General features: G+C 46.1%; 1 protein-coding gene and 1 long non-coding RNA gene across 4 annotated transcripts; one reads left to right on the top strand and one right to left on the bottom strand.

Moving 5' to 3' along the window:
- Nucleotides 1–30,442: 30,442 nt before the first annotated feature.
- LOC128124572 (uncharacterized) lies at nt 30,443–36,811 on the bottom strand. Its single transcript, XR_008222903.1, has 4 exons — nt 36,697–36,811; nt 34,858–34,994; nt 32,188–32,284; nt 30,443–32,111 (listed from the first exon to the last, which is right to left on the bottom strand). It is a non-coding gene; the product is annotated as an uncharacterized LOC128124572 (long non-coding RNA).
- Nucleotides 36,812–37,309: 498 nt separating this feature from the next.
- Rbm20 (RNA binding motif protein 20) lies at nt 37,310–242,822 on the top strand. 3 transcript variants are annotated; one of them, XM_052761009.1, is made up of 14 exons: nt 37,310–37,494; nt 185,382–186,477; nt 187,840–187,901; nt 190,027–190,118; nt 191,124–191,218; nt 203,019–203,159; nt 205,523–205,654; nt 212,330–212,409; nt 218,076–218,745; nt 225,100–225,204; nt 226,241–226,895; nt 228,550–228,684; nt 234,979–235,100; nt 239,781–242,822. In XM_052761009.1, exons 1-14 carry the CDS (start codon nt 37,310–37,312, stop codon nt 239,889–239,891), a joined length of 3,681 nt encoding a protein of 1,226 aa, XP_052616969.1. In that variant the 3' UTR covers nt 239,892–242,822. The 3 variants fall into 3 exon arrangements, with proteins under 3 accessions (XP_052616969.1, XP_052616968.1, XP_052616970.1); XM_052761008.1 differs by having other exon boundaries at nt 203,016–203,159; XM_052761010.1 differs by lacking the exon at nt 37,310–37,494 and adding an exon at nt 89,854–89,921 and having other exon boundaries at nt 203,016–203,159.
- Nucleotides 242,823–263,905: the final 21,083 nt, after the last annotated feature.

Here is a 263,905-nt window from a genome sequence, read left to right as displayed (position 1 = left end):
TTTAAGTCATGCAGTAACAGTTTGTTATAGGCTGGATGCTCCAAGTCTGCAAACCTTTAAATATTAAAAACATAGATACATTTATAACTCTGTGTGTGTGTGTGTGTGTGTGTGTGTGTGTGTGTGTGTGTGTGTGTGTGTGTGTACACTCACATGTGCACATGAGAGGTCAGATAAGTCTGTGGAGTCTGTTCTCTCCGTACATCTGTAGTTGGGTTCCAGGAATCAAGCTCAGGTTATCAAGCCTGCAGAGCAGGTACCTTCATCTTTCTGAGCCATCTTGTCAGCTCAGAGTCTGAAACTTTGTGAGTGGCATGTTGATGATGCCCAAGAAATTTAGGATTAGGGGATATGTTTTGGGGAGTTTTATCTGGTACCAGCGATTAAACCTGGATTTTGTGCATGTATTCCACCAGTGAGATATATATCCCTCGCCACGAGCTCAGACTCAGTTATGTAGCCACAATAAATCTGAGAATCTAAACCTGAAATTTTTATTTGAGTTGGAATTTAGCTCTAGTACATAAGCTAATCTCAAATTCTTGTTCAAGTGACTCTTCTACCTTGACCATCACAGTAACTCAGACCATATGTATGCACCACTGTGCTGGGCTTAACGTGTTCATGAAATCTGTGGCGTTTATGATGATTACCTCTAGAAATCAGCAAATAAAGCTTTTTTTCAATTGTGAGATTAGATGGGTTAGGTGGAAAGTATAAATTCAGAAATGGGAAAAGACAAGCTGATTTTCAAATGATCTCTTTAAATTAAGCATCAGTAAAGGTGTTTTCAAACTCTAATGTTTATTATTCTAAAGGGTATTTATTATTATTATTATTATTATTGTTATTGTTATTATTATTATTATTGGGTTTTCTCCTAACTCTAGAAGAACTAATTCCCTATTCAGCTCACAGGAGCTTGCTGGTTGGTGTTCGGAAGAATCCTTACTGCCCAACTAATAGTCCTTACAGGCCACAGCAGCGACCTGCTGGCTTCACAGAGGAGCAGGCCACTGCCTGTAGGAGGGTCTGCCTTTTTTCTTTAGATGCTGTGTCATTGGTTGCATTGCCCTCTGTTGTGTTCGGGTGGAGCCCTGGTGCCCAGTGCCTTTAGTCTACCTGGAAAAGGTAACACCAACAAAATCTCTTTTAGTAGCCTTGCCTAGGAATATGCCATGGCCTTGGAGTTGGAAAGTATTTAGTTCCAGAGTTGCATTTATTTGTTTTAGTTTAATACTTTCGACTTTACAGATGAAGAAATTTGAAGCCCGGATCAGGTAAGTGACCCAGATGGATACATTAGCATACTTAGAAACCGAGAAACCAGACCACGCTGTGGGTTCCCTTCTCCAGCGTGAACTGAGAATCAAAGAAACTCACCGGGTTTGTACAGTGTTGATTGACACAGCACATGACCCTGCAGGTCACACAGAGACACGTTTTAAGGGTATAGGTTATAGCCACCTTCAGTCTGTCCTCTCCCTGTGCCTCTTTTTTTTTTTTTTTTTCTTTTTAAAGAGCTCATCAATTTAGGAACACTCAGGTCACTTTCCTCCATGTCTCAGGGGGACTGGGTTACTCCCAGCTGCCAGGCTTCTACATGGAAGGTGCCAGTGTTCTCCATAAATCTGCCACCATGCGGCCGTCAGTCTACCCTTCCTAGAGACAGAGTGTCTCCTGGGTGTAAGAGTCCTTGTGGCAGCCAGTAACTACACAGGATATGAGGCAGCATGGAGATTAGGTTTGCAAAGAGAATGTGGATATATTTACTCTGTCACATTGGCACACTGGTATGAGTCTTTTCCAGAGACATTAACGTTTGAGCATTATCTTTGATGGGTTCTTTGTAACTGAGTATCTGCAAGGTAATTATCAAGCACATGTCAAAAAGCAGTGATACCAGGACCTCTGCCTGAAATTATTCAGCCATTAAAAATGATGGCTCAGCTGTTAAGAGCGCTTGCTGATTGGGTTCCCAGAGTCCACATCAGGTGACTCACAACTGCCTATAACTCGGTTCCAAGGTATCAGGCACCTCGTGGTGCACGTACAGACAAGCCAGTGCAGACATACCAAATAATAATGATGGTGATAATATACTAGAGCAAAACCCAGCCCCAAAGACTGAAAACTCAGATGGGAAGAAAGCATACCACTATGAGAGACTGAGCCTGAAGGACATGGGTTTAGAGCCAAATTATTTGGGACTAGTGTTACGGAGCCTGTGAATGTCTAATGCAAAGGTCAGTGCCACTTCTAAGGCAGAGACTTGCCGGGAACAGTTTCCAGACAGCGTATCGGGCCACCTCACAGAGACCATGCTTTCTTCAGCTTTGTGCATGGTGCTCTTTTTTTTTTTTCTCTCTCGAAGCTCTCTAAATCCCAAATTATTTTGCCCATAACCACTAGAGGGGGGCACTTACTACATGCCAACCCCTCCTGTTTTGGGTCTAATTTTTTTCAAACTGGCTCCTTGCTAGAGTTGCAAAAGTTGTGAGATCAAGGTGTGGTATAACTGAGACCTCGGGGGCAGAGCTTTATGAGCTAAGTGTTAACTGCTTACAGCTCACTCATAAATTGGACGCTTTTGGGCAAAGGTGTCTGGTGCTCACAACAGATTGTGTCACTGTTTGGAAAACAGTTCAGCAGCTTGGGTGCTGTGAAGATGACAATCCTTCCTTGCAGCAGCCCTGCTTGTTCCCTGTAGAGCAGGAGTTTGCTCATTGGTTCCTTCAGCCTGTGCCTTCTGAGTCCTCATTTAAGGTCACATGTCTCCCGGTTCTCATTTCTGTCTAGCCTGGCATTCCTAAATCAGCAGTGTTCCCCTTTGTTACATTTCAATTTATAATTGCTAAGTTCTCTCCCTCAGAGCATGATGGGAATACTTGCTTGTTTTCTTCTTAGAGAACCTGCAGTTTTGGGAAAGGCATGCTTAACTTCAGGTTGTCCCCAAACCTAGATTGGGTACTGCTTTAGAGTCTAGGGCTCCGGTGGGTGTGATGATGTGAACCTTTAATCCCAGTGCTGAGGAGGCAGAGGTAGGTGGACCTATCTCTCTGAGTTGGAGGCCACCCAAGACCACATAGTAAAACGCTGTCTTAAAAAAAAGAAAAAAGAAAAACCTAAATAAGTAAATAAAGGGCTTGGGGCTGGAGATATGGCTCGGTGGGTAAGAGCACTTTTGGGGGGTTTGTTTGTTTTTGAGATGGGTCTCACAATGTATCCCTGGCTGGCCTGGTACTTTGTAGACTAGGCTAGCCTCCAGCTCACAGAGGTCCACATATCTTTGTGTCTCAAGTGCTGGAATAGAGGCCTGTGCCACTATGCCTCCTGCCTCCCCCTTCCTTCTTTTTTACTTGTTGCCCTGGCAGAGGACCTGGTTCAATTCCTAGTACCCACATGGCAGCTCACAACGTCCTGAAATTCCACTTCTGGGGGATTCAACATCCTCTTTTGGACTCGGGAACTGTGCACAGATGGAAGTCCGTACACATACCTTTGTAAAAAGAAATAAAGGATTCCCTCCATGGTGAACATGCCTAGAGGCCTGTCTTCATGCCTGTGCCAACACAATCCTGTCTGAATGCCCAGCTGCAGTCACAGTGGCCTCAACCCATTTTCTATAATACTAACTGTTCTGAAAATGGCCTTGCTGGTGAAGTTAGCTCTGTGGAGGAGAAATCACTAATGCCACATGTCAAGGGGGCTGTTTCTGTGGCTTTACCCTGTTTTTCTTGTGAACACACTTAAGATGCCTATACTTTGTTGGGGAGAAAAGATACTTCGTTAGAAGTGATTTCTTGACCCCACTGTGGCCAAAGCATGAGGATTCCAATCTTTCAAAATGCTGCTGTACTGTCTTGATGGATATGAGCTAGCCTGTATGAACCTACATAGTACAGATGGGCTTCTGTGTTTCATGAAAGGGACAGACTTTAAGTGGGTGACAGTAACCCCAGGATGCAGAAGGAACCCACATTCCTCAATGTGAAGTAACTTGCCAAACATGCTAGAAAATGGAGTTGAGAGCAGAGTCCCAGTTTTCAACTCAAAGAGAAGCCCCTAGAGCCACAAGAAAGGGAGAGGGGATCTTGGAACCAGCTGGTTTCAAAGCTGGTGCTGTATATGGAGCTTTGGTCCCTCCTGCTGGCCTTCTCTCTCCCAGGGATGCCACACAACAAAGGTTTCTGGGAGTTAAGGCTCTTCCACACAGTGTCTGGGCAGGAGACCCTCCTTGCCCTTCTCTCTGTTGGACCCTATGCTCTGTGGCCAGCTGGCAGGTTGGGAGGGTCTTTGGCCTGCCCTACCTTCAGTTCCTCCCCTCTGCCTTGGCCCTTGTCTTCTCTTCCCACTTCGAAAAGGTTGTACAGTGGGCTCTGCCTCTTGACCTCTGAGCCTGCCGCTTAGAGCGTGGTTTCCTGGATGAACTTGGATTGAGCTCTGACTTGCAGCCCTGGAACAGGACTCAATTCCACCCATGTCTTCTGTTTTTTATTCCTGAGATCTATTATAATTCACCTTGCAGTGAGCATGGTGGCACACGTCTGTAATTCAAGCTCTTGGGAGGTGGAGGTGGGACGAGTTCAAGGTCATCTTCAGCTATAGAGCCAGCTCAAAACAGAAACTTGGGACCTTTGAGGTAGAGGGTAACACTGATGTTGGCAGAACTGAGACAGTTCCTGATTGTCAAGGCAGGGAGTAGAGAGACATCTTGGATTGTCCTACAACATTGCCCATTTTCTGAGACTTCAATCTCTTAGGATAAACAGGGTTAGAGGAAAGGTGGGGGCAGACTTGATCTGAGTGAACCCATGCTTCCCCTCTGCTTTTCCCTTTAAAGTCTCATGTTTGTCTTTAGAGCAGACTGTAGTGTGACCTACTTTGTATTTCTGTTTGATGATGTTTGACTGTTTCTTGGTTTTGACATTTTAATCCACTGGATGTTTGGGAGTAATTGGTAGCAATCACTTACTATGCACTGTGTGGTCTGTCAGTACACCCCTGCAAGACCTCTTCTTCCCATTTTCTAAAGAGAGGAACTGAGCCTCCAAGAGGTTATCATTACCTCCCAAGCCATACAAAAGCCACCCTAAAAGGCTGTGCCATTCCCAGGTTCCACAAGATGCAGCGCCTCTCTGTCAGTGTGGATGGGTGGGCTCAAGCAACACTGTCTGCTTTCCCTGCTGTGCCTTCTGCAAACTCTTGTTGCCGTGATTCACTCTAGCCACCGAGCATGGTGAGTGGGCGCTGGGGTGAAGCTGCACTCAGTGGCCAATGGAGGGTGGGGCGGCTGGTGCCTGAAGAGGACTCCAGAACCTCCCTTAGGTGTAGATGGGCAGGACAGGCTGCCGGTCTCTGCCTCATTCTCGTGTTCTCTTGGGGGATTATGCTTTGGATCTGGAATGGCCCCCCAGGCTTAAGTCTGCTTCTGTTCACTGGTCTCCAGCTGTGCCCGGAAGGGGTGGGGCCTGAAGCAGGGTGAGGTCACTGGGGGCAAGTCTTTGAAGATTACACCGTTCCTTGCCTCATGCTCCTGCCCTGACAGCCATTTTACCCTGTGTGCCCCTGTGATGGGCTGAAATCCCTCTGAAACTGAGCCAAAATAAACATTTCCCCCCTCAGTCTGTCTCTTTCAAGTATTTTAGTCACAGTGATGAAAGATAACTAATACAGGGCCTGGAGAGATGGCTCAGCCATTAACCCTGGCTACTCTTGCAGAGGACCACAGTTCTTTTGCCAGCACCCACATACGGCAGCTCATGGCCACCTGTAACTCCAACTCCAAGGATCTGGCACCCACATTCACAAGAACATACATATACGCAGACCAATAAATCTTATTTTAAAAAAAAAACAAAACTTATTTGAAAAAAAAAGAAGGAAACTTATTTAGGGACTGGAGAGATGACTCAGAGTTTAAGAGCACTGGCTATTCTTCCATAGGTCCTGAGTTCAATTCCCAGCAACCACATGGTGGCTCACAACTATCTATAATGGGATCTGGTGCCCTCTCCTGGCGTGGGGGCATACGTGCAAGCAAAACACTGTATACATAATAAATAATTTTTTTAAAAAAAACCTATTTAAACTAATACATTATGGTTGGTGGAGTGTGATCCTCCCCTGCCCAAGGCCTAGGGATTCATAGGCAAGCCTAGCTAGCCAGGGGAATCTGTTGGCTTCAGAGCACAGTCAAGTCTACTAGAACCTTTAAAACCTACTAAAACGCTGGTTTGCAAGTGGGAGAAATCTTTCCAGTGGTTTCTAGAGCACTTTTGCTGAAGCTAACATGAGCCCATCCAGTGCTGGTCTCTAGGCCATTGTGAATCTTGTCAAGGAAAGAAAGCCACAGTAGCCTTTCTCAGAATCCAGACTATCATAGGAGTGGTCTTCATTCTTGAACCAGATGTCTCTGGTCTTCGTCCACTGCCTTCCATGTTTGTGGGCACACCTTCCTCAAGCCCTTACCAGTAAGCAAGCCTTTTGGAACCTGACCTTCACCACTTAAACCTTCCTTTTTCCTCCTAAGGACTTGACTCTCTCTCTAGAAACCTTTGGTGGAGACCAGGTTTTCTTTTTTTTGTATGTTTGTTACTTGTGTGTATGTCTGTGAGGATAGTGCATGTATGTGTTGGTGTACGTGTCTACATGCATGCAGATGCCAGAAGAGAGTGTTGAGTGTCTCCTTTATCACTCCCTGCCTATTCCTTTGAGGCAGGTCTCTCCCTGAATCTGGTGCTCATGTTTTCTCTGCTAGACTGAAAACCAGCAATTCCCTGTCTCCAGGGCTACAGGTATTTGTGGGGATGCTCTGCTTGTTGAATGAGTTCTGGGATCTGAACTGGGTCCTCAGGATTATGGAGCACATGCTCTTAACAACTGAGCCATCTGTTAGCCCTGAGACCAGCTTTTCTTGTCCACCTCTCAGGTTTAGAAAGGTCCAGCAGCCGGGCGGTGGTGGCGCACGCCTTTAATCCCAGCACTCGGGAGGCAGAGCCAGGCGGATCTCTGTGAGTTCGAGGCCAGCCTGGGCTACCAAGTGAATCCCAGGAAAGGCGCAAAGCTGCACAGAGAAACCCTGTCTCGAAAAACCAAAAAAAAAGAAAGAAAGGTCCAGCAAAGTGGGGTGGCTGACACTTTGCCTTACCACTTGTCAGCAATGACACTTTTGTTGTTTTGTTGTCCTCCCAAACATACACACACCCCTCTGCACTCATACACCTACCCATTAACCACAACACTGTGCACATCATTACCAGGACATAGGTGCACAGCCCTCCCTCAAGCATAGTCTTTATCACCCATGGTAGCTTCTCACCCATTTTTCACCCTCACGAGTCCTCCCATCTCAGTTCTGCCCTCCACCCAAGATTTGACATCTTTATTGATGTGTACGTTTGAAAGAACAATCTCAACTGCAGGGAATGGATGTCAGCAATCTATGCATCTCCTTAATGTGGGAGACCAGAAGGTTGACCAAAGTTCTACAGGACACTTAAGTCCTCTCAATGACAAGAATCATTTCCAATTTAGCAATTGTTCTACCACAAATCAGCTCCTTTTACAGAGTCCAGATTAATCAGGAAATAGTGGACCAAACAATTACCTTTAATCTTTTAGGAGGTCAGGTGACCCTGGGGTGGGGGCAGCTTCCCGCATATGGCCATAAGAGTTTGCAGTATACTTGTGCCTCATTTCAAGGGCTGGATACACTTTCTAAACATGAAGCATCTCTAAAGTCTGACATGGAGTACATCGCTGCTGGGATCACAGGTCGGCAGGCAAGGAGGCCAAAGGGTTCTTTAGGCCAAATGGAGCAGGGCAGGTGTGGGATGGGGGAAGGGAGGCCAAGGGTGAAGAGAAGTGGGTTACCATTTGTGCCGGAGGAATGCTAGAGCAGGGATTGATCGGGAGATGGATTTGTCAAGGATCCGGACAGAAAAACCTACGAGTCAGATTCTACAATTAATTTTTCAGATAGAGAATCTTAAGTTTAGATTAAGAAAAGACCCAAAGCCACCAAACTAAGTGAAGAAGTTTGTGGTTAGTCCAGCTCTGTGTCTCTTCACCCTATAGAGCACCAGAGGCCTGAGTGGGAGGTGGAGGTGACACTCACTGGCTGGGGCATGTGTGCATATACTGGCTGGGCGGCAGAGAGGGCTGGATGGGAAGTAGGAGGTGACTTCCTCAGCAGCAGGTGCAGAGCCCAGGCCTGGGACATATCCAAAGAAAGCCAACTGCAGGATTCCACACATCCCCATGGCAGGACCCTCTTCAGCACCAGCCGCCTTAGACACCAGGGAACAAGCTCAGAATGGGGTGGGCACCATGTCAGCAGCTGGCAGGGCCTTTGACAGATTTGAGCTCTGGCTTCCACGGTCCCAGGAAAGATGGGTTCCTGCCCTCCTGTGGACTAGAAGGGGGAGGAGGAAATGGGGGCCCTGGGTCTGTGGTGGTGACAGCTGTGGCAGGGCCTGGGGGGGGGGCTTTAGCTGGTGAAGAGCGACTGGCTTAGTCCTCATTCTTTTTCCTGGGGTCAAGCAGCTTTTGTGGGGCTTTGAGACCTCGGCACACACTGCACCTACAGCACGGTTGTAGTGTCACCAGCACAGCCTGCCTGAGCGGCAGACAAATCCCCAGGGATTGAAAAGAATGGGTCTTGAACCTCAGTGGTGTCCTTGATCACATGGACTTGGGGAGTTTGCTGAATCTTGTGTCCTCATTTCTTCTCTGGCAACATGGGGACATCGTATGAATCTGTCCTCAAAGACAGTTCAAGAATCAAGAATTGAGTGAAAACAAACTGCTAGAATACAGCAGTTATTCCATAAAGAGTGAAGCTGTAGTCTGTGTGTGCATGCGTGTGTGCCCATCTAAGTTAGATTTATCATATCATCATATTTGGAGTCTAGGGAGAGTTGGGTTTGGTTTTAGTTTTTTAGGTAGGGTGGGTCTCTGTGGCCCTGGCTGGCCTAGAACTTACAGAGATCTGCTTCTGTCTCCTGAGTGTGGTTAAAGGCATATACAATTTTTTCTTTTCAGGGGCAATTCTAAGAAGAGTTTTTTGTTTTGTTTTTTTGTTTTACAAATCCAATTTGAGTTGGGTTCCAGGAGTTTAAGGACAGCCTAGAAAACATGGAGAAACCCTATCCTCTAAATAATAAGTAAATAATTCATGCTTAGAATGTGTATAAAATCCAGGAGTCTATGAGCTCACTCTAGAAAGAACCCAGCAGGCAGCTTTTCAAGATAATTATCACACTGTGTCTATTTTTGTGTGGCACCAAAGCTCAGATCAGAACACCCGCCATCTTATCACATCTATGATTCTGTGGGTCAGGGATCTGGGCAGGGCTCAGCTAAGTGGCTCTTCTCAGCATGTGGCATCAGTAGTGGTCACTTAAGTAAGATTGAGTTGTCAGAGGTCCAAAGTAACTTCACTCTGGTGGGTTGTCAGGCGACTTGGAAGCCTGGCCAGGCTGGCAGCACAGGCAGCCAGAGAGAGCAAGTGATTTCTCTGGCAACGAGCTGGATTTACAGAAAAGCGCAGGGATGCAGTGGAGTGCTAACAAATGGCTACGGTCTGGGCTTTTAATGACCTAGCATGGGAAGTCCCAGATTCTCACTTCCACCTCATCCAATTTGTCTAGCAGGTTGCAATGCCCAGCCTAGTTCCTGGGGTGCAGTGTTGGGGCCAGATCTCCATGGAGGAACAACAGACATTTTTCAGTCATTTTTAACCCAGCATAGTTACCCCGAGAAAGGATCATTTTGTTTCTTTTGTCTTTGGAGACAGGTTTTTGTGATGTAGTCTAGGCTGGCCTTAAATCTGAGACCCTCTGGGCTGGAGAGATGGCTCAGAGGTTAAGAGCACTGGCTGCTCTTCCAGAGGTCCTGAGTTCAATTCCCAGCAACCACATGGTGGCTCACAACCATCTGTAGTGAGATCTGGCTCCCTCTTCTGGCCTGAAGGGATACATGCAGGCAGAACACTGTATACATAATAAATAAAATAAATCTTTGAAAAAAAAAAAAAAAATCTGAGACCCTCTTCCTGGGTCCCAGAGTGCCAGATTACAGCCGTGTGCCATGCCTGGCTCCAAAATGAATCTTACAAAGTTTTTCTGCTTTTAGAACCTTCCCAATGGCATCTTGGGGGAGTAGGAAGAGTCCTGAACTGGCCATCAGGAAGCCTGAGTTCCAGTACAGCCAACCATCACTTGAACAAGGATTTCTGTTAGCTGTGCTGGGAACCCAGAGGAGACAGTGAAAATATTCCTTAGTTCTATGTCTCAGACATCATCCTGTACCTCTTCTTACTGTGGTGACCTTAGGCACATCACGTCCTTTTTTAATGCCAAAAATAAGGAGGTTGGACCTGCTGCCCATGAGCCTGTTCCCAGCACCAGCTTCCTGGGATGGGAGATATGCTTCTAGGCAACTCGGGATACTGAGAGACAATTCCTGGTTGTTTTTCTTTAGCAAGATGACAGAAAAGCAGCTCCAGGAAGCTCGTTTGGCACATGGTTATCTATTTAGAAATTAATTCACGGCAAGAGACCTTTAAATTCTCAGCTTTTCCAGAGACCAGGGATAGGAAGGGGCATACAGGAAGGAATCCCGCTCCTTTCTTAGAAGCATAAAGCCTCACTTGTTATGTCAGCTGGTGTGATGGGTACTTGGGATCTGCACACCCAGCTAAGCCAACAGGCAAGGCAGCAGCCCATTGGTTCTGCGTCAGTCTTCTTACCTAAGAGATCGCCAGAGCGGGCAAGCAGTCCAGACAGGGGTCTCCAGAAAGCCCAGCAGACCACAAAAGTCCAAGTCTCCCTTTGGACCACCCTGGTGTCTGCTCCTCTGGATGTTCATGTTCAGGCTATCCGGAGGAAAGCAGGAGGCAGCCAGGCTGGCCACCAGTGGAGATGGGGGAGGGTGAGCAAAGAGTATTCTGGCCAGGAGCCAGGGCTGTGGGATTTACAATCATCCTGGGGCCTGTAAATACTTCAAGCGGCTTTTTTATTTTGAGGCCATGAGTAATTGAGCCAACTGTGCCCTGTCTCCCACAGCCTGGCCCTCTCCTCCCACTCACAAACACACACTCATTTACACCTGTTACACACACACACGCACACACACACAGACCCACCTGTACACAAAAGGGGCTGGAGGAGTTTTGTATGGAGGGCTTGTAATCTGTTACACATGTGATGTGTGGCATGTTAGAGTGCTCTTCATGTACTACTTCATTTAATTCTGACATGAAGCTCCTTAAGGGGGCCCTACGACCCCCATGTTTGTGGGTATGATGGTTAAGCATGACTGCTTGTGTGGATCTGGAACTAGCTAGAAGACACATGGCTGGGTACTCCTGTGAGGAGTTTTCTTGGTCAGATTGTTTGATGTTCGAAGATCCACTTAGCGATGGGCAGCTTTTCCCAGTGGCGGCCCAGATAAAGGAGAGGAAAGCAGTCTCTGCCAGCTCGCCTTCACTCGGAAGCGAGCTCTTCATGTGCTGCTCTCCCTCTGCTGCGTTCCCTCACTGGTATTAGGACCCAGCTTCCAGATTCCAGAGTGCACTGAAGACCAGCAGCTCTCCAGGAACCCTCCGGGCCTTCTGGACCAGATTGGGACTGTGGAGGCATCTGGTCTTCAGCTACCAGGTTCTCAGCCTCTCCAGGGTGAGGTAGCCACTGTAGGACCACCCAGACCAGTGTGTGGGCCACTGTAGTAAATCCCCCTACACAAATATTCCTTCTCTTGGTTCTGTTCCTCTAGAGGACCCTGACTAATAGTGTGGGTAAAGGAACTGGCAAAGCCAAGGGGGAGCGAATTTCCTCCCCAGAGACCTGCAGCTAGTGAGCAACCAGGAGGGAACCTGAGTCCTTCCCTACTCCCCCTCCGCTCAGGCCCTCTGCTGGCAGGCGGCGAGGCTGAACCTTGCCTGTTATCATCTCCCTTTGGCATCTGATAGGGAAATTGGACTTAAAACAAGTATGTATCATAAAAGATTAATAAATGCAACAAATTAATAAAACAAATAAACAAAATAGGTGATGGCACACGCCTTTAATACCAGCACTTGGGAGGCAGAGGCAGCAGATCTCTGAACTTGAGGCCAGCCTGGTCTACGGATTGAATTTCAGGCCAGCCAGGGCTACATAGAGAAGCCTTGTCTTGAAAGACAAAACAAAAAACTCTAACCCTTTGTGGCCTCAAAAGTATACAATCAGCAAAGATAAAAGGCATGAAGATGTGTCAATATTAGGCATAAGGCTAAGCTCCATAATATACAAAGAGTTCTTACTCAAAAGAAAAAGACTAAGGGGCTGGCAAGATGGCTAGAGGCACTTGCTGTCAAATCTGATGACCTGAGTTCTATTCCCAGGTGGAAGGAGAGAGCCAGCTTGTACAAGTTGTCCTGTGACCTCCACTCTCACTCCATGCTTACCCACATATATATGCACCAAAAAAACTAAATGTCATGAAATTCTTTTTTTAGAGAAAGGCTAATAGCCAATTTAAAAATGAGCAAATGATGAAGACCGTTCTTAGGAAAAACAGACACAGCCCAGCATGGTGGTGCACGCCTTTGATCCCAGCCCTTGGGAGGCAGAGGCAGATGGATCTTTGAGTTCAAGACCAGCCTGGTTTACAGAGCAAGTTCCAGGATAGCCAGGGCTACACAGAGAAACCTTGTCTTAAAAAAAAAAAAAAAAAAGGTACAAATAAATCATAAGCAACACAAGGAACTCAAATCCACTTACAAGATGAGTAACACAAACTAAGCTGTCAGTCAGACTGGGAAAATACAGACCACACTATTTCAGTTTTAAAAATGGATGGCAGCTTTCAACAGGTACTTTGCAAAAGCCAACCCCCACTGGGAGTCTTCAGAGGATACAAACAGAAGTCATGTGTTACCATCCCCCACTATCAGTGCAGCCAATAAACACTTAAAATACATTGCCCCTCCCTCATCTGTTGTTTCACTGTCCGAGTTTTTGGATGCGTGCGAGTAATTGTGATCTGAAAATATCAAATTGAAAATTCCAGAAACAACAAATACGTTTGAAATTACATACTGTTCTGAGAAACACGAATGTTACACTGATTTCATTCTCCCATCTCATGCAGATTTTCCCTGTGTGCAGAGTGTTCATGAGGTACACGCTACCCACCTTTTGATCACCTGGTTTTGGTTATCAGAGGGGCTGTTGGGTGTCATAGTGCTGGTGCCCAGGTCACTCTTATTTTGCTTAATACTACGAGCTCTAAAAAACGTAAGAGTAATGATGCCAATTTGGATACGCCTGAGGGATGCCTAAAAGTGCTTCCTTTAAGTTGAAAGGTGAAAATTCTCAAGAAAGAAAGAAAATGTCTTCTGAGGTTGTTAAGATCTATGGTATGATTCTTCTATCCAGGGAACTGTGAAGAAGGAAGAGGGCATTTGTGCTGGCTTAGCGCTCACACCTCAACCTGTGATTGCTACCTCCACAGCGTGTGATAAGGATTTAATTAGAGTGGGAAAGGTATTAACTTTGTGGCTGGAAGACAAGAACAGGAAATGAGACCCAACTGATGACGTCAGAAAGACTGAGGCTACTTCGTCTCATGTAGACTTGTGTCATCCATCCTGCATCCTCACAGGACATCTGCATGCTCTCAGAAGAACCAGCTTCACCTTTACTATAACACTTGATTATAATTCTATTATTATCATATCTATTATTACACCTAATCTATAAATTAAACTTTATTGTATGTATGTGGGGGGGTCTCTCTAGGCTTCAATACTCCTGAGGCTTCAGGTACCCTCTCGGTCCTCCATTGCATCCTCATGCCTTGGTCCTTCATTGCATCCTCATGCATTGGTCCTCCATTGCGTCCTCTGCATAGCTAGGCTGCTGTAGATAGGAGCTGTCACTGTCATATAAGCAGACCTCAGAAGGTGGCCAGGGCAGTGGAGGGGCCTCGCTAAGCATGACAGAGTCTAGAGGCCATGTAGGTTAGCCCCGATCATGTTCCTGAGGTGTGCAGGGCCACTTCTGCTTCCACGCTGGACTTCTTAATTAATAAGGTCAATCATATTGCCATTAGAACATTTTATTGGGGTCATCAAAGGGATCAGGTATCTGTCAGTGAGTTCTGGAATACAGGAAGTACTACCTCTTGGAACACAGAGGACTATTGAGGTTCCTCTTCTCTCATGGGTGTTGGAGAGGTGGACCTAGAATTGAGAATCTACTCTTGGTGAGGTGCAAGGAACCCTTTATAAGTTCCTTCATGGTGCCAGCTTGCAGAGTCTGGACTCCCTGAACACACCCAGCCCCTAAGGGTGCTAGCCTTAATGTTAGAATTTCCATTTCCTTCACTGGGTCCCTTAGTGTGAGGAGCCAGACACGTGGGTCAAAGATGGAGCCTCTTCACCGCTGTGCAGACATGTCTGGTTGCTTGTGCTTGCCAGGGGCAGGCTGACCCTGTGGCCACCTTTCTGCTCCTGCCCTCGAGATCTTAGCAGATAAAGAAAAATCGCAATCTCCAAGTCCAGATAGTCTTGGCCTTTGGGTTTGTGTGGCTGGGCTAAGTTCCCTCTCCTCTGCAGTCTTCACTTCTTCTTGTATAAATGAAGCTCGCGGTGCCTGTCTTGAGCATCCCTTGTTCTGGTGGCTGACGTTTGCTGAGTGCTTGCTGGGGCAAAGCTGTTTTTAAATCTTACCTGTGCTGCTCGTTGGCCGGGAAATCTTATGAAAACTTGCTTTAGTATCTCCTAGAGTGTGGGTCTGGTGATTTATTTCAACTGCACATGTCTAAAGTGACTTTTCCCTTCCCCTTTCCCTCCTCTCCCTCCCCATCACTCCCCTTTATTTTTATGGTGTGAGGGGGCCAGAGCCCAGATTCTTGTACATGCTAAGCAAACACTATACTGAGCCGTATGGCCAGCCTGCACTTTGTTTTTGGAAGGCCTTCTTACTGGAGGTAGGACTATGAGGTGGCAGGGCCTTTCTTTCAGTACTTAAGACAGCAGCTGAATTTCCTCCTTTTCTGAGAGCTGGGATCACTGCATTTTTCTAATTCCATTGTTCTTTTCTCCTTCCTTCCTTCCTTCCTTCCTTCCTTCCTTCCTTCCTTCCTTTCTTTCTTTTTCTCTCTTTTTTTCTTTTTTGACAAGGTCTCGTGAATTCCAGGACGGCCTTGAACTACAGCCCCTCCTGCCTCCACTTCTCAAGTGCTGAGATCAGAGACATGTGCCACTTTGGTCAGTGTATGTAGTGCTGGACAAGCTCTCCCCCAACTGAGCTATCTCCCAACCTTCCCGTTCTCTTTTCTTTCTGGGTTTCATTTCAGTTTCTACTGCTGCTCCGCCTTCAAGTCCACTAATCTTCTCTCCTACAGTGTCCAATGGCGTTTCTTATGTCTTGATCACTGTAGTATCTCTCCAAGTTCTCTTTGAGCCTCTGGATGCCTTTTTGCATCTCTGCTTAGTTTTTTGAGCAGCTAGACTGGAGTTCCGACCATCATTTCCTGTCTCTGCTAATCCTGACCTATGTGTCACTTCTCCCGTGGTTCACTTGGTTGTGACCGCTCTTTGTGGGTTGTGTGTTCTCTCTACATGCCTAGAAATCATTAAGTGGATGTCAGACACTGTGAACTTTATCTGTTGCCTGCTGGATCTCTCTGTAGCCCTACACATCTTGTTCCTTGGAATCATCCTGATTCTTGGTTTTTTATTTCTTCTGCGATCCAGGGTGTTACTCAGGCTGATTACTCCTCACTGGTAAGTCAGGAACTTTCTTCCTGAGCACTCCGCCCAGTGCCCTGTGGGTCAGTTTTCCCAGTCTGCCTAGTGGGACCAGGCTTCTGACAGTCCTGTATGGAGGCCAGACACCGTTCTCTGTAGTCCTGTCAGATAGATCTGCCCTCAGGTAGCCTCCTCTCTCCAACTCGTAGATCAGCGCTCTGCTGAGTACTTGAGGGACCATCTATGATCCTTGAGTTTCTCCATCTGTGCACTTCTGTCTCTGGCACTCGGTCCCATGACCTCTAGCTTTTCAGATTGTCAGCTCTGTGTCCCCAACTCAGGGACTCTACGAGGCTCCACTCCAACTCCCCCATCTCCTAGTTAACTTGACACATCTCCTGTCAACTTGACACAGCCCAGAGTTATCTGAGAGCTTGTCTTGATTAGTTGGTAAGTGGCAATGTCTGTGGGACACTGATTGCTAATGGATGTAGGAGGTCCGGCCCACTGTGGGTGGTATCACCCCTGGGCAAGTGGGTCTGGGTTGTATCAAAAGGGTAGCTGAGCAAAGGTAGCTGAGAGCGAGCCAGTGAGCAGCCTTATTCCATGGTTCCTGCCTCTGCCCCTGCTTGAGTTTCTGCCCTGACTTCCCTCAATAATGAACTGTGACCTGGAAGAGTAAGCTAAAATAACTCTTACTTATCCAAGTTGCTTGGGGCATGATGTATTACAACAAAGTAATTAGAACACACTCCTTGGCTACTGGTGTAGAAGAGTCCTTAGGGCAGTGAGGTGTAGCCGTGATGGGGCTCATGGGGTGCATCCCGTTTCAAGGACTGTTTCTTTGGTTTCTTGTGTCAAATGTCTTGAACCCCATTGTTTCATTTCTGTTCTGTTTTTCTTTCTTTCTTTTTTTTTTTTTTTTTGGTTTTTCGAGACAGGGTTTCTCTGTGTAGTTTTGCACCTTTTCCTGGAACTCACTTGGTAGCCCAGGCTGGCCTCGAACTCACAGAGATCCGCCTGCCTCTGCCTCCCGAGTGCTGGGATTAAAGGCGTGTGCCACCACCGCCCGGCCTGATTCTGTTTTTCTTGTGACTGTCTCCAGCAAGAGGCTAATTCTAGTCTCTGTTGTTCTCTTGGCCAAAAATAAAATTTTGAGTTTTTTTTTATCATTTTGCCAACATTATTAATTAGTTCTTTTCATTTCTCACATCTATATTTTTTGTTAATCTTTGGAGATGCATACATACATGCATGTATACATTCATGAGCAGCCTAAACATGCTATTGAATAATTTTGTCAGATAACATTATTTTATTTATAGTAAATAATTTTTCCTGTAGTTTGATTTTGTTGACTTTCTTTATTAGGATTAGATTTCTCTTTTTTTGAGATTTTATTTATTTTTATATGTGTGTAAGTATTTGCCTACATGTTTGTCTGTGTACCACCTGTCCTTGGAGGCTAGAAGAAGGTGTTGTATTCCCTGGAACTGTAGATATAGACGGTTGTGAGCCACCATGTGTATACTGAGAATTGACCCAGGGTCCTCTGGAGGAGCAGCCAATGCTATTAACTGCTGAGCCATCTCTCCAGCCCAGGGCTAGATTTTGTTTGTTTGTTTTTTGTTTTGTTTTCTTTTTTCAAGACAGTGTTTCTCTGTGTAACAGCCCTGGCTGTCTTGGAACTCTCTTTGTAGACCAGGCTGGCCTTGAACTCACAGAGATTTGCCTGCCTCTGCCTCCTAAGTGCTGAGATTAAAGGCATGTGCCACCACCGCCTAGCTTAGATTTCTTTATATGCTTAAAAATGTTAGTTTCAGGCTCATTTGAAATAGCTGTGGAGAGATTTATTGTGTTTTCAAGCACAGATTAGTTTCCCGGCATCTGTGTGTTTCCTGGTATCTGTGTGTTTCCTAAGCACTTGGAGCAGCGGTGGTACCTCAAAGTCTGAACTTGCAGACCCACCGTCCGTATTCTGGTAACAGCAAAAGCCAGGCTCTGGGAGGACCAGGGCCCTCGTTCTCAACCCTAGCCCAGCTGTACCATTTTCTCCAACTGCACAAACATCTTTGAGACTCCATCCTCCCCTCTCCAAAATGGGAGCATGAAGTAAAGCGGCTTACCGGGCTTCTCACGTGTTGTTGAATGTAATTCAAACTAAGATTGGCTGTCTCCTGCAGCCTGAATGAAGAGGAGGAAGTTGATACTAAGCCAACAGGTGCAGAGGAGGCCACTGGACCTTGAAAACAAATGGACTCATGAGTGTTTACATTCATCAGAGTGCTCCCTTAATCCATTTCTGTCTGTGTGTTCTCAGAGGGAGCGGGCAGAACACACAGAGGCGGGGAATGCACGCTATTTCTGGAGCCAGAAAGGGACAAAACCAACAGCAGGAGTCTTCCTGGGGCTGACCTGTTCTGTGACACTGGAAAGTCACCGAAGTCACCACAGGGAGACCTGTTCTTTCTCAGCCCTGGGAGACAGAGTCGGAAGCCCATCTTGCTGGGATTCAGTCAGCGTAGGCTGAGGCTGGTGGTGTTGGGGTGGTGTTTAGGCACGTGGGGTGGGAAGCAAGAGCTAATTTTGAGCAAATGCCTCTGGAGCCCTAGGGAGGATCAAAGGGTGCTCCTTCCTGCCCCCCACCCTGACCCCATTCTTGATGTCATTGGCACTGAGCCCTTCCTAACCAGGAGCTATTGGATTTGTCTCTTTTATTTACTTGTCTCCTCTCCCCCTCCCCCTCCTCCCCTCCTCATTCTTAGATTTATTTTTATCTTTTGATTATGTATTTGTGTGTGTGGAGGTTTGTGCATGTTTGTGTAGTGTCTCTGGAGGTCAGAAGATGTTGGAGGTCAGTCCTGAAGCTGGGGTTACAGCTGATTGTGAGCAGCCAGACATGGGTGCTGAGACCCAAATTCAGGTCAGGTGTCCACACCCCTGGAAGTATTCCCAGGCTATCCCTCCCATACTGGCTGCCTGGATTCTCAAAGCCATGGACAGTTCTGATTGTCACTTGAATGACAGACAAATGAGAGATTTGATTCATTGAAATGTTTGAAGTTATTAAGAAACTGAGATAGCATTTAGCTACATTGAAATAGTTCGATATGCTGTAGCATTATTAATCATAATCCAAGAAATTTCATTCTTAGTTTTCCACTTCCTATTATTCTGAACAACGAAATGTCTACCATTTATACATATAGTCATAGTGGGCAGTATTCTAAATAAACATTTTTTTTTTTGGTTTTTTGAGACAGGGTTTCTCTGTGTAGCTTTGCACCTTTCCTGGATCTCGCTCTGTAACCCAGGCTGGCCTTGAACTCACAGAGATCCGCCTGCCTCTGCCTCCCAAGTGCTGGGATTAAAGGCGTGCACCACCACCGCCTGGCTTAAATAAACATTTGACTAATTTTGTTTTATTTAATTATCAAAACGAACTAATACGATAGTTTTGTTTGTTTGTTTGTTTTGAGACCGGGTCCCAGGCTGGCTTTGAACTCCCCAGGTAGACAAGGATGACCTTGAACTCCTGATTCTTCTGCCTTCACCTCCCACATGCTGGGGTTACAGGCTTGACTCACCATGCCTGACCCTCAGTTTGACGGATGTTAATAACTTCTTTTTCCTAATGACACCAAAGGAAATTTAAGTGACTTGGCTGACCGCAATACTCGTAGGCATATATGATTAAGTTTCCATATATGATTCGTGGTATTTTTCATCATTACTAACCTTGGTCCGACCTCCCTTCCCTTTGGTAGGTAGCTGATGAAAATGGCTGGGGAGGAACAGGCAGTAGTCATTCAGGTTTGGAGCAAAGCGGCATTTGCTGGCACCCGATGTGCTGTTAAGTGCTGTGCCTTACCCAGGAACGCGAGGGAAGAAAAGACACGTGGCTCCACAGCCTCAGAGGGGTGCAGCCAGCAAGTGGCAATGACCAGACAGGGGTACCTGCAGAGTTCCGGGTGCTGTGGGAATGGAGTGGAAAGCCTGCCCCACCCTGATCGTGCCTGAAGAACAGCTGCCTATTAAGACCAAGGAAGACAGAGCCAGGAAGATGAAAGTTAGCTGGATGGGCACCATTTTTGCCATACAGAAAACCCGTGATGGTCATCCAGGTGAATCACTCCGACATTTTAAAATGTATTTGTTTTGGAGACAGGTCTTCATACATTGAAGGCTGGCCACAAACTCAATGTGTAACCTAACATGACCTTGAACTTCTGATCTTCCTGCCTCCACTCCTCAAATGCTGGCATAACAGGTGTGCACCATCATGCCTGGTCTACAGGATGCAAGATTCACGCACAGGGCTTTGTGCATGTTGTACAATCTATCAACTGAGTTGCATCCCTAGCCTACTTCTTTGTTTTTGTTTGTTTAAAGGGGGTAAGATTTGTTTTTAATTTTTATTTTATTTGTATTATGCGCCAGGAGTGTGCCTGGTACCTGTGGTGGATCCAATGCCCTCTGTCTGAAACTAGAATTGCAGACAGTTGTGATCCACCACATTGATGCTGGGAATTGGACCCAGGCCTCTGCAAGAGCAACAAATGCTTTTAACCACTGAGTTGATTCGGTAATCTTTGCTTTGTTTTTGTGTTTTTAAGACACATTCATGGGCCGGGCGTTGGTGGCGCACGCCTTTAATCCCAGCACTTGGGAGGCAGAGCCAGGCAGATCTCTGTGAGTTCAAGGCCAGCCTGGGCTACCAAGTGAGCTCCAGGAAAGGCGCAAAGCTACACAGAGAAACCCTGTCTCGAAAAACCAAAAAAAAAAAAAAAAAAAAAAAAGACACATTCACTTGTGGCCCAGGCTGATGACAAACTCTCTGTGTGTCAAGGATGACCTGACTGTCTGATCCTCCTATGGCAGCCACCTCAGTACTAGGATTACAGGTATGGTTTACATGGTGCTGGGAGTCAAACACAGGGCTTCAGGCATGCTAAGCAAGTGCTCTGCCCACCGAGCTGAAGCCCAGCTCCAAAGGATCGGCTTGGGCTCTTGGCTTCACAGATTCCTTCTCATGGGCTCCAGGGTTCTGAACTGTGGTGAGGCAGAGCATGGTGATGAGGAACACAAGGCTGCTCACCGAATCATGGCCAGGAAGCAGCGTGAGAGTGGCCACCAAAGACCCTGAGATGGACTACCAAAGACCCTGAGATGGACCACCAAAGACCCTGAAATGGACTACCAAAGACCCTGAGATGGACCACCAAAGACCCTGAAATGGACCACCAAAGACCCTGAGATGGACCTCAAGATGCCCAGGACCACTAGGATTTGGAGATGCCTACTGTTTTTATCCCATGCCTGCTTATCAGAACTTGGTTGTTATTCCCCAGACAAAAGGGTCTAAAACAGCTGTGCTTGTGCCACGATGGTGGTCCTGCTGGTGGTGCTGGTGCTGCTGGTGTTAGTTTTTCGGCTGCGTTGTGTTCTTACCCTGCAAGGAAATGCCACGAAACACGACAGAATCCGCTAACAAGAGTTTTATTAAAGGTAAAGGGACAGAGAGTGAACAGGCCTGCAGGAAACATGTGTGTGGAGAAGAAGGAGGAAGAAGAAGAAGAAAGAACCGGGAACATTGCGCCGGATTTTAAAGGCTGGGCATGGACAGATCAGTGTCACTATTACACGCAAGCGCGTAGATCACATGGCCACGTTGCGCGCCTACGTAGCCAATGGAACGTCACGGAACTTGGTCACGCGAGATGCCCTGACCCGGAAATGGCTATCCTGACCTGGAACTGGCTAGGTGGAAGTGTCTGTTGGGCATATGCGAACACGCCCGACCGTGGGGGCTTGTTGTAAACCTTTCAGCTGGTGGTGCTGGTGCTGGTGCTGGTGCTGGTGGTGCTGGTGGTAAGGACTGTGTTGGAGGTGATGTTTTCATTGATTAAGCTTTTCTTCATGAGCCAGATAATTTATAAATATTATTATTATTATTATTATTATTATTATTATTATTTGAGATGGGGTCTTCTTGTATTCCATGCTGGCCTTGAACTCCCCATCCAACCTCCTAAAGATGCTTGTGATGGGTTACCATGTTTAGTTTATAAGTATGCTGCCTTTAATTGAGGTGGAAAGACCCCCTTCCTCGATACAGGGGATTTCTGAGCAAGGTGGTCACCTAGACTTGCCATATAGAGCTCTGGATTTAACTGAAAGATTATCGGCCTGATACATTAGGTGGAAAATGATAGGGAAAGACACCTGATGTCAACTTCAGGCCTCCATACACACACACACACACACACACACACACACACACACACACACACACACACAGGCACAGGCACACATGTGCACGCAGACACACAAAGAAGATAAAGTTGGTGTGTAATGGGCAAGTTTGGTGGCACAAGTGGGCACCGGCTGGAATCTCTAGGGTCCCAGCATCCCCAGAGCTGTAGGGCAGGGTCTGCTCCCAGGAGTGGGGCTGCTTTCTGCCTTGGCAGGTTGTCTGTCCAGCTGTGGGTCTCTTGTCCCCCTGGACTGAGTGTGGCAGCTGGTGGCAGCATGGTGTTTGCTTGGCTCTGCCCTCCCTCCTAGTATCATTTCTTTCGGCAATAAAACTTGTGCTTTGATCTGCTGGAATGTCAACTGTTTCATTTGCCACCACTGAAGTCATGAAAATGTTTCTGAGGAAAACTTTCAAACATCCTCAAAGTCGTAAAGGAACCTGGACAGGGCAAACAACACCTCTGCTTTTTGATGGGACAACTCAGCACAATAAAAGTTTAATTTTCCCTAAGATGATATTTGATTTATTTTGTATTTCACTTAATGGGATTTTTTTTTTTTTTCTAGACAGGGTTTCTCTGTGTAGCCCTGGCTGTCCTGGATCTCTCTTTGTAGACCAAGCCGGCCTTGAACTCATAGATCTGCCTGCCTCTGCCTCTCAAGTGCTTTGATTAAAAGTGCACCCCTCTCCCCCATTTAATGGAATCTTCAGGAAGGAAGAGCTGTGAGGAAAGGGTTGGCAAACGATAAATCATGTTATAAAAAGTCTATAACTAAAACTGGTAAATGAAGAGACTATTAGAATAAAGTGGAAAGTCCAGAATTAGACTTAAGTCCACATGGACATTCACCGTTGGATAAACAGGGCATCTGAAATACTGAAAGAAAAGCCGGTCCTTTAATAAGTGCAGTGGGGACAACTGGGTGGCCATTTGGAGCAGGTTAAAACTGGATACACGCCTCACACTGTACACCAGAATAACTCCAAACAGACAGGCATCTTAGTGTGAAAATAAATCACATAGACACTCAAAGGAGATGTGAGAATTAAAAAAAAAAAGTTTTAATGTGGGGAACTTCTCTAACTCTGACTCAAGGTCCAAATTCAACAGCAGTGAAAATCCAATAAATTTCACTACATAAAAATAAACTAAAATGGGTGTGGGAAAAAAACCAAGCAAAGTCAAAAGCAAACGCAGACAGTGTCGTGTATAAATTCTGTTCTCCTTGATATATAAGGAACTCTTAAAAATTGGGGGGGGGGGAGATAATAAAACAGCTTTAAAAGTATAAAAGATGCAAAAGAATAGTTTGCTGACAAAAAGATCCACGGTGCTTTTAAACCTTTTTGTGAAAGGAGAGATGATTGGAGAGAGTGAGAGAAAGAGATGGGGTGGGTTAGGCTTTCTACATTTTAGACTGGGTCTCATGGGCTGGGGTGACTTGGGAATTGTGATTCTCTTGCCCCAGTCTCCTGAGTGCCGCGATTATAGTTATGTATTATTGAACTTAGCATGCAAACTCTGTCTTTACAAAAAGAAATCAACCAATAAACTTAGATTGATATAATTAGAAAAACCTTTGTAATGAATAACAGTGATCATTAATGAATATTAAAATGATTATTGGTGAATATCGTACTTAAATGGTCCCAAATTTTATTTTTTTTTTGTTTGTTTTGTTTTTTTGTTTTTCGAGACAGGGTTTCTCTGTGTAGCTTTGCGCCTTTTCCTGGAACTCACTTGGTAGCCCAGGCTGGTCTTGAACTCACAGAGATCCGCCTGGCTCTGCCTCCCGAGTGCTGGGATTAAAGGCGTGCGCCACCACTGCCCGGCCCAAATTTTAAATATACTATTTGGGAGTTTGAGGCAGGAGTTTAAGGCCAGCCTGGGCCACTTAAGTGAAACGTCTCAAAATTAAAAAGTGTTGGTGACATAGATCAGTGGTAGAATGTTTGCCTACCAACACACACAAGGCCCTGGGTTCAATCCCCAACACTGACCAAAACAAAAAACAAAAAAACAGAAACAAAAAACAAAACAAAAAACCCCAGCAGAAGTGGAAAGATTCTAATGACAAGGGAAATGATAAGGCCCATTTTAATTGGTGAGTCAACAGCCTTAGCTGGAACAAACAGTAGGAAACACACACCCCCTACATAATTTCCCTCTGTGCAAGAGCTTATTTTTATTTTTAATTCTATGTGTGTGTGTGTCTGTGTGAGAGTACATGCATCTCTGTGTGTTCAGGCGGAAGAAGAGCTTGGAGCTCCTCTCCTGCTGGAGTTGCAGTAAATTGTGAGCTATCCATTATAGGTGCTGGAAATGAATTGAAGTCTTGTCAAGAGTAGTCCATGCTCTTAACCACTGAACATATCTCCAGTCCAGTCTGGGGAGTCATGATGTCATCATGGGGAGGGTGGTTCTTTGGGAATCTTTGTTTTTCATGGAAGAACAGTCATGGTGTCTACACCTTTCTTTCCAGTAGTTCAGGAAAAAAAAGTGTAGGGGAGTGGGAATACACTTTCCTTGCCTAGCATGCACAGAGTCCTGGGTTCGATTCCCAGCACCACATAAATCGGACATGGTAGCCCAGGCTTGTAATTCCAATGCTTGGGAGGTAGAGGTAGGAGGATCAGGATGATGAGAAGTTCAAGACTGTCCTCAACTATGTAGCAAGCTCTGGGAAGCCTGGGCTTTGTGAGACCTTGTCTCAAAAAGTTATCAGAGTATTTAGGATACAAAACATTCTTGCTTCAATATTGATTGTCACAACTCAAGCTTAAAAACTTCAGTCTTGAGCCAGGAGGTGCTGGCGCACACCTTTAATCCCAGCACTCCAGAGGCAGAGGCAGGTGGATCTCTGTGAGTCTGAGGTCAGCCTGGTCTACAGAGAGAGATCCAGGACAGCCTGGTCTACACAGAGAAACCCTGTCTCAAAAAACCACCACCACCAACAACAATAACAACAACAACAACAAAAACCCCAGCATCTTAACTTGTTGGTGTTGGGGGAGTTGTAGGGACGTTGCCTCATTATGAAAACCAACCTTCTCAAAATGGTTCTGTGGGCAATAAACACCCAGCAGTGGGAAGGCTGTAATGTGCCCGAGACTACGGACGGAGAGAAAAGATTCCACATGGGAAGGAATGTGGCTCTCCTCGTGCCTTACTTAGCCAGACCATGTGAGGCCTAGTGTATCTTTTCTTTCTCTAATTTTTAAGGAAATGTTCACTGAAGTGTAAAAATACATGCAGACAAGGACCTCTCTGTATATGCACAGCCTGATTGATTTCCCCAAAGTAAATGTGTCCACAGAACTACCACCTAGTTGAAGGGGCAGAACATTTCAGAGCCCAGAGCCTCTCCAGGACTAAGCGTGGGCTTGATCTGAGGACCACCCTGTGCACGCTTTTTTTTTTTCTTTTTCTGTATACATATTTATTTCATCTTTGTTTTGTGAACATTTTTCAAATATCTTTACTGTGTGCCAAGTGTTCTGAAATACCTGTTGCTCTGTGTCCTTCGAGCTCAGGACACACCTGCCAAGACAAACCCTGGGGACATGATAGACATTTTTTTTTTTCAAGTAAAAGAACAGAGTGTAGTTAGGCCCAGAAACCGCTCGCCCTGGCACCCTGTGACTTCCCAGTTTGGGAGCCATAAACTCCCGGTTTCAGTTTGGCACTCAGGTAGAGTTGACGTCACCAAGAGTGGACGTGACACAGGCTCAGAGGATGAGGTGACACATTTCCTGGCTATAGATGGGTTTGAGGCTATCACAACCAGAGCAGGCGACAAGGATGTTGTTAGGATCACTGAGGGAGAAGCACGCTTTTCTCTTAGACTTCACCCTGGGAGGGTGTAGACGTGGAGAAGCTGAAGGCCATTTTATCACTTCTGAAGGGCCATCAAGCTTTAGAACAGTGGTTCTCAGCCTTCCTAATTATTTTTGTTGCTACTTCATAGCTGTAATTTTGCTACTGTAATGAATCATACTGTAAATATCTGATGTGCGGGATATCTGATATGTGACCCCGGCAGAAATCGTGACCCACAGTTTGAGAACCCTGTTTTAGACCTTTCATAGTATCAGCTGAGGTCCCCATTACCATTTATTCTCATAGCCTAACTTCTCTTCAGTCCAATCCTGTTTCATTCCACATGTGTTACCAGAGGAGACACCCTAATAATTCTGTACCCCTTTTCACCTCCAGTCTCTGCTTGGCAGGAAACCTGACTGATGGTGTCTATGGGCCAGGAACCATGATGCTTGGCCTGCAATTCCCTGTTCAAATCAGCAGAAACTAGAATCTCTCTTCTCTAACTCGATTCAGAGACACCCCAGTTGTCTGCCTTCCTGTTTTCTCTAACTCAGTCCTCACGCTCTGGTCGCCTCCTTCCTGTCTTGGATCTGTCCATAAAGAACTTCTCCAGCTAGATGGACGGTGAATTGAATTACAGTTTGCTAGCTGTTGGGAGGAGATCCCACACAGAAGTGGGACACGGAACCGTGCTGTGAGTGCATAGTCAGGGAAACTGAGTTTGTTTGCCACTGTATCTTAATCTTAGCAACTTTCGCTGACATGGGATTGAACACTTACCCAAATTATTCATTCCACGGATGAACTCTGCACCTATTATATGCTTGCCACACAGTATTGCAAGTCTCACTACTCAGGAGACTTGTTTTATAGATGAGAAAACAGGTGCAGAACAGTTAGGTATATTGCCTGAGTTCACACAGCAACTGATTGCCTAAGTTCACACATAAGATTTAGGCAAGGTCTGTCTGGTTCTAACACCATTTATCTCTAGTAACAGTGCTACCAGCAAAACAGCAGAAGAGCTGAAAAAGCACTCCAGCTCCCTAGATTTTCATAGTCAACATTTTTGCATTGCACCAAGTAAATACATGTCCGTTCATGCAGGGACAGATCATGGTGATACCGAAAGAGCTTCTAAGAAATGTGGTCTGGGTGCTCTTCATATAGTTAGGGGAACAAAGAATGACACAGGAAAACTAAAGGAAGAGGCAGAATAAGGGGACCATGTTATCACAAGCACACATGGCCTCTCTCAGGGCATGCACACTGCTCATGAGTTTGCCAATCATGAGTCCACCAACCTTTCTAATGAAGGAGGTATTCCTAGATGGGAGGAGTCTGTGGAGGTTTACTAAGTATGGGAGCGTTGATGAGGAGTCTCAACCTGGCAGGAGTGTGGGTGGGGAACCCTCAGTGGGGACCAGTGGCAAACAAGAGGAAGTGGGTGGATGAATGCAGAGATGCTTTCCCAGTCAACTCAAAAGGCTCAACCAGGGTGAGGCTGCTGGGGTATGTATGATGCCAGAATGCTTCCTTCTTGGACCAAGGGTCCTTATCTCCATGTACTTTCCCTACCTCCTATCTTACTAGGCTCCAAAGCCTTCCTTGGAAGGAACCAGGAACGAGGTTCGAAGCCTGTTGGGATGGGTGTAAGGTGGAGGGAACATCTGTGAATTCTTTCCTCTATTTTGGGGGCTCTCAGATCAAGAAACAGTCCCCTCCCTAGCATCTCCCTGTCCCCATCTCTTTCCTCCCTTGTTAGTTTCCCAGAACTGCTATAACCAGATACCATAAGCTAGGGAGCCTGAAGTAACTTTATCATTCCATACTTCCGGGGCTTGGAAATCAGGATTCCAGTGGAGCTGTGAGTGTGGGTGTGATCCCTCCCTACCTCCTCCTGGCTTCTGGCAACTGGTTGCTGTCAATCTTTTAATATTCCTTAGCTTACAGCTGCAATAGTAACCCTACTATTTCCATCTTTTATGTGGTGCTGTCCCCTGTGCATCTATGTCCAAAGTCCCCTCCCCTTGTAAGATACACTTATCACGTTGGATTAGGTGTCACCTGCTGTGGGATGTTCTGTATGTCAAATGTGTTGCTCTGATTGGTTAGTAAATAAAACACTGATTGGCCAGTAGCCAGGCAGGAAGTATAGGTGGGACTAACAGAGAGGAAAATTCTCGGAAGTGGAAGTCAGAGGCGCAGAGACACTGCCAGCCGCCACCATGACAAGCCAGATGTAAGGTACCGGTAAGCCACGAGCCACGTGGCAAAGTATAGATTTATAGAAATGGGTTAATTTTTTAAATTTTTATTTTATTTTATTTTACAATATAATTTAATTCTACATATCAGCCACGGATTCCCTTGTTCTTCCCCCTCCCGCACCCCTCACCTTCCCCCCAGCCCACTCCCCATTCCCATCTCCTCCAGGGCAAAGCCTCCCCCGAGGACTGAGATCAACCTGGTAGACTCAGTCCAGGCAGGTCCAGTCCCCTCCTCCCAGGCTGAGCCAAGCGATCCTGCATAAGCCCCAGGTTTCAAACAGCCAACTCATACACTGAGCACAGGACCTGGTCCCACTGCCTGGATGCCTCCCAAACAGATCAAGCCAAACAACTGTCTCACCCATTCAGAGGGCCTAATCCACTTGGGGGGCCCCTCAGCCATTTGTTCATAGTTCATGTGTTTCCATTCATTTGGCTATTTGTCCCTGTGCTTTATCCAACCTTGGTCTCAACAATTCTCGCTCATATAAACCCTAATCTTTCTCGCCAATTGGACTCCCGGAGCTCCACCCGGGGCCTAGCCGTGGATCTCTGCATCCAGTTCCCTCAGTCATTGGATGGGGTTTCTAGCATGACAATTAGGGTGTTTGGCCATCCTATCACCAGAGTAGGTCAGTTCGGGCTGTCTCTCAACCATTGCCAGCAGTCTATTGTGGAGGTATCTTTGTGGATTTCTGTGGGCCTCTCTAGCACTTTGCTTCTTCCTATTCTCATGTGGTCTTCATTTACCATGGTCTCCTATTCCTTGTTCTCCTTCTCTGTTCTTGATCCAGCTGGGATCTACCGCTCCCCCAAGCTCTCTTTCCCTCGACCCTCGCCCTTCATTACCCCCACTCATGTCCAGGCTGTTCATGTAGATCTCATCCATTTCTCCGTCATTGGGCAATCCCTGTGTCTTTCTTGGGGTCCTGTTTTCCAGGTAGGAAATGGGTTAATTTAAGATATAAGAAGTAGATAACAAGAAGCCTGCCACGGTCATACAGTTTTATAAGTAATATAAGAGTCTGTGTGTTTATTTTATAAGTGGGCTACAGGACTGCTGGGCCTTGGCGGGACCTGGAGAGAAACTCTCCAGCTACACTCACCTTCACGCTCAAACCTTAACTTGATGACATCTGCAAAGATTATTTCCGAATCACATTTTCATGTAGTAGGGATCAGTTCTTCGCCAAGGCTTTTGGGAGGACACAGCACAGCTCACAATATTCCAACCTGGCTTCAAACTCACCATATAGCCAAGGATGACCTTGAATTCATGATTCCCCTGTCTCCACCTCCTGAGTGCTGGGATTGCAGGCATGTGCCATAGGCCAGATTATGTGGTGCTGGGGTCAAACCCAGGGATCTGTGTAGCTGGAAGTTTCTCTGGTCCCGCCCAGCCCCAGAGGTCCTGCAGCTGCTTAAAAAATAATCACCTAGAGGCTAACTATTAATTGCAAATTATATGACCTTGGCTCAGGCTTTTTACTAGCTAGCTCTTATAACTTAACTCAACCCATTAATCTACGTATCACCACGTGTTCATGGCTTTACCTGCATCCCATTACATGGTGCTCCTTGGACAGCTGGCTCGAGTCTTTCACTCTGCCCTTCTCCTCCCACTATCTCCCTTGGATTTTCCCACCTGGCTCCATCCTGCCCTGCCATAGGCCAATGCAACTTTACTTATTAGCCAATGGGAGTAACACATATTCACAGCCTACAGAAAGATATCCCACAGCAGATCTGTGTCTGACGGACAAGCATTCTACCAACTAAGCAATACTCCCAGCCCCTTTTAGGATTCTTTAACCACCTGACATTGAATTTCTAAGGAAAATAGTCCAAGAAGAAGGCACTCCCCTGTAGTGGTCCCCCCCATGCCTCCACCAAACAGAAGGGAGCCAGGGCCTTACCCTCTGCCCTCCTGCTGTCCTGGCCTCACCAGATGCAGGATGACATGGAGCAAAAAGAATGTCATATCACAGTATGTGCACTGAGAGGTGACCCTGAGCCACTCTTGAGCCCAACAACAGTGGAGGAGAGATCTGTCATGCCCATCTTCCAGATGAGGAAGGTCAGGAAGCACTGAGGAGTTAGGTAATACAGTCTCAGGAGCTTGATGACAGTGGGCAGAACCGGGACTCAGATGCAGGTCTGTGAGTTTTTCAGTCATCACGGGTTCCTCTGGCAATGCCCCTACTCCTCTTTTGCCTGTTTCTGGGATGGTGTCTTTTCACCCAGGGCTTGTACATGCAGAGGGTGCTGGCACCCAGAGAAGGACTGTATGACAATTACCCCCTCCTCTCACAGCGAGTCCACAAATCACGATAAAAACAGCCCACAGTGGCTTACTGAGTCCCATCAGAAGCCAGATGACATTGTCCTGTTTTTTCATTTCACCCTCACAGTAACCTCATTGTTTTCTTTTTGTTTTTCTGAGTCAGAGTCTCATGTGATCCAGGCTTGCCTCAAACTCCCTAAGTAGCCAAAAATGACTTTGAAACCCCAATTCTCCTGCCTCCACCTCCTGATCAAGAAACTTGCATGTGCCACCACACCTGGCTCTGCTTCTGTCTTTCAGAAAGTGACACAGAGGTTCCAAGAGGCAAAGGGACTGCACTAACAGCTTGTAGACCTACCATCTGTCCAGAGAGAGAACCAGCAGGGCTTCCTGTGCCTGCAGGGCGGCCTAGGGATGATCAAAGAAGCCATACCAGGGAGAGGCACTCACTCCAGGCCAGCTGCACGGGTGCCCACTCTGTGAGGTCAGCACATCACAGGCTCTCACTGTTCCTGGCGACATGCTGGCATGCAGAGGCCTCCGGTGTAGCCTTCCATAATGGTCACCTGATCCCAGAGCTGGTGGGCACACAGCCTGAAATGTTTATGCTCTGACGACCAACTGGCCTGACAGACAGACAGGCAGGCAGGTGAAAAGAGGAGACAGAGGAGGGTGCTGGGGGAGGGTTGGGATGAAGGAATCCCCTCTCTCCCAGAGGCACCGATTGCCTGGCTGAGGCCCCTGAGTGACAGTGACATTCTCCAGGGATTAAGCATGTAGTGTGGAAGCCGGGTCTCCCCAGGGGGTGCAGAGCCCTATGGAACTTAAATCATGCAATTAACCACCAGCTAAGATTTCCCCCACATGCATGTCATGCCTCCTCACTTCCCATCCTCCTCCTACCCATGAGGAATTCAGCAGTGACTGGCTTTTAACACGAAGCTGTACTGGATCCTGTCTTAATTGTCTTCTAACTGCAAACGAGAGAAGATCCTTTTCGGCTCATCCAGGCCTCCCTCAGAACCCTGTTTTCCCAGGAAGCCGGGTCCAGGCAAGCCTGCACTCTGCTGTTCTGAGACCCTGGATTCTGGACTCAGCCTGCCCTTGGGTTTGTGGCCAGGTCCTGAACAAGCAGAAGAAGAAGGCGCTGTACCCCTGCTGCTTGAGACAATGGTGCTCTTGAAGGAGGCAAAGATGCTGGTGTCACTGGTATGGGATAACTGCTTTTCTGTCGGGGACATGGGGCAGCTCTAGAACCTGGATTTCTGGACTCCCAAGCTGCAGCCACTTGGACCACAATGGAGTACCTGCCACGGGTTTAGCAGAGGACTAAGGGCCCGCTGGTAAAGTCCCATCCAATGGGATGGAGAGAAGCTCTCTCCTGCAGCCAATGAGAGATGGCCTCTGAGTCGTTAGGCAGAAAAGAGCCTAACGTGGGTCATGTCCTCACCGGTCCTCAGCTAAAGTTCCCTGCCCGTCTCCTTCACATGCAAAAGCGCATCCAGTTCCATGAGTAACCGCATTATTTTTAAACGGCATCTTTCGGCTGGTCTCTCCTGTTTGTTGTTGTTGTTGTTTCAGAGAGATGATTCTGTGTGAAGCCCGGATGCTGCTCTCGGTTGCTTACAACCATCTGCAGGGATGGCACGGAGGAGAGACTGGCCAACTAATGCCGCCTCAGGGGCCCTCGACAGGGGAAACGATGAGGTGGCACAGACAGCAGGCAGGGTCAGGACCTGAGGGCAGAGAGAGGCAAGCTGAGTCCTGGGCTCCCATTTTACCAAGACACACCAAGACACACTAAAAGCTCACCTCTGAGAAGACCAGAGACCGGGCTTCCTGGCTGGCTACGTAGCTGGACTTTATCAAGCCTTAAGTTGTTGGTTTTTGTTTTTTTTAATTTTTAGATCTGCAAAATGGGCACAAAAATGACTTGTGTTGGAGATGGTTGTTGTTATTATTATTTTTTAACCTGCAAAATGGGCGCAGAAATGACTTGATGTAGCTCATTTGGTAGAATGCTTGCTTATCTTGGTTCAAAACAGCAACAATAACATCAGCTACTATCTAGTAAGGTGATTGTAAAAATGAAAGGGGGGTAAACATCCAAGAAACGCAACAGTTGCTGATGATGTCCTGATGAATTAATACATCTGGGTCTAGATGCCTCAAATGTCTTCTGAATTAGGAGACTGCTAGATTCTGCTTGTATAAACATGACTACTGGTAACTGTGGCTTTCCTTATGTAACTGTCTCTAATGGGATGGCTTGTACATCAAAAAAAGCAGGGCTGAAGTCTGAATAATACACTGTCCCTGTCCAGTGTCTTTCCTTAGTTCCTTCTGATGAATTTTTGCTTTTTTTTTTTTTTTTAAACATTCTGGGGTTGGCAGGATGGATCGGTAGAGATTGGTAGATTAAGGCATTTGTGGTCACGCCTGCTGAGCTCAGGTCACCCAGGAGTCACATGGTGAAAGGAAAAAACTGATTCCTGCAAGTTGACCTCTGGCCTCTATACATTCACTGTGGCATTCACCATCCCACCAATAAAAAAAATGCAATGAAAATATAAGTAAAAAAAATCTTATTAATTATTTCAGGTTGTTAATGGATGATAATTCAACAATGAATCATTAAGTTTCACTGATATAAAAAGCAATGTTCAAACTGAAAATTCAAGTTGTATATATTTCAATAAATTTTATTCCAAATGTTTAAATAATATAAAAGGCCACAGAAGGAAAAGGCTCTTGCCACATCCCAGTTTCTAGAGGTACTCACTATTGATACTTACTTACCTGTATAATTTTCCAGAGATGTTCTATTTATAATTTTCCAGAGATGTTCTATTTAGAACATTTAATCATGATACAGTGCTCTTGAGAGACTATCATTTTCTCTCAAGAAACCTCTCCTGAGCCAGGCAAATATCTCCCTATTGAGAGTTCCTCAGATGGGAGTAGGGACCTTCTTTATGCACACCAACCATCCGCCACTGCTCTTTTGGTTGCTTCTAGCTTTTGCTACTGTGAACAATACCAGTCAGTTCCCTTGAAAGTACATACAGCTTTGATGGTGGTTACCCAAATGCTTAGAGAACCAGTTTTCTGTGTTGAAATGTAAAACTAAGTATTTTTAGTTAGCATACAAAACATTGGGCTTCATTATGGCGTTTTCATAGCTGTCTATATGCTCCTGGCCCATATTCCCTCCTCCCTGTCCTTCCCTGCGCCTCCTCCTGTCTGTTCCTCCTCTGACCTTGTTGCAATGTTAATAGACAATCCCAGCTCACATGCAAGGGACTGCAACCGTTTGCACTTCTCCTTGCATCAGAGAGTGAGGAGGTCTGTGTCGCCCAGCCTCTAAAACCTCAGAGAGTACTCAGAAACAGATCTGCCTCTGGGACTACAAAGCCCTTTCCAGAGGTTTTAGAGGTTTGGGAGCACAAAACTTTACCGTCTACTGGTGTACATATCGGAGGGGCAGCACATCTGAAATGGTCCCTTCTGCAGAGGACTGATTACATCAGCCTGAAAGGTAGGTGACTTCCCTTTGGGTAGAGGACAGGGTGCCACTGGGAGGCAGAATAAGCACTGAGCCTCAGCTCTGCTGCTCAGCGTCCCAGAGACCTTGCGCATGTTCTTCAAGCTTCACTGTCTGCAAAGAGGTGGCATTCAATGACCAGGCATGAGAAAACAGCGCCTGAAATCCAGTAACATTAATTATTCAGGTTACAAGACAGGGCAGGGTGCCAGTGTCACAGCAAGTTTGAGAATGGTTGACCCTGGAATAACAGACCCAGTTGTATTTCCCCTTCATTTCTACCAATTCCCCACGGGTGCTTCATTGCCTCAAATGTTCCCAATACAATTTAGACACCGCCTACTAATTTACAGATCTGTTGAATCAAGTACAGTGGTGCTTTGTATTCAATGGAGGATGCAGCAGCACTGGACAGTGAGCTCTCAGCTCCACTGCCACCATCCAGGCAATGCTGGGAGGGGTGAGGGATGAGACTGGAAGCTGGACCGGCCCAGCAGTAGTCTTGCTTCTGTCCCTTAGAAGCTGGGTGACCTTGAGCAAAGTTCTCATAGCCGTCTGAGAGGCTCAGTTTCCTTGGTTGTCAAACACAGGTAATGCCAGTTAGCTCACGGGGTTACTGTCTGAAGGTAACAACGAGAGTACTTCACCACTGACTCCGTTAAATGTCCACACACAACAAAAGCTTCACTGCCTGATCTTTGTGGGTCAAGGAGGGACAGGATGCTCTGCACAGAGGAGCAACGAGCTGCTGTCAGCCCTCCGGTGCATCACACTCCCCACTGTGAGGGAAGTGGATGACTCAGCCTTTCTCATTTACTCACAGTGAAGTGCACTCTTAGGGGGTGGCGTGTGTGTGGGGGTCGATTAGGATCCTAGATAATATCTTTAGGTTTTTTTTTTTTCACTCCTGGACAAAAAGTGAGGAAAAGTAAACTTACCCTCCAGTTGTTTAGAGTGTTCAATGTTTGATTGGAAAATAGAAACTCATGTTCGCTATCACCCCAGGCAGCATTCCCGGGGACCTGCCTCAATTACCTTAAGGTTCCTTCCTCAGGGCTGTCCTCTGGCTTCAGGTCTGCGTCACAAATGGCAAATACTCAGCTATAATCATGGAAATAGGATTTCTGGGGGAAAATGCCTGTGGATCATGCTTTTTTTTTTCAAGCTCACAGAAAAGATGTAAAAAAAGCCCAGTGAGTGTTCAATGTTCCTTTGCTCTGCTGTCCAGGTTTGCACTCAGTCAACCCCTCCCCCCATCTCTCTCCACTCATTCCCCTAGGGAGGAGTCCATAGAGTTCCATGTTATTAAGTCTTTAATAATAACACTGGAGTGGTTCCACTCACTCAGTTTCCTGGGGGTTTTAAAAATACCTTGTTCAAGCTGGCTAAGATTGGACTGTTGACTCACACCTGTAAAAAACAGTGACTCTGAACACCTCCTGAATGCTGGACCTCCCACCCTACCTTGGAACCAGGGCTTCATCACTCCTAATTTACTTAGGGTTTGCTAACCAGCCCTCAGGAGAGTACTCAGAAACAGATCTGCCTCTGGGACTACAAAGCCCTTTCCAGAGGTTTTAGAGGATTCTCTGGAAGACATTTCAGTAAAAACATTTGGGGAGACTTCATTCATTTTCAATTCTGGGAGAGTTGCAATGTTAGTTTTAGGTCATTTCCCTCCAGGGTCAAGGGAATGTGTGTGGGGTGGGGTGGGGTGGGGGGAGGTTAAGATGGAGTGTTTGGAAGCCACAGTCAAGGATTCAGCGACAGAAACCAACCACAGAAAACTGGACAAGACTTCCTGGCCTCATGTCTCCATGTCTTCTTCAGACTAATGTGCTCTCGCCTTGTCAGAGGGGCCCGCAAGCAAGCCACGATTACTTGAGAGGGGTTTGTTTGTTTTTCAGACTTAGTTGTGTGAACTGTGAATGATGTGATGTTTATGAATACAAATATTAATTGTAATTGAGAACACAAGTTTACGAGAGAGAGAGAGAGAGAGAGAGAGAGAGAGAGAGAGAGAGAGAGAGAGAGAGAGAGAGACCCGTCCTAGGTAGTGTGGCAGAAGTAGGCAGTTTCCTGGGGTAGGTAGGGAAATTGACGAAGAATCAAGAGAGAGAAAAAAAAATCATCTTTCAGAGAATTCGAGTAATTGTCAGGTTTGCGAGCAGCCATCTTTACAGTTTTCCGGTGTGTGCAGTAGGTAGGCAGAACTTAAGGCGGTGGGGGCAGCTGGCTGCACTCTGACTTGCAAAGCAGAGCAGAGGAGCTTGGCTGCGGGGGGCGGGGGGGCCGTCCAGGTCTGGAACACCGGTGAATCGCACAGCCCAGAGGGAGCTCCGGGGCATCCACGGCCCGGGCCTTTGCTCAGGTACTAGCCGGTCTGCTGGACCAGGTGTTTCCTCCACGCACGCACGTTAACCTGCACCCGCGGCTGCTCTGTCGTCAAAGCCTCACTCTGCGGGTGTGCACAGCTGTGACCCTGGTGCACACAGGTGCCCAGCGCAGGCGGGCTCGGGGCAGTTAGCAGAGTCGGTGAACTCTGTCCTCAGCCTTTAAATTCCGACCGAGATGTGCCAATAAATACGAACGGAACGTCTGCCTGGTTTTGTTTTTTGCTCTCATGGGGTCTCGGTAGGTGAAAAGAAAAGGAAATGAACCCACGGCGACCCCACCGGCTGCCTCTGGGACCCCCGAAGCGACAGCTGGAACTGCCAGTGTGGTGAGCTTCTGGGCCTGATAATCTGAGCCCCGAGACTGCTGTCCCACCCACCTACCCAGGGAAGGATGTGTCGGGGTCGGGTCCCTCCAGTGACTCTGGCCTTGCTCCAGCCGCAGGAGGATGCCAAGCTTGGGGCGCGCTTCGCGCTGGCGATGTCCGCGGGGCTCCGCTGGAGCCGGTCAGGCTGTGCGCTCCGGAAGAAGTGACAGGGCGGCGGATAGCTGGCGGGCGTGTGTGTCGCCCTCTCACGCGGGTGTCGCGCTGCGGAGCGCCTGGCTGGCCACCCCGAAGGGCTCGCGGAGGCTGGTGGCGCCCGCTGCGCTGCGTCCCAGCTCACTGCGCCTCGGGTGGGCAGGCGCAGCTGTCCCGATCACCCTGCGCGCAGCAGCTCCTGGGCTCCCCTCGGCTCCCGTGGGCCCGGAGACGCCCCCTGTCCGTGTCCCTGTCCTCCGCCCCCCTCGGTAGCCGCACCAGCGGGAGCGGCGGGAGGAGGAGGAGGAGGCGGCGCCGCGGGGACTGTCTCCTCCCCGCCCCTCGCGTCTCCTCCCCGCGCCACCGAGAAGGACAAGGGGACTGGGCACAAGGACCCCGGCCAGTGAGCGCCTGTGTTCCGGGACCGCCCCTCCCGCGCGCTCCTTCGCTGCGAGCCCGGGCCGGTGTAGCGGCGCATGGTTCTGGCAGCAGCCATGAGCCAGGACGCGGATCCCAGCGGTCCGGAGCAACCGGACAGAGATGCCTGCGTCGTGCCTGGTGTTCAGGGGGCCCCCGCGCCCCAGGGCCAGAGAGGGATGCAGCCTCTGCCGCCACTGCCACCGCCGCAGCCTCAAGCCAGCCTGCCCCAGATCATCCAAAAGTAAGAGGGAGAAGGGAGCGGGGCCTGGGGTACGCCTGGAACACACCCCAGGGGCCCCCTTTTGTGGCTTCCTTTTCATACCCTGCTAAACTTCGCCGGCCCCTCTGTGTGTGAAGTGTTGTTGGCCCTCAGTGTTATTCTGGCTTGTTGGTGAGATTGGGTAGAAGACAGTTAAGTTATTCGGGGGTGGGGGGTGGGGGGGGGGTGGATAATTTTTGTTTTTCCGTATGCTCTCTTTTCTCCTCTGGGATGTTACTGGATCTTTTTAACTAAATAAGCTCAAAGTTGGGGGAAATGACCCAGAGACTATTTTTCATCCTTCTGGTCCTTAGAGACCACTGGAATGTATGGCAAGTCAAGCGCGTGCTCGCGCTCCTAGTCAGAGTGTGTGAGATATCGCCACTGAGGACAAAAGCACCTTTAGTGGAGTCAACTAGAGACTTTGGGGCAAAGGGAGATGAGGCCTGTAAACAACGCGCTTGGCTTTTCCTAACTGCAAAGAGTTTACAACATGGCCCTTGCAAAGAGTTCTCAGCCGCAGAATAAGATTCCCACTAGTTACGGGGTGAACCTTGCCTTGCCGTTTAGGTTGAGAATTTTCATCGTCTATCCATAGGCTGGGGTGGTCAGGGCGTCGCAGAAAGTCCTTTAGCCTGTCTGAAGAGTGTAAAAGTAAGACGCTGGCCTTTTGTTTCCTCCATTCCTTAAAAGGCTTGACAGTTTGAGGCCTAAAATGTTGGATTATTTGGAGGCTCTTTTCAGGTTTGTTTAGCCTGTGACAAAGTCCTGAAAAACGCTCGGAGAATGAGTGCTTCCACAAAACTAACCAGCACTAAATGCACGTAAATTCAGGAAAACCTACATGGGGAGCTGAAGTGTTTTAGGTTGGTTGTGCTGATGTTGGGAACTCATTGTAATGCACTAAGAGAAATGAGTGGAAATGTAAACGGAAACGAATAGTCAAATACGAATGGTTTAAAAAACCGAGTTATGTAACAGAAAGAGTGAAAATTCAAGTTTGCCATCAATAACGGCGGAGTCACATTTCAGGACAAAATGGTTCCCTATCTGTTGGCTGGTCAAACCATAGAGTCCTGTTCTACTTGTGAAACTTTGGGCCTTCAACTTTGATAGTTTACATAACTTTCAGCTCCTTGCGATTTGCAACTTTTTAAAAGTGAAAATATTTCCTAACGTTCTTTCCCCTTGTTTTGCAAAGCGTTTCAGCAAATCCTAACGAGGATTGACAGTTTCTATAACTTACTTGAAGTTTCTCTTCGGTCCTCAACATAAATATAAATCAACAGATAAAAACTGCTTAAATCTAAAGTTTACTTACTAAAACCTCCAAGTTGATCAGTTATGAATTTGAAACAACTAACTTTCTCTGTGAACCAGTGACTTGTGTACTGAAATCATCCTGCATGTTAAATTTATCAAAACCGCTTTGTTTTTAGTAATCAGCCTGTGTTTCCCCCCACTTTTAAGTATATTAAAAACTCGGAACTTTTTATTCCCCGAAAAAAAAAAAAAACTGTTTGAAGTATTGCCAGGTAGGGGGGAAAAAGCCTACTTGTAGAAATGGATAGTTTAAGATATACTTTAGTTTCTTCACGTAATTAATAATGTAAGTTATACATTTATCCCCCATTTGGAAAATTCCATCTCCAGAATATGCTATTTTTGAAAGACAAGGGGGAGCCTTTCAAAGATGGCCCCTTCTCTTACAGGCCAGGATGGAGCCCTGCAGCAGTGCCCATGGAGTGGTGACCGATCCGTGTTCAGGGACAAGGTCCAAGGCGGTGGATGTGCCCATGGGATTTGATGTTCATGCTCTAATATTTCAGAGCTTTTCTTTATAAGGGTGATTTGGGGTTTGCATCTCCCTCCGTGCCCACAGCAATGCCGCTGGAACCCAGCAGAACACGGCAAGCGCTTTGCAGGCCCATCTGTAATGCGCTGAAACCCGAGCGGGCTATTTTGAAACTACGTTCGCATAATTTAATCTGAGCAACCATTTTTATGTTGTTGTGAGGTGCAGTTTGGATCGACCATCTTTGAGAAGAGGTAGCGGGTTGCTTGCCTTTGGATGAAAATTAGTTGTCTGCCCCCAGACTTGGAGGCATTAGTGAACTAAAGCTGCGGATACATTTTTTTTTTAATTAAAGCCCATATTAAATATTCTGAGTGACTCTTTTAGTTTTTGTAGTTAGTTCAGTGAGGTCATTAAGTCTTCCCTAAGTTTCACTCTTTTTCAGAATAAGGGAGACATCAATCTTAAGGTTGTGTAGCTTTTAGGGACTACAGGGGTCTTTCACCTTTTAAGGTCTGCGTTGGCTGATTAGCAATGGTTTTCATTTTGGACAAGGTCAACGACTTTGGTAAAACCATGGAGAAGATGAAAACAGGTTTTGTTCTCATGGTTTACATTGGGTCTTAGAGCTGCACTTAACTAATGAAACACTTGAGATGCGATGATGAATAACGGGGCTCGGTCGGTTGTTTTGTTTTTCTGGAGTCCGGCTCGCCGCTTGGGAAGGTTGCAGGTCGCAGCGCATCCATGGAGGCCTTCTGTTCCAAACAGGTGTACTTGGTTCTCTTATTGTTGTATTCTTTAGTTGAGCAACAACCATACCGCTGTTGCTCCTGTCTGTCCTGACATGAGAAGCCTTACAAGCTCATCAGGCAGGTTACAATCGTATAACTCGGATCTGGGACATTTTTGTTTTAAGTCTGCAAGCTGGCCAATGTGGAGCTGTCGTTGTATTACAGAAGTCACCATCTAAACCCTTCGGAAAACAAGAAATATAAAAATACCTTAAGAAAAGATTTGGGATGAGTTTAGGAAATCAAAATAATTTGCAGATTAAAAAAAAAAGGCATGGATTTGTTTTTCACGTCAGCGGAAGAAAATGGTGGTTGACACTATCTTACTTCCAAAATTATTTTATTTTAATTGTGTGCTTTAAAATTGACTATAATCTTTGATTTATAAGACATTATAAACATTGATGGATAATGGGCATTTAAATTTTAGATGATAAGTTTCTAAACTTCTATCAGAGTAAGGATAGAGTTGCAATTGTATAATGTGTGAATGTCATCGGACAGATGGGATTACAAGAGATACCTCTAAGTGTGAGGAAACGTACCAAACACACATATCTTTACGTAGTAAATCACAAAGACAATTTTCCTAAATTATTTACTTGCTGCAAGATTTTCTTATTAATGTGAGTATGGATGAACTGCTTTCTCCTTTCCAGATCACTTTCACAAGTAAATTTAAAAAAAAAAAATGGTGTAGTATTTGATAGCCAGCATGAGAGCGTTGCTTGATGAAGACAGGGTCCAGCCTTGAATTACACTTTAGTGTTTGCTTTAGCACTACTCTGCTGTTCTCTGTGTTCCGAGGCTAAGTCCGCGGAACAGAAAATCTTACAAGCGGCCTCTCCAATAGCAGAGAACTTGACAGACAGCCTCCATTCCAAGGGATCTCCATGTAACGGTTAAGGATACATGATATGCAGGCAAATTCTAATCTTATGTGGTAGTCATCCACTTTGGTGGGCATGTTGATAATTCTGCCTACAATTAGGGGGAGAAATTAAGAATTTATTAAAAAGGGACATTACTTCAGATATATTTGGTCCTTTTCTGGAAAGAGGATGGCCTTTCTGACACCAGGGTCTCTTTCTAACATCGATTGAGCCCATTTTCCAGGGGAAACAGGAATACACTTGTAGAAGGAATTTTGAAAATTTTAAACACCGTCTTAGACTACATGTAAGACAAGTATTTGGCAGGAAAAACATCTGTGAGGATTAAGTCCGCCCAAGCAGGAAAAGAGGGAAAAGGCTCCGTGTTAGCGCCTTGAAGCCTCCCTCCACTCCTCCAGAAAGCCTCTTCAAGGCATTGTTTTTAAATGAAATTTTGCTGGAAAGCCTCCCTCCCCCCTGAAGTGTTTCTGGATAACATGGATAGCTGTCTAGTTCTTAGTTTTTCTCAAATTGCCTAAGAGATCAGTATTATGAAACGTGGAACATTATTCCCTTTAGTCACAGTAAATGACTGTACATATGGCACACACTGACTGCTCAAATGCCTGTGCTAGGGGGGGAAAGGAGAACAATTTGATTTTCGCCTTTTACTCTTCCATCCACTTCTTCATTTGCTATCACCTTAGAAGTTTATAAAACAATTTAACAGGGCTTCTGCCCATCGGAAGTGAACTCTGGCTGGTTAAAATCTCTTTGCCTGCTCTAATTGTCTAGGGTTGGGGTTCTCAACCAACATGGCAAATGATCCTCCTTTATGCAGTTTCTCTCTCTCTCTTGATTTATTTTTCTTGTGGCTGCAAGGTTCTTGATGGCAGTTTAAACGAATTTTTCTTCTCTGGCCATATGGCCAATCCTCAAGCAAATAAACCAATGTAATTGAAATTTACAGCTTTGATAACACAAATACACAAAATTGCTGGGGACCCAGTGGATGTCATCAAGAGACAGAAATTACAATGGGCTACACTAAACATGGAAGCTAAAGCTAGGAGGAGCCTGAGCCAGTGGTGGGGGAACCCCAAAGAGAAAGAAATTCCCAAGCTAGACCCCAGGCAAGTGGTACTGTAGAATTGGGGTTTTGTTTCCTATCCTGTGGTGATCTAGTTTGGGATGGCCTCATTGATGTTATTTTGTGTATTTTAACAGAAAGTTAAATTTTTTTTTAACTTCTATGGAGCCATTTCGGGCATAAGGGACTACTGGAAAATTTAGAGTGATGGGAAGTTTGGCCGAAAGTAAAATGATCTATAACTCAGGATTAGAGCAAAGATGATAATTAGCAGTCAGCTGGAAACATCATGCGGTACTTCCTTCCCTGGTAAATGAACAGGGGTGATCTTGGTACTATATGTGCCACCATGCTTCATGTGGCCTGTTCCCACCTGTCACCGGCAGGGACTTCTTGATTTTCATTAAGAGGCACGCTTTTGAATCTGCAATGTACACTCGATTTCCAGCCTACTGGTGGGCTGAGGCTGACTGGCTCTGTGGGTGGTCATTGTTGGCATTTCACCTAACTGGGGAGCTAGGGAAGTTTCCATCTTTGACATGGCTAGTTTGGGGGCTGCCATCACCTCCTGCCATTTGAGGAGGTGGTTGAAGAGAAGGACCCCCCCTCCCACACACACATGTTTTCTTCCTGTGTTTCAGGTATGTTACAAATATCTAATACACAAAGCCTTCCTTAACTGGTGCAGCTACTGCTGGATTTTACAAAGAGGTCCCCTGATGGTTTACAAGGCCATGCTTCCATCCTGCTGACAGCAGGCCTGCAGGGTGGTGGCGCGTACTGATGCTATGTGTGCTTTATGGGTAAGAAGGGAGCAGCAGAGCTGCTTGCGTGAGGATGTGCTAATAACTCGCAGCTCAGTTTGCAGAATAAATCTTTCCATGTGTTCAGAAACCAGAGCTGGGGGTCGTGCATGTGTCTGGGGGTGTGATTACTCCATCAAGGCCGTTTTCACGCCACTTTCCCCTCCTTTAATGTGGGTATTTGCTGTAAGGATGTACCAGGACCGTTTGCTTCTGTCTTTTTTTTTTTTTTTTTTTTTTTTTTTGCACCTGTTTTCTCTCGATCACAGTTAACCCATCGGCTCTCAGTGGCCACTGTCTGCTCTGGCCCAGACTGAGCAGAGTCCACTCAAGGCACCTAGACAGCTCAAATACTTTTCAGCTTTGTAACTTCCCTGCAGAATCTTCCCTAAATATGTTTCTGAATTTCATTAGCTTAACCTTTTTAAACAAACAAATAAGGTGTTATGCTGCTTAGGCTACCCCCAAACTCACTCTATAGCCAAGGCTGGCCTTGGACTCCTGACCCTCCTGAGTGCAGAGATTCTAAGCATGTATCACTGTATCCCAGCTCATGAGACCCACCTTTAAACCTGACCTCCAGTATTTGGAATAGAAAATGAGTGTGTATGTGTTAGTGTATTTCTCTCTCTCTCTCTCTCTCTCTCTCTCTCTCTCTCTCTCTCTCTCTCTCTCTCTCTCTCTCTCTTTCTCTCTTTCTCTTTAGGAGGGGTTATTTATTTTTAGTTTACCACTAAGCAGATCGACTTAGGATCAACCTGACACCATTGAATATAAAAGGAGCATCTTTGCTCAAATTAACTATTGGATTTCTGTCAAAGGAGGTCAGAGAGGAAAAACCCCCTGACCCAGGAGTAGGTGACCTGGCCAAGCCAATTAACCTTCCTAATCCAGCCTCTCTAGGGATCAGAAATGAAGAACAGCTCCGATCAAAACCAGATTCAGTGGGAAATATTGCTGAGTGATCATTAATGCAGACCCCTCCCTCCCCTCCCAGCCCAGAATCTGACAGGGAGTATGTCCCACTTCGGTTAAACTTTAGCTGTGAGCATAGGTACTTATCTGTGAGAACAACAACAGCCATGGAAAGAGGTACTTTCCTTGGCATTTGCAGAAATGTTTGCATCAGTGATATAATTTAAAGTCAGAAGAATGCCAATGTTAGTGGAGAGAAGGAAGTTTAAAGCCATTTTCTTTTCTTTTCTTTTTTTTAGCAAGTTTTTTTTGTTTTTTGTTTTTTGAATTTATTTTTATTTTTTTAAACATTCTTTTGAATTTTTTTTTTAAGATTTATTTATTTATTATGTATACAGCATGTATGTCTGCATGCCAGAAGAGGACACCAGATCTCATTAGAGATGGTTGTGAGCCACCATGTGGTTGCTGGGAATTGAACTCAGGACCTCTGGAAGGGCAGTCAGTGCTCCTAGCTTCTGAGCCATATCTCCAGCCCCCTAAAGTCATTTTCTTTCACTTTGAAATGCAGGTTACAAATGTATTGTTTTAGATTGTTAATGATTTAAAAGCAGTAAAGTGAATCTTTGAGTTTTGGGGACAGTGGGATCCCATTCTCAATTTAAGAACCTGGTCCAGGGGTTCTCACTTTGTCTGACCTGGAGGTATTTTACACAGGCTGGTGGGAATATGTTTGGCAATGGCATTGGCTTCACCGGCACAAATGTAAATGGAAGAGCAGAGGAGGGTGGCTGAGCCCCAGCACTCAGTGGGGGCCAGGCAGTGCTTGACCTACTAAAATCTATTGTCCATCTTGTAGAGATTGTGATTATCGCCAGGTTTTCATGTGACCTCACTAGTACACAGACCAGAGGAATGTTCCCAGAGCCTCAGAAATGACATGGGTGCCTCAGCCAGAGCCGTGTCTTCCACCAGCTAGCAGAGGACAGAGCTGTGTAGAAACTTTGAGGTTTGAAAAGGTGTGTGTGTGTGTGTGTGTGTGTGTGTGTGTGTGTGTGTGTGTGTGTGCTTGGGAGCCCACACATGTGTAGGCCTGAGGTTAGTGTCAGGTCTTTCTTCAATCTCTCTCTGCCTTAATTTTTGAGACACAATCTCTCACTGAACCTGGAGCTGAAAGTGTCATCAACTAGACTAGTTCTCTGAACCCTGGGATCCTCCTGTCTCCGCTCCCTCCAAGTGCTGTGGTTACAGATGTGTGCCTCTGCCTCTGTTATTGACAGGAACTTGCAATCCGGACTCAGGCCCTCAAGCTTTAGCAGCAAGCGTCTAAGCCATCTTCCCAGCTGAGAGGACACACTTCAGACTTCCTTGAAAAGGGTGTTGAAATAGCTGAGTGTGTAGTGCATGCCTTTAGCTCTTGGGAGGCAGAGGCTGGTGGATCTCTGTGAGTTCAAGGCCAGCCTGGTCTACATAGTGAGTTCCAGTACAACCAGATCTATATAGTGAGACCCTGTCTTGAAAAAACCAACCAAACAAAAAACTTGGTATACATAGTTTAAGTTATGTGCATGCATAAGATGAACAAAACTATTTTTGCAGTATTGCTGAGAAGAGAAAAAAATGGAAAACTGACCAAATACTTCTCATTTGGCAATATAAATCATGTCTTTTGTATAAGTCTCATTTATAAACATATATATGTACATATGACAGCAGAATGATGGTATTATCTTACATCTATTAATATAAAGTGAGTTCTATATATTATCAATTAGGGGAGCATGGTGGTATGCACCTTTAATCCCAGCATTCAGGAGGCAGATGCAGGAGGATCTATGAATTTGAGGCCAGCTTGGTTTACATAGCATGTTCCAGCACAGCCAGGGCTACATGATGAGACCCTATCTCAAAAACAAACAAACAAACAAACAAAACAGACAAACAAACAAACAAACAAATAAACCAACACTGTGTGTGGGTTATGGTGTCAGTGCTGACAAGCCTGAGGAAAAAATCTAAAGAGAATACATGAAGACGGCCACAGCAGCTCTGGCTTTCAGTGCAACTGCAGTTTGTCTTTTTCCCTTTTCCCATTTCATTCCCGAAGGGAGTGTGTTCTATCGTTATTAGGAAATGCACTGTAATAATGCTCCTTTAAAAGACATCAGGGAAGCTGATTGAATTACAGAAGGCCACACAGTGAGGCAGTGGTCACACCCTAACTCTTCACTCATTCTGTTCTCTGCTAGGACACCTTTTTGTTAGCATGGAAGCGGAAAGAGAAATGAACCGCATTTGTGATTTAATCTGTGTTTGATGACTCTCAGCTCTTCCCTCATGACCGAGAAGAGCAGAGCTATCTTGGTGCGTTCCCTCCTCACTGTGCCTAGATTTTCCGTGTATGGCCGCGAGAGATGGGGTCTCTCCAGGGCATCTCATGTTTGCCTTCCCACCAAGCAGAAGCCAGACCTTCATGTCCTCCTCCACTTGCCTCGAGGTTTCGTTATTCCAGGTCCTTAACCGTGAAACCTAAATTCCTGGACACCTTTCACACCCAGGAGCGCCCTTCAGGCTAGACTGTAAAGATGGACTCTTTAACGTGTCGAACCATAGTGAATATCTGCATTTAAAGTGAGCAATACACATTTCACTTCTGCCTTCCCTGGGGACAGGAAGAATGCCTGTACTTGCATAATCATATTAGCATATCTAAGGAAATTAGTCTCATAAACATATTCTTTCTAAAAAAATACTACATTGTGTGTCTGTGTGAGTATGAGTGTGTGTATGTGAGTGTGTGTATGTGAGTGTGTGTATGTGAGTGTGTGTATGTGAGTGTGTGTATGTGAGTGTGTGTGATGGAGATTGAATCCAGGCCCTAGTACATGCTAGGCAGATGCTCTACTACTGAGCTACATCTCCAGGTTCAGAAAATGTCTCTTACAGCTGGTCTGGACCATCCTGCCTCCCCCCAGTTGGGTTCACAAATGCATTTACTTACGTTGTCTGCCAAGGCTACCCATTTCTTCCTGTTCTGGAATGGACCATAACCTGGATATCATTCTGGCTTCACATCTAGGGTCAACGTAGACCTTTTGACAAAGATGCACTACAAGTAATTTGTGCTCAGCCAAATTTGATGCCCTGGCTATCTTGGTGACCACTAGGGACTTTACCTCTTTGATTGACAAGTACCTGAGAGACGAGGCTATGAGCCCCTGCCAACATCCTCTTTTCCAACATGTTTTAGTGGTTTTATTAGTTTTAAAAAGAGTTTATTATACTATTTATTTATTTGTGTATATATGTGTATCTGAGTGTGCAGGTTCCTTTGGAGTCCAGAAGAGGGCGTTGGATGCCCTGTTGCTGGAGTTATGGGTGATTGTGAGCAGCCTGACATGTGTGCTGGGAACAAAACTTGGGTCCTCTGTGAGAGCAGTGTGTGCTCGTAACTTTTGAGCTATTGCTCCAGACCCTGGTTTTACCTTCTAATTTGACCAAATTTTAAGGAAATTCTGTCTGTGAAATATGTAGAGTTAAAAAGATAAATAGTATTCCTCTTAGAATAGGTGAGCTTGGACCCCATCTAAATCAGATAGCTTGGGAGATAGGATTTCAGGCTTAGGAACTTACTTCTCACAAGGAAGTTTTTTTTGTTTTTTGTTTTTAATTGATTGATTGATTTTTTTGTTTGTTTGTTTGGTTTTTTTTGCCTGTATATGTGTGTCTATATGCAAGTGGAGGTCAGGGGCCAGCTTGCAGGAGCTGATTCTCTTTTTCCACCATGTGGGTTCTGAGGATGAAACTTGGGTTGCCAGGCCTGGTGACAGGGGCCTTTGCCTGCTGAGCTGCCTCAGTAGCCAGCCAGGGCAGCTTTGCCATCGCCATCCAAGGTGACCACAAATCCCATTTGGTGCCAATGGAAGGGCTAACGTAATGTTCATTAGGGCATGAAATATGTTTTTAGGTATCTTCTTGGAGGTCTTGGCTCTGTGTGGAAACCTTATTTCTTTCTCTTTCCCTTTTCCTTTCATTCTTTTCTCTCTTCTCTTTTGAACGTGCGTCTCACTTTGCTGCCCAGGCCCATGGCACGCCTCCTGCCTCACTCTTATCCCTTTTCTGTAAATAACTATATAAAGATGACTTTAAAAATGGCTGATGACTTGCCCTGCCCCTGGCTGAGTCAGGGGCTGGCTGTGCTAACACTCTGTTCATGCTTTTCAGATTTAAGTTACAGTCTATTTTTGCCTGTTCTGGTTTGGAATGCTTATTTTCATACTCAAAACACAAATAAGAGGGGATGTGGTAGGGAGTAATGAAAAGAATGGGTGGTGGACCTGTTCTGTGTTCAGCGAGGGTTGTCACCACTGACCCCAAACTTCAGTGTTCCCCTCTGTGAAAGGGAACAGCAGCAATAATGTAAACAGAAAAACACTCACAGGGCACTTCCTGCAGGCCAACTTCTTCTCTAAGTACTGGATGTGTTTGAAGTCCAACAATAATGCTGGGAAATAAGTGCTGTTGTTCACCCCATTGTACAGATAAGGAAACTGAGTCACAGCTTTCTTTTTTTTTTTTTTTTTTTTTTTTTTGGAGCTGAGGATCGACCCCAGGACCTTGTGCTTGCTAGGCAAGCGCTCTACCACTGAGCTAAATCCCCAACCCCCGAGTCACAGCTTTCTAAAGGAATACTCAGAGGAAGCTAAGAAAGTAGTATTCAGGCAATGACTGGTGGAGTACGACTTAGCATGGAGAATCTTATGGAATGTCAAGTGACCCTGTATCTCTAGAAAAAGTATATCTCCAAAATAATATATAGAAAAGTTACTGCTTGTGAAAAATATTATTGGAAAAATATGGCTGAAATAAATTTGCAAGTAGGTCAAATTTAATCTGAGACAAACTGAGTAATTCAGATTAAGGTTTGCTTTTTTCCCCCATTTCTTTTTTCTTTTTGTAGCTTTAAGTGTGCCTTTTGGTTTAAAGTGAAATCTACATCTGAGTGTGAGCGCCATGAGCAAACCCAACGCTGGCCTCTGATTCACTGCCTTATCTCCTTTAGTGCATGTCAGGCAAGACCCAGATTTGATGTCTGCAGAGAGTATGTAAACAGTCATAATCCTCCCAGCATGTGCTAAGATAACAACAGACAGGATAGTTTGATTTGCAAAGTGAGCATATGCCAAGTTCTACCAGACCAGTTTTGAACCAATTCAGAAAACCAGGATTCAGCAATGATCAAAGTGTCTCGGACTCCTATTAATAGCAAAAGGAATTCCTGACTTGGAACCTGGCGCATAGCACCAGGCGCCTCTGCCAGATGAACTTCTTGACAGCCTCTGCAGACACTATTGCAGGTGTCCTCCTGCCTTAAGAGACCACAGGAAGTGAAGACAGATCAGAGTAGAATCTGTAAGGCAGAAAGGGATGGCTGGCTTTGACTTGCAAAAAGGTTTAAGGAAAGGCAACAGAAGCAACTACTTCAAGCAGTACTTTTAAAAATGCCATGATTTGGAGGTATAAGGACAATTTGTAAACTCTAAACATCATCGCTCAGTTCTGGGGGTATGATTGAAGTACGTCAAGCCGTACGTAAAGCATACATCTGCAGCTGTCAACATCAAATGGCTGAGACGAGAATAAACCACCACTCACTACCCCTGGAAATTTCGCCCTGATTTTTTGTAGTTTATCCTTCCCCTTTCCTTTGATCCCCTAACTCCTGAAACCACTAATACAGTTTCCACTGCAGCTTAGTTTGTATTTTCCTAGAATTTTATGCATGTAGAATAGATACACTTTGATGGGGGCATCCTCTTTTACTCACCAGAACTATTTCCTTTGGGAGTTTCTATCACAAAACAACTGAAGACACACGCTTTATGAAGAAAAAGGAGTTTTATAGATCTAGAGGCTGGAGGTCCATGATTAGGAGGCCATGTGAGTCTGGCTTCAGGTGAGGGCCTCCTGAGCTGCATTGCTACGTGGAAGAGAAGTGAGAAGGAAAAGAGCAGCAGCCACAAGATGGTAGGGAGTGGCCTCAGTTCAGAACATGTTCCAGAGGGAACTGACTGGGGTCCCAGGAGAGCTAAAGTAACCCCTTCGGGGGAAGTCCCCCAATGACCTGAATACCTTCCACTAAGCTCCGCCTTTAAAGACTTCCCCACAAACTGCCACACATCCTTAATGACCAACACATGAAGCCCTGAAGGGCAAACCACACCCAAACCACAGCAATAGCATTTACCCTTTAGCTATTTTAAAGTGACATCAAGAGCAGTCATCGTGTTGCACAACTGTCACCACCACCCTGTTCCAGAACGTTTCTATCAGTTCTAAGGGACACTTGGCATCCATTAGAGCCCGGGAACACCCAATGCACAGCCTGAAGGCCCCCCCCCCCCCCGCCCCGCCTGTGGCCAAGAACAGCTATAGATGTGGCCCAACACGAAACAGTAAACTAACTTAAAATATTTATAATTTTTAGATTATTTTTGGTAACTTGATTACATAGTTAAGAGTATTAACTTTGTAGATGACAAATGCCACTTTGACACAGGGTCAGAAGCTTGAGCACATCTAAGTCAAGCAGTTATTTCTCATCCGCTGATCCTAGTACCTAAAAATCTCTATATTACTTTCCACTTCTGTGGATTTGTCTGTTCTGTATGTTTAATGTAAATGAGTCATCTTTGTCTGGTTTCCTGCGTTGTACAATGATTTCAACATTTGTCTATATTGTGGTATGTATTGACACTTTATGCATCTAGTACTAGTCGTCCATTGTGTAGGTGGAGGTTTGTACACTCATCTTTTGATGGACATTTGGTTTGTTGCTTATCTTTGGCTACTGTAATAGTGCTGCATTATTCATGTACAAAGTTTTTCTTTTTCTTTTTTCTGTGGGGTGTGTGTGTGTGTGTGTGTGTGTGTGTGTGTAGGTATCCAAGGAGGCTAGATGTTTTTGCCAGTCCCCACCTTAGTTTTTGACACAGGGCTTCTCACTGGACTGGAACTCATGGATTCATTTAGAATGTCTGACCAGAAAGCCCCAGGAATCCTCCTGTTGCTGCCTCCACAGTGTTGGGATTACAGAAGCACTGCTGTGCCCAGCCTTTATGTGGGGGCTAGGAATCCAAACTCAGGGCCTCATACTTTCATGGTGTGGTGGTTTGAATGAGAAAGGCCCCATAGATACATACGTCTGAATGCTTGGTCCACAGTTGGTGGAACTCTTCGGAAAGGATTAGGAGGTGTGGCCTTGTTGGAATAGGTATGTCACTTGAGGTGGGCTTTGGGGTTTCAGAAGCCCATGCCAGGTCCTGTGGTTCTCTTTGCCTGCTGTCTGTGGATCAGGATGTAAAGCTTTCAGTTACTGCTCCAGCACCATGTGCTGTGGGATAATGCTTTTGTACATTGGTTTAATAAAACGCTAACTGGGGCTGGAGAGATGGCTCAGAGGTTAAGAGCACTGACTGCTCTTCCAAAGGTCCTGAGTTCAATTCCCAGCAACCACATGGTGGCTCACAACTATCTGTAATGAGATCTGGTGCCCTCTTCTGACCTGCAGTCATACATGCTGTATACATAATAAATAAATAAATCTTAGAAAAAAAGACGCTAATTGGCCAGTAGCCAGACAGGAAGTATAGGTGGGATAAGCAGACAAGGAGAATTCTGGGAAGAGGAAGACTGAGTCAGGAGATGCCAGCCCGCTCTCCAGGGAGCAGCATATAATGGCACACAGGTAAAACCATGGAAAATGTGGTGACATATAGATTAACAGAAATGGGCTGAGTTTAAGTGTAAGAGCTAGTCAGTAATAAGCCTGAGCTAATGGCCAAGCAGTTATAATTAATATTAAGCCTCTGTGTGATTATTTTATAAGCAGGCCATGGGACTGTGGGTGCCAGGAGGGACACAGAAAAACTTCCAACTACAACCATGCCTGTCTGCTTCCCACCATAATGATCGATCATGGACTACCCCTCTAAAACTGTAAACAAGGCCCTAGTTAAATGCTTTCTTTTGTAAGAATTGCCTTGGTCATGGTGTCTCTTCACAGCAATAGAACACTGACTAAGACACACAGTAAGCACTTTACAAACCAAGCTGTTTTCCCAGCACCTGGTGTACAGCTTTCCAGTTGAGCATCCTTTCTTTCTTCTGAGTATGCATCATGGAGTGGAATCAATGAGACATATACATGGTAATTCTGTTTAATTTATTGAGGAATCTCCCAATTGTTTTCTAAAATGCTGTACCATTTTACACCCCTTCCATCAATGCTCACAGGCATTATTTTTTTTTACTATTATCTTTTATGGCTGTTCCAGTGTGCATGGAGTGCTATTTCTTTGCAGTTTTGATATGCATTTTCACTGATGACTAATGCTTTTGAGCTTCTTGTCATGTGGTCATGGACCATTCTTACATTTTCTTTAAGGAAGTTTCTATTCAAGTCTCTCATCCATGTTTAAGTAGAATTGTATATATTTTTGTTGTAGAGTTGTAGGTGTACTTTACAAATTCTGGATACTGCACTCCTCAAATACACAATTTTATAAGTATTTTCTCCATATACTTTGCATTTTCTTTTCTTGTAATGATTTTGAAGTTCACCTGTGTGGCCAGTATCAACAATTTGGGCCTTTGGGCTGGAGAGGTGGCTCAGTGGTTAAGAGCACAGTGGCTCTCCAGAGGCCACAGCTTTGTTGTCAGGATCCATGTCAGGTGGCCTGTAACTGCCTGTGACTCCAGCTGCAAGGGATCCGACTCCCTCTGCTGGCTTCTGTGGGAACCACACTCCTTTGCACATACCATACATGGACACCACACACACACACACACACACACACACACACACACACACACACACACAATTTAAAAAGGTTGGGTCTTTTAAATGCTGAGTGGTGTTCTGTTTGATGGCTAGACCATAACCATTGATACATACATCTGTTCACAGAGTCTTAGGTTCTTTCCAGTTTTGCAGCTGTTAAAATAAAGCTGGTTAAGAACATTCCTTTGCACAGTGTCACCTGGATGTGACTTAGACTTTCTCTTGGGTAAATACAATGACAATTTACCCTTTTAGAAGCATGGGTGTTATACGTAACAATCACCTTTTGGGTAAAACTTCTTGAACTGTCTTCTGGCATCTTTGGATGAGCATATTAACATGACCCTTCGAGGCACTCAGAGAACACTTGCTTTCCGTCTTCGTTTTGGCATCAGTCGCCCACCAGCTTAGCCCTTTCTTCTGTTGGCAACTCTTCCTCCAATATTTTCTTCTTATGTAAGATGGAGTGCGCGGCGATCGAGGTCATAAAGACAGAAATTCAAGCTGCACGGGACCCCGGAAATCATCCAACTCTTGTTACGGAAAGGAAAGTCAGGGGCCAGTTAGATGGCTCAGTGATTGAGGGTGCTTGCTGCCAAGTTGACAACCCAAGTATGATCTTCAGAACCCTCATGGAGGAAGGAGAGAGCTGACTCCTAAAAGGTGTCTTCTGACTTCCACAGGTGTGTCCTGTCATGCATGTACACACACACACACACACACACACACACACTCACTTAATGAAAAAATTTAAAGAAAAGGTCTGTGAAAGGAGACTGGATTGTCCAAAAGCTGTCAGTCCCTAAAGACCTTACAGGGAGCAGGGACAAGGCCTGTGTCTGGGAGGATAATCTGAAGTCCCGCAGCCCTGCAGGCTCTGGTGGGCAGTGCCAGCACTGTGCCCTTGTGGTGCTGTGGCATTTGCAGGGGACTTTGGTTCTCCCTAGGTTGCCCCTCTTAGTCCTCACACAGCCCTGTGAAGTAGGTAGGGATTAGGAAAGGAGCAGCGGCTTGGGGTGCTCTGCAGTGACTGGAATGTCCAGGCTCAGAGCCAGGCCTCCAGACTGTTCCTGCTGGAGTGTGCATCCTCCTCCCTTTCTGTAGAACCCCACTGCCCTTCCTATGCCCCCTGCTACCCATTCATTTCAGACTTCCAAGCTTCTTTCATTGGTCAGGTCTGGGCGTACACACATACAACACACACACACACACACACACACACACACACACACACACACACACACTGGAGTAGCCCTCATCTTGTCATTTGCTTGCTTCAGTCACTGCTGTGGCTTCTGGTGGCTTGTGATGGCCTGGAGGTCAAGATTCTGGTTCCTTAGCAGGCCTTCCCAGGCCAGCTCTTACTTGGTTCATCAGCCCTGGGCTTATAATCCCATTTAAGTCATCCTCATGTTTCTCTCTGCCTACCTATACTGTTTTCCACTCCTCAACTAGAATATTCTAGTTAATTCTTGAGGATTCTGCTTACACCTTACCAAGCAGTAATCCTTGGGGTTTGAATGAGAATGGTTCCCATAGGTGCATATATTGGAGTGTTTGGTCCTTGGTTGGTGGAACTGTTTGGGAAGGATTAGGAGGTGTGGCCTTGTTGGAGGAGGGGTACCATTGGGGTGGACTTTGAGGTTTCAGAATACCCGTGTCATTCCCAGCATGCTTTCTCTGCCTCTTGCTGTGGTTCAAGATGAGGGCTCCCAGCTACACCCCAGCACCATGCCTTCCTGCCATGATGGTTGTGGACTCACTCTGAAACTATAAATCCCAATAAACTCTTCTATGAATTGCCTTGGTCATGGTGTTGGTGTCTTACCACAGCAATAGAAAAGCAATTGAGACAATAGCCCTCTTTGGGGACAACTTGTGACACCCATTGTGATATTTACTCCATGTCTGTCTCTTGTAGGTCTCCCAAAGAGTCTCTCTGCACAGTTGTTGCAGGCCAGGCCCTATGAGCCATCTTAGTGTCCTCAGGACTGCCTGGGGTCCCGAGGAAGATCTTTGTTGAATGAGGAAATGGAGTGCAACCTGAATTTTGATTTATCAGTCTTGGGGGTGAGGCTGGTTGCTCAGACAGCATCATTAGTGAGAGCTGATATGGAATCGTGCCTTTCCCAGTATGTGCTTCATTTGGGCGACAGGGCTGAAGGACTGACAGACTAGACAGGCGTTTATGTTTGGAGAGGCTGCATACCACACAGACTCTGAAGGCCAGGAACATGAGCTCTCATCTGGGTTCCATCTACAAGCATCTATGAGTCAGTGGTAGACACTTAGCTTCTGAGGTTCCATTATGGTTAAAGGAGGCCTTGAGTGTGTTAGGCTCACTATGGGTATAAGGCTTACCCCACCACTCAGTGAGGTAGCACATGAGTGTGCACTGCTAGGAATAAAACTCTGAGCTGTAAGACCAAAGTCATTCCATACACTTGTGCTGGTAGCTTCATGTCAACTTGATCCAAGCGAGAATGTATGGGAAGAAGGAACCTCAGCAGAGATTGCGCCTCCATTGACTTGGCCTGTAGGCAAGTCTGTGGTGCACTTGCTTGGTTAATGATTGACATGAGGAGGGGCCAGTCCAGTGTGGTGGTGTCATCCCTGGACAGGTGGTCCTGGGTGCTATAGGAAAGCAGGCTGAGCAAGCCACGAGGAGCAAGCCAGTAAGCAGCACTCCGTGACTTCTGCTTCAGTTACAGGTTCCAGAGCCCTGCTCTGACTTTCCCCAGTGATGAACTGTGATGTGGAAGCGTAAGCCAAATAAACCCTCTCTTCCTCCAAGTTGCTTTTGATCAGTGTTTTATCACACCAGAAAGCAAACTAGGAGAATACTCAAAGCACTTTTAATTCTAGGAATTCATTCTCAATAAGTTGTAAATGATACTGACTGGTGAACAGTAGGGAATCGTACGTTGGGTACCCCCTGTTTGGTAGTAACAAGGGCTGTTCTACCGTTTTCTGCTCTGTGAGTGTGAAGATGTTTAGCTGCTGGGAGTCAGCGTAACTGTTGGCTTATTGGCCAGACTGGTGTTCTTCAGTGTTTAGGTCAGTGTGGGAGTAATGGCTGCTGTGGGTGGAAAATGCAGGGCCTGGAGCTTGTTAGTAGGGGTGTAACTGAACAGGGAGTCTCATTCCAGCTTGATAGAATTCAGGTCGTAAGAGGACATGCTGGTTGACTAGTGAGTGTCCTAAAAGGTCCAGGGAAAGTCACACTGAGGAGGTGGAAATAGAAGTGTGAAGAGAAGACATAAAAGATTCCTCGATTGTGTAGTGAAGGTGAAATGAGATTTCATCTGAATCCGACAAGACTCCTGATGGAGTAGATCCTGTCTCACGGAGGCTAAAAAGCAAGCGCTAACGGCTAGGATGGAAACTATGACTAGAGACATGAAGCGGGAAGCAGATCTAACTTTTGCTTCACTGAGTCCTGCCCAGCCAGGGCCCTGGTCATAGGTAGGCATTTCCAGGCTACAATTATGGAAGACTCAGTCCATAGAGGACAGGTATGGTTAGCACCACCAGGAACTCCTTAAACCCCATGACATCAGAGCTTCCAGGACAAGGAGTCTGGTTGGCAAAAAACAGTTTTTTTGAGCCTAAGCCAGCGCAGTGCCTATTTCAAGGCATTCTCAAACACTATCACTCAGCTGTCACATGGTGCAGTCCTTGTGTGGCCTTGCCCTGCCTCAGGTCCCTACAGCATAGTGACAGCTGATCTGTGGCAACTGAGCCTGGAAAATACGTCATTGCTTATGATTTCTCAGCGAGACCCACCCAGACAACCACCCTATTTAAGTTGTATCACAAGGCAGGGAACACCTTAATCCCAGCACTCAGGAGGCAGAGGCAGGAGGATCTCTGGGAGTTCGAGGCCGGCCTGGTTCCTTGGTCTACATAGCAAGTCTAGACGAACAAGGGCTACATAGTGAGATCCTGTTTCAAAAACAAATGAGCAAACAAACAAAATTCCCACCTTAAAAAAATTTAGTTATTTATTTTGCTTGTATTATATCCCCTTTGGTTTTCTCCATATAAATTCTACAGTGTTGGGAGTTTTATTGAGGGATTTACCTCCTACCTCTACCTCAGTACTCAAGAATAGTTTCTTGGGTCAGTGAGATGGTTGAGTGGGCTGAAGAGCATGTAACCAAGCCTAAGACCTGAATTAGATCCTTGGGTCTCATATGGTGGAAGAGAGAGCTAAGTCCATGATGTTGTCCTCCATACGAACATAGTAGCACTTACACACATGCATACACACATGAGCACACATGTGCACACACACACATACACACACACACAGGAAGTAACAGAGAAAACAACAATTCCTGTTCCTAGAAAGTTCTCACTGAATCTTTATTGAATAAGTGAACTATAATAAAAACACCAACTCCAGTGACTACTTATTATATGTCCTGTGAGTCCCCCTGAAATAGAGCCCATATATTCTAGGGTCTGGGTTTTGTGGTTCAGGAAACTGAACATGTACAATATAAGAGACATATAGCCTCTCCTCCTAGGTGGTTCTTGGAGACAGAGCCTGCCAGGACACGCTGACTCTGTTCTGACTCTATAGTTGCCAGTCTATCTGGACTCTATTGGTTGAGATCTGAGCTGTGCTGTGGGATGTCCTGTATGTAGTGAATATATGTTGCTATGATTGATTGATAAATAAAACACTGATTGGCCAGTAGCCAGGCAGGAAGTATAGGATAGGCGGGACAAACAGAGAAGAGAGGCTGGGGGGTGGAAGCTGGAGGAGATACCAGCCTGCCGTCCAGGAAGCAGCACGTAAAGGCAACAGGTAAAGCCACAGAATACGGAACACATGGCGACATATAGATTAATAGAAATGGGCTGAGTTAGCCAGGTGGTGGCGGTGCATGCCTTTAATCCCAGCACTTGGGAGGCAGAGGCAGGCAGATCTTTGTGAGTTCAAGGCCAGCCTGGTTTACAGAGTGAGATCCAGGAAAGGTGCAAAGCTACACAGAGAAACCTTGTCTTGAAAAACCAAAAAAAAAAAAAAAAAAAAAAAGAAATGAGCTGAGTTTAAGTGTAAGAGCTAGTCAGTGGTAGGCCTGAGGTAATGGCTGAGCAGTTTAATTAATATAAGCTTCTGAGTGATTATTTTTTTTTTAAGATTTATTTATTTATTATGTATACAGTGTTCTGTCTGCATATACACCTGCAGGTCAGAAGAGGGCACCAGATCTCATTATGGATGGTTGTGAGCCACCATGTGGTTGCTGGGAATTGAACTCATGACCTCTGGAAGAACAGCCAGTGTTCTTAACCTCTGAGCCATCTCTCCAGGCCCCTCTGAGTGATTATTTTATAAGCAGTTGTGGGGTCTGTGGGGCTGGGCAGGACTGGAGAAAACTTCAGCTACAGAACTGAGTTTTTTGTGAGATGGAGTTCAGCAGGCCTGGACTCAGTCTCTCGAACTATAGGCCAAAAAATGATTAGAACAATTGCATGACCAGCAAAAGGGCACTAATAAATTAATTCAGCCATTTTCTCCCAGTATTCTGCCAGCCATCTTTGAGTGTGGATATGGAGAAATTTCAAGCATACAATAAGGGGGAAAGAGGTTGTATTGAAAGTATAGATAGTTGGTATGAGAAAGTGAGGAGGGGAAAATGAATGTATATTCATAATTGCTTCTGCTACCAGAGCAGCAGCTTTGAGAGATGGTCGAAGTAGGGCTGAGCAGAAAGATCAAAGTCTGTGTGCTGCCTCAGCAGACGTGAGGAGGAGACCGCGGTGAGAGGGAAGCTGAGGGGTCATCTTCAGTGGTGTGGTGTGGAGAGGAGCCAGCACTTGGCTGTGGTGCCATTACATTCCAGATCAAATCTGTGTTTTGTTAGAAAGGATGTAAGAGGATTAGGGAAGGGGAAGGCAGCCGGAGCCCCTCCCAGCCCAGTGACCTTCCAGGTTCCAATTCGGGCCATGTGTCTGAATATTTCATATTTCACTAAGTGCTGGCCTGGGCAGGCAGGGCGAGAGGTGAATCCTGAGGCCTAAGCCTGGCTTTTTCTCAAAAGAAAATCCCTGATGATGAGACCCAGATCAGATAGCTTTAATCAATATCTCTTTCAGTGACTTTCAGTTAATCTTCTATGGTTTTATAAAAGTAAATCTAAAGGAGAAGCTGGTGAGATGCGCAGTAGGTAAAGACGTTTGCCACCAAGCTTGATGACTGTGTTTCGATTCCTGGGACCCACATGGTAGAAGGAGAGGTCCAGTTTCCACAAACTGTCCTTAGGTCTCCACACACGTGCCATGATATGAAAGTGGATGCATGTGCATACACATCCACAAAATAAAATTTAGATAAACCTAATAAAAAATTAAAAAATAAAGTCAACATGTGAAACACCTTCATGATGGGAGTGTGAAATGATCTGCCCTCTATGTTGGCAATATCTGGCAATATCACATGTGTGCCTTCACACAACCAATCCTATTTAGAGGCACTACCCCAGGACACATGGGCAAAATAAGACAATAGTTGTGCACAAGACTCTCCACACTACTGTTGTGAAAAGGAAGAGGTTTGGTGTGTGTGGGAAGGGGTATGACAGAGAGTAATGGGCAAATAGGATCAAAGCGATATGCATATATACCTGTGTGTGAAGTTGTGAAAGAATTTTTTAAAAGAAGGAAAACAGCTCAAAACGCCCACCAACGAGTGTTTTCCACACTCTCCTGTTGCTGTGATAGAATCCTGTAACCAAAGTTGACTTAGAGGAGAAACTTGGCTTATGGTTCCTGAGGGATAAGACTCCATCATGGTTGGGAAAGTGTGGCAGTGAGAGTGGGAAGCTGGCTGAATACGCTGTTATCCTCGTGCAGGACATAGAAAGGGGGAGGGGAGAGAGACAGAGACAGAGACACAGAGAGACACAGAGAGACACAGAGAGAGACAGAGAGAGAAAGAGAAGGACAGACAGACACACATACAGAGAGAGACAGACAGACACACAGACACACATGCACAGAGAGATACAGAGACAGAGAGACAGACAGACAGATAGACAGATAGGCAGACAGACACACATATACAGAGAGATAGAGAGACGGAGACAGACAGAGCGAGCATGAGCAGCAAGTTAGGTAAAGCTCCAAACTCCCAAAGCCTTCTTCCAGTGATGGACTTCCTCCAGCAACACTCTGCTTCCGAAAGCATCCATAATCTTTCCAAACAGCACCACCCACTGGGGGGCTAAGTGCTCAAACACGTGAGCCTGTGGGGGACATTTTTCATTCAAACCCCCACAGGTTGGGGTGAGTAGAGAAGGAGACATCAGCACAGTGCTCTGATGGTATGCAAACAAGTGAGGAACCATCTGCCACACTGCTATGGGGTGCTCTCCAGGGTACTCCGTGAAATGTAAGCAAGGACTCAGAAAGACAGCATGCTTTTATTTAAGAAATGGATGTTGTCTTAGGGTTTCTTTTGCTGTGAAGAGACACCTTACCATGACCACAGCAACTCTTATAAAGGGAAACATTTAATTGGGGTTGCTCACTTACAGTTCTGAGGTTCAGTCCATTACTGTCATGATGGGAAGCAAGGCAGCATGCAGGCAGACATGGTGCTGGAGGTGAGAATCCTTACATTTGGATCCAAAGGCAACAGGAAGTGAACTGTCTCGCTGGGCATGGCTCGAGCATGTATGAGACCTATGGGTGAAATTATTAAGGCCACTCCACGTAGTTAAAAGGGAGGTTTATTTTGTGGGGTAACTTACAAGTGAACGGATAGTTTACAGAGTCTGGGAAAGGCATGGCGCAGTCCGTCGGTGTTCCCTGGAGAACTCTCTGCTCAGTCTACCTCCAGCGTCCAGGGTCCAGGAACCAAGAGAGCCCGTGCATCCAGATCTCAGGTCTTCAGGGTCCTCTCTTGGCCCCGCCTTGTAGGCGTGACTGTTACCGAAGCCTCAATGGGGGTTGGAACTTCCAGATCAAAGCTGGAATGGCTACCCACTACAGAGACCTCAAAGCCCGCGTCCACAGTGACACACTTCCTCTAACAAGGACACACCTACTCCAACAAGGCCACACCTCCTAGTAGTGCCACTCCCTTTGGGGACCACTTTCTTTCAAACCACCACACATATCTACTTGTTAACATTTAAGAGAAATAATCAGAATAAACCAGTCAAAAGGGTCACCTATATAAGGAAGGAGAAAATGGGTGGATGGGGTAGAAGCTAAACTTCTCTAAATTTATTTTATTTTATAGATTTGACTCTAGAATCCTACAGATATTTTTGTTAATTATAAACAAAATTAACTACAAAGGGGAAAAGGTAATCTCACAAAATAAAAAACAAAATTAAGCAAAACTTGGGGATCAAGTTGATGGATTATTATTTTAGATAAATTTAAATTGCAGTAAGTTGATTATATAAGCACAGTGGAGTATATATTGTGTGTGAGTGTATTTGTGTGTGTCCATATGTACACACGTGGGGACCAGAGGCGCTCATTGAGTACTACCTTTATCATTCTCTACTTATTTTTTGAGACAGGGTCTCTCCCTGAACCTAGAGTTCACTGTTTTGACTAGACTGGCTGGCCCTGAGTCCTTAGGATCTGCTTACTGCCGTCTCTCAGCACTGGGGTACAGGAATACGCTCCACACGTAGCTTTTGTGTGACTGACAGGCATCTGAACTCAGGTCCTCGTTTACACAGCAAACATTTCACTCATGGAGCCATCTCCCTAGCCATGGAATGTGTGTCAAGGTGAAAATGAGGGGTAAATCTGGAGCTGTTTCCAGTAATATTATTAATAATAATACTGATATTACCACACTAACACTGATATATATGTATATATGTGTATGTATTAACGATTATACCCTATAGATACATATGTATACATACAAGATAAATAATTGTATCTGCATCATTAGAAGCCCAAAATTCCAATTTGGAATTTGCAAAAAAGAGAAACTGGTTTTAGAATCAAAGATACAAAGTGAAAAATCCCCTAATGCAAAATTTGAATTGGAAATATTTATATATACCTCTTTTGGATTTTCTCTTGAACAAATATTTTCTAGCTCTGTCCCCTGGATAGCATAGACATGATGGAGAGAGAACACCTATAACATCCAGACTGTGACGTCCAAATCAATTTCCCACTGAGGGCTGACTTCAGGTCTGGGACAGAAAACAAACAATGTCTTATCTTTACCAGAACACAAAGAAACTGTCAAATATTACTGTGTCTTGTCAAAAGGACTCAGGGGCTAACTCTAAGGGGCCACAATCTGAGCGTTAGGACAACAGTGGATTGACAAGAAAGTGTTCCCACGCCTGGCAAAACTAAACAACTAAAAAGTTGCTCATTTGTAGCTGTAATACTGTGTGGTTACGTTAAAGATTGCTGTGCTCTAGAGTTATATAGTAGTGAATAGATGAAATGATACATTTGGGATTCTCTTCAAAGTAATGGGGTGGAGTGGAGGAGTACTTTGGACATAGAAGTCAACAGAATTGGCCTCAGGTTGATAGTTTTTGAAGCTGGTGATAAGTGCATGGGAATTCATTACATTTTCCCCAGTTTTGTGTAGTTTGAGAAGGTCCATGATAAAAAGTTAGAACAAGACTCCAGCTGAGCCTGCAGCTGATTTTCAGGTGTCCCTGAGTGCAGTGCTGACTATGGACACTCCCTTCTGGAGTCGTCTGACCAGCCAGCAGGAAGGCTGGGATCCTGTCCTTGTCATTTCCTATTGCTGTGATAAAACATTCTGACCAAAACAATGTAAGAGACAAAGGGTTTATTCTGACTCACAGTTGGAGGATACATTCCATCATGGCTGGTCACAGTGCATTCACAATCAGAAAGGGAAAAGTGATGAATCGTGTTAGTGCTCAGCTCCCTTTCTCCATTCACATAGTCTAGGGTCCCAGTTGAGAAACGGCCTCGTCCCTGTTAGGGTGGATCTTCCCACACCAGTTAACACAATCAAGATAACCCCTACAGGTATGCCCAGAGGTACCTCGCCCAGGTGAGTCCAGATTCCATCAAGTTGAGGATGAAGACTGTCACACGTTCTGACTCCCATCTCCCAGACTCCAAAGTTTAGGGTATTTCTCTCTAATTCTGTAGAACTTATATTTTTCTTGGGCCTAGATTTTTGTTAGATGGTTTAAATCGAGGGTTTATGGGGCCAGTGTTCCACATCTCAGTTTCTTCAACCAAAGTCATTCAGTTGCTTGAAGGACCTCACGAAATGATCCGTATTATGTTTAATGCGGTGCCTGTCAAGGGTTAAGGCTGAATTCTTCACCTATAAAAGAGAGCAGGTGGGGCCTGGTGAGATGGCTCAGTGGTAACCTGACCACCCAAGTCTGAACCTGATGGTGGGTGGGAAGATTTGAGCCCACAAGTTGTCCTGTGGCCAGTTGTGGCTTGTATGTATCCCCCCCTATAAATGAATAAACAATATATATATTTTAAATATAGAAGTGCAGCTCACAAGGACCTGAAGAATCCCACAGTTGGGCTGGGAAACTGTGTGTTTGGAAGCGGCTTGTGACTTGGACATACTCAGCCACAGCCTTACTTGGGGCTCTGGGGTTGTCTTGCCTGAGTGTGGAATCATGGGTTGGCCTAGGCACAGAGGCTTAGCACTCTGAGGGAGATAATTTTCCCACCTGGTCACCTTTGTTTTGCTCTGTGGCCTGACAGGTCCCTGAAGGGATGCTTGGGTGGGTCGGTGGAAGTGAACAGCATGGGAACTGGAGGCCAAAGTGACGTTGCCATCCCTAGGACTGGAAGGCAAGGCAACCACTCACCCTTCCCAAGCAAACACATTCCACCCCCCCCCCCACCTGTTTCTCTCTTAGAATATTACCTAGCCCACCATCCCTGTCACTAAACCCCAACCCACACAGGACTCTGAAATCTTGGCAATGGGGACAATTGCATGTGCCCTTTAAGAGGTACTGGCACAGGCATGGGTCACCTGGGAAGTGCCCAGGAATCCTGTCCTGTCACTGATCACAGACAGACCAGTCACATGAGACCTTGAGCTACTTTCTCCCAATACATGTGACCTGCCCAGTTGTGGGGGGCTTGGGTGTGAGTGAGCTGTAGGCCCAGGGAGGTGAGGCCAGAGGGAACCCTGATTTATGAACTGTCCAGATTTAACTGAGGCCACAGCACTTTTATTAATAGATCATGCTGCATTTCCTTTTTATAAAAATATGCAGATCATTGCACTCAGGAAAATGCCTGGTGACTGTCTGTCTTTAGGGCATGCTGATCATCAGGCTAAAATTAAAAGTGAAGTCAGGCCCTTCTTGAGCCTATTTTTAACTCAGTTTAGCATATGAATGTGAATGTGAAGTCTTTCTTTAGATCTTTCTTAACTCAATTACTTACTTATGCCAAGCATCTCTGCCTGGAATTCCTGAGCAGTGGCTGGGTGGACCTGGAGTCCTGAGGCCCCCTGCCCCTGCATACACCCCCCCCCCCCCCCCCCCCCCCCCCCCCCGAGGGTAGAGGCCATTAGCTGTTCCCCTTGCTCTGGGTGTTTTGTGTGCCCTCCACTGGTACTGTCATTTGTTTTGAAGGTTAAGGTGTATCCAGCCATTATTCTGAAATAATTAAATCAAGGGGAAAACATCCTATGGCTGCGTTTGATGCCTGAGTGTGGAGTTGGGACTTCTTTTTCTGGGAGACCTCAAGTTGACAGTAGTCACTTGCATTGAAGGAGAGGCACTGGGTTGCGGGCAAGACTCGGTCATTCCAGCTGAGAGTGCCCATGGTCCTGGCTGGCATACCAAGGGAGACTGGGCAACAGGTGGAAAGGAAGGGAAAGAAAGGAAAACAGAAGCCTAGCAAGGGTCCTTCCTGCCCAGAGAGTTTCTGAGGAGCGAGGAGAGGACTGGGGAAAGCTTTGGAAAGCCTCTGCAGGGCCCCACTGGAAGCCCTTCTAACGTCTGCCCTTTGGGACCATGACAGAGGAAGGCGGCAGGGTGCAATCTGAGGCTCATTCTGAACAAGGGTCTGCTGTGAACTTCTTAGGGCAGCTTCCACTGGACACCTGGTAAAGCATTTAAAAATCTTATTGATCGTTACAAATCCCAGCCCTTGCTGGTCACTGTTCCTTATTTTGAAAAGCAATTGAAGCACAACAGCTTATTTGGAAAAGCATCAGTTAACTCAGGGTGTATCATTCTCCTTGCTTGCTTACCTGAATACATCTCCAGTTCATGTAGTCCTGAACCTCTTAAGATGGTGTGGTTTAGACTGGACGTGGAGGAATATACCTATAATCTCAGTACTGGGAAGACTGAAGCAGGAGGCTTAGGAGTCAAGGCTAGCCTGGGCTACATAGTAAGATTATCTCAAAAAAAATTTTTTTAAATGTTATTTTTAACTACAGATAAACACTTCCTTCAGTTTTCCTCAGAGTAGCATGGAGGATAAACAGGCTAATTCATAGGTTAATTTAAAATGGTTTGCCCTGTGTGGTGGCTCACCCCTATAATCCCACTTCAGAGTCCAAGGCAGGGAAGACTGCAGAAAGTGTAAGACCAGCCTGGGCTACATGGTGAATTCTAGGCTAGCCTGGGCTACAGAGTAAGATTCTGTCTCAAAAAGAAAATAAAATTAAATTTAAAAGTTGGGAGTGGAGGTGCGTGCTTGTAATCTCAGCTACTTAGGATGCTTCCTAGAGGAGCAGAAGTTCAAGGTCAAAGGTTTGGACTAAAAACATAAGCAAGCAAACAGCCGGGTAGGGATGTAGCTCAGTGGAAGAACAGTTTTCCTAGCCCAATGCCTTGGTTCAGTTCCCAGCACCATAATAAATAAATAAATGAACAAATCAATAACACATAAATAAATGAACTAGTGAGTGTTGTTTACTTTGCTAACCTGCGGCTGGTGCCCACAGCTGGAGAACTATGAAAACGTTTGCAGAGAAGGGAGCGTGGGGTGGAATGTGAGCACACATGTTTGTTTGACTTCAGGGCAGAGCAACGGTATTGAAGCAATAAGCTCCTTCTATGTGTTATCCACATTTTCTGTTAAAAGCACTCATGATGAAGTATGATGTGTTTAAAGGCCACTACCATCTGTCTGAAAAATATCTCAGAGGCTTTTGCCTGTCTTTCAACAAGCCAGTTACTTACATGCCTTAACGTTTCTTTAAAAAAAAAAAAAGTCTTTGGGTTAAATTACATCACGTCGCTCAGCAGACTGGTTTCAGATCTGCAACCCTCACACCTTCAATCAGTCATCGCAGTAAATTTTAAGTGTAGCTTTCCCAGCTAGACTGGTGTTTTGGGGTCTGCCAGTTGGTCAGAGGGAGTGGTGGGGGTGGAGAAGGTATGAGTGCCACAGCCCTTAAGTGCACAGTGATTGGTAGATGCTCTGCTGGCTTCGGGGTGAACCTTGGAGCTTGGTGGTAAATGGACAAACTCCTGGTTAGAGTTGCTGAAATAATATGTCATCCCTTTAAACCCATTCTGTTTCACGCCACTGAACTGTTGCTGGTATTTTTTATTTTTTCCTTGTGACTCAACTTCACCTCATGACTCTGAAGATCTCTGTAGCTGGAAGTTTTTCTGTGCCCTGCCCGGTCCTGCAGCTGCTCGGACCCAAATAAACATACAGAGGCTTATATTAATTATGAACTGTATGGCCATGGCCGATGGCTCAAGCTTCTTGCTAGCTAGCTCTTGTATCTTAAATTAACCCATTTCTATTAACCTATGTTTTGCCACACGTTCCGTGGCTTTACCTGTGTGCCATTACATGTTGCTCCCTGGACAGCAGGATGGCGTCTCCCCTGCCTCTCCTTTCTCTTCTCACTATCTCCCTTGGAGTCTCCCACCTGGCTCCATCCTGCCCTGCCATAGGCCAATGCAGCTTTATTTACCAACCAATGAGAGCAACACATATTCACAGCATACAGAAAGACATCCCACTGCAGATCTCATTTCTTGGAAAGCCTTTAGCTTCATATCTGTTGACTGTTCCTGTGAGGGGAGTAATATTTCTGTCTGATTCTTTCCTTGTTTCATCTTGCCCTCTCAGAGAACCTGAGGGTTTCACATCTAGGAGTTTAGCCTGGACCCAAACAGTGGCCTCAGCTACTATGGTCTCTCTAGGGATCTTTGGTTAGCACAGAAAGATGGACAAGGAGGCGAAGAGTGTGGCACACACTTAAGCTGTTCCCTGTAGGTCCTTTAGAGAGCGGTCTCTCAAGCTTCTCCATTCACCACCCTTTTCACCAAGAATTCCTTACATGGCTGGAGTAAGTCAGTATGTAAAATAGGTATATAAACCAAACGTGGTAGTAAGTCAGAATTTTAAAACAGTCCCTTTGTATACATATAATTTTACCACTTACTAAGGCCGAAAGCAAGTTTGCAAACTAATGAGATGGACATGCTTATTTATTTTTACATAATTACATCCTGGCTAAATATTCAAGACTATAGACCATCTTCCAAGATTTTCAGAGATGACCAGTATTTTGATGTTATAATTGCCAACATCGAGAATGATGCTTCTCATAAATGCTAATTACAGAACAGCAGACATATTCAGAACTATTTCAGAAACTGTTGGGAATTTTGTTCTAATCCTAAGCCAAAATTCAGTTAACTTCAAAAATGAAACTCAAGCCAGCAAGTCAAGCTCAAGCAGCAGTTATTATTTTATTTTTATGTATTTTCCTACAATCTTTTTAAAATTGAAAAATAGAATTTTTATACAGTATATTCTGATTATGGTTCTCCTCCCCCAACTTCTCCCAGATCCTCCCCACCTCCCACCCAAATCCACGTCGTTTCCTCTCATTAGAAAACAAAGTCGGCCGGGCGGTGGTGGTGCACGCCTTTAATCCCAGCACTCGGGAGGCAGAGCCAGGCGGATCTCTGTGAGTTCGAGGCCAGCCTGGTCTCCAAAGCGAGTTCCAGGAAAGGCACAAAGCTACACAGAGAAACCCTGTCTCGAAAAACCAAAAAAAAAAAAAAAAAAAAAAAACAAAGTCGCCGGGCAGTGGTGGTGCACGCCTTTAATCCCAGCACTCAGGAGGCAGAGGCAGGTGGATCTCTGTGAGTTCAAGGCCAGCCTGGGCTACAGAGTGAGATCCAGGACAGGCTCCAAAGCTATACAGAGAAACCCTGTCTTGGAGGAGGAGGAGAAGAAGAAGAAGAAGGAAAGAAAGGAAATAGTTAAAAGAGATAAGGCCTGAATAGGGACAAAACAGTGAAGCTCTCTCTCATGGAACCCCGATTAGTTCCCACAGAGAGCGGCGGCGGGGTTCCTGAATTCCTTTGGCTTTCTGTCTCAGCATCTGATCGTTCTCTCCCTTATGTGGTCTGTGTGGTGATGTGGCCAAGGCCTTTAACAGAGGCCTATCCACAGAGCCATCTAATCCTTTACTTTGAGCCTCCAAAACTGTGAGCTCCATAAACCTCTTCTGTGTAATGCGTTAAGTATTTTGTTATAGCTACAGAGACCCCTCTGCAACAGGGCTAACTGTACTACCTACCATTTTAAAGTTAATAACAGAAAGAAGTAAGCATGGTTACAGTACGGAGAACATTGCTTGCCCTAGTAACGTCCTTGTTAAATAAATACATTGCTGTAGATCAAGATAACAAAAAACTAATAGAATTAGCATAGTATTTAAAATAGTATTACATTTTTATTAATATTATTTCCCAGAAACTCCTGTAAAACATCTACCCCGTCTCCACCCCCTTTTCCTCAGCCTTCTGCCACCCGAGTGCATGTGTGTACCACTACCCCCGGCTTCCTGTAAGTCCTTTTTCTGGAAAAGATAAAAAGTTTAAGTGTTAATTTATAGAGATATGCGTTCATATCCCTTAGGAATTTTAAAAAAAGATTTATTTATTTATTTATACACAGAAGAGGGCGCCAGATCTCATTACAGATGGTTTTGAGCCACCATGTGGGTCCTGGGAATTGAACTCAGGACCTCTGGAAGAGCAGTAGCCAGTGCTCTTAACCTCTGAGCCATCTCTCCAGCCCCCCCTTAGGAATTCTTGAGGCGTAAAAAAATTCATTTGTTTTTGTGTGCATGAGTGTTTAACATGCATGTGTACCATGTGCATGCCTGGGAGCCGGAAGGGGGCACTAGGCACCAGAACTGAAGTTATGAACTGCTGACCTGTCTCTCTGGTGCAGCTTCTTTACGCTTTTGAACAGGATCTTGTGTGCTAGGGTCAGCAGGGATTTTCCTTTTCGTTTGTTGTGTATAGGGGCATCCATAATATATACAAACCTGAGTGTATATCTGTGCACCACATGTGTGTCTAGTGGTGGGGGCAGAAGAGGGCCTCGGTTCCCCTGGAACTGTAGTTACAGACATTGTGAGCCACTCTGTAGGAGATAGGAACCGAACCTGGATCTTATGGAAGAGCAGCTGGTGCTCCTAATGCTCCTAATGCTAAGCCGTCTCTCCTGGGACTTGTATTTTGGTGAAGAATTCAATTTATACGTGGGGGTGGGGGGATGTAGAGGGGCCTCCTTCCTCTCTCGTTGATGGACTGTTCTCAGAGGACTAAGGCTTGCTAAGATTGCTTCCACCTTGGCGGGCGCCTTTGGTTTCTGCGAGCACACTGGGCAGCTTGTCGCCGCCTAGAGGCGAGGCGGCGCCAGGATGAGTGCGGTGACGAGACGGGGTTGCCCGGGTGCGTGGAGGGAGAGGCAGGGGCTCAGTCGATCTAGCATTTTAACCTTGATAGGTGCTTAAAACCTGGAAGCCCGAGAAGCCTCCGGGGTAGAAGGGGTGGGTCTCGCGCTGCTGTCCCAACGCTGCAGGACCCCGCGTGCGCTCTGCCAATGCATCGCCGCAGCGGGGCCAGGAGTGGGTATCCGCCCTGCTCCTACCCACGACTGGGGTCTGGGGTGTCGCTGGCCACCCCCGCTCCCGTGGTCCCTTTCCAAGATGCAGGCTTCAAGTTGACAAGGGCTCAAAGCCCCCGCCATGCCAGGCTACACTGTGGGTTTGCACTTTGCCAATTTTATTTATTTTTTTCTCCCAAATAAAGCTCAACTCGTGCATATTATGCAGCATCGGGGAAGCAGGCTCCAGCACTTTTGCCCCCCCCCCCCTCTTGGTGTATGAATTGGTCACTTTCCTCCCTCTTCCCAAGTTTTTGTTGTGTGTCTTCACGCCCACCCTCCAAACACACGTGTGAAGATGCAAGTGTGGGTATGCAGAACGCGTAGCACATGTCGGGGTTAGACGGCAACCTGAGAGGAGGGGTCGGTCCACAGGAGCCCTCCACCTTTTGAGACAGGATCTCTCATTGGCCTGAAACTTTTCTTAGTTTCCAGGAGCTTGCAGGGATCCTCCTGTTTCCCCCTGCCCCGCCCCCTTCTTGCAATCACTGAAGCTCAGGTGCATTACACTGTGTGTGCGTGCATGCGTGAGTGCGTGTGTGCACGCGCACTCATACTCGCGGTGCTGGCGGCGGCAGCAGCGCTTTCCCGACGGAGTCTTCTCTCCAGCAGCTCGCACACGGTTCCAATTCTTCTATAACATTAGCTCGGTTTTGAATTTTGCTTTCCGCCTTTACCTTGTTCTACAGAGGTCCACACTAGCTGTATAATATTCTGTCAAATATATCAAGGTGTTCCACAGTTGGATTTTAGTTTTAGTTTTTTTCCTTTAAAATTGTTAGGGGCTGAAGAGATGGCTCAGCGGTTAAGAGTGCTTGCTGCTCTTCCAGAGGACTGGTGTTGGGTATCTTACACCTGCCTATAACTCCAGCTCTAGGGGAATCCCATACCCTCTTATCTACACACACACACACACACACACACAAATAAATAAATAAATAAATGTAATATATATATGTTTTAGAAAAGAAAAGGCTAGTAAGCAACCCCCCAAAAGTGTGTCTATCTATCTATCTATCTATCTATCTATCTATCTATCTATCTATCATCTATCATAGATAATTTTTTTAAAGTCAAGGGCCAGCCTGCAAACCCCCAAAAGTGTGTTACATGTGTGGCACTTATATATTGCCTTTGCATGTTGGAGTCTTGCCCAGGGGGAGAGGGCCTCTCTTCAGGTGCCTAGCTGGGCTTCACTAACAAGGAATTGTGTCATGTGGCGTTCATCTGGGAGTTGTCATGGTCAAGGCCTGAAACACTCACTAGAGCCCTGTTTTCCAGTTCACTTGTTCTCTGGCTCTCCCGTTCACAAGCATTGCTGACAATGGTAAACTCTCGGGAACTCTTTGACGTTCCCTCTGCTGCTCTCGGGTCTGAGGAACCAAGCAACCTATAGTGTAAACAAGTTCCAATCAACCTCCGCTCATGGCCCGTTTTCAGATGGTGAGCAAGCAGACTTGGGTTATGGAATCTGGAGACAGACCTTCCTGTCATGGTCACAGAGCTCAGTTGTGTGTCCCAAGTTTCTGTGGATGATTTGGAAGCCCATTGGATTGATGTTGAGTCTGCTTAATCCAGATGATTCGAAGTGCATTAGGGGGCTGCATCTTCACAAGCTGGTAATATTGCAAGCATTAAGACGATCACTGCCTACGTCTTGGCATTCATGTACAGAATCTGGTTTCTTTGACACCATCAGTGTATTTTCAGGGTCCTTTCTTCATTTCATCTGCCCTCTTGGAATTTGAAATCATTTAAGCCAATAACCTTAGGATTCTCCCACGAGAAGACGTGTCTGTTTTATATGGTGTATGCCTGTCCATATGTACACACTAGTTTTGTGTCATTGGTTGGGGAGGATGTGGCAATGTCTCCTATGATCCTCAAGGAGCTTGTGACTAAGCCTCGTGGGCCAGGCAAACAAAGCTCTGACATGTTCAGAGACTTTCGTAAAAAACAGAGCTCTCTGTTCACAGGGCATGGCTGCTTGCTAACCGTGTTCCTAACTGCCAGAATTGTGGAATACAAATTCTGTGGCAGGAGAGGAACACTGGGGTTCAGCATTGGGGAAGATAGGGAAAGCTTGATGGAAGTGCTAGGATTGGAGGAGCCATGAGGCAGGGAGAAGGTTATGGACAGGTGGAAGTAGTGAAGTTGCCTTCTGTCTTATTGTGCTATTTGTTGGGAAGAGACACCATGACTAAGGCAACTTATAAAAAGACACATTTAATTGGGGGCTTGCTTATAGTCTCAGAAGGTTAGTTCATGATATTCACGGAGGGGAGTGTGGAAGCAGGCAGGCAGGCATGGTGCTGGAACAGTAGCTGAGAGCTTACTTCCTGATCCACAGATTAGAGGGAGGGAGAGAGGGAGACGAGAGAGAGAGAGAGAGAGAGAGAGAGAGAGAGAGAGAGAGAGAGAGAGAGAGAGAGAGAGAAACAGAGAGAGAGAGAAACAGAGAGACAGAGAGAGAGACTGAGATTGGACCTGGTATGAGCTTTTGAAACCTCAAGTTTCAAAACCCCTAGTGACACACTTCCTCAAAAAGGGCATGCCTCCAACAAGGCCACACCTCCTAATCCTTCCCAAAATACTTCCACTAACCAGGGACCAAGCATTCAAACTTACGAGTCTATGGGGCCATTCTCATTCAAACCCCCACATCTCCATGGGAAAATGTGGTAAGAAGAAGACAGACAAAAAAGCCTCCTTTGGTGATTAGGGGTTATTATATAATTGTGATGGGAAACAATTAAATAGGATGATGGCTTAGGTTTGAGCAGAGACTTCCAAGTCAAAAACAGAGACTATCCTCGAAACCACCACAGTTGCACGTGCGATTGCTACCATCACCACCACCACCACCATTACCACCATCGCCATCACCACAACCATCACCACCACCACCATTACCACCACCATCACCATTACCACCATCACCACCATCACCACCACCATCACCATTACCACCATCACCACCATCACCACCACCATCACCATTACCACCATCACCATTACCACCACCATCACCATTACCACCATCACCACCATCACCACCACCATCACCATTACCACCATCACCACCATCACCACCACCACCACCATCACCATCACCATTACCACCATCACCACCACCACCATCACCATCATCACTACCATCACCATCACCACCACCATCACCACCACCATCACCATCACCACTACCATCACCATCATCACCATCACCACCACCACCACCACCACCACCACCACCACCACCATTACCACCACCATCACCATCATCACTACCCTCACCATCATCACCACCAACACCACTACTTCTACCACTGCTACCACTACTCACACCACCACCACCACCATTATTATTGGCAACTAACGGGTATTATGGGCTCACAAAATGTGGTTCTAAAATAAATGGGACTTTATTGGGTCCTCAAACAACCTTCTGAGATAGGTTGTTCCTACGTCTATTTTATAGCAGAGGATCTGGAATTCGAAGAAGTAACGTTTAGCTGCTATGTGGCAGCGATGGGGTTCAGATGGACTGGTCAGGCACTTGGTCACACAGACCTGAGTTCGTTTTTGGTAATGTCACCTACCTGCTCTGTCCTGTCTTCCAAGGTCTCCGAGCTTGTATTTCCTCATATATCAAAGAGAGATATACACGTCTTTGGTGTGCTCTTGCATTCCTCAGATAGACGTAGGAGTCCATGAGGACTAGAAGGGATGAGGGTGAGGCTTGCTTCAGGTAGGATTTGTTTGGCAACTGCCTACAATAATAATTAGTTAATGCAGATCTTAGGTGCTGGACCCCTTCCAGGGCCTCCAAGGACTAGGCTGTAACTTCTGTATGTCTTTTTGCATCACTCTAAGAACTGAATCCGTTTCTCTCTGTCTTCCAAAAGCTTAAGGGTAAAACCAGGACGTTGCTATTGTGCTGAGATTTGGCACCGGCTCTGGCACCGGCTGTGCATTCCAGGGGCTGAAATGGGGATCTGCTGAAATTATCAGTGTCCTCTTGCTGCCAGTGCCTGCTTCCTGTTGCTGCTGACCCTAGATGAGTGCCCTGTATTTCTCAGGAGAGATTGAAAGCGGTGTTCTTAATAGTCTGTAGCTCAACAATGCAGGGAATGATTGTAACAAGATGTTTAAACAGGCATAACAGAAAAAAGTAGTATTTACAAATGCTCCTAGGAGGAAGCGGCAGCTAGAAATTCTTGTGTCAGTAGTAATGACTAACGCTGCTAGGCGCTTCTCACACTGAAGTCCTGTGTGTTGCAGAACTGTCCACATGGTGCTTTCTTTCTGGGTAACATTCTATAGTTATAGACTATTTTCCCTTTACATTGCTTTATCTAAGAGTTTCCAAAGCCACAAAGGGTCTATTTAGCAGTGGTTCTCAAGCCTCCTAATGCTGCAGTCCTTTAGCACAGTTTCTCATATTGTAGTGACTCCAACCATAAAATTATTTTCGCTATTTCATAATTGTAATTTTGCTACTGTTATGACTCATAATGTAAATATCCATGTTTTCTGATGGTCTTAGGCGACTCCTATGAAAAGGTTGTTTGCTCCCCCAAGGGGTCACAATCCACAGGTTGAGAACCACTGGTCTGTAGAGAAGAAAAAGTTCTTGTCCTTGGTTGTGCCAAGTTTATTTATTATTTTTCTCCTTTAAGTTTTATTTATTATTTTACATGTGCAAGCATTTGCCTCTGTGTATGTATGTGCACCACATGCATGCCTGATGTCCACGGGGATCAGAAGAAGGTGTCAGACCCCCTGGAACTGGTGTGATGGATAGTTGTGAGTCATCCTGTGGGTGCTGGGAACCAAATGCAGGTCCTCTGCAAGGGTGGCCAGTGCACCTAACATAGCCAAAATGGGCTTTGCTGGAATCAACAAACACTAATTTTTTCTTCCTCTCACCCAATTTGGTTTCAAATTTTGGGGGATGCAAGAGGCACGAACAGAAATAAAAGTTAAAATATTGAAATGTAATTTGTTTGAAAATGGGTAAATTTTTATTAAAATTCAACTCTCTAAAATTTTTCACTTTTAAAATGAGGTCAAGGGTCAAGTTGGTGCTAGTTGAAGACATATTTGGGCTGTTTGTAAATTTGGGAAAACTGGAATGCTATCCATTATTTTTCATTGTTTATGTATTTAAGAGTTTGGTTTTTTTTTAAATGGGGTTTGGAGAGATAGCTCAGTGGTGTAGAGCACTGGCTATTCTTCCAGAGGACCAGCCTTTGCTTCCCAGCTCCCACACAATTGCTCACAACCATCTGGACTTCTAGTTCCACGTGATCTAATCATATGTTTTAATGGATGCATTTTATTTATTTAATTTTTACATTTATTTATTTGTTTTGTGAGTGGGCATATCTATGTGTGTGTGCATTTGTGTCACAGTGCATAGGTGGAGCTCAGAGAACAGATTATTTGGGGTCTATTGTCTTCCTCTATCATATGGGTCCAGGGGATTAATTTAGGTTATTGGACTTGGTGGCAAGTGCCTTAATCCGCTGAGCCAGCCACTTCACCCACACAGTGGTGCATTGCTTCCCTGAGCAGGCAAGTGAACGCCTCAGGATAGCTTCAGGAAGTCCCTGAAACTGACCAGCTTCACTAGGCCCCTCCCTGATGGGGTAAACAACAGAAGCTGAGAGTCCATCTCAGACAAATTGAAATGCACAAGAAGACTCTGAAACCAGACCAGCTGCCTGGAAGAAGCAGAAATCAGCCCAGCTGCCTGGAAGAGGTTTAGACCAACCAAGGTACCTAGAAAGGACACTCTCCAACCTGTTGAGCTGCCTGCAGGCTGTGCAGTGTGCTCCAGGTTCCCAGCTGTGCGAGCTGTCTCCCATGGAAGGGTGGGCTTTGGTGATATAGCTGTCTTTGAGTCATTTCTGCTCCTGCAAGTAACCCCTCACCCATATCCTGTAACCTCAGTAAAGCTCATTGATTTATCAAATTGGACTTTTTTGGTATCTACACTTAGGACTGTGTAGGCTCCCTATCTGGGGGAATAGATGTGTGCATATTATGTCTCCCTAGGGATTTTTTTTTTTGCCACACATAGTATCTTAAAGCACATGGTTTCAATGGGCTTGTCTTTCATGTGCATCTTTATGCAATATGCATTTGTCCAAGAATATTGATATCAAGCTGGCTGGTAAAATAATGGCTTTCCAATTCACTTGAAACAAAGGATCTACCCACCCTCTAGGGCTTGCTGCTTCCCAACTAAGCCAGAAGGCACTTTATTCTTGATTCATTCAACACCAAGAGTGTGTTAGTATCGTGTTACAGAACTTTTCCTGGGGACATAGAACACATGCATCTACTTACCCCAGGTAGAGAGCCCACAACAGAGAAAAGTATGGCTCCCACCAGAGTCAGATTTGGTGCACCAGTGAGCCAGCATTCTCTGATAAGTAGCCTGGTGGACTTGGGCAGAAATCCTGGCTTTCTTGAGCCTCGCTTTTCTAGTCTATAAAATGAGCCTCCATGTTGGGAGTGTAGTTCAGTGGAAGAATATTTGCCCAACATCTGCAGGACCACAACAAACAAGCAAACAAGTGAATAAATAGGAAAGAAAGGGGAAAAAAGGAACTTAATTTTTGTTGGCAAATGCTCCTGTCTTCTTCTCAGGGTCAGGACAAGGATGAAAAAATATTATTTTGACTGGTACAGTGCGTACTGCATAGGATGGACCCAAAAGGTATTTGTTGGCTGCCTTTTCCTTCTAATAACCATCCTGTCTTCTGTTAGTGTTGTTCTTTAGTGCTGTGAGCAGCAGAAATGTGAAGTAGGAATTCAGTTGACTAAAGGCAAGCCTCCAGGGGTCTTGGTGACATTGGCTTTTGAATATATTAGCTGTGTCCTAGAGTGAATTTCTTGTGCAGCTTACCGGTTTGATTCTTTTCCCAAGAACTTCTAACAGTGTGGTTGAATCATTCACGGGCACAAATTCCCCTATACAATTGGAATATTTGAATTCATCCAACTGCGCTAACACAATCACAGTCAAGATCCCTGATTTCAGGCTTTTCTGTAATTACTGTCATTAGCAACATCTGGTCAGGACCATCTCTGGATGAAAGTATCTTTCTTATCTGAGATACTGCCCAGACTTTCTAACACAGACTGTAGATAGATAAGCATCCAGGTTATCTTTAGAGAAGGCTTAGTGGATGTGCTAATTAAGCTTAACACTCAGTCTTAGAAGTGCTATCTCTAGTTCTAGATCTCTCTTTAACAATTAACTCAGAACTAAAGGACTTTTACTTACCAGGTACGTCAAGCTGTGACACAGGCTGCCTAGCTACCGAGTGCACTCTTCCTCTGCCCTGCCAGAAAATGGCACAGCAGAGATGGATTTCGGCACCAGAGTTAAAAAAGGCAGTTTTATTTTCACTCAGGGACTTATAGACTCCTAACATTTTACCTAACCACTTCTAAGAAGATAGTTTGAGCACATACATCCCCTGTTTCTTAACCGAATTCAGCCCTTAGTTGATTCATTCCCCATTAGTCACTTCCCTTTTGGGTTGCAATGAGAGCTGACAGTTACAGCCCTGTATGGATTTTATCACCCCTCCTTTTGACTCTGGAAGAATTCAAGCCGCTTTGGCCAGAACATATAACTGTAAACCTCAGAGATTTGAAAGGGAACTAGATTGGGGAGTTAGGAGGGAGAATTAGATGGGGAAGAACTATGTTAGGAAGAACTAGGATGGGGCAGAACTAAGAAGGGAAATTAAGATAGAAATATCAGTCAAGAAAGGAGCTAAGTATGAGAGCAGAATAGAAGCTGTGTAGAGAGAACTGATTCAGAAGAATAAAGTTAATGAACTAAAGAGTTTTGTGTACATAGATTCATTAGAGAATCCCTCAGATTAATTAATTCACCACTGGTAGCATCTCTTCTGGAACTCTGGGAAAAGACTATAAAGGGGCTGGACCCCAATAGTCTTCGTTACTTTAGCAAGGTATGGTCCCTAGCCCCTTAGTTTCCTATCTATGGTGTTTGCCCACAACATGGGTACTAAAGTCCCTATGAACCATTGGGTCCTCTCTGAAGGCCAGATGGTCAAATGGGCAGCTGAAGACTGGAGGTCTATCTATATGTTGGCAGCTGGGGCTTTCTGCAGAGAGGTGTGGCTAGTCCAAGGCTAGTGCATGGCTAGTGTGTGGCTGGACCGCCTTCCAGAGGCCCTGGCAGACTGAGGCTTGCTCCCACCAGTTTCCCATTCAGGCAGACCAGACTGGTGCAGACGGCCCCGGAGTGGGTCATCTGGCCATTGTCACTCACAGCTCACATCCTCTGGTGCCACAGGTGGCAGAGATCTGTTGCGTTTCTAGATTAGCGTTGCTGCCTCTTACCTCCTCATCTGAGCTTCCTAGGAAGGGTAAAATGACTCGAAAACAATTACTTAAGCTAATTTAAAAACAATGAAACCCACAAACGTGGAGTCATGGCCTGTCAGCTGGCACCTGTTGTCACACAGGCTGCTCTGGAGGAAAGCAATTAGGATTACTTTGCTTAGCACAACCCTGAAATGTCCTCGGTGGGACAGAAGCCAGGGAGTGGGCGGTGGGTTTGCTTCTAGGGTGTGTCGCCTCCTTCCGAGCAGAAGTGATGAAGGAATTTTCAGAGTAGGGAGGGATGGCTCCACCCGGGAAGCCCCCGTTGGGTGATTTCCGGTCCAAATGGCTCATTCATGAACTCTTTCCTCTTCCATCTCCAAAAGGCACTGGCTACTGGCAGGTTCTTCCTCATCTCTGGGGTTGTGGCTTTTAAATCGGGAGGAGGAGCTCAGGCCATGCAAAGGGGCCAGGAGCCTCATCTCTTCTGCGGCTCCCTGTCTCCGCATGATGGATAGCCTGGGCCTCTCAGAGTCGCGTGTTCAGCTGTGAGTCAGGACCTGCCAAGGGCTGGCCAGCTCTGGGGGTGACACATGCAGCTAACCAGCCCAGGCTCCTGTGCCCTGCCCATGGCATCCGTCACCTGGGGATGAAGGGATAGATGCTAGGGAACAGGGAGAGGCTCCCAGCCACCTTTCATGGCTCAGTGTGGCTGGGCCTTCCTCTTGACCCCAGCTCTGCAGCTTTTAGGCAAATGTGATCCTTCAACTGAAGGAAGTGGGTGGTTCTGGAGAGGGCCTTGCTCAGCTGATGCTTCCAAGGGCTGCAAATCAAATCTCTTCTTCCCACTCTTCAAATTCAAGGTCTGCAATCCACTCCCTCCCTCCTTTGAGATAGGGTCTCACGTAGCCCAGGCTGACTTCAAACTATAGCCCAATAGCTGAGGATGATCTTGAACTCCTGATCCTCCTACTTCCCCTCTGGAGTGCTAGGATTACAGATGTGTGCCACCATGCCCAATTTGGTGGTGCCGGAGATTGGACCCAGGGCTTCCTGCTTGCTAGGCAAGTAGCAGTTTACCATCTGTGTGCCACCCCAGCAGTCTCTGATTCTTTCCATCTGTTTGGATGAAAAACTATTGAGTTGGTGCGGCATGCTTCTGCCCTGTGGGTACCTGCTTGTTCTCCCAATGCACCACTGACCATGCAGTGACAGCCTCTGAGCAATGAAGTGACACATTTTCTGAAGACATTTCACTCCCTTGTCAGGACTGCTTGTGAAAGTGATGACAGACCTGGTCCTGCGTCCCCAAGACAAGCTGTCTCCCTCTGCTGTCAGATTTGATCTCCTCTGCCATGGGTCTGCCCTGATGCCCCCTTCTGAGACTTCCTTGAGCATCCCCACATGCCACCTGTCTTTAGCCCTTGAGAGATAGCACGGGAGAGACTTGGGTCCACACACACCCCAGCGGCGAGTGTTTCAAAGGCAGTGGCGGCTGAAGCAAGGGTGTTCTCTGTCACTCCCGCCTGCCTTCGGGCACTGGCCTAAGTGTTGCTGACTTTGGAATTATTTTTACAGTTGCTTTTAAGCCCCATGAACATGAATCTTGGAAGGTTGGTGGCCGGGAGGCGACAGCTGCAGCCGCCGGGCTCAGAACAGGCTGACAGGCCATCACAGCTATTTTCTAACTTTTTACTTTGAAATAACTTTAGATCCCAGAAAACTTTAAAAAAACAAGCGCTCCATAAAATTCCCATACACTTTCACCTCAGGGTGTCAGTTATCCATGTCTTGTATAACCGTGATGTAGTTATGAAAACCAAGAGTGGAATATTGATACACTCCAAGTAATAAAAATCACACCGAAAGCATTTCAGCCTTTGTTTTCATTAAAAAAAAAAAACCCACAACTTTTCTACATTTAATTTGTGGTGTGTGTGTGTGTGTGTGTGTGTGTGTCTGTGTGTCTGTGTGTCTGTGTGTCTGTGTGTCAGAGAAAGGGAGAAAGAAGGAGAGAGAGAGAGAGAGAGAGAGAGAGAGAGAGAGAGAGAGAGAGAGAGAGAGAGTGACCAGGGGTGCCAGAGCACAGGCAGAGGTTAGAGGACAATTTGCAAAGTTCAGTTCTCTCCTTCAGCCACGTGGAGTCTGGGAACTGAACTCAGGTCGTCGGGCGTGGTGGCCTGTGCCCTGATTCACTGAGCCGTCCCACCAGTCCAGGTCTTTCTTTTACTTCAGAATGTAATTCAGGGTCCCATCTGGTATTGGTTGACATGTTACTACATCTCCACGGTGTGAAAACCCTCAGTCCTTTCTTCCCTTTGTGACCATGACACTTTTCTTTTTTATTTTTTTTTGGTTTTTCGAGACAGGGTTTCTCTGTGTAGTTTTGTGCCTTTCCTGGAACTCACTTGGTAGCCCAGGCTGGCCTCGAACTCACAGAGATCCGCCTGCCTCTGCCTCCCGAGTGCTGGGTTAAAGGTGTGCGCCACCACCGCCCGTGACACTTTTCAAGAGATTAACTTGTTATTTCACAGCCGAGGGATCAGCTAACCTTTCTATCAAGGGTCAGATGAGTGTCCTGGGCTTTGCAGGCCATGTGGCCTCTGCAGTCACTCACCTTCACTGCTGTAGCCGAGAAGCAGACTTAGATAAGAGGCAGCTGAATGACAGGGCCGTGTCCCAGTGTGACATCGTTTAGGAAATGGGGCGGAGGCTCAGGGGGGCTGTGGCTTTCCAGCTTCTGTTGGAAGTTTCCCTGGTTTGAGTTCGTCTGGCATGTGTTGACTGATGAGAAAGGCATCCTTCCCAGGCATCTGTGCTCAGTATTCCATCAAGGAAGTGTTAGTTGCGAAGTTAAAAGTTGCTGTTTTTCCTTTATAGCTGAGAGTGTTTCCAGGGGGACATATAGGACTGTGCAAATGTACTGTCTTTTGTTTTCCCCACTTGATAATTTTAGCATCCGTTAGTGGGGCCAAGTCAGTTACCATGGCTGCTGTAATGGATTGCTGGGACACTCATTCCTTCTACATTTGCTGATTGGGATTTTCTGCTAAGAAAGAGCCGTAGCCATCTATCTCCGGGTCTTGTCTGTCAATGTCCTATCACTGTGGTTTAGGCATCGCCTTTGTATTTTGGGTTATTATGATCACAAAGTTTGAAGTTTTAGTCTCATCTAATTTTCAGTTTGAGAGATGGTCTTACTATAAGGGCCTGGCTGGCCTGGAACTCTCTGTAGACCAGACCGCCTCTAGAGTGCTGGGATTAAAGACATGTGTCACCATGCCTGGCATCTCATCTAATTCTTAACCGCCTTCTAGATTTCACATTTGGCATTATCTAGTTTCAGCTTTGTGGGCATTTGGTGCCTCAGACCTAATAAGTCTGCATTTCATTAATTCATAACATTAATGACAAGGACTGGGTTTGTAACTGAATGCTCAAGTACTTGCTCAGCAGATGCGAGGTGCTGGACTTCACCCCCAGCACAGAAAACAGATAGTCATTAATGGCAAAGGCAGTGTTTTTCACCTCAAGGCACTGAATGGATGTGTGATCTGGACCTGCTATTGTACCACATACACTGAGGTGTTTGTCACTGTCAGATGGGTGGAGGGGCCTTGGGTTTCACTAATCTGTCACAGAGAGTTTGAGAGGGTGTCTGTAAATTCCGTCCGATTTGAGTTGTGTCTTTCAGATGGCTAGTCAGTTGTCTTTCTCTTACTGCTCTTTGGGAATGTTCTGTCATTCCATTTACTCAAGGAGACTCTTCTTTCAATGCCAGTTTAAATGATTTGTCTCAGCCAGAAAATCAGTTAAGGCTCCCAATTCATATTTCTGAAGCACACTGACTTGTTTTAGAAAACAAACTGAGTATGTCAAGTTAGTTTTCTAAAAGAGGAGAAACTTCAAATTCTCCAAAAAATTAAAATGGTTACTATAGTGAGTCAGGCGTGGTGGCGCACGCCTTTGATCCCAGCACTTGGGAGGGAAAGGTAGTTGGATCTCTGTGAGTTCAAGGCCAGTCTGGTCTACATAGCAAGCTCCAGGACAGAACTATGTAGAGACACTCTATCTCAAAATAATAAACAAACAAACAAACAAACAAATAAAAAGACTACTATATTGACTGCAAGAGCAATTCAGTGAATAGCCAGAGAGCACAGATCATCTGTTTTGCTGGATTTTTATGTAATTTCTGAAAATGTTTTTACTTAAGTCAAGCAAGCCAGGTGTGGTAGCACAGGACTTTAATCCCAGCACTTGGGAAGCAGAAGCAGTTAGATCTCTGAGTTAGAGGCCAGCCTGGTTTACAAAATGAGATCCAGGTCAGCCAGGGCTTCACAGAGAAACCTATCTCAAAAAACAAAGCAAAACAAAACAAAAAAATTATAAAACAACAAGTTTCTGGTCAAGGAAGCAAGAAAACTTAAGGCACATTCTGTATCAGATGACAGGGTTATAGCCTTCACTTTGAAAGATTTGTACTAATTATCTTTTGATGAGCATGTGAGTGAGTTCATTTGTCTTTTAGAGAGGTCCATGGAAATAGTGTTCCCGCAATGTCATTTAAGGAGAAGATAGACAAGGATTGTTATTTATCACACACATTGTTAGAGAGGGCAAACCCCAAACATAGTGCAACAAATCAAAAGAACTTGGAGAACTTCACTTGTTCTCACATGAGATTAGGCTCTTGTGAAAGGCTGCTTTTAATGTGTACCCTCTTCTGCCTCTAAATATGCATGCTCTGGAACATTGTGCACCCTCGGGCAGGTTCTCACTAGGAATGAGAAACCACATTTGGATGCATAGAATGTCCTTTCTAGGGCTGGAGAGATGGCTCAGAGGTTAAGAGCACTGACAGCTCTTCCAGAGGTCCTGAGTTCAATTCCCAGTAACTACATGGTGGCTCACAGCCATCCATAATGAGATCTGGTGCCTTCTTTTGGCATGCAGACATGCATGCAGACAGAACACTGTATATATAATAAATGAATTAAAAAAAGACACCATTTTCATTAAAAAAGGCCTTTCTATAGAACTAACCCATCTTGTTCATTTGTAGAGTTGAATGAAAAGGCTGATTAATTCTTAAAAAGTTCTAGCAGAAAATCAGGTCTGTTGTCAGGATCTTGTTTTACTATGTTAGCGGCATAACCAAGTCATGTGCTTGCATCGGATGTAGATCTCTTGTAGCTTGGGCCCCTGAAAACAATCCCCTACCCTCAAAAGTGTGAATGAGACAAATAGGGTTGTTGGTATAATATGTGAAAGGGGGCCAGGGCTGGAGCTTGGTTACATGTACTGAGTTCTGGGCTAAGGCACAACATAAACTGAGCATGGGGATATGTGACTATAGTTCCAGTGCTTGGGAGGTCCAGACAGAGGCTGAGAAGTTTATGGTCATCTGTGGGCCATAGTGAGTTTGTCACCAGTCTGGGATATAGGAGACTGTGTCTCACAACAACATCAGCAACAACCACAACTACAAACACCAAACAAAAACAAAAACCTTGAATGATTATAGTGGATCTTTACATTTTCTTTCTTATCTTCTTTTCAGTCATGTTTTTGGAGTCGGGGTTGTGATGGGAATCACACCCAGGGTCTCTGCATACCAGGCAGACACTTTACCACTGAGCTAAATGCCCAGGATCTTGGTCTCCTGAGAAGTGACTGTATTCCAAACAGCCTTCTGTCAGGGCAGGCAGCCCACCTGAAAAGGCGCAAGTTGACTCATCGGTAAACTGAGTGGCATTGCTCATTTCGGAAATAAGACAGCAGGATCGGCTGTTGGTTTGGGAGAGTTGTCCTTCGGGCCTTTGTTGTCCTTTCTGATGGTTTTGATCACTGTGGACATGTAGTATGTTCATATGTGACCTTATAGGTTCACTGTCACCTCGTCCTTGGTGAGCACGTTGAAATGAAGCTATTTTGAAAGGCTCTCTGGTTGTATGTTCACTCTGTCAAGTGCTTGGTGTGTTTCCCTGAAGTCTGGAGGCCACCAAGATAGGGCTGAAAGGTGTCCTGTGCCCTTCTGAGTGGTGGGTGATCTATTTTTGACTGGTGACAAATCTGTGCTCTGTCAAGTCAAGTCCCCAGGTTGTCTGTCCTTTTGCTGACAGCTGTGCTGTTAGGAGTGATCATGGGGTGGGTAGAAGATAGCGCTGGCATTTAAACACCTAGATAGGAAAGGCACAATGGAATGCATTTTTTTTTCTGGCTATTTTGGTTACTAAGTCTCTAGTAGTCCCTAACAAGAGGGAAAGAAGCTAGAAGAAACCTCTGAGAGGATCAAGATGGCCAGCTTCAGACTTAGAAGGCTGTGAGGGAAGGATTTTCTACTCTTGAGGGCTTTAATGCTTGCAAAGGAAAATGGGAGCGAAAAGGTGAATTTGAGGCAGCCTTGGATTATAGGAGGTGGAATGGAGCTAACATGCTCTGCTTAGGGTCAAGGGCAATTTTTTTTGCATGCTGTATAAAACAAATTAAACCTCATCCTTTAATCATGGCATTTCCGTAATGCTTTACATATAGAGTCTTTGTTTTAAAAACACAAGGTTTCAGTGGTGTGCAAGACTTCTGAGAGACGACTGAAATCCCCACCGGCACCTATTCAAACGTCACATAGATCTAGTAACCACAGACTTAAATGCTGCATGCAGGCCCAGTGCCTTGCCTCCATGATGTCCTCAGCCCAAATGATTTGTTTGTCTGCTGTGCTGAGGACTGAAACCAGTGCCTTGCGCATGATAGGTGGGTACTCAGCAATGAGTTACCCTGATTGATTGATTGATTGATTGACTGGTTGATTGCTGTACTGGGATTGAATTTTTACTTGCTCATGTTAGGCGTGCTATATTTATTGCCCAACTTATTGCTTGCTTGCTTGATTGATTGGCTACACTGCTGGGAACTGAACCCAGAGCCTTTCTAAGTTAGGCACACTAGCACTGAGCTTCGTCCCTAGCCCCTTGCTTACCTGTTTAGCTGTGGGGTTTTAACTAGTGCTTGGATGTCACGAGCATTCTTTCCTCATCTGCAGAATGGAGCAGGTTTATTACCTGCCTCACAGGCCTGTTAGGAAGGCTCACTGTACAATGTGTTTTGTAAAATCTGTGATGAAAATTAGTGTACCAGGCTTTTTCTTTTGGGCCACCAATCAGCTCCCAAATCGTGACCCAGAGACTTATTCTTAGTTTTGAATGCTTGGTCTAGCTTAGGCTCATTTTTGGCTAGTTCTTTTAACTTAAATAAACTTGTTTCTCTTTGTGTTTTGCCTCAGGGCTTTTTACCTTTTCTTTCTGTAGATCTTACTTTCCTGCTGCCTCTATGTCTGTCTGTCTGTCAGCTGCCTGGCTTCTGGCCCTGGACGTCCCCCTCTTCTCTCTTCTTCCTCTTTCTCTCTCTCTTTCTCTCTCTCTCTCTCTCTCCCACACACACACTCTTATTCTCCCTCCCTGCCACACCCTCATATCCCTCTCCTGCCTAGCGATTGGCCATTCAGCTCTTTATTAGACCAATCAGAAGGTGCCTTAGGCAGGTGAGGAAGAACAGAGACACATCTTCACACAGTGTACAAAAGATTATCCCAGCACATGTGTATCATTACAGTTCGTTATTGTTATTATTATTTGCCCTCCTCTGTACCCCCTTCCCACTCTTGATGGCTCCTTCCACCACCAAATCGCCCCCCCTTTTCATGTCTCATATATCCCTCACCCTTTCCTGTTTCCTCTTCCTTTAAGACCTCTGTCTCTTCTCACAGGTCTGCTTTTCTGAGTCTGGTTTATTTCACTAAACATAACACTTTCCTGAGAGCCTTTCATTTCTACACACTTTTCTTTATGGAAATTACAACCTTATCTGATAGAATTAGGTTTTTGCCCTTGGAATTTCCTGCTTGTACTTGTCTTCCTGACCTCTTGACTGTATACTATAATACGAATTGCTAAATGGTCTTATTATAAAAAAAATCCAGAGCCATATATTAGGGTGAAAACTGAGAGATCAGAGGAATTGAATAAGCCAAGCCACAAGTTTTTACCACTAGGGGATCCTCAGCCCAAGAGAGAGCTACTTCCTGTATACTCACACCTATATACCTTTCTGTGCCCTGCCATCTTACTTCCTCTCTCCACCCAGCTCTATTACTTCCTGTCTGTCTGTATAGACCTCCAGACCTCTATGGTTAATTAGTGCTGGGATTAAAGGCATGTGCCACCATGCCTGGCTCTGTTCCCAGTGTGGCCCTGAACTCAAAGAGATCCAGATGAATCTCTGCCTCCCAAATGCTAGGATTAAAGGTGTGTGCTACCACGGCCTGACCTCTATGTTTAATATAGTGGCTGACTTTTCCCTCTGATCCCCAGATAAGCTTTATTGGGATGCACAAGTACAATATCACCACAGTATACTTCCTTACACCCAGACTGAGTACTTCCTCACACCCAGACTGAGTACTTCCTCACACCCAGACTGAGTACTTCCTCACACCCAGACTGAGTACTTCCTCACACCCAGACTGAGTACTTCCTCACACCCAGACTGAGTACTTCCTCATACCCAGACTGAGTACTTCCTCACACCCAGACTGAGTACTTCCTCACACCCAGACTGAGTACTTCCTCACACCCAGACTGAGTACTTCCTCACACCCAGACTGAGTACTTCCTCACACCCAGACTGTGCATCCTCAAATTTGGACTGTTGCTATTGCTTGATCTTTCTTGATCATTTATTCTTAAAATCAAATTATGTTCATTAATAAAAATAATCACACACATTTCTAGTATCAAGTTATCTAAAGCAAAAGGAAAAGTTGGTACCAACTGAGAAGGCAATAGATGTTAAAAATGTGCAAGTCAAGGGAGCCCAAACCTTGTCTCCCTTTCCATATTGAACATGTCAGTGTTCCCTAGAGGGGTGATTTTATTTTCTTTCTAAAGCAATGAGCCCATTCGATGTGCCTCCAATCATCCGTGAGGTATTTATAGCAGATTGATTAAGTCGGGTCATGTGGCAGAACACTGTAATCATATTTATGGTCAATGATGGTTTTACACATTATTAGAGAGAAGCAGAGTTACACCAAATTAAATGGTGATATCTGATCCAGACATCAGGTCAGTAATTTCATGGGAAAAATAAGTCTAAATGGGCAAAAAATGTTTTGTATTAGCGCTAGTGTGATGGTATTACAGGGTTTGCCAGTGACTGGAAACACGTTGTACAAGATTTGCCAGTGACTAGGAACACACTGTGGATAAGTGTTTGAAACAGAGATTTCATGTTTTTGAGTGACAGACCCAAGGCTGAGCTGGAGCCTCCACTCTTCCCCAGCGTTGCACGTGACCTTGGACAGGCCATTCCATCACTGGGCACTGTGAAATGCAAGGACCTTGTGGTGTACTTCACAGGAGAGATGTCTTCCCTGTTGACATGTGTGCCTTTAGTGATAGGACTGCTACTGTAAAGGTGTGGAATCAACATTTAGCACACTCAGAGAAGGTGCAGAAACGACACTCACTCCTCTGACCAGCCCTTGGGTTAAAAACAACAACACAACTCACAGAGTACAAATCTTTCATGTTCTTATACATGCAAAAGCAAAAAAAACAAAAGCAAAAGACTTGATAACTTCGAAGTAGAGAGTGGAACAGAGGTCACTGAAGGGTGGGCTGGGGTTGGGAGAAGAGAAACATAGGAGTCTGGGGGAAACGCAGCTCGGTGGGGGACTGGCTCTACAGCTTGGTTGAGGGGTACAGTCTGGGGTAGGTTAGCATACACCAGAATAATTAGAGTTCCGTTACCTAGAACCAATAGTGTTTGAGGGGTTAAAATATGAACGACCCTGGTTTGATTATTGCATTGTCATATATATGGGTTAAACTGTGACTCTCTATACCCATAATTAAGCACAAATGGACGATATGTCAATTAAAAATTTCAAAAAGAAAAAAAACGTTAACTTCCCAGAAGTCCCCTTGTGCTCCCTCTATGTTTCGAGCACTAGACTTGAATGCTGTAAGAGAAGGGAAATATTTTTGAGGTGATAATTTTTGGAAATTTAACAGATTAAAAATCAGAAATCTCTTTAATTTGGGATCCTTTTAATCCAGGCTACAATCTCCCTTATCTGCAATATTCAAATCCAGAGCGTACTGAGTGTGGGGAATCTCTATGTTCATTTTTGAGGGAGATAATTTGGCAATAAAATTGAGTTGAAAGAAGAGGTTTTTGCAGACTGGCCCCATGGGGTTGATTTCTCACAATTTTTCCTGAAGAAATGGTGACATTACTGCTGCCCTGGACTCCTGGGGTTATGTTTGTATTTGGAAATAAGAAAGATTCTGGTTTTCAAAATTTCCATTGAGAAGTCAGCTGTAATTCTGGTGGGTTTTCCTATATATGCCTTGTGTTTTTTTTTCCCCCCTTGTGACTTTTATACACTTTCTTTCTTCTGTATACCTGGTGTTTTAACTATGATATATTGTGGGGATGGGCTCTTTTTCTTTTGTTATTATTGTTGCATTTATAAGCATAAATATATAAATACAACCTGCTGAGTCCATTTAGTGTTGCTTGTATGTATGTGGCCACTTTTATTAGGATAGAATCTGCACAACCGTGCCTAATTCAGGGACACTGAGTGTCCTGTGTTCTGTTCTCACGGTCACCCAACGGAAACTCTCTATCCCTTAGACGGTGGCTTTCCACTCCTCTCTTCCCCATCCCCCTGCTAGTCTCATTCTACGGTCTCTATGAATTTTAGATATCTCATTTAAGTAAAAATTGTGTAATATTTGTCCTTTTATTTATGTGGTTTGTATAACTGAATATATGTTTTTAAGATTCATTTGTATCATAGCATGTATAAGAATTTCGTGTGTGTGTGTGTGTGTGTGTGTGTGTGTGTGTGTGTGTGTGTGTGTGACAGAATCTATGGTGATTTGTTATAGCTGACCAAACTGATTAAGAAAACATGATAACTTTATGTTTGGCTTTTAAAGAAAATGCCAAACTTTCTACAGTGACTGTACTATTTTTGCATTTTTTGGTATAATTTTTGCAGTTGTATCAGCAATTCTATTTTTTCCACACTCTTGTTTTTGTTTTGTTTTGTCGCTTTTTGAGAAAGGGTCTCTCTATGTAGCTCTGGCTGTCTTGGAACTTGCTATGTAGACTAGGCCGGCCTCAAACTGAGAGATCTGCCTGCCTCTGCCTCCCAATTTTCATATTCTTAAAAAGTACTTCTTAGCCGGGCGGTGGTGGCGCACGCCTTTAATCCCAGCACTCGGGAGGCAGAGCCAGGAGGATCTCTGTGAGTTCGAGGCCAGCCTGGTCTCCAAAGCGAGTACCAGGAAAGGCGCAAAGCTACACAGAGAAACCCTGTCTCGAAAAACCAAAAAAAAAAAAAAAAAAAAAAAAGTACTTCTTAAAATTTTGTTTTTTTGAGACAGGGTCTCCAAGCTAGCTTGGGCTAGTGATGGCCTTCACCCTCCCGAATGCTTGAATTACTCTGGAAGTGCTTACTTTGTTTGCCTTTATTATGGCTGTTATGGTTTAAATATGAAACACCCCCACAGGCTCACATTCGACAATTTGGTTCTCATCTACTGGTGCTATTTTGGGAAGTTATGGAATCTTTGGGAGGTGGGGCCCAACCAGAACTGGATTGTTGAAGGGCAAGCCTGAGATTTTAGCCAGGATCCCTACCACTTCCTGCTCAGTCTGCGCTTCCTATTCTACTGAGATGTAAGGAGCCCCAGCTGCATACTCTGTGGCCAAAGAGCCTGCTTGCCACATGCCTTCCTGACCACGATGGACTGTGTCCCTTTAAACCACGAGTCCACTTAAGCTCTTCCTCCCGGAAGCTGCTTGTCAGGAGTTCCGTCACAGCAGCGAGGAAAGTGACTGTAAGGAAAGCAGCGGCCATCATCGTGGGTGGGTGTGGAAGGATGACGCGGTAGCTGTGGTTTGCGTTTCTCTTACAGCTTACAACAGTGAGAGCCTTTTAATGTGTCCAATTGCCTCTTGTATAGCTTTGGAGAGACATCTATCATGACCTTTGCCTACCTTTGAATTTGACTTTTTTAGATTGCTGTGTTGTAGGATTTCTTTGTCTACTCCGGATATTAATCCATTATGCAATACATGGGATTGTGTATCTTTTCTCCCAGGCGAGGACTGTCTTTGAATTTGACTTTTTTAGATTACCGAGTTGTAGGATCTATTTGTCTACTCCAGACATTAACCAATTATGCGATTGTATATATTTTCTCCCAGGCATGGACTGTCTTTTCACACCCCCGTGACGAGGTTCATCCCTGCAGCCGAGTTTTTATTTTGATGGTGAGGGATCAGTCTCCCGTGTTCCTTCTCAAAGGTTCATAGGTTTACAGGCCTTTGATATGTATTTTTATTTATGTTTATGTGTCTGTGTGTGTGTGGGTACCCAGGATGGCAGAAGAGGGTGTGGGATGCTCTGGAACTGTAGTTACAGGCAGTTATAAGCTGCCAGATGTGGGTACTGAGAACTGAACTCAGGGTCTTTGGAAGAGCAGAGAGTGCTCTCTGGGCACATTTTGTGTATGTTGCTTTTGTTTTGTATGTTGTATAAAGTAACAGTTCAAAATCATTCATTTGCATATGGATATCTAGATTTTTCTTTGTTCTGTGTTTGAGTGTTTTGCTGACAAATATATGAACACACCATGTGTGTGCCTGGTGTCAGTGAAGGCCGAGGGCTATTGCATCCCCCGAAACTGGTTGCTGGGAATGGAACCTGGGTCCTTCTGGAAGAGCAGCCAGTACTCTTAGCTGCTGAGCCATCTCTCCGGCCCTATAAAATTTCCAATATTCTTCCCTGACAAGACTCTCCTTTTCCCACTGAATGGTCTTGGTATGCTTGTTGAAAATTAATTAACCCTGTGTGCATGCATTTCCTTTTCTGGGCTGTCCTGTTCTCTTAGTCTTATGTCCATCTTTATGCCAACGTAACACCTCTCATTACTACAGTGTTATGGCTCTCTTTGAAATCAGGCACTATGGGTTTTCCAACCTTGTCTTTATTTTTGGACATTATTTTTTCTACTTATCTTTTGAGAGTCTATGTGAATTTTGGAATTTTTTTATTTTTGAAAGAATTCCATTTTGATAAGATTATATTGACTCTGCAAATTATTTAACAGTAGTAAGTCTTCCGATTCATGAGTGGGGGCATCTTTAAAAGTAGTAAGTCTTCCGACTCATGAGTGGGGGCATCTTTAACAGTAGTAAGTCTTCCGACTCATGAGTGGGGGCATCTTTAACAGTAGTAAGTCTTCCGACTCATGAGTGGGGGCATCTTTAACAGTAGTAAGTCTTCTGACTCATGAGTGGGGGCATCTTTAACAGTAGTAAGTCTTCTGACTCATGAGTGGGGGCATCTTTAACAGTAGTAAGTCTTCTGACTCATGAGTGGGGGCATCTTTAACAGTAGTAAGTCTTCTGACTCATGAGTGGGGGCATCTTTAACAGTAGTAAGTCTTCCGACTCATGAGTGGGGGCATCTTTTCACTTCATCTTTCATTTCTTTCAGCAGTTTGTGGTTTTCGATGTATAAGTTTTTTAACTACTTGGTTGTTTATTTCTGTGTATTTTGTTCTTTTTCTACTACCACAAATGGAATTACTTATTTAATATCCTCCATGGATTATTAATCACTAGAGAATACAATTGCATCTGATTTTATGATTTTTTTTAAAAGATTTATTTATTTATTATGTATACAGTGTTCTGCCTACATACATGCTCGCAGGCCAGAAGAGGGCACCAGATCTCATTACAGATGGTTGTGAGCCACCATGTGGTTGCTGGGAATTGAACTCAGGACCTCTGGAAGAACAGCCAGTGCTCTTAACCTCTGAGCCATCTCTCCAGCCCTGATTTTATGATTTTTATCTTACAACTTGACTATTTGCTTATTGGCTATAAAATTTAGAGAGGGAGGAAAAGGATTGGAGAAAGAGAGAGAGAAATATATTTAAGTCTTCTTACATGTAACAGCACGTCATCTGTGAACAAACACTTTTTACTTCTTCCTTTCTAATTTGAATGTTTTTTTTCCTCATTACTTTGGTTAGAATCTCTACCAATATGCTGAATAGATGGCATCCTTGTCTTGTTCCTGATATTAGGTGGAAATCTTTTAATCTTTATTATTTTAAATCTTTTCAGTCTTAACAAGTCTTAATGTAAGCCTTGGGTTTCCATGTTTTATTATACTGAGGTTTCCTTCTATTGAGTTTTAATTTTTATCATGAACATGGGTTGGATTGTTGTCACATACTTCTTATGCTTCAAACAAATGACTTCTCTCCTTTTTATTTTTTTAACTTGGTGTGGTTATATTTATTGAGTTTTTAAAAAAATGTTGAACCATCCTTGCATTCTGGGAATAAATCTCACATGGTCACATTATTGTTTTCTCATTGATGTGACAATGTACCTGACATGAACCACTGAAGGGAGGAGGGTCTGTTGTGACTTAGTTGAAGAGAAGCAGTCCATCACAGTGGGAGGGTCTATTGTGATGTAGTTGAAGAGAAGCAGTCCATCACAGTGGGAGGGTCTGTTGTGATGTAGTTGAAGGGATGCAGTCCATCACAGTGGGAGGGTCTATTGTGATGTAGTTTGAAGGGATGCAGTCCATCACAGTGAGGAGGACATGGGGACAGAAGTCAGAGGTCATCTGGTCACATCCTATCCACAGTCAGGAAGGCTGGTGCTGCCCATATTCAGGGTCTTCCAACCTCAATTATTCTAATCTAGAAAGCACTCCACAGACATGTGCAGGTCCTGCCAAGCTGACAATCAATATAAACCACGTCAGTCATAGTGTATACTTTTGAATACATTGTCAAATTCTGTCTACAGCATTTTATTGATTTTTGCATTGTTCTCACAAAGATCATTTGCTATATAGTTTTCTTTCCTCCTACTGTCTGTTCTGACCTTAATATTAGGATTGCTGTCCTCAAAGAACAAGAAGGGCTTTTTCATCCTTTTCTTGTTTGTAGAAGACCTCAAGAAGGCTTCATGTTCTGTAAATTCTTGGTAGAATTCATCATCAGAGCCAACCGGCTAAATGATTCCTTTTACTGGAAGGAATTTGATTACTGATTCAATCACTTTATTTGTCATAGGTCATTTTCTAGTTTATACTTCTTCATGGGTCAGTTCAGCAGATCATATATTTCCAGGCATTTTGCTTATTTCAAGCATGAACATGAATGTGACCATTGCTATTGTTTATTTGTTGAGTACTGGTGATGACATTTAAGGTCTTGAACATGCTTGGCAAGCTGAGCTATATTCTTAGCCCCAGACACGACCATTTTAAAATTGCACGATTGATAGATTAGCTACTATCCTTTGTTTTACTGAATTACTATTCTTGTCTAAGAATAATCTCATTTTAATTGACATGTTATTTCTTTTAAAGTAAAATATCAAGGAATATTAAGATTTTGCTTATATAGATTATCATTAATACATATTCTGTTTTTTTGTTTTTTGTTTTTTGTTTTTGTTTTTCGAGACAGGGTTTCTCTGTAGCTTTGCGCCTTTCCTGGAACTCGCTTTGGAAACCAAGCTGGCCTCGAACTCACAGAGATTCGCCTGGCTCTGCCTCCCGAGTGCTGGGATTAAAGGCGTGCGCCACCACCCAGCCATATTCTGGTTTTTGCCATATAGTTAATAATGTATTTTGCCTATTAAAATGGGAGAGTACATATAAATGTATTAAACTATATATGAACTATTTTAACATGCCAATGGTGTAGTTTATACTGTAGGATCTCTGTGAAGTTGTTGGTAAACTATCATTATTGATTGAAAGCTAGCCTCACTTTTGGCAGACTGGCTTGGTTTTCGTGTGGTCTTTAGCCTACTTAAATCTGTGAAACAGAATGAACCAGTGATATATTTGGCTCAAGTTTACATTTCTCAAGTTTCTTTCCAGTAACTGGGTCAGAGAGTTTGGAGAGGCAGAAGCACCTATGTGGGAGGGGAGTTTTGTGCCTTCCTCCCATGCTGGTCCTCAAGGCAGGCGTTTTATGATAGAGTCATCCATCCAACCAGTATTTACGGAGTATCCCTGCCATGTGCCAAGCTCTTCAGTAATCCGGATCTTCTCCATCTAGAATAGACTCACACAAAGTAGGCAACCTCAGCAGGAACCTTAATCCTCCAAAGAACATGGATCTGTTATCACATCGTGAGGTTAGAACATGTTCATCCTGTTCTCATTGATGAAGTGATCATCATCCAGTAGGATGGCCCTTGCGTTGGGAGCTTAAGGAGCCCTCTCTATGGGGTAGGAGGCTGTGGTAAAGCAGTAGGTCATTTGTGCCTGGGTCTTGGGAACTTTCTAGAATTGTATGTGAAAACTGACCACTGCCTCTAGAGAAGAATATGAGACAAAGTGGGAATCCATCTATTTCACCACAGTTGGAGGCTGGACTTCAGGTAACTCAGGGAAGCAGGTGAGTTAAGAGGTTTGAATCCTCAGTAGCTCTAATGCAGTGATCAGCTGGTGAGAGACGGGGTTAAAATAGTAATTTTCAAACCACAGGCTTGTTGACATCCATGGGAAAACATGCCTTACTATTATGTCACACGAAGAGCTGAGGGGGTTTTGACTTGAGAATTATAATGATTTTGAAGCACATTTTACCCATATTGGGAAGAAATAGGACCAAATTGAGCCATTGACCTCTAAAGTGAGTTAGATGTGTGTCAAGGAAGGTCAGCAGAGGACTGCATCTGTGATCCAGGCCTTGGACCTCAAGCCCCTGTGTCACATTCTTATGGAGAGGCCACAGATGATTTTTTTTCAGGTGTTATTATTTCAAAGGTTTTAAAACTTATCCACACGTGATTGAATTTCATTAGGATATCCTTAGCAAGAAAGATGACATGCTGGGTGTCAAAGTTCTTAAGTGTTCTGACCCCTGCTGAGTGGTGACCACAGTCTCCTGCAGTTTAACTTAAGGGCTTTATTGCTTTGCAGACTGGAAGCCCAAGGTTGGAAACTTAACATGAAATAAATAATAAAATCTTGACTTCCACAGGTGCAGAGGGCATAAATAATCCAAGTGCACACTGCCCGGGCATTCCATATCATGGGCCATTTAGATTTAATGCCCAGGCATTCACTCGTAACTGAATACGTCAGAATGTGCCTCCTGCCAGGGACAGCAAAGGCTGTTATTTCAGAGCAGCGTGAGCTTGTCTGCTGGAGGGCTGCCTCCACCCTCTGGCACTGCTAGAGACCTTTGGCTTGGTCTCTGAGGAGGTTCATTGGCCCCCTACCCAGTCCAGAGGACAGGGCCTATAATGGAGAGCTCTTGTGGTTGAATGAAGGGATGCTCCGTTGAAGGCAAAACCTAGCAAATGGCTCATTTAAACCAGAGACATGGAGAAGTGGACAAGTAACTGATGGGCATGGATTTCAAAATCTTTATTCTCAGAGTCATGTGTTTGAACCTGAGACCATGTGAGTGAGTGGCTAAAAGTGGGTCTCATTTTCTGCTTCAACAGCACATCCTGTCAAGGGCACTCAGAAGTAGCAGTTCATTTTCTGGTAACCAAAGGTGAGACCACAACTGTTGGCTGCAAGTCCGTCTGCATCATTCATGGGTTTTGCACAGGGCACAATCTAATGAGTTTGTTAAGTGAGCCAATGATGCTCCATACTTCCAAAGCATGCTTACATCCATCCAGTGCCACTGACTGAAGTGGCACTGGAACAGCAGCAGATGTGGCATGTGGTAAATAGTTGGAATGCAAACTCTAAGGCCTTGCTCCCAGACCTACTCACCCAATTTCTAAGGTGGGCCCAGGCATGTTTTAACAAGTCTTTTGGGGATTCTGATGCCTTCTGAAGTTTGGGCACCTTTGGTCTGGAGTACTTTTGTCCAGAAAAGTAACTTAGGAATCACGCATGCAGACACACATATACCTACTGCTCATTATCAGTGGGAAGTCCTGCAGCTGGTTGCAGGAGAACCAATCACATGCATGTCTGTGCATCACATGCATGCTTAGTGTCCAAGGAGGTCAGAAGAGAGCATGGGTACCCTGGAAATGGAGTAAGAAGAGATGACTGTGAGCTGCCCTGTGGGTGTTGTGAATGCAAGAGCAGGGCTCTTAGCCACTGAGCCCTCTCCAGCCTCCTCTTGCTTACTTTTGCACTGAGTCATGACTACATGCTGCGAAGTGTACAGCCCTTAGGCTTGCATCATGAAGAGTGCTTGGACTTGTCTTCACCCCTATAACCCCTGCAGCTCAAACACAAGACTTTCGTGGCCCTGGGAAGGCTCTGCCATGTCCACAGTCACCTGGCCCCACTCACCTGGCCCCACTCACCTCCATAACCATAAATTAATCTGGTTGGGGTCTTTTCAGACTATAAACTTTTTGAACCCAATTTATATCCTTAGAGCCAAAGCTTGCCAGGCAGGTGGACTATGGCATTAGATTATGTGGTTTCCTTGATCTGCACAGTATATGTTTTAAAAAGCATATTGCCAACGTTTAAAAATGGGGGGATTTCACACAGTGTTTAAGTTGTCTGGCACGGGGATGGGGCTGATAGATGCGTGCCTAGCATGTACTAGACCATAGGTTTGATCCCCAGCACTGCAGAAACCGTATGTGGTTGTGCACACCTGTATTCACAGCCTTTGGAAGGTAAAGGCAGGAGGATCAGGAGTTCAAGGTCACCTTTGACTACATATTGAGTTTGATGCCAGCCTGGACCACATGAGACACCTCCTCCCCTCCGATAAACCCACCTGATGGTACTAGGCAAATACCCCTTGGCAGTAGCACTGGGCTTAGCCAGAAAAAGCTGCCCCTTAAGGGTGGGTGCCCCTTTTATTGTTCTCTTCCCCCTATTTGTCATGACTTACTTACAGCCAGATATACCTCTGCCCCCTGGCAATCCCTGCGTTTGAAAAGTTTCTATTATTGATTTGGGGTTCCCAGCATGGATGAAGGTATTGCGTAACTTTTCTTCATTCATTCATTGTCATCCATTGAGTGCTAACTACAGTGCAGGCCTGTGAAGGTGTGACATGAAGGTGTTCGCATACAGGAGAGCTGTCGTCTTGTCTGTGAGCTGCCATGTGAGTTCCCAGAGTGTGGTACAGTCCCACTGCGTGAGTCACTCCTTATGGCCCCTGAGAGTCACCACGCTGCTTGTGGCCTGGGCGCCGACCCCCACCTGGGTTCCTACAACTGTCACAGATCCCTCCCTCAAGTCTTGGCTTGTATCCCACCTCTCCTAAGAAGCCTCCCCACCCCCTTCCTCTCTGGCTGACGTCACTTCTGACCCCTTACTAGCACGTCCACACCACCAGTCCATCCCAACGCATGTGTTCGCTTACATGGGAGAAGAAAAATTGTTTTTAATTTTTATTTTTGCGTTTTAAAAAAATGTGTAGAGGATGTTTTTGAATGTATGTCTATGCCTGGTGTCTGCTGAGGCCAGAAGAGGACTTCAGATTCCCTGGAACTAGAGCTACAGGCTGTTGAGAAGGGAGCTGGGAATCAAACCTGAAAGTTCTCTGAAAGAGTAGCCAGTGCTCTTGACCACTGAGCCCTTTCTCCAGCCCCAAACGCCTATTTTTTTAAAGCTAGAGATCACATGGCCTCTGGGTGGTTCTAGCTTCGTATTTCTTGAATGTGTTCCTTGATGCTCACACAGCTCTGAGCATGTAGCAGGTCCCAGTTAATCACAGGCAATGGGCCAGGAATGAAGCGAGCTCCAGAAAAGGCTGCAAGGGAGGCCAGCAGAGAGTACTTAGGAGGACTCCCAGCCTCTTCCTAGTAGGTCCCCTCCACAGGGAGCCTGATGGGAAGCCTGCCTGTCCCCTGAGGACCCAGTATCCCTACCGGAGAGTTGATACCCTGTGAGGAAGGCACCAACACACGCCTGTCTGGCCACAGGCATCCCAGACAGTGCTGTGCAAGGTGTCGCTGGCATTCTCCCCTTTCAGCCTGACGGAGCATCCCTTGGGGTGGCAGGGGAAGGTTCACTGAAGGCAGCTTGGAGCTGGGAAAGGAAGGTGTCATTTTGATGGCCATTCCCTCAGCCTTCTGCCACGCTCCATTGAGAGCCTTGGACACCTAGCTCTGTCCCACTTTTAGCTTCTGACGCAGTGATACTGATTGCTAAAATCAACTCACTTGCAAATAACACCACCATGCTTTGTAACACAGCCTCTTCCAAAAGTGCTGTAGACGCTGGCCAAGGCTGGTGACCTTTTCTTAGCAGACCTCTGTTCTCAAAGCAGCCAGCCAGACCACTGCCCTGCAGGTGGGGCACCAAAGAAAGAGCCACCTCATCTGCCGGGGCTCTGTTATATGTCACTTGGTGTGCAGGGTTCCAAGAATGACTTGGCTTCTTGACAGGGAACATGATAGAATGTCAGGACCTAAGCTAATGTTAAATATGTTTTGCCCAGCCAAGTCACGCACAGGCACTGATAGAGGCCATCGGTCATTCACCATGTACCATGTGGCTGCGGGGCTCCATGGGTAGGCTGGTGATGATGGAGATCTAGCACACAGCAGCTTCTCATGCACAATGTGGGGTTTTGAAAAGCAGGAGGGTTTCTCTTTACAAAAGGCACTTTTTGAAACACTCGCTTCCTGTCCCTCTTCCCCTCTGACCCCACCCACCCCTTTTGTTCCTTCTTCCTGTCTCCCACACCCGCTGCTGTGTGTTTGGGGTTATCTCATGCGCTTTGGTCAGCAACACCAGACTTCCAGGTGACAAGCTTGTCTCAGTTTACAGGAGCTACACTTTCTCCCTCCAGTCTCCCCTGTAGAGACCAGGATAAGGGAAGTGGAAGGCCTCATGCAAATTTCAGCCTTGGACAAGTTAGGGGGAGCGATATTAACAACTATAATATGATTATTGGGCAGTTCACTATGGGGAAGCTGTATGGATTAAGATTAAGACGTGTTTAGCTGCCAACAGAGAGCTCAGCAGTCTGTGGATTAGAGGGACATTTGACATTTACCCAGTGGATGGCTGGAGGCAGAAGCCCCGGGGTTGGTTTGTAGACTCAACAAGGTCCATAGGGACTCAGAGATTTTCTGCCCTTGGTTTTCATGCTAGAGCCTCCTCTTCACAGACGGTGACACAGGGGCCAAGGGCACCAAGACCCTGGGAACCAAGGCAAGAGATAAGGAGGTGGGAGCTCCTGTGAGTAGGCAGCACAAACTCTTCCTTCTCGGGACTATTTCCAGACCTGTTGTAGAAACTCTGCTATGTATATATGAATGTATGTATATATGAATGTATGTATGTGTGAATGTATGTATGCATGAATGTATGTATGCGTGAATGTATGTATGTGTGAATGTATGTATGCATGAATGTATGTATGCGTGAATGTATGTATGTGTGAATGTATGTATGTGTGAATATATTATATATGAATGTATGTATGTGTGAATGTATGTATATATGAATGTATGTATGCATGAATGTATGTATATATGAATGTATGTGTGCATGAATGTATGTATATATGAATGCATGTATGCATGAATGTATGTATATATGTATGTGTGTATGTATGAACATATGTATATATGAATGTGTGTATGTGTGAATGTATGTATATATGAATATGTGTATATATGAATGTATGTATGTGTAAATGTATGTATGAATGTATATGTGAATGTATGTATGTGTGAATGTATGTATATATGAATGTATGTATGTATGTATACAGCATGTGTGTGGAGGTTAGAGGGTAGCTTTCAGGAGTTGATTTTCTCATTCTACCTTGAGGGTTCCAGGGATTGAACTCAGGTTATCAGGTTTGGTGGCAAGTGCCATCTCACTAGCCCAGAAAAGGCCCTTTCTAGATAAAATCCAACCAGAGAATTGAGTCCTTTTGGGCTGTGACCTGGTGAGATGAGACTCCTGTTTCCTCCTCCCTTTCTCCAACTGCACCCCAAATGTTCTTTCTCACAGCCACAGGCTGGGGAATTGTATTTCTTGTGAGCTTTCTCCAGCAGAGTTCCCAGGTAGGCTTAATTTTCCTCAACTGCCCAGTCAGGATTCCACTGAGACTCCTGACAAGTTCCTTCCTTAAAAACCAGTAAAGCCAGACTCTCCAAACATGCCTCCAGGTTTGCCTTGCATCAGCCTGGACCTCGAATGGTGTGTGGGTCTCATCAGTAATTCAGGCAGACTGTGTGAGCCAGAACTCTCCGTGTTAGCACTAAGGTACAGGGCCTTCTGTTTGGGAGTCTGTGTAGAATGTTTGGTTCTAGCCCTCCTTGGGAAGTGAATTCACTGACATGTTAATTTGGGTTTGCATGTGCATGTCCACACACAGGCCTACACATGCACTAGTGCCACCCCATTTCGGTGGGAAAGGGAGACAGTGATTTCATGGCAGCTGTCTTTTTGATGAATGCTTCCAGGTCCACATACATAGGCCATGACATTCCTGACTTCCCCACTTGATAATCTGAAAATCTTGTGAGCCAGGCAGCCTCACCACAGACCTACCCTGGAATGCCACATCAGCTCCAAGTTCAGTCCCCAGAGCCCACGTAAGCAAGGCATTTGCAAGAGCCTGTATGTAGACTTGAGGCTAATAAGGTGGAGGACTGAGGGGGTGTGTTCTGAGGGTGTGAGTGGCAGGAAAGAAACAATCCTGGGCCATAGGGCTGCAGGGCTGGGGTCACATCATCAAGCATGATGTGATTGCATGGTTTTTGTTTCAGCCAACCCCGGTCTTCCCTTTTATCCATTCCCAGATGCATTCACTTTTATGGCTCCTCAGCCCTTCCCTCTGAAATACACCCCTAAAGGGGTTCAGCTCTTGTCTCTGTTCTCCAGTCTCTGGTAAGGTGGTCAAAGGATTCACCACCCCCCACTCCCCACCCCTCCATCCCTCCTGCCTCCACCACCCCCCCACCCCCCCGCGCCCATTGGGAAATTTTCCTTTAGAATCTGGTCATTCAAAGTCTCAAAACAAGTTGGAGGCTAGCCTGGACTACACGAGACCCTGTCTCAAAAATAATCTTGAGAATTGGAAATTTGTTGTTGTTTTTGGCTTAGTTATTAAGTTCTAATTGGATTTTTTTGGTTGGGATAGTTGCAGATTGGGATTCAGTTGTATAAAATAACGTAGAGTTCTGATGTACATATATACATTTTATACATTTATACATCCCCTCCCCATGATGACATTTTGCAAAACTGTAGTAAGTATCATAATGTTAGCATGGATACAACCCCCCCCCCAAATCCAGTCTCCCCAGGACCTACGTGCCTTTGTATTTAGTCTTGTATTATCTTATGTTTTCCCTCTTCAGTCAAGATGCTGCCCAGTTCTACCTCACTAGGCTCCTCATATCTCCTTCTGTAACCACATCCACCTCCCTCCATGCCCCAGCCAAGCCCCTGACAACGATTAGTCTCAAATTTTTTGATTTTTAAAATGTTTATGTAAGTGGAGTAATATAGTATGTAAGCTTTGGGGATTGGCATTTGTGTACGCTTATGTGCATATTTGATGTGTCCAGGTGTATATCTATGCATGTGTGTACATGTGGAGGCCAGAGGTCAACCTTGGGTGTCTTTTCTCAGGTCTGTCTGCCTTGTTTGAAGTAGCCCAGTTAGCCTAGGCTGGACGGCCAGTGAGACTCAGGTATCCACCTGACTCTGCCTCCTCAGCACTGGGATTTACAAACTCATGCCACTATGCTTAGTTTCTTTATGTGGGACCTGGGGATTGAACTCAGGTCCTCATGCATGGGTGGTAAACGCTTTACTGACTGAGCAATCTTCCCGACCCATGGGGTTAGCTTCTTTATTCAGCCCAGGTTTCTGAAGATCTACTCACCCACGCTGTTGGGTGCGCCTGTCACAGTTCATTCCTTGTACTTGTTGATGTTTTTTTTTTTCATAGAATATATACATTCCAGTTTGTTTACCAATTTGGCCAGTGGGTTTTTTCATAGAGTATATACAATCCAGTTTGTTTACGCGTTTGCCTAGTGAAGGATATCTGGACTCTGGTTTGGGGCTGTAATGAATAACGATGCTAAGAATGCTTACATACAGATTTTTGCAAGAACATACATTTCATTTCTCTGGAATAAATGCCTAAGAATGAATATCTTGGTTCCCACGACAATTGTACACTTAAATTTACTATTTAAATAGGTATAAAATAATACTTGTTTATTTAAATATGTACTGTATTAGTTACTTTTTGACAACATATTTGACAAAATCGACTTAAGAACGGGTTTATTTTGGCTCAGGGCTTAAAGGCTCAGTCCATCTTTGCAGGAGCGCATGGCGGCAGCGGCAGTGTGAGGCAGATGGACATGTCACCGCACCAGTCAGGATGCAGAGAGACGAAAGCCAACACTTTGCTAGCTTTCTTCTTTTCGTTTGGTCTGAGACCCCACCCTTGGAACAGTGTTCACATTCAGCATGAGGCTTCTCATCTCATGTGAACCTTTGTAGAAATGCCTGGTTCATCTCTTAAACCCTGCCAAGTTGACAGTCAAGATTAACAGTGTATATGTCTCACTTATACAGTCCCCCAATTGCAAAACCTAGTAAAATACAGCAAGCAGATGGTAGCAAGGCTGCAGTCTACCCATCCCACTTAAATCTTCCCAAACTCACTCTTACTCATTCTATGTACATTTTATTTATTCCCATATGAAATTTCCTCCACCAGACAAATGAACCATTTAGCCCCACTTAAGTTCTGCAGATGTGGGCCTAATGCAGCTGGGTTCTTTGCCGTAAGTAACTCGGTGATAGACTGCCTGCCTAGCATGGTTAGGCCCTGGGTTCACCTCTGTGCCTGGACTGTGGGGAGATCTAAGGGAGGCAGACACTGCTGGGAAGTAACCAGGCAGCACCTGCTTTCCCAGACTCTCATGGGATGACACTGCTTCTTCCTGGAGAGTCCATCTACTTCATGGAGTACCGGCACCCAAACCACATAACTTCCATTCTCTGTCTGACAAAATTGATTTCAATGAAAATCATGTGAACTAGTCATTATTTTCCCAATCTTTCTTTAGTTTGAAAAAAAAAAGAATGATTGAAGGACAATGCACATAAGCTTTAAAGGTGCCACGCAAATTTAGTAAAATATTTCATGCCCAAATTAAAACAGGCTTAATGAACAAAATTGCTGCATTTTATATTCTGATGCTTTGTTGTATTGAGTTTTAAGACACAAATAAAAGCTCCAGGTGGTCAAGGAGCTAGCTTTCTTTTCTTTTACAATCGTTATCACTATTTTTTTTAATTGGTTTAAACCCAGGGTTCTATAGCATTGCAGTGTATCTGCCCTAGAATTAAAGACTCTGAACTATTATGAATCTATTTTTGAATCATTGTGTGTAGCTCGGTTTGAATTTACATGTGAACTTTGAGGCTGGGAGTTCTTTCACTAGCTTTGATATGAAATGCCCTATTTCCTCCAGTTCTGGGACCCTAACATGGGGCTTCTTGAATGCTGTACCACAGAGTTACCCCTCAACCTCAAAGCCATGCCTCTGGAGGGGAGTTATAAAAACTATATGTTTGTTATTCAAGCTGAGCAAGAACTGTATGGTTTAGAAAAACAAACCAACAAAATATTTCATTAGGATTGTTGATGTGTGGTGTCTTAGAAACTTCTGTTTTGCTGCTATTTAAAAATTTTATCCAGAGCAGGGTGTGGTGGCACATGCTGTTGATCCCAGTACCTGGAGGCAGAGGCAGGCAGATCTCTGTGGGTTTGAGGTCAGTCGGGTCTCCCTAGAGAGTTGCAGGCCAGCCAGGGGACTCTTGGTGAGACCCCCTCTCTATAACAAGCAACACAGACACGAACCCTGGAGACAGTATCTTTGCTGATCGCTTGCATTGTGTTCCAGTAATGAGTAAGGGTCAGGAGGTTTGGGAACTTGTAGACTGCAATTGAGTCTCACAGCTGCCTGTTTGTAGCTGTGTTGACTTGGATCTGTCTTGCTTTGATAGTTGGATTCTGTTTCTTTATCTGCACAGTGGTAACATGTGATGTGGCTTGATGATAGGATCCACACAGTACCTGGAGTAGGCTCTGGCAGGTGAAAAGTTCTTAAGAAATACTGTCTCTGCTTCACCTGCCTGAGATGGTATCCACGAAATTCTGGGCTAGCCCCATATCTGGAAGGCACCCACATATCTCTGGGCTAGCCTCATACCTCGGATATCAAGTCACTGAGCTGTATCTCCTTTAGTCCTTTCTCTGACTTGCCCCAGGCAACACAACAGCTCTGTTAGACAATCACTGAACCCCAAGGAAAGCCACACAGACACCAGCACTGTGAGATGTGTTCACCAGAATCCAGGCTGAGTGTGAAGAGCTGTTCTGGTCCATCCTGAACTGGGAAGGAGGTTGCAAGCCAGAGTGCAGAGCTATCAGAAGGGCAAACCCAGTAATATGAGTGGTTCGCCTTGGCTAGGGGTGCCAGGGTTCTGCAGCTGTTGCTTAGAATAGAGGAGGCTTGGTTGTGGTGCAGCCCCGTTATAGACCACTTTTCTCTTCCTCTGGCCTGCCCCTGCCTTCTCCTCCTGCCCCTCATAATTGCTAAAGAATGTGGTCCAGGCCTTTTGGTGGCTTTTGAGAGCCTTTTACAGCAGTTAGGAAGGAATTCTTGGTATTCTCATCTTGTTTAAAAGATTATACATGACACAGCTCAAACTGAATGGGAAATAAGCTTAATGCCCCGGAGACTCTGTATGGCTGTGATACTTGGGCTATTTTATATTGTAAGACGAACCAGTTACACTTTAAGGGGACAAAGAAGACTCTTAATTTTATGCAATTTAATCGTGCCAATTGATTAAGGTTTTTTTTTTCCTTTTAAAGAGGAGTCTATTTAGTATGACTTATTGGGAGTCGTGAGGGGCAAGCGCTTTTTAATTTAAAAAATTAGAAGCACAGTACAAATCAAGTTTACAAAGGTTATTTCTGGTGTAAATAATCTCAGATGTAGATCATTAGACATAAAATGGAGCTTAAGTGTTTTCTTCTGCTAACCTGATATTCAGAATGTACTGTAAATATTCTAGAGTATTAGCTGCGTGGCCAATTCATTTCAACTGGAAAAAACATTAATAGACGTATAACTTAATCAAGGCTAAGCTATAAATACTCTTTCAAGGTGCTTTAGCTGGGCTTACTGCCATCCTGCCAACTTGTCCCTTGAATTCTTACAACAGCAAGAATTATTTTTGTAACAGAGGGAGAAACAATAAGGACTTTACATTTTGATTTAGATTCTAGATAGCAGTCTTGAGGAATTGAGGATCCAGAACTCCTGTCCCTGAAGGTAACCACAGGAAAGTAAGTGAAGTTCAGGACATGCTTTGGAACCAAAGGCAGGTGTTTGAGGGTGGCTTGGACTATTACAGAAACATTCAGTGGGTGTTCATAAATTTAGGGAGGATGATGTGGGCCTGAGAACCAGTTTTATATCAGACATAGATGGAATTTTATTTCATTTTAAGTCCTGGGCTATCAATAGCTCTTTCTCTTTTTATTTAAAACATTTTTCAAGCATGTCTTCCTCACGCCTTAATCTCACCTCAGCTTGCCTTTGAACCAGGACAGGGCCGTCCTTCTGAAGCAGGGTCAGGTTCAATGTGAGATAAACAGCTTGCGATCCTAAACCCGTGTTGACATGTCATCCACACCGGACAATGTGGCATTGCTAATGCCCTCCTGCTGCTAGTGAGATGGCCAGGGTTTAAATGCTGGGATCTGGAGTCAGAGAGCCAGAGGATGACCCTGGAATTTCGATGCTGCATTCCTGCCTTGGTGAGGGCAGTTCCACAGCAGGTTCAGCACAGCAGAGAGGCACAGCTCATCTGTGCCAAATCTAGCAAAGGACACGGGCCGGATAGCTCATTGTTTGCTTCACTGTCTATGTGTCTGTGGGCAGAAACACTTTGACTAAAGGTGTGATTTAAAAAAAAAAACAAACACTTATTTGGGGGACTGGAGAGAATGTCCAGTGGTTAGAGCACTGGCTGCTCTTTCAGAGGACTCAAGTTTGGTTCCCAGAATCTATATAACAGCTCACAACCATCTGTAACTCCAGGTCCAGGGAACCAACACCCTCTCTGGCCTTCACAGGCACGGGCTTGCATATGGCACAGTCACAGGTGCTGGGACTGTGGAGGAAGGCAGGTGACAGGGAGGTCAGTCTGTTGGCACTGCCGTGACTGGAGGAATGGGAAGACTCTTCGTGGGAAAATAGTCACTCAATGTCACCCTGGGGGTGGGGGTGGGGAGGCATACAGATTTTCCAAGGCTCTTGAGAGAGGTGGCTTGGGAGGCAGAGACCATGGAGGAGGTCTCAGGATGGGAGTCTGTTTCTGTGAGACTTGAGGTGACAGGTGCTCAGGGAGACCTCAGACTCTCCCATCAGCCACCCTTCTCTAGCCGTCCTGGGAGACGCTAGGAGGGAGGGGTCTGGAGTAGGGAGCAGTGGGAAGGACAGATCAGCCCCAACTCTGCCTGATTTGGGAGGAGGGGAGCAAGAGAGCTTTGCGGTGGCCATGGTGAGGTTTAAGCTTTGAAGCGGACCATGTTGAGTCTCAGAAATCTAAGCGAGATTGGACAACTGGAAGTGGCTGGGAGAAAGATTTCGGTTAAGCTGGCTTTAGGAAAGGTTCATCAATGGCATGGGGAGAGAAATTTATACTGCCCAGAGGAGCAGTTCTGGAAAGCTGAAAGCATTCCATGTGTACGCATAAAGAATTGAGGTTCTCCTGTTACCCTGCTTTCTCTGTCTGGTCCAGGAGAATCATCCACTAAGTCACTTACTCATCTTACAGGAGTTAGTAAGAGTCACCACATCTATACTGGGCACCAGCCACCCCAAGTTCTCCAACTGTGCTCTTCCCTTACCCCTGGGGACGCTGAATTCCTAGATAGGGATCATATATCACACACACACACACACACACACACACACACACACACACACACACACACACACATATATATATATATAGTTTACATATCATGTACATATAGTTTTATTTATTTTTCTTTTACGTGTATGGGTGCTTTCCCTGCACATATGTCTGTGCACCACCTGCATGCATTATCATGGAGGCCCATAGAGGGTGTCTCCTCCCCGGGAACTGTTACAGATAGTCGAATCTGTCCTGTGGGCACTAGGAACCCAACCTGGGTCCTCTGGAAGATCAGCCAGTGATCTTACCCGAGTCTCCACCTCCGGGATCCTGTCTGTCTGCACCTTTTCTTTTGTGGTTCCTCATCCACTGTTGTAAGCGGGTGTGTTGATGGTCCTCAGCAGGACTTTCCCCTCCCACCTTACAGGAAGGTTGGCGTTGTTTTAGACAGAAGAGTCATCTAGCAACCTTAGAAGAGGTCACGGGATCCAATAAACCACCCTTTCTGTCTTCGTGTCTGTGGATTGTCATGAAGCCACGTTTTGTAGTATTTTGTGTCATTCTTACAGCAGGAGATCATGCATGAATTAAACATGTGTGTTACAATAATTATTGTAATATGTTGAATAGAGTTTAAACTACAGGCCAGTACGACTTAGTACCCCCTGTAATGGTCTAAATGTGACATGAGGAGACTCTCTCCAGGTATTTCAGTCTGTGTTGATTGAGACTAGTATAAATTATTCTAGAGATTCCAGTAATTACTGTTCTTTTATGTCATATATACATATGTATGACATACATACATACATACATACATACAGACAGACAGACAGACATGACTATATCATTCTACTAGGAATCTTGTTTTGTCTGTGAGTCTCCAGTGCATCTGTGAGAGTTTCTAAAAATGGTTGTCCATCGTCTCATCTTACCCTCTTTGGTGTACATGTTAGGAATTAAGTTTCCTTTCCTTTAGTGCCTGAGTTTCCCCCGGAGACTTCTTGTAATATTTCATTTGTTCTGCTTACTGTCTCAATTCCCTGAACTTTGGGGATTTCCCTGTTAAAGCCATAGACTGTGAGTGGTTCATCCAGAGACTCAACTAACAGGGAAGATGCAGAGAAGTGTGTGTGTGTGTGTGTGTGTGTGTGTGTGTGTGTGCGCGCGCGCGCGCGCACACGCACATGTGTTGCCCAGTATGGTAAAGGTTGGAAGTCACTGGTTTAGGCATCCTTTAGGTGAAGGTCTGCCTTATTCCTTTGCTAGCAATGGGGGTGGGGTGGCAGATGAGTAGTTGGGGCAAAAGCAACTGTGAGCAGGCCCCAGGTGTCTCCAAACTGAGTAAAATTCAGCTTCATTATCTGCCATGGGCCACGTGACCGTGAACCAGTCCTACCTGAGAGTGCCAGATATCCTGCCTTCTCTTTCCCCAGGGACCGAGGAAGACAGCCTTGGACAGGCTGTAGCTAAGACAATTTTATAATGCTCTGTCAACTTGCATCCATTCTGTCATCAATGAAAGAATATGCTTTGAGACTGGGGTGAGCTCAGTGGTTTATTATTTATTTCAAGGTGTAGATTGTGCCCCAAATTGAAATAACAATATAGGAAAACGTGATCAGAATTCAGAAGGCAGGGGTATGTGAATACTGAGCAGTTAGCCGGCTGTGGGATGAAATTTACGGTTACAAATACAGAAACTTCTCATTGATTGTTTCTGCTACCTTCCTGTACTTGCATTTGTAAAGTACCAGTGACTGGGGCGTTTTCATTGTTTGGGTTCAGGATGAAGAAATGTTGGCTGGCTGTGTTCATGACAGGGTTGTCTTGTCTGCGCTTACATTGGACACTTGTACCCATGTACCCATCTTTCAGATGCAGGTTTCTGAGGACTGTATGGTTCTCTTTACACACCTCTCACAATGACTGAGCTGGTGAAGGTAGTCTACAGGGAGACTGTATGGAAGCCACCACAGCCTCATGCTTTCCTACTCTTTTAGAAGTACTCTTGGGTGTCTCTGTGCGTTTTCCAATCATGATCTCCATGTCACTTGCTCATAGAATCCCTCCTCTCTCTCATTGATTGGACTCCTGGAGCTGGGGGGGTGTCTCTAGGCACTGGGATCAGACCCCTCCTTTTTGGAGCCTAGTGCCTATGGTGAGACACTTTGCGCAGCCTTGGTGTAGGGAGGAGGGGCTTGGACCTGCCTCAGCTGAGTGTGCCAGGCTCTGCTGACTCCCCAGGGGAGACCTTGCCTTGGAGGAGGTGGGGTTGGGGGAAAGGCTGGGGGGCAGGAGGAGGGAGGTGAGGGGAATCTGTGGTTGGTATGTAAAATGAATAGAAATCGTAATAATAATAATAATAATAATAATAATAATAATAATAATAACAATAAATGTTTATTTAAAAATCCCCTGGGGACCTATTTCATTTTCCCGTTGTGTCCCGTAAGTATTCTACTGCCGTCTTCTCCCCTCCGCCTCCCTCCCTCCCTTGCTCTAACACAATTTTATCTGCATACATTTCACTTTGTTTTAAGAGTAATCGTCTAGGGAGGGAAGATGGCTTAGTGGGTAAAGGCACTTGCCCTCTGTCCTAAGTTCAATCCCCAGGACCACGTACTGGAAGGAAGGAACCAACTCCCACAAGGTGCCCTCTGACCTCCACATACGTGCCCGGCACACATAAATAAATAACTGTAACAAAAGAGGGATCTGCAGGGAAGTTAAGGAATGTAACAGGTTTATTTCAGTTCTTGGATGACAGACCCAAGTAGCCCCTTCACACATGCAGGGCTTGCTGTCACAACTGTCAAAACGACACCCTTGTCCCCTGGCAGCCTCGAGTGGCATCAGGCCAGGCTTTGAGGTCTCTCACAGCTGCCTTGAACCCCACTTCCGCCATGTGGGGTGGGTGTACAGCCTGGGGTGATGATTTCTGACCTTGTCCCTTGGTCTGGAATGGGTTATAGTATTGCCTAGTCTGCCTCCCACACTGTGCCTCCTTCTTCTGGTTTGGGTTCTCTTGGGGGAATGCCTCACTTATCCTACATGGTCCTACTGTGGCTATTAGTCATGTGGTCATGGTCTTCCTCACTCAGGGAGTGTGCCTAGACTGACTGTGGGAGGCATGTCGTTCAGAAGCATCCCCAGACGGCACTTCTCCAGAACTAGGCAGAGAGAAACAGTTACTTTTGCATTAAGGCTGCTTTGCAGAGAGGTAGAAATCTGGGCAGTCCAGCAGCTTTTGTTTGTCACGTGACAGTTTTCTTGGAGAATGAAGAACAGGGCAAGCAGAAGGAGAGGCAGGCAGGGGCCAAGGGCTTAGCTGCATTGCCTCAGGACACCTCTGGCTTCCGGAGTCAGGAGCCAGAGTTTCCTTGTTTTGTCTCGGTGACTTTGGAGAAAGAAGATTTCTGCCAGGTCCAGTTAGGAGAGCTCATATGCAGCATTTTCAGCCTCGATATTTTTCAGTGTTCACAGTTTGTAAGCAATAGGTGAGTTCATAACTATAAAGATGGAAACACCCTTGTTTTTCCTTAGAAGTCTTGATCAGTAAGTGGAAGTCTCCCTTACTTCCAGCCCCTTTTCTCTGTATGCACATCCACATGTAAGTATACATGTATACTTTGCTTTATTTTTTAACATTTAGAGTTGTATTTCTCATTCATTGTTACGTAAATCATTTCCTTTTTTTCAGTTCTTTGATGTTAGTACATATAATTCTACTTCATTCTTTTTTTTTTTTTTTTTTTTGTTTTTTCGAGACAGGGTTTCTCTGTGTAGCTTTGCGCCTTTCCTGGAACTCACTTGGTAGTCCAGGCTGGCCTCGAACTCACAGAGATCCGCCTGGCTCTGCCTCCCGAGTGCTGGGATTAAAGGCGTGCGCCACCACCGCCCGGCCTAATTCTACTTCATTCTTATCAAGTACTTCAGGGATTAGATGACACAAAAACTTCACTGAAATAATCCCGTTGATGGCCAGTTAGTTGTTATTGAACCCCCACCCCCACCCCCCATTACAACACTGTAAGTAAATTCGTATGTTTTCTTGCACACATAGGGAGACATCTCACAGGTCGACTTCTAATAGAATGACCGAGCCTTGCATTTAGATTCTGCCAGATGGTATTTCAAAGAGCTAGCATGAGTTGTATTCCCATCCACAGGATAGAAGAATGTTTGTTCTCCACATTCTCACTGAGGGGAAGCCCACTTTAATTCTCCACCCCGCCCCCACGTGGACAGCATGAAGTTGTGTGTTCTCGACACAGGAGAGCACACGTTTCGGATAGCCACTCTCCTTCCCACTGTAACAGAAGACCCTGGCTCACAGATCCGAGGCCCTGCTCCATCACGGTGAAGGCTTGGCAACAGAGCAGAGCAGGTTAGACCTGTCCCCACTGCAGGGTCAGACAGGAAGCAAAGAGGGTTTTGTGGAACCAGAGGCAGGTCTCACTATTGAGACTCACAGCCAGGGAAGCCACAGTCTGAGCCTCCACAACTTTCCAAAACAGCACTACCTGGTGGGGACCATGTGCGCAAACTCGTAAACCTATATGGGACACTTCATATTTATACTGGACAGCGTCTCTTGTGTTTCCTGTTCCGTTAATTAATACTCATAGTTCCTACTCTTTGTAGATGAATTTCTAAATGGTCTTATTAAATTAAAAACATGGAGCCAAATATAGGGGTGAAAGCCTTAGAGAAATCAGGGAAATAGGGAAAGCCACCAGCCAACCTTACCTCACCAACTCTGCAGCTTCCAAATGCTGTGGTTTCCTGTTTACCCATGCCTGTATGCCTTGCTGTTCTGCCCCCTGATTCGCTCTCTCTGTTCAGCTACATCACTTCCTCTTCCTACCCAGCTCTGTCACTTTCTGTCTGTACAGACCTCCAGACCTCCATGGTTAACTAGTTTTGGAATTTAAGGTGTGCACCACCACACTTGGCTCTGTTTCCAGTGTGGCCTTGAACTCACAGAGATCCTGCTGGCCAAGTGATACGATTAAGGGTGTGTGCCACCTTGCTTGACTTCTTTGTTTACTTAAAATGGCTTGCTATTTCCTCCGATATCCAGGCAAGCTTTATTTATTAAAGTACAAATAAAATATCACCACATTTTAGCACAAATAAAATATCACCACAACTCTCTAAAAGTGTGGGTTGTGTTTTCTCATTGATCTGAATAAATTCTTTGTGTATTAGGGATCTCAATGATGTGATATTATTGTAAATATTTTCTCATAGATGCTGCTTTTAGTTTTTTTGGGTATTTTGTTTTAATTAATTGTATTTTGTGTCTATGTATGTGCATCATATACGTGCAGTGCTTGCAGTTGTCAAAAGACGGTGTCGGACCCACTGGAACTGGAGTAGTGGGTGGTTATGAGTCACTGTGTGGGTGTCAGGAGCCAAACCCGGGTCCTCTGCAAGAGCAACAAGTGCTCTAACCACCAGGCCAGCACGCCAGCTCCTTGGTTTTGATGCAAATGGTTCTTCTTTTGTTTTACTTGTCTCCTGTGCGACGTGTGTGTGTGTGTGTGTGTGTGTGTGTGTGTGTGTGTCTATGTGTGTGTGTCTGTGTGTGCATGTGTGTGGCTTTAGGCTTGATGCCCATTTTTCTTTGATCAGGTACACTTTTCTAACTTTTATGAATTCCGATTTGTTAATCTATTCTTCATGGCATCTGAGTTTGTTGTCTTGAGAGAGAAGGATTTTTCTAACCTGGATTAGTTTCTCTTCTGTGTACTTTGTTAGGTGTTTGTTATATTCAAGGCTGCCATCTTTCTTTTCCTGTCTTCATCTCCAAGTAAGAACTGTGTAGACACTGCTGGAGGATTTGATGGGAGGCAGGTGTGAAGGGTCCTGCCTCCGCCTTCCCTCTCTGACTTAGTCTGTGCTGTTACGACAAGTCACCATAGCCTGAGGAGTTTTGAAAACAAACACTTCATACTCCAGTTCTGGAGACTGGAACCAAGATCAAGACTGACAGGTTTGAAATCTGGTGACATTGCCAGTGCCACAGTTTGGACTAGGTGTTTCTAGGTTTTTGGAGTCTTGAAGAACTGAGAAGTACACATAAATAGGAAGGTACACATAAACAGGAAGGTACATACAAACAGGAAGGTACACACAAACAGGAAGGTACACATAAACAGGAAGGTACACATAAACAAGAAGGTACACATAAACAGGAAGATACACACAAACAGGAAGGTACACATAAACAGGAAGGTACACATAAACAGGAAGGTACACACAAACAGGAAGGTACACATACACAGGAAGGTACACACAAACAGGAAGGTACACACAAACAGGAAGGTACACACAAACAGGAAGGTACACACAAACAGGAAGGTACACACAAACAGGAAGGTACACACAAACAGGAAGGTAGCAAGAGGTTTGATTGATAAAGATACTGCAAAGGCTGCAGGAGGGTGGTGGGCTGCTTGAGCTAGGTGCCAGCAGTTGTCATTTGAAGTTTCCTTCTATGGCGCTCAGGAGGAAGCAGAAGGATTGCTAAGGGGTAGTGTGGGTGGTTGTGGTAGTCAGAGTGTAATTGGCCTCCATAAGCTCAGAGGTGTAGCTAGAGCTTTCCTGGCCCTGCCTGGCCCACAGTCAGGACAAATCTCTCTCACCCGCCAGTCCCGCAGCCCACTTATAAAATACACAGACTCTTATATTATTTACAAACTGTATGGCCATGGCAGGCTTCTTGATAACTGTTCTTGTATCTTAAATTAACCCATTTCTATTAATCTATACTTTGCCACGTGGCTCGTGGCTTACCGGTATCTTAACATCTTCTCATGGCGGTGGCTGGCAGCGTCTCTCTGCCTCAGCCTTCCTCTTCCCAGAATTCTCTTCTCTGCTTGTCCCGCCTATACTTCCTGCCTGGCTACTGGCCAATCAGTGTTTTATTTATTAACCAATCAGAGCAACACATTTAACATACAGAACATCCCACAGCACTTCCACTTTTCTTTTTTTCAGAAAAGGAAGGTTTTAGCTTTCACATAGTAAAATTACATATAACAAAACAATTATCAAGCAAGAATTATAGTTACAATATCGAGTCTATTTATAATATCTAGTCTATTTGTATTTGGCAAAATTAAAGAAGATATCCTATCTATTCTATATTTGTGAGTCTAAGGTTTTATATCTAACTTATCTTTTATCGTAACTAAGGAAATTATAACTATCTAGTCTTCAACTACATCAAAGACCTCAGAAGGATATAATATTACCTGAGAAATGGGAGACGGACGCAAGCAATTTTTGGGAGTCTTGCGAGAGTAGACTGAGACAACTGGCAGCCTGGACAGTTATCCAAAGTTCCTTTATAAAGTTGGGGCATCTGTCTTCAGCCCACAGGCCTAGAGTCTCTCAGTCACTTTTCTCTGTGTCCTGTAGAATGTCTGGCAGTTTCCTCTGTGAAGTAGGAACCTGAAGGACCATTTTGCCAAGCAAAGTTTAGTGGTCACCTTCCTATGGGTCCTGCATGTCCAGTCAATACATTTTTTCAAGCAGTCCAGGTAAGAACAGTTTCTTGCCCAAATGGCTATTTTTGTCAAGAAGAAGATAAACTTCGTACGGAGTGTCTTCGATGCCATCCTCTCTGAAGTAAATTGGTGCTGCCAGGAGCAGCCATGTCTCATTGTCCAGAAAGTTTAAAATTTTAAAACATTTTAAATGCCATATTCTGTAGGTCTTTGAAGTGTTTGAAGATTACCTACCTAACTGAATTATATCTATGTATACCTAGAAAACTTAACATGACTACATGTGTGATTATCATAGATGACTAATTACTAATCTATTTAATTATCCATTATAATCTAAATGAGTTACATAAACATAATACCTCAAACAAGAGTAGAAATATATATATATATATATAGTATAACAAAATTAACTTTAAATTTGTATCAATAAACTAAAATCCATAGCAATGTAAAACATTTTTAAATGAGTTGTTGCTCTTTAAAAGTAGGTTCAACAATCTACCTGGCTACCCACTACACACAGGGATTGGCACTATTAGGAGGTGTGGCCTTGTTGGAGGAAGTGTGTCACTGTGGGGGCGGGCTTTGAGGTCGCCTGTGCTCAAGCTACTCCCAGTGTCACAGAACTTCCTGTTGCCCTCAGATCAAGATATAGAACTCTCAGCTCCTTTTCCAGCACCATGTCTGCCTGCACACTACTATGTCCCACCATGATGATAATGGACTAAACCTCTGAACTGTAAGCCACCCCAATTAAATGTTTTTCTTTATAAGAGTTGCTGTGGTCATGGTGTCTCTTCACAGCAATAAAAATCCTAACTAAGACAGAAGTTGGTACCAGGGACTAGGGTATTGCTCTGATAGGCCTGACTATGTTTTTATTTGGAGGAATTTGGACTTTAGGAGTTTGGGTTAGGAAAGCAGTGGAATGCTTTAAGTATTGCTTAATGGACTATACTAGTAGGAGCATGGAAGACAGTGGTGCTAAGAGTGATTTGAACTGTGGGGGACTGGCTCAAGAGGTTTCAGAGGAGAAGAATGTTAGTATGTTGCCTAGAGATCATTCTTGTGATACTTTGATGAAGAAAGTGGCTGCTTTTTGCCCTTGTCTGAAGAGTCTGCCTAACGCTAAAGTGAAGAGATTTGAACTAATTCCACTGGCAGAGGAAATCTCAAAACAGCCTAGTATAGACTCTGTCATGTGGTTACTAGTGTACATGCTTACAAAGATTTATAATGAAAAGAGCAAGCTGAGCAAAGAAAAATACAAAATGTACAATTTGAGGAGAAAAAGAGTACCAAGAAGTGGAATGTAGCTTGAGTTTTCCTGACTGGCCCACAGTCAGGACAAATCTCTGTCACCCGCCAGTCCCACAGCCACTCAGACCCGACCAAGTAAACACAGAGACTTATATTGGTTACAAACTGTATGGCTGTGGCAGGCTTCTTGCTAACTGTTCTTACAGCTTAAATTAATCCATTTCCATTAATCTATACCTTGCCACATGGCTCATGGCTTACTGGCATCTTCACATGCTGTTTGTCATCATGGCGGCTGGCAGTGGCTCCCTCAGCCAGCTTCCTCTTCTCTCAATTCTCCTCTCTGTTAGTCCCGCCTATACTTCCTGCCTGGCCACTGACCAATCAGTGATTTATTCATTGACCAATCAGCAACACATTTGACATACAGATCATCCCACAGCAGTGGAATGGATCTAAGTCTTGTGTTCAAGGAGATAAACAGATTAAGAAATGGAAAAAAGGGAGTGGTGCCCTCAGGACAAGATCCCACCCAGATAAGTTTCTACTTTGTGAAAAGGAATTAGAGAAAAGCTTAGAGCTGGTACGGTGGGGCACACCTTTAATCCCAGCATTGGAAAGCAGAGGCTGGTGCATCTCTGAGTTTGAGGTCAGTCTGGTCAGTCTATAGAGGAAGCTACAGAACAGCCCAGCTTAGGCAGTGAAGAAAATCACCAAAAACAGAAAGCTGGTGAAGATGCAATTGAATGAGGGGGCCATGTTCTAGCCCCAGCAAGCAGCAGAACTTGGCAGTTTTGGCCATGTGGTTCTGGCTTTAGAATCAAGAATAGAAGTAAGAAGTTATGAAACCTTCCTCCACAACTAAGGAAAGCTGCTGAGGCCAGGCATGTGTCAGGGGTGTCCCTGAATGAAGGCCCAGAGAGGCCACTGTGTGAAGCTGTGAAGCTGAAGCCTGGATTGCCTTGGAGACCCCAAGATGTTGAAGATGCCAGAGTCATGGGATACCTGCCAAGGAAAGCTGCTAACAGGGAGTGGAACCAGCCCAAGAGAAAGAAGTGTGTTGCAGTCAACAAAGCTGAAAGGAGTTGGAGATCTGGAGAGTGTTTTGACATCAGACATGGAGATGCTGAATTTAGAGTTTGCCCATCTGGTTTTGGTCTTGCTGTGGTCCAGTATTTCCTCACTATGCCTTCCCTACATTTTGGAACAGTTTTGTATATCTTGTGCCATTATATGTTGGAAGTATGTGATCTGCTTTTTGATTTTAATTTTATAGGGGGTTACAGTTAAGAGATTGCATGAATCTCAGAAGAGACTTTGAACTTTGGACTCCCCCCTCCCCTGGCTGAGACAGGGTTTCTCTGTGTAGTTTTGGTGTCTGTCCTGGATCTCACTGTGCAGATCAGGCTGGCCTTGAACTCACAGAGATCCACCTGGCTCTGCCTCTCGAGTACTGGGATTAAAGGCGTGCATCACAACCACCCAGCATGAACTTTGGACTTTTAAACATTGTTGAGACTGTGATAGACTATGGGGACTTTTGAAGTTGTACTAAATGCATTTTGCATTATGATATTGTTACAAGCTTATGGAGGCCAGGGAGTGGAATGTGGTAGTTTGAATGTAATTTGCCCCCATAAGCTCATAGGGAGTGGCACTATTAGGAGTTGTGTTTTATTGGAGTAGCTGTGACTTTGTTGGAGGAAGTTTGTCACTGTGGGGGTCAGCTTGAGGTCTCCTTTGCTCAAGCTATGCCCAGTGTCAGTTCACTTCCTGTTGCCTTCAGATCAAGATGCAGGACTCTCAGCTCCTCCAGCACCATGTCTGCGTGCACACCACCACCATGTCCCACCATGATAATAATGGATAAATGAAAATGTTAGCCACCCTAATTAATTGTTTTTCCTTTAGAAGAGTTGCTGTGGTCATGGTGTCTCTTCACAGCAATGGAATCCCTAAGACAGTGGTTCTTCACTTCAATTGAGAGGCTTGGATTATGTAAGTCTTTATTTACTGTGCACGGCCTTTCCCATGATTCCCATTTGATTTTAATCATATGCATGTCTAATTATGCATAGATATAATATGTTTACTATGTTTCCCTCTAGAAGTTCATTCAGAGGACACAATTTGCCCCAACTAGTCATATTTGTTAGTTTTCTCTTGTAAATGACTCAGGTAACTCAGAGAAGAAAGAGTTTCTTTGGGCTTAAGGTTCCAGAGGGTTAGAGTCCATGGTGGTGGGGCAGCATGGCAGGAGGTGGCTAGCATCGTGGTTTGGAGCTGCAAGCTGAGAGCTCAGATCCTTTACTGCAGGCACAAAGCAGAGAGAGAGAGAGAGAGAGAGAGAGAGAGAGAGAGAGAGAGCAGCTGGAAATGGTACAAATCCTTAAATTCTCAAAGTCCTCTTCCAGGGACATACTTCTTCCAACATGGCCACACCTCCTAAACCTCCCCACACAGCACCACCAACTGGAGACCAAGTATTCAGATACATGAGAATATGGAAGACATTTTCCCTGAAACCACCACGTGAGTTCAGGCTGCATCTGCCCTCAGCCTTTGGTCTCCCCCACCCCCACATGTTCAAAGACATGTTTGAATGGAAACTAACCACAAAAGAGGAGTTACTGCGTACTTGCTAAGGGACAAGTGGCATCCCACTGTCTGGAGTCCAGTGTGTGTGAAGTTGAAGCTGGATAGAAGTGGAGGCCCGAGGCTGCTCCCGTTGTTAGCAGGGAGTGTGAGGGTAGCTTAAGGTGGCTCAGCCATTCCTGTGCCTGCCTTCCTCCGTGAGAACTCACTTCCTGGTTCACACAGGCACCTCTGGCTGTACCCTCCCTCCTGATCCAATCACCTTGTCCCACCTCCTAATACCCTCCAGCTGAGATTAAGCTTCAACATGACTTTTGGATGAATGGGTGAATGAATTCACCCAGGGTGACTATATCCACCATCACAGCCCCCCAGCTCTCCCACCGCCACACAAACAGGCTTGCTTCCTTCATGGTGGAGACACACAAGTCTTTCTTTGACGCTGAGGAGTTTGGGCACAGTGCTTGGGGATCCTGTGTCCATTCTGCTGTGATCCGGTTACTAGCTATTTCCTGGAAGTGCTCAGAGCCACACACAACCTCTGCTGGCCTAGGAACATTACCTGTTTCTCCTGTCCACAGCTGGTCCTCAAATATGGAATTCAAACTTAATCTTAGGCCAAGGACCTCGGAGTCATCTGGATTCTCATTTTTCACTGTCCGCATCTAATCCCTCAGTAGAGTCTCTCAGCTCTTCCTAAACATACAGTAATAATTTGGCCATGGGACTGGAGAGATTGCTCAGTGGTTAGAGCACTGGCTGCTCTAACTTGGGTTTGATACCCAGAACCGTCTCCGGGGATCTGATGCTCTCTTCCAGCCTCTTCAGGCAACAGGCATGCATGTGATGCCCAGACATGTGTGCAGGCAAAACACCCATACACATACAAATAAACTCAGTGTTTACAAAAGAACCTGACCACTTTTCAGTAGTTTCTCTACCCATCCCATCCTGCCTCGGTTCTCTCCCAGAGCAGCCAGAGTGCCTGAGTACCCTTTTAAACTCACGTCCTCTGCTCAGAATGCTCTAGACCCAGAGGCCTGCGCGGTCCTCCATGGCCCTCTCCCTCAGGCCTTCTTACTGTCCTCTCTCAGTTCCCTTCCCATTGGGTACTTGCTGCTGCTGTCTGGAGCACCCCTCCTCCCAGGAACTTCGTGTAGCACCTCTCATTTGCCCCTTCTCCGGAGGCCTTCCCTGGTCCTGCGTCAAGCAGTGCTCCTAGCCTCCACCGCTCTTGGTCCTCTTTCAGGTTTTCTCTGGTACATCATTCATTTACCTGTCTCTTTTTTTTCTCCTTCCTGAGCTGAGATGTATTTTCCATGAGAAAAGTAACTGCTTTGATCCCTGATGATGAATCTCCAGCATGTACAGCAATTTCCAACATATGGAAGCCCCTCACCCATTTGTTAAATGAATATAGAAGTGCCAATCATGGGTTTATTTTGGTATGGACCCAGCTTGCCATGGGAATCTCTGTGACCTTTTTGTGGGTCCTCCAAAGAGTGGGCAATTTGAGTATCTATTTTGCATACTGCTGCTTCCTGGGGGCCCAGTATAGTCTGCCCAGGCATCCTCACGCCAGCTGTAAATCAGCACAGCTCAGCCTGTGCCCTCTCACATGACCAAGGGCATTTCAGCGAGCTCTTCAGTGGCTTCCCTAATGGGTGTCATCTTTGAAAACAACCTGTGGCTTGCGGCTCCAGTTTTGCTGTGACAGTGTCTCCCTGCTTCTCAAGAAACGTCTTAATGACGCCTGGCACGCTGACCTCCACACAGGCTCACTTCACCACGCTGTAAAATGGAGCCCTAAAAATAGGCAGGATGGCAGATGAAGGCAATATATTATGGAGCTCCCTCCTCACTTCTCCTACAGCCCAGTGCACAGAGCATTCATTGAGGAAGGGAACCCCTCAATCGTGCTGGAATGAGGCAGGTTGGGAATGTGCATGGAGCATTACCTTTTCCTCCACTTGGAGGTACTTACTACTTGGGCACCTGCCCTCCCCCACCTCTGACCATGGCCTTTTCTCTGATTTTGCACAAGTTTTTTTTTTTTTTTTTTTTTTTTTTGCATGTGTGAGGGGTGTAATTTTGAACAATTAAGTTGATTGTGTAAGAAATAGCTTTTTTTTAAACACAGCATCACTAGAGTGGAGATTTCTTGACTCTTAGTATCACCGTTTAATTATGGCTGTCAGGTGAGATGCTGTGACCTGATTAATATAAAGATGTATCTCAGTTGTAAGGCAGGCATTTCATAAATTAGTACTAATGGGCTTTATTGCTTAGAACAGTTTTAGGTTCATAGCAAAATGGAGCTGGAGGGATGCAGATTTTTCATATACCCCACCATATGCACGTTCTTTCCACTAGCAGCCTCCCCCGCTGGAATGGTTAATTCCCACAGTTGATGAATCTACAGCCACACACGTTCATCACTAGTATCACAGCTTGCATCCACGTTCTCTCCTGGGGGTGTACACTCTGTGAGTTTGACAGACGAATATCCACCATTATAGCATCATGCAGGGAATGTCAGTGTTCTAAGGTGAAATTGATTTTTTAAAATGTATTGATTTTTATGTGTATGAGTGTTCTGTTTGCATGTTTGTGTACCACATCCATGCAGTGACCATGGAGGCCAGAAGAGGGCGTTAGGTCCTTCCGGGCTGGAGTGGGCCGTGTGGATGCAGGGAATCAAAATGGGTCCTGGAAGAGCAGACAGTGCTCTTAACCGCTAAGCTACCGCTCCAGCCCTGGGAAATGAAATTTTATCGAGACAAGGCATATGTGATTATGCTTTCTTTAATATGTTTTAACATTTCATAGAAAGCTAAAGTTGGTTTCCTCCACCACCTCCAGTCTTGGGGCTGGCCCCAGACGTAAGTCATTAATAACTAGTTTGTGTGCTTTCATTTGCAGCCCAGGTAACCTGAAGCCCAGTGCAGTAGCACTAAAGACGGCTCTAGCACTGTTGACAAAGGAGCTCTAGGGGCAGATGGATGTGGGGCTGTGTTCCATCAGCTCACAGATACCCCACCAAGCAGGGAGTGAGTACTTACCGTTTCATTACGATCAGCTTCCCTGAAGTATTAGTCACGTGCCATTAACCTTTTAAAACATCTTTTAAAGATGATAATATGTCATTCCTCTTTTCTCTTTCCTCCCTCCAAACTCTCCCGTGTACCCCCATGGCTTCTCTTTCTTTAATTTTTATATTTTATATGTTCCTAATTATACACCCACAGCCTGCTCAGTCCCTGCGATGTTACTTGTATGTATATGATTTCATCTGGTGCTGGAGAACCAGCAGGGCTTCTTCCCTGGGAAAGACTGTTTCTCCCACTCTTAGCATTCCTTAGTTGCCTGTAGTTCTTTGTTTAGAACCGAGCCTCGTGAGTGTTCACTCTTCCGGTGCCCGTGAGTTTTCACTCTTCCGGTGCCAGCATGTCTCTTGATGTCAGGTCAAGTTCAGGAAGCCGTGTTGGCAAGACTTCATGAGTGTAGTTTCTCTGACATTTCTAGGAGGCAGAATCTCACATCACACTTCTGTGTCTGCGCCTCTTACCACCTTCCTGCCCCATCTCCTGCAATGATCTCCAAGCCTTCGGTGCAGGGATGGTGTAGCAGACATGTCAGTTGGGACTGGGCTCTATCAATGCCTTTTGATCAGTTCTGGTTTCCCATAATGATCTCTATCTGTTGCAAAGAGACGTCCCTTGATGGGCGTGGGAACTACACTTATCTGTGATATAAAATGAATATTAAGAATGCAGTTAGGAGTTATGCTGGCTTAGTAAATCTGTGGTTGTAGGTTCCTCTCCAAGATCCGTGATGACATTAACCCTGGGTAGTTGGTACCAGGCATGATTTCCATCCTGTTGAGTGAGCTCCAGTTAGGGAGGGGGAAGGAGATAAGTGAAGAAGGAGGAGAGTAAATAACAATAAGGATGTCTGAAAAAGTCATAAGGAATCATAGTATTACTTACCCACTGAAAAATACCCATAACACATTGTGCTGGCTAGTTTTCTGTTAACTTGATACAAAATAGAGTCACTGGGGAAGAGAGAACCCCATTGAGAATGCGCCCCCACCAGACTGGCCTGTGGGGTGTGTTCTTGGTTGATGATTGATGTGGGAGGGCCCTGCTCTTTGTGTGTGATGCCAATAGTGGGTGGCCCTGGGTGCTATAAGAAAGCAGACTGAGCAAACCATAAGGAGCAGGGCAGTCAACAGTGTTTCTCCATGGCTTCTGCATCAGCTCCTTCCGCCAGGTTCCTGTTTGAGTTCCTGTCCTGACTTTCTTCAATGATGAACACTGATAAAATCCAAATACACCCTTTCTTCCCCGAGTTGCTTTTGGCCATGGTGCTTCACCACAGCATAGAAGCCTAAGACAGAAAGGTACGTCAGTGTACAAATACACATATGTAGTTTTTCTTTTCTTTTTTATTTTTATTTTCTTGGGTTTTTGAGACAGGGTTTCTCTGTATAGCCCTGGCTGTCCTGGAATATACTCTGTAGACCAGGCTGGCCTTGAACTCAGAGATCCACCTGCCTCTGCCTCTCAGGTGCTGGGATTAAAGGTGTGTACCACTACTGCCTAGCTTACATACATAGTTTAAATGAAATTTCTCCATCCTGGATGACAATGCTCCCCCCAAGAGCAACAGACCATCTAACAAAACATCCCAACAGAAGGCATGGGAAGCTGTACTTGAGTTGTCGGTCAGGGTTGTCCAAGAGACTCCTGAACTATTCTAAGTTATCAACGTTGCCCTTGGTTGCCCTCTAGAGGTGGAAAGTAAGTCCCTATTGCTGTAGACACCATGCACTTTGGACACAGGGTCCAGAGAACCTGAGCTGGATCTGACCTAAAAGCTTCCCCCTGAGGACTAGCTTCCATGGTACCAGAAGACACCATGAAAGCTTCCAAAGGAGGGAAGCAACCAACAGCTCTACCCAGCTATGATGCCTATGAACCACAATAACAACCAACATGGAATGATAAACCTAGGACACAGATAAGCACGCATACTTCGATGGTGACCAGTGGTTCTGTGACTGGACTTAAGGCCCACTCCACAGGGGGGAACCCTTCACCCTTTAAAATTACACAAATGGGCTGCTGAGACAGCTTAGTGGGCAATAGCTCTTGTTGTGCAAACGTGAGGCCTTGAGTTCAAATCCAAGCCTGACATAAGAAGCAGGGCATGGCTGTGCATGCCTGTAACCCTGCATTGGGTGGCAGAGATAGGCAGATCCTGATTGTGTGCTGACCAGCCAGGCTAGCCAACCAGCAAGCTTCCAGGTCAGTGAGGGACCATCTCAAGGCAGTAAGGTGGAAAGTGGTGGAGGAGGATATCCCATATATTCCTCTGGCCTCCACATGCATGCCACAAGTGCATGCACCTGTGTACTCACTTGCATGCAATACACACACACACACACACACACACACACACACACACACACACACGAGCCAGTGGTTTTCATATATTCACAGCATTGTACATACACCATCAGTAAGTCAGTTTAGGATATTTTCATACACTAAAGGAAACTTTATACTGATTAGCAGTCACTCTCCCCATTCCCTTCTCCATCATTCCCTGGTAACGATAACTTATTTTCTGTCTCTGTGGATTTTCCTCATCTGGATATTTCATATCAATGCAATAATGTAATATGTGGCCGTCTGTGGGTTTAGCATTATGGCTTTAGTCTTTGTTCATGTAGCAGTGTGCCTATATAGTATTTTTCTTTATATTGAGTAATATTCCACCATGTAGACAGACAACATTGTGTTTATCAGGTTACAGTGGATGGATGCCTGGGTTGCTTTCACTTTGAGACTCTTATGAGCTATGCTGCTATGAGCATTCATGTGTAAGTTTTTGTGTGGACATGTCTCTGGTTCTCTCGGATATTTGCCGACATGTAGAGTCCTGGGTCATTTGGTAAGTCTACATTCGATGTTTTGAGGAATCATCAGAATGGATGAACTATCTCACAGTTCCATTGGCAATGAACAAGGATTTAGCTGTCTCCCTCTTCCTGCCACACTGTTGCTTGACCTTTCCATTTTAGCCATCTGAGTGGCTCTGAAGGACACTGTTTTCACATATGTTTTCTTAATGACTGGTGACCCTGAGCATCTTTTCTTGGGCCTTCTGGTCATTTGGATATTTTCTTTGGAGATGTGTCCATTAAATCCTCTGCCTCTGTTTCACTTGGGCTGTTTGTCTTCTTACTGAGATTGTTTCCCTTTCTGGAGGTGGCAGACAGAACAGCATGCTTCTCGGTTCTTCTTCTGGCTCAGCCCTGGCAGTTCTGCTTTCACCGCGGGCTCTTCTGCTCTCCCAGCTCTAAACAACACAAGTTCCATTCATTTGTACCCAGTATGTATGTGCCAGATACTGAGTAGCCTCTACTGTACTAAAATAACTATGCAGCCTGTCACCATTTTGTCATGCGTGTGTGTGTGTGGGGGGGGGGGGGAGATCATAAGCCCCGCCTCTCTCAAGGGTCTGATGGCAGCTAATGGTTACTGGAAGGGGTGTTCATTTCCTTTAGTGGTAGCCACTGATAGACTACTCTTGCTTAGTAAGTCATCCTCTACCCATGCGCATACAGGCAGCAACCCTAATTAAACTGAGTGGGACTCACAAGCCCACACTCACACACACACATGCATGCACACACATGTGAGCATGTGAGCACTCGTGCATATACATACACACATGCATGCACACACATGCACCATGAAAGTAGGAGAGGGGACTTGCTAGGAAGAAGAAGGGGGAGAGAGAGAGAGAGAGAGAGAGAGAGAGAGAGAGAGAGAGAGAATGATGAGACAAGGTTAATGGGCTGGGGGAGGTTAAAAATGACCAATAGCCAAAATTCATCATATACATATATGAAATTGTCAATGGAAGAAAAAAACAGAGAGAGAGAGACATAAACGAAACAGCTGCAGAAGGAGATTCAAGTTTCCGTTTCTAGACCAAAGTTACACAGTGCGAGATGCAGACAGATCTGCTGGCTTTCTTTACCACCAACACGGGACAAACAGACCAACGAATTCCAATAGCTGAGGTCTGTGAAGAGTACACTTCTCTCTGGGTTGGTGGTCAAAAGCTGAGGCTGAGGCTTCAGGTTAGTGATATTTCACAAGTTGCTGTGTAGCCGACCATGGAGAGACCCGCTCCAACAGGCTGCAGGTTGCTCAGGCTGAAGCTGCAGGGACTGGAAACTGAGGAAGTGAAAAGGCCTCGTGGAGAAATTGCCTCTTCCTGGTTGAAGTGGGGAGATACAAATGCTGTCACGTGGGTCTGCTGTGTTTCTGGAGAGAGAAGAGGAATGCTAATGCACTGAATCCCTGTAGAGTTGTGAGTGGAGAGAAAGGGATGGAGAGTCGGATTGCTGCTGAGTGTCCCTATGGAAGTGTTGGCTTCTCCAGAGCAGCCACCAGAAACTGCCCAGTAGTGTCCCGGCAGCCTTGGGTGTGCCCGGTCACATTGTTGTCCTGCCAGCAGTCTGGCACTTCCAGACTCATGGAGGGTACATTCTTTCTTTGTAGCCAAAGCAGATATTTTTGCTGCGTGTGAATCATCTGAGGAGTGAGAATAGCAGGCAAAGAAGGCAGGATCATCATTATCACCGAGAAGCATTTGTCAAGCACCTACCTAAGTGCACCAGGTTCCCCGAGGCAGTGCCCAGCAGCCTTGGCTGGGTTTGGCTGCACCCTTCCTTGGAACTTGACCCCTCAGACCCCTGTGGTGTGCCTAACATGGGTGTGTGGTTCCAGCACGAGGGCCAGTCTGCCCTCAAAAGTTTTAATTTTGTGAGTAGAACAACACATGTGGACCACTGAGCAGGGTAGACTGTGATAAATCCTGCCACTGAGCTGTTAATAAAGTGGCAAACCCCATCCGTGAACTCAGACAGTCATTATCCCAGCTCTGCAGGATAACCATGCTGACCCTCTGCAATTCACAGATGTCTTCCGAGTCAACAATACCACAGATTTGCCAGATCTAAACAGGCCAGTGACCCTAACATGTTCGGGTCAGAGATCCCTTTTGGAAGCTGATGAAAGTTTTGGATTTCTATCTACCTCAGAATTTCTTTGGAATGTACGCCTATGCAATCTCACAATTTCAATTCCTTGGTTTGTATGAACATGCTGAAAACCAACCTTGCAGGGGGCTATAGATTCATAATACTATTTTCAGAGCTTATATCCTGCAGGGTTTAAAATATTTTTATCAATTCTTTGAGAATTTCACACAATATATTTTGATAATAGTCACCACCCCGATACTCCTCCCAGATCCACCCCCTCTTCATACCCACAAAATTTCTTCTCTCTCTCTTTCTCTTTGGTCGACCTACCAAAGGCCACACCCTTAAAGAAAACTGACTCTCCTCTCCCAGCAGGTATTAGTGCCAATAGCTTCTCAGTCTGAGGTGGAGCTTCATTCCTGCCTTCACGCTCCATTTTGTCCATGTTGCTGCAGTCACTGTTCCTGTGTGCACCTGCCCTGTCTGTCCAGCAAGCATTGCCATCGCTGGCCCTGGGGCTCTTTCCTTCCCCTCTTCCTTGAAAGTTGCTGAGCCTTAGAGTGGGTGGATAGGGTGGTTGATGTGATATCGACCTCCTGTTTAGAGCTGAGCACCCCACATTCTCTTACTCTTTGTTGACCAGTTCTGGGTTTTGTTAGTCACCATCTACTGCAAGAAGAAGCTTCTCTGATGAGGGTTGAGAGATGCACTGAACTATGGGCATAGTCATGGTATTGTTTTAAAAGCCTCAGATAAACTCACTAGAAATATTATGTTTTCTCAGGACTGAATAGATGGCTCAACAGTTAAAAGCACTTATTGCTCTTTCAGAAGACTCAGGTTTGATTCACAGCACCCACATGAGAGCTAACAACTGTCTGTAACTTGAGCTCTAGGGGATCTGACACCCTCTTCTAGTTTCCTCAGGCACTGCATGCACGTGGTGTACAGACATAGGCAAAATACCTCCAATCATAAGAAAAAATACCATGCTTCTCAGTTATTTCTATATTAAGAACTTTTCTTTAAAAATATCATTCCTTCAAGGTGTCCACATGTTGATTAATAAAACACTGTGGCATGGTATTGATCCAGCCATACAAAAGAATGAAGTTCTGTCATTTGTGAGGGCACAGATGAGCTTGAAGGACATCATGTTAACTGAAGCAAGCCAGGCCCAGCAAGACAAATTGTGCACGAGCTCACTCAGTGCAGGGAGCTGGAAAGCTGATCTCATGGAAAATGAGAGTAGAATTATGGCCACTAGAGGCTAGAGTCGGGAGGAAAGAGATAGAGGGGACAGATAGCAGGCTTCTAAAATCCGGCTAGATTGGAGGTAAGTTGTAATAGTCGAGAGTGACTACATTGAACTAGAACTTACTGTTTCAACGTAACCACAGGAGTTTGATTTTTCTAAACACAAAAAGATGGTAAATATTTGAAGTGATAGAAATACTACTCAGACTTAAATTGTTACACAGTGTATACACACAGAGAAATATCACACTGTAGTGTGTATTTAACCATCGCATACCAATTTAAATATTCCAAAGTCATTTACTCAGTGCCCATTGTAGCCACACATTATTTAGACCCAGGGACTCTAAGGACAGAATGACAGCAGAGTCATCCTGTCGACCGCATTTTTCTTCCGCTCTTTCACACGCTGAGACAATAAAAACACAGTTGCCTAAGAGTAGACTTATTTTTTATTTTTACTATAAAGTAAGGTAGACAATCTTGCATTTTAAGCATGCTATATTGCTTGGCTTTGTGTTGAGGGGGTTCAGGGTCCACAGAGCCGGGTGGAGGAGAGGGAACAGTGTTAAATCCTCTACTCTTGTAAAACGAATTTGATGGCACAGTGCTGGGGTGGCGTGTGTGTAGGAGGCTGACGGCTTTGGCCATGCCAGATTTCCGGAGACAGGAGGCAGGATTGACAGCCACAGCTTGGTCCCTGTGCTGGGGTGGAATCTGCTGCATGTGCAACCTCCTTCCTGCCCCCCCCCCCCCCCCATCCTGGCAGGCAGTGCTGCAGGGCAGACAGACAGCCTCCCTGTCTTAGGACAGATGTGTGTTGGCTGCCCTATCTGCTCCCTCTCTGGGCTCCCCCCCCCCCCCCGCTCCCTTGACGCACCCCTCCCGTGGCCTCTTGGTGGAATGTCCTGTCCCGGGAGACATTGCATCACTGCTCTCGGGCCTTATGCTCTTGGTGGCTGCTCTTGCTCTGACCAAGAAAGGGCTGAGGTTTAGGTTTCAGAACTGCTGTGGGGAATCTGTCATCTGTCTTATGTGGCCTGTCTCAGGGCTGGAGATGTCACCTAGCACCATTGTATGCTCTCCCAGTTAAAGCACTAACTTGGTCAGCATGGAACACGGTCCTCCACTCATTCTCTGCTACTCCAGGGGAAGACTAAGATGGGCCAGGCAGATGGAGGCAGGGCCACTGCGTACCCAGGTGAGTGTTAGCTGATGCTGCAGCCTGGGGTCTATGTCCCTTTATTCTACCTACTGGATGTGAATCGCGGCCAAGTGTTGGCCTCTCTCAGCCACTCAAAGTCCTCGTCGGTGAGCTGGGAAGAACACCTGCTTCCTTGGGTTTACATGAGGATCAAATGATATTGAGGAGGGACTATGAGGCCAGGGGTCCCAAGATCACCCTCCCGCACAAACTGAGAATTGAGGGTTCACAAGACCACACTCATGTGTGTAGTTCATTAGAAAGACTTACAGACCTTGTGGGAAGCTGTCGTCTTCAAAGTTATAATCCATTACCATGGAAGGGAGCAGATGAGGCAAGGGACAGGAGGCCAGATGAGTTCTCAGTGCAGCTTCCAGTTGGCCTTTTTCAGTGGATTCGTGCCAAGTGTGAGTGTCTGGTTCCAATGTGTGACTGCATCTATAGGGTGTTACCACATATATAGGGTAAAGGAAGCTCACTTCAGCCTTGGGGAGTTTTTACTGGGACTAGCTCACATCTTGGTGTCTGCTGTGGGATGTCTTTCTGTATGCTGTGAATATGTGTTGCTCTGATTGGTTGATAAATAAAGCTGTTTGGCCAATGGTGAGGCAGAATAAGGCTAGGCGGTACATTTGAACTGGAGAGAGAGGAGAGTGGGGAGACGTTGTGAGCCACCGCCAGGAGAAGCAAGATGTGGAAGTACCGGTAAGCCACGAAGCCACGTGGCAATGCATAGATTAGTAGAAATGGGCTGAGTTAAGTTGTAAGAGCTAGCTAGGGAGGAACCTGAGCCATTAGGCCACACAGTTTGTAAGTAATACAAGCCTCTGTGTGTTTGCTTGTGTCCAAGAGGCTGTGGGACCAGGCAGGACACAGGAAAACTTCTGACTACAGGTGTCCTTGAGGCTGACCTTCCTGTCCAGCCTCTGCTAGGTTCAAGCTGGAACCGCATGGCTCAGGACCTTCCCATAAACCACAGCAGAATACCTGCTGTGTCCCAAGGTCGGACAACCCAAGATTTTAAAGATCACCTACCAGAGCTAAAGAGGGCAAAGGCCAGGGCTGTCTCTGGGTGACATTAATTCTTTCCTTGGTAGGGAGGGTGTCTCAAACTAGGCCTGGTATATGGTAGACTTCAGGGAATTTCTGAGCATGCTTGCTATTATAATACCCCAGGGTCAAGGTGAATATTCTTTCTTTTTCTCTTCTTTAAATTGTGTCTGTGGTCTCAGGAGGGTGTCAGTCTCTTGCCTATATGAAGCTGATATCAGGGTGTGTTTTGGTCAATTAATAATATTGTTTCTATTTGTTTATTTGTGCACTGTTCTAATCCTGACAGGGTCACATGTGCTTGGGAACCATGAAGAGGGCAGACAGCTGTCACCTTCCCAGCTTATAGGTGAGACAGGTGACACTGGAGGACACTTTCTGAGTCACCAAGTCTCAGGTCTGACTGTAGGGATAAAGTGTGTCACTGGGTGTCTTCCACTCCCTGTAGACCTGAGTGTTACTCTATTGGCATGGCCAGTTTTGAACAAGCTGGGCATGGTCCCTGGTCAGATCCCACTGCATCCAGGCTCTGTGACTTGGGGCAGTTTTTTTCCTCCATTCACCTGTCCAGTAGGACCCTTGTCAGAATCACCCAAGGTAAAGCATGTGAAGTACAAGCTCATGGTACCATGAGGTGGTGGCACTTACCCTATCGATAACCACACTGTACACCATGGTGATTCTGCTACAGCTATCCCCCAATAACCCACCCCCCAAGCATTTTGTTATGTTTTTAGGAACACCAGAAATGGAAGGTTCTCTTGAATGTAGAGAAATTAATTGTGATATTATCACAAAAACTTTTAAAGTAACTGCCAACTAATTAATTATCTACATGATTTACAAAGCTCTCCTGTTTACTTTCCAAGATCCTTCCTGCAAGGGGCTCTCTAACTTCAGTTCCTAGCTTTGGGATCTTTTTTTTTTTTTTCTATTCCTGTCTCTCCTGTGCTCTCAGTAAACTACACACCCATCAAATCCTGATGGTTTCTCAGCTCCCACTGATGCTCATATCGTTCACCCCTCTGCATTTATTGGTATACTACTTCGCCTTTACCTGACAGTCTGGTTAACGCCTGACATTTCCCTGAGGCCATGATCCCTGCCTGTGATGTGGACACTGAGGTTACCAGTCTCAGGTCCAGCTGGTCAGTCGTTGCTGTATTCAATGCAATCAAAAAAGCTGGGTGGGAATCTCTCGGAATAGAGGCACTGGTGGTCGATTCCCAGCCATCTTCAGTTGCTTTAGAATCACCACCCTTATGTCCTGGATTACAGTGTGGACAGGACCAGAGACTGTTCATCTGTGCTCTAATAGGATGTTGGGGTGCTGAGAGATGCTCTTCTGCCTCCTTTCTTTGGGGGTAACACAAATGCTGTCCTCTCCGTGAAAAATATTCTTGGGTGTGTTGGTGTCCTTGAGGCCAGAAGACAGTGCTTCTTTGGAACTGGAGTCACAAGTGGTTGTGAGTCATCTGATGTGGGTGCTGAGAACCAAACCCAGGTCCTCTGTAAGAGCAGCAATTGCTTTTAACCACAGAGCCGTCTCTCCAGAGACCTCCTCTTTTTAAAATTCCAATTTATATATCCATTTTATGTGTATGGGTGTGTTAGTTTGTCTTCATGTTATGTACCATGTGTGTCTGGTGCCTGAGGAGGCCAGAAGATGGCATTGGATCCCCCAGGACAAGAGTTACAGGCAGTTGTGAGCTACTATATGGGTGCTGGGACTTGAACTGGGGTCCTCTGGAAGAGCAGCCAGTACTCTCAACTGCTGAGCTATCTCTCTAGCCCTCTCCTTAAAAAAATAAATAAATAAGCCGGGCGGTGGTGGCGCACGCCTTTAATCCCAGCACTCGGGAGGCAGAGCCAGGCGGATCTCTGTGAGTTCGAGGCCAGCCTGGGCTACCAAGTGAGTCCCAGGAAAGGCGCAAAGCTACACAGAGAAACCCTGTCTCGAAAAACCAAAAAATAAATAAATAAATAAATAAATAAATAAATAAATAAATAAATAAATAAATAAATAATTATTATTACCCACTCCGGCCTTAGCTTTGCAGATTGCTTAGCAGGGACACTGTAGATGGAAGACCCTCACTAGCTCGCTGCTTAGAGCATGTTGACATGGTTGCCTAGGGTTCACTGGGCAGGTTGTGCATTGACCTAGTAGCACCAAGGTGAGACTTCTGTGATGAAGAGTTAACCATGTGGAAGCATAGGCCACCAGTTTCAACCTCTTCAATGTGGCCAAGAGCCCTCTTTGCCCTTCTGTGGCCGTTGAAGTCTAGAACCATCCACAGCTCCTCCAGCTATGGGTACATCTTCTGCAGTCTGGTAGAAAGCCCGGTGCTGCTTTTGGATTCAGCCTGGCTGTTGACCTCTCTGACCTTGAACAAGTTGTAAGCTGTTCGAAGCCTGGTTTGAAAGATGGATGGGGTGCCTGCCCCTCATACCATGGTGGTTATATCTTCTTTCTCAAAGCTCATCACCATGGGATGGAGTGTGGCCCCTCGAATTCTTGAGTAAAGACAAAGGGTTCTGAGCCCGAGTCCTGCCTCTCCTCCCTTTCTTCTCCCCTCTTGTGGGTCTCCTCCTCGGGGGCTGTTGGCCACCAGCCATGAGGACAAGAGGAGCAGAAGCAGCAAGCGGGTTCAGACGGCAGTGAGCATGATGGAAAGAAAACTCGGGAGTTTCAGAGAGACTACTCATTTTATTGCTCCGGGGTAAGGTATATAAGGGTTCTTAGGGTTACGGTGGGAAGGGCTGATTGGTCATAGCACAGCACCTAGTTGATTATCATATGGACGGGAGGAAAGAGCAGGACTTACGTGCTGAGCCATACAGCGTTTTCAGGGAGCTCTGTGCAGGGTCATCCTCCAAATAAGGCCAGGCATCTGAGCTTAGAGACACTCCCCAAATGGTTAGTGGAGAAGAGGAAGCTCCGCTGAGAAAGGGAGTCTCCATTGGGTGCTGAGCTCAGAGAGCTGTCCAGACATGATGGACTGCAACCTTCGTAGCAGGGCTCTCCTATACCTCTTTCCAGTGAAACAGCATCCCGAGGAAGGCTGGGGAAGTGAGACAACACCGATGGGCTGTCTTGAGAGATGGATCTCTTTGAGCTGTGTTCTGGGTGCTTTTGTAATATATTAAAAGACTGTTTAATGTTATCTTTTATTTTTGTATATTACATGTATATGCATGTGTAGGCCAGAAGAGGACATTAGATCCTCTGGGATCGGTATTACAGATGGTTGGGGGTGCTGGCACCCCAACCTGGGTCCTCCACAAGAGCAGCAGGTGCTGTTAACTGTTGAGCCATCTTTCCAGTCCCAGCCTTCAGTATCTCTATGGTGTAGTTTTGGTTGTTGGGTCTGTTTTTTTCTCTTGCTTTTCCTTTCTGGCTCATCATCACCTATAGCTTGCCACACATTCTCTGTCCCGTGAGAAGTGGGTCTTGTGAAAACAGGCTTCCTTTCCCCTAGCCTATTCCTACAAATTTCTGCTAAGAATTAGGGGACGTGTTTCATTTCTCCACCAGATATCAGGAATTTCACTTGTCCATCAATCCTCACTTTGCAGAGTCAAAACCAGGTTTTCTAGGACATATTCAGCTCACTATTCTGATCCAAGCAATCAGGCATCATTTTCTGAGAGGTTCTGAAATCCTTCCCTAGGTTCCTTTCTTCCTCAACTCCTGATTTGAAACCCAGAGTTCGCATTAGTTACCTTTCTCATCACTGCGACACAAGACAAATCAACTTCACACAGGGTATTCAGTCCAACATGGTGGGTCAGGGGTGGCAGCAGGAGTGGGTGACAGCTGGTGACACTGTGGCAATAGTTAGAAGTAGAGTACAGATGGGAAGTGGGGTCCAGCCAGCAAAGCTCAAGACTGCCCCTAGTGACTCACTCCGACCGGCAAGGTTCTGTCTCCTAAAGGCTCCACAGTCGTCTAGACCAGCACCACCAGATAGTCATATGTGTGGGCCTGTGGGAGACACTTCACATTCAAACCAGCACCACCACATAGTCATACATGTGAGCCCGTGGGAGACGCTTCACATTCAGACCACAACAAAAGCCTTCTAGGTTGCATGGAGGTACTGCCACATGAAGTCTGTCCTTGCAGGTCTCTTGAAGGGCAGCATTCTGAAGGGAAGTAGACTCTTGACCTGAGAAGACTAAGCCAGTCTAAGATGAGAAGTCTTCCTTTGGAGTTTAGAAGTCAAAGGACCTCACTGCAAAGCATTGACTGTGATGAACTCCCAGCACCAAGACTGATTTCCCATAGCTGAGCCCAGGGAACTCAGAACATTCCCAGACAGCAGGGCAGGGCCTGAACTCAGTTATGGGATGCCTCAGTTACGAGTGTTATCAGGAACACGCACAGAGAAGTCTCCCTTTACTCTTGCTGGTGTTTTCTTAATAAAATCAATTCTTTTCTCTTTTTGAAACTTGCTATGTAGACTGACTTCAAACTCACACAGACCCTCCTGATGGGGTTAAAGGTGTGTGGGGCCACGCACTGCTAAAATCAATTCTTGCAGGGCAGATTCCTTTTGGAAAGTCTAGTTGTCGAGACTCATTGCTCCTTTCCTTTCTTATGTGTTTCTTAACACCATTACTCCCCTATAAGTACACCAGAGTGGGGCCTACATGGCGCAGAAGTGATGCCTGTCTGTAGCTGTAGACAGCAATCATGCTTTCAGAAAATGGGTTTTACACGAAGCTCTTCTTGCCTCCTCTTCCATCCGACCAGACCGGAGCTGGTTCATGGCATCTCAACGTTGTCCATCCCTGTTCCTGCATCTGGCATTGCTCTAAGAATAAGTGGCCCTCCTCCTACTCACTGCTTGCCCAGTGTGTAGGTTGGAGAGGACTATGAGAAGAAGCTCAGTGCACAGCCACAGGACGGCTGGCAGGATCGTTTCTACGGCACTCTGACCCTAACCTGGCAGGCATTTTCTGGAGGACACTGCCTTGGAAGAAATCATCTCTGGCCGCACAGAGGAGGCAAACACAGTGATTTGTGATTGCTATGAAGGAAACTGTCCTTGCAGGGGTGGCCTTTTGGTGTCCTGCTTCTTGTTTAAGGTCATGGCAAATCAGGGTGTTGCCCGCCCTCCCATCAGGACCTCTGGGGATTGTCTGCAATTTTTGTTCAGCTTCAGAAACACAGACTTTGCTCTTTTTCATTTTTCCCACTTCAGCGACTCCACACTTTTCACTGCCTTTGACATCTTGCGATGACTTTGTGGAACGCCTGGGAACTGCTCACCCAGCCACTTTCACTCCCACTTTAGAGATCGCCACCAAAGGCAGTGAGCAGCAGAAAGACACGTGACTAGAGCTCCCTGGAGTGTATGGGCATCACATTTACTCCTACAGGATGATTTCTTACACAGCACCTGCTCGGGATAGTTGTTAAACCAACATTCATCAGATGCGTCTCTCTCTTCCTGTACTTTTTCTTGTGGAAATAGAAAGCATCTCCTTTTCCTTTTGGATGAGGAGATGATATTCTTATGGGTGATACTCAGTTTTTTTTTTTTTTCAATAAAACAGAAACATGCTGATTTGGCGTGTCTTCCTGATTGATTTGAATTTTATCATAGAACAGTTTATGATAAAAGGGTCTCATTTGTGCCCTTGGAAAAGCTGGTTTGTGTTTCCTAGGATGACAATCTTACCTTATAAAAAGGATAATGAGTGCCGGGCAGTGGTGGCGTACACCTTTGATCCCAACACTCGGGAGGCAGAGGCAGGCAGATCTCTGTGAGTTCGAGGCCAGCCTGGTCTACAGAGCAAGATCCAGGACAGGCACCAAAACTACACAGAGAAACCCTGTCTTGAAAAACCACAAAAAGAAGGAAAGGAAGGAAGGAAGGAAGAAAGAAAGAAAGAAAGAAGGAAGGAAAGAAAGAAAGAAAGAAAGAAAGAAAGAAAGAAAGAGAGAAAAGAAAGAAAGGAAGGCAGGAAGGAAGGAAGGGAGAGAGAGAGAGAGAGAGAGAGAGAGAGAGAGAGAGAGAGAGAGAGAGAGAGAGAGAGAGAAAGGAAGACGGACGATGAGATTGTCGGAAAGAAGTAGGAGAGGGGGCGGGCCAGACGGCTCGGTGAGTAAAGGCACTTGTTGCCGAGCCTAAATGACCGAGTTTGATCCCTGGAACCCACGTGTTAGGAAAGAATCAACTTGTGAAAGTTGTTCTCTGACCTTTGCACGTGCACAATGTGGTGTGCATGCCCACCATGCACACACGAGTGCACAAAATAAACAAATGTAATAATTTTTTAAAGGAAAGGATAAAGAAGGCTCTGGGATAAGGAAAAGGAGTCCCAAAGAGCACCCACATCCAAGAAGTGAGTGGAGGATTGTTCCGGAAACCCAGGCTCATTTGTAATTTTCAAGTCTTTTACTTACACAAGTGGTTTGATTGCTCTTTGAACTATGAGCGTCCTTTGAAGTGATTCCCTCTGCTCAGGCATCTCCTCCCACTCATTAAAACCAGATTTGCATCAGGCTGACTTTCATGTTGTAGCCTACTTTTGAAAATCTTGTGAGTGAGTGAACTCATTTTATGCTATAAGCAAAATTAAATGAATTAATTAATTAAAGCATGAATCCAGTGCAAAACTTCCCTCCTATTCCTACTTGAGGAAGGCGTTCGACCCTTCCCTCAGGAGATGAAGGTGTCCTGCTGACTGCTGAGGAGAGCCTGCTGCCCGAGGACACACACTCAAGTTAGGCTGTGTGTATGTCACTGCTTCGGTCCCTAAGAGCACTTGGGTCTCGCCTTGTTTTTAGGGACAGGTTTGAGCAAGAAACCCTGAGGGTTTTATAATCTACAGTCTGAGAGGCTGTTAGTTCACAGTTATTGAGCACCCACTCAGCTGTGTTTGTCCCTATCCTAGACACAGGGGGCTGAGCAGTGAACAAAACAGACATTCGGTACCCTCAGGATGCTTACACACACCTGGGACTGTCTATCAAGACAGGGGTCTTGCATTGAGCTCTGGATCGTTTGACCCCTTAAGGATTTTCACATTACAGAAAAATGCTTCCCTGTTGGCAGAAGAGGGAAAGTTTAGGCTTTGGAAGCTGGGAGCCAGGTTTCCAGCACCTTTTAGATAGAGCTCACCTTGGAGACTGAATTGGTAGGGAAAGAGGTTGGAGCATCAGCATTGGTTTGAATACCTTGTCCCAGCCTCCCAGTGATGACTTCCTGGTGTTGGGACTTTAAGCAACTTTGATTTGGAAATGGGGCTTTATAATCCCACCTGCAGGATTGAATGGTGAGCATGTACCAAAATCAAGTAGCTCAGACCCTGGCCTGGACATTGGCTAGCCACTACAGCTGCCTTGTTTGAGGCTCCCACGTGTTCTGGTGTGTTTGGTACGTCCCACAAATAGTGAGAAAACTGTACCCAGCGATCCTGCCAGCCTAGGTCTCCTTCCTTGCTGGGAATAGCCAGCCTCATTGTCTTTGGACATTGAGGTAGCTTAGAATTCCAGGCCAACTGCTGAGCTGAGATAGGTTCACAGGCAAGGCCAGGGCTGAGGAAAGAAGTCTAGTTTTGGCTCACTCCAGAGTTCTAGAAAGAGGACTGTTTGGGTTGTAAAAGATTTGTTGTTTGGGTGCATGTTTGGTGTCCTTGGCTGTGACTGGGGTGAGGTTGTGCTGACCGTGGATGTTTAGGATGCTTTCTGGAGCGTAGTTCTGGGACTGTGTAGTAATGAGAAAGCTCAAGTTGTCTTTTCCTGAGGTGGGTATTTTCATGTTAGTCTCTGGGTTAGTACTGGCTTAGTCTGAGGGTCTCATAGGTAAACTAAGGTTTGGGAAGAGAAGCCTGGTCAAGATTCAGCTGAGAAGTAACTGGGGAGCTTGTGAGAGCCTGGTGTGGGGAACTGCCTTCTGGTGGAGCTGAGTTATAGATCTGCCAGGCAACTGAGCCTCGCTCCTATCTCCACAGTCTACATCCGCTGTCAGGCCTTGGCTTGAAGGATCAGCAAGTTTATAGCCTCCTTGGCTTTTTAGTGGGGATGGACAGAGGACTCTCTCCTGGGGCAGGCGTCTTAGTTCTTCCTTACCTTCACTGATTGCTTTGCTCAGAAGTGTGGCCATCAAGATAACCTCTTCGTTTTTGTGAAAACACGTAAATATTTTCGTTGGAAGGGACATCACCCAGCAGGTGTGTAGATAGCCGTGTTAACTCATGTGAGCTGAGAAAGATTGCAGAAGTCAGTTGAATGCGGCTTGGGAGAAACACCATCAGAGCTCCCCACTGCTGGGCACCTCTCTTTGGGGGTAACTGCTGTCACCAAAGATCCAGCTCCCTTACCACCTTAGTGTCTGCAGTTGCCTTTTCTTGTTGGTTCTGTGGCGTTCTGTGTCCCTCTGTCCATTCAGGATGATAGCCAGCCGTCAGACTGACTTTCCCTCAGCACCTGCTTCTCCAGCTGTCCCTGCATTTCCAGCCTTCTCCAGCCTCCATCGGCACATTCTTTGTTCTTGACTTCTATGACCGTTTGCAATGGGGAGCACCACTACTTCTTCCCAGGACGGGAGCACCCAGAGCATTAGCTGCTTACAAGTATTGGCTGTGACACAGCCATAACTGGTCTTAGAACCTTGTGGTTTAGTCACAACTCTGCTCAGAGAGCTAGGATAAAGTATATTTTCAAAGTAATTTTAAGAGCTTTTGGTAAATGGTCAGTTTATGTTATATATATATATATATATAATTTCTAAAAAATGAAAAAAATCTAAAGAATGCTGGGAGTTCTATAAAAGTTTCCCATGCTTTATCTCACCCAATGTTCTTGACTTCCATTGGAATGAATGAATCTGTATTTTGTAGGTCATGAAACCAAGGAACAGGGAAGTTGAATGTCTTTTCCGTGGGTTCAGAGGGACACTATTGGAATTTACCTGGTTTTACACTCTGATCAGCTTTATGCCAAAACTTGCTCCTCTCCTCACATTCCCTCAGCCTTTTGTCCTGGAGTTTTCACTCAGTGTTCATATTGTCTTTTTATTTGAATTTTGTTAGGTGTCCTTGTAGGAAGATATGAGCCTCTTTTTGCTTGAGAGATTCATTGGTGATCCCTGGTGTGTGTGTGTGTGTGTGTGTGTGTGTGTGTGTGTGTGTGTGTGTGTGTGTGTGTGTATGTGTGTGTGGTGGGGTGGGGTGGGGTGGTGGTCCAGGCTGTTTTTCATTAAGAGGAGGTAGAGCAGAGTGACTGAGCGCACAGAGCCTGGGCAGAGTTGAATTCCCTGAGTTCAACAGTGGTTTTTTCACCTGCCTTTGGGATAACATTGGGGATCACTTCAGCCTCCCACCCTCCCACCCTAAATGTCTCCATGTAGAGTAATGCAAGTGAAATTATAAGGAGGACAAAAACAAACAGCGTCTGCCAGTCATTGCCAAGCACAGTGCCTGGCACACAGTAGGCTTACCGAGAGCCAGTGTGGCCTGTGAGCATGACATTCCTCTCCTAGGGGTCTTGAGGATGGCGTTGCAAACCCTCAGGATCTCCAGGGGAGGCACTGTGGATGAGACTGTAACAGTGATTTGGTACAGGTAGCAAAAGGAAGTTATGCTTTATGACACTTGTTCTCAAAATGTCCTTAGACAGTCCTCCAGGCCAGCTGAGCAGACACTGGCAATAATGCATCTGCACAAGGTGATTCTGCTGAGGTTTGTGGATGGTGCCTTAGAACAACAACAACAAAAGATTAATTTCATTTCAAACATGTTGAGATATACACATAGCTACTGAGGATGAAACTGAAAGATATGTACGCTTGGGCCAGAAAGAAGGAAGAAGGTCTGCTAATATGGAGATTCAGTTCTATTCCAGAGAGGGCAACGAGTCCATGTTGGTAATTTGTCTTGTGGTGAAACCAAGTAGCCAGTGTGAGGACCAGAGAAGCTGATGAAGGGGACATGGCCTCAATTTCAGTCTTCCCACTGGGGGATGAAGAAGGCAAAGGGCAGGAAGGTTTCCTGGTCCCCAGAAGCTCCAGCGTTTCCTTCCTGCTAATGGCCGTATCCCCCTTGCACACTCCACTCTTGGTCTCGTTACTGACGCCAGTAATGCCAGCGGTTGCTGGGGCAGGAAACCTCTGCTTTCTGGGTCCTGTCTCCAGGTAAGGCCAAATGACAAAGTGCCCCCCACCCAACTTAGCAAAACACCCCCATCTAGTGGCAACCAAACCATTGGAGCACGTGTGATTCTAGCTTCTTTTAGCTTGTACAGTCAGCCCCTGATGGACTGGGGACCAGCATCAGGATGCTCCTTAGGGGAGGTGACACCCTACCCCACCATCATCAGGAAAGGGCAGACTTTAACACTCCTGCAGTCTGCCTCCTGCAGACCCTCACCCTGCAGACGGACTCACCTCCCTGCCTCCTGCAGACTCTCACCCTGCAGACGGACTCACCTCCCTGCCTCCTGCAGACCCTCACCCTGCAGACGGACTCACCTCCCTGCCTCCTGCAGACTCTCACCCTCCAGTACAGACTCACCTCCCTGCCTCCTGCAGACTCTCACCCTCCAGTACAGACTCATCTCCCTGCCTCCTGCTTCTGTCACTTTCCCGCTTCTGGGAAGCCGTGGCATCGCGGTTGCTTTCTTAGAGCACTTTGAGTCTTTTAGGCCAGATCTTAGCTCTTGTTTGCTCTCCTCTCAACTTTGTTCTCTCAAAAATTCCCCAGGAGACAGTTTTTCCACTTAGATGTTCCCTTTCACCTGATCAGGTCTGAATGTTCATTTCTGTATTTCGTACTGTTTTTCCCCCTTTCTAGGAAACAACTTTCTCTTTTCTCCTCACCCCATTGAGCTAGTCCCATATTTCTTGGGTGGGGGGCACCTTGTCTTGAGCAGTAAGATTACTGACAGTCCCAGGCAGGTCTAGATCAGCTGGTCTGGGTAGCATGATGTTCGCTTGGCAGTGGGGCCAGGCTCAGCCATCTATGGCAGGGAGAAGAATATCTGGTACCACTTACCATTGGTACTAAAATATAAAGTTTTGGGAGTCCTCAGATTGCGGCTCATCTCCAGTGGCTTTATCCATTGGTGATATGAGGAACATTTCCCTTTCCAGCATGCTGATTCTGTAAAAACAGTGATAGCAGAAACTATTTACGTTCTATCTGGATCACTGGTTCTCAGCGTCAGCTCAGCTGGCATCAGAAGCCCTAGAGAGCTGTTCAAAGCAAGGTACTGGGCTCACCGGGAGTCCCCGACTTGATAACTTTGGAGTGGAGCCCAAAGGTTCCAGCTTTAACCAGTCCCAGGTGGTATGAATGCTGCTAGCCCAGAAGCCACAGGTCGGCAGCCACTGCCCTATGTCCAGCAGGAGCTCAAGCAATGATTCCACTTCATCCTCACAACAGGTCTTGCAAATGAGAAGTCATCACCCCATTTTACATATGGGGAAACAAAGGGCGCGGACAAAAGCAACTTGCTTGCAGCTGTGGGTAGCGAGAAGCAAAGCCAAGATCTGAAGCTGAAGCTTCAGTGAGTCCTGTCAATCATCCTGCAGTGTTGCCAGGTCTCAGAATGAGTGAGGTGCTCATGAACCTTCTTTACCGGCTTGTCACACTTTGCAGGGCCAACCTTAGCCTAGCACCTTCAATGACACGGAAGGAGGACAGGGTCCTCTGTGGTGTCACCTCTGCATGAGATCTTGGCTTCCACAGCCAAGATGCTCTGTTCTTTGCCCGCAAGTAGCTCATGTTTCTCTATGTTGAGATGCCCCTTGGGAGGGACACAGGAATCTTGTCTTCTATGCTGTGATAATCCTTGATACTCATGGAGAGCTGGAATTGCTCCAGGATGGAGGGTTGTTCTGTGCTGGGAGTGGCGATGAGGACTGGGAAACTAAAACAGAATGTGCTTGGATGGCACACAGTCGTCTACCCAACCACCAAGCTCTGCCCACCCATTGCCTCTCTCGTGGAGTCTGTCTGTAGAGGATGAATTTCCAAGGCTGTTTCTGGGTTTGGCTGGAGCTAGACCCTAGGAAGAGACTGGGATGGTGCAGGGGAATGCCTCCCCTTCCCGTGGTTGCATCTCTGGAATGAGTAAGTACTATGTAGGACTCTGCTCCAGTATGTAGGCCTCTGCTCCACTGTCTGCTCCCTCACCATGTAACAGATTCCCTGATTAAATTTCTCCTGTACTAAGAGAATCTGGAGTGCTTTCTCTTCCATTGGGTCCTGACTAGTACAGCCCCCCTAGCCACCATCTCCCCAAGAGGTGGTCACTTCTGTATTCTAACTTTTACCCACGTTGTTGTTGGGATGTATATGCACCTCTGGTGTCTCCAAACAGCCAGGACCTTCTCAAAGGTCATCAGCATCTAATTCAATGTCAAGTCTTCAGTGCCCACTCTAGCAACTTGCAACATGCTCAGTGTTTATGGATGAGTGAGTGATAACGTGACTCGGCTGAGTAGCAGAGGAAAGTCAGAGCTTGTACCTTTCAACATTTGTGCAATAGCCAAGAGTCACTGGGGGAGTGGGCAGGGGGGGTGCAAATCTGATTATGCTTCACCTCACACCCTGGTGTGAAACAGTGGTAATAAATCTTGAGCTTGTAACCCAGCATGCAGACTTCTCATCTCCTAGCTGCTGCATTCTGAGTTATCCCACAACTCAATGGTTTAAGACGATTTATTATTTACTATTTCTCATGATCTTGTGGGTAGGTTTCAGACGGTCTTGCATAGGCTCATTACTGCCATGTCCGGGGACGCCATGCAGGCGTCCAGGGGCTGCTGACATCATCACATGTCTGCAGCCCCAGATGCAGCTGAGATAGAAGGGGCCACTCTCTCTCACCACTTATTCCCAGAGGCTAGCCTGGGCTTGTTCCCAAGGCAGCAGTGGTGTCTGAAGCAGGAGAGGTGGAGATCCAAGACACAGCTTCACTTCCTGTGCTGTCCTTTTCAAAATCTAACAGGGATGCAGGTCCAGATCAAAGCTGGGGCATGTAGATTCCTCTCTTTATGGGAAGAGCTTTAATGAATTTATAGTTACATTTAATCTACCAGGCAGCCATTATTCTCATTACAAACATTCTCTCGTGCAGCATTCAGTACAGGTGTGTTTAAGTACAGCCTCCTGGCATAGGTTTAAGAGGTGACAGAGTGGGCTCTGCTTTATTCAATTTTTGGTTTGACCACCAGGTGGTGGTATTGTTCAGTCTACCTGGAGTTCAAGGACAGCATCAACTTCCACCCTAAAGTGCCCTGGAAACCTTGGAAGCCCTAAGTTACTGCTTGGATCCCATGCTCTGGTTGCTGCCTTGTATCCAGAAAGGAAGAGTCTCCTTGCCTCTCCCAGTCGCACTGACTCTCCCCTCCCTCCTGGGGATTCTCCCATTAGCCATATGGTCTTCTTAAAGCCAGCTTCCGTCAGTGATGTACAGTGCTGGTGCCCAGCTCCTTTCGACCTGCTCCTGCACTCAGCACTTGCTGGGTTTTTGTTGGGTTTGTTTATCTTGCACCCTAAACCCTGGGCCAGAAGTACAGGGAGTTTGTGTTCCCAAACCCTGAGTGTCCAGCTCCCCGCTCCCAAAGCCTCGTGTGCTGTGCCTGGTGGACCTGGGCTACAGAGGACATTGCCCTGTTCAGGTTTTTATGAATGTCATACTGGAGCTCAAACCTCCAGGCTGGGAATCAAATGTGTCTCTTTTCCGGCTTGGTAAACAAGTATTAGCCCTAGGGGTAGGAGGGATGTTTGTGGTGTGAAACAACTACTTTTTTCCCCTCTCATTGTTATAAATAACCTTTAATGGCCAAACCCCAGATTTTTACTTTTTTTTCTGTTAAAACCATTCTTTCCCACCTATATTTACTATAGCATTTGGAAAAGGAATAAATGTTCCTTAAAACAAACAAACAAACAAACAAACAGCAAAATAAAACATAAAAGGGGGGTTAGAGAGGTGGCTCTGTGGTTAAGAATACTTGCTACTCTTGCAGAGGACTCATGTTTGGTTCCCAGCATCCACATGATGACTTACAGCCATCCATAACTCCAGGTCCAGGGGATATGATGTCCTTTTCTGGACTCTGAGGGCAACAGATACACATGCAGGCTCATACACATAAAATAAGAGTAAGAAAAAAAAATTAAAGGCGGTATTGTTACTTTAAAGATTCTCTCTCTCTCTCTCTCTCTCTCTCTCTCTCTCTCTCTCTCTCTCTCTCTCTCTGCTGTGGAAACAAAGATCCACTGTAATAAAGCAAGCAGTATTGGCTTACTCATGATCCACACATTGAAATTATAGCTATTGATTTCATTACAGTGGAGTTAATAACTCTACATTATGCTTTCCTTATGACTTGTGTGAGACTTAGAAACAACAGCGTGTGTGCAAAGTAATGATACCTGTTTAAGGCCTGGAGTTTAGCCCATGTATTACACCAACGAAAATTTCCTGGTTTTACTAATCTGATGATGGAAATTCCCTCTCACCTGTAGAGTTTTCATTCTAAGTCCCCTGGATGCCTGGAACCATGGGTAATTCTGAGCTCTCATCTGTATGTTTTCCTATACATAATACATACACACATACATGTGTACATACCTATGATAAAATTTAACTTAAAACACAAAATATCAAAAATAAGTAGAAATGAAGTGGAACAATTATAAAATAAACTCCTGAAATTGCCAGCCTCATTGTCCTTGTGTTTTGGGGGATAACTGGGGATTTCATCATACCCCTCAGAGTCACACAATTCAATGCTCATAAGTTGTTTACTCCTGGAATTCTCCCTTTGATGCTGTTAGCCCTGCGTTTAAGCCACTGTCTTAGCAGAATCCAGAACTACCTGGGGGATGGACCTGGGGGATGGACCTCTTGGATGTGCCTGTGGGGAACCACCCTCATTGTGGGTGGAGCCAGTCTCTGAAGGAGACAGGAGAGTAAGCTGAGCACCACCGCGCACTCATCTCTCTGTGGATGTGATGTGACCAGCTGCTTCAAACGCCATCCTTGGGTTCTCCTAGCGGACTGTGAGAGAAGTAAACCTTGTCCGGGTATATTATCACTTCAGAACAAAGAGAGACTAACACAAGAGCTGGTCACAGGTAGCTAAAGCCACAGAGAGTTGTGGAAGGCGGAGATGACTGTGTGTAAGAATCACTGGGGAAGCTGGATGTCCCAGACAAGGCCTCTTGGTACTAGGCTGCAAAGTTCTTGAGCATCCATGCTTATTTTGGAGAAAGATAGAATGAAGGAATGGGACTTCCTGAGAACGGCCTCTGATTGGCTGTGTGTCATGGACATTTCACTGTCATTTTTGAGAGAAGAGAGTTGAGTATCAGTTGAAAAGAAACACACGAAACACCCTTTTCCCCCTGTTGCTGGTCTGCCAGTGGCCCTGGCTTCTCAGACTGCTTCAGATCCCAGAACACCTGCTGGACCCCTGGGCTGCCACGGTGCAGAGACGAGAGCTCCGGGTGAGCAGGTGCGTGGGGGACACTCCTTTTCCCCCTGGACACAGAGCTCTTTCTGTTCCAACATTCGGGCCTCTGCCCTTGAGGGAGCACTTACATCCTGGAGGCTTCGTAGGAAAGCGTTTTTATTCCTATCTATAGATAGGAAAACTCAGTCCTGGGGCCAGAGGCCGGGCTTGTCTGAGGCCTCAACAAAGTGATGAGTAGAAGGATATGGCTTTCTCCCTTAAGCAAACCTTACTAGTGTGTGTTAATTGTTATGAATAATATGTTTCATTATACTTTCATACATTCGTAAAATGACTTTGATTATATTTACCTCCCCCACCGCTACCCCCCACTGTTGGTCTCCTCCTTTGTCTAAATACAGAATTAATCTTTAATCTACATTTCTCTTGTTAGTTCTTAAATACCCCAAGAAAAGCAACTTTTCCACGTGAAGTAACACTCATTTGAACTTTACATATTTAAGCTCTTTAAGTTGTAATTTCACATGCCCGTGTTTTCTGACCCGATCTTTGAAACACCGCTTTTAACACTTTCCGATGGCGTGCAGAGTCTGAAGCAGAGAAAAGAAATTTCCCTTGTGAGCATTTGGAGAAAGTGCTGTTAACTTTGTTTTCCGTGGAAGAGCACACAATGGGTAGCGGTGGGGCTGGGTGCTGTGTGGTTCAGAGGCATTTCCTGAGACTGACTCACGGGGGACTCCGCTATGTTTTGCCAACCAAGACCAAAAGAAATGTGAGAACTTCTCAGCTACAATGCAAGGAAAAACTGGGAAATGTAAACAGCTTTTAACATGCTTTTCAGGTTCCATGTGCGAGACAGGTCAGTATCCTCATGGGGAAGGCTCTGGTGCCTTAGCCAGCTGTGGTGTTTAAACAGCATCAGGCACCGAGCAGCCAGAGAATGACCACAGACAGCCATACTTTGGTGGCAGGGTTCATGCCATGAGCGTTTCTAGAAGGAGGGCTGCCCAGGCCTGCACGGCTCCCAGGAGGCATCGGGAAGAACATGTCAGACTTGGGCTGGATGTGGAGCTGAGGAGAGCTCTGTGTGGACCCCTAAAATTTCACTGAAGAGCTGAGCTTTTGTAATTACACCCACAGGTTCTGAACACCTGGACTGGTTACTTATTATGTCTTCTCTGCTTGCGTTTTGGGACTTTGACTTTTTGTGGTAAAACACCCGTAACGTAAAATAGACCATTTTTAAATAATTTTGCAGCATTTAGTGAATTACATGCTGTAAGTCCAGCCACTGTGTGGTTCCGGAACCTTCTTTTCATCTCTCTCTAAGGAGACCCTGTACTCATTAAACAACTGCTTCCTCTTCCCCAGCCTGTAGGAACCACTGATCTGCTTTCTGTCCATCTCCATGGATCTGGCCTCGGGATAGTTCATATGAATGGAGTCACCCAGTAGATGGTGTTTTGTGGGTGGCTTCTTCCACCATGCACAGAGGTTTTGAACCTGAGCCATGTTGCTCAGTCTCTGTTTCATATTCTTGGAACATGATTCCATGAAAGGCATCATGGGGCAGGACAGGATGAGGACAAGGCTCTTGGACCTTACAGCACTTGAGAAGAGAGGCATGCATCCCACTAATTCTGGTATTAGCCAGTGGCATGTGATACAGTTCAGGACCAGGAAGGTACATAGTATGTCTGAATAGTGTGGGTGGCCGGAGTGACTGACCCGGAAGGCTTGCAGGGAGAGAAGGGGAAGATGGATGACAGTAAACTGTGGTGTGCACCAGTACAGCCTTTGGGAGGCACTCTGGTGGCTTCCTGGAGCTTTGAGTCTGGAGCAGTGGGTGAACGTTAAGAGAAACTTGGAAGGGTGAGCTGCATAATACAGGTGTCTGCAGTGGGAGTACTGCCTCATCCTGTGTGTCCTGAAGCAGACTGTAAGTGATAAAAGGAAGTTTAATAGTATGACAAAGGAATGCACTTCAGGACACACATCTTATCTTCTCAGAAGAGCCCAGCTGATGGTGTATCCCATTTCTCACTTACCCTGTTCTGACAACTGATGGTTCAGTCTGCAGAGAAGGCTCAGTGGGTAATAGTGCGTGCTGCCCAAGCCTGGCGACATGAGTTCAGATCCCCATAACTCTTGTTAAACGCCAGACTTGGTAGTGCAAATGTCTGTCATCACAGCGTGCGCCTCTGGGGTGATGGGATGTCTCAAAAAGGTGGAAAGTCAAGGACTGACCCCTAAAGGTTGCCCTCTGCCTTCTACAGATGCACTGTGGCGTGCATGCGTGCATGCGTGCATGCGTGCGTACACCTGCACCCCTCCTCCCCCACTTACACATCACACACACACACACACACACACACACACACACACACACACACACGTAAACAAATAACCACTCGGGGATTTTTGAGATCTTAGTCTTGATGCTTAATTCCTCCAGGGACCTTGAGATGTTCCGGGAATTAACCTGTGCCCTCTCCCTTGACCCATGCGGGCACAGCACTCAGGATTACAGAAGCCATCTTTGTAGATGAGGTACTTAGTGGTTGAAGGATTGCCCATGAAGACAGGACATGAGTGGGAGGGCTAAGCTTTGAGCCGAGGTCCTCTGATTTCTGCTCCTCTGGACCAGGCTCTCCTGCCCCCCACTTGACCTTTGCATACCTGTTGCTGAGGATGGGGCGACTGCCTCCACTGGCTCTGATTTTACCACAGGTGTGCAGTATTTCCTGCTGTTTGCTCAGAAAAGCTGAGGAGAGCTTCAGGTGGTGGTGTCAGTGTCTTTGAGATGTGGCCCCCAGCCATCTTTCCCGCTGTGTTAACTAAGAGTTTTCCCTTTTCCACCCCAGCCAGTTTGGGGACTATGCAGCAGGGAGCAGCGGCTGTGGGAGGGAGGAGGCCTTAAGTCCAAGCAGGAAGCCGGCCCTGGGCTTTGCTCTCTCTCCTCCTCAGGACTGAATGGAGTTCCCGGTGGTTTGTGTGCACAGCCTCAGGGGGATTGTACTGGCTACATTACCAGAAGCGCGCTCTCTCTGAGAAGCCAGAGGTGTGTGGTATTATTCCAGAGGAGCCCTGTGAGCAGCTGCCTCCTTTATCTGGAGTCGCTGATCTGTACCAAGGAGCAGCTTCTTGTTGAGAAGTCAGTGACCCATGTGAAGGGCCATCTAATCCCTCAGTCAGTTCTTGTTCACACAAGATAAACAAGGAGGGTGAGCGACGATCAGCAGTCTCCAAAGAGCAGTCAAATCCCAAGTCCCTGAAATAATTTGCTTTTCAAAAACTGAAATCCTTCTGTTCCCAACCCCACGAAACCCCAGAGGCTGGCTAAATGAGCTACTGTTGCCATAGTCAGGTGTGTGTGTACGTGCACATACACACACGCACGCACGCACACACACACACACACACACACACACACACACACACACACACACGCACATGCACACACACAGCCTTAAAGAACATTCATTTTACAGTCATCTCTCCAAATGCTTCCCTGGTATCAATAATATTTTCTGGGGTCAGAAAAACACAGGGCAGCTGGGTGGTGATGGCGCACACCTTTAATTCTAGCACTCGGGAGGCAGAGTCAGGTGGATCTCTATGAGTTTGAGGCCAGCCTGGGCTATAGAGCGAGTTCCAGGACAGGCTCCAAAGCTACACAGAGAAACCCTGTCTCAAGGAAAAATAAAAACAAAAGCAGACTACAGGGAATTAATAACAAACCAACACCACCACAGTCATAGCATTTAGAAGTACATTAGCAAACATTTAATGTATTCACCTAACCTGGGATGAATTTTTGCTGTTGTATGGAAAGATACATGAGGTTTAGGCTTTGCTTCAGGCAAGTGTATTAGTTGAGAAGTTATAATCGGAAAGCCTAAGGGCCCTTTACCAGCATCGTGCTGTTTGTGAGGAAAGCCTTAGAACTGCTGACTAGAGTCAGAAAAGAGATGAGGATACGTCCCATTGCCACCTCCAACGTCATGCCAGCAGAGCTAGCCAAGGAATCAAGACAAGAGATATAAATGAAGCAAAGTGATGGGACATGGAAGACAACGTGCCTATTTCGAAAAGATGACCTGCTCATGTATTTTGAGATCCTGGAACTTTAAAGGCATTGCATGGAATAAAAGGCAGGCACAGTTTCAGGATATGCGGCAACCCATGGGTGATGTTATAGAAATAAAGATACTGTTCATAATGTCAACCAAACTGTGGGGGTACATAGAAGTGAGTAAAATAATGCATGTAGAGATCTGAGTGGAGAAACTCATAAAGCTCTATCCAGTATAGAATCCATGGAGAATGATGTGTCCATAGATGGCTGACCCCTGAATCCATGGAGAATGATGTGTCCATAGATGGCTGACCCCTGAATTCATGGAGAATGACATGTCCATAGATGGCTGACCCCTGACAAATAGGCATCACACTTTAGACAATTTCAATAAATTCCCTACTTTGTCTTAGAAGTATATAAACCAATTCTAAAGCCCATTTGAGATTAAGACATACTGGCAGGTCTGAATCTTCTAGAGGAAGAACAGCAAGAGCAAGACACCAGAGAGCCGGAAACAAACATAGACATCTTTGTAAGTTTAGCACAGGATAGCTATGTGTTCAAAACTCCTAACTTATGCATTGTTTATTTTATGTGCACGCACGTGTCTCAGATGTAGAGCTCAGAGGACAGCTTGCAGGAGTCAGTTCTCTCCTTCTACCACGTGGGTTCAGGGACTGAACTCAGGCTGTCCAGCTTGGTGGTAGGTGCCCTTACCCACCGAGCCAGCTCACTGGCCCTAGCTGTGACTTCAAATCAGTGGATGAGACTGTGCCCTTCAGTGATTTCTTTTTCTGTATTTCTTTTTGTTTGTTTCTGGTCATTTCTCAGGGTATAGCTGAACCTGGCCTTGAACTTGTGGTCTTCTTGCCTTAGCCTCCCAAGTGCAGGAATTACAAGTGTGCACCACCGTACATGGCTTATAACTGAGTCCCTATGGAAAAAGTATTAGATCTTTACCTCACAACATGTACAAAGATATAGCCCAGCTAAGTAAAAATGTATAAATCAAAACTTTAACCTCATTAGACTATAATCACAGCAGAAAGTTTTTATGATTTCAGGGACTGAAAAGAATTTCTTATGAATAGATAAAGAAAATCTCTGTCTCTGTCTCTCTGTATCTCTCTCACACACACACATACACACACCAGAATATTATTTAACCATAGAAGAATAAAACATTGTCATTTATAGCCACATAAATGAATCTGGAGGACAGTGCACTGGATGGAATAGCCCAGACACAGAATGGTGGATATTACATGCTCTCCTTCATTTGTGAATGCTTAAAAGGTTGACCTTGTAGAAATTGGGACTAGTGAGGTTGAGGTGGCCCAGTGACAGGGTGTTTACCTGACATGTGCAAGGATCTGGGTTCGATCCCTGGGACTGAAAATAACACAAAGAAGAATAAGTTGAAATGGAATGATGGTGGTGAATGGCAGTGCCTCCCGGAGGCTGGTGTACGGAGGAGAAAGTGATGATGAACACCGACTGATGTTGCAGGAACACAGGGACCGAAAGCCTAAGTTCTGAGAAGTCTTCTATCACACAGTAGGGTGATCAGTTAACAGTAACTTATAGTGTACTGCAAAATAGCCAGTAAAGAGGGTTTTGAATGTTTCCAACGCACACAAAAAATATAATAAAAGCTTGGCCACATTGACATGGAACATTTTCTGATTTGATCATTGTCCACACTGTACCCCAGGGATGTGTATGTTTACATGCTGATTTAAATAAATAAAAAAGCTTTAAAAACTCTGCTCAGAAGAGGAAAGGTTGATAAGTCTGACTGGGCTGAAATGTGACTATTTATGGGTCACAGTATAAGACTATGGCCTAGGAATATATACTTTGATGTTGCCCCTGGATGTGAGGGAAGGGAAGGACAGGGCAGGGACATCAAACTTTACCCACCACATTGAAATGACACAATTTACAGTTGCTTAATCTGGATGATGAGAACAGAAGGATAGTTATAGACTTTTATTTTATTCATTTTTAGTATTTATTTGGCACTGGGGATTCAACTAAGAACTTTGCGATGAACTAGGCAAGCATCTACAACTGAGCACTAAAGATCTTTGTATTTAAAACATTTTCCAAGGAAACAAAAAGCAAGCACTAGCCTCCACCTGCAGCATAGAAGCTGATGTGTAAGGGGAAATGGTCAGGCCCAAGGGCAGCGTCTGATCTCAGCACGGCCATGCACAAGCTGTGTCTGTGGGGCTTCTTGCCATGGAATTCTCAGCTGAACTGATGAGATGCCCAAGCCCCTCTCCTTTCCAGCTTCAACCCCTTCCTGCCCACAGGAGAGTTGAAACTGTTATAGGGGCAGCAAGGAACGCAGCAGGAGGTGTCGTTTACCAGCAGAGTCTTGAGCACAGGTGAAGTGATTCTGGCATCACAGTCTTCCTTAGTCTCTTACTTCACACGCTCTGCCTGGCTTTGCTCATGCCCCGGACTTGACAGGTGGATCTGCATACCTCACAGAGATAAGGGTGCTCACAACCAAACACAGCTTCTTCATTAGCTGGGTCTGCCTCTGCGGACAGTGACCTGCATAACTGGACTCCATTACTGTAGACTCATAAGACCTGGCAGAGAGCCAAGAAATATACGCAGGTATGACATGTGAGGAGGAAGGATGTGATGGCTGCCTGCCTACAGAGGCACCAGTGTTTCAATCAAGGTGATTCTCTGGGACCTGGTAATTTGAAGACGGGGCTCTTGGAATTTTTTCTCACCTACAGCCCTGCTTGAGTTTTCTCATGTGTGATGTAGGGTTCCATGTCTCTCTTGCCCACAGAGAAAGGGTTTTGAAGATGAAGAAGAGGAAGGCGTGAGTGTGTATAATTATACTTATCACTGCTATCAGTTCCTGCAGAGAGCAGAGCCAAGATGTTGGTTATCTTGAATAATTGGTGTGTATGCGCATATGTGGACAGATTCTTTGAACTGTTTGGGATGTTCCTGTAAAACTGGTCTGCATGCTGGATGGCAGGAAAAATCAAATGGAAGGCAGATGATTTTCCAATGGCCCCTCTTGTGTGTGTGTGTGTGTGTGTGTGTGTGTGTGTGTGTGTGTGTGTGTGTGTGTATACATGTCTGTTGTGAGTTTATGAATATCACATATGTGCAGAAGCCTATTAAACCCAGAAGAAGGCATCAGGTCCCTTGAAACTGTAATTACAGGTAGTTATGAGCTACCATGTCAGTGCTGGGAATTGAACCTGGGTCCTCTGAAAAAGCTGTTATGAGCTCTTAACCACTGAGCCATCTTTCCAGCCTCTGCCACCTTGTTTGTTTTTTTGAGACAGGATCTCTCATTGGCTTGAAGTTCACAATTTAGTCTAAGCTGACCTGCCCTGGGCTCTGGGGCCTGTATGCCTCTGTCTCTCCAGCACTAGGATTACAGACACAGCCTGCCTTTTTGACGTGGGTTCTGGCAATCAGACTCAGTTCTTCTTGCTAACCCAGCAAGTGCCATGCTGACTGAGCTATTTCTGCAACCCACGAAGGAGTTTTAAGATGCTCAATTTAAAACCTGACTTGAGAGGCAGTTGTATAGAATCAGACTGGGGTATAGACCAACACAGCACACAGCCCACTCTTTCCATTAAGCAGGATGAAGAAGTCTCTCGTTTCTCTAGCATGGTGGGACTCTAGTCTTTCTGTTTCTTGGTGAAGAAACTCTTCTTCACTTAGCTCTTCTTCATGTATCCTGGGTTTTCCCTGCCAGGGGGTCTGAGAAATAAGGATCTTTGGGGGCCCATGCTATTGTCACAACATGGTTTTATAGGGTTAATCCATTGCAGCTATCTGGGACGTGGACTATATGCCAAATATGGTGGCGTACACCTGAGATCTCAGCACTCAGTGGGCTAAGCAAGAGGATCAGGGTTTAAGGACAGCCTAGGCTACATAGCAATACTGTCTTCTAAAAACCAGGAAAATGGCAATGTTTTTAAAACCGTGGTTCCCAAGGCTCAGGCTATGATTTGGCTTTGTAACTCTAGCTCTGCCACTAGATGGGTGACATGTGTGAAGAGAATGGCCTCAGCTGAGAATGCAAAATCAAGAATGAAAAAAGGGACTTGGGAAAAGTAGAGATTTGCCAGAAGCCAGTGTGTGCTTCCCGTTTTTAGTGACCCATGTTGAAATCTTATGACTTATGGAAATTGTTGGGAAATTATACAAAAAATTGGCAACAAGGGACTTTGCTCTTGAAATCCATTCCTATTAAGATAAAATTGGTGTCTTAAAAAGTCTACAGATTTAGTTCTTAAGCCAGTGCTACTATTTGTGCAACTCCCTCCTCCTTTCCCAGGTACCACAAGGTGCCTCCTCCCTCCCAGACCCTGTTCCCTGGTCAGGCTGTTCCTTGTGACAGGGTGCATTTCCCCCACCCCCATCAACAGCATAACTTTTGGAAGGCATCTCGTTAGGAAGACAAATTCAAGTTCAGGCCTGAATACATGTCTTGTAAATATGAATCCCCATTGTTCAGGCATTTGTGTTTCATGACTGCATAAATATCAGGGAAAGTCTTGCAAAAGCACTAGTAATTATACACTTATGCATTTGTGGCCACTGATGATTTTTTAAAAATATGTAGGATACTTAGCAGCAATAGGAGGCAGACTCAGTTCTGGGTTACCTCAGTATAATCAGTACTGAGAAATCTCTCAATGTTTGTGACATATGAGTATGTGTGTGAAGGGAATAAAAATCAAATTTGAGAGACAGCTTAGAGGTTAAGAGTGCACTCTTGGGACTGGAGAGATGGCTCAGAGGTTAAGAGCACTTGCTGCTCTTCCAGAGGTGCTGAGTTCAATTCCCAGCAACCACACGGTGGCTCACAACCATCTATAATGAGATCTGGTGCCCTCTTTGGTGTGCAGGCATACATGCAGACAGAACACTGTATGCATAATAAATCAAATTAAAAAAAAAAAAAAGAGTGCACTCTTGCAGAGGACCTGACTTTGGTACCTGGAATCCACATGGTAGCTCATAATGGCCTATAATTCCACTTCCAGAGGATCCAATGCCATCTCCTGTCTTCCGCAGATTCCTGCATGCAATGCTGCACATAAACTTACACAGGCACATACACACAGACATAAGTTAGAAATACTCTTTTTAAAAATGAAATTCAGAGACTAGGGAGATGGATCAGTGGGTAAAGTAATTGCTGTGTGAACATGAGGCTTAGGGTTAGATCCCAATGTCAACATAAAAGCTGGGTGGCCATGGCAGCCTACATGTAATCCTGGTACCTGGGAGGCAGAAAAAAGGGGTCCCTTGGACAATTTAGCTAGCTGTAGCTGAATTGTGCAGTTCTGGGTTTGGGGAGAGACTCTGCCTCAACAAATAAGATGAAGAGCTATTGAGGAAGACACCTGAAGTCAACCTCTGACCTCCACACACATGTGCACACACAGGCATGTGCACCCATATACATACGAACACATATGTACCACATGCAAAAACATTAATTTGCTCTTTTTTTTTAAAGAAAGACATGAAAGTTATTCTAAGCTGTCTATATGTCTATGACGTTGGCTCAATCATTTAATTTCATCAGGATTCAGTTACATTGTCCATAATGATGATCATAATTTACTTGTGTGTCAACAGGTTTTATAAGAAAGTCTAAAGAACTAATTTATGGATTTTCTGTACAAATACAAACAGGGTGTTTTGGGTGAAAGCATTAAAATTATAAAGTTCAAATAGAAAAATATTGCTGTTGGATTTTGGAAAGCAGAGTGGGGGACAGTGTGAGAGCAAAGGCTTTCACTCCTTAAATACTGTTTTAAGTTCACAGAAAAATTAAGAAGGTAGAGATTTCCATACATCCCTGCCTCACTCAGCGCATAGCATCCACCATTATCAACATCCCTCAGATCAGTAGTGACTAGTAACGATAACTACACTTATCTGTGGGGATAAGGACCGATATTTAGAACATAGTTAGAGATCGTGCTGGTTTAGTAAAGTAGCAGTAGGAGGGTGTCGTGGTTTAAAAGAAAATGGTCCCCAAAGGGAATGGCACTATTTGGAGGTGTGGTCTTATTGGAGGAAGTGGGCTTTGAGATCACATATATGCTCAAGCCATGCCCAGTGAGACAGAAGTTGGTATCCAGGGACTGGGGTATTTCTGTGATAGGCCTGACTATGTTTTTATTTGGAGGAATTTGGACTTTAGGAGTTTGGGTTAGGAAAGCAGTGGAATGCTTTAAGTATTGCTTAATGGACTATACTAGTAGGAGCATGGAAGACAGTGGTGCTAGAGTGATTTGAACTGTGGGGGACTGGCTCAGGAGGTTTCAGAGGAGAAGAATTTTTGTATGTTGCCTAGAGATCTTTCTTGTGATATTTTGGTGAATGTGGCTGCTTTTTGCCCTTGTCTGGAGAGTCTGTCTGAAACTAAAGAGAACAGTTTTGGATTAATTCTGTTGGCAGAGGAAATCTCAAAACAGCCTAGTGTAGACTCCGTCATGTGGTTATTAGTGCTCATTCTTGCAAAGATTTATAATGAAAAGGAGCAAGAAAAATGTAAAATTTGAGGAGAAAAGGAGCACCAGGAAGTGGAATAGAGCTGAATTCTGTGTTCAAGGAGATAGACAGATTAAGAAATGGAATAAAGGGAGTGGTGACCTCAGGGTAAGATCCCACCCAGAGAAGTTTCCAACTCATGAAAAGAAATTAGAGAAAAGCTTAGAGCCAGGTATGGTGGTGCACACCTTTAGTCCCAGCACTGGCTGATCTCTGAGTTTGAGGCCAGCCTGGTTTACAGAGCAAGTTCAAGAACAGCCAAGCTTAGGCATGGAAGGAAACCATAGAAAACAGAAAGCTAGTGAAGATGTAATTGAAAGATCTCTGAGTTCAAGGCCAGCCTGGTCTACAGATCCAGTTTCAGGACAGCCAAGCTTAGGCAGTAAAGGTATCAACCAAAACCAGAAAGTTGGTACAGATGTAATTGAATGAGGGGTCCTGTTCCAACCCCAGCAGCAGCAGCAGCAGAACTGGATAGCTTCGGCCATGTGGCTGTGGCTTTAGAGTCAAGGATAGAAGAAACATGTTATGGAATTTGTTTCTGTGACTAAGGAAAGCTGCTAAGGCCAGTCATGTGTCAGGGGTGACCCTGAACGTCGGCCCAGAAAGGCCGTTGTGTGAAGGTGTGAAGGAGTAGCCTGGATTGCCTTGGAGACCCCAAGATGTTGGAGAAGACAGAGCCGAGGAATACCTGCCAAGGAAAGCTGCTAACAGGGAGTGGAACCAGCCCAAGAGAAAGAAGTGTGTTACAGTCAACAAAGCTGAAAGGAGTTGGAGATCTGGAGTGTGTTTTGACATCAGACATGGAGATGCAGGGTTTGGAGTTTATCCATCTGGGTTTTGGTCTTGCTTTGGTCCAGTATTTCCTCACTGTGCTCCTTCTCTATGTTTTGGGATGGTAATATATATCCTGTGCCATTATATGTTGGAAGTATGTGATCTGCTTTTTTACTTTGATTTTATAGGGGATTATAGTTAAGAGATTGCATGAATCTTCATAGTGTGTTCTACGGCTCTGGAAAATTCCTAGGCGTTATCTTAGCCAATCCCTCTTGCTCTCTCCTGGGACCTTCTCACTGTATTCTGTGAACTTTTCTAAGTCTACCCATCTGTGTTTTCCATATTATTCTTTTGTATTCTGGATAATTTTGGTAATCCAACCAAATGGTGAGAACATGGCTAGCTTCTTTCTGCTTTTCTGATCTCTTGGTTTTAACCCCAATATCTGGCTCCAGGTTTTTTATTAATAAGGCCATGTAGCAATTCGTCTATACCACTCCCTGGCCCCCAAAGACTTGTAGCCATGTCATAATGCAAAAATTCATTCAGTCTAACTTCAAAAGTCCTCATCATCTGTAACAGTCTCAAACTTATTTAAAAGTCTAAAATTCAAAGTCTCTTTTGAAGATTCATGTTTGTTTGTTTGTAGAGGGCTAACTAATGTCTTGGTCAGTCAGTTTCAACGTGGTCTTGAAAAAAGAGACACCAAAGGAAAACTACTTAGCTGGCTTTCCAGCCACCCAGCTTGCCTCTCAACTGCCCTGTAGATGAGATCCAGCCTCTTCAAGAGTGGCTGTAAGGGCAGCTGGCTCAGGCTGGTTCAGGCTGGAGAGGCCACATTTCAGTGGAGTCTTCTCTCTTGCCCTGATCCTTAACACTCCAACGTGTGTCTGTGACTATGAAGATGGATTCCTGCCTCTGGTCACGGCTTAGGGTTCATCAGCCAATAAGTTTGGGCCACACCTGGGTTTGTGAGTCTAGACTTTGGCCTTTCCATAATGTCACGCTTTGACCAGTTGGTGTTGGATTTTTAAATGTCAGGGCTGGGGAGATAAGACAGGCAGTAAAGTACTTGTCTTACAAGCATGAGGACCTGAGTTGATCCCAAGAACTCAAATAAAAAAGTCGGGCATGGCGCACAGGCTTGACATTCTGGGGAGGCAGCGATAGATAGATCCATGGACCTTTTTGGCTGTCTAGCTTAGACCCTGTCTCCAAAAACAATGATGATGAAACCCAGGGTAGATGGTGTCTGAGGAATGGCAGCTGAGTTGGTTCCTTGGTCCTCCATGCAGATGCTCACACACATGAACACACTGATACACACATGCACATATGAATTCCAAATGTCAACCATGAATTTGTGACTGATTGTCCTTTGGATTCCGCATTTAGATGGAAACCTCAGACACTGCCACGGACATGAGGAAAAGCCTGTAAATCATTTGTTCATTCTGGAAACATTCCAATAGATTCTTTCTGGAAAGCTCCGGGCCGGTGCTAGAGAGCCCTCTTCTCTGAGTGTTTATAGTCTACGCTTCTGCAAGGAGCACAGTGATGGTCACCTAACAGAGACACAGGCTCTGAGGGGGGCCCTGAGGATGGTTGGGAAAGTGACTTGGTTGTGGTGTTGGCATCCCTTCCCTTCTCACACCTCAGCGTGTATCCTGCACATCTGGGCTTCTCTGAGACAGAGAAGACTATACTCTGGTCAGGATGGAGGCAGCTGGGCCTCTGTGTTTAAGATCAAAGTGGAAAAAGCCTGATGTTCTCACCTTTGTTTCTGTGGCCTCTGACCAGAGTTTGTGCAATTTCTGTGATTAATTCGTAAGGCAAGCATCAGAGCCAACCCAATTTCCTGGAAATTGTGTTCAAATGGCTGTTGGGATTCAAGTTAATAAAACTTTGGAGGCTAAGACATATCTCCTTGCCAATTCTCTCAAGGCTCACTGCCCTGCAGAGCTCCTCCATGAACAGGGTTCACGTGCTTAGTAAATAATGCTGGAGAGGATCAGCTAAAACTTCAGGGAACAATGGCTGAGACTCTCTAAGGGGAAAACAGCTTAGTATTAGGTTTCTTTCCACAACACGGAGTAAAGGGCACACTGACAAAGCTCCAACTTGTCCCCCTTTTCTTGGCAAGATGTGGGGCAGTTTAGCATCTAGCCTCCCAACTTCTTTGGCTGTGAGGGTGCCTCCCTAGTGTGGTCCATAGCATGGATCCCATCTGCTTTGGTTCGGGCTTTTTATTTGCTGTTTTTTCTCCTCCTGTGGTTCTCTGATAATGTGGCTGGGTATTTTGATCCCAATTAAAGGTGACTTTTATACTTAACTAGTTATGCAAGCTTGGTGCCCTATGACACACGGTGCGCATTACAGCTTTTACATTCTTGTGCTGTGGTGTTTAGCTGTGAGGGTTGTGTCAGCTAAATGTCGTACTCCAGCCACTCAAAGCAAGCTGGCGGCAGGGTGGCTCCTCGGAGCCCATGAGGAAGTCCCACACAGGAGGCGGTGTCAGCCTTACACTCAGGGTCCCTCCCACCCCGTCTAGTTGTGTGTTTGTGTACACACACAGAGGAAAATGGAGACCAAGCTGCAGAGTGTCTGCTGCTCTGTGAGAGAGTATCTTGGTCTTTGCAGAAGAAGGGAAAGGAGAGAGTGTCACCTGCTGGGCTTTGACTGAGGGAGAGAGGAATGGAAGGCCACTTGGGTCCCACAGGAGTCAGTTTCAGCTACTCTCATGCTTGGTAGCATCATATGCCTCTAAGGGTCTATGATTAGGTGTTTCTTGGCCCATGGGAAGGTAGGCTGCAGCTGGCTGGAATGGCTGATGTTAATTCCAGAGTGATGGATCGATCCCACTGTGTCTTATTCAACAAAATTGAAGTCTCTTCCTGTCATTTCTTTTTGTTGTTGTTTGAGACAGGGGTCTGTGTAGCTGGCCTTGAACTTGTTATGCGGTTTAGGAGGAGCTTGAACTCCTGGTCTTCCTGCCTCCATTTCACAAACCCTAGGAGTAGAGGTGTGTATAATCACACCCAATTAATGTGTGTTGTGGATCAAACCCAGGGCTTTGGATGTGCTAGCCAAGTGCTCTACTAACTGAGCCCCATCTCAGCCCTCTTGTTTATTCTTATTTTCTTTCAACATTTGATTCATTTCTTTGTGTGTGCATGCATGTGTGTGTCATGGCACATGTGTAGAAGTCAGAGGGCGATCTTCAGGAATCGAGTCTCTCCTTCCACATTGTATCCCAGGATTTGAACTCAGGCCAGCAGGCCTGGCAACAAGTGCCTTTACCTGCTGAGCTGCTGCCCAGCCTGTTGTTACTTATTCCTGTACATACATCTAGAAGGATGTATATGTGCCAGGTGCTGGTTTAGGTATTGGACACGGATCAGTCCAAAAGACAGGCAAGAAGCCTGCTCTTGTGGTTCCTGTATTCCAGTGGTAATCAAGCACAAGATAAAATAAGAAAAAAAAAAAGATAATTTCTTTCTGATAAAAGTATCCTAAGGAAAGGGGGCAGAGAGCAGCCGTACATACTCTCTTATATTCTCAAGGGTTGGTTTGCTTCTCTGAGGAGGTGACAGTAGCACAGAGGCTTGAGGTGTGTAGATCAGTCACGTGACAGTCTGAAGGCGGTCTGTCTAATACAGTTCTCTGAGAGCTGGAAATGTTCCATCCCACTGTGTCCATTATCACCACACATAGTTGGTGAGTGCTGGAAATGTGGCTAGTGCCATAGAGAAACAGAGTTGAAAAGTGTGTGTGTGTGTGTGTGTGTGTGTGTGTGCATGTATGTGTGTGTGTCCCACATGTGTCTGTGTGTGCATGTGTGGAGGCTGGAGGTCAGTGGAGGATGTCTTCATTCATTCCTCTCCACCTTATTTTTTGAGTTGGTGTCTTTCATTGAACCTGGAGCTCACTGATCAGATAGACTGGCTGGCCAGTAAGCCCAGTGTGTCCCCTGTCTCAGTATTTGGGGTCACAGGTATGCACCGCCACTCCTAGATTTTTATCTGGGTGCTGGGGATCTGAACTCAGGATCCCAGGCTAACATAGTCAGAACCTTGCCCACCATGAATCTCCCCAGCCCTTGATATTAAAGTTTTATTTAATATCAACAATATCATCCGAAACGTACCTGTGTGGCTCGTACATTTTGTGCTGGACGGTGAAACTCCAGTAGCGGGAGTAGCTTGTCTGAGGGTTCTGTGTATCTGGTTGGTCTGCAGTACCAAGGTGAGACTTGCGTCTGCATGTCACGTTCCTCCTTCCAACAGCAAACCTACAAAATGTAGTGATCCTCCTGCTCCTGTTCTGTGGGCACCCAGGGCCTACAGAGGAAAAAGACTTAGCTAGATGGGAATTGAAAGTCCCATGCAGCAAAGAACCAGTTTCCTTTCCTAGGCTAGGCTCATGCCCACATTGTCTAATTCACCGCGTTGGTTTCCTCCACTAGTGGGCTGTGGCCGGCCCTTGTCCGTGCAGGATGCGGACACAGCCTTTCTGGAGGCCGAGCTGTGCATTCTGGGAACAAATCTTGAGTTTGTTTTTCCTTGCACCCTGGTTCTTGTACCTGATCTCCACCACTGCTCTCTCAAGATCATGCTGTATTCTATTTGTGTCTTTCCATCCACCCCATAGGCCTGAAACTTAATTTTTTTTTCCTTCTCTTTTCTGGAGTAGCTCTGTTTCCCATTTATAAAGATGGCACGGCCAACTCTGATTTTTAAAGAGGGACTGGTGTTTAAAGATGCTTTAACTTAATTACTACTTTGTGTTGAAAAGGTTAAGTAAAAAAAAGGAAAGAGAGGACAGAGGAGAGGGGAGACTGGAGAGAGGAAGAGAAGAAGAGGAGCTGCTGTATTTCTTAGCAAACAATTGGGCTGTTCTAGGTGCTCCTGGCTTCTCCCAGGCAGAGACTGCGGGGGAGTGGGGAGGATCACACACACTTCAGCTCTGCTCCTGCCCGTTCCCCCCCTTCTCCCGGGCACGCGTGCACGGAAAAGGGGGCAGCGGCAGCTCCAGCTCTGCTCACCAAGCACCAAGCAGACAGAAAGGGATTCCACTTCTGCAAGCCTCCCAAGAGAAAACAGAGACAAGGGAGCCAATCCTGGTTGGTGTGCTGAGGATTAGAGGGGCCCTGCTACAGAGCCTCTAATCCCGGGCTGGCCTGCTTCGTTAGTCTTTGGTTACTATTCTCCTCGTACTTGCATAATCAGAAGAAAAACATTCACCCAGTACCGCCCTGACAGTTATCTCTAACTGAGCAAAGGGGATGAAAATGTCCAACTGGAGACATAGCCAAGTCTGCCGCCACCGTGGTTGAGTGTTGCCCTGACTTCCTCGCTTAGTCCTAGGTGACTGTCAAAAAGGACCCAGGCCAATGGTGACATTGGTTCTGTGAGGTGAGGGAACACGAGGGGAGAGTGCAGAGGCTGCAGGTGGCAAGCTCAGCGGGCACCAGGAAGCTGATGACCTTGACCCCTCGGGTAGAGGAGTCTGAGGCTGTAACACTATGCTGATATCTTCTGCCTCCTTTTGCAGTGAGCCTCCTAGGTCATTAGTGTGAGAACCATCTGAACGTGTGCTGAGAATGACCTTCATGTGGAGACCAGCATACCTGTGTCTCCCTTGGACACTCACTTCTACACATGCCTTGTCCTTAATTTTTAGCATGTAGTTCTTAAGGCGTGCTGTTGTGAGGAAGGAACCAAGTCAGACACCTTCCTCCAGGGATTCATTTGGAGGCTCTGTTAGCCAGGTGGGATGGAGCAGTATTAGCCTAACTAGACCATTTGTGTTATAAAAATATTTTTAATTGAAAAAAAAATAGTTGTTAAGGAAAATCTAGAAGTTTTTTCATTGGAGAAAGGAGAGAGGAATCACCCAAAAATCCACCATTTAATCTTTACTATTTGATAAATTCTCTAAAAGTGATTCAAACTAAATGCATTATGTAAGTGTGTGTGAGCTATTGAATCTAACATGTATTTTTATATTTTGTGTGGTGGCTTTTTTTTTTTTTTTTTTTTTTTTTTTTTTGGTTTTTTTCGAGACAGGGTTTCTCTGTGTAGCTTTGCGCCTTTCCTGGAACTCGCTTTGGAGACCAGGCTGGCCTCGAACTCACAGAGATCCGCCTGGCTCTGCCTCCCGAGTGCTGGGATTAAAGGCGTGCGCCACCACCGCCCGGCTGTGTGGTGGCTTTTTTATGTGAAAAATAGTAAGATGAGAATAATTTCCACACGTTTAAATGTCTACATTGTATCCTTAAGTTCCTGTAGACTCGACACTTGGGTGTTTTGAACAAGGATCTTGGTAATTTGCTGGAGGTCTCACAGCGAGTGGGTGAAAAAACCGGACCTAGTCCATTTCTTTCATCACCAAGGTGACCATACACCATTATAGTTACTGGTCCTCAACCTCCTCCACCACAGACTCTGTTACTAGTTCTCTCCAACTTTCGCTGAGGATCACTATTGCACCCATTGCAGAACATGTCCCCAGGGCGAAAGGCAAAATCATCCTCTTCTATCATGGCAGCTGGAGAGACCCATAACACCACAGTGAATAGCAGTATTTATTTGGGCCAGTTGGCCAGGGATGTAGCTCAGTGTAAAGCACTTGCCTAGAGCAAAGAGTGTTCATAGTTTTAAGACGTGAAAATGAAGGGAATGTGGGAAACAGGTAGCATGACGTCATGCACACCCACATTCCCCATTCCCCATTGTTCTCTCCTCTCACTTTTCATGGTCCAGTGCTGTTACTCAATATTTCATTAAACTGAATTTCAGTGTGTGATGCTGCGAGTGGTGTCTTGGCCTCGGGGTATGAGGTAGGACCATACAATTAGAAAGTCTCATTCAAAGCATGGAATTTCCTTCTGTTAGGACTCACACTCCAGGACATAGATCAGGACACCCTGTGGTAGTCAAGTTACATTCAGTATATCATGATATGACCCTCACTGTAGCAGACACCCACAGTGCTGTCACAGGATAATGATACAGGATGTCACAGGATGACTTCTACCATGATCCTGGAGGTCGGGTGGGTCCTTGTTCCCCTTTCCTGGGGTTAGCCTGCTCCACTGACTTTTCCCTGAGAAGTCCCCTTAAGGACAGATGGGGACAGAGCTGTTGTTTCCTGCTTGGGGAGATGAACTGTGTGAAGTGCTTTTCAGTGGCAACCTTATCCCAAGGAAGTTGGGAAGGGTGCCATGTGAGGTCACCAATGCTTTGAAAAACCTAAGTCAGTGAGGGACCTGAGGCCTGGGCAGAGGTGTGGCCAGTTCTCATAGGTCACGATCTGGGACTGATGTCCTTAGGTATCTGGGGCTGAGTTAGCATCTGAGAGCCAAGCAAGCCTGGAGCAGCCTGTGAGCTGTGACTAAATTAGGAAAAGGTGCTTCCAGGCTCCCTGGGAGCTCAACAGGATGGTGGGGTGGGGTGGGGTGGGGTGGTGTCTGGTGCCCAGCTGGATACAAGCTGTTCAGATGCGTATGGCCAGCTTTTGCTCATTTCGTCAGCCTTAGAAGCATCATCTGGTGGGTTCAGTCCATTCCTGGCAGCAGGGTGAGCCCTTGTTGTTCACACCCCCAGGGCTGGTAAAGACAGAAACTGATCTTCATCATCCCCCAAGGGTCTAAGAAAATGAAGAGAGCTCAGTGAACACCATGTTGTAAGCTCTTTGAGAGATTTTCATCTAAAGAAGCAGATCTTGCTGTTCACTTTGGGAGGGGATTATACTGAATGCTGGATCCCATGACTGAACATCAGACCAACAGGGATGATAGCCTTATCTTACCTGGCGGTTCACTAGCAGGTTTTAATTCCACAAATCACATGACGGTGTGCTGGGGGATGTCTTTCTGTAGTCTGTGAATATATGTTGTTTCCATTGGTTAATAAATAAGCTGCTTGCATTTATCGTGGTGCACACCTTTAATCCCAGCACTCAGGAGGCACAGCCAGGCAGATCTCTGTAGTTCGGGGCCAGCCTGGTCTACAGAGCGAGCTCCAGAATAGGCACCAAAACTGCGCAGTCTTGAAAACAAACAAACAAATAAATAAACAAACTGCTTTGGCCTATGTCCTGGCATGATCAGACTCTGGACACCTCGGAATTGAATCTGGTTCCTCTGGAATATCAGTCAGTGCTCTTAACTGCTGAGCCATCTCTTTCTCTCTCTCTCTTTTTTAAATGGGCAGCAGAATTTATTAAGATAAATTTATTAAATACACTCACGAATACAGAATGGAGTAGACAGCTGAAGTTGTCCTCTGATCTGACCGAGAGTGAATCCACCTCGCAGGCAGGAGCAGGGAGAAGGGGCATGTGACCCTTTTCCAACTCCTCAGAAAAGGTCACATACACAGGCAGGAAGCACCCCCTCCTTTGGGCTGTATAGCCCAAGGTCATGGGCAGAGCAAATACCACTACAGTGGTGTAATTTGATTTGATGGTTTAAATGTGAGATTTTTGAAAGAGAAATTAAAATTGGCAAGAGAAAGTGGTTCCTGGAAAGAATAACAGGTTTATAAGTAATTGAACCACGGAGAGCACCAAACAATCCTCTGACTATAGGGTCTCAGGACTGTCTTTCCAGGGAGGGATTTTGGGGGTTTTAGGAGGTAGGTTGTGTCTTCTGCAAGGTGGGTTCAAAGACCTTAGCCTGAGAGCAGTCTCCTCACCACCAGCACTATTGATATTTTGCATGTCCCTAGTGGATGCCACCTCTTACCACTTCTCCTGCTCCCAGTTCTGACAAAATGTATCTGCAGTCTCTGTAGAAGGGGACATCATGGTCACCTCCAGCCACTGCCTAGAGCAAAGGAGAACCCATTTTTCTTGTTGCAAGGCATTGAGTTACTATGTGCACAGGAGGCAGAAGTTCTTCTCATCATATCCAGTTAGACAAAACTTAGCAGGAAATCCAGAGAGTTGGGGTTTGCTGGCTGAGTCAGTGTGTTGCTCTTTGTGAGTATCTTTAGGACCAAATTGTCATCTGTGAACCTAAAATTTAAAAAAGTAGACAAAGAGAACAAAACAAATCATCAGCAGTAACAACGACAGAAAAATAGGGAGGTGAACCAGGCCAGGAGGCTTTGGAATTTTCTTAAAAATGCAGGGCAGGATTAGCCTAAGATTGCCTCCTTGAGGCCGTCTCAAGAGACCTCTGCATAGAGCTGGCCTGGGTGTTGATATGTGAAGAGGCTGAGAACATGTGGCATAAACGTAGACTGATATTGTTTGCCATTTCACTCAGCGTGTGTAATGCAGTAGGAATTGGCTCTCCCCGGCATGTGACTCCTTGCAGACGGTAGGCAGTGCCTGGGACGTTCTTTCTCTTTCGCTGGTTCGCTTGCTCATATCCCACCCGCCCCCCGTCCTCTGCCCCTTCCCAGACTCCCGAGAGTTTAAGTGGATGGAGGCTTGTCATGATTGGCATGCAGAAAGCTGGTAGAATGTTGTTGGAATTTTCTAGGGAGGTACATGTGCGACACCCAAAATGACTCCCAGCTTCGGTGGCCACAGGTCAGCCCTTCATGCCAGGTGCCCTGGTCTGTTTCTGAAAGGTAAGGACGCATGACATCACTTTACCTTTCCCCAGCCCAAGGGGGGGACCGTCAAGGGGCTTTGTTTTATCTTCTGGTCCAGGCGGCGCTTCGGACCATGTTCTTGGCGCAAAGCGTTTGTGCATGAGTATGCGATTTGTTGGTATCTCCACCCCCTCTTGTTTAAAAGAATTTTAATAAATTATTCCCAAGGGCAGTTTAACATGTGACCTAAAACAGCACCTCATGACCCCAGTGAAATCAGCAATCCCCATGTCAGTAAGTCTAGATGAAGCTCCCGGAATCGGATTGCGTTCTCATCAGATCTGAGAGACTGAAAGCGGATGCGTTCAGAACCCCGAAACCTTAGGAGCGCTGGGGAGCCCTTCAGGTTGAGGTACCTGGGGCTTATGGATGGCGTTTTCCAGCGATGGAATATGAACATAAAGGTGTTTGAAGTGTTTGGCATCGGTTGAGGTCGGACTCAGACCCATTCCTACCCGGGAGGGAGTGCCATGGTAACAGTTTAGAAGCTGGGGATCTTCGCTCCCAGACAGAAACTTCTTACGGGTTGTTTTAAGCACCCCTGAAGTTGGCCCCAAGAGGAATTTTAGCGACCCTCAAGGAAAGTTTAAAAAATTAAGCAAAACGATATTAAAAATCTCCAAATAAACAAGTGAGTGCTTAAACTTCGGCAGTGAGGTTCCAAGACATATTTGGACATGGGTGCAATGATCTATTAGGCCCTAGTGCTACCAACCATGACTCACCTTATTTTTTTAACTGATGTAATTAAAAGTAGCTTCAGCGCCCCAGTAGAGAAATACTGACTTTCTGCTTGAAAGTGTGTGACAGCAGGTCTACACTCATAAAACGGCGTGAGTAATTATCTTGTACGATGGGATTTTTTTGAACCTTAACGAAACCAAACAAACCATTATTTAGCTTTGCTATTGGTTTCTGCCTTAAATGCATTACAATCTTTTTCTTTCCCTCCTCCCTCTTTACTCCAACCCCATTTTTTTTTTTGCAAAGATATCAGAAAGTCGAAGAGGAGAGCTGATATTTTTCACACACTTGCCCCTCCCCCCACAGGCGCATACCAACAGCTGTCGTATGATTTTGTGGAATCTGATATTTTGAACGAAATGACTTCCTTACTTTCCATAGTAATATAATAATCAATTTCACCATAGATGGCTGTGTACATGTCAGGCGTGGGCTGCTCCTAATTAGCAATGCATGGGGTGGAGGGCAGGGAGCTGGAGGCAGTTTCAAGTTAAAAAAGAAAAAAACCTCAGCCTCCAAGTTTTATTCTCACAGGGCTCAGGCAGAGCCGTTTTCAGTCCGCTTGGATCTTAACATACAGGCTTAGTTTGCGGTGTTCTGAGAAAATGCTGTGAGCAACATGTGTAAATGTAACAGAGGTGGCATGTCTCTCTAGCCGTTGGCGCTTCGCCTTTTATCTGCTCTCTGTGGTAACTTTCATAGGGCCTAATAAGATGTCTAATAAGATAGAGGCTGACACTAGAGGTAACCTAATATCCTGAGCCTTGGAAGGGACCTGAGTTTTGTGGGCGAGAGTCAGAAAGGTATATACTTTAAGCTACACAAACTCCTATTCACTTTGGGAGCCATATACTTTCTCAATAAACAGTTACAGAGTTTATTATTCAGGTTATGACCTTACGTTCTCATTGAGTCTGAAGAATTTAAAGGAATTAAGCCACATGTGTATGCCTGACACTTACCCGATACTTCGCCATGAACAGCTGGTTGTGCTGAGATCTGCATCTCTGTCTCTAGAGATGACCAGAGCGTCTCGTCGGTTGTTTGTAATCTGCACTGTGCCTGCCGTGTGGGCAGCGGGAAGTCTGAAGGACTTTAGACTATGGAGGATGTCTTCTAACTCAGCCTCTGCTTCGTGGTAGTGCCCTGGACAACTAACACACAGAGCTGGGTCTCAGGATAATAAAAATCTTTGAGGTGAGACCCAAGAGTCAGTATTTCCAAGAGTCCCTAATTCTAAAAGTGCCACCGAGTTTGAAATCTTGAGACGTGACAACTTTAGGAAAACCCCCTTTTTTGTTTTGTTTTCTTGAGGCAAAGCCTTGCTGTATAGCTCAGGCTAAGCCTAGAATTCTGAATCTAGCCCAGGCTGGCTCCAAATTCATGGTCCTTCTACTTCAGCCACCTGAGGGCTGGAATCACAGGCTTTTGCCATCATGCCTGATCTGTATGCTTAGCTTTTTAGAGTAGGCCCTCTAGGATGCATATGAAATCAGATTTTAAGGTATATGCATAGTATTTATGGTATTCGGCTAAAGAGACTGGCCTCTCTGCTCTCGAGTGTTCTCAGTGCAGCGAAGCTGGCCATGCAGAGCCATGCCCGTCAGCTCAATGAAGTCACTCACTCCTCTGTGAGTGTTTTTATTCTGAAAGCCAGAGGTTGACAGTGTCCACTGAGCCTCACAAAGGAGGTCAGGAGATTAATCGCATGCGTCCCTGGAGATTACTTTTGCAGTGCCTGGAATTTGTAGAAAGAAAACCCCTTTCTAGGTGTGCCGGGTGTTTTGTAGGTGGAAGCGGCTCATTAAAGACAGCAGTGTGACCGAATTCCCCGTCCCTCACCATATTCTTAGAATAGAAAAGTACTTCTTAAGCTATTCCAGCTCAGTGTTCTCAAGGCACAGCATCAGTATCACCTGCACTTGTTAGGGATGCTGATTTCCAGGCCCGCCCGCCAAAGGCCTCCTGAGTCAGAAGCTGGGCACGCAGCACCCAGCACCCGTATTCTGAGTTCTCTTGGTGCTTGACAGAATTTGAGAATCACTGCTGTCGTGTCCCTTGTCCATCTATAGTCACACAGTTACAGGGAGGTTAAATGCCTTTTCAAGATGCTACCCAGAGCTAATGGACCAGTAGGCACCAGAACCTGAGATCCCTGTTCTTACATCATTCCATGTACCATGGTCATGCTAACATTTCCGTGTGTCATAAATGACCACTTTAAGAGATAGCATCCTAAAACCAGAAGGCACAAAGAAATGCCAAATGTCTCATCTGACTCTCATTTTACAAAGGAGACGATCAAGTCATCCATTGAGAATGACCCCAATAAGATGTACAGTTATCAGCTGGGTGTGGTGGTTCACACCTTTAATTGCAGCCCTCAGGAGGCAGAGGCAGGGGAATCTCTGTGAGATCGAGGCCAGCTTGTTCTATGTAGTGAGTTCCGGAACAGCCAGGACTATGTAGTGAGACCCCCGCCTCAGAAACAAAACAAATGAGAAAGATGGACAGTTCAGTGCCAGAGCTTGTATAGTGAGTCTGTTTATAGCCCAAACGGTGCCCTTTCCTTAGCCTGTCCCTCTCCTTCAGTTTTGTATAGATTCCCACCTAGTCCTTAGCTTTACATACATCAGTTAAAGTTTCCAGGTTAGACAGTCCTAGGACAAGATCAGCTAGTTTGAGAATTTTCAAATTAATCTAAAATTTTGTTTTAGTTTAAAATGGGCTTGACCTGGGTGGCAGTGGTGCACACCTTTAATCCCAGCACTCGGGAGGCAGAGGCAGGTGGATCTCTGTGAGTTCGAGGCCAGCCTGGGCTACAGAGCGAGATCCAGGACAGGCACCAAAACTACACGGAGAAACCCGGGTCTCGAAAAAAAAGGGGGGGGGGGCTTGAACTTCATAACTGTCTCGTCCATTCACACAGAAAGTTCTAGCAGTGTCCACTACTGAAAAGAGCTCTGAGAACATGGGGATCCTTCCTGGGCACAAGTTTCATCTCCAAGTCATGTAGATTATACACATCTTCTTGAATCATATGCTGAAGTGGCATTTTCTTCAGATTTAGTTAAAAGGAAAAATGTGACAACAATTTGTTAGTTGAATATTTTAGAATTTTATCCTTGATGTGGATGGTGGTATTAACATAGTTTTGACGATGTTCAAAGACTGAATCTAATCCAAATTCTCTTCAGAGACTCATCTTTCAAAGCTTTCTATCAACATACACACATGAGCTTTTTAGCCAGAAAAATGAATTAAGAATGTGATTCACAACTGTTGTCTGCGTATATACACATGGAGCAGTATGTCTGTGGAAAAGAAATGGTGATTGGTTCTATGTTTCTACCTGTTGCCAGGTGCTACTTCACAGAATGGGTCATGAAATATCTGCTTTCAAATGATCATGGGATAATGGGGGAACCCAGACAACTGATTTAGTGTTCAGTTGTGTGAGAGGATGGTACAGGAATGGAAAGTGGCGGGCATTCTGGAGCACACTGTGTGGGAAGGAGAGAAGACCACCTGGACAAGGTAGGGTTTATTTTGAAGAATAGTGCTTCTTCAGTGGGATGAGGAGATGGATTAGAGTACACAGCAACATGGACAACTTTGTGCACATTGAATTCTACCGGAGCAGCATTGCCTAGAACCCCCTGACATTTAACTCACATTTATGTATGAACATGAACAATTTGGCTTTGAGTTTTACACTATAGAATCAAGAAGCTTGTTTCTCCTCTCAGGGGGTCTCAGCTGCCCTCCAGAAAAGTGTCTCCGCCGAGAGATCACCGTATCTTATGTTTCTGAGAAAAAATGGAATAAATGTCCCCTAGTCCTAGAGGTTAAACCAGTTTCTTAGATTTTAATCTTCATAAGACAAGTAAAATTCTGCCTGAAAAACTGCATCTCAGACAAACCAATTCCAGCCCTGAGGGGTCTGAGTGCATTTCACTCTGAAAGCCCAGAGTGGGCTGGACAGACCTTCACAGAGGAGATTATATAAGGAGACACTGGGCATTTCGCTCACTAAACTTCTGATGGAGCTAAGGGAACTGCTGTGCTAGACTGCTTGTCCCAGATAATAAGGGTAAAGAGAATTAAATAATGTCATACAGCCTGCCCGCAACACAGTCATCCGAGCCAAGCCTTGTGCAGATGTTACAATGGTTTCTTTAAAGGTCTTCCCAGGATCTCAGCAACAGCAGGTTTGTGAGAATGATGATAGTCGTAGTTTTGATGATCAGCACCCTCTGCAGCGCACCTGCACGGCCCCTTTGATCTCGGCAGTCAGTGCAGCAGCGAGCATTATTGTCGGGTGACAGATGAGGAAATTGAGCCTCACAGTCATCGGGTTTCAAAGGTGAAGGGACCTCAGAGGCCCTTTCCTTTTATCCAGCTTTCTCATAAAAAAACAAACAAAACAAAGACCCCAAAACCCTGAGACTCAGGGAAGTAGACTGACCCACAGACCACAGGGAATAAATCTTGGCCTTAGGACCAGGTCTGGGCTGTTGGATGTTTCTTACTAATTTTTTACTCCATTATGTCTGTGTTCAGTCCTGAAAGAAACTTAGAATGTGTGTGTTTTCTGGAGAAATTTTGTTGAGACTAGTCCTACATGCTGTTTTATGAACACATACATGTTTATACTTTTATATGTAGACAGATTCAAGCATAAACTGGTAGACATACAAACCACCCATAATTGTCTCTGGGGAGATGAGGACTGGACTGGACTGGGTAGCATCTTGAAGGGGATGTCAACATATATTAGGGAATTAGACAAGGTCTCCATATGTAGCCCAGGCTGGCCCCAAACTATCTGTCTTCCAGCCTCAGCCTCTGATGTGCTGAGATAGCAGGTATGTGCTGCCTAGCTTGGCTGTGTTTACTTATGTTTCTTTTTTCTTTCTTTCCTTCTTTCTTTCTTTCTTTTTTTTTTTTTTTTTTTTTGGTTTTTTTGAGTTTCTCTGTGTAGCTTCATGCCTTTCCTGGAACTCGCTTTGGAGACCAGGCTGGCCTCGAACTCACAGAGATCCACTTGCCTCTGCCTCCCGAGTGCTGGGGTTAAAGGCGTGTGCCACCACCACCCGGCTTACTTATGTTTCTTTTATTAAAAAAATTTACCTGAGTAAAAATGACATAAGAGCATCATTGTTTATGGAGGGTGGACAATGAATTTGTTAGGTTCCTGCTACTTTTCTATTTCTAAAATTCACAGTGAATTCACAAGAATATTAAATAAATCCCTCTCTTTAACAATTTTAAGTTATAAGCCAGGCATGATGGTTCTAGGACAGCCAAGACTACATTGGGAGACGTTATTTCAAAAAACCAAAATACTAATAGTAATATAATAATAATAATACAATTCTTTATTTATTGTTTTTTTTTTAAGATAGTGTCTCACTATGTAGCCCTTGCTGGCCTGGAATTGACTACATAGACCAGGCTGGCCTCAAACTCACAGAGATCCTCCTGCCTCTGCCTCCTGAGTGCTGGGATTAAAGGAGTGTGCCACCACTCCTGGTTCATAATTTTATAAAATAAAATATATTTTAAAAGAGAAAAATGAGTAGCTGGGGGAGCAGCTCAGTGGTACACACATCTCACCCATGTCCACAAAACTGCAAAACAGAATCTTAAAAAAGAAAATGATAGAGTGTGGGAGAAAGAAGAAGACTAGTGTATTTTTCTTAGCAGTGATGTTGGCCTGAATTCTCACATACTTCCAGGCATGTCCAACCCAGCCCTTGCAGACCACATGCAATCCCAAGATAGCTGTGATCCAGCACACGTGTAGATAACAGTATCAAGTCTATCATGTCACTGTGTCAAAAGGTTGGACACCCCTGGAAGTCTGTCTTGTGTGGCACTGGGAGAGTGTGCTATTTTCTCTGCGTGTGTGCCATTATCATTTCTCTTGTGTACATGCTGAGTCCTGATTGCTCCAGGAGGAAAGGCAGTCCCCACCCTTGTCAGTTACAAAAACCACTAGGTCCCTTTTGTGAGATGTGCACGCTGTCTGATAAGAGTGGTACAGAGCTCAGGGGACCAGAAGGCTGGAGATTGAGCATCAAAGTCACGGAGGGAAGTATGGCCAAAAATATAGCTTCAGAAGCTCCCTTTAGTGACTATATATACAGAGAAAACATTAGTCCTATAGTTAAAAGACCTTTAGTTAAGTCCATTATTCTGTGGATGACCTCAGGTGGCTCACCATGTCTTTCCTGGTCTTGTTCTTTTGTTTTGTTTTTGTTTTTGTGTTTTTGTTTTGTTTTCTTTTGTTTTGTTTTGAGACAAAGTCTCTCTATATAGCCCTAACTATGCTCAAAGTCTCAATCCTCCTGCCTCAGTCTCCCGGGAGCTGGGATGACAATTGCTTACCACCATGCTTGACCTGTAGCCTTCTTAGTGTAAACAGGAAATGGTCACATTAATGGACTTGACTACCCATATGGTTCTGGAGATTGGACCACTAGTGTGTGTGTGTGTGTGTGTGTGTGTGTGTGTGTGTGTGTGTGTGTGTGTGTGTTGTCTCTTATCAACCTACCAAGTGAAAAGCACAGAACAAAAGAGAAGGCAGGATTATTATCAAGGCTATGAATCATCTCGAGAGCTGTCACAGTGATATGAATCATCCTATGGTAATGTTGTGGCAAAGGCTCAAACACGGGTTAGCAGCAATGACCCGGTAATCTTGAAATTAGTCACAGGGGCCTAGCCAGTGATGACCCAGCAACACCATTGTTTGTGAGGAGAATATGCAGTAACCGTGTCTCTGAGAAGAAGACTCCTGCGCTGAGTGCTGGTGGGGCTGTGTCCCATGCTCACGTCAGCCCTGGGGTTCCAGCCATGGCTCTCCCTACCAGGGGTATCGCTGGGGTTGACTCATGTGTTTCACCAGCTTCCCTGGCTTTTGCTTTCTGCCCCCTGTTGACCGAGTGGGTTGTGACCAGGAAATGGTCTCCAAGGCTCCTTCTTGCTCTTCAAATCTATGGTATTTAGCCAGAATTTTGAACTTGCAGCCTGGACAGGACCAGGATTGTCATTACTGACATCTTTGCAACCTGGCATTTAGGGACCTCCCAGTGTGCTGCATAGTATGATCCAGTTTCTGAGAGCCTTGCAGTAGTGAAGTCCCCCTCCCCTTTATTATTAACATGCAGTTATTTCATTTGTTACGGCAGCTTGCACACAGTATTTCAGTCAAAGCAGACAGTGAGTACTGACCCAATTGGGTGCACTTAGCTTTTCCGTCTCCCTTAGCACTTCTTTATATTTGGAACCCTTGGGCTCTTCTTGTCTGGTTGTCCTTAAAATATATAATTGGTAAGTTGTGAATTGCGGCGTTGTAGAAAAATAGGGGATGTTTCATGAATTTTTATGGCATTTTACACCTGGAGGGCATTGTTGAGCTTTTCTGTTCCCATCAAAATTTTGGATATGTGGTCAAATGGAACTATGGAACTGAAAAAAAGAAGATCTGGGAGATATTTAGTTTCCAGGAGACAGCAGAGGCCTGAGCCCTTCATTGCAAGTAGTTGGATCTGGCTCCTTTCTAAGGAGTGTCCGTATGTGGACAGTGTCCTCCTGCTTGGCCCCTGCTCTTCTCACCTGGATCATAATTTATATCTTAGCGCAGAAAAAGAAAGGGCATACTCATTACAGAGTCCAGGAAGGTAACTGGGTTGAACTCAGAGAGGATTGAAATCCTAAATTGTTCTCTGGGAAGCCATCTTGCTTATTGTGAACGAAGTTGGTTTTGTTGGTCGGGTACCAGCATACTTTTGACTTCTGCTGCTGGGTAGCTGGACATCACCAGGGAAGAGCCTGTGGCTGAGCTGTACATGGTGACAGCATGGTCCTTCAGCTGAGTCCTTGTTACCAACGGCCCTGCCAATCTAACGTCGCTTGGCTGGGTTCACCGACCGCTGTTGCTGTTATCTCTGCAGCTTGGGCCCCACCCTCCCCCTGCCACCCTCCCCCTGCCACCCTCCCCCTGCCACCCTCCCCCTGCCACCCTCCCCCTGCCACCCTCCCCCTGCCACCCTCCCCCTGCCACCCTCCCCTGCCACCCTCCCCCTGCCACCCTCCCCCTGCCACCCTCCCCCTGCCACCCTCCCCCTGCCACCCTCCCCCTGCTCTTTCCCCTTCAGCAGCTGTCCACCCCTTGCCTTCTATTTCTCATCTCTCCACATTTACATCTCTACATCCTTAGCTTCCTTCTCTGTCTGTAAGGAAGATTCATCTTTGTTGGCAGAGTTCCCATGCTGCCTGTACTGAGGGTGACAATGATAAGGATAATATTGGCAATGATATTACAACGGCAGAAATAATAATAGCTGTGGTCACTTGCTGTGTGGTAGGAACTGTGCTAAATATTTTGTGCACCCATCCACTCTCATAGCAAGCCTGCAACTTGGATACATCTGTCTTCCTTTTAACAATGAGGACCCCAGGCCTTAGAGAAGCTGAGTATGGCCCCAGAGACACTAGCTTATGAGGTAAAATTGAAATTGAAAGCCCCTCCTCCCCATTGTGACGCAATCACATTGATATGATGGGCACTTCATTGATATGACTGAACCAATGAGTTAATTCACTTTACCCTTCCCCTTAGTGGCAATGAGAGTATCCAAAGATGTGATACTTCTCATGCAGAGGACTATTTCCTGAAAGGAAGGTGTTCCTATTCACATGGAAAATGTCCTCCCCAAGAATGTTCTGCAGCATGCTACAATGACGTGGGACCCGGCAGTTTCCAGAGCATCAGAGAACACTTTACCTTTGTGGTCCTTAAATGAGAAAAGTGTAACTTTTTTTTTAATAAATAGGAGGCTGAGGCAGGAGCATCACTGCAAATTAGAATATAATCTAGTCTTCATAGCCAGCACCAAGCCAACCAGGCTACTGGCTAGACCCTGCCTCTAACTAACTACATGAACAGGTGCACTGAGGTGCAGGGAGGTGAGTCTTTTCCTTTCTCCCTGTCACATAGCTGATGAGAGGCAGGTTGAGACCAGGACCCATGATGCCTGATCCCTGCCCCAACTCACATAGGCACTTACTATGATCTCCCATCCCCGCCTTGCTGAACAGAAAACAAAAACTATTACCTTTTCAGTGAAGATCTTTTCCTACTAGAAGAATATGTTACTCAGACTTTCTATCACTGTAACAAAAATGTTTGAAAAAAATTAATTAATTACTTTTGATCGTATACCATGGCACATATATGAAGGTCAGAGGACAATTTGTGGGAGTCTGTTTTCTTCTCCTACCACGTCGGTCCCAGGGGTCAGACTCAGACAGTCAGGTTTGGAGGCGAATGTCTTTATCTGTTGAGCCAGCTCTCAAGCCTGGGAAAACCGTTTAAGGGAGAAGAGGTTCATTCCAGCTTTAGCAGCCTCTGGCTGTGCTGGCTCACACTTGTTTCTGGGCCTGTGGTGAGGCAAAGCATGATGGCAGCGAGAGCGTGCTGGAACAGAGCTGCTCCTTCACGGTGGCTGGAACCAGAGTCAGGTTAGCATGGACTAGGACATGCTCCCAGTGACCCCTTTCTGCAGCCAGACTCCACCTTCTAACAACCCTCTTAGCTATGAGCTGAGTCAATGGATCCATTGATTAATCAGTTGATGAGGTTAGCACCCTCATGATCCAATCACCCCCCAACAGTGCCACCAGCAGGGACCGCTTGAGTTCCCCTAGGGGTACTCCTTATCTAAACCGTAGTAGGCCATCACAAATGTGTAGCACGAATCTTAACAGGTCTTATTAATAAAATCAAACCTGATGCCAGTTATTGGGGTGAATGCTGGAAGATTAGAGAAGCAAAGCAAGCTACAGCCACCTCACCTTGCCAATTCCTCAGCTGATCCTGTTTCCTCAGACTGGAAGCCTCATAGATCTCAGCTGAACTGTGATGCTCCAAAGACTAAAATCTTAACCAACCTAGTTCCTGGTCCTTACACCTTATATACCTTTCTGCTTCCTGCCATCACTTCCTGGGATTAAAGGCGTGAGTCACCATGCCTGGCTGTTTCCAGTGTGGCCTTGAACTCACAGAGATCCAGATGGATCTCTGCTCTGGAATGTTAGGATTAAAGGTGCATGTGCCACCATTTTCTGGCCTCTATATCTAGTGGCTGTTCTGTTCTCTGACCCCAGATAAGTTTATTAGGGTGCACAATATTTTGGGAACACAATATCACCACACAAATGTTTCACACAAAGCCAGTTCACAGTGCTGCAAAATGATATGTCATGTGTCGAAGGTATCATAGTTGATAACCACAGAAGTGTTTTTGCTGCTCATGGGAATGTCAATGTGGAGTACCCCAGATCACACTCCACCTTGTGAGGGCATCTCCTCCCAAATCCCATTTTCAGTGGATGGGACTGTGACTGTGCTGTGAGTGGAGGAGCATTCTGTTTTCAGAACCCCCCAGAAGCGGCCTCTGCTTGGCAGGTACTCATAGCCAAGTTATTATCCAGGTTTCCCTGAAGTGATATGTTAGTTCTGACCAATAGTCCTTGTACTGAGTCCCTTCCACAGAAGACGCTGGTGAGAGCCCGAGAGCCCTGAGTCAGTGTGGGCCTTGGAGAAGAGCCGAAGCCAGTTAAATGCGGATCATTTCAGCAGGGTGGTCTTCAAGCATCATTGTTGTTGCTGAGGTAGGGCCTTGCTGTGCAGCCCAAGGCTGGTTCTGAATTCCTAGGATTCACTTGCTTTAGTCATCCAAGTTCTGGGATTACAGGGGCATGCCACCACATTCAGTTTGTAACATGAATGGATTTTGGTTTTATTTTTATTTATGTGCATGGTGTGTGTGTGTGTGTGTGTGTGTGTGTGTGTGTGTGTGTGTGTGTGTGTGTGTTTACCAGAAGAGGGTGTGGAATCCCCAGGTGTTAGTTACAGGTAGTTTTGAACTGCCTGACTCAGGTGCTGGGAGCTGAACGGCAGTCCTTTGTAAAAGCAGCAAACACTTAACTGCTGAGCCATCTCTCCAGACACAATGCTATTTCTGTTAAACAAGCTAAGGCGCTGTACGGGGAGAGTCCAGAGCAGAGCCGGGCACAGTGGGCTCAGGGGGCTTCCCGGAATCTTCGGCTGCTGCTTTTGCCCCATTTCAATGTCGCTGCCCTCTGGGCTGACTTTGTTCTCCAGCAGCCTTTCCTTAAGTGATGACTTTAACAGCTAGCTTAGCACCTGGGCATGACCACGAAGCTCCATCCTGACATCACTAACAAACTGTCAGTGAGTGTTCTTGCAGCTGTGTTACCAGGGCGGTGTGACACTGTGATCACCCCAGCCTGAGACACATTGGCAGGGCACTGCAACTTCTGTCACAGATAAAAGCTTAAGGGTCAAAATGTTAAGCAACACTCCCCTAACCTCACATCCCCTTAGAGGCAGATGGAACCTGGGTCCCTGACCACAGCTGAGCCTCCCCCACCTGTCACACGCTGCTGATGTGTCTCCACACCTGTCACTGGGTGAACAAACCCAGCTTGTAAGTCTTCGTGCAGACTCGAGGGGAAAGCCCTTCGGTAGGTCTTTTCTTTCACTCGTTAAATTTCTTGAAAGTGCAGTGTGAACCCGTCCTGCCCTGAGCTTCTTCGGTCAGAGCGCATGGCGCCCTTCGCTGCCATCTCAGAAGGTCTTGTCTTTCTCCACTTTTATTTCTCCTCACCTGCAAGCTTTGCATAGCTCACAGTGCCTGATCCACATGGGCTGAAGGAACCAAGTTCCATGGGCACATCGGGTCCTGTGTGTCATTGACGTTCTCCTTTTGGAGCAGGATGGAGATGTCCAGCACTCCAGTCCATCCCCTTTCCCCCACTCTCATGTATATTATATTTGTGTTTTGAAACAGGGTCTCTGGTTGGAGCCCTGGTTAACCTAGAAAAGCCGTATAGATCAGGTTGGCCTCAAGCTTAACAATGATCTCCTGCCTTTGCCTTCCCAGTGCTAGGATTATGGGCATGTGCCACTATACCTTCATGCAACCCCTTTCTTCTGGCCAAAGGGTGAGGTGTCACTGCATACTGCTTGGACGATTAGCTGGACAACAGTCATACTCTCCTGGTGGGAACAAGAGATTGTCCATCCTTTCCTCACAGTAGAATTAAACCTCTCCAGGCAGGTTTTCTTCCACATCTCTTAACCTTTCAGCATTATGAAGTTAGCTAGTTTGCCTTTATGTAATATTTTAGTTTGGAAACTCTTTAGGGAAACGCTGCTTTAATTATTTATTTTCTAAACAGACCACTAGAGTTTTAAATCTAATTATACACTGTAAATTCTTCACAACAATTAGTGGCTCGGAGATAAAACCTTAGGCTGTGGGCTGTGGAGCCCTCCCAAGTCTCTTGGTAAATGAGAGCCTGTACAGTTAGCTGCTGCTTCTGTGAGAGGGGACCAGACTCAGAGGGCATCTAATGGGCATTGTCACTGGGTGAGTTGCATGTGAACCACTGTGCTGTTCTCTGTACTGTCCAGATTCCACTTCCGCTGAGATGGCTTCTAACTGCCAGCTGAACATGTGTAGGCATCAAATCCTGTGCCGCCCACTCTCCAGACAGGAGTGTCCTTGCGGCCATTGCTTCCAGAGAATAGGGGCAGGAGAAGACCAGCTAGCTAGGCGTGGTGGTGCACGCCTTTAATCCCAGCATTGGGGGGACAGAGGCAGGAGGATCTCTGTGAGTTCAAGTCTAGTCTGGTCTACATCGTGAGCTCCAGCATAGCCTGCACTATGTAGAGATCCTGTCTCAAAGAAAGAAAAGAAGAAAGGAAGTACCAGCATCCTTGTATTTTTCCAGTTCCTAGCAGGTGTCTTGCATGTGTTGCATGTGGAAAGTACAACGTGCCCCTCTGAGTGAAAGGGTGAATCGTAAATCAGTATGGGTAAACATTCAAGGGTGAGGAGGATAGTCCTGGGCCTTAGGCAGCTTTTCAGTGCTAAGGTAATTCTCTCAGGTACTGGAAGCTGAGTTGGATGACCTTGGTTTTACCAGCAGCCACCTATGTGGCATGGGACAAGTTAACTTTTCTGTGTGGTAATAAGGAATTGAACATGCTGAGTCCTAAAATTCTGCAATTCTAAGCTTTCCCTGTTTGCTACTGTTCTGAGTGAAATGAGCTGGCTTTAAAGGGTACTTTGTGTGGGGGTGCACTGTGTAGCACAGGTTGGTTGGAGAAAGAAGGCACTCCAAGATGAAACTTTAAGGCCTATGTGGCAGCAGGAAAATCTAGCCTCTCTGAAGGACTGAGCCCCAAACAGCCATACGAAGGTGTATTTTTTGATTGTTACACAAAGTATTTCCCCCTACCGAGGTCCTTAATCTAATTTGCTTGTCTTACTCTAGGAGAGCATCACATGCCCCGTGCCTTCGGTCCTCTGTCATGTACGTTTGCAATACACAATAAGACAAGAGCCTTGGGTGTGCCTGAGGCGCTTGTGACCAAAGTCATGGGGTGGCTGCAACCTCCCTCAGTAAAACGATTCTACAAATCATGGGAAGCAATCACTGTTTTCCACTAAGATTCTTCAAGGTCAAAGTACTTCTGAAAAACAGCTGCTCATGCTAATATCTACCCCCCCCCACTCCCACCCCAATACAGTGACTCTGCTAAATTCCTACAGCACCTCTGGGGGAGTCGGTTTGTAGCCTTAACTTCCCAGGCTCTTGGGTTGTCCCCTCATGTCGTCTGTGCTACCCAGGCTCCTGGCAGGATCTGTTCATGCCCACAACGTCCAGGCAGTCCCTGCCCCACCTCAGCTTCTCTAAACAGAATCACCCTTAGTGTCTGGGTGTCTTGGAAACTGTATTTGTTTCCTGTTGCTACTGCAACAAAGTACCACAAATTTGATAGTGTATGGCAATATTAGGATTTATTACATTTCCAGAAATCAGATTCTAAGATCAGCCTCAGTAGGTCTAAAGGCAGAGTGTCGGCGAGGCTGCCCTCTGCCCAGGCTCTTCAGGAACATCCTTTCCTTTTCTTTTTTGAGTTTCTAGAGGCGGCCTATGCTGTCGTGGCTCGCAGTCTCGTCCTTCACTTCCAGTCACGGGATACCGTCTTCTCTTTCTGGGGCACCTGTCTCCATCTCCTCTCTGACTCCTGCCCTTATCACTCTGTGATCACACCGAGCACACCTTGTCCAGGTGATCTTCTCTCAGCTTAGGGTCCTTAGTTTAATCATAACTGTAAAGTCCTCTTTACCATGGAAGGTGACACTCATGGTCCCTGCAGATTAGAATGTGAATGTCTTTGCAGGACCACGATTCAATTACCCAATTTCTCTTAAAGATAAAAAAGATTCACTTATTTTTATGTGTATGGGTGTTTTGCATGCGTGTATGTCCGTGCACCATGTGTGCAGTGCCCGTGGAGGCCAGAAGGGGGTTTTGAACCCCCTGGAACTGGAGTCACTGATAGTTGTGAGCTGCCATGTGGGTTCTGGGAATTGAACCTCAGTCCTCTGTAAGAGCAGCCACCAGTGCTCCTAACTGCTGAACTCCATCCTCCATCCATTCCATTTCAAAATCTAGACTCAGAGAGAAGTGTACCGAAACGCCTATGCTGTGGTGGGTTGGCGAGTGACTGTACCCAGCTGTTCAACAGCAAATCCCATTTAGTAGTTGTGTGCTTAGACCCTTTATTTTGAATTGTTCAAGGTGCTTTATCCACATAAAGTGTATTCTCACATCTCCCAACTGCCAGGTTCTGATAAGCCACAGCCATTATCTTCTTCCTTATTTTGTTCCTGGCAGTTACCACAGCCACCCAAGTGTGACAAAGTCTTCTGGGAAAATGCAAGAATCTCCAAGACTCACTCCTTTCTTTTTCAGAGCTTGATTCTTTACACAAATGAGAAAGAGAAACATCTTCATCTGGCTCTGAAATGTGTTTGTATTTGGACTTAAGTGTGGGTGTGCCTCGTGTTCTGGGGACTCTCTTCAAACAGAGCAGTAAAACCTTGAAATAGACACTCCAAGAACACTGTATGAGTCTAAATGTCGTCTACCCTCCCCCTCCCTCCTTCTCTCCCTCCTTCCTCCCTTCCTATTCCTTTTGAGACAGAAGACTCATATACCCAGTCTATCCCCAAACCCAAGTACTCAATACTAGCCTTAACTCACCTGACCCTCCTTTCTCTCCCTTTCAAGTGCTGGGCTTACAGGTGTGAACTGCAAAAGCAGAAGCCAGGAAGAGATTTGGTTCTTGGTCTGGTTGTGTGCCTGATCTGAATGTGAGGTTCTGGTCTGGTTGTGTGCCTGATCCGAATGGTGAGGATCTGGTCTGGTTGTGTGCCTGATCCGAATGGTGAGGTAGGTTCTGGTCTGATTGTGTGCTGGGTCTGAATGGTGAGGTTCTGTAGCCATACCCATATTTGACTTGCAGATGTGGTGCGTGGATGACTTTCCTTGTTGGGAGATGGTTCTTCCTCACATAGCCTTTCAACACCCAAGAAGAAAACTTCTAGCAAGAACTTGCTCCAGCCCAGAATTCAAGTTTGAAAAACACAGCTGACTTCTCTGGGAAAAACAAAGCCAACTTTGTGCTCCTCTGGTCCTGGAAACCACATGGCACCTCATTAACGCCTTGTTTGTAAGGACAGCCTGTGTGGTGGACATGCCTGGAGAAGAGCCACCCCGTGTGTGCGGGCAGGTTTTGGGGAGGCTGAATCAACTTGCTAACACTCAGCTACTTAATAGTACACGAGTCAATCATCCATGAGATTGGCCCCTCCCCGCTTCCAGTTATTCTTGACCGCTGAACAGTTGTTAGTCCCCCCCACTCTGTTACTGCTGTGATCAGTGCGCCACACAAGGGCCCACAAAGCTTGGACACAACCGGCACAGCTCCCCAGAGGGAAAAGGTCCACAATGCCATAGCATCATCCCTCCTCTTTCCCCATATCTTAAAACGCAGCCAGCATCAGAGCGCAGCATGGCTGCTAACTGGGGGTCTCTTGAAGAACTTGAAAAAAGTTTTTGATTCTTCACACAAAAGAGAAAGAAGAGCAAAGTCGTTTTTATCTGGCTCGGCAGTGTGTTTTGTTCTTGTACTTAAGTGTGGGTGTGCCTCATGTTCTGGGATCTCACTTCAAACAAAACAAGCAAGCAGCCCAGGAAGATGTTCGCAAAGAGGGCCGAGAGGGTCCCACTTTGATTGCAGGGCTGGAGTCTCATGGGCTTTCCTCAGTGACAGTGAGTGTTCAGAGCTCCAGCTTCTTGCATTACAAAATTGAAATGAAAATGACCCATCCTGTATGACCCTTGAGGATGCAACAAGCTCACAGGGACCACAGGAGCAGGCGCTCCTACCTCCTTCCTGCCAGCGCTCACCTCCTCCAGAGGAACTTAAGATCCCTCAGAGGAGCACGGGAGAGGGAGGGGTGGTGTGTCACACCCTGGTTTGTCTCCTTTTCCTCCTCACCCCAACCCACCCCAGCCTCTCTGCGCCCCTCTCCCTGCCCCTCTCTCTCTGCCCCTGCTTCATTTTCAGGAGCTCTAACTGCACATGAGCTGCTCCTGACAGTGGAGACGGAAGAGTTCCAGCTATGCATTCTCTCCCAGCTTCATCTTTATTCGTAAATTGATTGTGCAGCCTGGCTGGTCCACCAGGCCAGACTTCAGATTTCACAGCCATAGTCAGATGCCCCAGAATTCCATTTCACCAGAGCTAGAACACATTTCCTGGTTACATTCACTTCCCACAAGGGTAACTTAAGACCCAGAAAATATGGTTTACCCAAAAGCCTCAACTGTGGAAACCACATGCACCAGATTCTCTGGGAAAGTCTGTCCCATTTATAGAGAAATCCATTCTGGGTTTGCCCAGAAACACAATAGCCAACTGACACGGGCCACAAGAAAGACCTGTGGCAGGGCGAACTCCTCCCATCTCGCGTAAGATTCTGTGAAAATTGACCAATATTTACTTCTTCAAATTCAGATTTTTTTCATTTATAAGTTTTTTGGTTGTTACATATACTACTTATGTGTAAAAGCTGTCTTATTATTTTTGGATCTGAAATGAGGACTAGGATGAAAATGTGTGTCATAAATATATACACAGTTCATTCTGTGCATAGTTTTCAAGCCAGGAACATATGGATTTTCTCATGTAATGTAAGTGATGATTTTTTTTGGAACCAGTGCCTTTGCCTAATTCAAGATGATGCTTGTCAGTGGCAATGGTGAACTCATCATGGAAGTAGAGAGCAGGACCAAGTAGGGAGTTAGCCTGCTGGGGTGGTTTTTATTTTATGTATGGAACAGAGCACACTCTCTGCAAATTTATTTATTATTATTATTATTATTATGATGGGATCAGGCATATGCAAGTGTCATGATGTACATGTGAAACTCAGAGGACAACTTGTGAGAGTCAGGTCCTCCTTCTACCATGTGGGACCTGGGGATCCAAGTCAGGTGGTCAGGTATGGTGGCAGATACCTTTACTCACTGAGGCACCTCTCTGGCCCTGGGCACAACTTTTTGAATGTCTTAAATGTTTCAATAATAATGTATACATCTAAAAAGTAATTGAAAGTGGTTACTTATGTTTTGTATATAGATATATCATAATTATGATATATAGATATATCATCATTTACTCAGCTCAAACTCTGTCTCCCTATTACTGGATGTTTATAATTTTCAACCATTAAATAATGTCATAGGAACATTTTCAATGATCAAGTTTTGCCTTAGATATATTTTCACGATTGAATTGTTGAGTCAAAGACTATGACAGTAGTGACTGTGTATTCCAAACCACCTTTACCAAAGATATGTGATACATTACGTCTTTGTCTATGTTCTTTTGAGACAGGATCTCACTATGTAGTCCCAACTGGCCTGGAGCTTGCTGTGTAGATCAGGCTAGCCTCAAATTTGAGGCATCGCTCTGCCCTGCTATTCGACAGCTCTGAGCCAACTCACCTGGCTGGCATTATGTTTTTTTTTTTTTTTTTCTACCTTATCTCTCCACTGTGGGATCTGTGTTCTTAGTTTTGGAGGTCTTGCTAGTCAAGTATTTATAATGGTTGCTTCCAATTACCAGAGAGACTGAACGTTCTGCCATATAGCCTTTCCTATTGGAGTTTTGGGCGTTTCCATGTGTGTGAGCACTTGTTTGTAGAAGCTATGAAGCAGGGTCTTATTTACACGAAGTGGGGTCTTATTTACACGGGGAAAGGGGTCACTCACTGGAACCTGCAATGCATGTGGCCCTCTTGTCTCCCCACAGTGCCGCCAAGCTCCTGGACAAGAGCCCCTTCTCAGTCAGTAACCAGAACCCCCTGCTCCCTTCGCCAGCCAGCCTCCAGCTGGCCCAGCTCCAGGCCCAGCTCACCCTCCATCGGCTGAAGCTGGCACAGACGGCCGTCACCAGCAACACTGCAGCCGCCACGGTCTTGAATCAAGTTCTCTCCAAAGTGGCCATGTCTCAGCCTCTCTTCAACCAGCTGAGGCATCCATCTGTCCTCGGCACCCCACATGGCTCTACCGGGGTTTCCCAGCATGCCACCACCATACCCAGTACCCGATTTCCTTCCAATACAATTGCCTTTTCATCGCCCAGCCAGGCACGAGGCCCAGGACCTTCTGTGAGCCTCCCCAGTCAGCCCCCCAATGCTGTGGTGGTACATCCCTTCAGTGGCGTGATGCCTCAGACTACTGCCCATCCAGCAGTCATCCTAGGCATTGGGAAGGCTGGACCTACACCAGCTACCACAGGCTTCTATGAGTATGGCAAAGCCAACCCTAGCCAGGCCTATGGTTCTGAAACAGAGGGCCAGCCTGGCTTCTTGCCAGCCTCGGCCTCGGCCACAGCATCAGGTAGTGTGACCTATGAAGGGCACTACAGCCACACAGGGCAGGATGGCCAAGCTGCCTTTTCTAAAGACTTCTATGGACCCAATGCCCAAGGGTCACATGTAGCAGGTGGATTTCCAGCTGAACAGGCTGGGGATCTGAAAGGGGAGGTTGGTGGGCTGTTGCCAGGTACAAACAGTCAGTGGGAGAGCCCCCCTGGGTTCCCTGGCCCAAACAAGCCTGATATTGCAGCAGGACCCACCTTGTGGCCTCCGCCCGCCAGCCAGCCCTATGAGCTATATGATCCCGAGGAGCCTACTTCAGACAGGACCCCTCCTGCCTTTGGAGTTCGGCTTAACAACAGCAAACAGGGGTTCAGCTGCTCCCGGCGGAGGGCGAAGGAGGAGCCGGCGGCGATGCTGTCCATGAGGCCTCTGCAGGCTCACGAACTGAATGACTTCCATGGTGTGGCTCCACTCCACCTGCCCCACATCTGCAGCATCTGTGACAAGAAGGTGTTTGACCTGAAGGTGAGTTACCCAAGGAAGGCTGGGCCCCAAGGGTTGACTCTGGGGCACCTGACTTTGTCATCAGTGCCCTTTATTAAAATCATAGGTTGTAGACTCCAAAGGAATTTCAGAATTAAATCAGGGTTCTTTCCCTGCTTTGAGGCAGGTAGGAGATTTCTTTCTTATATAGATGAAGAAGCAGAGGTCTCCTGCTTCCCTTTGAAGGCTTTTCTTCTTTGTGTATTCTAGAAGCTGTAGTTCCTTCAATATATATGTTGTACTGAGTTTGAAAAAGGGAAAAGTGGAATTCTGGGTCAAGGACAAAAGATCACTTCTCAGGCTGGAACTAGATCAACCATTAAAGAAGACTCCCAAATATATCGTGTGGAGGGAGAGATTCCCGAGCCTTCCCTGCCCGACCCCTGTGGTAAAGTGCTTTGCACTACTGTGAACAAGAACCCACACAGTAGGATGTTTACTCCAAGGTGTTCTGATAATGCAATGAAGTATTTCAAAATAATAAAATGTATGTAACAGTTAACACACATTAAACTCTTTTCATGTGCTGATCGTCACTGCATGAGGTAGACACTGGGGTCTGGTTTTTGTTGTTCCCTTACTGTGTTTTGAGACTGGGTCTCATTCAGCTCTGGCTGAATCTTGGACCCATTACATAGCCAAGGCTAGCCCTTGCCTTCATGAATGCTGGGGTTGTAGGCATGGGCCTCCAGGCCCCAATAAGGTGGGTACTGTCATTGCCTTCTTTTCAGAGATGAGAAAATTTAGCCCCAGACCACCTAGCTAGAGAACGACAGAGCAGAGATTCCTTTATGGGTGTGATCTCCCTGAGCCAGCTGTCACACCAGCCTTCTCCCAGAACACAACACAGTTCCTCCTTAATGGGAGTCACAACACAGGGTGTCCTTCGCTGCTGCTCAGGTCATGTCACCCAGATGTGTCTGTATGACTTGAGGGAGACACACCTTCTCATCTCTAGTGTGTACTCAGTGGTAGCGGTGATGCCAGCAGGCTCTGGAGGTCTTTGTCTCACATGGCCTTTTCTGGGGCTTTAGGACTCACTATACCCAGACCAGAGAGAAGTGGGTGGCATTTACCTGTGGAAAGGAAGAGTATGAGGTTAGAGATGGGTCAGGAGTCTACTTCAAGTCTGGGTAGCCATCCAGGATGGATACAGGGTATGCAAGTAAGGGGTTGACAAGAGAGATGGGCAGTTGTATAGCAGCACCTAGGATGGGGAGGATAAGGAGAGAAATGGAGATTGAGGTGTCCTACTGGTCCAGCCTCTGGGTACTTGGAGCTCCCTGCCTGGCTGGTAGTAACAACCCTTATCCTGCCTCCCCATTCTCTGGTCTTCTCATCCAGGACTGGGAGCTACATGTGAAAGGGAAGCTGCATGCCCAGAAATGCCTGCTCTTCTCTGAAAGGTAAGTGCTGTTCAGATAGTTCCGGTTATGTGCTCGGCAAGGCAATGTTCACTGAGCACTGCTGGGGATTATGTGCTGGGCTGGGCACAGGGAAACTGCAGAGAACCACACAGGGGAAGAAGCCCCTGCCCTCCAGAAGCGCCCCCTTAATGCAAGCACATGAGCTCCTACTCCTGTAAATGCTAAGCAGTAGGCAATGCTGGAGGGATGGGAGGAGTGTGCGTGTGTACATGGCTCTTGGGCAGACTGTACTGCAAATGGAACATCTGGGAGAGACCTCACTGAGGATGCCTCCGGAGTGGTGGCTTTATGAGGGAAGCTCATTCCTACCAGACAGAACAGGATTTGGAGGTTTGAAGGCTCTGCAGCTGTTGTAGACCTAGGGAACATCAAGTCTAACCAGCACAGAAAGACAGGAGAGAGAGACAGAGACAGAGACAGACACCGAGAGACAGAGAGAGACACAGAGAGAGAGACAGAGAGAGAGAGACAGACAGAGAGACAGACAGACAGAGAGAGAGACAGAGAGAGACAGAGAGAGAGAGAGAGACAGAGAGACAGAGAGAGAGAGACAGAGAGACAGAGAGACAGAGAGACAGAGAGAGACAGAGAGACAGAGACAGAGAGAGGAGGGAAGGGCCAGCTCCCAGGTCTTGATCCCTGGTAAAGACTTTGTTTTTCTGTGAGTGTGATTAGAGCTGTGGAGGCTTGATGGGGAGAACAAGATGCTGGTTGCCATGCTGAGAACAGATCCTGGGGTAAAGGCATATCTTAGAGATTCGTGGGGAAGAAGCCATCTGGCCCAGGGATGTAGAACAGCCGACTACAAGCCTCCGGCTGTTCACAATAGCTAGAAAGTGAAAGCAATGGGGAGGCCCATGAACGAGGAACCATCAACAAAATGTGGACCAGCTACACAATGCAATATTCCTTAGTCTTAAAAAGGAAGGAAATTCTGACACACGTAATTTTGAGCTGTAAAATTCCACTCCCATGAAGTATTTTGGAAGCTAAACAGGCTGGGGTTGGTGGGAACGGAGAGTCAGTGTTTCACGGGCACAGATTCAGTTTTATATACAGTTTCAGTTTTATACGTATGGTGAAGGGTTCTGTGGCTGGATGGGGGGTGCTGGATGGGGGGGTGGCTGGATGGGGGGTCTGGATGGGGTGGCTGGATGGGGGTGGCTGGATGGGGGGTGGCTGGATAGGGGGTGGCTGGATGGGGGGTGGCTGGATAGGGGGTGGCTGGATGGGGGGCTGAATGGAGGTGTGGCTGGATGGGGGCGTGGATGGGGGGCTGGATGGGGGGGTGGATGGATGGGGGTTGGATGGGGAGCTGGATGGAGGTGTGGCTGGATGGGGGGGTGGCTGGATGGGGGTTGGATGGGGGGCTGGATGGAGGTGTGGCTGGATGGAGGGTGGATGGGGGGCTGGATGGAGGGTGGATGGGGGGCTGGATGGGGGGGGCGGCTGTACAGCAGCACAACTGCAGTCAGTGCCACAGCACTGTGCCCTTCAACATGGATAAAGCAGTACATTTCATGTCGCAGTATCTTACCACAATTAAAAGAACTGTTACAAAGGCCTCCTTTCTTTATTGTGGTGACGCTCATTACCATCTCAAAGCTTATGATTAAGCAGCAGTTAGCACACTCACAGGTGTTCCAGTTTCACTAACACCCACCCCTCCCTCCCGACCCTAGCCCCTGGCGACCAGTCTGCTCTGCTTATGGGTCTGCCTGTCGTGGACACTTCATGTAAACACACTCCTATAGTTTACAGCCTTGCTCGCCTGGCTTTTTAAACTTACCGTATCTGGGAAGTTCACCTACATCATAGTGCAGAAACAATATCCACTTTCTTATACACCTAAAACTCAGGCAGTGAATCTACTCATCTTTTGATGGACACACAAGTCATTTCTACTCATGATGGCAAAGGCTGCTGTGAGCAGCCACACATGAGTTTTTATTTATTTTATATGTTTATTTTATTTACACATGAGTATTTATTGTATATGTTTTTCAATTTTGGGGGTATTTTATACATCAGAGCAGAATTTGGGGTCATATAGTCATTTTTTGTTTAACTTCTTGAAGAAACTGATTCTCTGATTCTCCTCTAGTGCTGGCCTCCGGTGTATACTTGCTTCAGCAGAAGGGACACTGTGTGCCTCCCCAAACAGCACAGCTGTTTATAACCCCCCTGGAAATGAGGGTAAGTGGAAGGGGCCCTCAGACAGCAGCTTCCAGCAGAATTAACAGTCCTCAGGTTTATATTCCACTGTTGAGATCCAGGACTTCTGGATATGAGCTTCCTGTGCATGCACAGACAGGACTTCCTGGATATGAGCTTCCTGTGCATGCACAGACAGGACTTCCTGGATATGAGCTTCCTGTGCATGCACAGACAGGACTTCCTGGATATGAACTTCCTGTGCATGCACAGACAGAATTTCCATATATGAACTTCCTGTGCATGCACAGACAGAATTTCCATATATGAACTTCCTGTGCATGCACAGACAGAATTTCCATATATGAACTTCCTGTGCATGCACAGACAGAATTTCCATATATGAACTTCCTGTGCATGCACAGACAGAATTTCCATATATGAACTTCCTGTGCATGCACAGACAGAATTTCCATATATGAACTTCCTGTGCATGCACAGACAGAATTTCCATATATGAACTTCCTGTGCATGCACAGACAGAATTTCCATATATGAACTTCCGGTGTATGCACAGACAGACCAATCCCAAGCATTGACAACATTTTCTGGGATATTTCAGACCCTCCACTGAGCCAGTTACAGCAGACCTAGAGGTGTAATCGTGCCAAACACTAACAAGTATAGCAAGAGAAAATTTACAGTTTTCTCTTTCCTTTTGTGTCTGAATCATGAGGGTGTGTGTGTGTGTGTGTGTGTGTGTGTGTGTGTGTGTGTGTGTGTGTGTGTGTGCTGAGGCAGGGCCTCTCACTGGTCTCTAGCTCAACCAGGGAGCCTCAGAGACACTCTTGTCTCTGCCTGCCTCCCCCACACTGAAATTGCAAGCAAGTACCACACCTGCTGTTTTATGTGAGGTCCAGGGATTGAACTCAGGTTCACAGGCCCTGCAGGGCAGCCGTCAACCAATCAAGCCATCTCCCCAATTATGAATTCTAAAGGTTAATTTTGTGACTTTTTTTTTAAAACCTGGTGTCATTTATCATTCAGATTATGCCTCAAATCTTGGGACACCGTATGCAGCCATTCCAAGGGCCTTTGCTCAATCAAACCCCGCGTTTCCTTCAGCTTCCTCGGGGGCGAATGTGAGTACAAAGCTTTTTCTCCGTTTTCCTCGCCTTCCCCAAAGTGTTCACATCATCTGCCATGTCCAGCCCAAGAGATGCAGGTTGGGGTGAAGCTGGGTCTTCGTGTCATTCAAAAAGTATCCCTAGACAGAGGCCAGGAGGGGCGTCATCTACCGCACTAGTGTTGAAACACAGAAAATCATGCCCTGTGCTCTTTTCCAGTTGCTTGTTTGTTGAGACAGGTTTCACTGTGTGGCCCTGCCTGGCCTGGTATTCACCGTGTAATCCAAGCTGGCTTCAGACTCATGGTACTCCTGCTTGAGCATCTGAAATGCTGAAATTACAGCCGTGAGCCACAGTGTCTAGCTTTCTGCCATATGTTCCAAAAATCAGAGATACTTACCAACTAGCATTTCACAATTTTTTAGGGGGGAAGCCACATGCTTTTATGTTTTAAAAATTCTCAATTAAAAAATTTATTGCTGGGTGTGGTGGTGCACACCTTTAGTCCTAGCATTTGGAGCCTGAAGGGCCTATCCCTATGAGTTCCAGGCCAGCCTGATCTACATAATGAGCTCCAAGCCAGCCAAGGCTGCATAGCAAGCCCCTAGGTTATTCACGTGTGTGTCTGTGTCTGTGCACGGCATGTGTGTGTGAATGCCCACAGAGGCCAGAAGAAGGCATCAGATCTAGGCCTAAAGTGACAGGCAGTTGTGAACCGCCTGGTCAGTGCTGGGAATCAAACTCAGGTCCTCCGGAAGAACATGAAGTGCTCTTAACCTCTGAGCCATCTCTCTAGCCTTAAAATAATTTTTAATAGTTTATTGCTGTGGATCCCTTTGGCTGAGATTGTCATTGCTGTGGATTCCCTTGAGCCAGAGAGAGGAGGTGACAAGTTCCACCAGGTTCCTGACTCCGAAGGGGACTGCTTTAGTGCTCTCTTTTGCTGGTGTAAGTGTGTGTGTATGTGTAAGTGTGTGGTGTGTATGAGTGTGTTGTGAGTGTATGTGTATGTGTGTGAGTGTGTGGTGTGTACGAGTGTGTGTGTGGTGTGTGTGAGGGTTGTGTGCATGTGTGTGTGCCCTTCTCCCTATTGAAGTAGGGTCTTTCTTGTTTCTGCTGCCCTGCACTCCAAGGTAGCAGCTGGCCTGTGAGCTCCAGAGCCGTTCTCCCATCTCCGCTTCCCTTCTCGATTGCGGAGTTCTGGGATGCAGATGCAGCCTGCCACATCTAGCTTTTGGTGTGGGTTCCAAGGACTGAACTTGGGTTGTCACCACAGCATTTTCTAGCTGGGGCATGTCCCCAGACTCGGCACTGGCCTTGTGTTTGTCCTTAGTTTCGTTGCATTCTCTGTAGCACGCACTTTAGGACTGCAAACCCAAGGGCTCGTCTTCCTTTTTCTGTAGTTGTGACACCATCTTTCTCTTTGGCTTCTAATGTTTTTCTGTTATCGCCCTTCTGCGTGCCAACAAAGCCTGCTGATAAACAAATGCACGTGGCCCAGCCCTGCCAGAGGGTGTCTGGTGAGTGTGGGAGCTGGCCCTCCACGTTTGCAGTCTGTGCTGAGAGCAGCTGTGACCTCTTTCTCTGTTCTCACAAGCTCTGCGGGGCAGGCTCCATGTGCTGTCCCCTGCACATGTTGGTGCATTTGTACAAAACATCAGAAAAGCGAGCTGTGTGGGACAGGTTCTAGGGTCGGGAGTGAGGCCAAACATGAGGCCCATCTGGCCCAGATTCCATGTTGTTGAGCAGAAGTCCTTAGGAAAGAACTCGTCTGCAAGTTCATGTTTTAGTCAAGATGAATTCTGTGGTTTCTGTCATTCAGTTCCACCTCTCAGAGCTACGCCTGGATCAAGGCAGCCTTGGGCCAGTCCCAGGAGAGCAATACATGGTTTCAGTTAGGTCTGCCCTTTGCCTTTGAAGTCAAGTCACTGGGTATATGATCTGATACTCTGATCCTTGCTCCTCACTGTTCCCAGGCAGCATGGGCCATCGAGGTACCTTTGCGTCATGTGCTGGGGCCCTCACCCCAGGCACTGAAAAGGAGGAGACTGTGGCTAAGCTGGGGCGAGGCCGGAATGGATGACAGATAAACTGGAGTCAGAGCTTGCACACTGACTCCACCTTGAGGTTTGGGTACAAGGTAAAGAACTGGCATCATTAGAGCCCCTTACGGAGGAAATTAGAAGAGGCTGTGAGAGGCATAGGCAGGACAGTTCTGAGTTTGTCCCAGGTATCATTCCTGCTCTCCGGTGCTGACCACTGAGCCTCTGGCCTTGGAGTCAAGAGACCTAAATTCAAGTCTTAGGTCTGGAGCTGACAACTGTGGAGCCACGGGCAGGCCATTTTCCTTCTCTACAGCTCCATTCCTTAAATAGGGTCAGTAACTCTCCAAATGATGACTTTGAGAGGTAGGAATAATTACTAAGTTTTCACATGGCTTGTAACGTATTTGTATTATGCCTTACATCTTGGCATATCAACACATGATCTTCTAGCCCAGTGCCCAAGGCTGAGAATGAGGCTTGGGATGGACCACAGAGTGTCCATCACATACGTGGACGGTGTATGTGGCAAAGCTTTGCACACAGTCCTGTACAGAGCTAACAATGGTTGTTCCTGGGCAATGAGTCCTTCTTCCCACTTTAGGTACCTAGAATGGTTTGAAAACCACTTTGTGTTGCTGTGACTCTGCCCATTTCTGTGCCAGTGTTCTCCTTGGCTAATCTGTCGGGTTGTCCTCTCTGCTTCTCTTTAGATGATTTGAGGTGCCTGTGAAGCACTTTAAATTATGTTCACACCAGGTAAACATAAGCCATGTGATGATGTGTATTGATGATGGTTCTGACCTTTTGTGTTAAATCCAAAAAAACCTTTTGAGTGCTACTTCCCCTAAATGGCTAGAGGTGAGAAGTTTATAAGACATTATACTTTCTACACAGGTAGCTAGCAGGAGATGGAGACCCCAGATGCTGTAAACATTTTTATTGTGCTTAATGTGTTCCTAACCTTTCTGCATCATATTAGTTCATTTAGTCCTCCAGGTAGCCCCATAGGTGAGTACTATTAGTGCCTTATTGTACAGTTGGGGAACTGGGGCCAAGAGAGACTTGGTACCTTTCCTGAGGTTACAATGCTGGAAAATGGCGGTGGTGTAAAGCTCAAGGATCTGGGAGACACACTCTCACCACTGAGCCACACAGCCCTGCTTCCAGGCTCTCAGGGCCTGCCTCCTGGCAGTGATTCTTTTCCTTAGAAAATTTCTCTTCCTTCTCCCTACACCTCACCCCACAAACTCCTCAGAAGGAGGAATAGCTGAGGCAACCTTAGGGTGCAGGGACTTACCCAGCCTTGGGCAGCCCTGGGACACCATAAAGATTCCAGTGATGGGCAGGCAGGCTCTTCTGTACTTCTGCCGCATCCTCCAAGATGAGCACGGGCTTCAGGAGTGCTTCCTGTAGACCCCAACAGGAGAGGAGGAGCATCACTTGGCTGGCTTTATCATTATAAGTTTTATGATGTTTGGCTGGTTGCATGAACCTCCCCAAGGCTATCTGGGCGGCGGGGGGGATCAAGGACTCCCTCCAGTTCCTATATTACCGGTACCCCCATCATTCACTGGAGTTCTTCTGGCAAATGCTGGTGAGCGGTTAGCTCACTCTGCCAAGTAGAATCAGAGGAGGGCCTGTCTCACTTTTGGGAAACGTGAAATGCTAAAGTGTGGTTCGGAGATGACAAGCTGAGGAGTTGAGCTGCCACCGAAAACTGATCCATAGGCTCTGGGAAGGCCCAGGACAGCCCTTCAGAACCATCGTCAACTTCTGCCGCCTGCTTCCAGATACCCCCAAAGACAATGAAACTCATCTGAGGGTGGCTGCTCTCACCAAAGGAGACTGCCAGGCTCCAGAGAGCGCTGGGAGCTTCCTTTGTATGCTATACATTTTTTTCTCTTTACAAACTACATGCTTATTGAGAAAATTCAAACTCACAGCCCCCCTCAGAGATCCCATGGGGGCGATGATGCATTTGTCTCTGCAGTCATGCCTTACACTTATACCGGGGCCTTTTCTTTCTGAGTCCATTTACGTACATCTTTCCAGGAACATATTCTGTTGAGCAAAACCAGACGGAACCAAGACTGTCACAGTGGGACCGCTATTGTTTGTGTGACAACAAAAACCCATGGCTACTTTGAAAGCTCCCTCTTTCTAAGCAGAAGAACAAAGTGGCACTGGGACTGGAGAACTGGGAGTGCAAAACACACCCAATCTGCCACAAAAAATCTCAAACTCCCCCAGAAACCAGCTGCTGCTGCAAACTGTCTGGCCGCAGCTGGGCTGGATCTAAACTCGCCTTGTCTCTGCTCCAGTCAGAATCTTTCCTCTCCGTGTTTACTTTGATGGAGACGGGACATTGGAGTGACAGTGGCCTGCTTTGTTAGTGGCCTGTGATTTGTGTGTGTCCCCAGCCCCTCTCCCGCTATTCAGGGTCCCCAGACATAGGTATTGCCTTTCACTTAGGCTGAGCTCTTTGACAGAGTCGTGGCTTCTCCCTGGCTGTCTGAGTTGTCATAAACAGAGTAATCAGGTTTCTAGAAGGGCCGTCCAGACTCCTCAGGCTGTAAATAGGTTTCTTGCACCCGCTAAAGACATATTTTGTCTGAGTGTGCCCGTTAAAACCATTGCGGTGTTCATAGTCACCTTCACATTTCTTTAGTGACAGTGCCACAGATGGCCCTCTTGGGCCTAGGATGGTGCACATCGTTTTAATTTTGCTCTCTCACCAACAGCCTGCATTCCAGGCACTCGTAAATAAGGAAACCGAGGCTAAGGAAAACAGAATGTTTGTAGAAGGCTGAAGGCTTAAGGTGCACGTTGGCCCTCAGATTGCTAGCCATTTTGAGGACATTTATCTGTCCTGCCAGGCCTTCTGACTCCACGGCTCAGAGCATGGCTCTCACTGTCTTTGTGCATGAGGGTTAGTGTGGCCCACACTAACTGTGCCCTTCCTGGTTCTGTCCTGGCTTGGTCATTCCTTCTGTCCCTTTAGCCCAAACCACCAAAGACCAATACAAAGGAGACAGGACATGGGTGGGTTTTATTTTCTGGGTTTCTTAATTTTCTTTTAATAAATCTTTATTGTTTTTCCTCTTGTTACAAAAGTAATACACCATGATGTAGACATAATTCTAACACTAACATATATATATATATATATATATATATATATATATATATATATATGTAAAATCCTACTTTGCAGAGAAAATAGGAGGCAAGCTACATTTGCCACAACTTTTGTGTATAGGTAGTTTAATTTAAAAAAAGGTGCATAGACATCAGATCACAGGACACAGTTTATTTTCCCATCTTTTTTCATTTAAAAAACTAAATTTAATTTATTTTAATTTTTTACGTGTATGGGTGTTTTGCTTGCATGTGTGACTGTGTACCACATGCATGCCTGGTGCCTACAAAGCCAGGAGAGGGTGTCAGATCCCCTGGAACTGGAGTAGCAGAGAGTTGTGAGCTGCCATGCGGCTGCTGGGAACTGAACCAAATTCTCTACAAGAGTGGCCAGTGCTCTTAACCACTGAACCATCTCTCCAACCTTCTCTTCTTTTCTTTTTGAGACAAGGTCTCACTATGTAGCCCTGGCTGTCCTGGAACTCACTCTGTAGACCAGGCTGGCCTTGAACTCACAGAGATCTGCCTGCCTCTGCCTCCTGAGTGCTGGGATTAAAGGTGTGCGCCATCATGCCTCGCTAGGCCTCAGTGTTAACATTCTATGATTTTAAAGTTTATGGGGATCAAGTTCTTCAGAATGGGAACATCCTCATAGCCACAGACAAATTCTGACTCCAATAAGCGATTTACTCTAAGTCAAACCTAGTATGCTTGATAACCTACTTGAGAGCATCAGTGACAGCAGCATCTGTGGCTACTCCAAGTTAATTCCAGATATGTAGCTATGGAATCCGTACCCATCTCTATCTGCATGTTCTGTTCAGAAGCACCATTGTGCCTCTCGTTATGGCCATTTAGCGTACAACCAGCAGAGGCCCAGAGATTGCCATATGAAATGAGATCACCCAAACACATCCAGTTGGAGGCCAGAAATTGTTTTCTGAAGGTAGAATCTACAATCTGTAACTGCAGGAAACGCTTCTAGAAACTTCTCTCACCCACAGGCCTGCTGCCCTGAGCCATGCCCTCATTATAATTCTGAGGTATTTGAACATAATTTCTTTGAACTCATACACAGAGCCTGTTTCTACCTGCACCAAAGGGCATTGAAAGGTCTCAGAACCTTAGCCACAGTTCTGTTTGCTCTCTTCACATTTCCACCCAGCTATAAAAGATTTGTGAGTAAGCTGAGAAGTCTGGGACCCAGCTTAGAACCATTAGAAGCAGCATCAGGCAGAAGAGTAGCCCCAGCATGTTAGAAGACACAGCCCGAGCCACTGATCCCACACGGGCCATCTGAGGTCAGTGCCTCCCATAGTTGGCAAAGGATGGTTGTCCTTTCAGCTTGGTAATTAGGGCTTTGGTTACAGCCCTGACACCTTAGCTCTTTTAGAGATCTGACCTTGGGCTGGAAAGTCTCAAGTGCACCTGTCACATGCATGTCTCCTGGGAGCTCAGCAGCAGAGCCGGGTGGTGGGTGTGAACTGAGCCCATCAGCACCTCACGGCCAAAATGTAGGCTGATGAGAGCCAAGCATTTCCTTAAAATCCATCTGCTTCTACCCCAGAACGCCTCTTGAAAAAAATTGATACTTTTTAATATATTTCAAACTGACAAGAAAGACAGGAGGGACTCCAGTGTGACTCTTTCCAGGATTCACTGTTCCTTTCTCTCCTGTCGTTTACTTCATCATTCTTTTCTGTGTCTCAGCATCTGTCTGTCTGTCTGTTAGTCAGACAGGCATTCTCCTCCCTGAATCATCATTTAAGAATAGCTTGAAAACACTGTTCATTTTGATTTCCTAAGAATATGGATATTCCCTCACATCATTCCAGCAATATTTTCCCCCAATCCAAGATCATCGTAGCATCCCCTCCCATAGTAGGGGAAGCAAGGGGGCAAATGTTTATTTAGGAGCCTGCTGGAGGTCAGACATTATATGGAAGCACTTGACTTACAGCGTTTCATCTTCTCAATCAGCCTGTGGAATCAATTTTATTCTCCTGGATTTATGGACAGGCAAACCCGGGGCTAGAAAAACCCGGTAACTGGCTCACAGTAAATACAGGGATGCAGTTAACAGTCAGTCCCCTCCCTCTATCTTGCCCCTGGTGCCTGGAGTCAGGAAAGCGTGCACTAGACATAGGAATGTCCGCTAGAGAGGCCCAGATCCGTGTGTCTTCAGTGCATCTCAGCGTATCTGGCACCATGGATGTGATCACTCCTGGAGCAGGGCAGCTGATAAACAGGGTGCTGGCCCCAGGAGCCTATCTGCAATACCATAAGGCTAAAATCACCAGCACCATCCCGAAAGGTGAACAGGCTTGTGGACACGAGTAGTTGAGCAGCTGGTCACAAGGAGGGGGGCACAAATGGTACACTTACTGGTACACTCACTGGTACACTCACTGGTACATTGGCCGTGCTGGGGTGGGAGGAGCCGGGTTTCCTGTTTGTGCTGTCATGGGAAGTCCGGCACTTTAGGGCTTTGTTTGGCAAAGCCTCCAGGAGGACTAGAGTTTTCAAGCTTGGAGATAGAAGGCAGAGTAATTTTACATTTGGAAAGAACTTTAGACATATAGCCACCTCCCTTGTTCCAGGTGTTGGGAAACTAGTGACTGTAAAGAGAAATGGGTTACACTCCTAATCAGTAGCTAGGTTGAGACTTGAACCCAGGTCCTCTGTCTCTTACACTCAGGTCCTCATTCGTCAGGACGTCTCCAGATTTTAACGTCTAAGTCGCTCCCCACCCGCTTATTTCTACCTCAAGTACCCACATGCATTCCGTGTTTGGAAATATTTTTGACCGTCAAAGTTAATGAGTTACCTAGTTTTCCCTTTTTGCTACTCCAAGACACAGAAATGTCAGTCAGACTTTTCTGATGATTCTGAGCAATATTAAAAGAAAAGCTTGGATGAGTTAAGTCTCACAGGGCTCAACTGACCAAAGAATGATCCATGCATCCCCTAGTACCATCCCCTAGTACCTGTGGAGAGCAGCACCCCACAGCCTAGCAAGCAGGACAGGGAAGGAAGGGAGACAAAGGCAATTGCACAGGGTGTTGCTGTTGGCCTTATTTGAACGTTGGCTGATGAGTTAGTTGCCTATGATTGGATGAGACCCAGCAGTTTGCTCCTAAGTTATGTGTTCAGTTATTTTACCTGCTGAGTTAGATTGCAGTGTTGTCTAAGAACTTAAAGTATGGAGGCATTCTTAAGCCGTATCTAGTTTGACACCCTATCAGTAGAGTGGAGCATGATATCACCTCAGCTGTTAGAATGTCAAAGGCATTGTTTAGCACCCCTCACCATAATACAGTAGTCCTCCCTATCCTTGGTTTAACTTTGTGCAGTTTCTGCCACCCAAGGTCAACTGAAGTCTGAGAATATTAAATGGAAGATTCCAGAAACAATTCATAAGTTTATTTGTAAGTCTTCAGTAACTTTTATTATGATATATTGTCATAATTGTTCTGGTTTATAAGTAGATGTTATTAATCTTTTATTATGCCCGGTTTATAAATTGTACCTGATCATAGGTATGTAGGTGTAGGAAAAACTAGTATATACAGGATTTGGTATTTTTGTCCTTTGGAAATTCACTACGTGTCTTGGAAGGGATTCCCTACAGATACGGGAAAGGCTATTGTATCATTAACCCTAAAGACCATTTAGGTCTAATTAGCAGACCCAAGCTGGGATTACCACATAGCCTGCACTGCTTGATCAACAGCTCTTGGAGTTGTCAGAGTCCTCAGGGATGAAACTTCGTTCTGGATGTACCACCCAGGGACTTCCCTCTGCCTCCCTCCTCTCTCTGGCCATTCCTCTCTCTCCTCATTAAGATCTTTCATAGGGAATAGGACAAATAATAGATATGTGTATATAAGTTGTTTCAAGAACAGAGCAATAATACCTATTACTTCACTTTTTTATCAATCAAGCATGGCTTGAGTCTAACTTGCATTTCATATCTACAGAAGAGATAGTAAAGAATGTAGGCTGAAGTTTTCTAAACATCAGTAAAATAATTTCATTCATATAAACAATTTATCTTTCTAACAGTATAGGGTTTATCACACCTGAAACCAGACAACCCAGAACAAACCATGAATATGGCACTTCTCAAGATTTTCATCCCATGGCTCACTTAGAAAATGATTAAGTGAGGGATTTGCCATTGGAGGTCTATGGCCCCCAGGTTGAGAAAATCGGTATCTCAGTACATCTAAAACCTGTGTGTAGTTCACTGGCCGGGAAGCTCCAAATTGAGATGATTGACTAGAATACCAATAGCATCTATAGAAACACGAAAAGTCCATTTCTATTTCTGACTAGAGTGTGGGGAGGGTCAAGGATCGAATCTTCAAAATGTGAGTGAGAAGTTTGAGATGAATTTATCTCAGTGACTTTGATGTGGAAGTCTGTAGCATGCATAGGTCTTCGGTGACTGGCAGTTTGGGGGTTTGTTCTCTGGGATGAGTGTCCTGTGTGTTCTGCTGGGCTCAGATAAAGGCCTCTTAAATTGTCCTTTCAGGCCGGAGTGAGTACACAATTCAGGGATGCTGGTTCCTGGGCCTGGTCACTAGGCACCTGGACAGACTGGGAGAGCGATTGCCCAGAATCACCCTGCGTGTCTGGCTGCTGTGTTGTCCAAGCACACGTCACTCAGGCTGGCTGCAGCAAGGTCACAAGCACAGGGACAGAAACCGCGTTGCTAAGAGCCCACCAGAGTGCCCAGACTTAACATTCCTGGTGTAAAGTCAAAGAACCAGCGGCTTTGCTCTGCTCGGGAGTTCTGCTGGATCTACCTCAGATCACCCCAGTGGGAGGTGCCCGTCCCAGTCCTGGCCATGATAGCTCTCCATTTGTCCTCATTACAGAGGGGCTCAGTCTTTGCTACCCAGGCTCAGACTCTGGGGGGGGTGTCTTCCTGAGGGGAAGTAGGGACTCCTCTGAGCCACATGCTGAATCAGTGTTCCCCTTTGGGAAAGTGCTTGACATCTGGACACCAGTGGAGGGTGGAGTGTAGACAGAGCACCTGAAGCTTCTCTAATTCAAGGTGGAACCGTAAAAGGAAATGATAATTGAGTCTAATTGTCCTCAGCCCAGGTGAGACAAATGAGGGCTTTTCATGGTAGTGTTTCCCTAAGTACCAGCCCTTGTTAGGGATGAGGCCTGAGATACTCCCTTTCTGTTACTTCAGCAGAGTCAGACCATAATTAGGCACTGAAATTCACCCTACGGGGGAAAGTGATGATGGCTAATGTAGGCTGTGGCACTAGGTCTTCTGGGCTTTGAAGACTACGCCCTTCCCTCCCACATTGGGTTGGTATCTGCTTCCTGATTCCTGAGCTCCTGGAAGTTAGGACTGATTCAACGTTGACCAGTGAATCCATACACGTCCTCCAGGAGCTGGAAATAGACACAGGTCCTGCTTGACAACTGTGTCCCTTAGATCTGGCTCGGATCTACCTAGTGGGGATGGAGGCAGGTTTAGAACCTCAATGTTTGACCAGAACAGCCCCTTTTTCATTTGCTGAGAGTACCTGGCTGTTGAGCAGGTTTTTGTTTGAAGAAAGGATCCCCAAGGCTGAAAACTGTTTGGAAAAACCATTGCCATAAACCACACATTGGTGCTGTGAATATCTGTGTACCCATATTCGCTTTCCAAAAACCTTCCTGTCAACTTTTTCATGTAATGGAATTTTTTAAAATTATAAGTTGAACAATATAAGGACTATCTCAAACAGGTTAAACGTGTCCGTCCTCGCTCCCTGTCCTGCTCTGCTTCTCTGAGGGTAGCCGGCCTTGACAGGTTGATACTCGCTCCACGCCTTTCTCTGTGTTTGCTGATAACCTTTTCAAAATTTCACTGCAAACAAACCACAAAATTCAAACATTCAAAATTGTAGAAGTGAGGATAATTAACTCTTAGGTTCCTGCCACTCACCTCCAAGAATTATCAAAAATTTTGCAGTACTTGTTTTCTCCTATTTCCATATAATTTTGCCTTTCAAAAACATTATAGTATGCATGCTAATTTGCAACCTGTTTTTCACTTGACAATTTGTCTGAAAAATATTCCGTATTAGCACATTGGCTTCCTTTTAATGCCTATGGAGTTTTCCATTATACACTTGAACTGTCATTTGCCTAGGTATCCCCCAATTGTTGAACATGCAGGCTGTTCCCAAAACACTTTGCTACCCCATAAAGTATTCATTCAGTAAATGTCTTGTACACATGTGCCTTTTAATTAATTTAATTAATTTTAGATCAGCACTCTTCTAAAAGTGGGCTTTTGGCCTATATATATTTTAATTTTTATTTAATATTGAGAAAACATGTCTTCAAAGGTGTCAACATACAATCCCACTAACAGTATGTGGACATTTCTTTAGATATTCTCCAGTCTTTTATATTACTATTCATTGGAAATATGAATCCCTTTTGTAGCTAGAAGGCATAAAGTTGGCATTTGTGTGTATCTGTGAATGTGTTTCTTTCCTGCACTGGTCTTTTTAAATGGCACTCTCTAGGGGAAGATGGCCATTTGGAGTGTCTGGACAGGGGTAGAGAGAGAGAGAGATGTTTTTTGAAGACTCAGCCCTGCTCTTTGTCCCCAGCAGTTTGCACAGAGGAACGGTGCCGGACGAGTGGTGCACATCTGCAATCTCCCAGAGGGCAGCTGCACTGAGAATGACGTCATTAACCTGGGGCTGCCCTTTGGCAAGGTCACTAATTACATCCTCATGAAGTCAACTAATCAGGTAGGCCTCCATACGATCACTCTGTGGGATATATGATGAGCCACATGGTGGCGAAAAGAGACGGTAGACATTTTTTGTTTGTTTGTTTTTGTTTTTTGTTTTTCGAGACAGGGTTTCTCTGTGTAGCTTTGCGCCATTCCTGAATCTTGCTCTGTAGACCAGGCGACATTTTTAACGTAAAGAGGTGAAGCACAGTTGGCCGCTCTGACGGGGCACAGGGGTTTTTGCTGGGCTGTCCTTTTGCCTCCTCTGGTTCTCAGTGCCTGCTTGTGCTGGATTGCCTGGAAGGGAAGGTGTCACTTTAGTATAGGGCCTCCTTTACATGGAAAAGCCAATTGGCCTTCAAATAGGAGCTGAGAGACTACTGATCTTCGATCTTCGCTGTGTTGTGGATCTCCTGAGCAAGACTACAGCCCCAATTTCTAAACTGATCACTTCTGACTGCCTGGGTATGGACCCAGACAAGAACTGCCAGGGAAGAGACATTTTAAATTGTCCTTGGTGTCCATATGTGAGGTCACCTAGCAGGAGAGCAGAGAGGAACTGATAGAAAGCACAGGGGAGCTGAACTCAGGAGGCCTCTATCAGAACACTAGGGGAAGATGTTGAGTGTCCTGCCCTATGACTCTCAGCCATATATATATTTAAAAAACAGGTTCTCTCACTGAACCTGGAGTTAGGGAAGCAGCCAGTGAGCTCCCGCAACCCTCTTGGTCTCCGCCCATGCACACGGGTGCTGGGATCCAAACAGGTCCTCATGCTTCTGCAGCAAGCATCCTTCCTCACCGAGGCACCTCTCCAGCCCCCTTTGCTTTTACTTCAGTGGCTGTTTTTGCTTTATAAAGCTAAAGAACAGGTACAGTGTAGGTGTGAGCTCTAGGACTTCAAGCCACAGCAGAGCTGCAGCGGTCTCCATTGTTCAGCCTGGAGAGAGGATGTCATTGTGTGTTCATCTCAGGAGTTCTATGTTGGGTAAATGTACAGAGTTGGGTAAATTTAACATTAAGGCAACAAGGCTTCCTAGATTAATTAGTATTTGCCCCATTTGAGAATTGACAGCTAGACGTGCTTAGTGTTTGGATCAAGCGAGGGACCTTAGAAAAGTGGGTGGCGTCGTTTGAAATAAAACCCTAAGGGATTCAACCTTCTTTGTCACGCATACTTCACAGTACTGTGGTTTAAAGAGAAAAAGCTGAAATTAACTAGTAGAGAAAGAGGAGGAGGAGGCGAGGAAAGGGGGAGGGGAAAGGGGAGGGCTATGGGCTCCTAACAGGAGCTCCTTGTCACAGGCAGAGTGGGCCTTTGTGAACTGAGGGAGGTCGCTTTGGTATGGGTTGCTCACTGACATAGGAAAGCTATTGTCCCCTAAATATAAATGACGGATTAGAGTGTCTTTGCTCTTTTATGAAGCTCAACATAGAGGGACAGGCATCAGTCCATACCACCATACACCAAATATAAAACTCTAACATTCACTGATTTGTACCAACAGCTACTGGGTAAATGGACAAGTCCGTTAACACAGTTTATTAGAAACTGCAGACATGGAGTGACTAGAAAAGCCCATTTCTCTGTGTTTATCAGAACAGTGAAATAGAGAGGGAAAATGCCATGTCAGTACGGTCTGGGGCTTCTCCTCTCCAAGCCACAGCGGCCTGGCCATCCTTGAATCTAGGGGCTTATAAGCCTCTGAGTTTTCAAATATGTTTCTTTTTGATGAGACAAATGGGAGCTCAAGTAGTCCCCGGGCTTCTGCTTTAGTCTCCTGATGTCACCACCACCAAACGGCAGTCCATACCACCAAACGGCAGCCCAAGGCCACGTGCACAAGAGCCCACATGGGAACTGTGAGTTAATAGGTCCTTCCATCCCAGAAGGCCTTCCATAGGATGATGTAACTCAGGATGCACATACATAATTAAGAATAGTGTTTGGTAACCATGGAAACTAGGATGGGAGCCATCCTATAATGAGCTCTTTTGGTGAAGTTAATACAAAGTTCTCTTTGAACACATGGAATCAAAGAGAATTCTTTCTTGTGCTGATTTTTTCCTTTTATTGAGCTATAAAACAGATACTCCCAAGAGCATAAAGTATACTTGTCTTCATTGTACAGCGCCATTAATTTTTTTACATATGTAACCCATATAATTAGCAGCTAGTCCAAGATAAAGGGCATTTCCAGAAGATCAGGTTTTCCGTCGTCTCCCAACCCCACTCTAGAAGGACTTGCAACTCCAACTTGTTTCCATTGATTATGTCACCTGCTCTTAAGCTTCATCAACATGGAATCCTACCTGGTACTGATTTGTGTTTAAGGTCATTAAAGTCAAGTCCACTGTCTGTCTTACTATCCACCCTAGGCGTTTTTAGAGATGGCTTACACAGAAGCTGCCCAGGCTATGGTCCAGTACTACCAAGAAAAGTCGGCTGTGATCAATGGTGAGAAGTTACTCATTCGGATGTCCAAGCGATACAAGGAATTGCAGCTGAAGGTACAGCAGTCTTTCATTCAGTCAGTCACTCGGCAAGCATCAGCTGAGCCTTCTTGCTTACCAGGTGTCTGTCTAAGTACTGTTGGGAAGGAGAGCTCAGGAAACAATGAAAAGATCCGTCACTGATCTTGAGGCTGTCACTTAGATGGAAATTACAACACGGCAAGAAAATTGCTCAGTGAAGGGAGATGGGGGATCTGGGAAGAGGTAGGGGAGGCAAAGAATATGACCAAAATATATGTGTGAAATCTCAATCAATCAATAAAAATATATAAAAAAGAAAACTCTTCACTGAGCACTGAGGTGAGTACAAGAGGAAAGGAGTGCTTGAGACTAGTTGGGAGCTAGACCAACACAGAAGTCTTGAAGGAGGAAGAAGGCTGGCTGTGTTCTGATGAGGATAATTCCACCTTTAAACACAACTTCTTGGTGCATTCAGAGCTCTGAATACCTTTTCTTCCTCCAGCATTCCCCTTGGTCTCCTGGTCTCTTTTCCATTCTCCATAGGTGTCTGAAGCTTGTATAAGTCCTTCTAAGAAACACTTAGCTGGTCTACTCTCAAAACTCAGATGTATTCAGTCAGTCTCAAAGTGAACTTTGGTTTCGTTTTAGCTTGTTCTGCATTCTTCTTTTCGTTTCCTTTTTTTCTTGAGTAGTATAATCTGTATAGAATTAATTAGTTGCAATTTAATACTAATCTTGAGTCAGATCTCATACATCTCATGAAAGGACCACAAAAGTTAAGAAATAAAATATGGCCAATACCCAGAAGTCCGTGGGGCCCTTCTTCTGTTCAGCTCTTCTTTCTCCACTCTCCTGGCTCTAAGGATAATCATTTCCATGCTGTTGCTTTAGCTCTAGCCCCTGTTCATGCGGCCTAAGCCCTAAGCTTTGCCCATTCTTAAACACGATATGAAGGGAATCATATTGTCTTGCTATTTCTGTTCAACAGTTTGTCTTCCATGTCGATTTTTGTTGTTCTATAAAATAGTGTTTTCGTGGCTCTGCCATTTGTGCATGTATCTCATGGCTGATGGACATCAGGTGGTTTCCGGTTGGTGGATATTAACGTAAGTGCTAATCTACTTGTCAAGCACGTTATCATGGTACAAATGCACAGGGACATCTAACTAGGTGGTGCAGGGATCACTAGGGTTGGAGTTGCTAGATGACCAGGCAGGCTCACCTCAGCTCTGCTAGGTGACAGTGAGCTCTTTCCAAAGTGTTTTCTCACAGTCTAATATTCTCCTTGTAGAATATGAGGCTCTGTAGTGTTCCACATTCTTGCTAACCTGAATTTGTCTGACTTTTAAATTTGGGTGTGGGGTGGGTGCAGTATTCTGGTTTATTACAGTTTTATTTTGTGTTTTCCTGATGAAGTACTTACAAGGTTGAGTACTTTTTTCCATATGTTTACTGGCTCTGGTTTTCTTGGTGGGAAGTTTATTTCCAAGTTATCTGCCTGTGATTTTCTTTTATATTGTGTCTTCTGGTTGATTTGCTGTTCTCTTAACTGGAGCACTTGGTCTGTTTGGGTTGATTATTGTCGTATTGGTGTTTAAAACTACCCTCTTATTTTAGGCTTTCCACTGTTCCACCTAATAAGATTTGTATTCCTAGTTCATTTCCATCTTTACCTGGGGTTCAATTTGTTCACAACTCACAGCTCTTAATCTGCCCTTAATCTTGAGGGTTGACACCAGATGACAAAGGGTAAGGTTGCTTCTAGCAAGGACAAACATTCTAGCAAGTCAACATATGCAGACGTGGGTAATGTGTTAACCAGTCACCCTAGGCCCTCTCTGCTCTGCTTCCATTATTGCCTCTGGAGTTCCTTACCAGCCGTTCCACTTTAGGCCCAACCTGGATTCTTTCTCTGTAACAAAAGCATGAGACAGGTGAAAAGCCCAACCTGTTCTGTACCTAGTCAGCTCCTGTTTTCCCCTGCGGGCTGGAATTAAATTTCTACTCTGAGTTCCCAATGGAGCTTGGGCCTCCAAGTGAAATATCATAAGATTCGAATTAGGGTGAACAACAGTAGTTTCTTGTAGTTCCAAGGCATAGTAACACTCTACTGAGGGAGACAGTCTGGGGTGGTATGGAGTTACTGTTCAAGACATCTTGTGGTCTGAGTCTTGCATTCAGCAAACGTTCCCTGAGTGCCCACTATGGGTGGCAATTGAGCTGGTGCCATGGGCATGGCGGGAGTAAGTGTGTGAGGAACTTAGTCTGATGGGAGGAGAGACACTGAAACAAAGAAACAACGAATATGTGACCTATGCCAGATTGGAAAATGATGACACCATCCTAGGCTCTGCCCCTTTCTGCATTGAGCCAACTTCTTAACCTCTGTGAGCCTCAGTACTCAGATCAGCTCAGGACTGTACTTGAGTTCTTTGATTTTAGGCAATTTTCTTTTCAGTCTCACAATCACTATCCTGTGAGGTGTGCAGGGCGGATAATCACAGTAATTATAAGAGTACACATAATGTACACCTTTAATTGAGTCCTGCTCCTCTGGGGCAAGTAATGTATTAAGCACCTTCCATGCATTATCTGTTTTAATCTTGACGTCAGTCCTGCCAGACAGGTATTATAATCTCACTTTTACAGATGAAGATATTGAGCCTAATAGAAGTTCCACAGCTTGCCCAAGATCATAGTTACTGGACGATCCATGATGAAAACGTGAGACTGTTGGCTGGGTGTGACGGTGTTTGCCTTTAACCCCAGCACTGGGGAGGCAAGGGCAGGTAAAACTATAAATTCAAGGCCAAGCTGACCTTGCCTTGTGAGTTGCAAGTCAGCCAGGGCTACCCTCTAGGACTTAGACCCTGTCTCAATAACACAACAAAATAAATAAAACCAACGAACCAAACAACAAAATGAAACAAATAAAAAACCCTGAGACTACCTTGGGTTTGCACCAGATACGGTATTGTTTTATATCGCATTGTTAGGTTTTCCACCACCCACAAGAAAACACAAAACAAAAGAGCAGGAACTCAAGTAGTTTTGTGCTCACAGTCCCCCAGGCAGAACAGTGGAGAGACAGTATTCTGACAGAGCTTCCCAAAGCCAGGGTGCACAACGTCACCAGACCAGGGCTCCTGCCAGAATTGTTCAGATTCTGCAGGTCTGGGACAAGGCTGTGCCTGCATTTCTGTGACAGCCCCCAGCAGATGCTGTCCCTCCTGGTCCTAAGAGTACACTTGAAGTGGCAAAGGCCTGGAACATAATGTTTTCTGACCTTTGCTATGGGTTTTCAGCTCCTCATGTTGTCATACTGTCCCTCTGGGTCATCGTGACCTTCAGCATATTCCAACTGTGTGGCCTCTAAATTGACATGAATCAGCTCTCACACACGCATTCTCTCTCTCTCTCTCTCTCTCTCTCTCTCTCTCTCTCTCTCTCTCTCTCTCTCTCTTCTCTCTCTCTCTCTCTCTCTCCCTCTCCTCTCCTCTCCTCTTCTTTCTCTGTCTCTGTCTCTGTCTCTGTCTCTGTCTCTCTCTCTCTCTCTCTCTCTCTCTCTCTCTCTCTCTCTCTCTCTCCATGTAATAGAAACTTGTGGCAAGTAAGCCTATTGATGTAGGTGAAAGAATTTCTTGGCTCATTTGAATGAAAGTGCAGGAGTAGCTGACTGCAGGTACAGCTGGATTTTGCACCCAATGAGATCAAGATGTTGTTGTTCTCTGTTGTGCTTTCTTCTGTCATGGCTTTGTTTTCTGAGTGCTTCATGGGATGGCCCCCAGCAGCCCCAGGCTCTCTCCCCTAGATGGCGTGGTAGCCCTCTGCAGTAGCTTCGGGTGTTAGGCCCTATCTCCGGGTGTTATGCCCTATCTCCGGGTGTTATGCCCTATCTCCGGGTGTTATGCCCTATCTCCGGGTGTTATGCCCTATCTCCGGGTGTTAGGCCCTATCTCCGGGTGTTAGGCCCTATCTCCGGGTGTTTGTTAGGCCCTATCTCTGGGTGTTAGGCCCTATCTCCGGGTGTTAGGCCCTATCTCCGGGTGTTAGGCCCTATCTCCGGGTGTTAGGCCCTATCTCCGGGTGTTAGGCCCTATCTCCGGGTGTTAGGCCCTGTCTCCGGGTGTTAGGCCCTATCTCCTTCAGTAAGAGAGGACCAGGCTCACGCCCACAAAACCTCTGACAGTCATTCTGATTGGACTGATTCACCACAGGTGCCCATCCCTGAACCAGTCTCTGTGGCCAGGGGAAGGCTGTGCTTTGATTGACAAGGCCATGTAGGGCAGGAGAATTAGCTGTACAGAGAGGGGAGTTTCCAGGAAGAAGCTGAATGAAAGGAGACCTACAGGCTGGGAAGTCCAGTCATGTCAGAAACAACTGGGGCTGCGCTAACAGAGCCTGGGTCTGATGAATTTCAGGCTCATAGAGAAGATTTCAGCATCTTCCCTAAACTTTGGAGGTCAGACCAACATCTGCAGAGGACCTAAACCCCACCCTCATCCCAGCAGCTTTCAAAGGGTGCTGTTTGTCATGCCCTGAGGCTTTTGGTGACTGATGCCAAACAGGTTTCGTTACTCTGCCTTTCTAGATGTAGAAGGTGAGTCTCCCACATTCAATAAGCCGTGACCCCAGACTCTGCCAGTTGGAGGACAGAACCAACTTTCACATGGTTAAGATTCCAACTTCTGGTCCCTCTCTGTCAGTAGCAAGCACTTTCCTGGGACCTCCAGGGGCTTAGACTCTTGTCCTGTGTTCGAAGCAGCAAGACGTATTGACAGTGAGAACTGTGTGCTGGCCTCCTGTGTGGGTATTGATCTGCATCAGTGTCACCACAGAACGGAGGAAGAGATGTGACATCTGAGATTTGCTTCAAAAGAATTTCAGGGGTGGGAAAAGAAGGTCAGAATACAGATCTCACAAGATTAGGCAGGATTCCAGTATACGTTCATTCTACATTCTTGTGTATTCAAATTGTCCTGTAATAACAAGGTATCCCAAATGGCATCATAGACTGACTTCATTCTCTTTCACTTCTACTTCTCTGGAATGGTGACAACATTGTGACACTTGCACCTGAAAGGAGAGGAGCCTGAGTGCTTCTTGACCACACTGCCTGCCCTGCGGTGGGGGTTCTGTAAAACCTATCTCCTCTATCTGCTGCCCCACAAGGCTGCACTCCTCTTCTTATTCCTGCTTTCCTGGGTCTGAAAGGAACAACCAGGAAGGCACTAAATTCCACAAGAGTAGAAAACACTGACCTCTAAAACTTTTTACAAAAAGAAGCCCCTGTCCAAACGACTCTGGTGATTTTACTGTGCTCTGAGAAGTTGCCTGGTTTGGGGACGTACTCTTCAGCTGCTGCCTTCTTCAATTGTTCCAGCACAAGTCACAGACTGGAGACCTGGAATTGGCCTCCTCGATGTCGCACAGCTTGTCACATAGACGTGACTGATCCTGGTGGCTCCCATTAGTGTTCCCAAGCTCCATTGTTTGTCATGCGTTGGCTGCATGAAAGCAGTGGCCAACGTCTAAGGGAAGGCCGAAAGACTAGCTCAAGGGATTCCAGACATCTCTGTCTGGGATGAGTATGGGTGGAAGGAAACATTCTGGGCAGGAGCGTTCTTCCCAGCCCCTGGCCCAGCCTTGGCCTCTTCACAACAGCCTTGGGCTCTGCAAGGTTTTGGTGCCATTCAAGCAGATATGGAGATAGTTGACAGCGTGTGTTCTGGGAAACCTGGTACTTGCATGAAACATTGCATATGCTTATAAAGTGTCAAGGTTTATACTTTCTGTTGAATACAAGTACCATTTGCCTGAGGTGTGAGGTACTCTTGGGGCTAGCTGTCCCAACTAGTGCTGACTCCCTGGGTCTGTGTCCTTGCTCTTCCATGTCTCAGGATCAGAGTCTTCTCTTTGTCCTTTCCTTTGCATCTACATCTGACAGGTGATCCCTCCCTGGCTTGAATATTTTACACCTTTCCCCTGTGTCCCTAGACTCTTTCTCTGAAACCACAGACAGATCCTCCTCCATTTTCACCTTTACTAGGTGCTTCTCCCAGACCTACCCTTCACTGTAGCGATAGCAGATCAGCAGCCATGCCTTGCTGAGAATGCAGAATTCCAGTCTCTGTCCACTAGACCTGGGTTTCCCAGAATGAGATACATGATGTTCTCTAGTGTCTGATTGGCTCTGGAAGTCTTTGTAAGTCACATAGGTAAAGGTACAGAAGAAAGAGTAATTGATTAGGCTTCTTACTAGAATTCTTTGTCAACACTTGACATGGTAAATGGAGAAGTTTTTTTGTTTTGTTCGAGGTAGGGTTTCTCTGTGTAGCCCTGGCTGTCCGAGAACTTGCTCTGTAGGCCAGGCTGGTCTTGAACTCAGAGATTTGCCTGCCTCTTCCTCCTGAGTGCTGGGATTAAAGGTGTGCACCACCCTGCCCAGTTGTGATTGAGATTTTTAGTTCTATTTTTTTTTTTAACATCTGCTTTATTAAGCCATAACTCACATGCTTTGCTCTCTGGACCCTGAGCCCTACTCTGGTCCTCCTCGTGCTCACACTCCTCATCTTTTGGATCAACCCCTCTATCTTTCCTGCAACAGATGTCATTTCCCCTGTGGTAGGCTGGGCAATGAGCGAGGCAGGTCCTAGCTGCTTCCCACGGACACTTGCAGTGTTCTCTAATGACCTCTCTGACTTTGCCTAGAAACCTGGGAAAAATGTGGCTGCTATCATCCAGGACATCCATTCCCAGAGGGAGAGGGACATGTTCCGAGAAGCTGACAGGTGAGGCTCTGGGTTTTAGGGCAGAGACCTGGAGGTTAAAATATCTTCTAGCTTCTTGTTCTTAGGGGATGTCTTAGTTAGGGTTAATACTGCTGCAATGAAACACCATCACCAAAAGTCACTTGGGGAGGAAAGGGTTTATTTTACTCACACTTCCCTATAACAATTCATTAGCCAAAGTGATTAGGGCAGGAACTTGCAGCAAGTCTTTCTCTGTCCCACCAGCCAGCTCCCAAATCACTACATGAAGGCTTCTTATATGAAAGCTCAGCTGATACCTTAGGCTTGTTTCTAACCTGCTCTTATAACTTAAATTAACCCATTTCTATTAATTTATGTGTGGCCATGTGGCTCATGGGTTTTACCTCTCCTCCTACATGTCTGGCTTCCTCTGTGTCTGGCTGGCAACTCTGCCGCCTTCTTCCCAGAATTCTCTCTGCTCTGAAAATCCTGAATGGCTATTGGCAATTCAGTTTTTCTTATTAAACCAATCCAAGTGACACATCTTTACAGTGTACAAAAAGATTATTCCACAACATTTCTCCCTTTTTGTCTAAATTTAAAAAAAGGCTTTAACTCTAACATAGTAAAACTGTATACAATAAGAACAATTATCAGATGCTGTCTGAATAGGAAGGAAAGGTATCAACTCTAACAAATGAAACTATATGCAATAAGAACAATCATCAAGCAAGAATCTCACTCACAATGTCCAGTCTATCTTCATTTGGCATATTTGGGATAAATATTCCATTATCTATTTTTTATACCTAAACCATTTTTATTATAACTTGTATTATCATTCTAAAAATATCTTTTTAGACCTTAAAACATCATTTTGGATAAACAACTTAAACTTTTAAGTTTTTAACCTTATAAACTTTACATCTCTTAAGTAAGTTTCTTTTCTGAATTTGGTAACAAGGAAAACTGTAAAACTATAACTATATACTCTTCAATCTCCATCAGAGAGCTAAGAAGGATAAAATATTACTTGAGTAAACAGGAAGTGCATAGAAAGCAACTTCCAAAACTAAGAAATGGCAGAGACATCTGATAGCCTGGCAGTTACCCAAGGTTCCTTTGTAACACTGGAACATCTGTCTTCGACCTACAGGCCTAGAATAACTGATATACCTTTCTGTGAAACAGGAATTTTGAAGGACTGCCCCCCCTCCCTTGTTTTGGCAAAGTTCAGCAGTCACTTTCCTGTGTGTCCTGCAGAATGTCTGGCAGACTTTTCTCTGAAACAGGAATTTTGAAGGACTGCTCTGTCTTATCTTGGCAAATTTCAGTAGTCTTTTTCCTTTGTGTCCTGCTTGTCCAGTTTATACAGCATATTGTCAGCAGTCAAAACAAGAGCAGTTTCTTGCTTAAATGGTTAGTTTTACCATACTGAAAGTAAACGCCATACGGAGTTTCTTTGATGCCCATCATCTTCTCTGAAGTAAATTGGTACTCCAGGAGCAGATGTGTCTCATTTTCATGAAAATCCCTATGTTACAAAACAATTTAAATGCCATGCTCTATAGGTCTTTGAAGTGTTTGAAGACCATCTAATCTAAAATATATCTCTATTTGACCTTGAAAACATACCTAACATGATTACAAGTTTGATGGTTATAGGTGACTAACTACTAACCTATATTTCTTTATCCTAAATAGTTTGTAATAATAACTTTCAAGGACTAGAAAATTACATTACATTGTTAAATTAACTGCATAGGTAAAATACCTTAAACAAGAGTAGAAATAGATGTATAGTATGTTCTAACAAAAATAATCTTAAATTTGTATCAACATACAAAAATCCATACCAATGTAAAATATTTGAGACTAGTGGTTGTTTAAAAGTAGACACAACAATCCACCCTTTTATCTCATCATTTTTATACTATATCTCCCCTTTTTCTCTTCAGAAAGAGATCCCTGAATCTAATCTCTTTTGCTAAGTTTTTTTTCTGACCATGACCAATAACAATTTGTAATCAACCCCCCTAAACAATGACAAACATCCATAGCCCACTGAATGACCAAAAACCATCCATCCCACCTCTTGGGAATATGGGTGTTGAGTTCTCTAGACTGCTTCCTGTTGTCTGGGGGTGCTGGAATCTTTGGGGGACCCTGAGAAAATTAGGATATCGGTCAAGTCCTGGCTAGAATATAGTCTATGAGGCTGGGCCCTCTCAGCCAGCAGCCTTTAAGCTATTCTGGATGCAGAACTCTGAGGAAACTGCAACAGAGGCACTCTGAGAGGCTGGATCACCTGGGCCACCCATTTTCATTGGTGTCTGGTCCCCCTGCTCTGAAAACACATAAAGGTATGAAAGGTATGAAAAAACATACCTTTCAAAGGTAACATATATATCTGCATTAACACAGGTATGGACTGTGCATTGTATACAAGCCAACCAAAGATGATTTTTTGCTTTATGTTTGAGCAGGTAAAATAAATGTCACCTGTCTTATGTAGTTTTTCTAGGTTTGTTTCTTTATATCTGTAGCCAAGATTTTCAGGGAGTCTCCCCCATCAAACCTGATACTCTTTAACCTTGAGCAAATCCACAGCCTTTTATTTTCTATGGAAATAAAAGCATAACTTTTTCTCCAAAGTAACATATTTTTTGACTTCCATTTTGAAATTAAGAAATTTAAAAATTATATAGGTTGCTTTAATTTGGCAGTTTTCATAAACCAGTGTTTCTTAGCACTATTGTTTGCTGCTCATCAATAAAAAAATTAATCTCAGCCGGGCGGTGGTGGCGCACGCCTTTAATCCCAGCACTCGGGAGGCAGAGCCAGGCGGATCTCTGTGAGTTCGAGGCCAGCCTGGACTACCAAGTGATTTCCAGGAAAGGCGCAAAGCTACACAGAGAAACCCTGTCTCGAAAAACCAAAAAAAAAAAAAAAAAAAAAAAAAAAATTAATCTCAACAAGACACCATACAGAATCCAGACTCTCTGTGTATTTTCTGTCTTTTCATGACTATGTTTTTTATTACTTTATTTCTCTCTTTAAAGACTTTATTATTTTTAAACTTTTTTATGACTGTCTACATTCTTTTTCTTTTTCTTTTCTTAAGCCTATGCACATTGTTAAACACACTGTAACCTATTTAGAAGTTTTTCCATCTGAATCTGCTTTACTGTGTATCTGTAACCTTTTTTGCCTGCATGAGCAAAGCCTAAACTCCTGTGCAGCTTAGCTCATGGCCCACTGGTGTCTCAAGCCCACAAGCAATGGCCAGGAGAGGCATCACTGTACGTTGGCCTGCATGCGAGACTGCAGGACTAGGAAGCCACATTTGACTAATTTTGTGTGTTTGAAACCTTTTTTTAAAGCTCTCTCAGGTCTTATGTGGAAATACATACCCCTACATTGGATGCCATTTGTGGCAAGTCTTTCTCTGACTTCTTTTTTTAAAATTTTTTTATTTTACTTCTTTCTTTAAAGACTTTTACTATTATTTTTAAATTATTTTTTCCTGCCATATGTAGTGAGTCTTTCTCTGTCCCACCAACCAGCTCCCAAATCACTACATGAAGGCTTCTTATATGAAAGCTCAGCTGATACCTTAGACTTGTTTCTAACTAGTTCTTATAACTTAAATTAACCCATTTCTATTAATTTATGTGTGGCCATGTGGCTCATGGCTTTTACCTCTCCTCCTGCATGTCTGGCTTCCTCTGTGTCTGACTAGTGACTCCGACTTCCCAGCGTCCTCTCTGCTCCCCCCCCCATATCCTGTCTAGCTATTGACCATTCAGTTTTTTTATTAAACCAATCCAAGTGACACATCTTCACAGTGTGAAAAAAGATTATTCCACAACAGGAACTCAAACAAGGCAGGAGCCTGAAGGCAGGAGCTGATGCAGAGGCCATGGAGGTTGCTGCTTATTGGTTTGTTCCTCATGGCTTGCTCAGCCTGGTTTCTTATAGCACCCAGGATCACCAGCCCAGAGGTGACCCTACCCACAAGGCTGGGCTCTCCCTTGTCAATCACAAATTAAGAAAATGCCTTACTGGCTTGCCTACAGCTGGATCTTATGGAGGCATTTTCTCAATTAGGGTTCCCTCCTCTCAGAGGACTCTAGCCTGTGTCAAGTTGACATAAAATTAGCCAGCATGGGGGATTTGAGTTGTAACTTGGCCCGCCCTTGGCTCTGATCATCGGTCTGTCCTTCTGGCCTCCACTCCTCCCTGTTCACATAAAAGGTGCCACTATAGACCAGAAGTGTGCTCAGGTTAGATGGGGGATGCTGGGCTTCTCTAGCTGTTCCTCTTGTGCTGGAAAGGAATACAGCAACTGAGAGTTGATGTCTGGCTCTGTGGGGCAAGCTGTCACTTTACTGACACATTCTGGGTGTACATAGTGGTGTCAGAGATTCTGTTTAGAGGTAGCCAGTTACTGATTTTTCACGAGCTGAATGGAGATGTAGAAATAAGGATGTAGATGGGAAAAACCCACCTGATTCCTTGAACATCAGTTCCGTAGGATGCTGAATGCTGTAATTGCCCAACTAAGTTCTTTTAACTGACGTTTATGACCCTTAAGATGGGAAAACATAACCAGACCTGCAGTCTCCAGAGTGGCCACAGGGGGTGCTCTAACCTAACTGTAGAGGACAAGTGTCCAGCTGAAGAGACTCCTCTAGTCCTGGAAGAGGTGCAGCTCTGGGTCCTGGCAGTGAGGGGAACATTGTTGTTCTACATTTGAGAACGAAATGAGAATGTCCCATCCTTTTAGGGTGTCAGGTGTGGGATTCAGGTGATCCGTTCAATAGCCTTCAGAGAGCATGTGAGTGTTCAGGATTGGGATTTTTGTCTGATTTTCTTATTTAAAATGGTGGTTACTTGGGGTTTAATGGTGTGTATAAGGACAGATCATGGCACCTGTGGTTATGTGGCAGCTAGAGTGGGAAGACTTTGAAGTTTGGCTCCAAACCTTAGGCAGAGCCACTTCCTGGGCTTTCCTGTCTTCCTCTCAAATTTGAACAGGTCTGAGTTCTGAGACCTTTGCCAACCCTTAGATGTCTTCCTAATTCTTTGTTTTGTGGATTGCTGAGCCTGCCTCCTCACTCCTGCCACTCCCCAACTATAAGCAGCCCTCTTCCATTCCCAGAATCCTAACTGCTTGTAATGAGGTCTAAATAAGAGGAAAAAAGGAAGATAAGTCACCTATAATCTGATGGGGTCCAAGTGGAGGGGTGACTTCAAGTCTTACAAGCAAGCGACATTGGATCTGGGTAGTCAGTGTCTCCAAGGACAGACATGGCAAGCGCACCACTTAGCCCTTTATTAGGAGTCCTCACCCTGTACATCCCCAGGAAAAGACTCTCCTGGGGTCCGTACCCTGAACAGAGCTTCCAAGAGGAAGTAAAGTAGGACTAAGCCAAACCAATATAATCTTTTCCCAGCTCCTAGGAGCAGACTGTAGGGGAGGGGGCAGAGAGCGGCTTAGGTGGAAATCCATGCCTGTAATTCAAGAGGGAGGACAGGCGTGTTCCTGGCCACCCTGTGTAGAGCTGGCTTGTGACTGACAAATGTCCAGGTGGGTAGGTAGTTCCAAGGACATCTCTGAGAGGAACTATGTGCGTCTACACCTGGGTGGTGTGGGGTATGGGCTCTGCAGCTTCTAAACGCTGACTTTTCCTTCCTCCCAGATATGGTGCAGAGCGGCCACGTTCTCGAAGCCCCGTGAGCCGATCGCTTTCCCCCAGATCCCACACTCCAAGTTTTACTTCCTGTAGCTCTTCCCACAGTCCACCAGGCCCTTCTCGGGCCGACTGGGGCAATGGCCGGGACTCCTGGGAGCACTCTCCCTATGCAAGGAGGGAAGACGACCGAGAGCCCGTCCCCTGGAGGGAGAACGGGGAGGACAAGAGGGACAGGACAGATGTTTGGGCCCACGACCGGAAACACTACCCCAGGCAACTGGACAAAGCTGAGTTGGATGAGCGACTTGAAGGAGGGAGGGGCCACCGGGAAAAGTACCCGAGGTCAGGGTCCCCCAGCCCACTCCATTCTTTGTCCAGCTACAAAGGCCGAGAAGATGGCTACTATCGAAAGGAGCCTAAAGCCAAGTTGGACAAACACCCCAAGCAGCAGCAGGAAATACCAGGAAGGTCCAGGCGGAAAGAAGAGGCCAGATTTCGGGAAACTCGACACCCTCCCCCAGAGGACTCGGGCAAGGAGGATGAACTGGAACTCAAGATCACTAGGTCTCCGGAGGTTGCCAAGTCCAAGCAGAGTGAGAAAAGCAAAGCCAAGAGACCTGACAGAGACCAAGGAGGAGCTGATGATAAAAAAGAAAGCAGAATGGCAGAGAATGAGGTAATGATGCAGATGTGACCCTAGGAAAGGTGAGGCTGGCCCGGAGGGAAATCACAAGCCTCGAATATTGATGATGAACGTGTACAGAAGGAATGAATGTTTCTGACCGTTTGCCATGTGCAGGGTACTGTGCAAAGTACACTCTGTCAACTACCACTTAATCCTCATAGCAACCCCACAAAGTCAGGATCGCTGTTACTCCAGAGGGGGGAAACACAGCATGATGCTATTCCATCAAGGAGACCGGGCTGGGAACCAGGACAGCCAGAGTTGTAGTGAGTGATCCAGCTCCAAGTCCCACGGGACCTTGTTGCCTTCACTAGAAGTTAAGGAGAGACTTGATGGAAAGGCCCTTTGTAGTTCTGTGTGCCCAGGGTGGAGTGTTCCTGGGTGTTGGCACCCACATTTACCCAAGGGAGATTAGATCTTGCTCCATTCTGTGCACCTGCCAAAAGTATCACTGGCCCTGGGGCTCCAAGGACAGGAAAGGAGAGATGGCCACCACCCTCAAAGTTATGCTGCGAGCTCAAGCATGGTGAGCTTCTCCAGATAAGACTTTCATTTCATTTTAGTAAAGGCACATTGCAACCAGCTGGCACTTTAGAGGATAGCAGTGGAGCAGAAACTTGGATCTAAGTGCCAGCTGGTTGCAATGTCGGAATTCTAACTTGATTTATGTTTCCTTTTAGCTGAGGCCTCCTATTAAACAGAGGTGAGGTAGTAGAGTTTTAGGGGTTTTCATAAGAAACTTAATCCTTAAAATCCTCTGTGCGTATCTTCTAGTCACTCTGAAGAAGGAGTTGGTGACAGTCCAAATAAGGAGTCCAATTCTTAATTCCATGAACACTGAAGAGTCACTTTGGGCTATTATTCCAGTCTTCATTCCTCCATGCTCAGGAAGGGTGCCAGGTGGTGGTCTAGACACAAGCAAACCACAGTGAAAAGGACATAGCCCATAAATGGTAGAGGCCCAGGTCTAACGAACATAAAGTAATCTGCATATAGTAGAACCCAAGTTTATAGTGGATCAGCAGCTCTGTAAGCAATTGACATTACAGAATAAAAGCTACATGTGGAGGGTATTCGAGCTGGGTATTAAAAATGGACAGAAACCAGTTTGGTATTCATGGTAGAAGCTGCAGCAAGCAGAAGTGAAAGCAAATGACTGTTTTCAAGAACCTGCAGATACTCAACACGGCTGCATTTGTAGGACATGCTTAAAGATTCTGTTTTTTAAACATAAATCATGATCCTGCTAGAAACACATAGTGAACACACACCAAAGATTTTTATTAGCTCCTACATTACATCTTAACAGCATATGATATAAAGTCAGCTCAAAAGAGGGGCTAATGAACAGGCAACTTATGTAAGCAAATCGACACAGAGATTTGCTAGTGAGGTGTCACTCACTGGTGTCTTTCGCAGGAAACAGGGAATCGGCTGAGTCTTCACTGGATAAAACTCATTTGGCCTGGCGGTGGTGGCGCACGCCTTTAATCCCAGCACTCGGGAGGCAGAGCCAGGCGGATCTCTGTGAGTTCGAGGCCAGCCTGGTCTCCAAAGCGAGTTCCAGGAAAGGCGCAAAGCTACACAGAGAAACCCTGCCTCGAAAAAACAAAACAAAAAACAAAAAACAAAAACAAAAAAAAAAACTCATTTGCATCTTGATGAGTAAGAAGTGTCTGCATTAGGATCAATGATCAATTTTCAGCACAGATGTAAAATTACTGACTACCAAAGAATCAGATACCTTAGCAGGATGTGGTAGACAAATGCCTACCATTCTATGAACAGGATACCAGGCCTGGGCCTAGTGGCACAGACCTGTAATCCAGAGAAGTAGACAGAAGCAGAAGGATCTCAAGTTCAAGGCCAGCCTGGGCAATTTAGTGAAACCCTGACTCAAAATAAAAATGTGAATGACTAGGATGAAACTCAGTGGTAGAGCATTGCCTAGTTATAAGAGGCTCTGGATTCAAACCCCAGTTAAGTAAATAAGTAAGTAAATAAATAGAGGAAGGACAGGGGGTCCTACCAGTAATCTTTGTTGTCCATTTCAAAGTCTGCCATGTTTTCTCAACTGGCAAACCAGACACTGCACAGGATGTGATGTCAGAGAAGTGGGTGGGACAGACTCTCTGTGCCCTGTTAAAGACCTACACTGGGTTCTGAGAACCTGGCAAGCCAGCTGATAATTTTAAGAGGATACACTTTTTAAAACTGTGTCCCTGCTTTCCATGTTTGTGGATTCAACCCACCACAAATTGAAAATATTTTGTGAATAAGTTTTGTCTTGAATGAACATCTACAAACCTTAAAAAAAATGTTATGTCTAAAGAAGACAGTAAAGTAGCTATTCACATAGTGTTTGCATGGCCCCAGGGATAAAAAGTAATCCAGAGGTGATTTAAAGTTTGTGAGAGGATATGTGTGGGTTATAGGCAAATAGGAGGATTTTATATAAGGGCCTTAGGCACTTGCAGACCCTGGCATGTGACAGGAATCTGGGACACACACACCGTAGACACCACAGGACAGCTGTATTTGCTCAGAAGTGGTAAAGAAGTTAGGGGTGTCTCAGTGCCTCAAGAAAGGCCAGCAGGGTGAGTTGGCAGGCCTTTGCACAGGATCCCCTTGGCATGGAGTCTTGCTTCCCCAGAAGTCCACTTGGCTTGTTCTTAGCATCTATGTATGGCTGCTGTGTAACATCTCAACATCCTGCCCACTTCTGTCTCCTCTTACCTTTCTGTGCTCAGGGTGATCTGTGTACACATCGCTGAGTAGCATTATGTAACATAGTGTCTGCTCTCACCCCACAACCCCCAGACACCATCTCTACAACGCAATAATCTTTTGTGTTTACAGCCTTGTCACAGCCTTGTCTCTGCCCTTAGAGTAGAGCTTGGCACAGCGTGGGTGTTGAACAAGTGTCTGTGGAGGAGGCAAAGGTCTGACTCCTGAGAGCCAGGCCACACTCTAGCATTTGCTAAGTAGGGGTGATCATTAGACCACAATAGTGTTTAGTGAGCTTATGCTCCTGACAGATGCTCTGAAATCTCTATAGGTGGAGAACAGGTGGCCAAATCCATACCTGACCTTTGAACCCCAGAAAGAAGGAAAGAAATCAAGTCACTGAGAGAGGGTGAGGGAAAGAAGCTGCAGCCCATCCTTCTAGAAGGGAGGAGTCAAGGACCACGATGTGTCCAGGCAAGCCAAGCCAGAGGGGTGGGAGGATGAGTGAGGCCAAGCAAGAATTGGTGACTGCTCAGCTCCAGATGGTGGCTACCATGCCGAGCGCATGCCCCTGCCACCAGATCTCCCTCTTCTTAGAGCAAGACCCAGCTCTACAGATATGCATGGAGTCTCTCATGCTTTAGAAAGTCCAGGGTGGGTACATTTTTTCGTTGCAAGCGTGTCTCCAGACTCAGGTAAAGCTGGATGTAGTAGCACATGTCTATAATCACAATGATCCTATGATGAGATGGGAGGTGCAGACAGGAAGATCTCTGGAAGCCTGTGGGCCACCTAGTGTGGTACCACGGCAAACAACAAAGATGCCTTGTCTAAAACGAGGTGGAAGATGAGGACCAATACCTGAGTTGTCTTCTGATGCATACATACATGCTGTGCACATATGTGTCTGTAGACAAACATGTACACACATATGCATGTGGGCACCACACACACACACACACACACACACACACACACACACACACACACACACACACGAAAATGGGTAGTCTGAACCACATCTCTAAGTCTCACACAGCTGGAGACTTGCCGAAGACAAACCCTGATGGGATGGTGGGGGGAACAATCTAGAAGAAATAGAGGCAGAGTCAGGCGGATCTCTGTGAGTTCGAGGCCAGTCTGGTCTATAGAGCGAGATCCAGGACAGGTACCAAAGCCACAAAGAAACCCTGTCTCGAAAAACAGAAAAAGAGGAGGAGGAGGAGGAGGAGGAGGAGGAGGAGGAGGAGGAGGAGGAGGATAAGAAGAAATAGAAAAACCGCTCGTGCTCGGTTCAGAGACCCCAGCACTCTGGGACACGGTGGAAAGGCCATGTCACTCTTCGCGTGAACAGAACAGGAGTGATTCTAAGCAGGAGAGCTGTGAGATGCTGTGGGTAGCTGTAGGGAATTCAAGGCTTCCCTGTGGAGATTGGAAGGAAGGCTGCATACTTTGGGAGTGAAAAGGAAGGTCAGACAGAGGGAGCAGCGTATGCAAAGGCTCCTTGTGGTTAGAGGCTGGTGTGGCTTATGTATTGGGAGGTGAGATGCATTTGTCCACAGGAGCCATAGCATGCGGGGCCTTGAGTGCAGATTAAAGATTCTCAGTCCTCAGTGAAAGGGGAAATAAAGGAAATCTGACAAGAAAGTGCACAGGGGATGTGACTCTTTTTCCATCTTCAGAGGAGCCTTTTGGATTGCCTTGTAGAAAATAGAAAAGAGACCGTACCTGAGCAGGATTCCTGGCTCTGTGGTGGCAATACCTGCTTACCACCTTGAGACCTACTGCCTTGGTCTATGAGGTGGGGGAGCTGGGTATGGATTCCATTTGTCTGTTCCCCCGAAAGTGCCCTTCTCACCTAGAGCTGTCTAGAGGGCAAAGAGAAACCTGGAAGCTCCCTCCCCCTGCTCCTTTTTACAGGTTTTTGTGGTGAGGGGCTTCTGGCTACATCATTAAGGCTACCACCCTTTGCTCCCAAGCTTGAACTGGATGGGATGCTTCACTGTATTGACCAGGAGTTGTGTCTGCAGGAACTACTCATAAATGGGAGTTTATTTTCATAAGGAAGGGCTAGGGATAATTTATTCAAGGAGATTAAAACAACAACAATGTAAATGGCCATCGTTGGCTCTGGTAGCTGAAGGACAGCTGTAGTTGCTTTGCTCTGCCCACAGAAGACTTGAGGAAAGCTCAGAGTGGATTCCCCTGTATCAACTGTCCCTATCCAGTAATAACCAGTTATACCAGTCACCCCCCAGTTCCTGCTCCAATTGGCTCCTTATCAGCTCAAGAGGGTGTGTCTCGTTGTAAGTAATTAAAACTAGAACCTTTACTTTGAACCAACTTCAGCCAAGAATGTTGATAAACTACAATGTCTCCTATCCCAAAGAAGCCTAGGGAGTAGCCTTGATTTGATGACCAAGGGTTAAGTAATGGGAGAGTAAACTCTAGAAACTTCTAAAGTGAGAATTAGCAAGGCTTTTCTTTTAGAAATATTTATTTATTTCATGTGTATGGGTGTTTTGCCTGCATGTTTATCTGTACACCACTTGAATGCTTGCTGTCTGTGGAGGCCAGAGGAGGGCATCACATCCCCAGGAACTGGAGTTACAGACAGCTGTGAGCCACCACGCTGGTGCTGAGAATTAAACCTGGGTCCTCTGGAAGAGCAGCCAGTGCTCATAACTGCAGAGTTATCTCTCCAGACCCGAAGCCTTTTCTACAAAGGATCAGATTGATAATATTTTAGTCTAAGAAGGCCAAGGGGCAAAGTTGAGGGTTTTATGTGGTTACTTATATAATCATTTAAAATGTAACTTTGCAGGGCTGGTGGAAGGGATCAGTGGGTAAGAGTGCACACTGCTCTTGCAGAGAACCCTTGTTTGGTTCCCAGCACACACAATGGGTAGCTCACAAGTGCCTGACTCCATAAGATCTGATGTCTTTTGCTCCATAGTCACCTGTACTCATATGAGTGTACATACACGAGCGTGTGCACACGTGCATGCACATACATAGACACACAAACACACACAAATGTAACTTCAAAATTGTAAAAGTACTATGTGGACTACAGATTGCTGCCCCTGGTTGCTGCCTAGCAACCCTAATTCTCAAACCAAACACCTGTTTTCAGTTGCTCTGTTTCCTAGATGTGGATCACTAGCCTGAGGACCTGAACTGGGCTGGAACTATGAGGGAGGAGGAGGGTAAGGGACTGATTCGGATCACAGCACCAGTGGGGTGACAACTCCCTTCCTACACATAAGGAGATAAAGTGGATTGTGTGTATGTGTAAAATTGGAGGGAAATGTCACCACAGTGGCCAGCGTGTTGCCTGCACAAGTCAGGTCACTTTTAGCTTCTTATAGTCACTCTCACTGCAAACACTCAGGTCGCCAGGGATTTCTGTTCCCCGAAAGCCAATGGGCCAGCTTCAAAATGTTTTTCTGTCTGTCTGTCTGTGTGAGTGAGCAACTCCTATCTGAGCCTCAGTTTCCCTAGCACTGTGAGGGATCAGGGGAGAAGCATGTAGACCTGCCTCTCTTTCTGTATTCCCTCTTTCTCCTGCCTCTCTGCTCACTCTTGGTCGTGTTTGCTCTGTTTTTCCCTTGTCAGGCTGGAATTGAGGAACAGGAAGGCATGGAAGAAAGCCCCCCATCAGTGGGCGGACAGCAGGAAGGGGCAGAGTCCTCTGACGCAGAAAACACAAGGACAAAGAAGGTAAATTTGTCCCCGTCTTGTGGGTGATGTCACATCTTAGCATCAGGGACTCAGTTACAGGAGTCAGTTCTGCCTGGCAGTGGTTACGTGGAATGTGAGCAAGTCTCCACATGTGCTGCCACCGACGGCCTTAGCGCTTCTGGAGGAATGGCTCTGTGGAGGTCTTTAGATGTCTTCACTGGGGAGATCTTCAGCCACATGTCTGGGCTCCGCCTCCCTCTCCAGCAACTTGGCTGTGCTGCTAAAAGAAAACATGCCCAGAAAAGACTCAGGCTTCAGAGCCAGGCTCCCAAAATAGGCAGGTCCCTAGTGAGTCGGGACACAAGTACGCAAGCTGGAGTCCTACTGCGGAAGGCCCAGACCCTGAGATTAACAAGACATATTGTTAATTTTTAAAGACTTTTTATTTAGTTAAAAATCAAAATCCAATTTATTGTCCTCCTGGGTTGGGCTTCCACAGGCAAAACAAATGTCCTTGGGTGATGGCCAGTTTCATGCCTTTCCGGTCAGGGGGAACTACCCTCCTGAATCTGTGCGCCAATCCGTAGGCTGCTGGGAACTCCAAGGGAAAAGTACAGGAGGGCGAGTGTGAGCGTGGAAGTTGCACCTTTGCTGAGAGAGGGGGGTTTGGAGCACATTTGTGAGTGGTCTTTCTTCAGTCACCTTAGTGATGTCCACACATACACAGAAACAGCTCTGATAAGTATGTTGCATTTATAGTTTATTCATTCAAAAATATTTACCGAATACCTATTACATAGCATGGGTAGGGAGCCTTTGTGTCATTTTAAACAGCAGATCAGGCATCAAGGGCTTATTCTGAAGCCTGTGCCAATTTGGACGCTGTCCTAAGGGTAAAGGAGTAAAGTGAGACTTGAGGGGCCCCCATCCCCTAAGTACCCGGTAAATGCTTCCCACAGAGAAGAAAGAATGGACTCGGGTCTTTCTGGCGCAAGGGCTTCTATAGCCAATGTATACAGCTTCTGGGTGAATATTCCTAGTCACCGTCTGATACCCATTCTACATCCTTATACAGGAACAAGATTGGGAGAGCGGAAGTGAGGCCGAGGGGGACAGCTGGTATCCCACAAACATGGAGGAGCTGGTCACAGTGGATGAAGTAGGGGAAGAAGACTTCATCATGGAACCAGACATCCCAGAGCTGGAAGAAATTATGCCCATTGCCCAGAAAGACAAAATCCTCCCTGAAATATGCCCCTGTGTGACAGCCACCTTAGGTTTGGACTTGGCCAAAGATTTCACCAAGCAGGGGGAAACCATAGGGAATGGGGACACAGAAATCAGCTTCACGCTACCCAGACAACTGCCATCTACTTCCACAAGCTGTCCCAATGACACGGACATGGAGATGCCTGGCCTAAATCTGGATGCTGAGCGGAAGCCAGCTGAATGCGCGACAGGCCTCTCACTGGAGGTCTCAGATTGCTGTGAGAAGGAGGCAAGAGGAGCAGAGGGCTCAGATGTGCGTCTGGCCCCCACAGCCCAGCAAATGTCTTCCCTCCAGCCAGCAGATGAGAGGGCCCGGCAGGCCAGCCCTTTTCTCGATGACTGCAAAGCCAAGGGGTCCCCTGAAGATGGGGATCACGAAGTCAGCCCCCTGGAAGAGAAAGCCAGCCCCCCTACTGAAAGCGACCTCCAAGGCCAGGCTTGCCAAGGCGCGCTGACCGAGGGTAACTACCTTCCTTTCCTCCATGGGTGGTTGGGCAGACTGGACCACTGCTTCCCTCAGGACATGTGGGCATGTGCAGACTGGAACAGACATATGGGAACTTTCAACTCACTTTAAAGCTGAGGCAGAAAATCATGTGTAGAAGGAAGCCTCTGAAGGCGGGGCTAGACTGTTAGAGCTCTCAGGCAAATGGGGGGAAGAAATCTGACAGGAGCCACCTGAGTTCTGAGAGGCAGCCTCAGATAGGCTCGATTTCTCTGATTGTGGGGTCCCACATAGGCACAGGCAACTAAGATCAGGCTGAGTTTTCGGTATTTAAAAAGAAAAAAGTTTGGATTCTTTTTGATGGCTTTCTGCCCTTTCCTGAACAGTGGAGACCCCCTGGTAATTACTTCTTTGATGAGGGGGCAGGTGAAAGAAAATCGCAGAGAAGAAGTGGGACTTTGCTAAAGGGCTTGGCTTGCTTCCCTTCTAACTACCTCAGACCTGTTTTTCTCCAGGGTCAGATAGTGAAAGAGGGCTTATTCTAGAAACAAGTCCGCCTCCACCGGAGGTGATGTTGTGTCTATGCTCAGCACTGTGACATCATGAACTAAGGAGTCTAAAATGGGCTAAGCCCCTGGCTTCTCTGCCAGATGGAAACAGATCCATCCAGAGCTGGGAAAGGGGGGTAGGTGGAGGGAGGGTGAGTAGTCCTTAAGACTCTTACAGTGAAAATAACTAGAGATTCACTTTATAGAGAACTTACAGCATGACCAAGGCTGGAGTAAAACCCGTGAAGCAGAAAACACAGGGGCCGGCCGAAAAAAAAAAAAAAATCTCATCCCAGAGCCTTGTGGGTAGCTCAAGCTGGTGGGTGGCCCAGAGGCTTGGGCTTTTCTCCATGTCAAGCTGACCTGAGTGAGCAGTTTTTCACCTGCCGGGATCTGAGTCTCCATGGAAACTGTCTTGATCAGTCTGCTGTTGCTAGAGAAACAGAGGCCTGGCCCATCTAGAGCAAGCATAAATAAAGAGACTGACATTTTCACCTCTATCTGATTGAGCCCCTTTTTGTTTTGTGGTACGGGTCTCAACAAGTGTTGGTCTGGAGGTCTATTAACTTACCCAACACTTGGAGTCCATATTTAATAGTGCTGCTTCACGAGCGTGGGGTGAGAGCAGCATTCTCTTTGTTCAAGCTTGGCGGATGTCAGCCCAATTTCTGCCCTTTAAGGATTCTTCTTTCTGTAGAGAAGGAGTGATACTGATTGGGGGGTAGCGAAGGGTGGATCATCCAAGTGAAGGTATTACCAACCCATCCGCATGTGCCAAGTGCAAAGATGTGCCAAGTTTTATGGCGTGTGGCATTTTTTTGGCAGTGGAAAATGCTCTTAATTATAGCACTTTGGTTCTAATTAGCAGCCCCAGCCTCACGTGATTAGCAGTCCAAGGGACAATTCCCAGTCACACAGTGCAGGGGATAGAATTACAGGAACTCTTGGAGGCCTGCTGTGTGTTTCATTATTTTCTTTCTTTCTTTTTTCTTTTCTTTTTCTTCTTCTTCTTCTTCGTGTATGTGTGTGTGTGTGTGTGTGTGTGTGTGTGTGTGTGTGTGTGTGTGTGTGTGTGTGTGTGGTTTGTCCCCGTCCTCCACCCCACGGGCTCATGTTTTGCAGAGAACTCCAGGTACATGGAACTGAAATCTCTGGATGTGAGATCGCCAGACTTCACCGAAGCAGAGCTGAAGGAACCTCTTTCTTTGCCCTCCTGGGAGCCGGAGGACGTGTTCAGTGAGCTCAGCATTCCTCTAGGTGGGTGAAAGGCACAGGCCTTCCTGAACTGCTCCGGGAAACGGCAGTTCTGAGGTGACGTGGAGGCGCTCGAGGGCTGCTGTCGTCGCTGTCTGAAGGGATGATGCAATAACCCAGATCTGCACGATGGTAGTGTTCTTACAGTTTCAGGCTCCCAGAGCAGACCGAACACCCACAGGACCGAACCGTGACTAGAAAGGCCTGTTTCCCACCAGGGAAGCCCAGGCCTCGTGCAGGCAGGAAGCAGGAGCCCAGCTGCCTCCCAGTTGTGAACTAAAAGGAAGCCCTTGGCTGCCACCTTCCTGTGTGTCCTTGTCCCGTACTGTCCCAGAGCAACGCTGCATGGCTTCTTCTCCCTGAAAGACCTGCTTCTCTGAGGCCACTGAGTAGACTGAAGTTTAGAGGGAGCAGGGAACAGAGACTGGGCCCTTGTCCGTCTGTTCATGGATGTTCTTGTGTCTGCAGACAAGCCTTGCCCTCCTGAGCCTTAGTCTCCTCATCCACAGAAGGGGCTGACCAGTGGGTGGGGTTTTAATTATGAAAGTATGGTAGGTATACACTAGTGAGTGTGGCAGGGCTGTACACTAGTGAGTAGGGCAGTGGTGTACACTAGTGAGTATGGAGGTGGTGTACACTAGTGAGTGTGGCAGTGGTGTACACTGATGAGTAGAGCAGTGGTGTACACTGGTGAGTAGGGCAGTGGTGTACACTAGTGAGTGTGGCAGTGCTGTACATTAGTGAGTAGGGCAGTGCTGTATACTAGTGAGTAGGGCAGTGGTGTGTGGTGTACACTGGTGAGTAGGGCGGTGGTGTACACTGGTGAGTAGGGCGGTGGTGTACACTGGTGAGTAGGGCGGTGGTTACACTAGTGAGTAGGGCAGTGGTTACACTAGTGAATAGGACAGTGGTTACACTAGTGAGTAGGACAGTGGTTACACTAGTGAATAGGACAGTGGTTACACTAGTGAGTAGGACAGTGGTTACACTAGTGAATAGGACAGTGGTTACACTAGTGAGTAGGGCGGTGGTGTACACTGGTGAGTATCTCCTGGACTGAGGCTGCGATCTCTGCGTTGGCTCTGAGAGATTAGAAACTGAAGGGTGAAGGAGGAGCAGCTTTTCAGAGCGGATGCTTGGGGAAGTGTCACGAGGACATTCCAGAAACCGACAGCCGTGCAACGCGGTGACCCAGGGAAGACACCAGTGTGGAGGCTTGACCTTTCTTCCCATCCATGTGTCTCTGTTATTTTTCTTCTGTTTCTGTAACATGTCACTTCTGTAGAACTAGATTGAAAAATGACAAATCTTGTTCTTAGAAAACTTGCTGCATAGTATCTCTCAAAACAAAATTTACATATGTATAGTGTGTGTGCGTGTGTGTGTGCGTGTGTGTGTGTGTGTGTGTGTGTGTGTGTGTGTGTGTGTGCGCGCGCGTGTGTGCGCGTGTACCCATGCAGGTGATATAGAGTCCGGAGGGAGGTATCAGATGGACCCTCTTTTAGCTTTTCTCACCTTATTCCCTTGTGACAGGCGCTCCCCTCACTGCTTTGGCCTTGGCAGGCCAACGCCCGGGATCTGCCTCTCTCTGTCCCCAGTGCTGAGGTTTCCGGACAGTGCAGCTACGCTTGGATTTTTATATGAATGCCAGGGATTAGAACTCAGGTCCTCACGCAAGCACTCTCACCACGGATCCCTCTCCTTAGAATGAATCACAATGCTCTCAGGCACTGTAACTCCAGACACGATGCTGCAGAACCTGCCTTTCAGAGGCTTCAGCTCGTCCATGGAGTCATGCATTCGGCAAACCCTGGCTGGATCACGCGGTGCTGCTGGATCACGCGGTGCGGTGCCTTGCACCCTGAGGGAACTGAGAGAGGAGCAAATCTCAAGCAGGAACTTGAAATCAAGTGACAGCAAAAATTAAGAGTGACTCCGGCTTCCTTGCCCATGTCTTTTCCTTATTGCTTTCCACTACAGGAAGGGTGAAAGCTTATTATAACAATTAAAAAACAAAGACCATGTCAAGTCAGTACTGGTCTTAACTGTCCCTCCCCAGCCTCAGAGGTGGTTGCTGTCATGCTCAATGATTTTTCTCCCGTACACTCCATGCTCTCTAGCAGCAGGTCTTAGAGATCTCTTCCCATCGGTACACAGAGAGCACTCTCTTTTGAACCACTGCGAACACCCCATCCTGAAATCTGCACCATTAGTTGCTGATCCTTTACGGGTGAACACCTAAGTAGTTTCCTGTTTGTTTGTTTTTCCATGGTGAACATGTGGTAACAGCTAAGCTTTATTTACTGTCCTTGGTCACCACTCAGTTTTGTTAGTGCTCTGTACGCATTATTGAGCACTCTCCAAACATGGACGAAGCAGGCGATAGTTGAAATCCCTGCTTCACAGGTAGGGAATCCGAGATGCAGTCACAGGGCTCCTGGGTGGGAAGGGCTGGTGTTAGGATTCAGATTCTAGGAGTGTGTCCTTGGCCTCTGTCCTCTGCTGCTGTCCACGGGTGCTCTGTGGTTCCCTTTGTGCACATGCCAGCGTTTCTGTGGGACGGGATGCTAGCCAAGCCTGGGTGCGTTGTGGGCCGTGTAGATTTGCATTGAAAATGTTATAATTGCTACTAAATTGCACTCCAAAAAGAGGATAACAGCCTTCAGGGCCACCTCCAGGGAGAACTCCCATTCCCTACTTCAGGTTTTAATCTCTGCCAACCTGTTAGGAGGAAAATGGTATCTGATTTTGTTTTTATAAAGGGCTATATTGGAGTGTAATTGGCATACAATGAAGGACACATATTTAAAGAGCGTGGTTTGTCTGTTTTGACATACGTATGCACCTGTACTGCTTTATGGATTTGGATATACCACACTCTGTCTACCTGGTGATGGGCATTGAAGTTGCTTCCCGCTTGAGCTATTACAGATCATCTTCATTAGACCAGAAAGTCCATAGCTCATTGGTCTCCACACTCCCACGCCCTCCAGGAAGGGATGCTACTGTGTTCTGTTTGACAGGAGGAGAGATCAAAGAGCTTTCTCAAGATCGCACATCTAGTTCAGGAACCTTGGATGTCTGATCCCTAGCCAGGCTGCCAGCTGCCCTTCAGTTCAGGAACAGTAAAGGAAAGGCCATTTCTGTGCTGAAGAGCACAGACTGCGGCCTCTTATTCCAGGGTTCAAATTACATCTCTGCATTTTGATGGCTGGGTGATAAATAGCAACTTATTTAACCTCTTTGCTTTGAGCTCGTTGTCTCTATGAACCTAGTAAAAGAAGTCTCCCTGTAGACTTATTTTAAGGAAGAAATGAATGTAGGGCCAGCCATCGTGCCTTCCAGTAACAGGACTTTAGGAAGGTCTGATGGATTGTTTGGAATTACTTCTCCATGGGGCTGTAACCCATTACACTCCAGGATTGGTCACTACTGCAGAGAGATTTCTAGAAACATGAGAGACAGCATTCCGGTCCCTGTGGAGAGCACAGAGGTGAAATACAGGATGCAAGGACAGGGCACCCCACTGGGAGAGTGGCGAGGTCAATCTTGTTGTCAGGGACTGGGGGTGTTCATGGCTAGAGAAGGGCACTTGTGATTCAGGCCAGCACTCTGTGACTCCAGGCAGTGTGAGCCTGCCAAGGCCTGCTCTTACTATAACCAAACAGCACCGCTGGCAAAGGTGAGCGTCCCCTCTTTCCAGCACGGGCTTTACTAGGATGACAGAGTCATAATTATCCATGCCAGGAGCTATTATTAGGAGGCAAATGCGGCTTTAATGACAGCACTTAATAAAGCCTGCAGGAATGGGGCACTCGGCGGCTCCTGATCTCACCATGGCTATGGCAGGGTTTCTTGGTACCACCGCTCTCTGGTCCCTACGTTTGGGCATCCTAAGGGAGTGGTGGCAGGCACTGTGGTGTCCTCACAGCTCCTGGCTTGTACTGTCCTTTGAGGAGCCTCTGCCTCCACTCCTCCTTCCCTACTGCTGTCTTTTGATTACTGCGATTGGCCCAACCCACTGGGCAGGGCCTGGGAAGAAGGTTACAGCCAAGCCATGGAAGTGGTTCTCCGGGCAGCCTTGGGAAAGGCTGGAGAGTAGGTGAAGCCCAGTGCTCGGATGCTCGGTTTCTGTGTTCCTAAACTAATGGGTTTTTTTTCTGAGCACCACACAAAGTGACAGGTGTGTGTCATCCATCATTCTTCCTAGCTTACAGACAACTCATTTCAGAGAAGTCCAGCAGTGCCTCTGAGGTCACAGCATAAATAAGAGGGCTTGCCTGTCTGACCCTAATGCCATTTTCCTGCACTGTTACTATTGCTTCCAAGCCTTTTGGTTTTGGTTTTGGCGGTGTGGTAGGGGACTTTGCTCAAGGGAAATCTCACACATAACCCCACAGGTGGTAGCTGTAACCCTCTGGTTGAAAGGAGCCATGGCTGCACAATGTGGCTCCTGCCTCAGTTTCTGTGGACTCACCTGAGGTGGTTCTACTTCTCCTGGGGTCCCCAGGTCAGGGGTGAGGAGTCCATGGTCTGGTTTACACAGCCCAGCTGCACCCTGCTGCCCGTAGGATGTGGGACAGGATGGAAGGCGGGGCTCTGACTAAGTTCTTTCCTAGCAGCTTTTCTCTTGGGTTCTGTGTCTCTGATGCTCCTGGGGAGGAGCAGCCAGCACGCAACTATTTTGTGACAACAGAAGAAAGAGGTGCTGGGCCTTGTTTGATGCCCATTTGCCAGCAGCAGCAGCCTCAGCTTGGTCTCCAACCTCTAATCCCCCCAGCCCCCTCCCCCACCTAGTGGGGCCACGTGTCCATCCTCTGCATAGAGGGTAAGAGCAGAGGGTGAAGGAGAAGGACATTCAGCCCCTTGGGACAGCTAGGCTGAGTGACACCCTCTCACTTCGGGGATTGTGGCTGAATGCTGAGGGCTCTGCAGACAGCAGGCGGACAGGGCACAGTAGAGGGACAGCAGAGGGACAGTTCCAAGCTGCAGTGTGGAGCTCTGGGCTGGCAGGCTGCAAGCAGTGCTCCTGGGCTTCCTCGCTTCTCCTGTCCTCCCTCAGACTACTGCTTCCCACTAATAAATTTATTATTATTATTATTATTATTATTATTATTATTATTATTATTGAGATGTAAAAGAAAGTTCTATTTACAAGTTCAGGGTCTCCTGTGTACTGAGCACAAAGTGGAGGAAGAGGAGGCGGGCTGTGGTTAGGAGGTTCAGGGCGCTGAGGAATGGGTACCTTGTCCTCTTCCCTATGGAGGGTGCCACATTGCTTTTCTCCTTTCAACCTGGTTCCCCAGACTGTCCCAGCCGAGGAAGTGGGAGCAGCCCCCTCCCTCAGCTGCTGTGTTCTGCTCACACAGGGAAGACTTGCATCCAGCATGTAGGACCTGAGTACCCTAGGCTTAGTTCCTAGTGCTCAGGAGGCCAATGCAAGTGCATCTCTGTGAGTTTGAGGCCAGCCTGGTCTACGACAAATCACATGGGAAAACATGTTTGCATTAGAGTGAGTGGGTAAATTTTCCTCTTCTATTTAGTTTTATTTTTCTTTAATAAAAATGATCCTAAAACAAACCTCAAAATACTGAGAATTTTCCTATACTCTTGGTCCCAAATGCAGAGAGGGGGACCAACATGAAGTCCTTAGACAAGTAGAGAGGCCTCCTCCTCACAGGCGGGTTCATGGACTCAGACACGAAAGGCAGGACACTGAGCAATCATTGCTGTGTGCCCCCTGCCCTGCGTGCAGCATGCCCTGACGTTCACAACCACCTGTGAGTGGAGTAGGCACTTGCTCTCCATGGCTGTGATGCAAATGTGGACAATGAGGTGAAGCTTGGAGGAGCTGGTAACGCCAAGCTATGGGAAATACCCATAGCTTCAGCTATGGGTATTTCCATTCCTCTGCTGTCCCTCTACTGTGCCCTGTCCGCCTGCTGTCTGCAGAGCCCTCAGCATTCAGCCACAATCCCCGAAGTGAGAGGGTGTCACTCAGCCTAGCTGTCCCAAGGGGCTGAATGTCCTTCTCCTTCACCCTCTGCTCTTACCCTCTATGCAGAGGATGGACACGTGGCCCCACTAGGTGGGGGAGGGGGCTGGGGGGATTAGAGGTTGGAGACCAAGCTGAGGCTGCTGCTGCTGGCAAATGGGCATCAAACAAGGCCCAGCACCTCTTTCTTCTGTTGTCACAAAATAGTTGCGTGCTGGCTGCTCCTCCCCAGCAGATGAGGCGGGGCCATGGCGTCCCCACCACTTTCCTAACGCTGCCGTCCATTCCCCACCCTTCCCCAGGAGTGGAGTTCGTGGTTCCCAGGACTGGCTTTTATTGCAAGCTGTGTGGTCTGTTCTACACCAGTGAGGAGGCAGCCAAAGTCAGCCACTGTCGCAGTGCTGTCCACTACAGGAACTTACAGGTAACTGTTCGCCTTCCCTGCTGTACACCTTTGTGAGAATTCCCAGTCTCCCTTCACAAGCCAGCACCCAGAAGTCTTGGGCCTCACTTACTTCTGACTTGAACTCTCATCTTCAAGGCCACAGGGACTTGCTATTCCCCAAGCGTACCTTTTAGGCATGCTCCTGTAAACTGATACTTCCTCCCACCACGTGGAGAACAGCTGACTACCAGGCTGTCCCACAGAATGGCTTCATCCTAAGGCTGCTCAGAGCATCAACTCTGCTTTAGTACTTACAGCACCCCAGTGGCCTTTTAAACACTGGCCACCCCAGCTAGATGGAGAATCCAGCTCTGCTGGTCTTCTCCTGACACACGGTACAGCTAGCTCTCTCAGCCAGGCCTGGGTGCTTCAGCTATGGGTATTTCCATTTCTCTTCCTCCGTGCAGATAACCTGTTTTACTGGAATGAAAAACCACAGTTTTGCCCCATTTAAATGTTCAGATAGCACAACAAAGGATTGTCACAGGCTGCAGCGCATACATGCAGAACTGTTCTAGGCACTGTGGATACAACAGCAACAAATCCAGACAAATCACTTGTAGGTTCCAGTTGAGCATGGGAGACCAGGGGTAAGGGAAATAACTAAGCAATGCACTATGTTAAAATGTCGCTTATAAAATGTCCTGAACTCTACATTTCATCCAATCTAAGATGCCTTTATTAGTAAATACCATTTTTTCTTTGGGGACTGGGCCTTTAAATATGCTATCACATACTCTGTGCCCGAGCCACACCCTCAGCCTGATAGTTTAACACCAACTGGGAAAAGCAGTACGGCAAATGGAGCAAGAGATTGCTGACTGCAAGATGCAATTTTATTTCAGAGATGTTAACGGGTTTTCAAAAGCATCTTACAGTCAGTGAGCATGTTAGTATTTGGCATTCTGCAAGGCCCCCAACAGAAGCCCCATCTGAGATGGCTGTGGCAGAGGCTCCTGGCTCCCTGACAGGGACACCAGGGGAACTTGAACTGATGTTGGACTGTGTGAGGAGCTGAGGCCATGTCTATACCTAATGCGAACGTAGCTTTCATGATAAAAGTCCTGGCACAGGCTGGGTTTTACATGTATTTCATTTGCAGGGGTGTGGTTGAGGGGCTGAGTGCTTCAAGGCAGCTGCATTTTTACTGTCAACCAAAGTTGAGAGGCAAGGAGGAGGATCCAGGCAGTCAAATGCTTGCCATGTACCTGCGTTTGGCTCCTTGGTACTCACATAAAAGCTGGGCAAGGTGATGCACGCCTATAATCCTAGCACTGGGGAGGCAGAGACAGGAAGATCTCTGGAGCTCACTGGCCAGGTAGTCTAGCCAGACTGGTGAGCTCCAGGTCAGTGAGAGAAATGCCTCAAAACATAAGGAGGAAGAGACTTAATATCAACATCTGGCTTCCGTACACACACACACACACACACACACACACACACACACACACATCTATACCTATATACACATATGTACACACACATACACACATACATACATGAACATAATACACTCACACACACATATATATACATACACACGCACACATATCATACATGCATGCACATACATACACTCACATATATACACACACATATACATACACACATATATAGGTACACACATATACACACACTATATATGCACACACATACACACACACACACACACACACACACACACACACACATGAATGTATAGACACATGAACACCACACACAAAATGAATAACCAGAGTTTGAGCCACATGGCTCAACCCAAGATGTGCCTGGGGTGTCGCTGCCCTAGTTTTAGGCCAGGTATTCCTCTCATAGGTAATTTTTTAGAGTGACTGATCTGATGGTTTGTTTTTTTAAGATAGTGTGTGTTATTTTTTACATTTATTTATTTAGTCCTGAAGGTAGGAACACACATACATAGCGTATATGTGGAGGTCAGAGGACAGCTTGCGGGAACTGATTGTTTCCTTCCACCGTTTGAGTTCCGGGAATCAAGCTCAGGTCCACGGGCCTGGAGGCACGCCCCGTCTCCCACTGAGACATTTTGCTGGACCAAATCTGGTGGTCCATAGGCAAGAATGTGAACTGGAGTTGCCTGGAGTTTTGGAGTACATGCTCTAGGTCACGTACTGGGGGCGGCAGTAGCATGTCATTCAAGAATGTTCTTGAAATGATTAATGTGGACATCTAGTTAGGAATCTTGGTTTGCTTTATCACGGAGGAACCTGAAATTCAGAGAAAAAGCTGTAAGATTCGCTCCAGGCTGTGCTTAGAGGAGCTCCTGGGCCTTGGCCCGGGTCACTTGATTCTCTGTCACTCCTTTTTTTTTTACTCCACTAAGTTCCTCTTCAAAACACGCCTGTGACGTCCTGATCTGGCTTCCCACATGTAAGAGATGGTCTTTGGCTGGGCCCAAACAGGTCATTTACGCCTCTTGATTTCCCTCTAGGGAGCAGCTGTTCTGAGCACTGCAGACATGTGTCCTGTCCCTCCTGGGGAGGACAGGGAATGGTGGCCTGCTTTGACTAGGGCAGGGACTTGAGACTGAGCACAGCAGAGCTCCTCCGGGAAAGTCATCCATAGACTTCCTCATTCTCTTTCGGCCGTTTGCAAGCTGGAAGGGTCCTGGGGTAACCTGGTACTGATTTCCCGTTGAGTTAGCTGGCATCTTTTTAAAATGCATCGTCTTTGAGCCCTACACTCCCCCTGCTTTCCTATTTGTTCTAGTGTGGACCCAGGAATCTTCTTTTCTAAAATTTTATGGTGCTAAAGATCAAACCTAGGGCTTCGAACACACTAGACAAATACCACTGAGCCACATACCAAGGCCGAGAATCTTTCTTTTAACAGTCTTTCTGTGAATGTTGAGTTCCTCAGTATGAGAATCTTTGGTCTTTTCTTGGTGGAATTGTATCGCCCCCAAGGAGACCCAGAGTTCAAACTCTCCCCAAGAGAGTTAAGAATTCAGACGCTGCCTTTGTTCCAGGGCAGTGATCTGCATGGTTTTCAGGGCCTCTAGGGCCAGACTCCAGACTGCCCCCCATTCCCACAGCAGGCCAGCACCACCCCTGTGGTCCCCGGATACAATGGGTGTAGACATGGCCTCAGTTCCTCATACTGTCCAATCTGAGTTCAGGTTTCTCTGGTGTACCTGTCAGGGAGCCAGGAGTCTCTGCCCCAGCCGTCTCCGATGGGGCTTCTGTCAGGGCCTTGGCAGAGTGCCTCTGCCTCTGTCTCCTTTCCCACTTCATGCCAAACTGCACGTTTGTGAAAAGTGAAGAATTGCGACCCACATAGCAGGTGCTGGCTGACTCAAGTCAGGCAACTCATCAGGATGCCTTGAGTGGGGGCTCAGGGATGCCCTGGGAGGCAGGAGCAGCGGAAGGTGCCTCAGTACAGCTTCCAGAATTCTGCTGTGCCACTGCTGGTCAGGGCTCTATGTGAACCCCCGGGGAGTGGTCTGGCACAGCCAGCATAGGCCTTACTGGGCATGAACGTGGTTGCAAGCCGCAAAGAACACACACATATGCAGGGTACGCATCCACTCAGTAGTCTTGAATCTGGCAGAGGAGAAGATGGGGCTCTCCAGCAGCAGCCTCGCCCACAGGCATCTGCTAGGGGTCCGGCTCCAAGTCAGACTGTGCCCACCTCCAAAAGCTAGAGTTCCATGGCAGGTGGAGGGTGAGGGAGATGCCATTGCTCTCACTTAACAGATGAGTTGTCTGCGGGGGTGGGGGAAAGATTAGGGACTCTCCCAGTCCTACAGAAGGTTCAGCTCATGAGAAAGTCTGACATTCTTGAGTATTTACCGTGTGCCAGGCATTATGCTGAGTGCTTTGTGAGGCATTTGTCGGTTTTCCACTTATAGCAAACACTGCCCCGCTCCCTGACTGCTCTCCAGGTTGCCATGGTTACCCTCACTTCACAGATGTTAGGGACATTCAGTCGCTTGCCTGCAGAGAGTGTGGATTTGAACCCAGGACATCTCTTAGCTGAGACTGCACACTTGACCACTGAACTGGACCTGACCTTTATAATTACCAGTCAAGTGCTGTCTACACTGTTCTTGCTGCTCCAATGCAGTCAGGCCTTCCCTCATCTGCACTTACAGAGCTGATCCCAGATATCTGGAACACAGACCAGCCCCATCTGGCTTAGTGGCCATGGCCAATCACAGCTCTGAGTGCTTCTAGCTTTGTGGAGGCAAGCACTCACTAGAGAGAGGATATGCTATTTTCAGTCCACTAAGGGGGCCCGAGGCCTTCCCCCACAGGACTGTTGAGAATCTCTGATGTCACCGCGGGCCAGTCCTGGACTTCTGCCACCCTCTACAATCTCTCCTTCTGCCACTCTCTCTGGAAAACAGGTAGCATTATCACGAGGGTTGAGTTAGTGTAAGCCAGGCGGTTAGCAAGTGCTTGGCAACAAAGAAGAGCGTGGTTGCTATGGTTAGTATCTATCCTTTCTACTTTTCTCACAAGCTACTTACATTGTTTGTAAATATAATGGGGTCCTATTGCCCTAAGATACACTGGAGACGGAAGACGTGGCCCCCATTTGCCACAGTGTTAGAAAAGGGGTCCTACACACACACACACACACACACACACAATGCCACCACTGACATCTCTCTGCCTGTATTGTCTCTCTCCTCCACAGAAGTACTTGTCCCAGCTGGCAGAGGAGGGCCTGAAGGAGACGGAAGGGGCAGGCAGTCCAAGCCCCGAGGACAGCGGGATTGTGCCACACTTTGAGAAGAAAAGACTTTGATATGGCTGCTGCCATGGCCACTGTCTCTGGAAGCTGGATAGGAAGCCTGCTGAACTAGGGCCAGTCTGGCCTCGGGGACAGAACTGAGAGCAGAGAAGAAGGAGAGCCCGGCAGGACACGGTGCTTGACCTTGTTCCCAGAGAGGAGCAAACTCACCCTTCGAAGTCCCGCCCTCCAAGGGTGACCAGCTTCCTGTTTCTTCATTTTTCTCTCTTCCTCTCACCTAGCCCTTCTGTGCCAAAGTTCATTTCCTTTCCATAAAATCCAACTTCTCAGGGACTGTCACTGTGTTCATATTTTTGGTTGGTTATGGTAGGTCAGTCAAGTGAGGCTGGGTCATGCAAGGAAAAAGCTTAACAGAATCCCTGGATTTAGAGAGTCCCTTCAGTGACCCTGAGGTGGTCTTGAGCAATCTGGCTTCTGTGTGTCCCAAGAGTAGGGGAGCTGAGCCAGATTCTTCAGTCTTGAGGGGGATCACCGATGAATCAGTTGGCAGAGGTAGATGTGGTTTCATTAAGGTTTCCTCCAGCTGGGCCCCACCATTATGAAAAGGCTCCTTTTCTCTTTCAGTTTTTGGCTAGTGCTGGGAATTAAACCCAGGACCTTGCACATTCTAAGCAGGTGCTCTCCACTGAGCTATATGCCTAGCCCAGAAGCCCTGGGTCATTGTTTTTCGGCTGATTCTCATGAGGTCCAGGGACTGCCTTGAAGGGTTATCTTGAACTCCTGATCCTCTAGCCTCTACCTCCTGAGTGCTGTGACCATAGGCACTGTGGTGTTGGGAATCAAACCCCGGGCTTCCAGCAAAAAGGCAAACACTCTACCAACTGAGCTATGTGCTCTGCCCTGACACCCCCATTTTCAGAAAGTCGTACATCCTCAGTTATTATAGAAAATCACCAGGCTAAAGCCTTAAAGTAAAATCATATTAATTTTATGGAGCAAAGAAGAACCCAACATTGTAGAAACTCTGGTAGATCAAATCCAAACTTCTTCTTGATTTACAGATGGGTCTGGATTTGTTCTATTCAGGACAGACATTGGGTAGATTACAGTTTACCTCAATTTGAGGTCAGCCACGGCTTCTCCCTAAAGTTAAAGGGGGAAATTGGTGTGGGCCCCGGGTGCATGCCGACTCTGGTGAATCAGCCTAAGTCAGGATCAACGCACTGGCATCTGACCTTGATTCGCCCTTGGTGCCTCTACTCTCAGGTACTCTGTGTTAGAATGATTTGAAAATGATCCCCCATCGAAGGAGAAACTAAAACACTTGTTTTTCTGGGGACTTTTAGGTGGGGGTGGACAGACCGCGTATGCCGATTTGGATGTTAAAATGCTAGGAAGAATGGATCCCTGATTCCCAATGGGGTCAGCACCCCCATCCCATGTGGACTGAAGGGTCTTAATGGAAGGTCTTGGACAAGGGTACTAGAGGACATGAGCTCCACTTGAGCCATAGAGTGGACCCAAGGTCAGAGAGAACCTGATGCTGTCTCCATGAGTGGACATGCCTCCCTTAAGGTTTCCTCCATGTGGATGGTTTACCTGTGTAAGTTGCCTGTCTATGTTCCCAGGTAAAGGCAAGTAGACTGGACAGGGGTCATGTCTTTTCTTCCCCCTTACATTGCCATTCTGTACTCTGCACAAATGGAAGGGGAATGGAGAAATGATGTCGTTCAACACCAACATTTTATTAGTGAAGAAACTGAGGCACAGAAAAGAAATGACCATATGTAAACCTTGAGGCCTGTGGTTCCTGGCCAGGAAAGAACTTTTGGAACCTATGAAAGAGGAGTTAAGGCCACAAGAGGAGGGAGACAGGCCAGTCTGGAAAGGAGTGATGGGAAGTTGAGGCTTCAGGAAGGTGGTATCCAAAGTGTGAAGATTAAATAGTGTGTCTCAGTCCCCACCATTCCCCTGGTGGACTCCCCAGATGATAACCCAGCATTGTGGTCATGACACTGTGGTCATCAGCAAAGTCACTCCCATTTCTCAGAAAAACTTTGACTTCTGGGAACAGCTGTTGGCTACATCCCTAAACCCATAAGCAGCTCCATCAGAGACTAGACCTGCACATTATCAGAGGCTGGACCCTTTATCTTTCAGCAGAATGAGGCAGACCTCACCAACACCGCTGGCTCCTATGCTAGTAGCATTTCTGTGGAAATCCACATGGCCCAGTTCTCAAGCAGTGAGAGGGCTCCCTTGATGGTAAATTGACCTTATGAGCACTCTGGAAAAGGCCCTCCAAAGGGAGGAAGAAAAGGTAGTCTCTACTTTTAGTCACAACCTTCAGTTTAAAGTCATGGATGATTCTATACTTGTGTGTGTATATATGCATATATATTTATTTTTATATAATTCCATTGGCATGGTCCTTGCACTTTTTGTTCCTATGTGTGTTACACGCAATGCAGTAGTAAAAACAAGCAGGAAGATATTGATTTCTTTTTTAAAACTTCTATTCAGTGTTTCACCAATCATTTCAAAATGTCTCTCCCCAAGGTTGCTCATGAACGGTTGCTACCTTGCACAAAAGATTCATTTGCACCCTGAGTGAATGTATGGAAAGCCTGTGTTCTCTTATGCTCACTGTGAGAACCTGGAGGTATCCAGGTTGCATTCGCAGGGGCTTGGGTGAACTTGTTGATATGAACAGCAGCCATCAGTGTTCAGGTTTTCCATTCTTGGACAGTCGGAGGTGGTGATCTGTTAAGAGTATACTTGAACTGGACCAGAGATTGTTTTGTGAACTTTTGAGAGAAATGGGACTGCTAGTTACTTTAAGTTTGAACTCATTAAATATTAGAATTTTTTTGAGTGTCTTATATAAATTGTCATCATTTTTTTCCTGATCTATGTAATTGACCCAAAGTGTTTGTTTTTACAAAAGGAAAAAATGGTTTTTAATAAAGAAAATTTGAAAGCTTCTGAGTGGCTATGTTATGCAGGGGTCCTTCAATATCTGGTCAGGGGCTCATAGCACTCTATGCTAGCATTTGGTCTCCTTTTGACTTTCAAGTGTGTGTCTGTGTGTGTGTGTGTGTGTGTGTGTGTGTGTGTGTGTGTGTGTGTGTGTGTACTTTACCTGTGAGTGTGGTGCACATATATGCAAGTACATGTGGAGGACAGGGGTTGATGTTAGGTATCTTTCTTGAACTCTCTCCACCTTATTTAAATTTCATCCAATTATTTATTGAGTATGTGTCATGGTATTTGTGAAAGTCAGTGTGGTTGGACTTTTCTTTGGGCTGCCAGCTCACAATTAATGACATGAAGACTTATTATTAATTATGAAAGCTTGGCCTTACCTTAGGCTTGTTCCTAAGTAGCTCTTAAATTAACCTGTTTCTATTAATCTACGTGCTGTCACATGGCCCATGGATTACCTCTCCTTCTGTATGTCCTGTTTCCTCTGCTTCCGGCTGGTGACCCCCCCTTTCTTCTTCTCAGGGCTCTCTCTGTCCGGAAGTCCTGCCTATACCTCCTGTCTAGCTTTGACCATTTAGCTTTTTATTAAACCAATCATAGTGACATATCTTTACACAGTGTAATCACATATCTCACAACAAGTCGGAGACACTTTACTGCCAACTTTATCTCCAAAGCTCTCAAATATTTTAAAGGTTTGAGCAGAGACCACAAAACAGCTCCTACTTTGGGCTCTGGTTAGGAAACCAGAGAGGAGGAAGTTTTCAGTAGTATAGGGGGTCTCTGATGACCCTTCTGGAGTCAAGAGGCTTCTCACAAACCTGTAACATTGCCACTCAGTGCTCCCCAACCTTTAGTGACTGAACCCATCTGTCTTGAACCAGGGTCAGGCCATCTTGATGGTAGACAACAAAGATCTGGTGGTCAGTGCTGTCATGGACACTGTCCCAAGCAGAGGTCTACCTTTGTGTAGTTAGCTCTGTGCGCTCCTTGGGTCTGTTTCCATGGGCATAAAAGGAAGTGGTGATATTGATCACTTTCAGGGTTAAGGAGGTTTGCTGGGAAGAGCATCTGGTATGCTTCAAGGTAATAAATCTCCTTTGTTGTTGCAACATGTAATCTGCACCACAACCTTCCACTTTTCACGAGTTGGTTCAAGTGAAGCTATACCAATCTTCTGGGCCTGCTTGGCTAGAGCTTCCAATGGCCTAGAACCTTCTCTGTGCCCTACTTCCTGGTTAGCAGTGTGCTTGAGTCAATGAGGATGGGATGGGCAGCCTGGACCCAGAGGGCAGAGCAGGGCCACCTGTAATTATTGCAGCAGATTACAGATCTACAGAAAATTCCTGTTGAGCCTGTTGTGGCCCCACCCCCACCTCAGTCTCATGATGACCAGCCTGGGGCTGAGCTCAGGCCTCTAGTCCCCAGCAGGGCTGGAGAACATTCTTCCTCACAGCTGCTGTCTGTACCCTAATTGATCAAAGGCAGGAATGGGCCAGAACTTGTTCTTCTTATTCCTGCTTTCAGTCAGGGCCAAGGATGCCTGGGGTGCCCAGTCCCAGGTATCCAGTCCCAGCTTGTTGCTGGATGTGCACAGCTCTGGACAGTATAGTCTATTTACACGCTCTTCCGTGGTTGCCCATGTTTCGGGTAAGACCTCCCTGTGCAGCAGCTGCTTCCCCAAGCCTGGGTGTTCTCACCTGCTCTCTGGTGTCCCCATAGCCTGGGGCTAGTCCCCTTACGTTCAGATCCCACCTTGTGCCCACACCTGCCCTGACTGACTTTTGTGATGGAGAGGCTGGAGTTGCTCCTCACAGTGCATTAGTCACTCTTAGATGCTGATGTTGGCCTCTGCCTGGCCTAAGGTCTCTGTGCCCTTTGAGCATCAGCAGCAAGTGCTGGTGTCTCCACAGGCGGTGGCGTGATGTCTAGGTTCATCCCTGAGAGCTCTTATTTTCTTTTTCCACCATGATGGTGTTAGGTAGAACCCCAAGCATTTAAGAGTAGGATGGCCCCAAAGACCCCCAAAGTCTTCCTTCCTTCTTAGTTTGTTTATTGACTGAATGGATTTTGTAATGTTTTGAGGTTTGTAATGTTTTGAGATGGGTTCAGACTGACTTTGAATTCCAGAGCTCAAGTAATCTTCCTGTTTCAGTCTCCTCCACCCACATGTTCCTGTACCCAGTATGGTCTTTATTTTTGCAAGAGAGACAGAAAGGTCAGGGGTAGGTGCAGAAAGGGGAAGTGACTTACCTGTAGCAACTCAGCTTATTAGATTTCAGTCTGGGTAGCACTGCTGGGCCACATAAAGTGCTATTAAATTATGCAGGGAATTTTTCAGGTGACTCTTGCTGGATGCTGTCAGTCCACAAGGTATGGAAGGCAGATCTTTAATCTAAATCACCTGATAGCTTGCCATGACAGATTCAGTCCTCTCATGGAAAGTCTGATAACGTCAAGCCTGGGCATTTGCATTTTAGCAAGTCTGTAGGGAATTCAGTGCAGGTGGTGTCAGCTGCCTTCTATGACAACTAGGGACTTCCCCATCAGCTCCTAGAATAGAAGGGGCATTTATTTTACTAGGCACACATGCAGGAGAGAGATGAATGGAGACCATTCAGGGGAGTGGGGGGACTGTGGTCTAGAAATCATGACTGTGAGACACAGGAAAGGAGAGCCTGGCTATGGCACATGGAGCTGGTGGGAGCTGGAATGAGGTCAGGAGAGTGAGGCATGAGGCAGGATTTGTTTAGTGGGATTCATAGGTTCTGGGCTTAGACACACAGTCTTTCTTTTTACAAACTTAAAATTTCAAACGTGTATATTATGTATTTTGATTATATCTACTGTCTTAGAGTTTCTATTGCTGTGAAGACACCATGACCGCAGCAACTCTTACAAAGAAAACATTTAATTGTGGTGGCTCACTTACAGTTCAGAGGTTCAGTCCATTATTTATCATCATGGCAGGACATGGTGGCATACAGGCAGACATGATGCTGGATAGGTAGCTGCTACATGTTGATATGCAGGTAACAGGAAGTAGACTGTCTCACTGGGCATGGTTTGAGCATATATGAGACTTCAAAGCCCGCCTCCACAGTGACACACTTCCTCCAACAAGACCACACCTACTCCAACAAGGCCACACCTCCTAACAGTGCCCCTCCCTTTGGAGGCCATTTTCTTTCAAACCACCAACCACATCTACCCTCCCATTACCCCCTCCCATTCCCTCTGAACCCTTTCTTCTTTGGGGTCTCTTTCTGTTAGTGGTTGCAAGTGCCCACTCTTTAGCAAAGCCTCTGGAGATGCTCCTTCTGGGGAGACTGAAGTGAGGGGAGTTTGAGCATCGCCAGGGCATGTCAGTGTCATCAGGAACTCTGGGGTTCCTTTCTTTCTTGCATGAACCAGTAAAGCCAGCATCGACCCTGCTGATTCTTGAGGCTCTCTGCAGGGACTGTGTGCACTCTGTGGGACTGTGTCCCTTGGCTCCTTCACAGTGCTGAAACATAGACGCTGATGTTTTCCCCAGTAGGTGAAAATGAGGCTCGAGAGACAAAGTGGTTTGCAAAGGACCAGACAAGCTACGAGCAGGCGAGCTGAACTCTAAGCATATATTTATTGCATATCCTTTCCCCCTTCCATTCCCCTTCCTTCCCTTCTTTTCTTTCAAGACAAGCTTTTACTCTGCCCTCCCTCCTTCCCTCCCTCCCTCCCTCCCTCCCTTCATTCCTTCCTTTTCTTTCAAGACAAGTTTTTACACTACCCTCCCTCCCTCCCTCCCTCTCTCCCTCCCTCCTTCCCTTTTCTTTCAAGACAAGCTTTTACTCTGCATTCCAGGCTGGTTTTGAACTTATGGTGGTCCCCTACCTCAGTCTCCTGAGTGCTGGCATTACAGGCGTGCATCACCACACTGGGCTTCAAACCATGACCTTGGCCTCTGTCTCCTCTGCCCGTCTCAAGCCAGGGCTTTTGTTCCCGAAGGCCATGGCTCTGGGTGCACCACCAATGTGCTGAGTGCTCTGATCACTTAGCTCTCTTCTGGTTGCTCACGGCAAGTTCTTTCATTACTAAACTCTAGAAAGCAATGGCGCCATGCCTCCCCTTCCTAGAAAGATCAAGAAAGGACCCCACCTTTCTTGAAACAAGAAGGAAGGGAAGGAGGAGGGAGGACAAAAACCCATTTTCTTCCTAGTCCCTACTCTGAAGATCTTGCCTGGGGACCTGGGTCTTGTGGGAACAGAAGGGACAGGATGAAAGAAGTGCCTGGGGCTGTGCGGCTTCCTCCTGCTTCAGGCAGGTCAGGGAAGGAAAGCTCAGCTCTCCTCTCTCAGAGCTCTGGGGACTTCAGACCCAAAGGTTGTTTCCCTTGGCCCCAAGCACCAGCCAGTTCTATAAAGTGTTTACCTTTTCTTTAGTGAAACCCTTTGTTTACCTGCCACCCTTTCCAACTGAGAGGATGTGCCAAAAGCCCAGGAGTGAGCAGACTTAGCCAAGAGAGATTTGTAAATGATAACTGAAGAAGCTTAGTGACAACAAGGATGTCATCTGTAGAGGTGACTGTGTAGTGGTATGACATGTGACTGGAGCAGAAAGGGGAAGTGTGATCTAGCAACCCCCTTGTTAGAATCTCTGTAGATCACTCTGAGTATTTTCTAGAAGGACTTGATGCTGTGGTGTTGGAGAGCAGGGGCACCGACAGCCCACTGTTGGAATAGAATACAATGGAAGCTCCTCTGGAGAGGTCATTTGGACGTCTTTTCCTCTGGGCTAGGAAGTTATTGTCTAGGTTAATGTCCCAGTGACCGAAGACTCCCACCTCCCCAGCCTAGAGAATCAGCGCTTTGCCTAGAGTCTGCTCAGCTTTTCTGTTTTAGTCTCATATTCTTCCTGAAATGTCTCCCATTGACTAGTTGAACTTCTAGAACCAATGTCCTCTGGACTCTGGGACCAATGTCCATCAGATGTGGAGGAGGCTGACATTATTCCTTCACATGGTTGTCGTGTCTGGCCATCCCAGACAACAGAGAGCCTGTGTGAGGAACCCGCCTATCTGAATTCTGGGAGAACACTTCTCCAGCAATCACTCACTGGGGCCCTGGGGACGGGATGGCACTGCCCACTGAGCAGCAAGGAGTCCCTCAGGAGAGGTAAGGCCCTGTCTGTCTGATAAGGTGTGGCCTGCAGAGAGTAGTATTGGGACTCCTTTGGTTTGCCTTCAAGCCCAGGAGGGTGGCTTTCTGGATGGGCACAATTCCCTAGGGGTCAGGACCCTTGAGAGCAAATCTGTCATGAGGCTGGAAAATGTCACCCATTGTCACCTCCATCTCCCCATGTGCCTTTCCTTAGGTATTGGAGTAAAACAGAGACAGCCCATCTCCATAGGGTGCAGTGGCTGCTTCCCTCCTCTACTGTGTCATAACCCTCGTACTCTGAGGCACAGGGTGGAGAAGGACACATCTGCCCTCATCTTCCCAGTGCAATGAGGGCTCAGCTCTCAGCAGCATGCAAGTGCCTCTGAGAGCAGGAGTCTTCGGGGCCCAGGTCTTGGTTCTGTGTATTCCTCATATGCCTTAGCTTGACACTCACCCCACTCTACTTAGCTCTGTTTCATATTTACCCCCACTCATCCCCACTTCCTGCCACCCCCAATATGTAGTTCAGTTGTGATCATATTTCACTGGTCTCCAAACAAGCCCCTTCTTAGCTGTTTGATTTTGCAAATGGTTTTCCTGGGCCTCTGTTCTTACTACTTGGCAGCTACAACTTTCTTTCACATTTTACATCTGTGACTTTTATCTGTCTGTCTGTCTGTCTGTCTATCTATCTGTCTATTTGAGACAGAGTCTCACATATCCAATCTGGCCTTGAACTTCTGATCCTCCTGTATCTACCTCCTAGTGCTGGAATTATAGGTGTGTGTCTGGTTTTATACAGTACTGGTGATGGAACACGGAGTTTCACACATGCTAGGAAAACTGTCCCAACTGAACTACATCCCTAGCCCTCATGTTACCTCTTTTTTCTTGTTTGTTTGTTTGTTTGTTTTTTGTTTTTTCGAGACAGGGTTTCTCTGTGTAGCTTTGCGCCTTTTCCTGGAACTCACTTGGTAGCCCGGGCTGGCCTCGAACTCACAGAGATCCGCCTGAATCTGCCTCCCGAGTGCTGGGATTAAAGGTGTGCGCCACCACTGCCCGGCTCATGTTACCTCTTATATTAAGCCTTCCTTGACTATCTCTGGCTTCCCCATCCACTTCTCATAGTTATTCCTTGCTGTTTTCTCTTTGTATTCTCTCCTTAGACTCTTACATACAGGCCTCTCCTTCATATCCATTATCATGTTGCTCTATGATTCTGGATTTGTCTACAAGCCTAGGAGACAGACAGAAGTCACTGAAGCTACAAGGGCAGGGAACATGTTCTGATGCTCTGTGTCTACCACAGGGCCAGGATCAGTGACTTCTAAATGAAGGACTAAATGGCCCCCTTACCCATCCCTGGGACCAGCTGGAACAAAAGAGGCCTGAGCCCCAACTCTCTGCCCAGTAACCAGACGCCATGAGCACGGGTCTAGTTAGTTGGCTATAGTAACGGTGGGCCCTGGGAGTACCACACCTACTTCCTGCCCTGCTTTGCCCATCCTTCCATCTCTAGCTCCCCCTACCCTAGGCCTGGGAGTTGGCTCTGATGGTTTTATGGTCCTACTTACATTGCTACAAATCTTTGTCTCAGCCTTTTAATATAAGCTTTTGTAGCCACAGAGTTGGGCCTCCTTCCTCAGCAGCCTCCATCTCTCTGTCCCTAGGGGCATCCCCTCCTCAAACCTGTTGGACCTTGCTCTGTATCCCTACCTAGCCAGGCCCACTCAGTTCCACAGGACCTTCCCAGTCAGAGCTTGGAACAAAGCATTGTTTGTGACAGTTGTGTCAACACTGGATGGATAGCCTTGGTTCACCCTGCACCTTGGAAACCACACCTGCCTACCCAATGCCCACACCTCATACCAATCCAAGGACTGTGGGGAGCTCCTGGCGCCTTTTCCTCCAATCATCTAAAAGGCATTGAGGTATGGGGGGTGGGCAGCAAGTGGAGTAGAGGAGCCTGGCAGAGAGAGACCTTGGTCTACATTGATTGAATTGGCCAGGTGATTAATAATTAACCCTGACTTTCTCAGAGACACACACCTACAACCAGCAATCCTCAGAACCTTGCTGAGGAAGAGTCTCTGAGGCTCAGCAGGGGCCCCCAAGGAACAATGCTTCAGAGGCGTGAGGACTCTGGCTCTTCTACCTAAGGTTTCCATCCTTCCAAAGAAATCTTTGTATTCTCTTCCAAAGACTCTGAACCCTTGAAGCCTTGGGCCCTTGCTAGGGTGCAGCTGGCATGACTCCCCTCTGTGGTGAGATCTGCAGATCAGACAGGAACTGCACGTGTTGACATCCTGTCCAGCTCCTCCTGAGCACAGCCACTCCTTTCTCATTTATACTCCCACTGCCCGGAACCCCGCAGGGAGTGGGGGCGCATATTCAGCAGTCTCTGGCTGGCTTCTTGCCTTATGCTATCAGGTGAACAGCATTTAGCTCAGAGGGGCGGGAACCCACCTGCCTGTCAGGCTACTCCTATGTTCTCGCACACTCCCACAGTCCGTCTCCAGCCCTGACACACCACCTTAGAGACTGAGGACCCAAAGTCCAGGGACAATAGGATGGATAGACTAGGGATCCCTCCTTCAGCCCCTTTGCAGACGACTCCTCTCAGCTTGCCCTTTTTTCCTCCAAGGTCCTGGGCACACATCATCTATCTCCCAGAGTCTTTCCAGCCTCCCCTTTCTCCTTATGATTCTACATCTCACCACAGTTCGGAAGCCTTCTCCATTGAGTGAAGGCTTGTTTCTTTTTCCCTGTATTGTCCAGACTTTTAAAAGGATTTTATTTACTTATTTATTTAATGTGTATAGGTGTTTGCCTGAATGAGTTTATGGGTATCATCTTCACGCAGGTGCCAGAAAAGGGAGTCAGATCCCTGGGAACTTGAGTTACAGGTGTTTGTGAGCTGTCATGTAGATTATGGGAACTGAACTCGGGTCCTCTGCAAGAGCAGTGATTACTCTAAATTACTGAGCCATCTCTCTAGCTTGTCACCCAGGCTTTTGTGGCTAACGTTACTCTAGAGAAACAGGAGTGGGACTCAAGTTTCCATGGAGGTTAACACAGCCTTCTAACCTGGGACAAGACCAATCCCCAAGCTCTCTACTCAATCTTCCTGTCTGAGTCAGCCTGACTAGCACTTGGGAGTCATTTCCTGACCTGCCTCTGCCACTGGCTGGCTGGGTCACCTGATGGGGCCACTTCTTCCTCTCTTATCAGGACATCTTCATCTGTTTAAAAGGCAGTTAGTTATCTAGGTTCTGCCTCTCCCCCTCCCTCATTCCAGGTAGGATTCAGACCCATAGAAAGACTTTGACCTAGTGTTTAAGCACATGTAGAAGTATATATGTGTGTTTGTGTGCGTTGGTAGGTGTGAATGTACACATGTGCATGTGAAGCTCATGTAGAGTAGTCGCCATGGTTAAAGGTTTTACTTTCTAAGGATTCCCAGGATGCCTGCTGTTGGAGATATTCCCTCCATCCATTTGGCCCTCACCGTAAGTAGCTCTGTGAACCTGCCTCCACCTCCCTGTAGCCCTGTTCCTAGCCCAACAACTATCCCTACGGGACTGTTCATGCTTCTTTCCCTCCACTCTGTCTAAATAATTTCTATCCACCCAGCTAGCTTTCTCTTCTCTTTCCTGTTAAGTAGAGCAGACTTAAAAGCAGGCTTAGAGGAAAAACCAGAAGAGGGAGGCTGGGAAATAGCCAGGGATGGCTGAGAGCTCCAGGGAAAAGGGGAAGGGCAGCCAGAGGCAGGGGGAAAAAGAATGGCCCCTCTGGGGAAGATTCCAGGGCTGGCTTATTCCATGCGGCCAGAGAATTGGAAACCTAAAGAAATGTGTTGCTGTGGACTCTAGATCTGCTCTCATTTCATGTTCTTTGAGGGAAGCCATATACTATTTTTCCTTTACCCCAAGACAATGTTAACTTATCAATTATAAATCTTACTCTTATATTTTGTATAATTGGAAAAGAAATTATACCGTTAATCAAACTCCAACACACAATCATTAATGAGATGTGTCCTGTTTTCAGGGATGTTCAAGTGTGAAAAAGAAATGTATCCCAGTAGACACGTGCAGTACTTTTTAGGTTATATTCTTTAAGATGCGGCAGTGTGCTGGGGATGGATGACTGTGCAGGCCTCAGTTGAGACTAGGCATGCGTCTGTGTCTCTCCTCATACCCTCACAACACCTTCTTTCCACGCTTGGCGTGTGGAATGGTCTCATTTCCTAAATTGCACTGAAAGGCGCAACAACATATCCTCAAGGAACTGCATCCCAATCCTCTCTCAACATCTCTATGCACTTAGAAATGTGAATAGCATTCTTAAATATGGATAGAAAACAGGTCACATGAGCACCCTCACATCCCCACCACCACAGTCTAGACAACAGGGTGGTCATAATGATTTGGTTTCATTCCCCCGTGTATGTTTGGGGGGAGACAGACATTCTTGGTGCCAACAGTGTGCTAATTACTCTGACTATCCCAGGCTCTTGAAGAAATTGCAGAGAGCAAAGAGCACACAAAGAATGTCTGTGTGTGCATGTGGAAATGGGGATGGCCTGCAGTGGCTTTAAGAAAGAAATGTGCACCTGGGAGGAAGAGCCAGGCAGATCTCTGAGTTTGAGGCCAGCCTGGTCTACAGAGTGAGTTCCAGGACAGGCACCAAAGCTACACAGAGAGACCCTGTCTCAAAAAAAAAAAAAAGAAAGAAAGAAAAGAAAAGAAATAAATAAATGTGTTAGAAATTGAGAACATGGGGCCAGATCAGACTACCTTGGAGGGAAAAATGGGGAGACTTGTGGCAGAGCCCCCAAAGCCTACCATCACATAAGTGCTCTACAAAGGAGTCTGAGAAAAGGCAACCAGAAGGTTAGGTGGAAATCTGGGAAAACATGACATCAAGAAAAGCCAAGGCATATTCCTGAAGGATCAGATCTGCTGGACACGTGGTTTTGAATATAAGCTGGATGGTGCAGAGGGCTAACTGGGAAAAGTGAAAAGCCTTAGGCAAGGAGCACTGTATTTGAGCAAAGGTCATTTCAAAGCCACAGTTGCCTTGGGTGACATAGCTACTTTTCATCAATTTGTAGATGCAGGCATGCTCAACTTGTGCCCCATCAGCCACGTGTGTGAGTGCAGCCCAACACAAAATCTTAAGCATACTTAAAATATGAAATATTTGGTGGATTATATTTTTGTAATTCAATTGTGCAGTTCTTAAATATAAACTTTGCAGATGAAAAAGTCATGTTGCAATGTTAAAAGGTTGGGCATGGAATGGGAAGATGACTCATATAAGGTGCTTTCCAGGAAGAGATGGGGATCCCTCCAGAAATCTGGCTAGCTAGACTAGCCCAATTGGCAAGTTCTGGCTTCAAGAGTGAGAACTTGCCTCAATACACAAGGTGGAGAGCAATTGAGGAAGATATCCAGCAACTGAGGAAGACACATCAACCTGTGGCTTGTGCACACGTGAATGTACATCCACTTGCACCCACATGCATGTGAACACACACTTTCACAAAACAAAAAGTCAAAAGATTACATGTAGTTGATTCAATTCTGACCTTGGAATCCCCTCTGCCTTGCCCCCACCACCTACCCCTGGAGACTCCCTGGCATCCCATTCCTGAGCCAAGCCTGGCCAAGATAGGAAATGTATAAACAGTCACACCCACCATTGTTGAGAGTTGCTGCAGAAGAAAGCACCGACCTCTGTGTACACACATGGTCTGGCCAACATGGACTCTGGCCTCTGGGTCCTGCATGCTGAATTGAGTTCACAAGTTGCCAAACTCACTACAGGAGCTGGTGTCCTAGGGGAGCAGGGTCCCACCTGGGAACCTTCTCTGCTTTAATTTTCTTGTATAATGCTGGCCTAAGGCTTCCTCTAAAGTGGATCTAATCCCTGGTCAGGCCAACTACTTACTGAGCCACACAGAGTCTGGCTTTGCCTATGAGTGTCACTTCCTTCGTCATCCTGTGAGGATGCTACTGCTCCTTTGTGGAGTGCATTCCCTGTAGTTTGAACAGTCCGGCTAGGTCTGTCCTATCCAGGTAGGTATTCAACAGTTCTAAACCTAAGCAATCAGAGCACTTCCTCCTTATTATTGATGTGGGAGGGAAACATTTAAAAAGTTCTATTCTAGGGCTGGAGAGATGGCTCAGAGGTTAAGAGCACTGCCTGCTCTTCCAGAGGTCCTGAGTTCAATTCCCAGCAACCACATGGTGGCTCACAACCATCTGTAATGAGATCTGGTGCCCTCTTCTGGCCTGCAGTCATACATGCTGTATACATAATAAATAAATAAATCTTTAAAAAAAAAAAAAAGTTCTATTCTAGCTGGGCGGAGGTGGCACACGCCTTTGATCCCAGCACTTGGAGGCAGAGCCAGGTGGATCTCTGTGAGTTCAAGGCCAGCCTGGGCTACAGAGTGAGTTCCAGGACAGGCTCCAAAGCTATACAGAGAAACTCTGTCTTGGAAACAAAACAAAACAAAAAAGTTCTGTTCTGAGCTTGCTCAGCTTAAGTCTGTGACCATTTGAGTATAAACTGCAGATCTTTGCATAAGGTCAAAACTATTTTTGCACTCATATTAAGATTTTATTTGCTTTTCTCATTGTTGACGTTTATACCAACAGGACAAAGGCAAAGGAGAGCAAAGTCTCGGGTACCTCTGCTGTGGGATGTTCTGTATGGCAAATGTGTTGCTGATTAGTCAATAAATAAAACACTGATTGGCCATTGGCTAGGCAGGAAGTGTAGGCGGGACAAGGAGGAGAATAAAGCTGGGAAGTGGAAGGCTGAGTCAGAGACACTGCCAGCTGCCACGATGACAAACAGCATGTGAAGATGCCAGTAAGCCACAAGCCATGTGGCAAGGTATAGATTAATGGAAATGGATTAATTTAAGCTGTAAGAACAGTTAGCAAGAAGCCTGCCACAGCCATACAGTTTGTAAGCAATATAAGTCTCTGTGTTTACTTGGTTGGGTCTGAGGGGCTGTGGGACTGGCAGGTGAGAGAGATTTGTCCTGACTGTGGGCCAGGCAGGAAAACTCTAGCTACAAATGGCGTCCAACGTGGTGGCAAGAGTTTCCACCTAAAAACTGAGAAAAAAAGATTCTAAAATGGAGCTAAAAACAGTTCCTAATTGTCTCTTTCAAATGAGCGGCAGCTGCCCGTTTGAGCTACCTGTGGGTTCCTGGCGTGCGTGCTCGACCTGCAGTATGGCGGGAATGAGACCTCTGCAAGTGGCACATTAAGCTATGTGGTGGATTTAGCCTTTGCAGGTACAAAACAAAAAAAAGAGGTTTCTGGGCTACACGCTGCTTGGCTAAAAGCATAGACCCACGATAGCTCCCAGAGCTGGTGGTAAATGTAGCCATGTTGGGAAGCTGAGATGGGCGGAGCCAGCAGCCACAGCTGCTGCAGCTTAAAGCAATAGATTCACAATAAGACAGATTCAGATGTAATAGTTTAAAATGTGTGTAAAATATACGTAGGCTTGAAAGAGACAAAAAAGGTGATATATACAGTTATATAAACAAATACATAGTTTAAAAAAATAAAGTCTTTAAAGAGACAGTAAAATTAATATAGAAAATAAACCATGTAAAGATGAATATTACACAGAGAATCTGGATTGTGTTGTCTTTGGGATTCTTAACTGCAGAGAGATATTTGATTGTAAAGGAAGCTGAGTTAAACCAATATGTATACTTTAAAGATACCTTGACTTCAAAATTTGGATATAAGGATATGTTGCTTTGGAAAAGAGTCTCTTTTGTTCCCACAGAAAGCAAGAGGCTATGGATTTGTTCCAGATTAAGATACATCAGGTTTGACCAGCCAAGACCCCCTGAAAGGTCTCCGATGACACCATGGCCCAGATGATCCAACATCCAGAATGGTTTGAAGGCAACTGGCTCAGACGATACACCCTCATGGACTATTCCATAATCCAAAAATTTTCTTTGTGTCCCCATAAGATACAGCGCACCCCTCCAGCAGGAAGTAGTAAGAGAAGCTACGCCCAAATTCCCAAATTATATGTAATTTTACTTTGTTAAGGTTAAAACCTTCCTTTTTGGAAAAAAAAAAGGGGGGGGGAAGTGCTGTGGGATGTTCTGTATGGCAAATGTGTTGCTGATTAGTCAATAAATAAAACACTGATTGGCCATTGGCTAGGCAGGAAGTGTAGGCGGGACAAGGAGGAGAATAAAGCTGGGAAGTGGAAGGCTGAGTCAGAGAGACACTGCCAGCTGCCACGATGACAAACAGCATGTGAAGATGCCAGTAAGCCACGAGCCATGTGGCAAGGTATAGATTAATGGAAATGGATTAATTTAAGCTGTAAGAACAGTTAGCAAGAAGCCTGCCACAGCCATACAGTTTGTAAGCAATATAAGTCTCTGTGTTTACTTGGTTGGGTCTGAGAGGCTGTGGGACTGGCAGGTGAGAGAGATTTGTCCTGACTGTGGGCCAGGCAGGAAAACTCTAGCTACATACCTCTGCTAGTCTTTGGGGAAGCAATGAAGGGCAGTAGCTTCAGCTTGTGTCAACAGTGCTGTTGTCTTAACTGTTTCCTCTGCGATTGAGATTGGAACGTTCCACACTGCAGGGAAGCTCTTCATACAGGAGGTTAAACAATTCAAAATGGCTTCAGGAAGTCCCTGAAACAGACTAGATTCACTAGACCCCTCCCTGTTAGAGGAAGCAATAAAAGCTGAGAGTCCTCATCAGACTGAAGAAAGCTGAGCTGCAAAGACTCGGGCAAACGAAGCTGCAAAGAAGACTCTGGGACCAGACCAGCTGCCTGGAAGAAGCAGAAACCATCCGAGCTGCCTGGAAGATGTTTGGACCACCCAGTCACTTGGATAGGACACTCTCCAACCTGTTGAGCTGCCTGCAAGCTGTGCAGTGTGCTCCAGGTTCCCAGACTTTTTGAGCTGTCACCCATGCTGGGGTGGGCTTTGGTGATGCGGATGTTTTTGAGTCATATCTGCTCCTGTAAGAAGCCCTCACCCACATTCCTGTAAGTAACCCCAATAAACATCATTTGGTATATCTGTACTTTGGTCTGTTGTGGGCTCCCTATCAGGGTGAGTAGACATGTGTATTACATCTGCCCAGGAAAATTTTTGTCATCCAAGTGGTAGGAACCATCAAGAACTAGGACTTGAGCCATATTAATATCATGCTGCCCATATGGGCTTTACCCTGCAGTTGCAGAGGTCATAGCTACTGGTCCTATAACTTTAGGAGTCACAAGGATGTATATATCTTTGTGAATGCTTTTACTGGAGTTGTCCCTTGTACAACCTACGTGACAGTTCACAGTGGTCCTGAGAGCTGTGCTTTCCAAACTATTTCCAGTGATGTGGTGCTCCAAGATGCACCTTGTGAAACAGTACTTCAGGGGTTAGGGACGGGACTTGAGCATTCATGGATTTGGGGGTCCATGAGGGGCTTCTGAAATTAATATCCCAGGGGATGAATGCCATAAACTCCAAAAGAAGAGAGGCTGTGTCTATCTGACTTTCTGTATGCCTAAGCCCTGATACATGCCCACCTCATCACAGACCTTTGAGAAATGTGCTTAATAACGAGCCAATGAATGATTGATGCTCTCACAGGTTCCCAACCCTCTTAGCCGGGTCCCTGCTGTTATTATTCATAGCCACTTCCTAGCTACATGACCATGCATGCGCTGTCCAGCAGCCAGGCAAAATGCTTAGTCACCCCAGGGCCTTACATCCTATGTAATCCATGGTCACGTGATCTGCGCACAGCGTGATCATGTAATCTATGCGCATGCGTGGCATGGCTACGTAAGCCCATATGCACATGCACGAGGTGACCTATAAAAGCAGATTCCACCTGTTCTCCGCTCTCTCCACACTATTCGTTTCCGGTAGACCTAGTCACACTCCCTATACTTCCCCTCCCTAATAAAACTCTTATAGTGGGTACTGTTGCACCTTGTCTTCTTTCTCGCCTGGTAAATAGCGCCACAAATAAATAGCATTTGTGCTGTGACAAAGCAGGTTCCCACGGCGCCCTGTGCCAGGATCCTAGACCGAGGTTGGTGCATCTGCACCTGCCCACTTTTCATCGCTCTGCACAAAACCCGCTGCTTTGATTGGTGAGTTTTCCTCTTACCAGCCAGCGCAAACAGTTCCCTGGACCCGTGGGAACAACTGCCTATCGTCCGATGTCCTTCTGGTGTCCTTGGGACTGCGGGTACCCCCGTCCACGGTCTTTATTGGCTGCGGTCGGCCCCCATTCCCCACAACTGCAGTCTGAGATATCGTCCTTGTTCGATTCTTGTCTGTCGGACCCTTGTTCTCAGGCTGTATTGCCCGGGCCTCACTCTTTTGCTCACGGAGCACTGAGTGACTTGCGCCATTCATCGATCCTCGCTTGATCTTGGGGACACCTGAGATGTTTTAGCCATTGGATCTCGTTTATTTATTTATGTTTATTTTTTTCTCTGCTGCAGCCATGAGAAACAAAGTTTCCAATCCCATCAGCCCCACATCTCCTCTGGGATGCCATTTGGAAACCCTCAAACCTCTCAGCTTAATGCCTTACTTAAAGACTTCTAAGCTTATCCGCCTCTGCACTAAAACATGTCCTAAGTATCCCTGAGATAACAATTAAAAATGGCCACCTAATGGCTCGCTGGACCCTGGGACTTATCTAACTTCTGTCAGCAAACGGGCAAATGGAAAGTTACCTTATATCCAAGCTTTTTTCTATCTCGGCTCAAAACCCTCTCTCCTTGATTCCTATTCACCTGCCCACATGCTCCTGGCTGTGCAACCTGAACCAGAGGAACCTCTCACTACTGCTCTAGACCCTGCTAATGAACCCCCGCCTTTCCGACCTCCCGCTCCTTCTCCTCCACAACTGCTCCTTCAGCTCCTCCAGCCCCTTCCTATCCGGTAGCTCCTTCTTCCTCTCTGATAGCGGCCGCTCCAACTGCCTGGCTCTGGCCCCCACCTATATTCCTCCCCTCGTGCGTTCTCAAGCTGCTAAGGAACCCCGCCCCAGTCAGGCCAACCTGGCAGCCATTATCCCTTTGCGAGAGGTAGCCAGGGTGGATGGACTAGTTAAGGTACGTGTCCCTTTCTCACTGGCAGAACTTTCTCAGATAGAGAAAAAAAAACAGGTTCTTATATGTCTAATTCTGCTTCCTTCTTTAAATAATTCCAGTCTATTACCCAATCCTATAGTCTCACCTTTCATGATATATACGTGATCCTTACTGACAACCTACTTCCTGAGGAGCGTAGATGAGTTGGGAACAGGCTAGGATACATGCAGATGAGGTCCACCAGACTAACACAGCACATACTCCCGGAGCAGAAGCAGTTCCCGACTGGGACCCACAATGGGATTATAATACCCCAGGTGGCACTCTAGCTAGGGCTCGCTTTACAACCTGCCTCCTAGGAGGTCTTCATAAGGCTACCTTCAAACCATGAAAATTATGAAAAGCTAAAGGACATAATTCAGGATAAGGAAGAGAATCCACCTCAATTTCTAGAACGACTTACAAAGGCTCTTTTACAATACACTAATCTAGATCCCGAGAGCCCAGACGGCAGACAGCTCCTTATGACCCATTTTGTTTCACAGAGCTTCCCCAACATGAGGGCTAAACTTAAGCATCTGGAGAGAGGGCCCCTGCCCCCACAGGCAGAAGTGTTAGTGCTGGCTTTTATGGTGTACCATGGAAGAGATGAGAAAGCCCATAAACAAGCCTGCCAAATGCTGGCACAGGCTATCTGACCTGCCGCCTGAAGGCCCTCAGGTTCCTGTTTTAAATGTGGTTAAGAAGGTCATGTGGGGCTCCTGGACCTTGTCCAAAGTGCCACTAAGAGAGACATTGGTCAGTTGACTGCCCCCCACCCCATGCATGTGGCATGGGGACATCAAACAAAGATCACCCTCCAGCCAATCTCCTAGGCTTGGCGATGTACAATTGAAGGTGCCCAGATTCTGACCCAACAACGTCATCTCCCACAGGGAACCTAGGGTAGCCATTACAGTATCGGGGTGATCCATTTCCTTCCTTTTGGACACTGGGGCTACTTAGTCCTGAGGGAATTTTGGGGTCCCACCTCCCCTTCTCATCTCCCTATTGTCAGGGTAGGGGGACAGCCTTACCTACCTCATCAGACCCTACCACTTAATTGTATTTTCAGGGGTGTCTCTCTTATCCACACATTTTTGGTCATGCCAACCTGCCCTGTGCCCCTAATGAGAAGACATTTTTTTAGCTAAGGTAGGAGTTTGTATTTCATTTGCTCCACACATTCACCTGACTCCATACTCACCAGCAGCTCCTCTCTACCTCCTGCTAGCCACCCAGCCCACTAGCTCTAACATGTCATTTCCCTTGCCAGCCTCTCAGGTGGACCCCAAAGTCTGGGACACCCAGAACCCTTCTGTTGCTAGGCACCACCCCCTATTGTTATCCAGTTGCAGGACCCTCCCTGGTACATCACCCAAGCTCAGTACCCTCTCACACTCCAGAGCCTTAGGGGACTTAAGCCTATCATCTCTCAGAACAGTACCTTCTCAGAACAAGGCTGCTTTACCCAACGTCTTCTCCTTTTAACACTTGGAGTTAAGAAGTCTAATGGAACCTACCGCTTGGTTCAAGACCTCCAGCTCATTAACTCTGCAGTGGTCCCCCTCCATCCTGTGGTGCCTAACCCTTACACACCTCTTTCCACTGTCCATTCAGGAACTTCCTATTTCTCAGTCCTAGAGCTCAAGGATGCCTTTTTTTCTATTCCTCTCAGCCCTCAGTCTCAAAATATCTTTGCTTTCATCTGGTCTGACCCTGACAGGCTTCTGTCTATACAGCTGACCTGGACTGTCTTGCCACAGGGATTCAGGGACAATCCACACCTATTTGGTCAGGCTCTGGCCTCTGACCTGCTCTCTTTGTCCCTCCCTGGCTCTAAACCTATACAGTATGTAGATGACATTCTGCTCTGCAACCTGCCATTACAAGTTACTCAAACACTACTAAATTTCTTGTCCAGCCAGGGTTGTAGAGTCCTGCCTTCCAAAGTCCAGCTGTCCACTCCTCAGGTCACCTATTTGGGTCTAACCATTACCCCAACCCACAAGGCTATTACCATAGATAGAAAGCATCTAATCCAGTCTCTTACAGTCCCCTCTACTAAACAGGAGATTCTATCCTTTCTGGGAATAGCTAGCTTCTTATGGTCCTGGATCCCATCCTTTTCCCTCCTTGTTCACCCCTTGTATGAGGCAGCTCTGGGATCCCTGCATGAACCCCTCCATCACCCAATTACTAAACCCTTCCAGAAGCTCCAAAGGCTCTCCTCCAGGCCCCAGCACCTCACCTCCCTGTCCTAACTCGTCCCTTCTTCCTCTATGTATCGGAAAGAGAGGGATGTGCCCTCGGGACCCTAGGCCACCAGCTGGAACCCTCCTTTGCACCCATAGCATACCTGTCAAAAAAACCTAGACCTCACCACTCAGGGAGGGCACCTTGCATACGAGCTTTAGCGGCTGCTGAGCTCCTCATTTGTGAATCAAAGAAGCTAACCTTTGGGTCACCCACCACTCTCTTCTCCCACCACAACCTGTCTCATCTCTTAACTTAAAAAGGCTTACAAACTTTACCTCTTTCCTAAGTTCTTTCTCTCCAGGTGACATTACTGGAAGATGCCACACTTACTTTCCAGACTTGCCCACCCCTTAATATTTCAAGCCTCCTCTCTCAATCTAATGCTGACTATTCTCCTTCTTATTCCTGCACTGAAACCCTAGTGCCCCGTCCTTCACACATACAGGAGGGCATGTTGCCTCAGGCCACTTATACCTGGTACACAGATGGCACCTCCTTTTTACATGAGGGGACCCATAAAGCAGGCTACAGCATAGTGTCAGATACTGGGGTGGTAGAAGCACAAGCATTACCTGCACACACCACTAACCAACAGGCTGAGCTGATAGCTCTCACCCGTGCCTTCCAGTTGGCACAGGGGCAATCCCTAAATGGTTTTGTTTGTTTTTTTTTCAAGACAGGGTTTCTCTGTGTAGTTTTGGGGCCTGTCCTGGATCTCGCTCTGTAGACCAGGCTGGCCTTGAACTCACAGAGATCAGCCTGCCTCTGCCTCCCGAGTGCTGGGATTAAAGGCATGTGCCACCACCACCTGGCCCTAAAGTTTATACAGACTCCAAATATGCTTTTTATATCCTCCTGTCCCACGCTGCTATCTGGAAGGAGCGTGGTCTTCTCACAGCAAAAGCAGGATCCATATCTAACTCGGGCCAAATCATGGCCATGCTAAAAGCTTCCCATCTCCCCAAAACTATAGGAATTGTCCACTGCCGGTCTCATCAGACCGATAGCTCCATCATCTCTAAGGGAAATAATCAGGCTGACCAGGCATCGAGGACAGTGGCCCTCTAGGGCCAAGTCTCCCCACCCACCACAGGGAATCCATACAGTACAGCCCACATCCTCACAGTCAGCCCCTGACACTAGGCAAATTCTGTCCTATCTACATCAGCTCTTTCACCCTAATAGTCTGTCTCAGTTCATCAAAGCCCACCTACAGCCTACCTCTGAGGACTTACAATACTTAGGAACTATTACTGCCTCTTGTAAAATTTGCCAAAAGTCAGATCTCAATTCCAAATATCAGAGCCAACTTTTTCCCACCCACCAGGCTAAAGGTTCCCTTCCAGAGACTGACTTTATTTTATCCATATGCCCACTGTCAGATGAATTAAATATCTTCTTGTAATCATAGACTCTTTCCCCAGCTGGGTGGAGGCATTTCTGGTTTCTAATAAACAGGCTCAGACAGTCGCTGACCTCCTTCTCCGGGAGATCATCCCCTGATTTGGGATCCCTGCCTCTCTTCAGTCTGATAATGGCCTGGAGTTCGCCTTCCAGATTTCCCAACCGCTCTTTAAAAAACATTCTTATTAAGATGGCACAGGAACTTCACCTTGACTGGGTGAAATTATTGCTTCTAGCTCTTTTCAGTCTCTGGGCTCTTCCTGCACAACCCCCCCCCCCTTTTTGTTTTTCGAGACAGGGTTTCTCTGTGTAGCTTTGCGCCTTTCCTGGAACTCACTCTGTAGCCCAGGCTGGCCTCGAATTCACAGAGATCCACCTGCCTCTGCCTCCCAAGTGCTGGGATTAAAGGCGTGCGCCACCACCGCCCGGCTGCACGACCCCTTTCATTCGCCCCTTTGGCACTCATGTATGGGAGACTGGCTCTAACCCTGGGCCTCCTATCCGAACCTTCGCCCCTCCCTGGCCACCTGCTCACCCACCTACTCTATCACCTCCGCTCTCTCCTATGGAATTTTGCTGACCATTCCTTACCCCAGCCATGTGACAACCCCTGTCCACCGCCAATCCACATTGGGGATCAGGTCCTTCTTTCCCCTCTGGGCCAGCGCCCCTCACCCCTTTCTTCTAAATGGCAGGGACCCTTCAAGGTAATTCTTGTAACCTCCACAGCTGCTAAGCTTGAAGGCTTTCCACACTGGATTCACCTGAAGCCTTTTACCTCACCCCTAACCTAGGGGAATTCCTCCTCATACACAGTGACACAAACAGGGCCCTGCTCTCTTAAATTCCAGAGGACACCGGGATCAACCACCTTGTCTCCAATTCCAGAAGAATGAGGTTTCATCCCACAACTGTACTCAATCCCACCGGATTGGGAACTCCAGATGTGTTTTTCTTCCTGATTCCCCCTCCACATTTTCCTGTCTCTACCGACCATATTCTGCTTCATCAGTTTCCCTCTGTGTCTCTAATAACATATTCAAATTTTTAATTAATTACTCAGCTAACTGTTACAGGACCACCATCAGCCACAGAGCCAGAGGTGCAGGGATCATC

The sequence above is a fragment of the Peromyscus californicus genome, unplaced genomic scaffold (assembly GCF_007827085.1).
Source record: "Peromyscus californicus insignis strain IS unplaced genomic scaffold, ASM782708v3 Scaffold_4__1_contigs__length_199733344, whole genome shotgun sequence".
Classification (NCBI taxonomy): Eukaryota; Metazoa; Chordata; class Mammalia; order Rodentia; family Cricetidae; genus Peromyscus; species Peromyscus californicus.
This window is presented reverse-complemented; position numbering and strand designations above follow the sequence as displayed.

Bases quoted from the DNA above. Each gene is read 5' to 3' on its own strand.
- Rbm20 (XM_052761008.1), top strand. From the start codon at position 37,310: ATGGTTCTGGCAGCAGCCATGAGCCAGGACGCGGATCCCAGCGGTCCG. The intron at 186,478-187,839 runs GTGAGTTACCCA...CTTCTCATCCAG, and splicing joins AGAAGGTGTTTGACCTGAAG to GACTGGGAGCTACATGTGAA. The intron at 191,219-203,015 runs GTGAGTACAAAG...CTTTGTCCCCAG, and splicing joins CAGCTTCCTCGGGGGCGAAT to CAGTTTGCACAGAGGAACGG.